General features: G+C 44.7%; 1 protein-coding gene across 5 annotated transcripts; it reads left to right on the top strand.

Annotated features, from left to right (window-relative positions):
* The first annotated feature begins 57,160 nt into the window (after positions 1-57,160).
* ETS1 (ETS proto-oncogene 1, transcription factor) lies at positions 57,161-196,229 on the top strand. 5 transcript variants are annotated; one of them, XM_005226826.5, is made up of 10 exons: positions 57,161-57,240; positions 71,742-71,824; positions 87,154-87,298; positions 157,843-157,962; positions 160,228-160,428; positions 164,097-164,174; positions 165,345-165,593; positions 170,231-170,491; positions 190,643-190,761; positions 192,413-196,229. In XM_005226826.5, exons 2-10 carry the CDS (start codon positions 71,756-71,758, stop codon positions 192,626-192,628), a joined length of 1,458 nt encoding a protein of 485 aa, XP_005226883.1. In that variant the 5' UTR covers positions 57,161-57,240; positions 71,742-71,755; the 3' UTR covers positions 192,629-196,229.
* Positions 196,230-288,358: the final 92,129 nt, after the last annotated feature.

Genomic DNA, 288,358 nt, shown 5'->3' with positions numbered 1-288,358 from the left:
TTGTAAGAACCCAGATATGAACCCTCCTAGGTGAGTAACCATCTCCTTAATGTCATCTGTCTCTTCTTTTTTTTTTGAAATTTGGAAAATTTTATATAACATTTATTTTTTAATCAATTTATTTTAATTGGAGGATAATTTCTTTACAATATTGTGGTGGTTTTTGCCTTACATCAACATGAATTACCTAGGGGTGAACCCGAGGTATTCTTAAGGACCACTCATCACTTCTTTTCATTGATCAGGAGATATCCTGAGAGGTGACATAGTTTTGTCTTGTAGATTCTATGAGAATTCTCCAGACGAAGAAACTGAGTTGACTAAAAATGGGAATCTAATAATAGGAACCTATTATATATAACCTAATAATTATTAAACCTATCTCCTATTTATTGAGCATTTACCCTGTGCCAGGCTCAGAGTGAAGCAGTTCTCATTTCTCTTCCCAGTGTTCCAGGGGCCCTGCCTGGAAGTTTGCAGGGCAGTGGGATGAGTCTAGGCTCCCAACCACACCACCCAGCTTCCAACCTGGTTCTGCCAGTTATCAGCTGTGAAGGTTTCTAACTCACTCTGGGCCTCAGTTTTCTCATTGGTGTGAAGTCGATAATAATAACACAGAAACCATAGGGTTTGGGGGAGTATTACATGGCCTAACACACGCCAAACACTTATAGCCTGCTGCACAGTAAGCCATCCAAAAATGTTATTTGCATCCATGTTATGCAGAAAAGAAAGTGGAGTCAGAGAGGTTAAGCAACTGATCTTTGCTGGAATTTCATCCAAGCCTGCTTTATGCAAAGCCCAGCCTCTTTCTGACCTGCATAGCCAGCTGGGTGACCCAAGAGCTGAGAAGGAAAGAAGCGACTTGGAAAGGAGCGTTTTTTACTGATTCTACCTTCCTGTAGAGATTCCTGGTTCCTGCAAGTTCCTCGCTCTTGCTGCACTCCCTCCTATTAGCCTTCAGAGGGCGCCATTGAGCTGCATTCACCCAGTTTAGGCCAAGGAACCTCAGAAATCACACAGGAGGAAAGGAAAAGGAAACTCAGGCTGAAATCCCAACTGCTAAGACTTTTGTCTTTATGACAAGCAGCTCTTACAAAAACAAAATTGCCCCCTTGCAGGAAGAAGGGGACTTTTCAGAAGTGAAGGTTATTACAACGTGTGTTGTTTTCTTTGCTCCAAGTACTTTAAAAAGGATAAAGATACCTTAAAACACACACACAGACACACACAGACACACACAGACACACACAGACACACAGACACACACACACCCCTCTGGAAACAGTGTCAGACTCTGCAGCCTTAACCTTGTCAAGGATGGAGTCTTAGCCTGGCTGACCACCGAGAGAAAAGACAAATGTTTGTCTCTGGTTAATGCTAACAGGAATCTAACCCGTCAGAGAGAATGGGAGTCCTGCAAAATAATTGAGAGCAATTTACCCTTTGCTTCCTTGCCAAACCTGAAGTGCTGAACTGGGTGGCTTCTCTGGAAGCTTTCAACAAGAAAGGCCAAGTGTCCGGATGCTCCAAGAACCGACTGTGCTCACCTGGGGCATTAACACGCCCACCCTCCCGCTCCCTGGACTCTCCCCTGATGCCAGCCCCTGCCAGCAGCCTCCTGGAGACTTGTCACAGTCCCCATGATTACCCTTTTGTCCCATAAATGGTGCATGCCCGTATGGTTGCTCTTTCTCTCCCCTCCTAGGCATAGGCTAAGTGTGGAAGAGCTCCCGGGTCCAGAGAAAACAATTCCAATCCCACTGCTCCTGGACGTGATTGACAAGCATTTACTGCCCAGCTCTGAATGGAGGCACCTTCAAATGCATTAGACCAGGGGTCCCTAACCTCCAGGCCCCAGAACGATACCTTCTGTCAGATCAGCAGCAGCATGAGGTTAGAAATAAAGTGCACAGTGAATCTGGTGCTCTTGAATCATCCCCAAACCATCACCGCTCCCCACCACTCCCCAGCCACCATCCATGGAAAAACTGTTTTCCACGAAACCAGTCTCTGGTGCCAAAAAGGTTGGGGACCTCTACATTAGGCCATTTTGTCTCTGCCAACAATCTCTGTGACCATCTCTGTACCTTGTAAATAATCTCTATACCCTGTAAAATGGTACAGAGGGATAAGGTGGCCAGAATGCCACTCAGCTACGAGGGTTTTAGGAGGTTCTAGGTCCTCTGATGTAAGTCCAGGAGTCTTTAATGGCCAGAACTTAGCTGAAGATGGATCACTCAGCTTCGGTGGCTCTCTCTCCTCTCTTCTTGCAGGGCTTTCCAGGATCATGCTCTTAAGATCTCTTCCCTCTGTCTCCCGGTGCCCCACCCCCCAACTCATGCCTCCTCTCACCCTCCAAAGTTCACCTTTATCCAAAGGTCCTCCCTTTGGGCAGAGCCATCGGGGCCCATCTGGTGGGTCTTGGGTGCACACAGAGGCCTCTGCAGGTCACCCCCGGGCCTTGAACCTGGCCTCAGCCTTCCTGGCTTCATGTTCACATCCATCTCACGCAGCCCTGGCATGGCTTTCACTCTGTAAAATGCAAATGCCTCCATAAGGGATGAGTGACTTCATCCCTAACATCTTTGTGTGATTCTAGGTTACAGCTCCTTTGCTGACAAAAATTAGGAGTGGGAAGTGGAAGGAGGAAGAGCAGGGACCAAGGCACAGAAGAGCCTTCAGTAGAGCCTGGTCCTGAGGATGGGTCCCCAGCCCACCTCGGTGATTTGAGCTGTGCTTCAATCCAGGCCATCTACACTGTTTCAAAACAACCTCGCCCTCCGCACCTACCCAAGTCAGCAGAGAAAGGTAGAGACAGACCTGGATATTAGCGGTGCGCCCCCTAAGCCCTTTGAAGGCATCGGTGAGGTCTGACAGTACATTCTATTTTCCGCCATGCGGTGTGGGTGACCATGAAACACTCCTCAGGGACACAGACAATCAGATTCAATTCTAGAAACCACTTAATTCTGTTCCTGGAAGGGTCAGTTGTAAAAATGGAGCTTTCCTTTGAAAGGACTTTAGAGCAAAAATAGAAATCAGAGACACAGTTAATCTTTTACAAGCTTCGGTGGGTTTTTTTTTTTTTCCTCTTTCATTTGTTTATGAAATGTTTCTGCTCCTCACCTTTGGGAAGAAATTTCACACCCCCTCTGAATTTGCCATTACTTGAAGCACCGGGCTAAACCTTGTCCTCAAGTCAGCTCAAGAAAACCCTTGGAGGAGCTCTCCAAGTCCATCTTTTGGACTTCAATCCTGGAGAAACTTCAAAGGTCTATACCTCACTGCTCCATCAGTAACCTCAACCCAGAAAGAGCACCCTCTGGAGACCACTGAGGTGTGATCCTCTGGGGATCATCTGAGCAACGGCCAGGTCACTGGGCAACCCCAAACACACAGAGCCAGGCTCCATGTGGCTGGTGTCTTTCCCCCCCAGGCAGGAGGCAGCTGGACTCTAACTTCCTACTAGCAGCTCACAGTCGGTGACCAGGGGCACAGACATGTCCTGTGCTCGCCCGGCCCCTTTCTTCCCTTAGTGTTCGGCCAGGGTGGTCCTGAAAGGCGCCCTGCTGCCCTGTGTGCAGTGCGGCGTCTGAGCGCGTGGGATGCTGGCCTGGGGGAGGAGGAAAGAGGACAGTAGCCCCCGATGTTACCGGGCAGCCTCCCCATGGTCCTGCTCTCTCTCTGTCCCTCTTTCTTTCCCACTCTTCCCACCTGGTGACTTTTGCCATGAATCCCTTTCCTCATAGATGATAGAGTCCCTGATCCCCACTCTCCCAACATTTCTGGAAGGTTAGAAGAGGACAGGCAGACTCCCCATGGGGGTCATTCTTTGCAGGACACCAGTGAAGACTGCTCCTCAAATGAACAAGAAGAGAGCCAGTGTCTTTTTATTTCTGCAATGAGCCTGGCTGCCTCGTAAGACCTGGCCAGGCTCAGAGCCTCCACGGGGCCCCGGGCACCTCCAGCACCCAGAAAGTCTAGCTGTGGGGCACAGCAGCGCCCGTTTGGGTAGGGAAGGGGGCTTGGCAAACCCAAGGGCCTCCTCCCTGAATTTCTTCTGTCACATCTGCTGAATTCAAGCCTTCGAACCGACCCCACCCACTTCCCAACAATCCACGGCATCTGATTGCTCCTTCCTTTTCATTTTATTTAGTAACTGGGTTCAGCCCAGGAAACCCTGGCTTCCAATCTTTGAGTGTTTTGACTCAGGGACCGTAAACTGTCTGATTTCTTGGACAAACACAATCTTGAGGAATTTTTCTCTTTACACAATGGCCTGGCTGTGTGAATGTCATGGTTCCCCATTCAGGCCTTGGTAGGTTTTTATTTTTTTTCCCTTCCTACAGACGTCAATCTACTTAAAATAAATATTCCCTTTGGTTTTGGGGGCCCTTTCCTTTGGATTACTCACGTTTATCTCTGGGATTAGAAAGCAGCTGGGAAGCAGAGATAGGAGGGCAGGAGAAACCGGCCACACCAAGAAACCCAAGTCATACTGGAGACTTTTAGCCAGTCTGGAGCTCACCTTTGGCTTTGTGGATTATACTCATTGACTGTATGGGGCCATCAGCCTGTGTGGTTTCCTTTTAGAAAAGGCTGCTAACTCCCTCTGCCCCTACTTCCCCTCCCCTGGGACCTCCTTCCTATCCCCACCCCCGGCACATCACATCCCCTCCACCGAGCCGAGTCATCTTTCAGAAGCAAATCTGGTCCTGTTTCCCCCATTGCCCCATTGATATTGTTTCGTTGCTAAGTCTTTCCAACTCTTCGACCCACGGGCTATAGCCTGCCAGGCTCCCTTTGTCCAAGGCATTTTCAGACAAGAATACTGGAGTGGATTGCCACTGTCTCCCCTATTTCCCCACCGGAAATCTCTGAGGACTTGAATTAAAATCCCATTGCTCAGGCAAGGTGGGCCCATCACAGTATGGCCATGATTCTCTTCTATGTCTTGTGGCTTTCCCTCCGTAGACCACGATACAGGCCACCCGAGACCAGGGATCCTGCCTTGGCGTTTGGGATGTGTGATCCCTTCTGCCTGAAATACCTTTTCTTTTTCCTGTTGGAGTCTTCCTCGTCCATAAAGACCTACCTTAGTTTTCACTGTGTGACAGCCTTGCAGCCTTGCTCATGGCTACCAGTTTTCACCTTGCACAAAGCTGCTGGCTGACTACTGTTCTTATCATTTCAACCCAGATACACTGGTCAGTGCTCTTTTCTTTTTCTCTTTCTCCCCTTTGTCATCCTCTTCATGTCTTCCCTTTCTTGGTAGCTTATAAAATTATCTTTGAAATCTCCACTGGGACCTCTATGGGACCTGGCATTCTACCAAAAAAAGAAAGAAAGATTGCCATGCTGACTTTTGCATTATCAAATATCTTCCATGCCTTGACACCGACCAGGCACCTTATGTTTGCTATCTCACTGAAATATCACACCCACCCAGGGAGTTAGATCTTATTTTCTTGTTTTCACACAAGAGCGACTGAGACTTAGTGAGTTTAATTCCTTTTCAAGGTCACACTGTTAGCAAATGTGGAGTTCAGACTCAGGTCTCTCTAAGCCCAGAGTCTGGCTGGGTGTTTTTGTGGTGCCCCTAGGCACCGGCACGGGACTCCAGGGCTAGAATCTGGGCCCCAGGTGGGGTCTCATGTGAGCCCTTGACCTTCCAATCCTGAGAATGAGATAGAAGTGTTAGCATGCAGTGCTCAGGATGGTTGCTAAGTGCACAACAGGTTCATCAGAAAATGATGGCCATTGTTCAGCATCAGAAGAGAGTAAGCTCCAGAGGGCTTTTACCCCCTTCCCACTCTCATTTCCTATCCCAGCCCAAATGTATCATGGCTTCTGCTCAAAGAAGCTCATTCCTGGGAAAAGGGGTGCAGTGAGTCTGGATTGCTGGTAAAAACCAGGCTTTTGTGTCTTTAGATGTTGATCAGACAGGAGTGGGTTCATGGATTGTGATGGCTGATGTCCAGTTAGAACTGGGCATGAAACAACAGACTGTTTCCAAATCAGGAAAGGAGTACATCAAGGCTGTTTATTTAACTTATATGTGGAGTACATCACATGAAATGCTGGGCTGGATGAAGCACAAGCTGGAATCAAGATGGCCAGGAGAAATATCAATAACCTCAGATACACAGATGACACCACCCTTACTGCAGAAAGCAAAGAAGAACTAAAGAGCCTCTTGATGAAAGTGAAGGAGGAGAGTGAAAAAGTTGGCTTAAAACTCAACAATCAGAAAACTTAAGATCATGGCATCTGGTGCCATCATTTCTTTGCAAATTGATGGGGGAACAATGGAAACAGTGACAGACTTTATTTTTTGGGGCTCCAAAATCACTGCAGATGGTGACTGCAGCCCTGAAATTGAAAGATGCTTGCACCTTGGAAGAAAAGCTAAGACCAACATAGACAGCATATTAAAAAGCAGAGATACTACTTTGCCAACAATGGTCCATCTAGTCAAAGCTACAGTTTTTCCAGTAGTCATGTATGGATGGGAGAGTAGGACCATAAAGAAAGCTGAGTGCCAAAAAATTGATGCTTTTGAACTGTGGTGTTGGAGAGGACTCTTGAGAGTCCCTTGGACTGCAAGGAGATCCAACCAGTCCATCCTAAAGGAAATCAATCCTGAATATTCATTGGAAGGACTGATGCTGAAGCTGAAACTCCAATACTTTGGCCACCTGATGTGAAGAATGGACTCATTGGAAAAGACCCTGATGCTGGGAAAGATTGAAGGAAGGAGGAGAAGGGGATGACAGAGGATGAGATGATTGGATGGCATCCCCAACTCAATGGACATGAGTTTGAGCAAGCTCTGGGAGCTGGTGATTGATAGGGAAGCCTGGCATGCTGCAGTCCATGGAGTCGCAAAGAGTGGGACATGACTGAGCGACTAAACTGAACTGAACTGAACTAGTGTTCAGGTACTCTGTGGAGATCAGGTTATGCCAAGTGAAGGGTGGAAAGACTTATGTAAGTGGAGTGTTGGGGGAAGGGGGTTGGAATTTGGTGGGGGAGGGGAACACTCAGCCCTCAGTTGCTCTGAGCTGGGGTCAGACTGGACTCTGGTTGAGGGCTGCTGAGTGAGGGGTATGAAGGTGGATGCATTCTTGGAAGGACTCAGCATGATTCCCGCCTGCTTGGCTCCTGGTCTTTATTCCTCTCCCTTCTTCCAGGGCTAGAATCCACTAGAATCAACCCGTGTCTGCTCATTAGAGCACCCACTGTGTACAAGACACTGGGAGGTACACAATTGGAAGCTGCAGGCCCCATTCTTAAGCTTAGGCTGGGGAGAGATAAGGTAGCGCTAGTGGTAAAGAAGCCGCCTACTATTGCAGGAGACATAAGAAATTCAGGTTCAATCCCTGGGTCGGGAAGATTCCCTGGAGAAGGGAATGACTACCCACTCCAGTATTCTTGCCTGGAGAATCCCATGGACAGAGGAGCCTGGGGGGCACGGTCCATAGGGTCACAAAGAGTCAGACACAGCTGAAGTGACTTATCACGCACGCACATGGACTTACCCCTTTAACCGCTATTGAGGGTGGTGACAGTGGCTGTTATGCATGAGGAGTTGGAGAGCGGGGAGCGCCTGTGGAGCTCACACCATTCTCCAAGGAGCCGTTGGGAAGCCTCACAGAGTGGAGCATCCCTGACCCACAGCCAGGTCCGAGCTGACCACCAGTGCAGCCCCTGGGCATGGCGCTCCCCTCTGCTGTGGCAGGAGGACCTGTGGTCTGCCAGTTGGTTCTGCATATGGACCATTCAGACAGCGAATTGAAAGTGGCTCTTGCCCAGGAAATCCCGTAGATGTGTTGTCCTGCTGACCCAATGGTGCCCTGTAGTCCCAAGGCCCCTGCTCAGGTATCCCCATCCTCCCTTAGATCTTTTCCTGTGATTAGTGAGACAGCAGCTCCCAGCATGAGTGTGTGTCTCTGACCAGTCACCCTCTTTCAGTACTGCTTTCTTTGTTCCCCAGCCATCAGCCAGAAGCTCAAGGGAGGCCCAAGGCCTGACCCTGTCTTGGCCTCCTCCCATCTCGAAGAAAGCCCATGGCCACCTGGCTTTAGAAACCTCTTGTCTGGGGCTAACGGCATCTCACCAACAGTATCAGCTCCAGTGATGCTGACGTTGGCGGTTAACAGTGGTGTCAAAGTTGCCTGGTGCCCAGATCACGGCTCTGAGTGTCTACCCACCTTGGTTCTTCAAAAACAGGAAGTCACCCCAGGCTGGTGTAAGTCAGCCCCAAACCCAGAAACTTAGATCTCATTAGTGCTCAGAAAGTTGGTGTAAAACTTGGCAAGTTTGGCGTGTTTTTGCCTCTTCCAGACGCCTGGGTGTTTCTTCCTGTCCTCACTCTCAGCTTCTTGGTTGAGACCTGGAAGAAGAGACAGTGGCAGGGAGGCTGAGCCCTGCCTAGGGGTTTAAAGACTTCTCGCTCTGCCCACAGATGGGAGGATAAGGTCTCAAATCCTAGAACCTAGGGGTGCTTGTGTGTTATTTGATCCAAACAGCAGCCTTAGAACCAAAGTGATACATCCATGTATTTCACCATCAGGAGTAAAGATGCTCTAAAAATACCAGTCGTGCTTTTTAGGAAGAATGCTTTTCACTTTGTTCTAAGCTGCTATTTTGGGGGTAGATCAAGATACAGACACGATGACTCAGGCTGCTGCTGATCAGGGCAGGAAGAAAAGAACAAGACCAGGGGGTCACGCCTGCAGCCTGTGTGCACGTCAGGACAAGAGCATCCTGCGTCAGACACGCAGGCTGAGCCTGGATCATCTCCCCCAGGTCAGGTGACAGGGTGCAGCCCACACATCTAACAGGCATAAGCCTTCTCCCCCCTGGTCTCCTGCAGGCATACATGCCTTCTGTCTTCCTCATCTTCTAACGTCCATCCACTCTGATCTCTTTGCCTCTTCTGAATTAGAATTCCTTTCGATGGAAATGAGCGGCCTAGAGGTCTGAGAGAGGGAACAAATAGCAAATAAATGTGTTATCTTGCTGGTTGTCTCTAAGATGTGACTGCCACTTCCCTTGCATTTGATGATCAGCTTCAGAGGGCTTCCCAGGTGGCTCAGCAGTAAAGAATCCACCTGCCAAAGTAGGAGATGTGGGTTCAATCCCTGGGTTAGGAAAATCCCTTGGAGAAGGAATGGCAACCCACTCTTGTATTCTTGCCTGGAGAGTCCCATGGGCAGCAGACTCTGCAGGCTACAGTCTGCAGGGTGGCAAAGAGCTGGACACGACTAAGCAACTAAGAAACAACAAAAATGTCATAACCTGGAAAGGGCTTCACAGGTGAAGCTGGCTTCTGGGGAGAGAAAGGGGGATTTGAAACCAAGGTCCAAGAAATAAATCCAAGAAAGGGATGTTGTGGGAAGGATTCCTGCTGGATAATCTCTGAGGACCGCTCCTTGCTTGGGGAGCAGACTTGCTTCCCCCAGCTCTCTCTGCCCCTCCTCTGCCCCACCGCCATCCCCAGGCTCCCCATGTGCCATCTTGGAAACAAGCATGCATCAAGGACTCCAGACTCCTCAGGGCTCTGCGGCGCTTTGTGGCCCAGAGGACGGTGACTGGGTGGGAGAGAAGTTGAGAAACGTTACAGTTTTGTCTGGGGACATTTTCGAAGTCCTAATTTAAGAGACAGATCACATCCAATGCAACACGAACCCATGGACAAGCCGTGAGATGCATATGTTCTCAGGCTCTGGAACCCTATGGGAAATTTTCTATAGGCCCCCACAGCCTGGGAAACTGGCCTGGAGGTTTTATAGAGTGACTAATATCCTACAGGGATCCTCTGGGTCCTAGGACTCGCACTGAGGTCAGTAAATCAGCCCCTCTTAGAGCAAAACCCCTGGGACCGTCCGTGTCCATCTGGAAGAAACTAGTCACAGAAGAACAGATTCAGGACTTAAAATTCTCTTTCCCACCTCTCACCCAGCCGTGTGTTTACACATCATTTTATATCTTCTGTTGGGAAATCCCAAAGCATCTGAAAGGCAAACAGAGATTCTCAAGCTGCAGGCAAAGGTATAAAAATGTTGGTTAAAGGGAAAGGAGTGGTGCTGAAGAAAAAAGGGGAGAGAGAAACAACACAGAAAGAAGTGAAATGGCCAAGGAGAGGCTGAGTCTCCTCTCAGCATTATAATGCTGAGATTATATTATTATATAATGTTATATAACAGTATATATAATAATTATATTATTATATAATGTTATATAATATTATAACGAATGGTCCAGTCAATCCTAAAGGAAATCAATTCTGAATAGTCATTGGAAGGACTGGTGCTGAAGCAGAAACTTCAGTATTTTGGCCACGTGATGCAAACAGCTGACTCAATGGAAAAGACCCTGATACTGGGAAAGATTGAAGGCAGGAGGAGAAAGGGAAGCAGAGAATGAGGCGTTAGATAGCATCACCATGAGTTTGAGCAAACTCCGGGAGATGGTGAAGGACAGAGGAGCCTGGTGTGCTGCAGTCCTTGGGGTCGCATAGAGGAGGACACGACTTAGCAACAGAACAACAATCCTGTCACATTTGATACTATGTGGGACCATTGTAGATGTTTAAGTTGTAGGACTGGGTGAAACATTGTCACAGAAACACAATTTCTTTCTCCCCCATTTGGGGATATTGACCAGTAGGGGATGTGATGTGTTTACTTGTTTAACTGGTTGTGGATAACCTGGGGGCTTGTCCCCAACATGGCATCTGCCCCGTTATTGTCCGGAGGGAGAAGGGTCTCCCACTCCCTCATTACCATGAGCTGCTGACACCCTGACTTCACACTGTCAGCCCGAGTCCCCGGCAAGTGGATACATTTGTGACTCGATGTGATTCTTCTGCATCAGCATAGGTAAAGCTTGAGGCTGGGAAAGGTCCGGGGAGGCAGAGTGGAGACAGAAACCTGAAAATGCCTGACATTTGGATGACACGACAGGGCTTCCCAGGCGGCACTAGTGGTAAAGAACCCACCTGCCAATGCAAAAGACATAAGAGATGCGGTTCCATCCCTGTGTTGGGAAGATCTCCTGGCGGAGGGCATGGTAACCCAGTCCCGTATTCTTGCCTGGAGAATCCAATGGACAGAGGAGCCTGGTGGGCAACAGTTCACGGAGTCATAAAGAGTTGGACAGGACTGAAGCGACTTAGCACAGACACATGGTGATTCTAAATCCTAATTTGTTGCTGTATGGTTCTGTTAACTCTTGGAGTTAACAGTTTCTCCCTATGAATAATGTCAGAGCATCTCTGAGGATCTCGTATGTTGCATGCGCATGCTTAGTTGCTCAATTGTGTCTGACTTCTTGTGACTCCATGGACTGTAGCCCACCAGGCTCCTCTGTCCATGAGATTCTCCAGGCAAGAATACTGGAGTGGGTAGCCATTTGCTTCTCCAGGGGATCTTCCTGACCCAGGGATCGAACCTGGGTCTCCTGCATTGTAGGCAGATTCTTTTACTAGTGAGCCTCCTGGGAAGCCACATGTTGTGTAGGGAAATCAATCAATAACAGCTCTTCTTAGAATCTAGTATAATTGTCTCCTTCACCCAGATGAAACTAGAATCCACACTGGCAATTAGCACAGAGGGGAGATTCTGTAAATACTTGTTCAGTAATACTGACAAACTATTCAGGACCCTAAAATCCAGACTCCGATCCAAGGCTCTTTAGAGTCAATTTCGCCTTGCCCTTCTCTAAACAGGCTTTTTCTCTGCTTTCAATCCCACAGACAGCAGCGGCCCCCGAAAGGTCCTTTTCCATGGAACTGATTCTCTTGGAGGATGCGATGTGAACCTAGTGAGTTTAGCTCAAGTTGATCCCAAGGACCAGCAGAAGCAGCTGCTTCTTGGACTAAGAGGCTGAGCTGGGGGCTCCAACCAGAAGAGGAACTGGCAGATTACGCTCTAGCCCCTGCTAGTCTGGCTAGAGGTTGATAAGCGATCTTCAGAGAAATGGGGGGAGCCGTCTGTCCCTGCTTCCTTGCCAAAACCATGACTCAGGAATACGGTTCACATCCTCAGGATGGCAGAGGAGCTAAAAATAAACCGTGACCAAAAAGACCCCGGCAAGGGGCAGGGGTGGGGACAGGAGAGGGCGGGGTGGCAGTGGAGCTCGGAGAAGGCGAGAAAGAGGAGAAGGGAGGAGGAGGAGGGGCGAGGAGACCACACAAGGAGAGGGAGGGGTGGAGTCACAGCCTGGGCTCAGAGTGGGGAGGAGGGAGAGAGAGTCCTGGAGGGAAGACGTGTCTGTTGCACGGACATGGTATTTAGCTTTGAAATGGTGACACAGGCTGGATGCTTGGCTGAGGGTCATCTCTGCTCCCTTTGTCCCTAAATGGCAATGTCCCACGCTCAGCGCTGGACTCCATCTCCCTCGGTGATGTCCTAAATGTCTAATCACCAATGCTGGGAACCCCAAATCTTCATCTCTGACTCTAATCTCAACCAAGTCTGATCAGTCTGTTCAACTGCCCCCAGCAGTGGGTACCAACACTCCTCTGAGGGCTCCTTGGGATCTGAGGTGTGGGGAGGGGGGTGTGGAGGGGCTAACGTTTGGGGGCCCGCCTAGTTTCAGTCTAGCACATCTCCCTTTGATCTAGTGGGTTGGCCAAAAAATTCCTCTGGGTTTGTTCAGAAGATGTTATAGGAAAAACAGAGTGAACTTTTTGGCCAAACTCATATTTTATGTATTAAGTTTCCTCCTAAGATTTTTTTCGGCCACTTAAAAAAAAAAAAAAAATTGCCAACCATTGACTTTGGGTTGAAACTGTCTTTGATGAAATTTAAAATATCCCTAATTAGAGTGCCCCACCCCTTTCTGCTCCCCACCACGCCTCCTCCTTTCCTTCATGGTTCAGCCGTCCTCCCAGTGTGCAGACCCGATCTAAGAGCATGGGAGGAGCATGGTTCCTGCCTACACCAGATCCCGCCTGCACGCATGCAGCCTGCTCAGTTGCTCAGTCGTGTCCAGCTCTTTGAGACCCCATGGACTGTGACCCGCCAGGCTCTTCTGTCCGTGGGATTACCCAGGCAAAAATACTGGAGTGGGTTGCCATTTCCTGCTCCAGAGGATCTTTCTGACCCAGAGATCTAACCCATACGTCCTGCATCTCCTGCATTGTGAGCCACCTGGAAATCCATTGATCCTGCCTGTTGCCACGGAAATGCTTCTGGGGTTCAGCCCTTTCTTGCCCACCTGCTGTGGTCCAGGACCCTTGGTCCTTGCCTCGCCCCCCACCCCGTGCCACCTGTTAGGACCTAGATGGCTGTGCCATCTAACTAGCCTCTCTCACCTCTCCTGCTCTGTTTATGTTGAGTTCAGTTCAGTTCAGTCGCTCAGTCGTGTCCGACTCTTTGCAACCCCATGAATTGCAGCACACCAGGCCTCCCTGTCCATCACCAACTCCTGGAGTTCACCCAAACTCATGTCCATCAAGTTGGTGATGCCATCCAGCCATCTCATCTTCTGTAGTCCCCTTCTCCTCCTGCCCCTAATCCCTCCCAGCATCCGAGTCTTTTCCAATGAGTCAACTCTTAGCACGAGGTGGCCAAAGTATTGGAGTTTCAGCCTTAGCATCAGTCCTTCCAAAGAACACCCAGGACTGATCTCCTTTAGAATGGACTTGTTGGATCTCCTTGCAGTCCAAGGACTCTCAAGAGTCTTCTCCAACACTGTCTGACAAAACCTCTTTCACCTACACTTATGCTGGTGCCCACCTTTTGAAACCTCCAGTGCCTCTCATGAAAATCTTCTGACCTGAAGTCAAAAGCCCCTGGGTGGGATCACTCTGGTCCTCCCCTTTTGGGATACAGACGTCCTTCAGTCCTTCCCCACTTCAACCCAGGAATGTGCCCCACTCTTTAGAATTCCCCCAGATTTGCCCATCTTTTGCTTTTAAAGTCTAACCTTCTCTATGTGCTTCTCCAAGACGCCCCTATTTATTTCAGCCTAAGGATTTTTGCAAATCCTTGCAGTCTCTCTGGTCTGCCTTGCATAGCTTAGTATTTGTTTACACACAGCTTATCCCCAAGCCTGGCCTGGGCCCTGATGCCACACATGCAGCTCCCAGCCCCTAGCTGGGAGGCCCTCCAGCCTCCAGTTCCGGCTCTGTGGAGCTGGCCCTCTCTCCTGCCCCCATCCCTCACCAAGGCACAATAGGCCACTTAGGCCCACTAGCCTTGTTTATGAGCCACAGTCTCCCGGGGGCGGGGCGGGGGTGGGGTGGGGGTGGCCATCAGGCCTTGGCTTGACGTAACTGCAACATCTATTCCTGCTTTGGATTAGTTCCAGCATCCTCCACCTTGATGCCACCAGCAGGAGTGTCATCATGCCCCCAGCCTTTTTTACTTTTTTGGCTGCGCTGGGTCTTTGTTGCTCTGTCTGGACTTTCTCTAGTTGTGGGTCGCAGGCTTCTTCTTGTGGTGGCTTCTCTTGCTGTGGCTCCCGGGCTATCACGTGCGGGCTCGGTGGTTGTGGAGCACGGGCTTAGTTGCTCTGCCGCATGCGGGATCTTCCTGGACCAGGGATTGAACCCCAGATCCCCTGTATTGGCAGGCAGATTCTTTAGCACTGGACCCCCAGGGGAGTCCTCCAGCCTTTCTACTTTCCTTTCTCAGTGGAGCCCCCTGGGCACGTTCTTATTCACTACACTGGAGCCACTCTGGCCTCTTCATCTCTCGGAGAGCCAGGCTGCATCCAGCCAGGGCCTTCCCACTCTACCTCCCTTCCTGTTGTCTTGGGCTGGGTCACCCCTACTCACCCTCCATATCCCTGGGGGGACGCTAGAAGTCACTTCCTGGGGGGCACTTACCCTACTGGGTCGGATCCCACTGACACTTGCTCTCAGAGCATCCTGTGCTTTTCTTCCACAGCATTTTGCACACGTGCAACCATGTGCTTAGTTCCTTGTTTACACACTTTCCCCCAGTGGCCCTATGCACCATTTGGATGAGGTCCTAGCTGGTATTATTTTCTGCTTTGTCCCTAGCGCTGAGAACACACAGTGTCAGGCCCAGGGCAGAAGCTCTTGATTGAAATCTACACAAGATGTGCTGTGGACGTGACTTGGAAGTCAGAGGCCAGTTGGTCCAGGACCCAAGGGTATGGCCTTCCAAACACACTGTGAGCTGGTTGGCCTTTTGCCTTGTGTTGAGCCAAGAGTTAGCTTGGAAGGGATGTTCTCGCCCTCCTGTGTTTTCTCAGTCCTTGCAACAGAAAGTCTGGCTTTGGCTCAAATTTTCCACTCCTCTAAATATCCATGGCAAAGTTCCCCTCCCCACCTCCCGATCTCCCCCAGCAATGGTACAGACTGGAAGCTGGCAGATGAACGGACACAGAAGACAAAGCTTCTGCCAGTCCTCCCCTCGAATCTCTGGGCCAGTTCCCTTTCTGTCTTCTGGATCTGCAGGAGACTCCTCACACCAAATACTGGGAGAGGCAGAACTGGAAATCAGGAAGGGGTGAGAAGCAGTCGCCTGAACAGGAGCACAGTCCTGGGAAAGACAGCTTGGAGCCTGGGGTTCAAGGCTGGTATCTGAGATATAGCTGCAGAGCATCAGTCATATTGGGTAAAAAAAGCTCCATTGTGTGTTCCTTTACCCATCCATCCATCCATGCATCCTTCCAACTAGTGTTTACTGAGTGCCCACCACTGCTTGTGTTCTCACGGAGCTCACAGTCTATTGGGGATGTCAGAGCCCCGAACAAGTAACCAGATCATGAGTTACATGAGTTAGGGCCTGGAAGGAACAGCAGGGTTCAGGGTGGGGAAATGTGTGGCCTCTGCTTTGAACTTTGAAGGTCAGTATGAGATATGTCTAAGGTGACCAGGTTCATCTTGCTTCCCTTCTTCCACTCCACCCAAGGATTGTTCTGTCTTTCAATAACTTTTCTTTCTTTTCTCATCTCTGATCTACTGTCATATATTTACATCCCAATTTTCTGTTAATTTCTCTCTCTGCTAGTCTTTGGTCTTTTTATGTCTTTATTTCCTATTTATCAAGAAGTTTGAAAACCTCAAGGCTTTCCTTTTCTTTATCTTTTGGCTTATTCCAATGAAAGCCCTGGAGTTGCATGTTCAGGGTCATCCCCCTCAAGTCACTAGGTCTCACACACTTGGAAGGTTGGAAGTGAGCTTAAAGATAAATGTCTCCAGTCCTTTGATCTTCATCTTTATCCCCCTCCCCCAGCCTTTCCCTCTCTCTGTCTCTCCTCATTCTCCACCACTCCCTTCCTTCGCTCTTTCTCACCTCCTGGTGTTTCTGTCCTGTCTGTCTTGCGGGATGACAAGTGGTCACAAGATATGAAGGAGAGCCTTTCTGCTCGAGCAATTTGGGTTTTTTTCCAGGCACGTGGAGAGATCTTGTTTCAATTATCGCCTTTTTGATATGGGTCAAGTTGATTTGCCACAGTTCTGTGCCTCTCACTTCATCATTGCCCGTTTTTGTCTTATTGTCTTTGTTCTGTGAAACTCGTGGGAGAAGGAACTGGGTAATTTATTTTTCTTTTGCTGGAGAAGAGAAGACACGCAGATGAGAGGATCCAGGAACATCTGGACTGTGCTTTTTGGTAAGTAGTACCTAGCTTTGTTAAATCCTCTCCCCCTTTCTTTCTTGATGCAAAATACTTGAGGAGTAGAAAAATGACATGTAATATCTGAGTGGTCCTTTTCCCCTGAATATCAAGGGATCTAGGCTCAGTGGCTGGCTAAGGTAGTAAGCCTGGGGGTACCATGGAAATAGCAGGAACCACAGTGTGGCCATTAATTAGCTGGGCAACCTTGGAAAGTTATTTCATTCTTCTGAGCCCCATTTTCTCCTTGGTCAAATAAAAACAGACTAGTAATGACTTCCTAGGTTGTGTGTGAGGATGGACTCTATGAAGGTACCTAGAACACCCATTCAGGTGCCAGACGCACTCCCCTCATTCCAGTTATTAAGCATATACTTAACCCCTCACATTTGATTCTGCAAATTGTACAGAGCCTGGGCCATGCCTTTGGGGGTGTAGTGAAGAAGCAGCCAGGATTGGGGGATCAGGTTGCAGACACAGTCCCCTCCTCTCCCTAGGGGGGTGGCTCTGAGCTGGGGGGTCACAGCCTCTCTCCCCAGGAGCTGTCATAGCTCAAGAATTGGCCCCTGTGCCAGCATCTGGATCTTCTTAGATTTAGGTCTGGACTCCTGCTTGTCTTGTAGAATCACTTATCAGCAGTGAGCAGGCGGGGCTTTGACTTTCTTCTCTGTGGTCCAGCCCAGCGACTTCCTACCCATAAACAGCCTGGAGTGGGTCAGGAAAATTACTCTCGGGGCTGTGTCCTCCCTCCGAGCCTCCCTGACCTCAGGTGCTGTCTATCTGATGCTAATGCAGGGCTTCCTCTAGTTTTCCTTCCTTCTTCCTCCCCTTAGCTGAGAGGTGCTTAGGCACTGGATGGAAGTTTCAAAATGGTTTGAAAGAGCTAGTGTGGAGGGCTGTCTCCACTCTCCATCCCATCCCTATTGAGATGCTCCTGCCAGCCACCCGCTTCCCTCAGGCTTCTTTCCACTTCCTTGCGAACTTTCTCTTACATTTGTGAACTCCACTGGCAAAGGCTGGTTGCAGTTTTAGAACTTGACCTTCCATCCATCAGTGGTGCCCTGGAGATAACACTGATAATACTGGAGTGGGTTGTCATTTCCTTCTCCAGGGGATCTTCCCAACCCAGGGATCGAACCCAGGTCTCCCGCATGGCAGGCAGACGCTTTATCCTCTGAGCCACCAGGGAACACTGGAGATAACACCCGTTCTCGTTCTGTGCTGGGGGTCTTCTGTGCTGCAGTTGTCAGGGGGGGGTGGGGAGGGTACCACCAAGAAAAGGCAATTGTTCGGGGGAAGAGATTTGGAGGCTTTCAGATGACTCTGAGAAAAGAATGACCTTGTTTTTGTTTTCCATTTGAAACAGCAACCCACTCCAGTATTATTGCCTGGAAAATCCCACAGACAGAGGAAGCTGGTGGGCTACCGTCCATGTGGTCACAGAGAGTTGGACATGACTGAGCATGCACACACATACCCCAAGTGCCATGGGACACCGTCCTTCCCTCCTTTCCTCCTTGCTGTGCTTTCCTCCCTGGACCATGCGGACGCCCTCTCTCTGGGCCTCCTCTTGTCTCACTGGTCTCCATTCAGCCCCTTCTGAGCTTCCTCTTAACATTGGAGGATCCCCAGCTCTCCTTCTAACCCTCTTCTCCTTGGTTGAACCCAGCCAGGCACACAGTTTTGGGAGCATCTAGAGCCGGCAACCTCAAGCTGATAATCCCTCTGACTCCAGACACACATGGACCTCAAAACATGAACATCTTAGGATTCCTGTGGCCTCAGCTGGGTGCTGGGTCTCTCAACACAGCTTCTGCTGGCTTCCAGGTCTAAGGCTGAGATCCTCGGAGTCTTGCTTAACACTTCTGTTTCTCCCGACCCACATTCAGCTGTTGGTCAGCAAGTCCTGCTGGCTCTGCTCTTAAGCTCTATCGGGCTCCACTGCTCTGAGTCCCCTGCATGGCCACCCATGGGCTGAGCACCTCCTGCCTGGAGCCTCCTCCCACCTTCCTACTCGGGCCCCAATGTTGGTATTGCAGAAGCTGGATTGGACAGACCTGGGTGCCCTTCCTCCCTCACCTTCCTCCAGTCTTTGCCCAAATGTCTCCTCCACAATACAGCTGCCCTGACCTTTCTATGGGAACTGGCGGCACTCCCTTCCGCCGGTCGCCAGCCCACCCATCTCTACCCCCTGCTCTATTCTGTCCCCAGGGTGCTTCAGATCAGATCAGTCGCTCAGTCGTGTCCGACTCTTTGCGACCCCATGAATCGCAGCACGCCAGGCCTCCCTGTCCATCACCAACTCCCAGAGTTCACTCAGACTCACGTCCATAGAGTCAGTAATGCCATCCAGCCATCTCATCCTCTGTCATCGCATTCTCCTCCTGCCCCCAATCCCTCCCAGCATCAGAGTCTTTTCCAATGAGTCAACTCTTCACATGAGGTGGCCAAAGTACTGGAGTTTCAGCTTTAGCATCATTCCTTCCAAAGAAATCCCAGGGCTGATCTCCTTCAGGATAGACTGGTTGGTCATTATAATTTTTTAAAGAAAATTTTATTTTATTTTTCTTTTCAATCAAATTGTCTTTTTTTTTAATTGAACTATAGTTGATTTAAAATATTGTATTAACATTTGCTGTACAGCAAAGGGATTTGGTTATACGTCCATATATATTCTTTTTAAAATATTCTTTTCCATTAGAAGTTATCCTAGGATAGTGAGTGTAGTTCTCTGTGCCATACAATAGGACCTTGCTAGTCATCCATGCTACATGAAAAGCTTATACCTGCTAGCCCCCTTCCACTCCCCCTGCCCCCAGTCCCACTTTGGCAACCAGCAGTCTGTCTGTGAGTCTGTTTGTGACTCAGGTTCTTGTGTGTCATAGTTTAGTTTTCACACGTAAGTGATAGTCTATGGTATTTGTCTTTCTCTGTTTGACTTACTTCACTCGTGTGATCGTCTCTAGTTGCACCCATGTTGCTGCCAAGGGCCTTCTCCACCTCTCTCCTTCCCCAGGTGGGGCGGTACCTTTGTCCCCCAGCCTCTAGAACTTAGTGAGGCACCCCAGGGGCTCTGCAGTGGATGGAGCGTTGCTGTTTTTGGAGGCTGGCCTCCTCTCACCTGCAGATGTGACCTGAACCCCACTTCCTGAGGCAGCACCCCTGGCCGGGCCGTGTCTCCCCACCCACCCTCCCGGCTGTCGGCCAGGCCTCTCCGTCAGGCCCATTGTCACAGCTTGTAAGTCCCCATTCGCCTGTCTGCTCGCCTGTTTGTTGTCTGTCTCCGCAGCTGTGACCCTGTTTCAGCGTGTCGGCTTTGTTCTCTGCGGTGTTCACAGCCCTGGCAGAGGCCTGCGGAGAGTGGACTCTTGATCCGTTTTGCTTGAATACTGTGAATACACATTCTGTGTGTTATCTGACTTGATATGAGGCTCAGAGAGGCTGTGTGTTTGGCCCACAGACAGAGAACCAGGTGGCAGAGCCAAGCTTGAACCTGGGTCTGCCTGACATGCGTGTGTGTCTGTGTGTGTCTGTGTATATGTCTGTATGTCTGTGTGTGTGTCTGTGTATATTTGTTCTGTGTGTCTGTGAGTGTCTGCATGCACGTATGTCTATGAATGTGTGTCTGTGTATCTCTGTGTGTTTCTGTGTGTGTATGTGCATGTGTGTCTGAGTGTGTGTGTCTCTGTAAGTGTGTGTGTCTGTATGTCTCAGTGTGTGTCTATGTCTCTCTGTGTGTTTGTGTGTGTGTGTGTATCTGTCTCTCTGTGTGTGTTTGTATGTGTGTATGTGTGTCTGTATGTCTGTGTGTGTGTGTCTGTGTATATTTGTGTCTGTGTGTGTGTCTATATCTCTCCCTGTGTGTATGTGTGTGTTTGTGTGTGTGTGTGTGTGTCTGTATGTCTCAGTGTGTGTCTATGTCTCTCTGTGTGTTTGTGTGTGTGTGTGTCTGTATGTCTGTGTGTGTGTCTATGTCTCTCTGTGTGTGTCTGTGTGTGTGTCTATGTCTGTCTTTGGGTGTGTGTGTGTGTATGTGTGTGTTTGTGTGTGTGTGTGTCTGTATGTCTCAGTGTGTGTCTATGTTTCTCTGTGTGTGTCTGTGTATGTCTCTGTGTGTGTGTGTCTGTGTATATTTGTCTGTGAGTGTCTGTGTGCATGTATGTCTATGAGTGTGTGTCTGTGTATCTCTGTGTGTTTCTGTGTGTGTATGTGCGTGTGTATCTATGAGTGTGTGTATGTGAGTGTGTATGTCTGTATGTCTCAGTGTGTGTCTATGTCTCGCTGTGTGTGTTTGTATGTGGGTGTATGTGTCTGTATGTCTGTGTGTGTTTCTATGTCTCTCTGTGTGTTTCTGTGTGTGTGTGTCTATGTCTCTCTGTGTCTGTGTATGTCTCTGTGTGTGTATGTCTGTGTATATTTGTCTGTATGTGTCTGTGTGTGTGTATGTCTATGAGTGTGTGTCTGTGTATCTCTGTCTGTGTGTATCTGTGTGTTTGTATGTGTGTGTGTCTGTATGTCTGTGTGTGTCTATGTCTCTCTCTGTGTTTCTGTGTGTGTGTGTGCGTTTGTATGTGCGTGTGTGTGTCTGTATGTCTCTGTGTGTATGTCTCTGTGTGTGTGTGTATGTGTGTGTCTGTGTATATTTGTGTCTGTATGTGTCTATGAGTGTGTGTGTGTGTCTGTGAATGTGTGTGTCTGTATGTCTCAGTGTGTGTCTATGTTTCTCTGTGTGTGTCTGTGTATGTCTCTGTGTGTGTGTGTCTGTGTATATTTGTTTGTGTGTGTGTCTCTGTGTGTGTATGTCTGAGTGAGTGTCTGTGTATCTCTGTGTGTTTCTGTGTGTGTATGTGCATATTTGTATGTGTGTGTGTGTGTCTGTGTGTATGTCTGTGTGTGTCTATGTCTCTCTGTGTGTTTCTGTGTGTGTGTGTTTCTGTGTGTGTGTGTGTCTGTATATCTCAGTGTGTGTCTATGTCTCTCTGTGTGTGTCTGTGTATATTTGTCTGTGTGTCTGTGTGTGTATGTCTATGAGTGTGTGTCTGTGTATCTCTGTGTGTGTATGTGTGTGTTTGTGTGTGTGTGTCTGTATGTCTGTGTGTGTCTATATCTGTGTGTGTGTGTGTGTGTGTGTGCATACATGAGTGTCTGTGTTTTCGTCCCCAGTGCCACACTGTGCCGGCAGCTGCATCCCGTGTGGTGGTCCGTCTGCAGCTGGCTTCCCCACTGACCCCGACACAGCAAATGCTGGCGGGAGAGACTCCTTCCCTCCTCTTTAGGGTTCTTTCTCAAGAAGCCTACTCTGGAGGCCCTGGTGCCCAGCCCCGTGAGGCCCCATGACTACCTGCAGCCCTCTCAGCTCCACCAAGCCCAGGGCCTCCCAGGGGACGAAGGACCAGAAGTCCCGTGTCCTTGGACACAGAGCACAGGGCCAGCCCGGAGGCTGGAGCATGCGGGGCACAGGCAGTCACCTAGGCCCCTCCTACCGCAGGGTCCATCGTGTGCAGACCCCGCAGCCGAGCAGCAGCAGCTGCCCCTGCTCTGTAAGGCGAGCCCTCCGGCACAGCTGAGAGCGCCCAACGGTCCCCGAGCCTCCCTCCCGCAGCAGGTGTCAGGCCCACAGCTGCGTCCCGCAAGGATCCGCTGCTGTCTTCTGCAGGAAGGGCAGGGTGAGGAGGACGCACTGCAGGCGCTTCAGAGGCCGGGAGGACCGTGCTGCCCTCGCCGGCCAAGGGCAGGATGTCCTGACCCGTGACCCGAGAGACTGGGGGGCACGCCCCTGACCCAGTGCCCACGACCTGGCCCTGATAAAGATTTAGGGGATAAAGTCTTAAACGATGTCATTTTTACGAAACTCTTCTCAGAATGCTGATAGCAACCGGCATCTACCGAGAGGGAGAGAAGGAAGGAAGGTGGGTGGGAGAGAGCAAGTAGGAGAGAAGAGACAAAAGAAGGAAAGAAAGAAAACAGGAAGAAAATGATCTCGGCGTCTCTTTGGCTCTGTTCTGTGCTCAGGGCAAGCCCACAATGATGTGTGTGCCCATGATGAGGGCACACAGCTCCAGCTCCTGGTTTTGCTTCCAAGACCCCAGACCCGGCACCCACCAGCTGTGCCCACAGAGACTGGCCAGCCTTCTTGGTCTTCCAAGACAGTCAGAAGATGGTGAACATAGTCTACAGATGGTGAACGCAGAACGTGGAATCCAGGGTCCGCACAAACCTACTAGGGCCATTCTGGGATAAAGGGGAGATCGCACACAGACCCACAGGGAGCTGGGTCCCGAGGAGGTGGGGGAGGCCACAGCTCAACACCTCCAACCCCACCCCCATCAGCCTGGCACACTGGGCCCCGCCCAGGCCCACCCATCCACACCTGTGCCTGCAGCTGGGTCCCCGGGCCATCTCCGACCCGAGCTGCCTGACAGTGACACAGTATTGCCTGTTTAAGGCAGCACTACGTTTTGAGGCCAGAAGCATGCACTAAGGGAGGTCAGCGGACACCTCACAGGTGAACCCTCTGTGCTCTGGAACCTCACGGTCACATGTCCTCTCATCTATTGTCCTGACTGCTCCTTGGCACCAGGAGGTTGACTTAAACTTTTTTGCCTGACCCTCGACTCAGCCGCAGAGCCTGCAGGCCCATCTGAGAGAGAGGAGTTTTCCCCCTCCACAGCCCCCTCTCCCTGACCCCACTTCCACCTCCTCGTCCCCAGGGAACCGGATCGAGCTCTCTGTGCCCCCAGCCTCAACTGGATCTTGTACAGGAGCTCCAATGTCTGAGTGCCCAGGACAAGCCGGTGAGGTCGGCTCTGCCCTGATCGGCCCCTCGGCAGCCCTCCAGGGCTGAGCTGCACCTGACCCTGACCTCCCAACTGCTGGACTGGGCCAGTCTGGTCCTAGGCGGCTTCCCAGACCACATCACCCCAGGCTTCCTCCTCTTCCTCCTCCTCCATGTGCCATGGTTGCCAGTCCCAGAAGCTTTCACATCAATGCTTGTTCATGTTAGGGTGGCCTACACCTCAGAGAGGAGCAATGTCTTGCCCGGGACCTGGGCTAACTGGAGCACCGTTTGGACAGTGGCTGCTGTGTCTTTAGACCTTCTGTCTGTGAGCTTCCTCCATTTTCCCCCTGGAACAGCAAACCCCCACGTCTGTGCAACACGAACTGGTGGGCACCCTCCAACTACTGAGAACCCAGAGCCAAGCCCGACCGCACAGTCAGACGCCATCTCCCCCTACCCTGGCTCCCCAAGTGGCTGTTCCTGCCAACCCAGCACCAAACGTTCGCCATCTCTGGTCCTGCAGGTGGCAATTTGCATGGCGGGGTGTACCCTCTCCCATGAGGTTTTGCCTATCTGAGTTTCTTTTCTGCTCTTGGGAGGTGAACAGCTTCTTTAAAAAGAAAGAAAAACAAGACCCCAGTAACTCTGCTCCGACTGGGACCTTAAGGTGTTTCAAAGCCTCCGCGGCTATTTCTGGCTCCATTGTCGTCGGGTCTGAGAGGAAGGCCTCATGGCAGTTCTCTGCTTTCAAGGCAGAAACAGGACATTGTTTCTCCCGGCTTTGATTTAATGGCCAAAAACAGTTATAGGAAACTGTTCAGCAGATGTTTTATGAAACTCAGAAAAAATCGGGTCTTTGAGAGGGGTTATTTTTAGACTAATGCTTCCTACCATTGGGGGTTTGGTGCTCACAAAGGGAACAGAAAAAGGGAGAGAGAGGGAGGTGAAGAGAGCTTTGAACATTAAGACCATCACATTTTATTTTTTCTGCCATTTTCACTATGAATTAAATGTACGTGGGAATCCATGGAGGACAGGATACAGAGGTTGGTTCCAGGGAGGAGTTGTGCATTTTACAGTTTCCTTTCTAAAATGAAAGGTTACTGAGTGCAAGGAAAATCTCTATTTTCCATCTCTCCCCACCTGCTTGATGCTACATAGAAATTTTTTTTTTCCTTGCCACTTTGTTTTCTTGTCTCTCTTTGCCTGAAGTAATCTTTCCTTCTCTCATCTCATCCCTGCTTCCTTTTCTCTTCTGTTTCTTTTACCTGTTTCAGTCTAAGGCATCATTTACACTCAGGCCAGGAGCTTCCTCCTCCAGGAAGTCTTCCCTGAACGCTCCAGGGTGGATTGCTGGACGTCCTCTGAGATACACAGACCATATTTCAAACACTGCATGTGCTGCCGTGCTTTACAATTTATTTATGTATCTGGCTCCTATCTCAGGCTGTCAGCTCGATGAAGTTGGGGACTCTGTTTTAATTATCCATTTAATTAATGAGTCCTCAGCATTTAGCACTGTTTAGTTCAATAACAGTCACAGAATAAATGTTTCTTGAGAGAAGAGACTGATGAAGAATAAAGGGATTGAGCAAGTTAGGGAATTTCATCCAGTTGGAAAGGTTTTATTTAACCTATAGGAGCAGAAATGAAGTTTGCTTGGGTTTTGAGTTTTGGTTTTTTTTTTTGGTCTTTGCTGTTCAAATCAAACCAAAATCTGTTACTACTATAATGTAATCAAGTAATTATTATACTTTGAGGTGGTTATTACGATTCCCAGGAGACAGGCTTTGGGACAATAAACAAAAGAGCTTACGTGAGAACACTCAGCTTTAGATATTTAATTAAAGCCTTTTGTTTTCTCCACTCTATGGAGAGAGTCATATTTAAGACAGCCTCGGATGCTTGGGTCCAGGTAGGATCCCTTGAAAGGGTAATGAAAAGGGAGGCTGGGAAACTAAAGCAGACATTTCCTCCTGCTTTTCTGGGGCCATTTCCAGCTGGAACAGGAGGACAAGTATAACCCCAGATGAGGAACAAATGACCTTTCACATTCTCACTTGTCCCGAGGCCTCTGGCCAGTGTTTCAAAGTCAGGTGAACAGAACAAAGGCTAACGGCTTCTAACTTTCTGGAATGTCCTGGAACTCAGCCCGGGGACAATGAGGTTCTCCCTTGATTTAACCCCATCAATCATCACGGTCTCCCTCATTTCTGAAGACCTTATCGAGCACTTCCCAGCTTTTAGCTGGTGGAGGTGGAGGTAAGATCTGCTATCTGGAAAAAGCATCATCATTGCCTGTGAGTGGGCCAAAGGCCACATCAGTGAGCTCTGGGCAAGAGTGTTCGAGTTTCCTGGAAGCTGGGCCTGGGCAGAGCTCCCTGTTGTATTCCAGGGCCCTGGGTGAATGTTTCCATATTCTTTTATTTCCCTAGACCTTTTTTTTGAATGCTAACTATGCTGTAGTTAGTTACTATGCTAAATGCACTAGAAAATGATGTCATTTATCTTTATTTAAGACTTTTTAAAGAGCATATAACATATTTTTTTCCTTATTATTAAGGAACATTACCTTCTTACATCTTCAATAACCTTAAGAACTGAATTCTATTTTTACCCCCATTTCCAGACGAGAAAACCTAAGTGGATAGAGAGCTTGAAGAAACTTGCCCAGAGTCACCCAGGGGATGAATGAAGTGCTGGAACTCAAGGTCAGGTTGGGCTGACACCTTCGAGTTCAGTGTCCCAGTGGGTTCTGACTGAGGCCCCAGCAAGCTCTCTAGTGGAACCTCCTTCCCTTTTCAGTCTTCGAATACTCCCTCAGACAATCTCTCTCTTTCTAACTCTCCCCAGAGTTCTCTGCCATGTTCTAGGACAACTTATGGCATTTCTTTACTCTGACTTTTAAATTCTGCAGGCAAAGACAGAGACCCTCCCTGCTAAAGAAAATAGCCTCAAAGCGAAAGACATGCGGAAAAATATGAAATGTTGGTGGCTTTGAAAGGCTCTTTTCTAGAAACAGAACAAGAATGTATTAGACAGACCTAGCAAAGTCTTTTCCAGTGGCGGTAGCTTTCCCCAAGGCATTGCCAACCTGATTTATTCACCTCCTACTTAAATCGGCTACAATCCAGCAGTTGGTATAGAGCTCAGGGAATACTTGTTCAACACTTCTGTACCAGCCGGGCCAGGCTAGGAGACATTTGTGGTGGCAAGCGCCAAACCTCAGCACCTCAAGCTACATTTGCTACTCAGGCTATTCGAGCACGGCAGGTTGGCAGGGGCTTTGTGCCATGGCATTTGAGTCACCCAGGGCCATGGGTTACTCAGCAGCTGTCACCTGACACATGCCCAAGAGAAAAAGAGAATGGTTGAGACTCTTCGTGGGTTCTCCAAGTTTCTGCCAGAAGAGCTCCAATTTCATCACTGAAAACAAGTCCTAAGGCCACTCCCAACGTCAAGGGTGCAGGGAAGTGAGATTCTACCACATGCTACACTGAGGAAGAAAAGCCAGCTTTATTTGGTGAATAAACTGGAGGTGCTGCTGACAAGTGTAAAACAGATAGCCAGTGGAAAGCCGCTGTATGGCTCAGGGAGCTCAGTTCGGAGCTCCGTGATGACCGAGAAGGGCAGAATGGAGCAGTGGGATGGATGGGAGGTCCAAGAGGGAGGGTGTATATGTATACGTCTGGCTGATTCACTTCGTTTACAGCAGAAACTAACACAACCTTGTAAAGCAACTATATTCCCCCCCAAAAATTGGACATGCTTAATTTCAGGTTTGGAGAAGGCAATGGCACCCCACTCCAGTACTCTTGCCTGGAAAATCCCATGGTAGGAGGAGCCTGGAAGGCTGCAGTCCATGGGGTCGCTGAGGGTTGGACGTGACTGAGCGACTTCACTTTCATTTTTCACTTACATGCATTGGAGAAGGAAATGGCAACCCACTCCAGTGTTCTTGCCTGGAGAATCCCAGGGATGGGGTAGCCTGGTGGGCTGCCATCTATGGGGTCGCACAGAGTCAGACACGACTGAAGTGACTTAGCAGCAGCAGCAGCAGCAGCAATTTCAGGTTAGGTATTGTTGAACAAATTCCCAGTCCTGCCTTCAGAAACTTTACATGGAGTTGAGGAACTAGGACTTACCATACATCAAGTAGTTAAAGAACATAATGAGTTGGTATATTAATAAAATAATATATCCTGCCAAACTACAGGGTTGGGGGGAATAGTAGGGTTTTAGATAGAGACGCTTAGGAAGAAAATGAGGAGAATAAAAATTCTCCTGATCTATTAAATTTATTATCACATTTTTATATTATAAAATATTTTATATTTTATTTTTATCCACTATGTCCATTTATTGAATTTATCGACTATAATTTACTAAATTATATCATAATTCACCTATTTAATTATATTCTGATCTATTAAAAATGCCCTAGATAATAAGAGGTTCAAATAGAAAAGGCAATTATACAAAATTTGAAAATGAAAGCATCCTCCAAGAAGATCAGATTTAACATCCCTAATTCTTCCCTCCTCTAACTCCATACACACCTCCAGTAACCATTTAGATCATCTTCTCACTCATCCCCCTGATAAATGTCAAACTCTAAGAACAGATCTGACTTTATCTTTTATTTTCAGTTCTTATAAAATACCTGGAGCCCACTTGTTGTTCGGGTGAGTTAATCATGCTCAGCCCATGGTGTCACAGGTTTCTTATAAGGAAGAGTTGAGGACCACCCACAGAGAGTCATGGGCTGCAAGGAGTCTTTCTTAGGAGAAGGGTCTCTGCATTTCTATCCTTTCTCCAGCTGACCAGCTCTCTCACATGAGCCCTGCAGCACACCTTCTGTTCCTTGGGCATCTTTTTACCTCCACCTTTCACCTAGCTATTCCAGGAAGAAAACACCTTCCTTTTCTATTGTTTCTGCAACGGCAATTATTCAGAACAAACCTTCTTCCTCTGCTCACATCAGAGTCAGCATGGCCAGAGCTCTTTAAAACACTGAGATTTTAAAGCCGAGAGGGTTCTGGAGGGACCCACCAGCCCACCACTGTTGTTTTCTTTGCAGAAACTGAGGTTTAGCCAGCTTAGAAGACCCTCCCAAGGCTTCCTAGCAATCACTGGGAAATGTAGGCTCAAATCCAGATCTTTTGAATCACATTTCACTGCTTTTCATACTCTATATTTATAGATGCATATTTCTGTTTGGACTTTTGATTAACTTTACATTGATACCTGAGACATTGTATTTTCTCCTTTATATCAAGATAATGTTTAAAGCAATGCAGAAATGACTAAAGGAAATGAAAAAATGTTTATGTGCAAGGAGAAGAATAATCCTGTGCCCAACATAAACACGAGAATCTCACAGAAACCTCTTCACCAGCTCGAATGACAGCAGTGCTCCAGGGAGTGAATCTGGAAGTCCACCAGAGGACATGGACCGTTGCGTCAAGATGGCGTCAGTGGGCAGGCACTGATTCTCCTTAAAGGTTATTGTAGTTTTGTAGAGAACCAATGATATCTGGAACCAGATTTGACTCAAATCCCAACTGTATGGACTTCCCTGGTGATTAACATTTGATCTTCTAATGCAGAGGGTGCTGGTTCGCTCCTTGGTCGGGGAGTTAAAATCCCACATGCCTCACAGTCAAGAAATCAAAACATAAAACAGAAGCAAGATTGTAACAAATTCAATTAAACCTTAAAAATGGTCCACACCAAAAAAAAAAAAAAATCTTAAAAAAAAAATTCCAACTATATCTTATTTTTGAGGTTCAGTTTTGTTATCTGTAAAATAGATTAATAATCCCACCTTGGAGTAGGAAATGGCAACATGCTCCAGTATTCTTGCCTGGACAATCCCACAGACGGTGGAGCCTGGCAAGCTACAGTCCATAGCGTTGCAAAGAGTTGGACACGATCCTGCCTAGCTTAATTTAAATGATTGTCCTTTCCATCCAACAAGACTGTAAGAATGAAGTGAACACAAAAATTGAATTAAACTCTGATTCACAAAAATTAGTGTCCAAAGGATTATTTCTTCTCCTGAGTTTGAGGCAGGGATGGAAAGAAAGTGATTTATCAAGGTCATTGACCATGGCCATGCTTCTAGCTCACCCATCATTTAGGGTTTTGATAGAAAAGAGGCTAAAAAAGAGAGAGTGGAGCAATGAAAGTCACGGTGAGGGTCAGATGAGGACCAAGGTGGTGGGAAAGGAAGGTACCTCTCAGAAGTGAGGGCCGAGTTAAAATTACCTGATGGATAACAACAATGATATTACCTCTCACTTCTCTTCTCTGAAAGCACTGCTTCTCCAAAAATAAACCAGAAGCAGAAAAGCAGTACCATACTGTGGTCAATAATACGGGCTTGAAGAGTCAGACTAACTTGAATTTGAATTCACATTTGCTTGGATGTGATTTTAAGCAAATTATTGAACCTCTTGGAGCCTCATTTTTTTTCTTTCAGCAAAATGAGAATAATAATAATACCCCCTCCCTGAGATAATACAGGTCAAATGTTTAGCTCAGGGGCCTTCCCTGTTAGAGCAGTGGCTAAGACTCTGTGCTCCAAATGCAGGGAGCCCGGGTTCCAGCCCTGGTCAGGGAACTAGATCCCACAGGCTGCAAATAAGAGTTTGTCTACTGAAACTAAGACCTGGTACAACCAAACAAGTAAATAAATATTTTTTTAAAATGCTTAGCTTAGGACAGAACATGTAGGAAGTATGCAGAGTGTTCAGTTCAGTTCAGTCGCTCAGTCGTGTCCAACTCTTTGCGACCCCATGAATCACAGCACGCCGGGCCTCCCTGTTCATCACCAACTCCCAGAGTTCACCCAAACTCAAGTGCATGGAGTTGGTGATGCCATCCAGCCATCTGATCCTCTGTCATCCCCTTCCCCTCCTGACCCCAATCCCTCCCAGCATAAGAGTCTTTTCCAAAGAGTCAACTCTTCGCATCAGGTGGTCAAATAATTGGAGTTTCAGCCTCAGCATCAGTCTTTCCAATGAACACCCAGGACTGGTCTCCTTTAGGGTGGACTGGTTGGATCTCCTTGCCGTCCAAAGGACTCGCAAGAGTCTTCTCCAACACCACAGTTCAAAAGCATCAATTCTTTGGCACTTAGCTTTCTTTACAGTCCAACTCTCACATCCATACATGACCACTGGAAAAACCATAGCCTTGACTAGATGGACCTTTGTTGGCAAAGTAATGTCTCTGATCTTGAATATACTACCTAGGTTGGTCATAACTTTCCTTCCAAGGAGTAAGCGTCTTTTAATTTCATGGCTGCAATCACCATCTGCAGTGATTTTGGAGCCCCCCAAAATAAAGTCTGACACTGTTTCCACTGTTTCCCCATCGATTTCCCATGAAGTGATGGGACCAGATGCCATGATCTTTGTTTTCTGAATGTTGAGCTTTAAGCCAACCTTTTCACTCTCCTCCTTCACTTTCATCAAAAGGCTTTTTAGTTCCTCTTCACTTTCTGCCATAAGGGTGGTGTCATCTGCATATCTGAGGTTATTGATATTTCTCCCAGCAATCTTGATTCCAGCTTGTACTTCCTCCAGCTCAACGTTTCTCATTGTGTACTCTGCATATAAGTTAAATAAGCAGGGTGACAATATGCTGCCTTGACGTACTCCTTTTCCTATTTGGAACCAGTCTGTTGTTCCATGTCCAGTTCTAACTGTTGCTTCCTGACCTGCATACAGGTTTCTTAAGGGGCAGGTCAGGTGGTCTGGTATTCCCATCTCTTTCAGAATTTTCCACGTTGATTGTGATCCACACAGTCAAAGGCTTTGGCATAGTCAATAAAGCAGAAATAGATGTTTTTCTGGAATTCTCTTGCTTTTTCGATGATCTAGCAAATGTTGGCAATTTGATCTCTGGTTCCTTTGCCTTTTCTAAAACCAGCTTGAACATCAGGAAGTTCACGGTTCACATATTGCTGAAGCCTGGCTTGGAGAATTTTGAGCATTACTTTACTAGCATGTGAGATGAGTGCAATTGTGCGGTAGTTTGAGCATTCTTTGGCGTTGCCTTTCTTTGGGATTGGAATGAAAACTGACCTTTTCCAGTCCTGTGACCACTGCTGAGTTTTCCAAATTTGCTGGCATACTGAGTGCAGCACTTTCACAGCATCATCTTTCAGGATTTGAAATAGCTCAACTGGAACTCCATCACCTCCACTAGCTCTGTTTGTAATGATGCTTTCTAAGGCACACTTGACTTCACATTCCAGGATGTCTGGCTCTAGGTGAGTGATCACATCATCAGTTACTAATATCAACCAGGTAGTTATTAGGAGGAGAAATTCTTTTTCCATTTGAGCTCTTATTCACCTAGACATCCCCAGGTGAATGAACCCGGAATCTTTGTGTCCTTTTCCCCCTCCCTCTTCTCTGATAAATGTGCGCTCCTTTTCATCTAGTCTTAATTAAAATTCTGTTGAGTATTTTAAGTTTTGGTAACAATCAAAGACAAATGAGACAAGGGACTTACCCATAAGGGGTTCTGTGAATTGGGACCAATTTAGGAACTTCACTAGCTGATACAATTTTCTTAATTTCTGATCAGGCACCCATCTGACGGGATGTGAAAGTAGCAATACGCAGTACTCCCAAGATCCTACGAGGATGGTCAGAGCTGCAACTTCAGGTCCCTGACAGCCAATGAGGTTTCAAGAGCCTTGCCTGAGAGTGCAGGCTGGGCTTCCATAGAGCCTCCACTGCATTGTTATAACTGGTATCATAATTAGCTGAGGTGAGGTCTTGTTTCCTGTTTTTTGAAGCCACGTTTGCTGTAACCTCGGATAAATACCCTCCTAAGCAGTCATTAGACCAGGAAGCATTTTTTAGGGCCTATATCCTGTTCTGGCAGGGAGATGGGATCAGATGAGCTAATGGGTCTTTCCATGACTAAATGCTGTGACAGCTGCCATGTTAGCAGTGGCAGGAGCCACAAAACAGCGAGCTGTCCAGTGTGAGAAAGGTTGAGTTTTAATTTCCATCAGCATAGGAAAATAAGGAATCAAGGCCACCATGTTTATTGTTAGTGTGGAAATTAAAATTAGAATGGAAGGTGTTGGAACCCACCTGTTCTAGGATGTGTCATTGACTCACAACCAGAAGGGATAAGTAACAACAAACAATAGCAGTAATAACAACAATAATAATAATATAAAAATAAACCCCTTGGGATTATATTTTAGATCTGCAAGGAAAACATGTGGTCCATACCTCCCCCGTTTTGGTGACGGGGCTTCAGAGAAGTAGAAGATCTGAATGGTGCTGAGGCCATTCATTCATGGAGTATTTGTAAAAAAAAAGAAAAAAGAAAAAAGGATCCAGTCATAGTGACGGGAGTTGATATGAGGTCTAGTCCCCTAACTCTGTGTGGGGAAGATGGGGTTCAAGTCTTTCCCTTCTAGCGAACATCCTCCCCGAACCGTAGCTTTCAGCCAAGTGGTTGGAATTTCTATTGTCAAGCACTTGTCTGCTGGTCGGATAATGACATCTACTGGTAACGTGGCCTTGGGAAAAGACCAGAAAACAAACTGGTCAAGAAACAGTGCAGTCCTGTCTGGGCAAATCGGCTATGATCTGAATCGAATCTGAGCTTTGATGTTATTATTTACTAAATGGAGAAAATACAGTCTTGCCTTCAAAATTTACCTGGAGGACAAATGAATTAAAAGTGTAAGCATTTTGATAGTTTCAAGTGAACAGTGAAGGGACCCAGCTATACATATACGCGTATCCATTCTCCCCAAACCCCTCTCCCATCCAGGCTGTCACATAACATTGAGCAGAATTCCAGGTGCTATAAAATAGATTTTTGTTGGAGTCCCTTCATTGTTCACCTGAAACTATCACAACCATTTTAAATTGGCTATACCCTCGTACAAAATATTTTTGGTGTTAAAAAAAAAAAAAAAAAATCAAGCCATAAAAAAAGGTGTAAGCACTTTGAACTTGGAAAAGAATCAAAACGCAGTTGAAATGATTCTCCTCCCTTTCTTCCAACCCCGAGGTCTGTTTCTTTTGTTTGTCTGAACTGTGGAATGTTCCAGGTGCCTGCTTCAGCTCCATTTGCCTGCAGGGTGACTGGGGATGGCTGGTTTGACCTCAGAGACAGCATCCAGCCCGAGGATGTGGGTGACACATGATGGAACCAGAACAATGGCTCCTGTTGGCTGCCTTCCTCTGTTCCCAGATCCCTCCAGGGACCATTTTCTCACCTCTTTCCCAATTTGGGAGGAATGCGTAGACACTGCATAGATGTTGCTCCTTTCATAAACCTGACCAAAGGGGATTCAGCCGTGGAGTCACCTTCTCTTACACTTTCTGGCCTGGTGGGAGGAGATGGGTGTCAGGAACATTTCAAAGCCATTTTCTATAAAAATCAATGCTGCAAGTCAATGAGAAGCTTGCACTCAGGGTTCCAGGCAGGGTTTGCCAAGGAACAAAGATCTGATTCATACTAACTCATTGACTGCCTTATTTGTAATTTCCCCCTTAATATAAATGCAGGCAACTGGGAATGTAGGCTTCTGCGATGAGGATTTGCAGAAATCTTTTTTTTTTTTTTTCTATTTTCTGTATATTTCTTGCCCAGCCCAGCCCAGCACACCCCCATGTAATGGCCATCACTCCAGGGAGGGGAACCGGACAGTCTTTTGTTTAGAAGAGTGGGGGAGAGGTCTTAAAGGGCAACTTTACGTCTTTTAGAGCCCAGGGCACTAGAATGAGTCTTTAAGAAAGAACAGTCTTTAACAAAGTCTTTAAGAAAGACTACCCAGAGTCTTTAGGAAAAGAGAATGAGGCTGGCTGCAGGCTCCTGTGAACCTGTCTCCCGTCCACTCCCCTCCCCGCTGCTTGTTTCCCAGGTGTACTCTGAATAGCGTGGGTGGCTGTAGCACGTTCAGTACGTCAATACCTTCTTCAGAAGATCTTCATGCAGTAAGATCTTTGGGGCTGATGACTCAGAAATCATACCGAATCCTTTAAACAAAGCTACGGTTTTTCCAGTAGCCATGTGTGGATGTGAGAGTTAGACCCAAAAGAAGGTTGACTGTCAAAGAACTGATGCTTTCCAACTGTGGTGCTGGAGAAGACTCTTGAGAGTTCCTTGGATTGCAAGGAGATCAAACCAGTCAACCTTAAAGGAAATCAACCCTGAATATTCACCGGAAAGACTGTTGCTGAAGCTCCAGTACTTTGGCCACCTGATGTGAAGAGCCAAATCTTTGGGAAAGATCCTGATGCTGGGAAAGATTGAAGGCAAAAGAAGGGGGCTGCAGAGGATGAGATGGTTAGATAGCATCACCGACTCAATGGACGATGAGTTTGAGCAAACTCTGGGAGACATTGGAGGACAGGAGAGCCTGGCGTGCTGCAGTCCTTGGGGTTGCAAAAGGTTGGACACAACTTAGTGACTGAACAAAAACAACAACCTGTAAACAAAGTTTGGCACATTCATTTGCATATCTGAAATTCAAGAGAACTAGCCTTTTCTTCTCCACAGTTTCTGGTTCATAGAGTCTGAGAAAAATGCTGTCAGGGTTTCCTATAGCTTAGAGTTTGCACATCTCATCTCCTTGGAACCCTGAATAAAGGAGTAGAATGTTATGGGCAAAGTCACTATTGAAGAGTTAGAAGATGGAGGCATATAAATGTGTTCAAAGATTTTTTTAGGATTATTGTTTCTTTTCATTCCAAATTCTACAGTCCTTCAAAGGTCCTCATAACTTCCTTAAACACCAAGTTAGAGAGAAATAAAGCAAATTTTAGTTTTAGAATTTTCTTGGTAAGAGATTTTTCTCATCCTGACACACCAAATGTCATAAGGGACATGGTTACAGGCCAGCATCTCCCAGTACAAATGGTCTTCTCTTTTAAAAGTCAGAGGGTTTTTTGTTGTTGTTGTTGTTTCTGTTTTAAGTATAAAAATAATATATTCATGTGATACTGAAAAGTCCGACTTAACAAAATATTAGGAAATATAATGTGAGAGTCCATAGTCTCATCCCACAGCCAGTCACACCCCATAGCGGTAACAACTATGCATATTTTCAGCTTTTTGCTAGCTAATTCCATATTACATGGAATACTCTTCTACTGCTATTTCTTGGCTTAATCACTTTAAAAATACCAGTTGACCATCAGTATAAAACCAAATATGTCACTCAGTTATACTATACCCAACCCCATCAGTTTCCCAATGCTTAAATGTTTTAGGGTTTTATTTTCTTTCAGTTATCGTTATAACTTTGAATAATATACCTCAACTTTTAATTCCTTGATTCATCATCTTTAGACAACATCTATGACCTTATGTAAAGTAATGATCAAAATTCTCCAAGCCAGGCTTCAGCAATATGTGAATCGTGAACTTCCAGATGTTCAAGCTGGTTTTAGAAAAGGCAGAGGAACCAGAGATCAAATTACCAACATCCGCTGGATCATGGAAAAAGCAAGAGAGTTCCAGAAAAACATCTATTTCTGCTTTAGTGACTATGCCAAAGCGTTTGACTGTGTGGATCACAATAAACTGTAGAAAATTCTGAAAGAGATGGGAATACCAGACCACCTGACCTGCCTCTTGAGAAACCTGTATGCAGGTCAGGAAGCAACAGTTAGAATTGGACATGGAACAACAGACTGGTTCCAAATAGGAAAAGGAGTACGTCAAGGCTGTATGTTGTCACCCTGCTTATTTAACTTATATGCAGAGTACATCATGAGAAACGCTGGGCTGAAAGAAGCACAAGCTGGAATCAAGATTGCTGGAAGAAATATCAATAACCTCAGATATGCAGATGACACCACCCTTATGGCAGAAAGTGAAGAGGAATTAAAAAGCCTCTTGATGAAAGTGAAACTGGAGAGTGAAAAAGTTGGCTTAAAGCTCAACATTCAGAAAACAAAGATCATAGCATCTGGTCCCATCACTTCATGGGAAATTGATGGGGAAACAGTGGAAGCAGTGTCAGACTTTATTTTTTGGGGCTCCAAAATCACTGTAGATGGTGATTGCAGCCATGAAATTAAAAGACGCTTACTCCTTGGAAGGAAAGTTATGACCAACCTGCGGCTGCTGCTAAGTTGCTTCAGTCGTGTCCGACTCTGTGCGACCCCAGAGATGACAGCCCACCAGGCTCCCCTATCCCTGGGTTCTCCAGGCAAGAACACTGGAGTGGGTTGCCATTTCCTTCTCCAATGCATGAAAGTGAAAAGTGAAAGTGAAGTCGCTCAGTCGTGTCCAACTCTTCGTGACCCCATGAACTGCAGCCTACCAGGCTCCTCCGCCCATGGGATTCTCCAGGCAAGAGTGGGTTGCCATTGCCTTCTCCATGACCAACCTAGATAGCATATTAAAATGCAGAGATATTACTTTGCCAACAAAGGTCTGTCTAGTCAAGGCTATGGTTTTTCCAGTGGTCATGTGTGGATGTGAGAGTTGGACTGTGAAGAAAGCTGAGTGCTGAAGAATTGATGCTTTTGAACTGTGGTATTGGAGAAGACTCTTGAGAGTCCCTTGGACTGCAAGGAGATCCAACCAGTCCATACTAAAGGAGACCAGTCCTGGGTGTTCATTGAAGGGACTGATGCTGAGACTGAAACTCCAATACTACGGCCACCTCATGGGAAGAGTTGACTCATTGGAAAAGACTCTGATGCTGGGAGGGATTGGGGACAGGAGGAGAAGGGGACAACAGAGGGTGAGATGGCTGGATGGCATCACCGACTTGATGGACGTGAGTTTGAGTGAACTCCGGGAGTTGGTGATGGACAGGGAAGCCTGGCGTGCTACGATTCATGGGTTTGCAAAAAGTCAGACATGACTGAGAGACCAAACTGAACTGAACTGATGACCTTATGCCATATGAAAGAAGGAAATTAGCACTCCTATGTTTCTCTATTTTAAACAATTCATTTATTCATTCACTGACCATTTACTTGTCTAGTAAATGTTTGTTGAACCTTTGGTGCATGCCAGGCATTCTTCTAGGGAGTAGAACAATGAACAAAACTTGCAAAGTATCTTCCCTTTTGATGAGAGAGGAGGCAAAGAAGAAACAAACAAGTAGATACACAGTACATTAGATAGAAATTACTATGGAAAAAAATGAAAGCAGATGAAGGTAGATAAGGAGTACTGAGAGCTGGAATGGGTGGTTTTGTTTTATAGAAGAGCCGAGCAAGAACTCCACTGAAGAGCCATCTTCATGTGATATGTGTGAAGCAAGGAAGGGAACTTCATGCAACTGCAGCCAAAAAAGCAAGTGCAAATGCCTCGCAGTAGACATTCCTTGCTCTCTAATCCCTTTCTATCTTAGCCCAGAAAGGCATTTGGAGGATTCATAAACATATCTAAAAGTTTGTACTCATGTTTTGTTGCATTGAAGGCTGTCAGAGGATTCGCAACTAATTTCCTAGGCTCTAAAATAAATGAAAAACCTATGCATGTTTTCAACCAAATGCAGGTATACTGAGAAGCTCCTAAGGGCCAGGCACTAAGTGAGATGCTGGAGATCCAAAGATAAATGAGCCCTAAGTGTAAACAAGCAGCCAATATGTAAGGGGCTTCCCTGGTGGCTCAGATGGCAAAGAATCTGCCTGCAATGTGAGAGACCCGGGTTCAGTCCCTGTGAAGATCCTCTGGAGAAGGGAATGGCTACCCACTCCAGTATTCTTTCCTGGGAAATCCGAGCCTGGCAGCTGTGACAGTGACAGTCCATGAGGTCACAAAGAGTCGGACACAACCAAGCAACTGACACGAGGCAGCAGATACTTATTGGCTTTATGGACAAGGTAACCGGAAATGTGAATACCTGATCCTGTAGTGATGTTACTGGTGAAAGGGTAAATCTGTCAGGATAGATTTAGAGAGGAGAGGAGATGAAGACTGAATAAGATTTTGCTAAGGGGAAGGCAGAGGAGAGCATTCTGAATGGCAGCAACCATACGCGATACCCAACAACAAATACAACATTCCCATCAAGAATTTTTATTCAATTCAGTTTAATTCTATAGATCTAAGAGTAACACAAGCTAATTACCTTTATTTTTCTCCCAAAAAAGGAAGCCTAAGAAAAGGAGTTACAAGGTAGCAGGACCAGAGGAGGACTCTAAGCAAATGGTCACTACACATGGCTTTCTTTTGATTTTTAAAATACAGTGTGTGTGGCCTTGGATTGGAGGAGACATATGAAACAGAAAAACTGGAGCTGGATTAAATGTTCAGGAGTTTGTGGTCTAACACGGTCAGGGCAGCTTTGGTCACCTTAATCTCCCACAGTTACATCTACTCGTTGCTGTTGTTGTTCAGCTGTCAGTCATGTCTGACTCTTTGCCACCCCATGGACTACAGCACGCCAGGCTTCCCTGTCCTTCACCACCTCCCAGAGCTTGCTCAAACCCATGTCCATAGAGTCGGTGATGCCATCTCACCATCTCATCCTCTGCCGCCTGCTTCTCCTCCTGCCCTCAATCTCTCCCAGCATCAGGGTCTTTTCCAACAATTTGGATCTTCACATCTACTTGACTTTGAAACAATTAATTGTGTAGCATATCCAAATGTTTGAATGCTGTTCCTCTGCGGTGTGAAAGTTCATCTTCCTATAAATTCTATCAACAGGGCCTGGTTTGATACATTTGAAATGAGCTACTTCCTCTTACACATGACAGCCCTTTATATATTTCAAAATAGCACTAGAGCTCATCAAAAATAGTGGAATTACAGATTCTTAGAGCTGGATGGAACCCTGGCTATCATCTAGCCCTGTGGAAGAAATGTCTCTACAGCCTCCCTGCTGGCTGGCCCTCCAAATCCAAAGCTTTTCCAGGCTCTCATTTCTCATTTGAATGGCTCCACATCTTTAAAAGCTCTTCAAACACTCAAAAGCACTCCATCATTTTGATCTGAAATATGCTTCTCTGTAATATTTATCTACAGATTCAAGTTCTATGACACTTGTCTATTATGAGGCAATTTCAATTCCCACAATGAAATATTATGACAGTCTGCAACAGGGAGACAAGGGAGGATTCATCGGAGCTATCACAAACAAAATATCCAGTCCCTTTCATATGCAAAGCATTTCACTTTCAAAGCATTTTCTCTATTATCTCATTTTATTTTTCAACATCTCAATGAGAAAGGACCTGCTAGGAGCGTAGGCAACAGAAAGGAGAGATGTCTGGTTCCGTGAAGATTATTGATATGTTTAGTATCAAGGACGAGGATGGGAGAGGAATCAAGAAGGAAACATCTCAGAGGGTGCTCAGTGATCTGATGCCTCCATGCTTTGGAATCCTGCTTGCTGATATGCAGGAATACCAGTGCCTCCTGAGATATGCAATGCACCAGGGCTATTCCTTGCTCTGCTCCTATTTCATACCAGAATCTCAAGTCTCTGGGGTCAATGGCATTCGCGATAAAAGCAAAACATCAGAAGCTCCATCATATCTTCTCTAGATGTGCTGCAAAGGCTCTCTGATGAGATGCTTGGCTCTTCTTGAGATACCCAAATTGACAGGCTCCAGAAAATAGGCAGAGATCAAACTCAAGTTTGTATTCCATCTCTTGATCTTTGTTGGTCTTGGGCCAGCTCCATGAGCAGCTTGGTTAGATCCGAAGGGTAGGGAAACAAAGAGGGATGTCCTTTCTTTCAGGCCACGGGCATGAGAAACACCTTAAGAACTCAGTACTGCAGGATCGTATGTGGAACTCAGAAAACCGGGGACAACTGTGAACCTCTGTTATCAGACCTCAGGATTCCTTTGAATTCCAAATTACTGGTGAATCAGATCCCCCATCCATCTTCATCTACAGTGGAAAACATTGTCTCTTCCTTGCTTCCTTAGGATGTGAAACACAGAATCTTTACTGGCTCCTTTAAAAGAGGAAGATACTTATGTTTCTGTTTCTGGTCCAAAGAAAATGAATGTGTCTTTAACATTTTCTCATAGTTTCTCTCTGGCTGGAGTCTTCAAGAAAGCAGAGACTTCAAGCTCTGGGAGTCAGTTTCTACCCCAGGGGCTCAGAGCTCAGATGAGCCCCCAGTATACACATGGAAGCACCTGCCTTAAGCTTGGGGCTCAAAACAGATCTTGTACCTCACAGCGGGAGACTGGTGCTGAGTTTGCAGAAGCTGGGAAGAGGCCAGCCACCCATCTTCTGGTGAGCTGATCAAAGGCATCACATTTCATTGTTTCAGGGGAAAGGAAATGGAAAAATAAAGGAAAAGCAAATCACAGAATGAAGGGAAAGGGGAAACCCCTCTCATCTGGAGTGTCCATAATAGGCAATGAGGAGCAGTTAAACAGTCTGTTTTATGACTTTTGTATCGGAAGTCCTCTCCTGGGACTTTCTAGAAATTAACTATATAATCTTATCTCATGGGTAAAAAAAACCAGTGCCCAGAGAACTTTCCTCCAAACACACAACTACTTAGTGGAACTAGGAATTGAATCCATGTCTTATGATTCTTCTCATTGCTTAAAGAGTCAGAATAAAATGAAGGCTCAATCTTATACTAAATTTCTACATGTTTTTAGGAATACGTGTGAGCGTACCAGATAAAATACTGTAAGGGCAATCGTTTATTGGCATGAAAAGTAGGTTTAGGATTTATAAATTAAGAAAAAATAGGCTAAAATACCATGCTTAATATCTATTAATTTTTATTTTATATTATATATTATATTATATATATTATATAATATAACATATATTATATTGTATATTATATATTATATTATATATATTATATAAAATAAAAATACCTATGTACATAGAAAGACAGGAAAGAAGTTATCCATGGAAATGTTATTACTATCTCTGGATGGGGGGGGATGATTATAGATAAATTTAATCTGTTTTTATTTTTTCCATATTTCTCAATTTTTAACCAACACACCCGGATTACTTTTGGATTAAAAAGGATAATAAGTACTTGGAAAAGGAGATAGAGGGAAGAATGTTCTTGGAGTCAAGGTTAAAGGCCTTGAATGTGAATCTTGGAGCATGATTTAAGAGTAAGAGTATAACTTCAATATAAATTCTTTTAGCTCCCCTGGATTTTGCGAGACTAGAGAGCTGACCTCTACTGTCTGGACAAGCACCAGCCCTTCTGCACCTCTGACCCATCGCAGGATTTTGCCCTACTCTAAGTTAGAAGCAACAATGCCCTTTTCACTTTTATTTATTTTTGGTTTCTTTTGGACCTCTTTGGAAGTATCTGTTATCTGCAGAGCCAGAATTTCTAAAAACTCACTTTTGAAATGCCACAAAAATAAGATAAAGAGTGGTGGACTGTATCCTGCTGTACTCTGACCAAGGATGGACTGTGAAGCACATTGAAAGAAACAGCCCTAATTGGGAGTTCAGTTTCGTTAGCTAATGAGTCTGATTCTCTCTGGTCACAAGCGTCTCTCTCCCTGGGGCAAGGTCAGCGTCTTTGCTCTTCCACTCTCCGGTGGTGCAAAGGCTGAGTTTAAGCTTTTGTGATTTCCTTCATTGCCTCTTTGAAAACACAATTGGTGCTGTAAGTAACTAGTTAGTGTGCTTATTGGGGAGTTAGAATACTGGATTGTCAACCAAAATGTTTCTTTCCATTCATCATGCTGGCCCCATTCCAAATTAGTACTGAGATCCCATTTCTACACACCTCTATGCTGTGAGGAGTTTTCTGCGGCCAATAACCATGGATAAGAATATATATGGAATTTAGAAAGATGGTAACAATAACCCTGTGTACAAGACAGCAAAAGAGACACTGATGTATAGAACAGTCTTATGGACTCTGTGGGAGAGGGAGAGGGTGGGAAGATTTGGGAGAATGGCATTTAAACATGTAAAATATCATGTATGAAACGAGTCGCCAGTCCAGGTTCGATGCACGATACTGGATGCTTGGGGCTAGTGCACTGGGACGACCCAGAGGGATAGTATGGGGAGGGAGGAGGGAGGAGGGTTCAGGATGGGGAACACATGTATACCTGTGGCGGATTCATTTTGATATTTGGCAAAACTAATACAATTATGTAAAGTTTAAAAATAAAATAAAATTAAAAAAAAAAAAGAATGAGTAAGATATTTCAGAAATTTTTCAGACCTGTAACTCTTAGAAAACAAATTAGGAGTGAAAAAAAAAATTCCAACTCTAGATTCTCAGTCCAGCAATCACAAGTCAATTGCTTCCATTTTGCTTATCCTTAAGGAAAAATAAGATGAAAGATGCATTGTGGCAACTACTCAAGTGGTAAGGGAAAAACACACCAGCTGTAGACTGAATTACCCAGATAACAGACAGAAAGAAATCTGGCGCAAAGTGGTGACTCATTCTCTCTGTTTACACAGCCCGAATCTTCTGGTTAATTGTCAGTTTTTCGCGTTGTGCTATGTAAACGATAAATTATTCTTCTGACATGCTTATTTTGGGGTTGATTGAAAAAAAAAAAGTTCATGTTGGAACAGTGGTGTGATGTGTACTCTAGAGAGAGTTGAGTGCCAGAATTTGATATCATGTTATGTGACAACAGCAGGAGCAATGGGAGAAAGATTAAAGGTCAAAGAACCAAGTTAAGAAATTATGAGTTAATTAGATAATACAGAGCCAACATTCAAATGTCCATCTATCCATCTGTTCATCCATCCATCCATCCGGTCATTCATTCATCCACTTGCTATTCCTTCTGTTCATCCACTCATTCATCCATCCATCTATCCACTCATTCATCACCTCCAACAGATACTCACATAGTCTTCAGTTTTCTGGGACAATGATATGAGTTACAGGGACAATGGTGAATGAGGTTGATCCATTTCTTGCCCCTATGATTTTACAATAAACAAAGGAGATGGACATTATGCAAATAATTACAGTATAATTTATGCTACAAAAGAGAAAGTCGTGTACTATTAAAACATAACGAGATGACATAGTCCAGTGAGAGCAGAGACAGGGGTGTTCAGAGAAAGTCTCTTTGCAGAGGTAGAATTCAGGTCGAAACCAGATGTAGATGAATGTCTGGGACATCTGCGTCTTCCTAGCTTGTCTCTTTGGTCTCTGAGTTCAGGGACCATCTTGGCTATATTGAGGAAGAAAGGGAAGTATCCAGGATAAACATGTCAGCAGCAATCCTGGCATTTGATTGAAATGATATTCCAAAAAGCTCAAAAACAAACAAGTTTACTGCTAATCATTCATGAGCACCTGGCCAAAATAAAGAGTGCATTACCCACTGATGATGTTGCTTCCCATAAATCTCTCAATGCCTTTATGGCTGTGGCTGACTGTGGTTATTGGACTTTTGGTCCTAAGTATGTTTTGAAACAGCAAAATTCATGATGATCTTTTGTGGTATCTGGATCGCTCTTTCCTCTTCCTGGCTTACTGGGGGCTGAGCTATCAACTGAATCCCCAGGCACTCGATGTGAAAATGAGAGAATTAATCCATCAACAGTTCAATTAATCTGAATTTTGCTCCTTCAGTCCTGGTTCCTCTAGCTGCAAACACAGACTTCAACTCACCCAAGATAACTTCATACGCAACTGACAATGGTTCCTACAGACAGGCTAATCATTTAGCTTTGAAGATGTATGGTAAATTTACCTATTAACATTCTCTTAACCAAGAGGTTGATCTCTCTGATTCTGTCTGCTTATCTAAAAAGTCAGTGAAGCTGCAAAATCCCTAAAGACTCTTCCCAGCTCACGATCTTATGGCTTCTAGAATAGTAGATCATGATGGTCTGGTTCAAGGAAGTGTATCTTGTCTGAGCAATTGATACTGGCTTAGGTTGCTTCCATGTCTTGATAACTGTAAATAAGGCTGTTATGAATGGGTTCATGTATCTTTTCAAATTAGTGTGTTAGTGTTATTATGGGGTTATATGAAATCTTGTGTGTGAAACTTTTGAAAATTATAAAATACTATAGAATTCAAAGAATCCTTCATTCAATTAAAAAAAAAAAAGAAAGAAAGAAATTGGTTTGCCTTCTAAATCAAGACTAGAAAATGTGATTGGAAGCTTCAGAGGATAGCCTTGCTATAGTCTTTGGGAGGTAGGTCCGACTCCAAGACTGGCCTCCATCTGTAATCAGTGCAGTTTCAAAGGGACACGTTAATGCAGTCATGCTACTTGGTGTGACTCACCAAGCTGCAGCTGCTGCTTCTACAAACTCAGGAGGACTCCTCCTCTCTCAGCAGGCATCTTGTTGCACTGCTGGCGGCTGCGTCAGTCTCTTTCTTTCTGATCAGCAGGCAGCACTGCAGCCAGGAGGGACGATCAGCCCCTGGACTCTCCTCTGAGGGTTTGTGGAGTGTAGGGAGGATGGTGCTGGGCTGGGAAATAGCTGTGAGTCTAGCTCTGGCCATGCTGTTGATGGTTAATATTTGTTGAGTACCATAAAGAAGGCTGAAAGCCAAGGAATTGTTGCTTGTGAATTGCCCTGCTGGAGAAGACTCTTGAGAGACCCTTGGACAGCAAGGAGATCAAACCAGTCAATCCTAAGTCACTGAAAGGACTGATGCTGAAGCTCCAGTGTTTTGGCCCTTGATGCGAAGAGCTGACTCATTGGAAAAGACCCTGAAGCTGGGAAATATTGAAGGCAGGAGGAGAAGGGGATGACAGAGGATGAGATGGTTAGATACCATCACTGACTCAATGGACATGAGTTTGAGTAAACTAAGGGAGACAGGGAAGGACAAGGAATCCTGGCATACTGCAGCCCATGGGGTCACACAGAGTCAGACTGAACAATAAGACCACAATATAACATTTTAAAGCAATTATCCTCCAATTAAAAACAAACACATAAACGTGTAAAAAATATTGAGTACAGGGCTTCCCTGGTGGCTCAGTGGTGAAGAATCCATCTGCTAACGCTGGAGACGCAGGTTCAATCCCTGGTCCCTAAAGAGCCCACATGCTACCACAGAGCAACTGAGCCTGTGAGCCCGAATGAGCCTGTGCTCTAGAGCCCAAAAGCCACAACTAGTGAGCCCACCCACAGCAACTGCTGAAGCTCGCATGCCCAGAGCCCGAGTTCTACTACAAGAGACACCATCACAATGAGAACCCCAGACCCTGCCCCCAGAGAGTAGCCCCTGCTCTCTGCAACCAGAGAAAAGTCCATGCAGCAGCAAGACCCAGCACAGCGATAAATAAATAAATAAAATTCTTTAATAAAATATTTATTGAGTACGAACAATACTGAGCACTCATTACCCTGAAATGCATGCATCACTGTCCTCATTTTCCATACGAGGAAAACAGAGACCAGAAAATTTTCATGAAATGCCCAGGGTAACACAGAAGGAAGCAGGGCTGGGATTCAACCTCAGAGTCTTCAAGAAATGGGAATACCAGACCATCTTACCTGCCTCCTGAGAAATGTGTATGTAGGTCAAGAAGCAACAGTTAGAACTGGACAGGCACAATAGACTTGTTCCAAATTGGGAAAGGAGTACCTCAAGGCTGTATATTGTGACCCTGCTACTTAACTTATATGCAGAGTTCAGTTCAGTTCAGTAGCTCAGTTGTGTCCGACTCTTTGCAACCCCATGAATTGCAGCATGCCAGGCCTCCCTGTCCATCACCAACTCCCAGAGATCACTCAGACTCATGTCCATCGAGTCAGTGATGCCATCCAACCATCTCATCCTCTGTCATCCCCTTCTCCTCCTGCCCCCAATCCCTCCCAGCATCAGAGTCTTTTCCAATGAGTCAACTCTTCGCATGAGGTAGCCAAAGTACTGGAGTTTCAGTTTTAGCATCAGTCCTTCCAAAGAACACCCAGGACTGATCTCCTTCAGAATGGACTGGTTGGATCTCCTTGCAGTCTAAGGGACTCTCAAGTCTTCTCCAACACCACAGTTCAAAAGCATCAATTCTTTGGTGCTTAGCTTTCTTCACAGTCCAATTCTCACATCCATACATGACCACTGGAAAAACCATAGCCTTGACTAGATGGACCTTTGTTGGCAAAGTAATATCTCTGCTTTTGAATATGCTATCCAGGTTAGTCATAACTTTCTTTCCAAGGAGCAAGCATCTTTTAATTTCATGGCTGCAATCACCATCTGCAGTGATTTTGGAGCCCCCAAAAATAAAGTCTGACACTGTTTCCCCATCTATTTCCCATGAAGTGATGGGACCAGATGCCACGATCTTAGTTTTCTGAATGCTGAGGTTTAAGCCAACTTTTTCACTCTCCTCTTTCACTTTCATCAAGAGGCTCTTTAGCTCTCCTTTGCTTTCTGCCATAAGGGTGGTGTCATTTGCATATCTGAGGTGATTGATATTTCGCCTGGCAATCTTGATTCCAGCTTGTGCTTCTTCCAGCCCAGTGTTTCTCATGATGTACTCTGCATATAAGTTAAATAAGTAGGGTGACAATATATAGCCTTGACGTATTCCTTTTCCTATTTGGAACCAGTCTGTTGTTCCATATCCAGTTCTAACTGTTGCTTCCTGACCTGCATATAGGTTTCTCAAGAGGCAGGTCAGGTGGTCTGGTATTCCCATCTCTTTCAGAATTTTCCACAGTTTATCGTGATCCACACAGTCAAAGGCTTTGGCATAGTCAATAAAGCAGAAATAGATGTTTTTCTGGAACTCTCTTGCTTTTTCCATGATCCAGCGGATGTTGGCAATTTGATCTCTGGTTCCTCTGCCTTTTCTAAAACCAGTTTGAACATCTGGAAGTTCATGGTTCACATATTGCTGCAGCCTGGCTTGGAGAATTTTGAGCATTACTTTGCTAGCATGTGAGATGAGTGCAATTGTGTGGTAGTTTGAGCATTCTTTGGCATTACCTTTTTTGGGATTGGAATGAAAAGTGACTTTTTCCAGTCCTGTGGCCACTGCTGAGTTTTCCAAATTTGCTGGCATATTGAGTGCAGCACTTTCACAGCATCATCTTCCAGGATTTGAAATACCTCAACTGGAATTCCATCACCTCCACTAGCTTTGTTCATAGTGATGCTTTCTAAGGCCCACTTGACTTCACATTCCAGGATGTCTGGCTCTAAGTGAGTGATCACATCATCATGATTATCTTGGTTGTGAAGATCTTTTTTGTACAGTTCTTCTGTGTATTCTTGCCACCTCTTCTTAATATCTTCTGTTTTTGTTAGTTCCATACTATTTCTGTCCTTTAATTGAGCTCATCTTTGCATGAAATGTTCCCTAGGTATCTCTAATTTTCTTGAAGAGATCTCTAGTCTTTCCCATTCTGTTGTTTTCCTCTATTTCTTTGCATTGATCGCTGAGGAAGGCTTTCTTATCTCTCCTTGCTATTCTTTGGAACTCTGCATTCAGATGGTTATATCTTTCCTTTTCTCCCTTGCTTTTCTCTTCTCTTCTTTTCACAGCTATTTTTAAGGCCTCCCAGGACAGCTATTTTGCTTTTTTGCATTTCTTTTCCATGGAGATGGTCTTGATCCCTGTCTCCCGTTCAATGTCACGAACCTCAATCCATAGTTCATCAGGCACTTTATCAGATCTAGTCCCTTAAATCTATTTCTCACTTCCACTGCATAATCATAAGGGATTTGATTTAGGTCATATCTGAATGGTCTAGTGGTTTTCCCCACTTTCTTCAATTTAAATCTGAATTTGGCAATAAGGAGTTCATGATCAGAGCCACAGTCAGCTCCCGGTCTTGTTTTTGCTGACTGTGTAGAGCTTCTCCATCTTTGGCTGCAAAGAATATAATCAGTCTGATTTCGGTGTTGACCATCTGGTGATGTCCATGTGTAGAATCTTCTCTTGTGTTGCTGGAAGAGGGTGTTTGCCATGACCAGTGCATTCTCTTTGCAAAACTCTATTAACCTTTGCCCTGCTTCATTCCGTATTCCAAGGCCAAATTTGCCTGTTACCCCAGGTGTTTCTTGACTTCCTACTTTTGCATTCCAGTCCCCTATAATGAGAAGGACATCTTTTTTTGCGTGTTAGTTCTAAAAGGTCTTGTAGGTCTTCACAGAACCGTTCAACTTCAGCTTCTTCAGCGTTACTGGTTGGCATAGATTTGGATTACTGTGATATTGAATGGTTTGCATTGGAAAAGAACAGAGATCATTCTGTCATTTTTGAGATTGCATCCAAGTACTGCATTTCTGACTCTTTCGTTGGCCATGATGGCTGCTCCATTTCTTCTAAGGGATTCCTGCCCACAGTAGTATATATAATGGTCATCTGAGTTAAATTCACCCATTCCAGTCCATTTTAGTTCACTGATTCCTAGAATGTCAACGTTCACTCTTGCCATCTCCTGTTTGACCACTTCCAATTTGCCTTGATTCATGGACCTAACATTCCAGGTTCTTATGCAATATTGCTCTTTACAGCATCGGACCTTGCTTCTATTACCAGTCACATCCACAACTGGGTATTGTTTTTGCTTTGGCTCCATCCCTTCATTCTTTCTGGAGTTATTTCTCCACTGATCTCTAGTAGCATATTGGGTACCTACCAACCTGGGAGTTCCTCTTTCAGTATCCTATCATTTTGCCTTTTCATATATGCAGAGTACATCATGCAAAATGTTGGGTTGGATGAAGCACAAGCTGGAATCAAGATTGCCAGGCGAAATATCAATCACCTCAGATATGCAGATGACACCACCCTTATGGCAGAAAGCAAAGGAGAGCTAAAGAGCCTCTTGATGAAAGTGAAAGAGGAGAGTGAAAAAGTTGGCTTAAACCTCAGCATTCAGAAAACTAAGATTGTGGCATTTGGTCCCATCACTTTATGGCAAATAGATGGGGAAACAATGGAAACAGTGACAGACTTTATTTTGGGGGGCTCCAAAATCACTGCAGATGGTGACCGCAGCCATGAAATTAAAAGACGCTTGCTCCTTGGAAGAAAAGCTATGACCAACCTAGACAGCATATTAAAAAGCAGAGACCTTACTTTGCCCACAAAGGTCTGTCTAGTCAAGGCTATGGTTTTTCAAGTGGTCGTGTATGGATGTGAGAGTTGGACTATAAAGAAAGCTGAGCACTGAAGAACTGATGCTTTTGAACTGTGGTGTTGGAGAAGGCTCCTGAGAGTCCCTTGGACTGCAAGGAGATCCAACCAGTCCATCCTAAAGAAAATCAGTCCTGAATATTCATTGGAAGGACTAATGCCAAAGCTGAACTCCAATACTTTGGCCACCTGATGAGAAGAACTGACTCATTAGAAAAGACCCTGATGCTGGGAAAGAGTGAAGACAGGAGCAGAAGGGGATGACAGAGGATGAGATGGTTGGATGGCATCCCCAACTCAATGCACATGAGTTTGAGTAAACTCACAGAACTGGTGATGGACAGGGAAGTCTGGTAGGCTGCAGTCCATGGGGTCGCAAAGAGTCAGACACGACTGAGGGACTGAACTGAACTGAACTGAACCTCAGAGTTTGTGTTTTCCTGTCATCTTAGGCCAATTGAGTTACATATTTATAAATAAAATCCCCTTTCTTCCTTCACCTGAATGGAAGAGGATATTATATTGTATGAGAATCAGAAAACACAGATGTATAATGAATAAAATAAAAAGTCTCCCATGCCACCAGAAAAGACTACTTAATACTTAGGTGATCTGTACTTTTAGATCTAAAAAAAAAAAAAAAATGTCATCCTGCACATACTGTATTTTGACCTGTCAAGCCGTAACTGTATACACTCATCCAGTCCACATGAATGTGCATTATGTTGAGGGAGTATGCTGAAGAGGCCCTTTACATGATATGATAATGGCTGTTCTCCCAGAATCACATTCTAGTTGGGGAGATAAGCAGGAGGACCTAAGAAGGAGAGATGAGCGCATCCATAGGACAGGGAGGCCTGGTGTGCTGCGATTCATGGGGTCGCAAAGAGTTGGGCACGACTGAGTGACTGATCTGATCTGATCTGATCTGATAGCACCTTGTGACAACATACGAGCAAGATGATGCCTTTGTGGGAAAGAGAAGGAAGAGAAGCCTGGGCATCGAGGAGACACAGAGGAAAAAGCACTCAAGTTGCAACTGATGAAATATGATGAAGGGTCAAGACTTGCTGAAATGAATGAGGTCGCTCAGATGGAGCCGACACAGAAAGCTGACCCTAGTGAATGTACTGCCAAGTGCTTGACAGCACGCTGAGGGAAAATACCTATGATAAAATCCCATGGAAAAGAGGTAGGAAACAATTCTAGAGGGCTGCACGAGTTTGGGTGGAAGGGGGCAGGGCTTTTAGGTGAATTTCAGGTTTTAATTCATCCTGTCCTGTAATGTGTGAATAAGTTAGGACCACATACCAATTTTGTGATTAAAAGCAGACTTAAAAATGACCTGGTAGGAGTTCGATCGGAGAAGGCAATGGCACCCCACTCCAGTATGCTTGCCTGGAAAATCCCATGGACAGAGGAGCCTGGTAGGCTGCAGTCCTTGGTGTCGCTAAGAGTTGGGGACGTCTGAGCGACTTCATTTTCACTTTTCACTTTCATGCATTGGAGAAGGAAATGGCAACCCACTCCATTATTCTTGCCTGGAGAATCCCAGGGACAGAGGAGCCTAGTGGGCTGCTGTCTATGGGGTCGCACAGAGTCGGACACGACTGAAGTGACTTAGCAGCAGCAGGAGTTCGACTGGCAGAGGGAAAAAGTAAAGGTATTTTGAGGGAGAAGGGGATGGGGGCCGAGTGACAAAATTACAGAGCAAGGAATAGAGTCAAAGAAGGAGGTGGTTCGAGATGGGTTTCCAGTGGGCTCTAGTGTATCCTGCAACCGTCCATGCTGGCTCTTTGTGAGTTCGGAATCTAAAGGAGGTTTGGTGGGTCCAAGAGAACCAGAACGAGAAGCATGTTCCACAGCTTTATCTAAGCTACTTTGCAGGGTGTCCCTCTGGGGCTCCTCTCCCACCCCCAAAATGTCAAGTACCTTGTTGAGAGCTAGGAAACGACGGAAAGCTGGTTCAAGCCCTAATAGAGCGGCCCACCCTCATATCACTCTGCCAAGAACCCCAGCCTCTCCATAGGCTCCCTGACCCACAGAAGGCCCCGCACCTGGGAGCCAGATGTGCGCTCACACGTACGTGGGCCACTGCTGATGTGTCTGGCGCAAGACAAAGGCTTGGCGTCTGATCCTGGAAAGGAGATCGATTCATTACAGAGTACAGGATAAGGAGTCCCAGAGCTGGGGTGTGAATAGACAAGGCTTCTCTGCTCTTCGCTTCCCTTTCATCTTAGAGTCTGCGGCCTCCTCCGTCTTTGGTGACGACTGCACTTGTACAGGTCTCTGGGTTTTACGCCTCCTCAGTTTTCGTAATTCATTTAGATACTGCTTCCCTACGTATATGGAGCCTTCTGAAGCATCAGAAGTTTTTCCAAGGGAGCTGGAAGGAAAGAAGAGATAACATGTGAAGGCAATAAAGGGCGATTTCATTTTGTTTCTCATTAAACTGAACGCCATTGTTCAATTCGGAACTTACTCCTTTTTATGTGCTGATAATGGATATAAAGAATCACTGTATATGACATGCACACACCACTATATTTAAAATAGATAACCAACAATATAGCACTGGGAACTCTGCTCAATACTCTGTAACAACCTAAAGGGGGAAAGAACTTGAAAAAGAATAGATACATCTATATGAATCACTTTGCTCTTCACCTGAAACTAGCGCAATGTTGCTAATCATCTACGCTTCAGTATAAAATTTTTAAAAGAATCGAAGTAGGTCACTCTGAAGGGCGCTCCTGCATTTGAGGGGTTGGAGTGGGAGGGTGGGAAGGTTGATGGTGGAAGGGTTGAACATCCTGGGAAGTCTAAGTTTCTCAGAATTTAAATCCACATTTTTCCTCTTAGGAGATACTAACTTGCAGGGTTCCAATGGAGAAGGGATAGGCTACCCACTCCAGTATTCTTGGGCTTCCCTTGTGGCTCAGTTGGTAAAGAATCCGTCTGCAATGTGGGAGACCTGGTTTCAATCCCTGGGTTGGGAAGATCCCCTGGAGAAGGGAAAGGCTGCCCACTCCAGTATTCTGGCCTGGAGAATTCCATGGGCTGCATAATTCCTGGGGTGGCAAAGAGTGGAATTTGACTGAGTGACTTTCACTTTCAACTTTCAGTATAGTTTGTCATGCTGAGAAAAGGAAAAAAGATTTCTTCACGGTAAAAACAGTAAAGAGCTTGATGGTAATTATTCTAGATTCATTCAGGCTCTATTCCACCTGTGTCTAAATGACATTGAACCTATCATCTTTTAGACTAGGGTATGAAGATACTCTTTCAAAGAAGCCAACAATTTATTTCTTTATAGTTGATTTGCAATGTTGTGTTAATTTTTGCTGTACAGCAAAGTGATTCAATTATAAAATATATATATATTATTTTTCATATTCTTTTCCATTATGGTTTATCACAAGATATTGAGTATAGGTCCCTGTGCTTTATGGACTTTCCAGGTGGCTCAGTGGGTAAAGATTCTGCCTATAATGCAGGATACACAGGAGACACAGGTTCAATTCCCGGGGTGGGGAGATCCCCTGGAGGAAGGCATGACAACCCCCTCCAGTATTCTTGCCTGGGAAATCCCATGGACAGAGGAACCTAACGGGCTACAGTCTGTGGGGTCACAAAAGAATCGAACAAGATTGAGAGTCAGCACATCACACACTGTGCTATACAGAGGACCTTGTTTATCTGCTCTCTATGTAATAGCTTGCATTTGCTAACCCCAAACTCTGATCCATCCCTCCCGCTCAGCTTGGCAAACCACAAGTCTGCTCTCTATGTCTGTGAGTCCATTTCTGAGTAAATGATTCGTTTAATATAAATCTTTCACAGGGGAGCCAAAATGGATACATGTCCCCGAGGTCCTGGGCTTTAATTTTTTTCTTAAAGATTTTAAACCATATAATCATCTCAACCAAGGTCCTTCTTTGTAGAATGTAATATTGCAGAGCATGGAAAAGAACAATCAATATTGCTTTTTCAGCTTACTGTTTCCATAATCATCCAATAATACAGTAATCTCGACAATCTCGTGCATGCATTTGGGCTGGTGTCATTGGCTCCCTTTGGACTGATGATGAAGCTGGGAACTCTGTGTAAGGTGAGCTGTGCTCCTCCTGTGAGCCAAGACCCTCTTCTTATGAGGGTCACTCACCTTTGCCCTGTACCGTCCACGTGGCAGAGAACACCTTTTCTCTGTGGAGGCCTTCTTAACCCTAATGCTATACATTTTTCCTTCAGGATAGTATATATATTAATATATTTTTTCTTTGGTTAAATATACATAATTTAAAATGTACCATTTTAAGTGCACAGTTTGGTGGCATTAACTATCCTCATCTTCCAGGTCCAGATTCACCATCCTGATTGGAAATTCTGTTTCCGTTAAACTCTAACTCCCCAGTCCCCCTTTCCCTCAGACTCTGGTAACCTCTATTCTACTTTTGGTTTTTATGAATTTGATTATTTTAGATACCTCTTGTAAGTGGAATCATACCATGTTTGTGCTTTTGTGTCTGTCTTATTTCATTTAGCATGCTGTCCTCCAGGCTCATCCATGTTGTATCAGGTTGAAGAATTTTATTCCTTTTCAAGGCTGAATAATATTCCATTGTTTGTGTAGACCAAAGTTTGTTTATCCATTCATCTGTCAAAGGACATTTGGGTTGCTTCTACATTTTGGCTATTGTGAATAATCCTGCTATGCATCAGTTCAGTTCAGTTCAGTCCAGTTGCTCAGTCGTGTCCGACTCTTTGTGACCCCATGAATCGCAGCACATCAGGCCTCCCTGTCCAGAACCAACTCCCAGCGTTTACCCAAACTCATGTGCATCAAGTCAGTGATGCCATCCAGCCGTCTCATCCTCTGGCGTCCCCTTCTCCTCCTGCCCCCAATCCCTCCCAGCATCAGAGTCTTTTCCAATGAGTCAACTCTTCGCATGAGGAGGCCAAAGTACTGGAGTTTCAGCTTTAGCATCATTCCTTCCCAAGAAATCCCAGGGCTGATCTCCTTCAGAATGGACTGGTTGGATCTCCTTGCAGTCCAAGGGACTCTCACGAGTCTTCTCCAACACCACAGTTCAAAGGCATCAATTCTTCTGCGCTCAGCTTTCTTTACAGTCCAACTCTCACATCCATACATGACTACTGGAAAAACCATAGCCTTGACTAGACATGCATATCAGTGTACAAATATCTGTTTGAGTCCCTGCTTTCAATTCTTTTGAGTATATACCTAGAGTTAGAATTCTAGATCCAATGGCAATTCTGTGTTTTATTTTATAAGGAACCACCATACTGTTTTCCATAGTGGCTGTACTATTTTACATTCTCATCAGCAATGAACAACCCTTCCAATTTCTTTACTTTGTCACCAACACTTGTCATTTATTTTATTGTTTTTTTGATACAGGTGTGAAATATATCAAATTTCACATCCGGAACTGACTGAACTGACTGATAGGTGTGAAATGGTATCTCATTGTGGTTCTGATTTGCATTTCCTTAGTGACTGGTGATGTTAACTATCTCTTCAAGTGATTATTGGCCATTTGTATATCTTTGGAAAAATATCTATTCAAGTCCTCTGCTCACTTTTTAATGGAGTTATTTCTTATTGTCATTGTGTTGCAAGTGTTCCTTACATATTCTGTAATCCAAATTGTAAGGGATTTGAAAATTTTTTCTCATTCTGTGGGTTGCCTTTTCACTTTGTTAATGGTGTTCTTTTATGTATCAATACCAGCATTTTTAATTTTGTTGAAGTCCAACTTGTCTATCATTTTTTTTTTTTTTGTCTGTGTGTTTGGTGTGATTCTAATAAATCATTACCAAACCCAATGTCATCAAGTTTCCATTTATGTTTTCCTTTAATGATTTTATAGTTTTAGCTTTTATTTAGGTCTTTGATCCACTTTGAGTTAACTTTTACATAGTGGGTAAGGTAAGGGTCTCCCTTCACTCCTTTGCTGCATAGATTCATCTGATGCTATAGCATCAGTTTGTAACACGTGTTTGGTAACACTTGTTGCTCTCCTAGGTCATCTCCAGGCCATCTTCAGCAGGTGTGAGGCTTATTTTCTGCTCTTTAGATTTCTAGCTTATGCTCTTGGCCACCCTGATACACAGGGGCAGAGGATGGCCCTAGGTTCTGAAGGGTTGATGTCTAATGTGAACTGTGTGTAGACAATGCCAGACTCCAGAGCTCTTCAAAAATCACACTGTACACCCACATAAGGCAAGAATCCAGGTCTTCTGTACACTGTTTACTCTTTTAAAACTCTCTTGCAAATACAGTGAATACAATTATAATTGGTTGTGACTGGTTCAGTTGGCCATGGGCTTTTGATACGGGGCTTTTGATACATGGGCTTTTGATACAGTGTGCTGGAGCTGACGGAGCTTGAGGGCACAGGCTGAAGCTTCTGTCGCTCTCTTCACAGATGCTCTCATAGCATGTGTTACACTTGATTGAGGTGATCAATTTATGTGGCTGTCTTCCCACTCCAGTGTGAACTTGACGTTTCCCCCCATGCCTATCACAGTGCCTAGCACAGATATTTATTAAAGCTGAACCAGTTCCACTATCTCTTCTCTCCTCTAAGTCACTGAATGTGCAAAGGCAAACGATAAGCAGAAAAATCTTGTTTTCATGACAACACCATCTTCATTGCACTGCTGCCTTTGTACAACAAAGGATAAAGATAATGTTGCCCTAGGAAGGACATTTACTATACTTTCATAGTTTTCAAACTTGAGCATTTGTGTCTTCCTTAGAAAGGGCAAGGAGTCAACCATGGCACATTTTAACTCCCATCCATTCCTCAAAGTAAATGGAAATTTTTAGGATAAAAGCCTTAAATTACGCAGCCAAATACTGACTTAAAAAAAAATCTGTAATGAAATAATCCTAACAGAGAAATGATATTACATTGTAATATTTTTCTGAATCTGTGTATTTTCACCTAGAAGAAGAGTTTCACACTGTTTAGATTTTCTCTAAATGAGGAATATATCAGTATTTCTGCCCTTTTATTCCTGTACCATGGACTAGGAATCAGAGTCACTGTAACTAATCTATTTTAGAGATCACCTAAAACCACTCTTATATGGAGGGTAACTTAGCTTAGTTTCAGAATTCCCAATTCTCTATTTGGTCTGCTGGCTTCCATAGAGTTATTTTCATTTCCTTAGGAAACATCACATTTCACATCAGGTTACTAGAGATAAAGCCTGGTTCCTAGAGATAAGCTCAGCTGGTGATGGGGTGGTAGACAGTCTGCTCTCTGCCAGTCTGCCCTGACCCTTACAACTCTCTCCTGACCCCTGGTCTAGGTTAAATGGGGTCTCCATTGAGAAAGTCAAGAAATGTGAGTCATGAATATTCACATATTCAGTAGAGACTAAATCTAAAGCTAGAGCAAACGCTGAGAGTTATCCCATTGCAGGAGTTCTTTTTAGTTCACATCTCTCCAGGCTACTCTCCGTGGCTGAATTACCTTTAATTGAAGGGCAATTCCAGTGGTATGAGTTAAGGTGTGATCTGGAGTTTTCTCAATAAGTAATATGATTTGCGTTTCCTTCCAGATCACGGAGCCTATCCTAGTGGCTGCCTTCGTGGAGTAAGGGGCCCGTGGAACACTGCCTTTTTTCCAGCTTTTCTAGGCTTGACCACACCCCCCAATTTAAGGAGGCCGCTCTATTAGGAACATTATGGTCCCTGCATCCTCTTTAGCCTCGGAGCAGAGGATACCCGCAGGTAGTTGGGAAGAGACCGTAGTCTTTGAGGGAGCTCACTCTGGACCCATTCTTCACACAGTCTCTCCGGCAAAGTAGTAAGTGAGTGCGGTGTGAGTTTCTGCCTAAAACTTTGCGGTCCATTTTCCTTTGTGTGTGTGTGTATTTGGTGGAATTAACCGGTAAATTGATGGGGACTTTCAGGATACAAGCAGCATTCTCTTTCTCTTTTCACATTTTTCTATATTTTTCATTCAACTGCTTAAGAACCATTTTCAAAAATACTCCCTAACCTTGTTAGAATAGTCTGAAATCAAGACTGTCTCTCCTTTTCTCCTGTTTCATAAGAGCAAAATCACGAACATTTTAGACACTCGCCGATTACTTGTCAGAAACTGAATTTTCTTCACATCTTGGAGAGCTTCCAAAGAAATTAAGCTGTAGTTACATGTAGACATTTATTTCTTTTTTTCTCTTTGACTCCTAGTGTGCCATTGTTTTACTTCTGAAATTTTGGAAAAATTTTCTTTTAAGCTCATCAGCTTCATGAATTGCTTACATTGTGAGAAAATTGTTACAGGTTTGAGTCTTGCAAATCAGACTAGGCTTTTTGGTGTTTTTTTTTTTACCTGTTTCGTGACTCAGTTTTCCAAGGGACTGTACATCTTCTTTTGGACTGTACCTGTGGCAGGAGGATTTTGAAAGTCAAAGTGGGTATTTCGTAGAGCTTGAATCCCTGGGCAGCTTTGCGCACAGCAGGGGGTGTGGATGGCCACCTTCTTCCATTGGTGATTTTTATATCTGGCAATATAATTTTGTTTGGGGCTTTTCATCTGTTATGAAACCATCTCTATCACCCCCTTTTAAAGTTGCGTTTCATGTAGGCGAACTGTTCAAAAGATGCTAGGTTACCGAGACCAAGGCATTTGATTGCAGGTTTTCCTAATCACCTTTCGGGTAAGTTTTTTTTTTTTTTTAAATCACAAGGCCATTTCCCCTCCTACTTCATACTATTCCTGTGCAACTGAAAAGAGAGATATTTGTTAAACAACGGGAAATCCAGGTTCTGAAATGGCAACTCTGGCAGCTCCATTTGATTTGTAAAACGCCTGGCACTCTGACTCTTTCGACAGCTGTTAAGTCTGGACGGCAACACCTTCTTTTTATCTAAAGAGAAACCTCTTTGCTTCCGCAGGCATGGGCCGGGCAGGGGTTGGGGGATTGGAGATTCTTCCTTACCTGTTGTTTCTGAGCGGAGGGGAGAGAGCGCTAATGAGTTAATGTCTGCAAAGTGCTTTGAAGATGAAAAGGCCTTTTCATGTGTTCAGCATCGTCGTTATTAATATTAATATTTGAAGAAGCACGCTGCTCCTAATTGTAAATCAACAACTCCCATCCTTGCCAACTCAGGAGTGAAACAACAAACAGCAAAGGCAGCCAGGCCGTCTCTTCCGTCCTGGTTCCGCCGCTGAGGATGTGGGCAGCCTGATCCCAGAGAGAGCTGCTTACACGGAGGTGCCGGTTATTAGGGGTGCAGGGAGGTCCCAGAGCAGAGCCTGGGGGAGGGTGGGTAGCAGGGTGTAACCCTTCAACACGGGGTCACTTGTGACCTTGGAGGACGCGTTGAAAGCATGGATCTGGGCCAACTGCCTGCCTCGGATGATAATGGAGTTCGGAGGGGAAGGGGTCAGAACTGGCAGTGGTGCAGGCTTTGGTCTGTTAGAGATTGGCTTTGGAACTGAGAACAAGTAATTTGATGAGACTGTGCTTTCTTTTCTTCCTCTCTAAAATGGGAACACTGAAAAAACTGTGACTGATGATTTGTGCTCCACCTACTTCATGAGAATGGAAGTAAACAGCCTAGAGCTTTGAAGAATGGAAATAGTGCCAATAAGGTTGAGGGAGAGTCTGAAGTAACCTTGTAACAAATTGGGTGTGTGGGTGCCAGGTCCCCAGGGAGGGTGAGTCAGAGGGCAGACAAATGCTCCGGAAACATATTGTTGGCACTGCCAGGTCCTTCAGTGATGGCATCAAAGTGTTGCTTGATTTCTTACTGATAATTCAGGCTCTGCTATATCTCCTGGTTTTATTGATTGGTGAACAGAACTGTTTCTTACAGCAATTCTCCTTCTCTAATTACCCACTCAAAACTCCCATTTCTGCATCAAACAGCAGAAGGGAGCTGGGACATCCTTTCCCTCCTCCTCTCCCTCCTTCTCCCCCCACCTCCACCTTCCACCTCTCTCTCTTTCTCTCTCCCCTTCTTTTCAGAAATGAAAACATACTTAGCGTTTGAGCACAATAAGTGTGGTGGACAGCTATTTAGTGACATTTGAGGGGAATCTTCATTCCTGCGCCAACCTAGATACGAAGACCACTCATTTATTTGCCCTGGCATCTCGTTTGTCCACGCTCTACTGCAAATGCAGCTGTAAGGAACTCAACTTTTTAATCCTGATGATTCTCTGGGTGTAATACCTGTCTTCTCCACTTCACTAGAGGAAGGATAATCACCCATGAAGTTTCATGAGCACTTGGCATGTCCTGGGGCCCTTGTGCTCTGCACGGGCTGGGCTGCTTCTTTAACCTACAATGAAGTCCGTGAGGTGGGCACGCTTGTTCCCATTTAGCAGGTGAGGACTCTGAGGCTGGTACTCAGAGTGATTTGGTTGGTGGTGAGACCTGATTAGAACCAAAGGCGTATATACGTATACTGATTCACTTTGCTCTATATTAGAAATGAACACATCATTAAGCAACTATATTCCAATACAATTTTTTTTTTTTTAAAAAAGGACCAAAACCATATGGGTGCAGAGCTGTGGCTAGAGTCACGTCTCATAGGAACCTAGTAACTTTGAGGCACGTATACAAATTCAGGCTAAATTTTTCTGCTTAGCCCAATGGTTGATTTATCTGGGAGAATACCATGGCTTACGCTTCTTTTCCAAAGGAGAATCTATGAATTAATGATTCATTGTTAGGAAGACACTGACTCTGAAGCAATGCTACAAGGTCTAGTTGACAAGATCAGTAAATCTCTCTCTTGATCCCTCTTGGGACAAATTTTGATGGAATTTCTTGGGACAAATTTTGATGGAACTTCAAAGAGTTGCGAAACATAGTGCAAAGAATTTCCATAAGATTTAAGTCCAGCGTGCATAAAATAAGACTTCCCTGGTGTTCCCAGTGCCTGGGTTCTATCCCTGGTCAGGAAACTAGATCCCACATGCTGCAACCCAGTGCAGTCAAATAAACAAATGAATACTTTTAAAATATGAAAAATATAGTGCCCTTTGGAGCTCCTAGTGAACATTAAGCCAAAAGGATTCCTCTGGATAGGGGAAGAGCAGTGATCAGTTTCTTGACATTCGAGGCGAAGTAACTCAAACCCTGGCTTCTTAGGAAAGGCAGGAAGCCCTGTCAGATGCTGCCCTCGCCCTAACCTGGCACAGGGCTTAGGATGGAGGCACGGCTCCTGGGCTGCACCTTCTCCCTGGCTGGGCTTGCAAGGCAACTAAGATAACAACCAAACCTCTGCTCAGCTTGTGGCCCAGACTCTTCTTGCCTGTACCTCAGTGGGCTCTGCCTTCCAAACACCTTGTTGTAACCACTCCTGAATTTAACCAAGGGAGTCCGGACACTGCCTCGTTGCTCAAAATGAGCATCGCAGGGGATCTTGTCAGAAATGCAGACCGTCTGGCTGTACCTTGAAACCTGATTCTCAGGTGATTCCTAGGTGATTGCTATGTAAATTGGGTTGGAAAGTACGGTTTAAAAGCAAAAGCAAAAACAAAAACAAAAAAGTTGTAAAAAGCAGAACAAACAAAAACTCTTGCGGTGTTTCTCACAGCAGCTTACAACTTGATTACATTTATATCTCGTTGCCAAAGTGTAAGGCCACATAAGATTCACATTTCTATCAAAGGAAGCTGGATATTTCCCCCATGTGCTACGCAAGCTTTCAGCCTGTTTGTTCCCCCAAGGTAAGAAAACTGCTTACTTCTTGGTTTTATGCATAACAATGGTACAAGCAGACTGCCATTCAACTGAAATTGTGGTGCTTTTCTCTTGTGAAATTCTTGGCTATGGCTACTCAACCTGTGATTATGGGAGGGAATCCTATTTTGATTATTTAAATACAAGTCTTTTTAGAAAGAGATAAGGTATATTGGCCATCTGGGTTCTGCTTCTAATATCTGAATAAATAACCTCTGCCGTAAAAAACCACAATTATTATTAATTAGTCAATGCTTACTAGTGCCAGGCGCTGTGATAAAACAGTGGTAATAATAGCCACTATCTATTGACCATTTTATCATGTGTAAAATGGTTTCATTTTATATAACCCTCCTCAGTAATCCTGAAAGGGTTGGTATTATGTTTTCCATTTTACAGTTGAGGAAATAAAGACTTTGTGAGATGAAGAAATTTGTCTTCTCTCTCAGTAAGGGCTTCCCAGGCGGTGCTAGTGGTAAAGAATCCGCCTGCCTATGGAAGAGACATGGGTTCGATCCCTGGGTCAGAAAGATCCCCTGGAGGAGGGCGTGGCAACCCACTCCAGTTTTCTTGCCTGGAGAATCCCGTGGACAGAGACGCCTGGTGGGCTACAGTCCATAGGGTCGCCAAGAGTCAGACCCAACTGAAGCGACTTAGCACACAAGCACACACGCACTCAGTAAGGAGGTCCCAGTCAACCACAGTCTATCTATCTTTATCACTCCGCTAAACACTTAACCTCTCTGGGTTCAGTTCATTCAAATAAAAAATGGACAGATTTGATGAGATTTTTTTCCAACTCTAAAATTCATTGACTTTACCAAATCCCTCTTTATATAAGCATGCCAGGAAGCTGTTTAGCAGTATGCTGAGAAATTTGAAACTTACAATTTGGGCAATAGAACAAATAAAACCCCACCGTGAAAAATGACCATCAGATATAGTCCAAGAAGTTGCTCGCTGGATTTGAGAGATTGAAGGCAGCTGGTGTGCTTCGTTCAGTGTTAAAGGGCATTATTAAAACTCTCCGGGCTCCACTCATTCATTGTTCTCTCAATAGCTATCTCTATATTTACGGCATCTCTCAGTTTTGTTGAGAGCTTCTTGAGAGCCAGAACCATATCTAAATTTTAGATTATATCTGACATAACTCCACGTGCTGTAGGTTGAAAAGTAGTTCTTTAAACTTCTAGGCTCCTTGGGGGGTTTTTTTGGCAGTCACTATGGGGTTAGAGTTGACATTTTAGCTTGAAGCTCTCTCTGGGTTCAATGTGGCCAAGAATCGCATATACCATGACCTCTGCTATAGCTGTCCTTGAAGCCAAGATGCTTCACATCATTCCTCCAGCTTACTCATTTTTGTTTCCAGTTTCTTAGGAAAAAAAAAAATCTAATTTTTTAGTACTATAACTTTATATTTCCCCCAGCACACTTTTTTTAAAATTAAAGTATAATTGGCAAAGAGTAAAAATCACACTTTTTAGTGTATAGTTCTACAAATTTTGGCTAATGTATAAGTCAAGTATTTATAATATATAAATCAATGTATTACAATCAAGATATAAAACAGTTCCATCATTCAAAAAAAAATTTCCTTATTCTTCTTTATAGTCAAATCCTCTTCTCACCTCCAGGCCATGTTCTTTGACCCTATGGTGTTTCTTTTTCAAGAATATCATATAAATGGAATCATATAGTAGGTAGTCTTCTTTCATTTGGCTTACTTTATTTTAGATTCACTCATGCTGCTCGGTGTATCAATAGTTCTTTCCTTTACATTGCTGTGTAATATTCCACTTTGTGATATACCAGTTGTATATCACATAGTGGATACAACTTAATAAGTTAAGTTTACTACTACTATTGCTATTTAGATCTATAGCTATACTAAAAAAAGTCCAAGCTTTTAGTTTGGTAATCTGCCCTAGAGGGTCTTTCAATTTCATCTCCCACTTCCCTACAATCCATTTGACTATTGGGTTATTCTTTGTTCTCTAATCTACCGTTTTCTTATTTCTGAGTCTTTGTGCATACTTCTAGCTACCCATTTTTCAAGGCCCATTTCAATGCCAATTCCTCTTGAAGTTTTCCTTCAGCATCCTTCCAGAAGTCATCTCTTCATCTTTTATGTTCCCATAATATATCACTTGCTGCTGCTGCTGCTGCCAAGTCGCTTCAGTCGTGTCCAACTCTGTGCGACCCCATAGATGGCAGCCCACCAGGCTCCCCCGTCCCTGGGATTCTCCAGGCAAGAACATTGGAGTGGGTTGCCATTTCCTTCTCCAATGCATGAAAGTGAAAAGTGAAAGTGAAGTTGCTCAGTCGTGTCCGACTCTTAGCGACCCCATGGACTGCAGCCTACCAGGCTCACCAGCATTTCTCAAACTTTAATGTTCTTATGGATCTTTTTGGAATGGAACCTGAGCTCTGTAGTTCTCCTAGCTCCCAAGTGCTTGTCCATGCTACTGGTCTGAGAGGAACCACCGTACTGTTGAGTAACAAGGTCTTATAATTGTCTCATCAACTAGAAAAATAACTATATAAGAAAGAAAAGTGATTTAGTCTCATCCTGGGAATTACCATAGCATCTAATACAGGGCTATGCAGCTGGTCAATACTAGCTAACTACATCAAATCCCCCACCCCTTTTTTTTTTTTTGGCCATATTTGAGATTCATTTTGTTCATTCAAAGTTTAAGACTAATCTAAAAATGTTTGTTATTCATGTACTTTTGGAGGCAGGCATGTAAATTTGATGAGCTCGGGCACGTTCAGGGTGGTATGGCCACAGACATGCATGCATGTAAATTTGGAGACAAAAAGAAACAGCTGTCACTCATAACTTTCTCTTGCAAATAATTAACATCAATAGTATGAAATATAATTTGGTCCTGATAATATTTCACACATTTATTCTTTCCCAAATTTACTATAATAGTTTTCTTGCTCTTATAATATAGATTTTCCGTGTAATTGCTTTTGTAGTTGTTGTTTAGTCTCTAAGTTGTGTCCAACTCTTTGCGACCCCATGAACTGCAGCACACCAGGCTTCCCTGTCCTTCACCGTCTGAGTTTGCTGAAACTCATGTCCATTCAGTCGGTAATGCCATCCAACCATCTCATCCTCTGTTGTCCCCTTCTCCTCCTGCCTTTAATCTTTCCCAGCATCAGGGTCTTTTCCAGTGGGTCAGCTCTTAGCATCAAGGGCCAAAATATTGGAGCTTCAGATACAGTATCAGTCTTTCCAATGTAATTGCTTAGATTCTACCCCAAAAGTAAAAGCTCTGAAGAAGAACATTTCACTGTTAATATCTTGCCTGTAATTATCCTTGAGTCTACCTTTATCTGATTCTGTTAGCCAAACCCTCATTTTGCCACAGGGTTCTGAATGATGCAAATCCCAATTTTTTATTTAGTTGTTTATTGAGTGCCTACTACACGCATGGCACTGGAGTATGTCTGAAGAACAACCATGGTTATTTTCTGAATTTCAGGATTCGATAGAGGATGAGGAATGCCATTTGAGGACAAGGCTGTAGGCACTTTTATTGTCAGACAGCTGATTCAATGTCACCTTTAGTTTTGCAGAGGATGTTCCCATACTAGAAAGAGCAGAGCCTTAGTTTCCGGAAGGTTTCAGAGACTTAAGACGGGCGTTGTGCTCGTAAAATTCCTAGACATAGACGAGCGGGCAGGTTTTAACATACTCCCTTGAGGTTTACGAGAGATGCCCCCTTCTGCCTCTGTTGACAGCACCATCCCAGCAGAGTAATGGAGAGATATTTGTTTCCAGGAGGAGGAAATATAAAATGGTCTACAAGGCACTATTAGCCCCTGATTATCACAGCTCAGCAGACAAAAACCATCCTATATTCTGTTCCTTTCAGGAGATGTTAGTGAATGACTTTTGTAATATTATAATAACAGGAGTTCATTTTTAGTATTCTAAGAAAGATTGGTTGAGCTGTGTCAATTCATACAGAACCTGAGAGTGTTATAGTTAATTAGAAGATGAGACTTGTTCAGAGAAATAGGAGATGGATATGAGTCATTTTCAAGCCTGTTTTCAAGTAAGAGTTGGAGGACTCATTAGCAGTGAAGTTGGGGAGAAACAAGACTGACACGTTCATTAATCTGTGAGTTGATGCTTCGTGAACTCAGTGAAAGGATCAGTGGATTGACTTTAAGATGCAGAAGCTAGTAACCCATGGATCAGAACATGGTCTTTATGGGCCGGTTCTGGCTCTTGAAATAACATGGAATATTTATTACCATCAGTTGTAATACTCAGTCAAGAAAATCAGGTTCATAAAGAATTAGGAGTGACAGAAAGAATCCATCTTCAATTCTTACCAATTTCTTTTCTGCTTATGGTGACCACAGTTTCTTTGGGGGACTGAGGCTTGTTCAGCTATCTAAATCTGCTTACAGTTGAGTTCTTGGAGAATTAGACGTTGTAGCTTTTGTTACACTGGCAGATCAAGGAAGAGAACGTCTTAAAAGATTTGAAAACTACAAATGGACTTCTCATGAGAATTAGAAAGAAAATAATGGGAGACGATACACTCATCAATGGGCTATGTCCATTAGTTCAGAGAAGAATATGATCCTGCTTGCAGTTAATACTGAAGAAATCTAACCTCAGAATTGCATATGGACACATCATCACAGGTGATGTCCCTTTTTTCCTTTGTCTCAGAGATATCTTTGCTATCTTGGGAATACTCAGGCACTGAGACATAACTCTTGCGTATGTTAACTATATACACATACAGGTCTTTTCTTCATTTAGTTGGCAAGCATATTGCACATCTGTTAATGCAACGTGTCAGCTAAAAAGACACAGTCCCTCTAGCAACTTATGACGCAGAATCAGAAACTTATGATGAAGGAAGCACTCTGAACTTTGTTAGGTACATTGTGAAAGTGAATCCCAAACCTGAAGATCGAGAACGTCCATCTAATTGACAAGAAGATTTAGAGAATGCTCCCTAGAAGAGGTAACGCTCAGCCTGAGTCTTTATTTTATTATTATTTTTTTAAATTTTATTTTATTTTTAAACTTTACATAATTGTAGTTTTAAGTTTACATATTGAGGCCTAGGAATTTTTGTAATGTATCAGTAATATTGGGAAAGCTTTATCAAATTATCTAAATCAGGGATTAGAGAAGGATGGGGCAGGGGGTTGGAACAAGTCTCCCTATCACTTGTTTTTTTGATTAAGTGATGTCCAACTCTTTGTGATCCCATGAACTGTAGCCTGCCAGGCTCCTCTGTCCATGGGATTTTCCAGGCAAGAATACTGGAGTGGGTTGCCATTTCCTTCTCCAGAGGATCTTCCCGATCCAGGGATCGAACCCACGTCTCCTGGGTCTCTTGCCCTTCAAGAGAATTCTTTACCGACTGAGCCACCTGGGAAGCCCTTAGTTTGGCAAAAGTGCTGTTGTTTAGGGAAAGTATCTTTTGAATGACTAATCCTATTGGAAGCCAAATTCTTTTTCTCCTGCGTTCCAGGGTATGCTTGGAATATAAATTTATAGGAACTCTAAATTGTTGATATTAAGGGAAATATTTATTGCAAATCTATTTAAATCAGGCACAACTTGCAAAAGAAAAAAAAAAAGGGAAAACCTGCATCATCTGTATTTTCTGTGACAGCTTTCTTATACTTCTGTATTCACCATGTGTAGTTTCTTTACCCTGGGTATGTTATAGCCATAATTCTTGACCTAGAATACTAACACAAAGACCAGAGGGCAAGGTCAAATTTAAATCACAGTGGGTTTGTTGGTAGCACTATAATTTTGGCTTTTAAAAAGTATATTAAAAAACAGAAATATCAAAAAAAAAACCCAAAAACAGAAATATCACTTTGCTGACAGAAGTCCATATAGTCAAAGCTATGATTTTTCCAGTAATCATGTACGGATGTGAGAGTTGGACCATAAAGAAGGCTGAGGCCGAAGAACTGATGCTTTCAAATTGTGGTACTGGAAAGACTCTTGAGACTCCCTTGGACTGCAAGGAGATCAAACCAGTCAATCCTAAAGGCAATCAACCCTGAATACTTATTGGAAGGACTAATGCTGAAGCTGAAGCTCCAATAATTTGTCCATCTGATGTGAAGAGCTGACTCATTGGAGAAGACCCTAATGCTGGGAAAGACTGAGGTCAGGAGGAGAATGAGGCAGCAGAAGTTGAGATAGTTAGATAGCATCACTGACTCATTGGACATGAATTTGAGCAACCTCTGGGAGATAGTGATGGACAGGGTAGCCTGGTGTGCTGCAGTCCATGGGTAGGAGATAGTGGAGGACAGGAGAACCTGGGGTGCTGTGGTCCATGGGGTCGCAAAGACAACAGCAACAACAAAATAATAATCTCAATGAAAACTCATAAGTGACATCACAGTTATCACCTAGAAGCAGAGCAGAGCAGGGGACAGAGTTGAGGGGAACTGGTTTCAGCCTCCACTGAGCCTGGTCTCCCTGGGGTTCCCTGCTCTTCTGCTGCCTTGGCCTGAAACACCCCTCTGAGTCCCTCGCCTCCCTTCCTTCTGTGTTTCACTCAACCTGCGCCTGGAGTGACCCAAATGGAAGCAAGTGTCAGCCTGTAGATCCCAGCCTGTGTCCAGGACTTGTGGAGGGCGGGACTCCAGAGGCCATCACATGCTTTAGGAAGAAGCAAGGACTCCCAGAGTCCCAAAGCATTTTATTGGACGCAAGATGCCCACATAAACCAAACTGCTGCATTCTCCCCCCCTCTGCATGGTGTGCCCATTTTCATCCTGAAAGTCCAGGGCGGTGAGGATGGACAGGCGAGGTGGCTGGTGGGCTGGTGGTGGGCTAGGGCGGTGGGGTGGTAAGCAGTGGGGCTGCAGTGGGCCTGGAGGCTGGGGTGGGCCAAAGCTAGGAGCCCACTGCCTCCTGAGCACAAAGTCGCTGCAGACACTTTTGCTTGGCTGCTTGGGCACTGCGGCTCCCATTCAAGGAAGTGAGCTCAGCTCTTCTCTGCCCTCTGTTACCAAGAATTCAAACCATTTCTGCATTCAGACAAGCCCATGGATGCCTCTAGGCCGGGGAGTAAGGCTGAATTCACACAGTTGTTTTGTGTTTAGGCAGAAATGTTTATAATGCCAAGACAAAAACGTTGGTCCAGCCGATATCCAAATAGCTGTCATGTAGGAGGGAATTCTCCTTGGCCAACATGTCATTTTTTTTTTTTTTTTTTACCCAAACAGTCCTTGTGCTTTTTCTGAAAGGATTTACGTCTACAGCAGCTGGTCTCTGTCACCATCTACAAGTGGAAACAGGGAGGGTTCTTTTTTCTTTCTCCAAAAAATAATGAAGCGGTCATCCATTTCTGTCCCAGAGTTATTTCCTGAGATGAGAGCCCTCCAGAGCCCTGGCAACTCCCTCTTTCCAGCTTCCTCTGTGGGCAAAAGTCTTCTACCCAAGGGAGTGTCAGTCACAGAGAGTGAAGCTTCATGAATTCAGCCCAGCTCAGGCTGGAGCCTGTGTGGGGCCACAGCGTTACTCACTCTCTCTCTCCACCGGAAAGAGAAAACACATTTCTATTAAACCTTTTTCCCAGCTACCTGGAAGGTTGGTAGGAGGAAGAGTGTTGCTTTTGATGCCTTGAGCTAGGCTTCAGGACAAGGCGGCTGATCCCCAAAGCATTTCTTTTACAAGTGTCTAAGTCCAGCAAGAATTCAGAAGGGCAAAGACTTGCGCCTGTTTGTGGAGTCTCGGGACCATCCATAAGGCCAAGTTCACTGTGCAGCCTTCCATGGCTTCCTATTCCCCAGGCTTTGGCAGAACTGTTTTCGGTATTATAGGTAAACTCCTCGTCATCTTGTATTCCAGTTCTCCGTGAGCCTGTCTCCTCCACTGCCTGCAGATGGAGATCCATCCCTCTCAGCTTTATCCTGAGTCAGATAGAACGTAAGGTCCACCAGGGAGGGGTCTTTGTTTACCTGTGTGTCTTGAGCACGCTGGAGGCACAAAGTCGCTATTTACTGAATGATTAACAAGTTCCTGGCAGAGGAAGCCTTGATGTGCCTGTTGAATAAATAATTGAGGTCTGTGATGACTCAGGGGACCCCGGGGGCTTTCTGGAGGAAATTGAGGGCTAGATGGCTTACACAAAGCAGCACTCTCCACATCTGGACATCTCCTAAGGTTTAGGTTGCCCTTCGGGGCCCTGGAGGGCTGGGGCAACTTTTCCCTAAGGAATCAGATCTTGGTTAAGCCATTATCAGTATGACACAATCTGTGTTGTCAACTTTTAAATCTCGTCTATGAGTAGATATAATTGAATTGAGGGTGGTTGATGACTTATTAGGACTTTAAAATTTGATTTTGAGGCAAAAAGCAGGAGCACTTCTGTACACTATATGGGCCGTGTCCACTCTGACCAGGCCCTCTTCCCTAGTGCAGAATCTGATATTTGGTAGCTGCTCACTGTTTTTAGATGGAGAAGGCAATGGCACCCCACTCCAGTACTCTTGTCTGGAAAATCCCATGAATGGAAGAGCCTGGTAGGCTGCAGTTCATGGGGTCGCTAAGAGTCGGGCATGACTGAGCGACTTGACTTTCACTTTTCACTTTCATGCATTGGAGAAGGAAATGGCAACCCGCTCCAGTGTTCTTGCCTGGAGAATCCCAGGGATGGAGGAGCCTGGTGGGCTGCTGTCTGTGGGGTCGCACAGAGTCGGACACGACTGAAGCGACTTAGCAGCAGCTGCAGCAGCAGCACTGTTTTTAGATGCAAACACTGACTAGGGGACCACGGCTCCAGCTCCAGGTGGGAACAGTGTCCTTGGACTAGAGTAATTCGATCTTTTCCAACTCTTCAGCTCTACCACCTGGGAGTTCCTCCTGGGAGCCTTTTTTTTTTTTTGCAATCAAGTCCCTGAAAAAACTAGAAAACAACATCTTGATGAACATAACTGTTGTTTAGTTGCTACGTCGTGTCTGACTCTATGTGATCCCATGGACTGCAGCCCACTAGGCTCTTCTCTCCATGGGATTTCCCAGCCAAGAATACTGGAGCGGGTTGCCGTTTCCTTCTCCAGGGATCGAACCCATGCCTCCTGCACTGGCAGGCGGATTCTTTACTGCTGAGCCACCAGGGAAGCTTGATGAGCATAGTTACCCTTAGCTATTTTACATTTTTTAAATTAATATTATTTAGATTGCATCCTACTTTTTGGGAGAAAAGACATCATTTACAGGTGATGTTTTAGTTAAACTCAGTAAGCACAGTTCTGGGATAAGTTATGTCTTCAGAAGATTTTTAACTTTTTTCTCAACTGTGTGAAAGTAGTTGCTGTGTGATGGTAGGCCTTGGTCAGTACAATTTTGTAGTGTAGAACTTTATCTATGTTATACACTTCATACACTTCATATGAAAGAAGATGTATACGCTCATTGTCTGTCAAGCTGTATGGTGAACAGAGTTGCAAATTGAGCATAAGACCTACATTATTCTTGATATTTCTTGAAAGGAGGTCAGTGGCTTTAATTGTCCTCAAGAATAAAGGGAAAGGACGGACAAATATAAAGTGGAAAGGAGATAAGTTGAAACTCAAATGTCACTCCCTAACAATAGGAATTTGGCCTCTGAATGACATACCGAGGAATTTAATCTTCTAAATCATTCAAGAAAGACATTTTTTAAAATGTGTAATATTGAACTCATGAAAGCGTATGGACTAGTGTACTTTAGAGAATGTTTGGATCAACAGAAATGTTTGCTATATCAATGATTTTCCAATGATTGACAGCTAGCTGCAAAATCCCTTTAGCCAAGTGTGATGGTCATTCAAACTTTGAATGGAGATAATGGCTCTCAACAACAGTTATTTAATAATAGCCCTTCTCCTTTGTGAAGATGGGTAACATGCATTCCCCTCTGGGGCTTCACTCTGCTTATCTGTCGGGGTCCTGGTTGTCGTGCCTTCTCAGTAAAGGTTTTCCACCCCTCCTCTCTCCTGCCCTTTCTCTCTTTGGTCTTTCACCAGTTGATAAATGCCACACTGCATGTGGAGAGCCAGGCCGGGGTCGGGGGTGGAGGGACTGAGATACAGGGATGGGAATGTGACTTTAAGAGACCCATTCCTGCCCAGAAGCCCTCTAAAGGGTCTTTTTGTGGTCTCTGAGTGCTAACTGTCTGCAGCAGACACCACCACTCAGGCTATCTTGCAGTCAGGAGTCAGCCTTGCTCCCTGTTGGTCGCTTTGTTTTTCTATAATTATCTTTTGAAATATTTATTTATTTATTTGGCTTCATCCTGTCTGAGTTGCAGCTTTCGAGCTCAGTAGCTGTGGTGGCTTGGCTTAGCTGCCCCGAAGCACGTGGGATTTTCGTTTTCCGACCAGGGATCGAACCAGCTTCCCCTACTTTGGAAGGCAGATTCTTAGCCTTTGGACCACCAGGGAAACCCCCTCTTTGTTTTTCTACATTTTCATTTCTTTCTCCGTAACACAAACAAGTGACCTCGATGCTTCTAAGGAGATCTGATCCGAGGCCTTCTTTGATTTCTCATCCATACATGTTCTTTGCCCAGCAGCTCAGTGAGTGCTTTTTCCCACGCAGGTGCTGACAGCGTGATGAGCTACTTTGTGGATTCTTCAGTGAGTGGCCCTGCCACCTATTCAGCTGCTCGACCTGCAGTGCTGGTAAGTAGGACTCTTCCCCGGCCCTTCCCAGGCCCCATCCTCCCCTCCCTGGGTCTCCTGCTCTCTGATCTCTCTTAGATAGAAGCAGCCAGAACCCAACTCCAAGCTGGAATCAGCTTTACATCTTTTGGAGGGACTACATTGCCAGATTATCTGTCTTTTCATCACCACATAAAGTGAAACATCCAAGACTGATGGATTTGCTAAGGAAGATTTTTTAGCATGCTTGTGTTGCAGAGAATACGACTCAAACTTGGATAGTGTTTAAAGCCAGGTGATTTTTCACAGCTCAGTTCATTTGCTGAAGATTTTTTGCACGTTGATGTACCTTAGACCTATTCTTAGCATAATTTAGCTTGTTTTGGTCCTCATACACATAAGCTAAAATATACAAGTTTTTCTAATCACAGAATTTGAAACTGGAAATAAAGTGTGACAAGTTGATAGGGAAAATTCCTGAGTCCTAGAAAAAGAGGGCTAAGAGGAATTTTTAAATTCCTTTTTAAATAAAGTTTTTTTGCTCTTAGGGAAGAAGGCTTTTACCCAAGTTACATGGTGATCTGTAGAAATATTTAGCTAAATTCCTTATAAATAAGATGTGTGAAAGATCCCCAAATGCCATCATTCATCAATTCCACTGTGAAGTGAACTTTTAATAGCAGCTGATGAATCATTAACTGTTGATTCTAAATTTTGTGTGTATTTTTACAGGGGTGGCCATCATTTATTACTTACTCTGGAAATGGACAGATAAGTTTAGCGTTAATCCTTCCAAATACATTTGTCGGTCTAAATAGACACCAATTGACCAGAGTGCTTTTCTGCCTCCTCTGCAGAGTTTTGAACCTTGGTACCCTTCAGTTTGCCATGACCTCTCACTATAATTGTCAAAAGATTTGATGTGTTTTAATCTGTAATATTAGAAAAATAATTACTTAAAAAGCTATTCCACATTCAAGGAGCGATGAATACATCTTTCTTCCCTGACTGTTCTGTGACACATATTTCTTCTTTTTTAAGTGGCTTCTGTTTCCATATAAACACCATTCACTATATTTAAAAAATTGGAATCAGGGAAATGTTTAGAGTACAATTTACATCAGAAATATATATTTAAAACTCACACACACAAGTTCAGACCAAAAATCACTCCATTCTGCTTAGTAGAAATTGCTGAGGGACTTGTTAAGGTCCATATGGCTGGAGACTTGGCCAGGGAAAAGACTGCTTCTGCTTCTTACGAAGAAGTTATCATCTAAGGTCAGCACAAATGACACTAAATCTTTCTCAAAAATGATAGTGTAAAGATTTGTTAAATAAGGATACTGTGATTCCAGGGCACACTGTGTCACTGACTTGGAAAAGTGGATTTAAAAGCAGCTTACGTTAATTCTCTTTGCCAATACTGTAATCCAGTTAAATAAGATTAATAACTTGTTTAGCAATGCCATGCAAATTTGTATTTATTATATTTTAGGCACTGAAATAAATTGCAGTACAAGTACATAAGTTGCAGGTATAACATTAAGTTATCCTAGACAGGGCATCTGGAAATTGTATGAGATGGAAAAAAACTAAAAAACAACTCTAAGTGTGTCTTTTCAACTAAAGACCCCACCCTCAACTGAATACACTTGGTATTTTTAATGCATTTTGAATTGTTTCCACTGGTTTCAAAACAAAGAACTCATTTATCCCCACCCCCAACAGCCATATCTGAAAAACATTATCAACCCTTGGGATTCTTTTCAATACGATATTTCAGAGTTGCTTGGGTAAAAGTAGAAAGTTACGTAAGCAAATTGCTATGTTATTGTTACAGTACTTTCGCTCACAACTTCTTTCTGGGGCTCAGTTTCTCCACCACTGGAGCTAGTTGGGCAAATTTCTCAGAACCACTGAGCAACCAGGAAGTCCTCTGCCTTCTTCGTCTGTCTTCTTTCTTTAAAAAATTAGATAAATAAAGTTGATGGATCCAAGCTCAAGTTGAGTGAACTAGTTCTGACAGATAACCTTCAACTTCGGGCTGGGCTATAATGACAGTGAAAGAATTTGTAAATCACCTATAGAATATCAGCTCCGGGCATTAGCAGAAAAACTAGCAAACCTCATACCTTCAGTCCCAATCAGATCTCCTGGAGGAGTGAGCCCAGCTTCATGAACTTTCCCAGACGAGAATCTTTCCCAGGCACCTGAGTCTTCTCAGTTCTGTTGGAGTCTTGTCGTCTGAAGCTCAACCAGTTGTACTTAATCCAATCAACCAAGTCCTCCTGCCTGGCGCCCTGATCTCTGCATTAGTTAGCCTGGGCCACCAGGAAGAGAAGCTATCCCAGAATGGGAAGTTTGAGGGTAAAAGGAAAACCAGTGGATTTTTTAAATCTAGGGGTGATTTTGTTGGTGATATTTTTGATGGTCAGAATTTGGGGAGTGGGGATGTTGTTGGCATCCAGAGGAGAGAGGTCTGGGTTGCAACTAAGTATTCTACACTGCACAGTACAATTCCCCATGACAAAGAATTGTCTAGCCTCAACTGTCAGTAGTGCCAAGGTTGAGAAGGTGTGCTCTAGAATGGACACAAGATCTGGTTTGAAGGAGGGGTAGTACTGTGTGTTGTTTAGTTGCTAATTTGTGTCTGACCAGGGATTGTAGCTTCCAGGCTCCTCTGTCCTTGGGATTCTCCAAGCAAGAATACTGGAGTGGATTGCCATTTCCTTCTCCAGGGTATCTTTCTGACCCAAGGATTGAACCCGCATCTCCTGCATTGGCAGGAAGATTCTTTACCACTGAACCACTTGGGAAGCCTGGTACTGAGTGTAACTCCTTGTGTTTGAAAGGGAAATCTTAAAACAGAAAAAAAAAAAAAGTGAGACCATATTCAGCAGAAAGAGGGTTTCTGCTAAACAGACTGCTTTAGTTGTCTAAGAAACAATCTTCTAAACCAAGACACAAATATTTTCTAGACCCTCAAAGACCACTCAGTCTCAGAGTCCTTGATTGAGAATTGGAGCTGGCATTAGTATGATTTGATTATTTGCTGTACCAGGAGTAGGCTTAAAATAATCACAGCAACAGTTGCAAAATTCATCCCATCTCTCGGGTAAGGGCCATTGTATGCAGAACACACATTATCTGCCTCGGGGTCCCTTGGAGCAAAGCAGGACACAAGTTCTTCCCTTTGGAAGGTCAGCCTCCTGGGAGACCTTCATGTAGGGAGTGATGTCACAGCGGGGGAGGCAGGGAAACAACACTTCTGGAAGTTGTCTGGCCATTGTGTGGGAGGGGGTGACGTTTGCAGGTACTTATATGGGCTGTGTGTCAGGGACCCTTTCATCCAGCGGGAGGAAGCACTCCTTCCTGTTATGCTGGTTGGAGAACTTGCTGCCTTGCGCCTGGAAGTCCCTCGCACCCCTGGTCCTCTCCGGCGTCATCCTCCCCTTCACACTGCTGAGCTTTCAGGGCTGGGTTCAGGGCAGGAATGGGCGGGGCAGGTTGCCCCTGGTTTGGACCAAGCATGTCCCTGTCCTTGGCTCCCTCACCAGCGTGTGGAGGAGGTCCTTGGGTCACTCGCGCTTAGGAAGCACCTTGAACTGTTCAGAGGGAAGGAATAGACAACTGCCCACACACCTCCTCTCGGAGCTCAGGCCTTTGGGAATGCAGTAAGTCCCCTACATACGAATGAGTTCCGTTCTGAGAGCGCGTTTGTAAGTCCAATTTATTTGTAACTCCAACAAAGTTAGCCCAGATACACAACTAACACAATCCACTCTGTGGTACTGTGTTGTAATAGGTTTATAATACTTCTCATACAATTAATACATAAAACACAAACACAAAAAAGAAAACATTTTTAATCTTACAGTGCAGTTCCCTGGAAAGTACAGCAGTACCATACAACAGCTGGCATCCGAGGGCTGGCATCAAGTGAACAGGCAGGAAGAGTTACTACCTGGAGGATGGAGAGGAGGGGGTAGATGGCAATAGGAGACAGGGTCGGGGGGAGCAATCTGTAATGTCAGTTACGCCTGATGATGATGGAATGCACATTTGTGTCTTTGAAAGCTCACAACTTGAAGGTTCCTATGTAGGGGACTCACTCTATGGTAATATGCCAGGCAAGGGTGACTGTTCAGAGTGTCAGAGCACATGGAAGGCCCTGAGCCTTCTGGCTTGGGCCAGACAGCTGTGGAACATAGCCTGGCCACACACTGGGTTGACCAAAAAGTCCTTTCGAGTTTTTCCACAACAGCTTATGAACAAACCAGAAGGAACATTTTGGCCAATCCAATAACATGGAAAACACTCAGGCTTTGGAGTCAGAAAGACCTGAGTTAAATTCTGGTCTATTTATTACTCCTTAGCCACGTGACCTTGGGCACATGACTTCCTCCGAACCTCAGTATTCTCATCTGTAAAACAGGCACAGGGTATAACTTACCACGTCAAGTCGTTGTGACACCAGCCAGAAATTCCTCAGTTAATTCCCTTTCCCTGTGTTTACCATCTCTTCTCTGTTTTTCTCTGGACTTTTCGATTGTGTGAGATGGACACAGGGAGGTGGATATGATTCCACTGATTTTGTCCTTACAAGGCTGCGGCCAGAACAAGATGGGGCTTTGGGTTGAGTGGAGCCATTCATATTTCTCTTATTGAGAAACCTCCTTGCTTCCTCTCTACCCTGGACCAGAAATAGCTCCCCTGCCCCCAGATCAAAGTTCTCTTGTAATGGGCTGGTGGTTTACAGCCCCATTGTGTAAACAGACTTGGTTCTCTTATCTCGAGTAATTGCAGTTTAATTGGGCTTCCTTGGGAAGCAATTCTCTTCTTAGCCTTTGCTGTTCGCACTCTTCACCTCCACCCCACATGCCTTAGGATGTGTTCACAGGGACGTCTGTGTTGTCCCTGTAGTTCTGGGAAGTTGGGAAGGGCTGATTCTTATTTCTATGAAGCTTAGCCATACACACCTTTTCCTTCTTTCTGGGGATCCTGGAGAGCAATGGATAAGGAGTCCCTGATTAGAGAAACGCCGATGCTGCTGCTGCTAATTCGCTTCAGTCGTGTCCAACTCTGTGCCACCCTATGGACAGCAGCCCACCAGGCCCCTCTGTCCACGACATTCTCCAGGCAAGAATACTGGAGTGGGTTGCCATTTCCTTCTCCTGGATTAGAGAAATGAAAAGACAGAAAAAGAAATTTAGAATGTAAATGGAAACCAGAAAAGCATTTTTTTTTTTCTTCTCGTTGCTTGGGGTGGTGTTGGCTTTACCTCCAGGGAGGTTACTGAAACATGATGTTTAAGAAATAATCTATAACCATAACTCTTAGTGATAGTCAGAAGAAGTGAAGGAAAAAAGAGATTTTTCCAGCATCTTAGAAAGTGGGGATTTTCTAAGACATGGGATTCAGTCAGCACAAGCTAGAGAATTTCAGAGCCAGACCATAACCTTGAGACTGTCTCCCAGCATCAGGAAATTCAAGTCCTAAGAGAGTAAATGAAGTTGCCCAAGTTTACAGGCTGGTAAAGGCTGGAGTGTGGTCTGGATCTTCCAGCTGCTGGCTTGGGACACTCCTTATCATTAAGTGCATCTTGATCATATTTTTTAAAGATTCTTTTTTTTTATGTGGAGCATTTTAAAAGTCTTTATTGAATTTGTTACAATATTGCTTCTGCTTTATGTTTTGGGTTTTTGGCCATGAGGCATGTGGGATCTTAGCTTCCTGACCAGGGATCAAACCTGCACCCCTGCATTGAAAAGTGAAGTCTTAACCACTGGACCACCGGGGAAGTCCCCATATTTTTAAAAATAAAATTTAAAAAAATTTAATTTATTTTTGGCCTCGCTACACAGCACTCGGGATCTGAGTTCCCCGACCAGAAATTGAGCTCAGACTCCCTGCAGTGGAAGTAGAACCTTAACCACTGGGCCACCAGGGAATTCCTGGCAAGTCCCCACCTTGACCATTTTTAAGAAATGTGGGGATGGATAAGAATTTATGCCAACTCATGCATCCATATGGTTGAAGACTGAAGGCGAGAGGAGAAGGGGATGACAGAGGATGAGATGGTTGGATGGCATCACCAACCTGATGGACATGAGTTTGAGTTAGCTCTGGGAGTTGGTGATGGACAGGGAGGCCTGGTATGCTGCAGTCCATGGGGTTGGACGCGACTGAGTGAGAACTGAACTGATGTATCCGTATGCTTTATTCATGGTGAATTTACCCTCCTTGGTTTAGGGAAAAAAAAACAAACAGAACTCCATTTTGTAGCTCTCTGAGCAAATTGAAATTCCTGTCCAGGTTTTTCTCCATGGGAGGTTCGCCCCATCTCTGAGGAGGCTCTGAGTCAGGCCCACCCTTCACCTCCAAGCTCTGGGCTGGATGCCTGAGGCTGGCACCCCATGGAGCCACTGGGAGTCTCAGGGTTTCCGTTAATGAGTAGAAGTTGATGGATAACACAGGATCTCACCCGATACCTCTCAGCAAGAGAATGTCTTTTGAGTGGAGGGGACTGTGGTCTCAGACTGGTGTGAGGCGCTTCACCCTTGGTCACTGTCCCCCTCCCCTGACTTGATCTGCAGCCCCAGGGCGGGGGGCATCTCAAGGTGGCTTCAGCTGTGGTCCAGGTGGCTCGTTTGGAGGCTGAGCACAGCTTCTCATGGAGAATGGAATCTGACAGTCCCATCTCTGCTCTTTATGTGCTTCAGATTCGTTTCTCTCTCAGCAGTCTACAGTGGTCCGACCTGCCCTTTTGCCAAGACCCAAGCCCATCGCTCTTATTGTTTTCAAAACAATTTCCTGGCCTTGAATCTAAAATTAAATTGCCCTTTGAGAGTTTCCTATTTTGTCTGTTCCTGCCTCTCCTGCGGCTACACCACCCTGGCCCCCTCCCCTCTGGCGGGAGAGCCGAAGGTGGGGGGCGTTTCCGTGTTGCCTCCTTCCCTTCTCCAGGGAGCAGGTCCCACGTGTCCCCCTGAAGCAGAGGAGCCCCAGTGTTCTTCTGAGGGCCAGATACAGTTTGCCCCAAACCCCTCCCCAGGGCGGCTGAAAGCACTTCTCTGTGAGTAAAAAGAGGTGCTGGCTGGTCTGACATCCTCTGAAGATGAGGAGTCTCAGACACAATGAGATGTCTGTGGAGTTGGTCAGGTTGGCTTCAGGGGGCATCTGCCTGCAACAAAGTGAAAGGGTTTAGGATGAGAAATCCCCCACTTACTGTGCAAATTTGCACCTAGTATGTGAGAGCCCCTGGACAGCTCAGCAGCTAGGTATTTCCTAACCTCTTATTTCTCTACTGAAAAAACAGGGGATGTGGGGGCAAAATGGTGTGTGAGCATATTCCAGGGAAGAATGAAGACAAACGACTTGAAGGTGTTAATGCATTTGAAGGGGACGTGGCCTGGCATGAATCTAAACGCTGACGAATTCTGGTGCTCTAGGCTTTCCCACCCTGGCGTCGTTATTTATCAAATGAAGGTTGTCCGTCACAAGGTCAGGAGAAAGAATGTGGAGGGATCAGCAAAAATGAGACTTGTATTTGCAAAGGAACTTGGCGATCACTGGGGCCAGTGTCCTCAGGAAACAGAGGCTTAAGGAGGTTAAGAAACAGGCTGGAGACTAACCAGCTCCTTAGGGGCAGTCATTGTTCCGTCACTAAGCCGTGTCCAACTCTTTGCAACCCCATGGGAGCAGCACTCCAGGCTTCCTGTCCTTCACCATCTCCTGGAGTTTGCTCAAACTCATGGTGATGCCATCCAACCATCTCATCCTCTGTTGTCCCCTTCTCCTCCTGCCTTAAATCTTTCCCAGCATCGGTGTCTTTTCCACCGAGTCGACTCTTCACATCAGGTGGCCAAGGTACTGGAGCTTCAGCTTTGGCTTCTGTCCTTCCAATGAATATTCAGGATTGATTCCCTTTAGGATTGACTGGTTTGATCTCCTTGCAGTCCAAGCAACTCTCAAGAGTCTTCTCCAGCATCACAGTTTGAAAGCATCAGTTCTTCAGCACTGAGCCTTCTTTATGGTCCAGCTCTCATATCCATACATAATTCCTGGAAAAACCATAGCTTTGATTATATGGACCAGAAAGTGAAAATGAAAGTCGCTCAGTAGTGTCCAACTCTTTACAAACCCCATGGTCTATACAGTCCATGGAATTCTCCAGGCCAGAATACTGGAGTGGATAGTCGTTCCCTTCTCCAGGGGATCTTCCCAGCTCAGGAATTGAACCCAGGTCCCCTGCATTGCAGGCAGATTCTTTACCAGTTGAGTCACCAGGGAAGCCCAGAGCAAGACTCAAACCCAGGCTTCCTGATTTCCAGTCTCTCATCTTCTTACTGGAGTGTATGAACATCAATGCCAGGCCTAGAATGATACAGATTTACTCCTGTGGATTGTAGACTCCCTTACCCATCCATTCAGTGTTAAGTCAGCTTTGCCTCTGGAAATACACATTTTTTTTTTAAGTTGCAGCATCTAGAAGTATTTATGTGTCTTGTATGCTTATGGTATGGTACTAAGGCTAAACCCCAGGATTGTGTAGTTGGTTAAAGAAAAGACAGATTTACTCTGACAGAATTTTTTGTAACACACACACACACACACACACACAAGAAAGATCCGGAAGGGTTTGAGGAGCAAACACTTGGACAATTAAGGCTGCTTGGCTCAAGACAGAAACGAACTCCTATAGACATGCACCTCCATCTGTTTTTGATTTAGTGTTGAAAATCTACTTCCCTTTTCCCTTTTTCCTAATTGTAGGGATCTTTGGGGGCAGAGGGGAGGAAGACTCTGAGCAGAAGCAATGCTGTGAGGTTTGGCAGGGCTGGGAGGTGGGTGAAGAGCAGCCATAGGGAGAGAACTGGGTGAGTGGGGAGGAGACACACGTCCCTGAAAGAAGCATAGGGGGTGAGAGTGCCATAATACAGTAGATGAAGCCCTGACTTCAGAAGGGGGCGGTGGTCGCTATGCTGGTGGTGTCAGGGGTGGTTTATCTTGGAGCAGGAACACGTGTGTGTCTGTCATCCTAGTAGATTCCAGACTTCAGAACTTCATGCTATTTCTTTCCAGGATCAGAAAAGTGAAGCACTTAGGTTGCAGGCTCGTGTCCTCTGAAGCCTCCACAAGGATTACTGGGGTTGGGGGAGGGTGCTCATCACAGATTGCCCCAGAGCAGGGCAGGAGCACATGGCCATTTAAGGCTGCCTGGATACCACCCTCTTCTTAGTGTGCGCTTTCTGAAGCTCTGCCCTTTTCACTGAACACTTTGGTGTTTTTCCTCCCATGTCTTCAACTGACCCTTCTTTGTTATTTCCCCTTCATTTCTTCTCCCAATGGCCTGTGACTCCACAGACCCGTTTTTTTAAAAATTGAAGTATAATTGAATTACGATATTATGCTAATTTCAAGTAAACATAGTGATTAGATATTTTTATACATTATACATGAAAAGGTCACCACAGTAAGTCTAATAACCATCCCCATATAAAGATATTTCAATGTGTGGACTGTATTCCCTTGGCTGCACTTTACATTCTCCTGACTTGTTATCTGATGACTGCTCTGAGTCCCCTTCATTTATCTCACTCACCTCTCGCACCCCTCTGGCGACCGCCAGTTTGTTTTCTGCGAGTTTCTGTGAGTTTCTCTGTCTGTGAGTTTCTTTCTGTTCTGTTACTGCTTACTTGTTGTGTGTCATTTATTTTTTTAGACCCCACATATAAGTAGAATCACACAGTATTTGTATTTCTCTGACTTGTTGCAATCAGCAAATATCCTTTGGGTCCATTTCTGTTGTTGCAAATGGCAAGATCCCATTCTTTTTCTACGACTGAATAATATTCCAGTGTATGTATATGTGTGTGTGTGTATAATTCTTATCCATTCATCCATCAGTGTACAGTTAAGTTGCTTTCATATCTTGGTTATTGTAAATAATGTGGTAGTAAACATTGGGAGGTACATATCTTTTCAGATGAGTGCTTTTGTTTTCTTTGGATAAGTACACAGAAATAGAACTGCTGGATGGTGTGGCAGAGCCATTTCTGACCCTTTCTCTTTTTATTTAAGTACCATTTTCCCTGACTCTACACTTTAACTAGATCCTTGATGTTTATAGATCCACCTTTATCCTTTCCTGTCTTCAGTCATGCAGCCACCAAGGGAAACTTCCCCTAGTTGCTCTGCTGTCTCTCCATCTGAGCACAACCAAGAGTGAAATTTTCTTCCAACCTCTTACCTATGTACTTAAATTCACCATTTTCCCTGTTATAGAAGCAAGCAATCTAAACATTTTTTTGGATCTTTGCCCCCCACTGCTTTCCATCTCCTCTGAGTCATAAAATCATGTTGACTCTTTCTTCAAAACATATCTTATATTTCTTGTTTCCTCTTCACCTCTACACTCATGACCCTAGTTCAACTTTTCATAACTGGACTGTTGGGGGTGGAGATCAGCGATAGAGCATTTGCCTGTATAACTGGCTTCACTCAGTTCACTTGGGGCCAAAGCCTAAGGACTGCCCCCAGACTCAGTACTCAAGCTGAACAAATCTGAATGTAATATTTCTTTTTTTTTGATGGGTGGGGCTGTGTTCCTGTCTCACTATTTGTTCGGCCTGAGATTTCCAGCCGTGGAATCAGCAGGCAGTTGGGTAGAGCCAGGTCTTGGTGTTGAGCTGTGGACCTTTGAGATAGCTCTCTCTGATTAACATTCCCTGAATGTAATATTTCTGACCATCAAAATCAATGCAAAAATTATTATAAGAAATAAAAATTTAAATACAATTAGGATCAGTAATACTGATTTTTTCCTTTGTATCGAGGCCCCAGTATGGCTCTGCAGGGCACAGCTGCTGCCTTGTCAGCCTCCTCGCCTGCTCCTGCTCACTCCATCCTACTTAACCCTATCAAATGCGTCCTTCTAGAACATCTTGACTCAGCATGCCACTACCTTTAACACCACCTCGAATTCCTTTCTCCTGCAGCCAGATTCTGGTCTGGTTTTCATGACCCTCAACTCTGTCCCTCCAGCTTTCATTGTTACTAACTGCCCTCCATTGCAGGTGTTATCATTGCCTGGCAGGCTACACTCCATGGGGTCTCAGAGTCAGACATGACTGAAGCGACTTAGCATGCAGGCACGTGTGCAGCACTGTCCCTCCAGCTTCCATTCTTACTAACTGCCCTCCACTGCAGGTGTTCTCATTGCCAGAGGAGCCTGGTGGGCTGCAGTTCATGGGGTCTTAGAGTCCGACTTAACTGAAATGACTTAGCATGCACGCATGCATGCAGCACTGTCCCTCCAGCTTCCATTCTTACTAACTGCCCTGCACTGCAGGTGTTCTCATTGCCAAGAGCATGCTTTCCCCTCATACTTGTCACTACCAAGTCTTTCTCTCTGTCACCATTCTGAGTCTTTTTATTCTTCCTTACATAGGTGTAGGTGTTCCTTGGCACTTTGAGGAGTGTCATCTTTTGTTCTCTAGACCCTTCACCAAATGTTCTAGGCTGAGTCTTACTTGACTTTTCAGTTATTACCTTAATCTGCTTCCTCCAGGAAGTCTTACCTGCTGCCACTCTCCTCTCCCATATACATCGGTGCCTCACTCTGTCACATCCCCTCGCTGTAATTTCCTGTTTACTGGTTTGTGCACTTCAGAGGGTAAAGTTCATGTCTTGCTCATACTTTATTCTTAGCATCTAACATAATACTTGGCATAGACTGGTGGTGTGATACAGATTTGTTTCATGACCGTCTATTGTCATAATCCATTTAGTATTTTGTCATGGGACAGCGGCCTCCCTTCCCGAGCCATCCAGGCCACAGAAGATTCACGGTGCACAGTCTGAAATCAAGTTGGTCTCAGCTAGAACTCTTTCTTTAAAAAAATGTCTGTTTATTTATTTATTTGGGTGTGCCGGGTCTTAGTTCTGACACATGGGATCTTGGATTTTTGTTGCAGCATCGAATCCGGACCCCAGGCAGAGGGGGCACAGAGTCTTAGCACTGGGCCACCAGGGAATTCTATCTCCATTATTTTACTAGCTGTGTGGCCTTTGGATGTTTACTTGCTCTCTGAAAAACCTCAGTTTTTTTCTTCTGTGAAATGGAGATAAAAAAGTAAATCTTGCACAGCTATGAGGATTAAATGTGAAGATTAAATGTGACCGTCTCTTCACCATGTTTAGCTCACCGGTCAGCATGGAGCAGTGTGGGATCTACATTAGCTCCTTTCAGTAATCACTTGTGGGATGAATGACTGAGGACCCATCAGACGGGTTCTCTAAACTATGACAGGGTCGGGAGGGTGGCTGGCATCTCCTGAACTCACCTCCATTCACCAGAAGCCAGGAGGAAGATGTTGACTTCAACTTGTTTTGGGTGGTGCCCTTTTTCAAGCATGGAAGTGGGGCTTTGCTGCCCAGATTTCTGACCTGTTGATAACCTGCTTCTTTCTCCTCAACTGAGAAGGTTTCATAATGAATTGGAACTGGCTCTGTGGTTCTCTTGAGTAAAAATGTCATTCTCATACTCTATGAAATAGGTATTAAGTCAGTTTGTGAAATATCGAACAAAAAGGCAGGTGTTTAGGTAACAAGTGTCATGATGCTCCCAGGAGTCTCTGTGAGCAAAGATGTTTGTGGTTCATGGTAGGTTTGATGCATTATCTCCTTCTCGTTCTTAAAAATAGGGTCCCCTGGCACCACTGAAGACAGTTAAGGAGGAAATATATCTTAAAAATAGACTTTCCTGTATAAAATAATAAATGAACCCTCCCTGACAACAAGGAACCTGGTGTGGGGGCAGGAGGCACTCCACTAAAAATAAAGCCAATCACGAAACTCAAGGAGCTGCTGTACGTCGTTGTTTGTCAAAGCTGTGGGCTGACTCACCATGCAGCCAGGTGGTGAAGGCCCAGGTCTAGAACCCAATATCGTCTTGCTTACCCATAACTCGCCACCTACCCCTGCCCTCCATCTTGCCTCTACAGGGAACTCATCATTTTCCTTCAATGCCTCTTTGCAAACCATGCCTCACCTTCTGGGGTCTTTCCTTAGCAGAGAAAACCTCAACTCTGACACTTGAGTCCCAAGTTCTCCTCTTGTCCCCACCACTTTAGCAGGGCCTGGACCAAACCACCCACCACCTCTCTACAAAGATCCTACTGGTACCACCCACTGCCTTCTTACGAGGACTTTCTGGTTTAAGCAAACCAAGCACACACTGCTCCTAAAGAGGACAGGGCCAGGTCACTTAGAGTCCTCCTTTATACCACTTAATGACAAAATATCCCCACCCAGACCCTGTTTCTAAGACTCTGATATTTGAAACTGAATTTTGAGAAAGACTCTAGAGAAATATGAAAAAATGGGGATGATTTCGAGAACACACAGCTCATTTAGAAAATAAATGTGCTTCAAGTTGATTCTCTTGTAAAGAATTGTTGAAGACCTGCTTATCCTTGGGGTTCAAAAGAAAACCTTACTGTAGTTGCTGCAAGAGCTTGCAGTGTTAAAATATGATGTCAGCAAAATGGTTTTTTTGCTGACTGAAAGCTCAGTTGAGTGTTCTTGCTGATGATTTTCCTCAATCTTGGTCCCAAACTCCATTGCTCTGTTTATATTCACGTGGCTCTCACAAGAGCTGCCTGGTAACAGAAGCCAAGGACATGAGCCTTTGATATACAGTAATCTGGAGCTTCTCGGGTGGTGCTAGTGCCTACAAATCCAGTATTCTAGCCTGGAGAATCCCCATGGACAGAGGAGCCTGGTGGGCTACAGTCCATGGGGTGGCAAAGAGTTGGACATGACTGGGTGACTAAGCACATAGCACACAAATGCAGGAGATGTAAGACACATGTGTTTGATCCCTGGATCAGGAAGATCCCCTGGAGGAGGGCGTGACAACCCAGTCCAGTATTCTTGCCTGAAGAATCCATAGACCAAGGAGCCTGGCGGGCTATAGTCCATAGAGTTACAAAGAGTTGGACACGACTGAAGCGACTTAGCACCCACACATATAGCAAAACGGTGTGACCCCGTTCAGTCCCAGGGTCTTATTCCATTCTCAGCACCTTTAACCCACTTGGAAGAAGAATAGCCCCAGAGTAAACTTTATCCAGTATTGTTTTCTTAACATGTATTATTCCATTCACTCCTCCTACCTTATGAGGAAGGTATTATTTTTCCCATCTTTTAGTTGAGTAAACTGAGGTTTAGATAAAAGAACAGGCCTAGGTCCCTGTTAGTAAGTGATGGAGCCAGGATTTGAATCTATGTATCCCTGGCTTCAAAGAACGGGGCCTTAAGCGCTGCAAACCATGGTCTCCCACATACTGTATTTGTCCTTTTTAGAGAGTACTGGGTAGAGAGTATACTTTATGGATTTTACAAAAACTAATAAGAGAATTGAACAAGTGCCCAAATGGGAAGAATGAAAATTCTAATCTAGCTATCAATATCATTAAAACTTAGGCACAGAACTTCCCTGGTGGTCTAGTGGTTAAGGATCTGCCTTCCAATGCAGGGGATGCAGGTTCAAGTCCCTGGTCGGGAAACCAAGATCCCACATGCTATGGGGCAACTGAGTCCACGTGCTGTAGCCAGAGAAGCCTGTGCACGCCAATGGAAAATCCCACATGCCACAACCAAGAGCTGACACAGCCAAATAAATAAATATTTTAAAAAGAAAGAAATAAAACTTACACACACTGATTAACAAAGAGCAATTTTATTAGGTATTTTTGTTTTTTTCTTTGGTATTTGTCACCTATTGGTTCTATGATACTGGAATGTCTTATAAGAATATCTTTCATGGTGTTTTTATAGACTAAGGTAACAGTAAAAAAAATAAAAGACAAAAGCCAGGATTATATGAAGATGACCAAGATTCTGCCTTGCGATTAACCATGGATCTTTATTTGAAAATTTTAAAAAGTCTTCAAATGGTTGAGGAAATGCATGAAAATAACTGTATACATAGTCCAAGTCAGAAACCTTTCCCATTCCTGTCTTTTTTTTTTTTTGGATGGGGGAGGGTAGTGATCAATATTTGGTTCTACATAGTGTGTTGCACAGAAAACTCTACTCAATGCTCTGTGGTGACCTGAATGAAAAGGAAATCCCAAAGGGAAGGGAATATATGTATACATATGACAGATTCATTTTGGTATACAGTAGAAGCTAATACAACATTGTAAAGCAACTATACTCCAATACAAATTAGTTTAAAAAATAGTCTTTTGTTATCTATGAATAATTCTTACTTATGGATGATAGTTACTGTTCCATTAGGGAATCTTAATATATTTCCTTTTGTTTCCTGGCCACAGAGGCAGGGACCTCTCAACTCTTATGAAGATCCCCGGATGGCCTGTGGTTTCCAGTCGGCCTATCATCCACCAAGAGCTTGTTACCCGTTCTGGGAAGAGACAGCTACTCAGGAAGTGCCCACCGGCCTTGAGCACTATGGCTCAGGTAGGAACATAAATGGCGGCTGAGACTGAGGGTGGGGTTGAGGGCCCGAGGCAACTGGGTGCGGGCTGCATCCTGTGTCATCTGCCCTCACAGCGGCCCTGGCTTATGTGGGTACCGGGTGTTCTTGTTCTATGGGAAGTCCCAGAACTTTTCAGTCATTTTGAATGACTTTATTCTCCAGCGACAGAAAGACTAAACTCTAGGAAGGGGCCCACGCGAGGTTTCTTTACTTATGTCTTCATTTTGTATATAGTTCTCTCCACTTTGCCTGTCTGGGGTTTTAACCCCTAAAACCTGGCTGTTAACAAAGGACCTAGAAGGTTTTTTAATTATGAAGTGTGAACCAGAGGGACAGAGGGTGTGTGGACTAGCCAGCCTTTGTTGTTGTTTTAATTTTTATTGGAGCACGGTTGTTTTAGTGTTGTGTTAGTTTCTGTGTGTGTGTGTGCATGCGTGCTGAACTGCGTCCAACTCTTTGTGACCTGTGGACTGTACCCACCAGGCTCCTCTGTCCATGGGATTCTTCAGGCAAGAACACTCTAGTGGTTACCAGGCCCTCCTCCAGGGGATATTCCCAACCATGGAATCCAACTACATTGGCAGGTGGATTCTTTACTACTAGTGCCACGTGGAAAGCCCTATCATACAGCGAAGTGAATCAGCCATATATATACACATACCCCCTTTTTTGAATTTCCTTCTCTTTTAGGTTACCACAGAGCACTGAGTAGAATTCCCTGAGTTATAGAGCAGTTTCTCGTTAGTTACTTATTTCATGAAGTGAAGTGAAAGTGAAAGTTGCTCAGTCGTGTCCGACTCTTTATGACTCCATGGAATTCTATACAGTCCATGGAATTCTGCCAGCCAGAATACTGGAATGGGTTCCCTTCTCCAGCAGATCTTCCCAACCCAGGAACTGAACCAGGATCTCCTGTATCACAGGCATTCTTCACCACCTGAGCTACCAATTTCATACACAGTATCAACAGTGTGTATATATATATATATATATATATATATATATATATTTATATATATAGGTCCCAATCACCCAATTTATCCCACCCTCCTTTCGCCCCTTGGTGTCCATACGTTTGTTCTCTATAGTCAGTCTTCTTATATGATGTAATTTCTTTCATTTGTCTTCTCTTTCCATCATCCTCTTCTGTTCTGCCCTGCGCCGCATTTGGCTTCTTCCTCCTCATCTGCTGCCTCTCTCCTCAACTCTTCTTCCTCACAAAAGCTCCTCTCCTCAGAATTCCTTTCAGTCCTGACTTGCTGCTCACAGTGCTGCCCTCTGGTGAACAGGATCCACTCTCCCAAGGAGCAGACAAGTTCCAAGTCTATACCTCAGTTCTATTGTGCTGGAGTCATTGTGTTTCTCACAAATTCCATTGGTCCTTGCTAACTGGCTAACTTTTGTTGGTTTATTTTTGATACAAAATGTAAAACCTTAATTTAGGGATCCTGAAATGATTGATTCTGACAGTAAGTTCAATTTTTCAAGAGATCAGGTTATGATTATATATCCAGATACCAAAAAGCCGCATTTGTTTTCTCCCAGGACGAATTCTTAGTGTAAGAAATTTCATGATGCTTACATGTTGTGTATGTGTGTTTACTGCTCAGTCATGTCCAACTCTTTGCGACCCTTTGGACTGTAGCCCACCAGGTGCCTTTGTCCATGGGATTTTTTCGGGCAAGAATACTGGAGTGGGTTTTGTGACTTCCTCCTCCAGGGGATCTTCCTAACCCAGGGATAGAACCTACGTCTCCTGTGTCTCCCATATTGCAGTCAAATTCTTCAACCTCTGTTCTAATGAAGTGCATAGTGTGAAAAGCCACTGGAAACTAACTTAAATGCAACTTTTTTTGTTCCATATCTCTTTACCTGAGAACACTGCTTTATGGCAAGTTATTTTTATAATACTGGAGAAATAAAGGAAATGTTTGTTTTGTTGCCTACACTGTATCTTTCACCTGGAATACACTGACAGACACAGAGTGCAACGTGGTAACACTTGATGGGGGCTGAGAAGGATGGGAGTTGGTCTGCAGTTGCCAGGTTCTCCTCCTGGGCAGGATGAAGTTGACCCTGTGTTCCCTGTCTTGACTCAATAGCCCTTGATCTTGGAGGTGTTCTTTGGCACTACCTCCGATCTCAGACAGGATAGCATCTGTGTCATCACTTTCTGCTTGGCATCTCAGTTGCCCCCAAGGATAAACACAGGTCTCGGCTATTCACCCATTTCATGAGGCGGCACAGAGAATTTTATAGTTGTTCACAGGTTAGACTTAAGGACTTAAAGTTTTAAGAGATGAGAAAAAGTGATCCTTTAAACATCTAAACCAAAAAAAAAAGAAAAAAAGATTTCGTTTGTGTAAGCAAAAGATCAAAATGGTTTTGCCTATATGTATAATTCTTCAATCCATTCACGCCACTAGGCTTTGAAGTCTTATATCTCCCTATGCAACAGAGATTAATGCTGCCTTGCCTTAACGCCTTCAGCTCTGGATGGTGCTTCTGTGTGCTACCAATTTATAGTTTATTACATTTACTTAATACATCTTCTTAGTAGCTGAGGTCATCTCCACATTCACTTGTAGCTTCAAATCAGAATACCTCATTTTCATCAGAAAAAGACATGGCCCATCTTTTTCTTAGCTAAGAAGTACATAAATAAGTGAAGATGATTTTTCAATCTCCTCCTTGTCAAGTTTCTCAAAGGTAAGAGTTTTTACTTCAGGGCCAATGAGACAATGTCTGTGAAGATTTTTAGGAACCTCAGGAGGAAGCTTCTTTATTTTTTTAAACTTTTTATTTTGTATTGGGGTTTAGCCAATTAAACAATGCTTTGATATTTCAGGTGAACAGTGAAGGGACTCAGCCATACATATACATGTATCCATTCTCCCCCAAACTTCCCTCCTATTCAGGCTGCCTCATATTATATTGAGCAGACTTATCTATGCTATACTGTAGGTCTTCGTTGGCTATCCATTTTAAATACAATAGTGTGTACATGTCCATCCTAAACCCCTAACTTATCCCTTCCACCCATTCTTCCCCCCTGACAACTGTAAATTCCTTCTGTGAGTCTCTTTTGTAAGTTCATTTATCTCATTTCTTTTTAAATTCCACATATAAGGGATGCGATATGATACTTCTCCTTCTCTGTTTGATTTCACTCAGTATGACAATCTCTAGATCCACCCATGTTGTTGCAAAGGACATCAATTCATTCTTTTTAATGGCTAATAGTCATTGGAAAAGACCCTGATGCTAAGAAAGATTGAGGACTGGAGGAGAAGAGAGCGACAGAGGATGAAATGGTTGAATGACATCATTGACTCAATGGACATGAGTTTGAACAAACTCTGGGAGATGGTGAAGGACAGGGAAGCCTGGCCTGCTGCAGACCAGAGGTCACAAAGACAAAAAGAATTAGACACGACTGAGAAACTGAACAAAAAATGGCTGAGTAATACTCCGTTGTATATATGTACCACATCTTTATCCATTCCTATGTTGATGGACATTTAGGTTGCTTAGGGGGAAGTTGTTTTAAAAATGCTAGGACTGATAGTCATGTAATAGAGTCTACTTTCCACAGTCTACCTCTTTAAGAAGGAAGCTGGAGTCTCCTAGATTGGTGGCTCTTGGGTAGGATGGGAAGATAAGGGCATATGATAATCAATCCTAAAATGACCTGGATTGTCACCAGCTGCAGCTCAGAAACTCTAGCCAGCTTCTATGAGGATGTGGTGCTTTGGTGGTGAACGTGATATCTGTAGTTTCCTGTATCCTAGGCTTCTTCTGATGGAAATATCTGGCAAAACCCCTGAGCCTTCCCAGCCCCTCCTTTGCCTTCTGAGCTGTCCACATGAAGGAAGGGGTTGCAGTGATTATTTCTGGGCAGTGGTCCAGCCCTCCGCAGTGATGGGTGTCCTTTGGAAGGAGATCTTGGGGTTACAGGGAAGGGAGATGAAGACATGGACCAATCGATGATTTCTCCAGCTGCAGCGCATTTCCTTGGAGATGTGTTGACTAAGAAAAAAATAGAGAAAAAAATACTCACCATTTTTTTTCATCTTCTTTTATCCTATTTATAACTTCAGTTTCCTTCCCGTCCTCCTAGCCACTCCCCAGCCCTGCTTCCATCTCACATTTGCACTCTGAGAAGGGATGTAGGCTCTTCTTCTGTCAGGACTACCCACCTGTTAGTGCCTGGGCTGCCCGGCAGGAGGGGCCATCGAGGACCGATGAGGGTCCTTCCTCTGAATGTTGTTCCTATTCCCCAAAGGGACTGAGGCCCAGAGGGAGGAGAAGAGTGGAGGGAGGGAGGAGGGGGAGAGAATAAAGCTGAGAGAAAATGTGAGCAGGGGAGAGGTTATCAGGTGATGGGAACAGAATGCTCAGCAATCCAGACTAGTCATGAATTAGTTGGACAGAATAGCTGGTGAAAGGGAAGAAAGAAGAGATGTGTGGAAATAGAAAAGAAAAGTGGGTGTTAGTAGAGAGACAGAGGAACTCTAGGACAAGAGAATGAAAGATGAATGGGAAGGGAAAAGAAGGGGAGGGGCAGATACCATGAAAGAGAAAAAGAGATGAATCTGAGGACATTAACTCTACAGCTAAAAAGGGAAGCCACATTTGCATGCAATTGCCTGTGCAGCTGTACATCTCTTCATGACAATCTTGTAGTCATCATTTTCTTTCATTTCTACCTCCTCCTCCAGCTCGCCTCTTCCCCCTCCTTCCCATCAGCCTGAAGCCATTAGCGACAGCCAATGGGGACCGAGAGTGGGGTTCTGCATGAATGAATGGGCTCTTTCTATCTTAGCCTCTCCTCATCCCTCTGTCAGGGAGCCTGGTGAATCAATGGAGCCCCTTACACGAGACACGGCTGAAATGTCTGTTGCTGTTTATAGTCTGACTGGAGTGGAGCCCACTGGCTCTGCCTTCCCTCTGTTCCCTTCTTCTATGTTGTCCCCCCACCTCAGCCCTTTCTCTCAATCATTGAAGCAAGAAGCATTTTTGTAAATATCAGTCTCTTGTTCCCCGTCTCTGAGAACTCACTAACACTGCACTGCCTCTTACTGTCATGACCAGCTCCCATCCATGGCCCCATGGAAGGGATGGAGTAGAAATGGCAAACTATTTTTAGACACAGACAGTGAGCTCAGAGTGGTGCCCAGACCCAGATGGAGTCATGCAATGCCTGTTTTCCACTGGGGACCAGAAAAGTGACATCAGAGACCCAACTGAGCACCCAGGCCACACGACCGTGGTCCCTCCCATCCACTGATAGCTGTCCATGTTTGACTTGAACCTCATAGCTCTGATGACTGTGAATGATAATAATGTGTATCAGAAACTATGACACACTTTCAGAGTGACATATTATCAAAGCATTTTTCATTTCAGGGATGGGTCTGTCTTGAATCAGCTAAACTTACACAGGTGTTCTTTGACCAAAGTTCACTTTTGCAAAATAGTTGTTTTGAGTTGGAAAGCATCTGCAGGTTCAGAACACAGTAAACCCAACTTACCCTCATAGGAACGGACCTATGGCCTCATTACTGTGGTCTTTGATTTGATAAGAGACAATGCTTTTTTTTTTTTTTTTTCTTTTTGGATCATGCAATTTGCCAAGTTTTTGGTCCTGGGTCTTAGTAAAAACCTCATCTACCCAGTCTTATTTCTCATTCTTGAGGAGAGAGGTGAAGTCTATTGTGAAGACTCCAACCTCTAGAACCGATTGCTTGGATCTGCCCATCAGCCCTTCCTGTGTTGCCTTAGACAACTTATTTTATATTTCCACTTCCCCATCTAAACCAGTGTTTTCAAAGTGTTTCAGAGTCACCGGAGGGCTTGTTAAAATGCAGGTTGTGGGGGTTCTATCCCCAGGGTTTCTGATTCAGTGAGTCTAGGGTAGGGCTCAACATTTGCATTTCTCTCAAAGTCTCAGGTGGTGCTATGGCTGTTGCCGGTCTGAAGACTACACTTTGGGAACCACCAAGTTAATATATGACAAGCATAAAGCAGTGCCGTCACTAAGCAAGCACGATATGAATGTTTGCCACTGTAACTCTTTGTCCTCAAGTGCCCAAGCATCCAGAAATGTGTGTGTATTGTTGAGTCAGAAAGTGACCCGGTGATGGGATGAACATTTTTGGTGGCCAATGCCATGCCCTGGAAACTGAGAAGAGAGAAAGGGGAAGACTCATGCCTGTCTCTTAGCAACTTTTATCCAAATTTGTATATGAGACTACATTTATGTGATGTAAAGAAATGATCCCTAGATGAAATATCACATTTATGAGATAAAGGTTAACCATTAAGTGTGTGACTTTGAATCTTGCCACAGTATCTAAAATTTCTAAAATGCATTTACTAGCAAAAGGGTTGAATAAAAGAGTGTCTTTCCCAAATAAACTTCAGAAGTTCAAGTGGGAGACTGTACTGAAAGTCTGAGTTCACGGTCCCTCCCAAGCCAGACGGCCAGGCGGCTGGGAGAGATCAAACCTGGACCAGTGTTTGGAAAGGGCTATCGACAACCAGGTGGGAAGTTTCAGCAGGAAAAACAGATGCCTCTGACTTGGCTTTTAAGTGTTGCGAATATCGAGGGAATGCCAGAGAGACTTGTTAAATGGAGATTCACCTTGCTCTGAAATGTTTATTCTCCTAGCAGTCTTGTTCTTTTAGCTGATCATCTCAGATGGCCCTGTGGTTTAAAAAAAATGATATTTTAAACTCTATCTGCTGCACATATCTGTTCTTTCTTCATTCAGAGTATGTTTTCTTTTCTGAAAGGAGCTGTTCTAGGTTCTTTGTTCTTCAAAACAGTTCTGATCCTGTGTGTGTGGGTGTGCATGCATACATTTGTCTGGGATGTAGTAATATGGACCATTCCTCTCAGGGAAAATTTTGACCTCAGAATCTGACTTGGTAGTTGTGTCTGGAAGAGGGAAGCTGTAAGCCTGTCTCAGGTTTTAGCCTTTCACGGAAGGGGCTACAGTTGGGGCCAAGCTGCCGGACAAACTGCTTCCAGGGGACAGCACTGCCAGAAGCTTGATTCAGGAAACCCTCTCCCCACCTGCATCCCATCTCAGAGAGGACCAAAAAATGGCTAGGAGAGGCTTGGGGAAAGAGCAGCATGTCTGCCTCCAGCTAGGAGTGCATTGGGAAGAGCATCCACATGCAAAAACTAGCCCACACTCTGGCTCTATCACTTTGTTCTTCTGATCATGAGGTTTTTACCAATGCCTGAACTTCTTCTCCATAAGTGAAACGTATTTCTCTGGCTATGGATTGAATTTGCTCCTATTTGCCAATGTTACATTGTCCCATCCATCTTATTCACCCCCAACCCCTTCCAGCTAAGTGCTGTTTCATATGCAGATTACCATCACTTTCAGTTTAAGTTTTTGAATATAAGCTGAAAGGTATTGAGTCCCAGCAAAGGGTTAGGGCAGCCATCCCCAACCTTTTGGCACTAGGGACCAGTTTCATGAAAGACAATTTTTCCTTCGACTTGGGGGTGGGGAATAGTTTCAGGATGATAGAAGCTCATTACACTTTTTTGTGTGCACTTTATTTCTATTAATATTACATCAGCTCCACCTCAGATCTTCAAGCATTAGATCCCAGAGTTTGGGACCCCTGGGTTAGGGGGCTTGGTGGAAAGAGCAAGAATACACCTGGGATCTTGTTCTCTATCCTTTAACAGGTCCGATCATTACACTCATTTCAAAAAGTCTTGTGCTATTACATAGAGTGCTATATTTCTACTTCAAGAGGTGTTATAGTATGTGATCAACAGATGCTACCTTTTCCTTACACCACAATCTGAATGTGAATTTAAGTGACCCAAAGAAACCTGGTGCCCGACCCTTAAGTCCTGAGTCTTGCCCACATTCATCCAGCCCCAGACTGGTTTTCTGACACCTGTCAATTTTTCCTTCCCGGTGTCCCAGTTTACAGAGAAATGAGAAGGCAGCCTGGTGAGGACCAGAAAGAGAAGCTACAGGCTAGAGAGTTCAGCAGCCCAGGGCAGGAAGGACTGTAAAGACCTTCCTAAATGTAAAACACCCCTGCAGTTCTTCTGAAGGGAAGGGAACCGAGTGGGAGAAACCTGGGCCGGGGTTAGTGAATTACAACGGGGATGCGTGCGCTCTTTGGCAGTCCTCCAGGGCCTCTTCTCAAAAATCCTAGGAAGTAACAGCATTGCACTGGGAGTCCCAGGGGGCTGGGGAGAAAAAAGTTCTCTTAACTTTTTCAAACCACAAATATTTGGTCCGAGTTGGGAAAAGGTCCCTGGGGCACGGAGTTCTTATTGGATTCAAGCTGTCTGACCCCTCTTCGGGAACTCGGTGGGGGGAGCGGGGGCTGGGGACCCCGGTGGAGGCCGCCTGGCGTCAGCCCTTCCCTCCCCACCCCGCCGCCCTCGGTGAATGAAGTGCTGGTGGGTGAGGGGGCGGGGGCTGCACGCCGGCGCGGGGAGGGGGCTGGGTGGGGGAGGGATGCGCGGAGGCAGCCTGTTGTTCTCAGCGTCTGGCCGCCTGGAGACTTACTCTCTCCAGATGTTCGCTGTGTTTATAGCTGCTGAAGCAAGAGACCCAGCTCCTTCATTAATAAGTTTCTTTCCTGCGCTGTAGCCAGGGGTCTCAGCTCAAGGCTGCAGCTGGGAGAGGCGCGCTGGGGGGCAGGGACGAGGGGAGGCGCCCCTCCCCACCGCCCCCGCCTCCGCGTCCCTCAACCCCCCACCCCGCCTTCCTCCTCTGCAATCCTCCCAAAATACACGAGCACACAAAAAGAAAAACACCAGCAGATTTTTTATTTCAGAGAGTAAACACTTGGGCCGTGGGGGTCTGGAGGTTATGGGAAAAGAGGAAACCATCAGGCTAATCAGGCCGGCACACACTTCCCCTGCTGAAATAAAACAGAAATCATTGCTCTGCAGGCCGGTGGTTTAACCCCGGCGCTGCCAGCGAGACGGGCGCACGCCGAATCCGCCCGAAGGGAGGCAGGGCGTCCGGACACGCTGCAAGACGCGGCTCTGGGAGCGGAGGAAGCAGAAAAGACGAGCGCGCGGCGTACTCCATTCGATCGGGGGAAGCACGACTGCCCCGAGCCCGGCTTGACAAAGAGACCGTTGGAACAGAAGAGATTGTGGGCGTAGATTCAGTTTTGCAAGAGGCTGGAGGGAGTTCTAGATGGGTCGAGAGAAGATAGCGGGATGGATAAGGGGGCGAACGCTCTGTGGAGTGCACGTGCGCACTGATTCGGTTGGGAAATGAACAAGGGAGTTGAGACTGGCCTGGGCCCAGGTTCTAGCCTCGCCACCTACCAGCTGTGCGACTCTGGCCACGTCACTGACCCCTTCTGAGCCTGTGTCCTCATATGTGATAGAATAATGCCTACCTCCCAGAATTACGGCGAGGAACAGAAAACCGTATTGAAGGCGGACATGGTGCGCACCAAAGCACGGCTGTCAATTCATGATTTCATAGATGACTTTAGACTGACCAAGGCCTTCCTCCCTCCCGCTTTCCTTCCTTTCTTCCTTCCTCCCTCCCTCCTCCTCCTCCTATTAAATGCCTTCAGCTTCCATCTTCACTCACTTGCCCCCTAGGCTGGCTGTCTGGAGATCGTAAATATCTCATGGGTCAGAGGTCATAGGTCAAACATGAGACCTAATTGCACTCTGAGAGAAATTACCTTCCCACTGATGCAGAGGGCAACCTTTGGCTCTCTCTTAGGCTGCCCGTGTAACAGGCCCATCCACTCTGGTTCGGTCTCTGCCCCGCCTACAGTGGCCCAGTGAGCTGACCGATCCCTCCACCCCTGTCATTGTGAGAATGAGGAGTGGAGGGGTGCCTTCCCCACTGGGCTCCCCAACAGCCCCAGTTGGAGTCATTCGCCACCTGTTTGACTGTTTTGGACTTTCTTGCAGATCTTTAGAATTTGTGTTCATCCTTGAAGGTGACATTAAAAAAACAAAATTCAAAACTCCCAATGTCTGAGGTGTCCTACGGGTTTTTCCTGTACCTCCTCAGACTTGCTAAACTAAACCTTGAGAAACAGAGACAGTGATTTTCAACATCTACAGAACCAGGTTCTAGTTGCCTTCACAGCTGTTGCGTGATTTCTTACCTGCTTCATACATGCTTTTTAAAAAAATCAATCCTGACAACTTATGCTGAGTCTTAAGCCTGCAGAGTCTCATAGAGCAAGGGGGCTTGATGCAGATGTCTCAGAAACACGGGGTCCCTCTGAAGTTGTGTGCAAGGGTGTTTCTAAGGGTCTGTAGCTTTCCTTGGATTCTCAAAAGTGATTTGACCTCCCCCGGGAGGTTAAGAATTGCCAAGGGAAAAGGTACCTTTGTAGCCCCAGCAGCACTTACGTTGTTGTACTTGGCGAGTGTGCCAAGCACACTTTGTTGAACTCACTTGAATTCCCTGCTAAAGCTTCCTTCCTATCAACCCCTTCTCACCACTCTGGTCAGTTCCAAGAGACAGTCTTAAATCTGGAAATGGTTTCTATCCTATGGTCTTGGAAACACTGGGCATGGATGCTATGCCTGAATTCCAGCCACTTCACTCGTTTCCTTTTAAACACTCCCCTTTTACTGCGTGCTCCTTAGAGTGATCTTTCCAAGTACCCATGAAGTAGGACCTGTGGAGTCTACTGGGAGCTGCAGGTGGGATGGGTCAGAGCCCTTAGGATGACTCCGTAGGGGCGTCACACTGTGATCTGTTTCTCAAGGACTAGCCAGTGCATGGGAGATTTCCCCAGCATCACTGTTTCATGCAGTAGGGAAAAATGAGCTGGAGGAACGGGGCCTCTGAAAGGGGGTGGAAATCCTGAGCCAACACCCGTCCCACAACAGATACAGAAACTAGGATGGCACATAGAGGTCCTTCACTCCTCAGGCACTGCCTCCGATCCTGGCTGCCCTTTGGCATCTTCACCCTGATTTGTTCTTTGCCTTCTGGTGGAACCATTGGCTATGACATCCGCTGCCACAAACTAACTTAGACAAGTGGAGACCACTTTTAGGGTCTCAAATTGCCCCACCCTGGTCACCAACTTGGAGCAGCCGAGACAGTTTGCATTTCCTTGTTGGTCAGCCCAGATGGACATTTTTCACCAACCAGGACCGACAGACAGTCTGCATCCCGCTGATAGACTGAACGTTGGATTTTATAATGAAAGTGGCTGAACTGCCTGTATCCTATTCCTGGTCTGTTGAGACAAGACTGGAAATAATAGAAAAGTTGTTGTGAAATAGACATTTCATCAGTATTATGTGCTTTGAACAATTAAAGTACCTGAACAGCAAAATCAGCCTACCATGATGCAAAGTTTGGTTGACAGTGATATTTTTGTATTGTTTTGTTTTCAACATAGTCCATATCCCTCAGATTTTTCAATGAGATATCTATGCTTATCTCTTTTCCTTGTTGCTTTTCTGCTGATCAATTAAAAAATTTAGAATGAAGAGTAAAAATAGTTCCTGTCTCATTCTGCTTCAATTTTAAATAATCTTATTGGAGGAAGTCCAACAATGACAAACCTAGACAGTATATTAAAAAGCAGAGACATTACTTTGCCTACAAAGGTCCGTATAGTCAAAGCTATGGTTTTTCCAGTAGTCATGTATGGTCCATGTGAAAATTGGGCCATAAAGAAGGCTGAGCACTGAAGAACTGATGCTTTTGAACTGTGGTGTTAGAGAAGACTCTTGAGAGTCCCTTGGATTGCAAGGAAATCAAACCAGTCAATCCTAAAGAAAATCAATCCTGAGTATTCTTTGAAAGGACAGATGCTGAAGCTGAAGCTCCTATACTTTAGCCACCTGTTGTGAAGAGCCAACTCATTAGAAAAGACCCTGATACTGGGAAAGATTGAAGGCAAGAGGAGAAGGGGACGGCAGAGGATGAGAGGGTTGAATGGCATCACCGACTCGATGGGAATGAGTTTGAGCAAACTCTGAGAGTTGGTGATGGACAGGGAAGCCTGGTGTGCTGCAATCCATGGGCTCTAAGAGTCGGACACGACTGAGGGACTGAACAACAACAGGAAGTCCAGGAAAAGACCTGCTTTCTTTCTAGACCAATTTGAGAGGTAGAATAATAGCCATTCATTAAATACTTTCTGTCTGCTAAGGATCACACATGTGTGGTCTTTTTGACTCTTACAATATTCCTTAGAAGGGCAATATTATTCCCATTTTACAGATGAGATGAACGAGGCTCAGAGAGGTCAAGTCACTTCCCTCAATTAGTCTCACTGTGCTTCTGGGAGGTGGGAAGAGGGTCAGTTAAACTGAGATCTTCCTCCAAAGCCCATGCTTTTAACTATAATACAAACTTTGCTGCCCAATGTGTTTTTAAATTACGGATGTTTATCTGTGTCTGTGCTGGGTTTTCGTCGCTGTGTAGGCTTTCTCTAGTGGCAGCGAGTGAAGGCTGCTCTCTAGTATTGATGGGCAGGTGTCTCATTGTATGGCTTCTCTTGTTGTGGAGCACAGGTTCTAGGTGCTCAGGCTTCAGTAGTTGTGGCACATGAGCGAAGTTGCTCCACAGCATGTGGGATCTTCCCAGACCAGGGATCAAACCCGAGTCTCCTGGATTGGCTTCCGTGGTGGCTCCGGTGGTAAAGAATTTCCCTGCAATATGGGAGACCCAGGTTTGATCCCTGGGTTGGGAAGATCCCCTGGAGAAGGAAATGGCAGCCCACTCACAGTATTCTTGCCTGGAGAATCCCACGGACAGAGGAGCCTGGTGGGATACAGTCCATGGGGTCCGAAAAGAGTCGGACACAACTGAGCGAACACTCACTCCTGGATTGGCAGGTAGATTATGGAAGGTGGATTTTTAACCACTAGACCACCAGGTAAGTCCCCAAACATTTCTTCATTGTCACCTCACCCCTGGTGGCTGATGTCCACCCTGTAGAATGAGATAATATACGCTTTCCTTGTTTCCCACAAACTGGAAACTCCTAAAAGCCTTGCCGGAGGAAATGGGTGTCCGCGGTCTACATTTTGGACCCTTCTCTCTGGTTTCTTTTGCTCCAGCAGTGGTTCCTCAAGGGCACAGAAGGGCATTCGTGAAGCTGCCGTGGAGGATGGTGTCTTTCGCTGGCATTCGCTTAGGGTCTGTCACCAAAGTTTGGCCCTCCCGGTGCCCCTTCCTGCTTCTTCACCAATCCGAGTCGCTGAACCTGACTCCACCCTGAGAAGTTCCTGAAAGGTTTATCCCCTTGAAGCTCTCTACAGTGTGGGCAGCACGTGCTGAAGTTTACACAGACTCTCCGACCGCTGAATAGAGGGACTAATTGTGGGGAGGCTGCTTTTCAGCACACAGGATGGGCTGTTCTCTGTGGGTTTTTACTATCAAAAGGCTTTTAAAAGTGCAGCGGAGCCATTGTTGAATATTTCACAATGAATTAAATACCATTTCTCTCCTCACAGCTGTTCCATGTGAGTGAGCGGAGAGTGCTTTTTTTTTTTTTCTTGGCAGAAGACGTCTGCTGTATAAACCTCAGCACTGGGGTAATGAGATTATTTGTGTGCGGATTCTTTAGGAAAAGCATTTCTTTATTTTAAACTCAATGTGATGTGGGACTGCTGCTGAGGAGCTGAGAGGGAGAGCCTGGGAGAAGAATGGGATTGAAATGTCTCCAAGCAGGACTGGGAAAGGCAGGGGTGAGGGGCCCTGGGACCAGGCCTCCAGCCGCCCAACATTCATCCACATTTCCCCAGGGCCACCTCATCTCCCAGCCCTACTTGCTGGGCTCTGGAGGAGGGAAATTCCGTCTAGTTTTTTTAGTAACAATTAATCACTTTTCCATCTGCCCTTTCAAAATTCCTTCCTGATCTCACAAGTTTTTAATGGCATGGAAGGAACCTTGTTTTGCCCTCTACCTATTTTTGTATCAAGGAGGATTTAGAAACTTTAAGTTGTAAAAGACACAAAGAAAGCAGCTTTCTTGTAACACTGAAGGCGGTTCCACAATTAGGACATATTTGACCTTACTGTTGCTAGAATATAAAGTGCTCCATGGGGTATCTACTCATCTCCCCTTGCTTGAATAACATTTCCTGCCAAATGGCCTCTTCATTGCCATCCATAGACATCAGGCTTCAGGTAAGCAGTGAGTTGCAACTAAGTATAAAATCGATTAAGATTAAATACTAGTGTAGCCTTAACTCTTCTTAAAGTATCACTGAGGAGTTACCAGCTGTTCTTTAGATCCACTGAAGATCAAGAAAAAAACAGGACAAAAATGGGAAAAGGAGGGATTTAGATTAGCCATGGTGAAATTTAACTCTGAAATCCATTATTAAAGGACGTTGTGAATTGCTTCTCCCTTCAAATACCTTTCAAGATATTTCAGAAGTAGTCTAAGTAATTTTTGTTTTTTATTATACTTCTGCTTCTATCACAGAAGACAAAACTTTTAAGCCTTTTAAGAGAATTTTAGGAGACGGCAATGGCAACCCACTCCAGTACTCTTGCCCGGCAAATCCCATGGACGGAGGAGCCTGGTAGGTTGCAGTCCATGGGGTCGCAAAGAGTCGGACACAACTGAGCAATTTCACTTTCACTTTCATGCATTGGAGAAGGAAATGGCAACCCACTCCAGTGTTCTTGCCTGGAGAATCCCAGGGATGGGGGAGCCTGGTAGGTTGCAGTCCATGGGGTCGCAAAGAGTCGGACACAACTGAGCAATTTCACTTTCACTTTCATGCATTGGAGAAGGAAATGGCAACCCACTCCAGTGTTCTTGCCTGGAGAATCCCAGGGACAGGGGAGCCTGGTGGGCTGCCGTCTTTGGGGTTGCACAGAGTTGGACACGACTGAAGTGACTTAGCAGCAGCAGCAGCAAGAGAATTGCAAGGAAATATTTAAGGACACTGTCCAAAGGGAAAGAGCAGGTTGGATAGGAAAATAACTCTATTGACTTCGAGACTAATCTTTTGCTTCTGCTTCAGCTGGTGAAGCAAAAATTGGACTCAGGCTAGACGTGCTAGCATGGCAACCTACTCTAGTGTTTTTGCCTGGAGAATTCCATGGACTGAGGAGCCTGGTGGGCTACAGTCCATGGGGTTGCAAAGAGTCGGACACACCTGAGTGACTACTACGCCTAGGCGTGCTGGCATGAGAACCTCGTGAGATTTGGGGGCAAAGGATACAAAGTTTGAAATGTGATTCTGAAGTTCTCCCATTTTGATCACTTACTCTCTTCCTTTCTCAAGTTTCCCAGTGTTTATGACAGAATGGGCAGTGAAAGTTAAGCATTCTTTCCTCCCTGTAACAGATGGAAAGGCAAGAGAGAATCTGTGCTGTTTTAGTTGCTTTAAGAAGCCAGATCTTTTCTGTACTCCGTCATGTGTACATATATACCAAGCTTTGTTTACTTTTTTGTAATAATCACTATAAAAATAATACATCTCTTTAAAGAAAATGTGTCAATTGAGGAATGGGGTGGAAGGGAGGTTCAACAGGGAGGGGATACATATATATATATATATATATATATATATATATATATATATATATACACACACCTATCTATAGCCTGATTCTTTGTTGTACAGCAGAAACCAACACAATATTGTAAAGTGGTTATACTCCAATAAAAAAAGAAAGAAAGAAAATGTGTAAATTAAAGACTAGTAAGAATGGTAGTGCTGCGTGGGGAAGCAGTTTAGTCTCATCACTAATGGTTAACATGTTGAAGTCCCTTCTGTATATTTTTCTGTGAAGACCTCCCCTGGATATCACAGGGACATCTCAGTAGCCCTGAGCTCATCACTTGCTCCCCTGCCTCTGTAGGAAACCTACCTTTACCCTGTTCTCCAATGTCCCCAGGCTGGAAAGCAGGGAGTTTCTTATTCACTTCCTGCTTTGTGACTTAACCCCTGTGTTGGTCAAGGCTCTTTTTGTTTGCAAGTGGCAGAAACCTGGCTCAACTGGCTTAATTTTAGCAGGGGATTCACTGAGTTATAGAACTGAGAAGTCCAGTAGTACAGTCAGCCTGTGGAACTCTAAGAAATCAAATCTCCTTGTCAATTCATCCCCTTTCTCCTCCTCTCTCTCCTCCTCCTGACCCCCTTCTAACTCTCTCTCCTCCCCATCTCCCTCCCAGGGGATCCTGTACTGGCAGAAGAGGAGGAACCTCTCAAGAGATGACCATTTATCCCTCAGATTTAGCTTAGTCACAGGTCTGTCCACTTTATTTTCTAAATAGCTCCTGTATTTATCCCATCTTCTCTTACGATTAATGTCAATGCCTTCAGGCCCCACAGTTGAGTCCTTGTATTGTAGAGACCATCTTAAGTACATTGCGGTCCCTAATTTGTCTTCCCTTTTTGTGGTGGGACTGGATGCTATGATCTTCGTTTTTTGAATGTTGAGTTTTAAGCCAGCTTTTTCACTCTTTTACCTTCATCAAGAGGTTCTTTAGTTCTTCGCTTTCTGCCATTAGAGTGATATCATCTGCATATCTGAGGTTGCTGATATTTCTTCTGGCCATCTTGATTCCAGCTTGTGCTTCATCATTTGGCATGATGTACTCTGCATATAAGTTAAATAAGCAGGGTGACAATATACAGCCTTGACGTACTTCTTTCTTAATTTGGAACCAGTCTGTTGTTCCATGTCTACTTCGAACTGTTGCTTCTTGACCTGCATACAGGCTTCTCAGGAGGCTGGCAAGGTGGTCTGCTATTCCCATCTCTTTAAATATTGCACTGGTTTAGGGTCTACCTTGGTTGTGCATGCTCAACCATGTCCTGCTTGTTGCAACCACCTGGACTGTAGCCCACCATGCTCCTCTGTCCATGGGATTTCCCAGGTGAGAATGCTGGAGTAGGTTGCCATTTCTTCCCCCAGGGGATCTTCCTGACCCAGGGATCGAACCTGTGTCTCCTGCATCTTCCGCATTGGCAGGTAGATTCTTTACCACTGCGCCACCTGGGAAGCTGTACCTTGGTTAGAGCTCTTTTGACCTGTCCTTCATCTAGCAGCATGTACATATTGAGCTCTTATTCTGCACAGGGTATTGGGGCCACAAAGTAGAGTGACATCCTTTTTCTCAGGAAGCATCAACAGAACCTTGGTGGGGAGCTAAGGAGGACATGACGACGCCTGGACAGTTAGGTGAGCCCTGGAGAGTAGGGATGATAAAGACAATACTTCTGCTTTAGACCTGGTAAGGAGTGATAAACAGCAGGCCTCCCCGTGTCCTCTTTCAAAACTGTGTGGAAAGGAAGGTGGGCAGGCGGAGTTGGTCTTGAGTTTCATTCATTTGTCCAAACTTGGTCAGCAGAACGGGACAGGGAGCTTGACTTGAAAAGAGGTTGTTTTACTGATGTTTAGAACAGTGGCCACTCCTGCTCTGCTTTATGTATCCTGGTTCCTCGTTCGTCTTTCCTCCATTCCACCGTGTTGATATTCACCTCCCTGGCCCAAATCTGCCTGCCTCAGGGTGAGTTTACACACCACCCGGGCTTCCAACCTGAGTGAGATGTCCCATCCCTGGGGTCTGCGGCTCCTCACTTCATTAGCGTTGCCAGTGTTTATAAAGCCAGGAGATAATATTTTTAGGTTCCATTCGGAGTTTCCCGGGCAGCCTCTCTTTAAGCCACTTAGAAAGTTTAGAAAAGAAGGTCACAGAAATGTTAGATGTTTTTCCACTGAACTTTGCTTAAGCAAACGGTCTTGGGATGATTTTCAGACTCTTCTGGGCAACCATGAAGACTGAAAATTCTTTTTCTCTTTTGTTTGTCTTGCTTCACCTCTGGAAAAGCAGTGTCTTTTTTTATTGAAATAAGCTTTATGGAGATATAATTCATATATGATATAATTCACCCATTTAGAGTGTACAAGTTAAAGAGTTTTAAAGATATTCACAGTATTGTGCAACCATCGCCATGATTTAATTCTAGAACATTTTTGTGCCTCCTAAAAGGAATGTCATCCTCATTAATAGTCAAACCTAGTCTTCTTCCCCCTCCCCCACACCCAGCCCCATGCCCTAGGAGCCACTAGCCTAATTTTGTCTTTATACATTTGCCCTTTCTGGACTTCTCTTATAAAGGGAGTCATGCAATACGGGGGCTTTTGTGACTGATTCTTCCACTGTTTGCAAGGTTCATTCATGTTGTAGCATGTATCGGTAACTCATCCTTTTTAAATCGCAGAATACCATTCTGTTATATGGATATGTCCCAACTTCTGTGTCCATCATTTGATGGACATTTGTTTGCACTTTGTATCTGTTAGAAATAATCCTGCTATGAGCATTCATGTGTATGTACGTTTTTGTGTGAACATGTTTTCATTTTTCTTGGGTTTATGCCTAGAAGTGGAATTGCTGGTCATATGGTAACTTGATGTTTAACTATTTGTGGAACTGACAGACCGATTTCCAAACTGGCTGCAGCATTTGACATTTCTGCCAGCAAGTGTTCCAATCACTGCATATCCTCACCTAGACTTGGGCATTAATGCCTGAATCATCTTCTCTTTGCTGCCCTATGCCTTCCCTCCTTCGCCCTATACTTTCTTGGTGGGAAAATGATGACTCGCACTGTGACGTGGAAGTGATAAAAGGTCGAACAAGAAATTTGAGAAATGATAACCCAAGACTTGGCAGGAGAAAACCACATTTGAAAGTCTCCGGGTGATAGAGGAGAGTAACCTGGGACCCAGGAATCATCTGAAAGAGGTGCATGAATGTGTGCGTTCAGTATTTTGCATGCTGACTTGGGTCAGAGTCATGCAAACTTGGAAAGTCTATACCCTGGACAGATGCTCTGTGCTGAGAGCCCGAATGCCTCCCTCCTCTTGGACACCTCTCAGAGGTGCTGCAAGGTGCTGATGGAAGTGACCTTCCAGGCTACAGAAGGTAATGAAAGAAAGTGAAAGTTAGTCACTTAGTTGTATCCGACAGAAGGTAATACTTTGCTGTTATTTCTGTCAGAGGAGAGAAGCCATGCCAACTCAATTTTGGTTCTGAGATCTGGCACATAAAAGACTTAAAGTGACCCAAAGTCTGTGAATAGTGTGATAGGGGTGTCTCCTAATTGCTCAGAATCATATGGCAGCTTACCCTGAAGTCATTGCTAAAATAACCTGCTAACTGAAATATATTGACATGAACTATCAACAAAACAGCTCCTTACAGTCCATTCCATGCTTGTCCTGCTCCTAATAAAAGGTTTCTTGTGTGTCTTGCTTTGTCTATATTATGCTTTCTAATATTGCTCCAAACCATAATTGGATTTAGAAAGGGGCTGTTGGTATCACACATAATGTATGCTATTTGCTAAGACTTTAATCATATTGTGTTTACTCCACTGTACTTAATTCTTGTACCCAATGTCTTCATGACAGTAGTCATTCACAATACATATTTCTTATCTTTATGTTCCTATTCTTTGATTCAAGTGTATTGATTATATTCCTCTGATAGTTCTAGTTGATGAATGCTATGGCATTCACACTAGTGGTAAAGAATCTGTCAGCCAATACAAGAGACGTGGATTCCATCCTTGGGTTGGGAATATCCCCTGGAAGAGGAAATGGCAACCCAACTCCAGTCTTCTTGCCTGGAAAATACCATGGACAGCAGAGCCTCGTGGGCTATAGTCCATGGGGTCACAAAGAGTCGGACACGACTGAGCTACTGAGCACATACACATACATACATGTGGCATTCACACCTACCTTCATTTCTTCTCTTTCTACCATGCTTTCTATTTATTTTTGTGGTTAACCATTTATTCCTGCCATGTAGTTTATATAATCTGTCCTTGATAAAATAACAGTGATCTCAATGCTAACTGGCTGCTTTGTAATCATACCAAATGATACTTTGAAGAGAAAGATCACAATGAAAATGCAGGTTGATTTGTCTTTGTTTATTATCCTACTTTATCCGTATCTTAGAGGTTGTGGATGAGTCTTCCTTAAGGCAAGATCTGAGAATGAAGTCACACTGTGGTAAGGGAGAGTAATAAAGAGCTATTGCTAGCCAGAATCTAATTTTATAGCTTTCAATCCATTATGATCATTGTAAAGTGGGCATTCCATTTAGCAAGTAGGAGGCTTGCCAGAACAAAGTGACTACCAAAGGAATGGCAGTGTTTTCTCCCTGGGTCAGGTTGGAGGTTCTATACTCCTTTGTTGATATGATTACTTACTGTTGTAAGATTGTGGACTCTTTCTCTATGTCTTTATCCCTTGCTTTCTCTCTCTCCATAGAAGGCACCCTCAAATATTAGAAAAGCACACCTTTCTAGAAGTTGAGATCGAGATGGTAAAATGACAAGGGAAGAGCTGACCCCGGATGGCATCGTGCATGGAAGTGAATTCATAAGAGAACCATCAGGGAGTGACTTTTGCTATAAGGTTTTACGTTTTAAGGATGGGAATCATTCAGTGACTTTGGCTGTTTTTAAATGTTTGTGGATTTGGCAGAGTGCAAAATCTGTTTCGCCAAGTGCTTTTTTTTTCCCTGCTAATTTTGAGGTCCATGAGTATTTTATGGGAAACTTAAATTGCATATGGGATTGCTTTATAATTTAGTCATCCATTCATCTGTATAGGACATTCGAGAAGATTGGTGAATCTTCTTAAAAATACTTAGAAGGAAAGGTTGGTATGGTCTGATGATTAAATGCGCTACAGTCCTCAAAGACTGGAGCTGATTTCAAAAGTTAATCTCTGTAACTATTAAACAGACTTAGAAAAGAGCTGGTCTCCTTTCATTTTATTATTAAACATTTGTATCTGAAAAGTGTGTATGTGTGTATATTAGACTAGACAGTTTCAAACAGAAAGAACCATGTCAAAAGATAATAATGCCCTTTTCCAAGCATGCAGGGCTGTCTATGGTGAAGCTGGAAGTGGGCCTGATTTTACCATTACCATCGCAGATCACTTGTAATACCACATGGCTGTTTTATTCATTCCTCTATTCGTTCACCATTTCATTCATTTAGTCAATTATTTGTCCAAGTTACAGTGTTTTAAGCTTTGTGGAATTTAAAATTCGAATAGAATATGACTCCTGCCCTAGAAGGGTGGAGATTATATTTATTTGTTTTGTTTACTCGGCTGAATCTGGTCTTAGCTTCGTCATCTTTCATTGCAACACATGGGCTTTCTAGTTGCGGCATGCGTGCAGGCCTGGTTGCTGCCCAGTATGTGGGATCCTAGTTCCCCAACTAGGGCTGGAACCCTTGTCCCCCACACTATCAGGAAGGTTTGTAACCACTGGACCACCACAAAAGTCCTTGGGCTGAGGTTATTTTAAGCCAGGTAGCAAGCACTCAATCAGAAGCCTGTAACGCTGACTTGAAGGCAGTTTGTTAGGAGGTGCAAAGGAGGAAGTGCCTGGTTTTATCCCAGAGGCCCAGGAAGCCTTCAGGGGGTGGGGGTGGGGTGTTGGTGGTGTTTGCTGCTGTTTCCAGGTGGGTGAGTGGGAAGGGTGGAGCAAGGCTTTCCAGAAAGGTCTGAAAAGCACTTAAAATGGTGAAGCACTGGGGCACGTTCAAGGGATACCAGCAAGTCCAGGGCTGTCAGAGAGCAGGGAAAGAAAGAGAAGCAGGGTTGAAAAATGGGCAGGGGCTAATGTGAGCCATTTAGGCAATGCTTCGATTTTATCTGCTTAGCACTAAAGAGTCTTAGAAGGAATTTGTTATTTCTACATCATGTTTTTAAAAAAATGGGTTGAAATGTTTCTTCTATCTCTGTTTTACTCTACAGTGTCCTTTAAAAATTTTTTTTAAATTGAAGGATAATTGCTTTACAGTATTGTGTTGCCCTCTGTCATACATCAACATTCCTCTACAGTGTCTTTCCGAGAAGTCTGTGCTTCTGTTTCATGCAGGTCTGAGCTGGAGGGCCGCTTGTACAGTCCTGGCTGCGTCTTATCCAGTCTCCTTGACTTCTATGAAAAGTCCTTCAGGAACGTTACACTGCTGGGGTAGCAGTTGCAGACTGTGATAATGGTGGATTTCCATCAAAGAGTCAGCATTGTAACAGAAATGTTGCTTTCCCAAATTACTTTTTTTTTTTTTTTTGGCTGCATGGCACTTGAGATCTTAGTTCCCCAACCAAGGATTTGAATCTATGCTCCCTGAAGTAGAAGTGGAAGTGTGGAGTCTTAACCACTGGATCACCGGGGAAGTCCCTTATTTTGAAAGTAATATAAAATTTGTCTCTTCCTTTAAGTCGGAGAACTCACATGTGAGCTCTGGATAAGCATGTTGCCTGAACAAACCCGACAATAGTGACGAGGTGGCTTTTTCAAAGGCCAGCGATCGGTGTTGGGGGAAAGTCAGAGAAGTGGAACATTAGCTGTCTATCTCTAGGCACTTTGCAGACGTTCCGGGCAGAGGAAAGCTAATCAGGAGACCTGCATGGGGAGAGAGGCGTGTTATTTAATTAGCTTTACAATGGGCTGACTTGAAGGCACGTGGTGGTTTTAATAGAGGCAGATAGATGTCCTTTCTGCAGGCCTAATTGTTGGGGAAAAGCAGGGTCTTTGTTCAGACACAGCATGAGGGCTCTGATCTCTTGGAGCCCAGGGCTGCCCTGCTTATAATTTTAGACAGAGCCATTCAGGGCTGCCCTGTAGAGAAAAGAAGAACAAGAACAGTATTGTGTATGCAGGATCCATGCCCAAACCTCCCCAAAGTCACTAAGAAAAAAAGACAGTAAGTGAGAGGACCCAGCCTTGTGCATTTTAGAGTATTTCTTCATCATTTGTTTGCTCTGGTTGTTGGAAAGGGCAGAGCTACACTTTAATCAACTTGGAGCTGAGGTGGGATGACTTAACACTCTCAGAAATCCAATTAAGTCCCCTTTCCCATTGATACGGCGTTCATCTTGCCAAATGGAGCAGGCAACTTGCGAGGAGACTCTGTGTGTTCCGTGCTGCCAGCCTTTGCCGGCCAGATGCCAGGCACGGGCGGTGCGAGAATACAAATTATGTAGTGGATGCCCCTAAATAGCAGAATCTGTGCTGCTGACTGGCGGCATGTGGGGCAAGGTGGAATGTCTTTCCTTAGGTTCAGCTGGTCAGCACAAGTGGTGACACAGCAAATAGAACACTTCATCTGAATTCCAGGAGGCAAGTCGGAGCTGGGGGGGGGGTGTGTGTGTGGGGGGTGCTTTGCAGGTCCAGAATTATGTAACTAAATATGCATGAGTACAGCGCAGTTGGGCTTCCCTGATGGCTCAGTGGTAAAGAATTTGCCTGCCAATGCAGGCGAGGAAGGTTGATCCCTGAGTTAGGAAGATCCCCTGGAGTAGGAAATTGCAACCCTCTCCATTGGGAAATATCATTGTCCATGGGAAATCCCATGGACAGAGGAGCCTGGCGGGCTACAGTCCATGGGGGTTGCAAAGAGTTAGGCATGACTGAGCAACTGAGCACGCAAACACAGCATAGTCAGAGATAGTCAGAAGTCCAGGTTTACAGTATAAGTTGTTAGGAAACTTCTGGCTGTCAGAAAGAAGATGGGATAACACAAGAAAAGACTTCTGAGAAGTGAATGCAGTGGTATACTGGGCACTAGTTTGGGGAGAGCTCAAGTAGCAAGACATAGGGCATGACCTGAAGCGTGTGTGTAAGATTCTCCTAACTTGGTGACCAGCCCAAAAGCCAAATAGTGAGGCCATTTGCTTGGGATCTTATTTTGCTCAGTTTGTATGAAATCACTGAATGGATATCAAACATACAACCCAGAGCGGGGAGAACCCAGGATTCCCAGGAGTTTATTTTAGAGGGTATTTATTCCTCTCTGCATGGCTAGTATGTAATGTAGCTGTGTCCATACATTTAGAACTTCCAGAACTATATTTCACATCTATGTAATGGGAATCAACCCCCTTTCTTCCAAAGGGGTTGGTGTCTGGATCTGTGTGATTTACATACTCAGACTTAAAATTATATTTATTTTAATACTATATCATGACTTTAATTCCTGGAGAAGGAAATGGCAACCCACTCCAGTACTCTTGCCTGGAAAATTCCATGGATGGAGGAGCCTGGTAGGCTACAGTCCATGGGGTCGGAAAGAGTCCGATGCGATTGAGCGACTTCACTTTCACTTTTCATGACTTTAGTGGGACCACTATGTCCCCATCTCTTGGATTAACTTCCATGAAAATTTTATGGTCACCAAATCCAAAGTCAACATCTTGATTTTTTAAAATGAATAATAGCAGCAAAATGTTGTTGGGTGCTTATTCTGTGGTAGATACAGTGCAAATGGCTTGGCACAAATTCCTTCCATCCTCAGATTAACTGTGTCAATGGGTACTGTGATCACCTGCTTTACAGGTGAAACTGAGGCTAAGGCCAAGGGACTGATAGCTGTAGAAAGGCCAAGCTGACGCAAACTCTTGTCCACCTGAAGCCAAGCTTGTGCCCTTAACCACTCTACCCCATGCCTCCTCAGTTCTTTTAGAGATTAAGTGCATTCCCTATAGTTAGAAAACCAAAGCCTCATAGCTAATTTAGCAAAAAAAACAACAGGTCTTTGTATGGGATATATATACATAAATATATATATATAATTTTTTTTTAAATGAGGACCACGTTTTTTCTTAAGTCTTTATTGAATTTGTTATAGCATTGCTTCTGGTTTATGTTTTATGCTTTGGTTTTTTGGGCATGAGGCCATGTGGGTTGTTTGGAATTGTCCCTTACCTCCACACCTCAGCTCCATCACATTTAATTAAAAAAAATACTCTCCTGGAGAGAAAATGTTTGCTCACTAAAATGGGAGTGTATGTGGATGCTAGGTCTTTCCTGGGTCTGGGTTGGTGGTTGCCAGCCATCTGGTCTCTTTCAAGGCTGTGGAATTCCCTGAAAGAATAGTCCATAATCTTTTTGATTTTTCAAAATTCTGAACATTATTTAGAATTTTTAATTCCTGGAAAGGGACCTCTCCTGGGAACCTGCCACAAGAGAACGGCCTGCCGGTTGCGCTTTCCTCCCACGTCCCCTGCCAGCTCCCCAACCAGCTGCACGGCCTCCTCCCTGCTCCCTCCCCCTCCCCAGCGGGTCCCTGGTGGCGCTTGCTTCCACCCAAAGCCTTTGTGTGATGAAGTCTTTCAAGATGGTTTCCCTGTCTGGGGAAAACACATGTTTCTGATCAGTCTGATGAAATACACTTCCATTAAGGAATAACTTCTCTGTTTTCTACTTTCTTCCTTCTCCACCTTCCCTATCATCTCAGAGTCCCCAACACTTGAAAGTACTTCTCGGACCTGACTGATTAAATGGCGCCTTCTTGCACATCACACACACCAGCTTAGCCTCTCCCCTCTTCATCAAGGCAAAGGGAGAAAGGTTTTCATTGTACAGGAGCCAATCCAGATAGATGAGATGTGAGCCGGGTCTCTTCCACCTCATGCGTCATCACCGGGACCATCCGCTCTGTCTGACTCCTTCACTCTGGGTGATGCAATGTGCTGACTGAGCCCAGCTGGCTCTTTGTAAGTTAAAGAAGGCTTCATCTCTTTGGCCCTGAAGAACAGAGAATTAAATGGGAGCTGTCATCCCGGAGAAGAGTTGACATATCCCTTCTTGAGGTGGTTTTTCAACTGTCAACTCTATCAGTGGCATATTTGGTACATTGTAAATATGAATAATGACACTGGATACCCTAGATTTGTTTTTATGGATATATGGTCCTGTGTATTCATGAAACTCAGATTCTGTGCACGTGTTCCGGGGAACAGTACACATGCAAAAACAGCAAGGGACTTGAATTAGTGCTCTGCGTTCCACTTTCTCTGTTACTAGGTTCAGCATCAGCTAAGGGAGGACTCGTATAAATTCATTATAACCCAGTGATATGGTGAAGTGGAGGACGCTGAAGTGAAGGGAGGAGTAGATGCCTGAGTGAGAGATTTGTAGGTGACAGCTTCAAAGAATGTTATATTTCCTGACTAGTAAGATGTTCTCCGTGTAACACACTTCATTTTTTTCTGGGGCCAATTCTGTGTCATTAGCTTGGAGGAAGTGATGTAAAATGATGTGTGTTCCTGATTCTCATGGCAGCTAAAAGGCAATGGTGGATCCCAACCAAACCCATTTTTTCCTTGATGTCTATGGTTGAAAATCAGCCTGCTTTTCCTTGACAGCATAGTCATGACCCATCAGGAGACATAACTAATTTAGTGCAAGGAGGTGTCCTCTGCCATGGTCCAGCCAGCCAGAGAGGTTAGGCATCTCTCTGTGTCTTTGTGCCACCTGCTAGGTGGTAACAGCTCAGTTGACTTTCCCTATCTTGTCCTTCCCAATCTCCTTCCAACACATCCCCTATCTCACCAGAGGGGGTGCTATAGTATGGTCAGACAATTTTTAAAAAATGTATTGTTTCCGGGGACCTGACAAATTGTAGTAAATTTGAGAAGGTGAAAGGGATGACACTGGACTTCCTATGAAGTGTCTAGCTCTTCTTCCTCACAAGGATGGAGAAAATTGGGTTCATCTCACGTATTCTCTTATCTGACTAATGGATACAGGGACTCTGAATCTTACCTTCATGATAATCAGTGAAATAAAAGATGCAACTTAAGTTCAGGAATTTCTGAGGACTGTTTCTGACAATATGAACAGTATGCTGTATATAAATTCAGACCAATGACAAAATGACTGGTTTGTTTTTGTGGTTAAGCCAAACGCCATTTATTTTTTCACAAACAACTATATCCATGAATACTCATATGAAAAATAAAATGAATATGGTGACCTTAGCAATATTTTCCTTTAAGGGCATCAGAGGCAGGTGATGAGAACAGGAGAGTTAAACTTGATAAAGATCTTTTCAGTTAAAAAAAGTCACCTGTTTACCTCTTTATCTTAATCATTGGGTAACTTTGAGTCTCACATTAGACTGAAAAAAGAAGACTGATATTTGAGTTCAGAGATCTGTATTGGAAATTTTAGGAAGTTGTTCGTTAATTAAATAATCGCTGACATTTATTGAGCTCCCACTGTCTTGAGCTGAGCACTGGAGGTGATGACCAACTAATTGCCGTCTTTAGGGAGTGTAGGAGGCAGATGTACATATTGAAGTATTCCTTTGGGGTGTTCTGGGCACTAGAGGGCACCTTGTGGGGGTGGGGCGGAAAATTCTTTGCATAAAGAAAGTGCCCTTGACTGAGAAAGACTGAGAAATGCCCTCTGTGTTTGGTTTTCCTCTTGACCTCCCATTGCATCTTCTGTGCAGCCTCCTCCTTTCTGCTCTGAATCCTCTTCCAGCTTGGACCACCATTGATTTGTTTGATTGTTATTCCTTGACTATTGGCCATGCAGGTCAATGAAATCAACTCAGGCAAGGTATCAGATACAAGACCAGGCCTCAGTTTCATTTTGAAAACTTGGAAATTTAAGTCCCAGAATGACAAGGACATAGAAATGCTGTGACAGTGCCTTTCCGTGTTCCCCCTCGCCCATCCTCCCACCGTTGTCAGAAAGGTGCCCTCTCCTGCTTCCTCTGGTAGCATCTCCCCTTTTCCTCTTAGAGCTGCTCTTCTTCTACTGGCACCTGCTTCCTCTGCCTGACTTGCAGCATCGAGAACAGAATGAGTATTGCCATTTCCTACTCCACCCCATCTCCTCTCCTTCATCTCTAGGGTGGTAAAGGTTAGTCCTTTGGGGCAATTGACTTGGCATTTCCAAATGAAAGGGGGAAAAGAAAAGGGAAGATGCCACAATAAAATTATCTTAATTTAAGGTTCAGACTACAACTGCAGAGAACATCTGTTTTGAGGCCTGGTGTTGTCTTTGTAACCCAAGAGAAAAGCAGGGTGAGATCAGATGGGGGGCCCTTAGCTTTCCACCAGATGAAACCACCTGCAGTCTGGTTGGGGGGGCTCAGGATCCTGTTCTCCTGGGGTTCCGAGCTCCCCACCAGGAGCCTGGTTCTCTGCTCCAGCCATGATTTCAAAGAACACTGGTTCTTCCACCATTTTTGCACATGCCATCGTACCTCTCCATTCTCCAGGGACCAATTTAGGACAGTTTACATTAGAATTCACACTTATGCTACATGAACCCAGCGGCTCCAGGGTAGCCCGCATATCTGCATGACCCAGGCCCAGTTGGGGCCAAAATTCCAAGACAGGTGCTGAGTTCACCTCAAGGAAAGGAACTGTGGTGTGGAAAGAACCTCAGATCCTGTAGCCTTGATTGGCAGCTCCTCACCACCTTCTGTGTGAGCAGAAGTCTGAGCTGCTGTGAGAGAAGTACGTGCTGTCTGAACCGGTGGATTTTCAAATGTCGCCTGGTCTGTGGATGAGGCCCATCCATCCCACATTGTTGGGGCTGCAGATGCAGCTGAATGGGTCGTAATTACAGCCTAAAGAAACGGCAGACAGCGATGAGCCAGCCCAGACCCTTTTTCTCCTTAAGCCCATGCCAAGCTGTCTCCCGCAGAGAATGCTAGTGTGGCTACCCTGAAGCGTGCATGCCCGAAGTCAACACATCCAGGGCAGAGGAGACTGTTAGATTTCCAGAAATCGAATCTGAGCATCTCTCTGTTCCTATGTATGCTGTATCCTGCTTGTTTCTCAAGGGTGTCTGCGAACAGACCAAACTGAATGACAATGAGTGACTTGCCCTGCAGTGTGGTATCTATAAACCCAAGGAGATGCCCAAGCTGTGAAATGACCGTCTTTTCTGAACTGTTTGACCTTGGGCAGAATGACTTATTCGCTCAGAGTCATTTTTTCCTCTGGAGATAGCAGGGCTGAACTTGACTATCTCTAAGAGAGTCCGTCTAACTACAACATGTGATGAAGCCAAGACCTAAGGTTTTGTCTCCAAAGAGGCACCGCAAACATGATATTCCTTCTGACCTGACATACAGCTTTGCTGTGACTTTTAAATACAAGTCTGCAGTTTCCTCTCCCGACCAGGCAGTACTGGAATATCTAAAGTGAGGTCCAAGTTGGGTAGGTTCTGAGGGAGTTGGGTTGGAGAGATTTTTTAAAATTAGATATGATCGTTCTCCTAATCTGTCCATAAGACAGTTCAGGTAAATAGAGGGTCTACCTTACTCTGCAAAGGGGGTGGCCATGGAGAAGATTTTTTTGTGTGATTTCTCCTACGTCCTACCATCTATGTGCGTGTATGCTCAGTAGCTCAGTTATGTCTGACTCTTTGAGACCTTGTGGACTGTAGCCCACCAGGCTCCTCTGGGATGTCGCAGGCAAGAATACTGCAGCTGGTTGCCATTTCCTACTCCAGGGGGATCATCCCTACCCAGGAATCGAACACACATCTCCTGCATTAGCAGGTAGATTCTTTACCACTGCCTGACCTGGGAAGCCCATCCTACCGTCTATTGGCTCTTAAAAGCAGTAAGAGTGATTAAACTTTATTTGAGCTCTTTTTCCTGACCTAGGCACTGTGCTAAATTCTTTCCTGCATTATCTCACGTAATCCTCCAAGCAACCTCACTTTCAACAGGGAAGGACTGAGGTTTGGGATTGTTTAAAGGACTTCTGTGGAGTAATTCAGCTGGTGAGTGGGGTCAAGCTGGAATTTCAGTCTAAGTCTTATTCCAGAGTTTGTACTACTCAGGCTCCTCTTGGTTTTATCCTGGAGAACTTTCCCAGGGCAAACAGGCCCCAAGTCCTCCCCTCTCCGCAGCCCGCCCTCTCCTCCTGGCTTCCCCCCTTACTTATCGCTCATTGTTTATTGTACCTTCTAAACAATAGCTAATGAGTCTGTATTACACGGTCAGGGGAGAGCCAGCCGTGATTTTTATTCCCTGAAACAGGGATGAGGTTGTGACACAAAAAGGTTAAGTGGCTTCGGTGAGGTCACAGAGCCAGCCTGCAGTCAGCGACAGCCCAGCTTGAGTCCCCTACTTGGGTTCCTGAACTGACCCTAAGGCCTTTGGGCATCCAAGTTTAATTAAGAGAGTTCTTTTCATTTTCTCCAGTTTTCCATTTTATGGCAGCTTGATAACGGTAGATATGGAAGCCCCAGGCATCTTTCTCCCTGTAGGGTGCTTTTCAGTGACTCAACTTATCACAGAGAAACCACTTGCTTTAGAGTTAAGCTTTAGAAGCCTGTTTCTGTGTTGACAGGGTGACTGTTACCTTTTTTTTCTCAGAGAAAAACAACCACAAACGCAAAGCGGGAAGGTTGTTAATTGAAAAAAAAATTTTTTTTTTTCAATCTTACATTTAAACCAGTAAATCATCTGTGAGTCATAAACTTGCTCTGGATTAGCCGTTAGCGGTCTGGATGTTTTTGCACCTACCTTTAATAAAGCGTAGTTTAGCTTACAACTCTGAGATTCTTCAGTTTTTGGTCAAGATTTGAGAAATAGACAATTTATTCCACTACACTTTGGAGAGGGACAATCTTCAGGATCTTCCAGGATTGTCTAAAATTAGGTGTATTTTTGTATTTCTTTTTTATTGATACTGGAGTACAGTGGAGGGAGAAGGATGAAAGAGAAACTTTATGTGTTTTACATACTCCATGTTTCTGAGGGAGCTCTTATAAAAAGTGACTGTTTTCTTGGTGTCATTAATGTCTGACTCCACACCCCTGCCCCTCAATGCCTGATGTCTGTTCTGAACCCTTCTGACATGATGTCTCTAGTTCGAGGAATTTCAGCGCTTGCTGGGTGTAATTCCCTAAGTCTTGGGAATGTTTGAAGATACACTTCTGTTTTCTCTCAGGTGTAGGAAGAACAGACTGCTGCATTACAAGCAAAAACAAAGTCATTCCTGGTTGATTTCTCTTGAGTGCCTTAAGAAGCAGATAGGGTCTTGAAACAACCTGCCCAAGGGGCTGGAAGGCAGAGCTCAGCTGACCTTGTTTTATTAATGGGAGAACTGAGGCACTAACAAACCGGAGTGGACAGGAGTGCTGGGGAATAGAGCTTGTAATCAGCCAAGCCAAAGGTCAGACCTAGAGGTAGGTCTGCGTTTGTTTAGCTCATTTTCACAAGCCCTAAGTATCAAACTCACTCAACCTTTGTATTGAGAAGCTTTGGTGGCAAAGTAAAAGTCCCTAGTGACCAGGGAGGTGAGAGTTCACTCCCTACTTACTTGTGTGTGTACTCAGTCTTTTGTGTGTATGTGTGTCTGACTCTTTGCAACCCCATGGAATGTAACGCTCTATGTTCCTCCTCTGTTCATTGGATTATCCTGGCAAGAATACTGGAGTGGGTTGCCATCTCCTCCCCCAGGAGATCTTCCCTACCCAGGGATTGAACCCATGTCTCCTGCGGCTCCTTCGTCTACAGGCAAATTCTTTACCACCTGAGCCCCCGGGGAAACCTGATAGTTCAGAATTCAGTGAATATTTATTGAGTGTCTACAATGTGTCAGGCACCATGCAAGGCACTGTTTTTTAGGATATAGTAAGATACAAAGTGGAGGGCATGGCAACCCACTCCAGTATTCCTGCCTGGAGAATCCCCACAGACAGAGGAGCCTGGCAGGCTACAGTCCATGAGGTCGAAAAGAGTCAGACACAACTGAGTGACTAAGCACAGTACACATGATACAAATATCATCTCAAGTCCATAGGAACATTTAGAAAAAAATCAGCTTGTGTCCTACAGAGAATAAAGATTTCATTTATCGAAATTATCAATTAACAAAGTGGGATCATTGCAGGCCTGATTGGGTTCCTCAAATCCCAAATATGTAAAAAATACTATAACTCTGTCCATATTAAGTGCTCCTTGTCCTTAGGGAAGTTTCATCCAGATGGGAGGTTGGATGTATAACTTCTGCTAACATCAATATTCACAACTGGCCTCCTGCAGGGTAACTTTCCTGGAAGTCGGTGGTGGCCCCTGGCTATCTCCCAAACCCCATTCCCTGATTTGCACAGTCAAACCTTTCAAGCTTCTGGGCTTCAGGACTGGGTTATAAAGGATGACTGACAAGTTGAGCTGTCGTCATTGAGGAACTGAAGGAATAAACTTCCCCCACTGCTGGAGTGGACAGTGTTTTTGGATCTATCATGGCAGGCTCTTTGAGTGTCTAATTTGCAGGGATGGGGGTGGTTAGCAGTGTTTAGGCTAGCCTGGAAAGAAAGCTGAGAAAAGGACTGAGGGAGAGACAGGACTTGCTCTGAGAAAGCTGCATTTGAAATAGAATACTCACACCTGGATTAAAAAAAAGCCAGCATTTCCTTAACATAACATTGATAAAACAAAATTCCCCAAAGCAACTCCTGATTTGCACAGTTCTTTTTGCTGATGTATTCACAGTAGGTAAGGCAGGATTGGTTCAAGATCTCTTTCTTGGCTGCTCATTTGAATGTGCAAATGCACAATTCATTCATGCGCTGTTTCCCCCAGCTTTTCCCAGGATCTGATGGGTCTGTTCTTGTCATCTGGGGGCCAGCGCTGTTTTCTCATACCTTTTGGAAACACAGCTGGATGACAACAATCCTTCGTCTATCAGGCTTACCCCCGTACAAATACTTTACTCTGCAGAGTCACTGGAAGACGAGCATAATCTGAAGTTTGAACCAGGAGCCCGAGATTTGAGATTTATCTTCTCTTCCTGGCTCCTTCCCTCTCTGGCTGTGGGAAACCTGTAAATTACTATACTTCAAGAGGAGAAAACTGGAGTTAGATGAGGTAAGCAGGTGTGTTAAGACTTATCAGAGGCTGAGGTTACAGTTATAACCGTGTGGTGGGAGTTCAACATATGCTTAGAAATCAGGAAACAGGATTAAAAATAGCTTCCTCTGAGGTTGTTCAGAGAGATTTATGTTTACTCTTTTAGTTCATCAAAGATAGGTATCAATGCCTGGCTCCCGATACATGTATGTGTGTCTAGGTGTGCACCTCACTGTCTACTGCTTGATTTGTTAATTAGGACCACCTCTCTCCGTTTATAACCAATGCGCCAGTGGCAAGCTATTAATTATGCAGGGGTCATGTTAGGGTATCCTAAGTGTCTGGGCTTCCCAAATGGAAAAGGGGGCTGAAATTGTGATTCTGTCATGGCCGTGAATGATGTACTCCAGAAACTTCAAACCACAGAGCTGTGCATCATGTTTTAGACAGTGGCAATATGAGGATTGTCAGTTTTATCTAGTAGAGGAGAATTTGTGAAAGAAAACACAAAATTTTGGCCAGTGGTGACATAATTAGAAGAATAGAACCACTGCTGTAGGGAAACTGGAAGTTCTAGGAAGCCCAGGACTGGATTCCAGTTTGGGGCCCCAGTTCTTGACTTTTCTAATACTATAGAAGTCGTTGGGCCTTTGTTTTGGGGTCTCCAGGAGGCAGCCTTGGGCTCCATCCGTACCAGTGGCAGCTAGATTCTTATTAAGGGCAGCTCACTTCTTAATTGATTTCTTAACGATGACGCGGGTGGGCTCTGGGAAAATCGAAGGCTCCTCCGGCAATACAGCCCCGATCCCTGAGTCACTAAGCAGCCCAAGTCCAGTATTCCCAGAGCCCTTTGAGGACACTGGCTCGGAGCCCCTTGCTCGCACGCACGCCCCTCCAGCCGCTGCCTCACGTCCTGTGTGTCAGTCTTTGTGAATGAATGATGGACACGCACTTGGAAAACTATGCCGCTCCCGGGAGGGGGCGGGAGCGGGTGACCAAGTCCTCAAGAATGCGTGGATAATCAGACGGACTTTCCCAAACTGCCGGGGTGGCCCGGGCACCAGCCAGCCCGCCCGCTCCGGGCTCTTCTCCCCTAGGTAGGAGGCTCAGCGGCCCGCCGGCTCCGCGCGCGGCTCCCAGGCGACCTGGCCGCAGAGCGCGGGGAGCCGAGGGCGCGGCGGGCACGGAGGGCCCCGAGCTCCGCCCCGCTTCCTTTCGGTTTGGGCCGTGGCCGGTGATTGGCCGAGGGTCTCGGGCCCCGCCTCCCGGCCGCGCCCGCCTCTCGTCGCCCCGCCCCTGAGTCGCCCCCTCCCGCCAGGCAGAGATCCTGAGGGTGGGGGCCGGGCGCGCAGATCCGCGGCCGGGGCCCGGCGCCGCGAGCTACGCCCCAAAGAGGAGGGGAGAGCGCGCGGGCGAGGGAGGGAGTCGGCTCTGGAGGGCGAGGGCGAGCGCAGGCGGCTGCCCGCGGAGAGGAGGGAGCCCGGCGCGGACGAGGAGGGAGCCGGCGGGGCGCAGGCGAGGCGGGACCCGGCGCGCGCGCACTTTCCCGCAAAGTGCCAACTACCCCGGAGAGAGTTCCGGGCGCTCACTTTCTGGGCGAGGGACAAAGTCAGCGGAAATTTGAGATTTTAAAGAAGAAGGTCCGATTCCCCCCGTCCCCTTTCCCCTGTTACTCATTCCCATTAAAAAGAAAAACAAGAATAACAGCAAACTCGCTCTAGCCCCGTCTGTCCCCCCTCCCCACTCCTGGCACCATGAAGGCGGCCGTCGATCTCAAACCGACTCTCACCATCATCAAGACGGAAAAAGTGGATATGGAGCTTTTCCCCTCCCCGGGTGAGTGGTGACTGCCGAGACCCCCACCCCAGCCCTCGGCCTCTGGCCTGGGTCCCCTCCACTTCTCCCCCTGTGATCTTCCCTTCCAGGCAAGTGGTGCGTTTCTGCCCCAGCTGCTAAGCAGGCGATGCTGGTGGCAGCTGGAAAGATGTAGACAGGAGGAAGAGCTGGACTGTTGGTGGCCCGATACCCTTGTTGGGGGGCGGGGGAGCGGGTGGTATTTATTTTCACAGCTGTGTTTTTGTGAGTAGTGGGAAAAAGCTTTTAGAATGTCTAGCACCCCCATTCCTGCTTTCTTATTTTTCCAAATGAGCGGGAACCCTCTGGCCTTATTCTTTAACGTTAGTGAGGGTGGACACTGCCGCCTAGGACATCATCCCCTGACCCTGCCGACATCGCCCAGAGTTGGAGCTAGATGGAGAGCCCTGGGGAGTAAGAGCCCAAAGGGTGTCTAACTGGCTGGCCTTCAAGCACATTTTCAAATGTCCTGCCTTCCTGAGCTCGCCTGTCACATGTTCCTTTGCTGGCTAGTGTCTCTTTTCGGGGTTGAGGGTATGGAGATGGACGCAGAGCTGAAATGATCATCTTAACTCGGGGAAACATCCCCATTCTGTTTATGCAGGTTACTTCATCCATTTTTCTGATCTGCCATTAATTTGTCCCTTGCTACCTAAGATCTGTGAGAAGACGGAAAGCCTCCCAACACCAAACATGATTTGGGGTCTTTGGTTGGTGTGTTATCCAGCTCTTGGATTTGCAGAAGAAAGGGATAGCAAAGAAATTTCAGTTTATCTTAGACACAGTTTTTTGTGCTAAGCAGTTTCATGGACTCTGGCACTCTAGAATTTCTGGAATAAATGCAGTTTGAGAAGAAAAGTTGCTTTCTTTTAGGATAGGAACTGCCAGCTGTCCATAAGAGCTTCATGATTTTGGAGGTAAAGGTATATGGAAAGATGTAGAGGGACAAACTGATGCTTTTGGAAAATAATTAATCGCAGTAACAGGCAGCTCTGTTGTATCTGATGATCAATAAGTTCGGCGGCTGCTCCCGGTTCTTTTGCCTCCACCGTAATTAGTTGCTTATTTTAACCCTTTCTTAATCTGTTTAAACTTTCAACACAAGCCAAGCTGAATTTTGTCATTCGAAGATCTTTCAGAGACCTTAATAGAAGACATAGCGGTGGGTGGTGACTTCTCTTAGACCCCCTAACACTCAAGCCCAGGGTTTCTGGGTTGCTCCCTGGGAGGTACAGAAAGACTAAGACTGTTGTCACAGAGATGCTGAGATGAACTAGAACCTCGGAGACATTTCAGGCACGGAGAGCTACAGTTTAGAAATGATGCTGGTGTGATGGTGGCCTTGGGGGCGGGGGGCGGGGGCAGTGTTAAAGAAGCCAGAATAAATTCTCTTAGTCCCAATTGATGCTAACCATTTATAGAGGAAGTGAAAGGAGAGTTCCCAGCAAAGACAGATCTCAACTAATGCCTCCTTTTCCTAAGTATGGCTTGTTTATATGTGTGTTTATGGGGAAGAGACAGATTTGGTTGTCTGGGAAATAGCGTGTGGATCTGTCAGTTCAGAAACCTACAGTGGATTTGGCGTGCTGGGAAGGAAAAAGGGCCCCCTAGCAACACATGTTTTAGATCACAGTAAACAGCGGAAGCATTTTGGGGGAGTGTTTTAGTAAATATTAGAGGTTTTAAGTAGATGATGCTGTTCTGTTGGTTATTGATAAAAATAAATCCTGAGCAAGTAACTATTCTTAGCTTGCCTATCTGTAAGATGGGAACAGTGAGGCCTAATGCTGCAGTCGTCACCATTATAATAAGCAAATTTACAGTGTCCTTCCTTTGCAAAATGGTTTACATGCCTCTGATCCGATTTTGTCAACAGCCTTCAGTACAACAAAATTTCAGCTGATCAAAGAAATTGGGAAGTCTTCAGCCATTCATTGTAATGAGATTTGATTTCTGGCGCTATCTTGGGAAAACTAAATAGAGAATCTTGAAAATACAGAGCGAATATAATATCTAAATTTGAGTTCGTTTTCTTTTCTGGAGGGTTAGTAGCATATACGTGACTATTATACCCATACCTCAGAAAAGGAAATAGGGGGACAGAGAAGGTAGGTTACTTACCTAAGAATGTCTGGTGAGCCAGCAGCTCAAGTGAAATATATCCCCGTTTCTACCTTCTCAGTGTACAGTTGCCTTAAGTAACACTGCAAGTTGCTTCTGTAAAGCCTGGCAGAGAAGCTTCAGTTGAGACTTGAACTTGCAGGTGCAGGGGTGCAGGAAGCACTGGCCAGGGCTGCTGGCTTGTGTTGGTGGGAAAAGACACTCGCTGGCAAAGTGGGATTTGCTTTGCCTATAAGACTCTACAGGACATTTAAAAAGTTTAACTTCTCATAGCATGGCTTTGTGTCTACAGCTGTGACTTAAATGTTTGCCAGACTGATTCTTTGGCTTGTTTAGTTTCTTATATGTGGAGACAACTATTTGGGGGAACTTAACTGGTTTCATTAATTAGACCTGCTATCACCCCTGCGCCCCTCCGCCCGGCGCAACGTATGAGAGCTGGAGACAGAGGCAGGAGGGAGGTGGGTGTCCCAGCAGGGGCCCAGGGTTATTTGCCAATCTCAGTGGCTAGGGTCTGATCAAGAACTTTATTCACTTTTATTCTGGATTGAGGCCTCATTCGAGTTTTGACAGCTTTTAGGGCCAAATGAACATATACTTGGAAATAACATTGGTGTTGAACTTCGCTTATAAGTGTAAAGTTGCACATATCACTTTGATTGTAATACATGATTGCCGGGTTCTTGGAGCTTAAATGGGTTAAAACAAACACGACCACAGAGAGTCTGTGGCGTTCCCACCTGGTGTGGAGTTTGCTGAGAAGGGGTGGAGGCCGGGTGCCGAAGCAAATACATCCCAGCCACTTAATTTTTTCTCTCCTTCCCCACTTTACCTTCTTGGTGAGGTGAGCAGTAATGCTCAGAGAAGAGCAGGAATTCTGATTCTGAATATTTGGTCTTTTACAAGATTGAAAGCATCAGCCCCCTTCCTACCCTAGAAAAGGCTGCCCATCCCTCTGACCTGTTTTGCCTTAGGAGACAGGAAGAAGCTCCCTCTGTTCCCAGCGCCTTCGGTCAGTCTTTGTAACTTCAACTGTGCAGACAAAAAACGCAGAGCTGCCTTGCTCTTAGGATCACTCCTTCACCGTGTTTCCAGACCCCCACGGAGCATTCTCCTTTCCGAGAAGGGTCTCTGGAACCAACCTGTCTAATTTTGAATCTCAGTTGTGCCACTTACTAGTTTGGTGACTTTGAACAAAATCTCTCTGTGTTCCAGCTCCTGCAGCTGTCAGATGAGTACGATCACCGTTCTACCTCATAGGGTTGATGGAAATAAATCTGTTACTGTATGCATATCTTAAAACAGTGCTGATCTGTAATAACAGCACAAAATGACCTTGGTGACTGTAGAGTTGGGGGGGGGTAGCTTGAAGTGTTTTATAGAGGCTACAGCCGTCTTAGGCACGTCCCCTAATCTCTTACTTGAGAGGGAAAGAAGAGTGAAGTTAGAGAGGACCTTTTCACCTGCCTCACTGAGATCTCACACTCTATTTTGTGTCCCCGACAGCAAACTCAGTGAACCAGAGGACGCTCAGAGGGTCAGGGCATCTCTGGGGCTTGGCTGTCAGTTATAGGCTCAGGGACTCAGTTACTGTGGGTGATGGAGATTGTCAGTGCTGCCTGGGAGCAGAGGCCAGGGCACATTTGTAGGGTTGATGGAAATGCAGAGATTTTCAGTTATGAAGGGTTGAGAGAAAAGCATCATGTCCAGTTATTATAAAGTATCTCACATCTTATTTATTTATTTGGTTGGCAGAAGTTGCATTCCTGGCATTTTTGGTTGGTTTGTATTGCTGTGTTTTTTTGTTTTTTTTTTTTTTTTGGTCTCTGTAACATTTTTTCTTTCTTAAAGAGACCAGACCACCCTGTAGGGGGATCACCTCCTCCTAGGAGACAGACCAGCCCGAGATCTACCCTACCAGAGCTCAGCTTGCTCTGGGCTCCATCAAACTCTGTGCAGAACCGAGAGCTGGTTAGCGTAGGTCAGGATATTTCAGGAAAGCCAGGCTCCCTGTTGCAAAGAGCACAGATAACTCTGCGACAGCGACAGAATAATTACAGTCGTGGCTGGTTTGCAGAATGAATCACCCAGGGCTGTGGTGGCATTCCCTGAGTTCACAATGAAGGTAAATTCCTGCCATTCCCAAGTTGTAGGGGGTGTTTCTGAAACATGTATTGAACCTGCGTTTTCAACCAGGCTCTTTCCCATGTCACACCCCGACTCCGGGGTAGGGGACATATTATCATATCCCTTGTTTAGATGTGGAGGAGGGTATTCCAAGATATGAATAATTTCCTCAAGGCTCAAGGTTAGAAATTTACAAATTGATGAGCCTTGCGGAGCATTTTATATTTTATATGTTAGGTAAAACACCATGTTATTCACAGAAAGCCAGGGAATTAAGAGAGGCTGCACTAGGGGGGCCGGTGCTTTGGGAGTTCAGGAGGGCAAGGGTTCCCTGTCACCTGCATGACTCCTCTGAGTTAGGGGCGAGGGCCTGTCTGTCCTGTGAACTCCCTCCAGGGCCAGCAGTCAGGTGTGTTGCTTTAAGAAGATGCGTAAAGATTCCAGTAACGCTTGCCTGAGATCACCAAGCAGAGAACCAGGTTTCTTGTTTTTTCCAATGCTTTCCAGACGGAGTTCCTTTTCTCACAGGTGAGGACGGGATTGTGTTCACTTCCAAGGTTGCATCCTTCCCGGAGCTTCCCCATTCAGCCTGTTTTACCTCTTTCATCATGGACGCAGCTCTGCGTGGATCTCACTCACAAACAGGGTGATGAGAGACACAGATCAGTAACTAGCTTGTTTTCTTAATACAGATGTAATTTAATTTTCCTTCTTGTAAGGAGGCCAGAGGTACCTGCGTTTGTTGTCTGTGCAGCAAATACATTTTACTTTTTTTTCTGCCTAAAGTGTAGAGTTTTCAAGCCCATGTCATGGGTCAGGGCATGCTGTTTTTGTTGTTCAGTTGCTAAGTTGTGTCTGACTCTTTGCAACCCCAGGGATTGCAGCATACCAGGCTTCGCTGTCCTCCACTGTCTCCCAGAGTTTGCTCAAACTCATGTCCATCGAGTGGATGATGCTATGCAACCATCTCATTCTCTGCCACGCCTTCCCCTTTTACCTTTAATCTTGGGTGTATTCTGGTACAAGGAGGGAAGTTGAGCCACAGGATGCTACGTGAGACCTGCTCGCCTTGCACGGCCCACAGCTCAGAGGGAAACCAAAGGACGCCCTGGCAGCTTGTCCATGGGTGAGGTCTTGGTTCCTCAATCACTGCCTTATGGGGAGCATTTTCTCCATACAATACCCCTGGGGCCCCACAGATATCACAGAGAGCAGTTTGTCCCCATGTTTTTATCTGGCTGCTCTAGAATGAAACATGGATCCCCTTGCTCAGACAGAATCTCTGATGGGACTTACCACCCTATTCACAGCATTCTGGGCATCCCTGGTGGCTCAGCGGTAAAGAATCCACCTGCCAGTGCGGGAGAAGCAGGTTCAATCCCTGATCTGGGAAGATGCCCTAGAGAAGGAAATGGCAACCCCCTCTAGTATTCTTGCCTGGAGAATCCCATGGACAGAAGAGCCTGGGGTTGCCAAGAGTCGGACATGACTTAGCAATTAAAACAACTCTCAGCATCCTTTTTTTTTTTTTACTTACAGCTATTAAGCTCTTCTTAACTCAGGGTTTGGAATGTTAAGACAGTCCCCCAGTCTATCATGCTTCTTTGTCATGTATCTACAGCTCCACTTTGCTGGAGTTGGGTTGAAGAGATCTTTTTCTAGAACATTAGTACATATTTTTCAAGTTGCAGAAACAGCCTATTTCTACTTGGCCACTTCTCTGAAGCCCTATGCCTATCTGTGTTACTGTTTTCTTTTTAATTGTGTAGTTTATAGTCTCCATGCAGATACAGAAAGAAATTGGCCTGTAGGGTAGGTTACAGCAGATCCAATTTCATTGGCAGGGAGCCATGCTTACAGAAACACTCAAAATATTGCTGTTTGAGCCGTAAGTGTTTATTGATTATTTGGCCAGGTTCTTTATATTTCCCATGTTCTTTCCAGTTTCTGCCCCTTGGGACCAGGCTTGTCACTGGGCACTGGAAAGGTGGCTTCTTACTGCCCATCAGCTGGTCTCCATTGTCCTTTTTCTGTAGCTTTTCATTCTGTCTCTGAGAACTGTAAGATATTGGCCCAGATGGTGCTTTAAGACCCAGTGCAGCATTGGAAAGCTGTGGACTATTGGACTTCAGATCTTGATGGTGTGTTCTTAAAATTTACCATCCAAACTGGGACACTTTTCAGAGTATAAGGGTGCTCTTAGTGATTATACTAGAATGAGAGGTAAACGTAGAGTAGGACTCTCCCCGGAAACTGGGTGCACAGCACGTAGACACTGATTTTGGACAACAGTATTTTTATGATACCTGCTCTAGGTTGCTAATTTTAGGGTTTTAGGCCATCCAGAGTAAGCTAAAAGGACAAGATTCAGAGTTTGAAGAAATTCAAGTTCTGTGTGGTTTCCCCTAGCCGTGAGTTATATTTTTAAATGTGTTTTTGACACATAATAGAATATTTCTCAGCGCCTGGGAAACAACTAAAAATCAACCTCAAACGCGTTCGCTCGAAGCATTTGAAACCTCTCGGTAGCTTTGAGGAGCTATGCTGAGCTGTTGATTTCTGCTTTGCAAGATTCTGCGGAGGAACTGTAAGCTTTAAGCATGTAGGGTGTGTGTGTGTGAAAATGAACTTCTGAGTAGGGGGAAATATTGGCATTTCCCCCTACTTATTTCATTTACACATGTGAAGATGATGACATTTTTTGGTGTAATGTTTATCCAAGATGAGAAGCTTTACATTGGGATCAAAAGGGGCAAAAAAAAAAAATGTTTTTTTTTTTTTTGGTACCATTAACAGGGGTAAAAACAAAGGGTAAAAATCTAAGCCCTTCATTTTTTAGGATGGGAGGAAGGGAATTGGTACATTTAACTGTAGTATCTCTTTTCTCTAAAAAAAGAAGAGAAAGAAGAGAGGTGAGGGAGAATAGAGTAAGAAGTTATGAAAGGAGTAATGAAAGAATGATAGGAAATAGCATAAAAAAATTAAAAAATTTAAGTGATATATTATAGACTTTTGGGAAAACTCCCATATGGACTAATCATGGCGCTTGGATAGGAATTCCAGTCCAAGTGCTGGGAGGGTAGTCTTGGATCTGCTGTTTCCACTGTCTGTGTCATCTTTTCTGGATACTTTATGTCCTGCACAGGTCAGGGCAACCCAGATGGAATAGTCCCTGTGCTCCAGGGGCTTTCATGGCCAGTAGTGCAGGAAGACCATTACTTGAACTTGTAGAAGTACATGGGGGTCAATGATTGTTTATATTTTCCGTCTGTTGGGTGCTTTCTTCCAACACTTCTAGGCTAGAATAATTTCTTGGGTCAGCTTCAGGGAGAACATGGGTATTTCAAAAGCATTTGAAAGAGGTGCTAAAAACATGGAGAGGATTATTTTAAATAGAATAGCGTGGGGAGAATGCTGAAAGTTTGGAGTGAAAGAAAGGCTTACATAAATATGAAGAAAAATACCTCGATTGTAGAAAGAGAAGAGAGACAGAAGTGTCAGGTCAGGACCCGCGTGAGAACCTTTTGCATCTCAGGATGAATTTTGCCTTTGAAAATAGGGAGATTTTAAGAAAAGAGCAGTGTTATTAAAAAGGCTTATGAGAGAGCTGTTGTCTTTTTTATTTTTTTTTGGTAGCATTACTTTACCTCCCACTCATACTGTTAGTTGTTAAAACCTCTGTATCAGTTTATCAGAATAAGCGTTAAACCTCAGAGAAGATGACAGAATCAATCAGGTACATATTTTCAAGGTACAAATGCAAAATAAGAATCTAGGTCAGGCCAAAGGTTCCTAACCCTGATGAGTGTTTGTAGATACCTGGTTTTTGAAGTGTGTATTTAGAAACTCCTACTATGTGCTGGTATTATACATGCACTGAGTTAAAGATATTTTTGTGCAATTACAGTTTTGTACTCAGATAATCACTATGATTATCCATGAGAGTGTGTGATTGAGTCTGATGTTCAAATACCTTTCAGAAAATCCACTACAGGGAATTTTCTGTGGGAAAATTTCCATGTGTTGACTTCTATACTTCTAGTATTAATTTTTCTTTCTCCTATATTTGAGGTTCCCTGCCTAGGGTTTTTTTTGGGGGGGTGGTTATACATTATTCATTGGTTATCTTATTTCACTAAAATGCTAATTAAATGCCTGGAATGCAGTGAGGGTTTATGAATGATAAAGGGAGACCTCTTAGCCTCCTAGGATTACATTTTGTGTTCTAAGTCACATGTCCACTCTTGGGGACCCATCACTGCCTGGAGAGCCAGGAAGCCTGGATTCTAGCCATGGTTTTGCAACCATTTGTCTATGTGGCCTTGAGCAAGTAATTTCCTTTCTCTGGACCTCAGACTCTTCAGTGGTGAAATAAAACTCACTGGAGAAGATGACCTGTAAGGTTTCTCTTAATACAGATAGTTTATGACTCTAAATAATATTTGAAATAACTCAGGCTGTGAGAGAGCATGAAATGTCATTCAAGAGGTGAGCAAAAACGGGGATATTTTTCTCTGGATCCCCAGATTCTGTTAATCACAGTTCCATCCTCGAGATGATTTTGAGTTCATCTGCGAAGATTACCGTCCACTGAAAGAGGCATTGGGGGTTGTCCCAGGCCTTGCTTACAGTTGGAAAAATGCATGTCTGGGGTGATGCTGGACCAGGCATCACACCTCCCTCTTGGTTCCCATTCATGAAACAGCTTGCTATTTCCATCAACCTTTGCTACGGCTGCAGTGGGAAGCAACTCCAGTCTGACGGGGGTGGGGTCTGCTCTGGAGGAAGGTGATTCTGCGGGTCCATGGTCCCAGCTGCGTCCCCAGGGCTGACTGAGCCTGTGAGCTGAGCCAGAGCTGCTTTATCTCAGCTGCCCTTCTCAGAGTACTGCTCTGGGCGTAAACAGTCGCCTCCTGCAGCAGGAACGCGTTCTGCTCAAAGCCACTCCGGTGAGGCCCCAGTCTCCTGTTTGTACCCAAGGAGGGGCCCAGTCCTTGGCTGCTGGGCGCTCAGGGATAGGGGTCTGGCCTTCCTACAGGGCTGGCTGCCTGGGGATCCCAGCTGCTCTGGTTTCCCCAGGTCCAGGAAGCTGAGAGTATGTGCTGGGGTGTGGTGAGCGTAGGCTGCTGGCCTTTCAGTGGCAGTGGAGGAATGGCGCCTGTATACAGCTGTTATCTGAAAATCAAGTTCTTGATGTTATTGCTGCATTTTGGGTCTGACCCAGGTGCCCTTTTCTTTCAGGAGCAGGGACCTTAGATCAGCGTGCAAGTTTGGTGGAAAAACTGATAAGAGGGCAGAGTTGATCCCTGTGTACTTGTGTAGGCATCTCTCATCTCATTTTTATCTATTTCTTTTTTTCTTTTCTGTTAGTTGTTGGATGCCAGCTTACTAATGTGCCAAGAATCTCATTCTTTTATGGCATCTCTAATAGCTGAGTATTATTCCTGTCTCCCAGATGAAGCATCTGTGAGGCTAAACAGTGTGCCCACGGCCACACAGTGGGTGAGTGGAGTTTAGATTTAAGTCCAGCTGTGTTTCATGCCAGAGCTCACCCTTCTCAAAAATATTTGGGTGTTTGTGTACTTGGGGAGATACTAAGATCTGTTTGTGCATATTGTTTACTATTTCACTTCTTGCTTGGTCCTGATCCCATAGCATTTTGCAGTTTGACATGTGACTTCCACCTCTTTGAGGTCATCCCTGGAGTTACCATTGTGTTAACAAGTGGGGAAACTGATGCCCATTTGTGATGGCAGGTTTCTTTCCCAAGGTGACTTGGTGAGTAAGGGGCACAGTTAGAACCAGAAGCTGTTGTTCTCCAAACCCCTGGGCATTTCCACTTGGCCACATGCATTTTTAATCTTTTCTTGAATTGATGAGAACATGGTATAATAACATTCATCATTACTGCTACGGCTGCTAAAGATTAGCTGGAGGTAGAGATGTTAAGAGAACATTCTCTGCTCTCTTGCTAGAGAAATGTCACTGCATATTTTCTGTATGCTTAGTGGATCGCCTGTCCACAGTCGGCTAATTACTGAGCTTTGAGTAGGTGGCACAGATTACGATGACACGGGATCTGGAAATTTGCCCAGCTTTCCATGATGCAGACACTGGACAAACTTTAAGTAGGATGGTAGGTTAGTTCTTTCTCAAGAAGTTAAAAAGAAAAAGGTGAGTTACCCCATAGACTTCTAGACAAATATGCAATTCTCCTCTAGGGGCAGGCTGAACCTTGGACTTTGAGAAATACACTTTATTTTATTTTTACTTACTCTAAGGAGTTTGGGAAAGAATTCCTGTCCAACCTCTGTTTCGCTAGGTTGAAATATATGCACAATTGCTTTGGTCTTCTGAGCCTCAGTTTACCCTTTTTTAGCAAATGAGGTCCATTTTAATGATGAGCAGCAATTTCAGGTAGCCAGAGGAACACTTCAAGATAAAAAATAAAAAATGACACTTTCCCACAAAACACAGTAGGAGAGGCAAAGAACTGTGCCAAAGAGATGTACAAGATTTACATTTTCCATTTTCTTCCCCATTAGTTTCCACTTGGGACAGGGTTCTTTGGTCTGGCACCAGGTATATATACACTTGGAGTTGACTGAAGTTATATGAGATTGTCCCCTTAAAACAAAGTGTTGTTCCTTAGCAATAAAAATAAGTGATCTCCCCCTCCCTGTTTTGGTCATTCTAGAAGCCAGAGCATTCCAAGACCAGATACTACACGGGGAAAATAGCCCCTTGGCCTGTTGCTGTTTCCTTGAGAGTGAGTTTAATCCTAAATGGCCAGCAATGTCCTGGCCAGGGTTTGGGGCAAGGTCTGGATTCTCAGGGAAGAGGAGCAGGCAATGGGTGTAGAGCCTGGTATACCTGATTGTAGCAAACAATAGGAAACAATAGGGTTATTTGGCATTTTTGAATTTGGGTGCTAACTTCAGTCTTGTCAGAAAGATTTAGTCTTGCAAAGCAAATGTTCGTGTGACTGCCAAGGGTGTCACCGCTTGCAAACGGGGTGCAGGCCTCCACTTCTGAGTCATTTTGGTTAGACCTACGGAATCCTCGGTCATCCCTTTTCCTGGTTGAGCATTTTCTGTGCTGACGGCCAGACAGGTGTACCCAGATAGGGGCTCATCCCCTTCTACCTTTTACTGCCTGGAATGAGAGTCAGGACACCTGATTTGCTCTGAGCTGCCGGGTTGAGCCTCCTGTGTGTTGAGCCTCCTGTCTGTGTTAGCTATCAGCTCCGCATTCCCTGGAAGCAGGGCGTTCCTGGGCAGTGAGCTGCCTTTGCTTGGAGAGACTGGGAGCATTAATGAGCTCACGTTTACAGACTCCGGAGGCATGGGTGATGCAAGGAACACTATTAAATCACTAGAAGAGTTGATAACAACGTGGCCATGTTGAATACCTAGGAACTCTCTGAGGGTGAATCGTGTGTGTGTACAGGAAATGCATCCTTGATTTCACATCAGATCACGAGGTCAGTCTTACACCTGCCTTGCCTCCTAATGGGAACCAAACGTGCTGCCAGATGCTTGTTTTTGGTCTCTGTATGTATCTGCGCCTCAGTTTGGGGGCCTGAGAGAAGTGAAACTAACAATTCTGCAGTACCTACTATGTGCCAGGCCCTTGCAAAATGTTTGCACAAATAGCTACATTCTTTAAATAATCCTAGGAAGTTGGTATTTTCTTTTTATTTTTAAAAAATGTTTCTTAAAAATTGTTTTTATTGAAGTATGGTTGGTGTACAATATTATGTAAGTTATGGGTGCACAGCAATAGTGATTCATAATTTTTCAAGGTCAGAAGTCATTGATAATTATAAAAGGTGAGCTATATATGCCCTGCGTACAGTATCTCCTTATCCTTTGTTTTATACATAAGAGTTTGTACCAAGATTGGTGGTTTAACCTCCCTTATGAAGGTAAGAAATGGAGCTCCAGAAAGGCTGTCATAATTTCCCCAAGCCCATAGAACTTTCAAGTCATACATTTAAACTTAGATCTTCCTAATTACAAAGTTCTACCAACTTAGAATCTGTTTGGAGAGAAAATTTCCTAACATTCTCATCAGAGGCTTTGATTCTTGACGCATCCTTCTCAGCCGTGTGCTCTTTTGGGCTCCTCATTAAGCTCAGGCTAAGGAAGAAAACATCCAATCTATCTATAAATATAGACCACTGGGCTGTGAAATAGAGAGGAAGCCAAAAACATAGTGCCCATCCCTTGCATGTGCATTTTCAAAAGTGGACAAATGAAACGTGGGTCCCTAAATTTACTCAACCTGTATAAGGAGAGATGGGGCATTGGCCTCCACGTTCCAGATTGGGAAACCAAGGAATAAAGATAGCCCCCCACCCTGTGCTTGAGAATCCTCCAGGCAGCGGATATTCAGAGGCACACGTCTAACTCTTAAGTGCACTTGATGCAACAGGAATGTTTGTAGAAAAATAAACACATGCATGGGAGGAATCAGTGTCTATATGATTGACCTATAGCGTTCACCTCTGATTCAGCTGGAGATTTTTTTTTTTTTAATTATCTCTTTATTTCTGGATTTCTGAAGGCCTCTCTTAGGGAAGCCTTGTGGCTTTTCCATGCCCTCACCTGTGATGGATGAGCTGATAGGAGAAATGTGAAAAGTCCGGGCTGGCTGCAGTGTCTCTAAAGGGTTTGCAGAGCTGGATGAACAAAACAGCAGTTTCATGTTTTAGATGAGTTGGGGTCCTGGCAACTTGTTTCTGGCTTCACAGGGTAGGGTGAAGCCTGCGTTGCTCACAGGCATTGACTGCAGACAGCAAGGGAGACCAAGGGTGAGTCCAGTGTCCCAGGTCCCCAGCCACCTGCTTTGTAAGAAAAGACTATCAGTGTTTTTATGGGCAAACCAGTTTCAAGGAATTAGTGTTTGAATTTCCAAAAGATGGTGCATGATACACAGGAGACCCCTCCCACACAAATAACCCCACGAATCTATTTGAGAGTCTTCTTCAAATTCCTGTTCTAACGGAGTCTACGTGCAGTCCGTCCTTTCAGTCATGAGTGTTCGGTTCTTATATTCATCAGGTGGTCTGTTTATTCCGAAGGTTTCTTAGCATCATCTTAAGATACAGATGCATTCTCTTCCCGTTTGGTAGAGGAGACCTGATCGTTGCAGGGGAGGGACCTATCACTGGGTGGCTCCACAGAATGTCTTCTTCATCCATGAATCCCACAGCCTCTCACTCATGATGTTGGTTGTGATGTGGTCTCTCCCTGCAGCCACTGCCCTGCCCTGAAAAGAGCAGGGTTTGGAGGTGAGACAGCCCTGTGCTTGAATTTTCTGCTTGCTAATGTGCCCTTAGGGAAAGTTTTTAACTTCCCAGAGCCTTCCTTTTATAAACCTTACAAAGGAGGTCATCCTAAGGAGCTTTCAGGGCTCTTGTAAGGGTTTGAGAGAATTCTCGGAGGACACCTGTCGGCTGACACAGGGTCTCGTGAATGGTGTTGTTATCCTCTGTCTCAGGCTGCCGTGTCCGTACAGATGTTCTTTGCTGACAGTGCTGTTGCTGCTTCAGTGGTTGTTAGGACTGTGGTTACTGTGAACCTGGTTACAGAAAATTTTCCACTCGACACCCCCATAACCGAGGGGGGCCAGACCAGTCCCTGTGGCTGCTGGTATGTTTTCTTTCTCTCACGCACACTTAACCAAACTCGAGCCAGGCCTCAGGTCCCACGAGTCCAGCTCTAAAGCAGCGTGTTCAGGCCCTGGCCAGGTCAGCAGGGCCGGTTCTTGGAATTGTCGTTATCAGGATATTGAATTATTTTAATTGTCCTCCTCCTCTTTCCTGGGAGTGACCTAAGTATGTGAGGTTTAGGAGGAAACCTCTACAAACCTGTCAGTGTAGGCGGCCCGGAGTAGAACTGCCTCCTCCAGGCTGCCCTCCCGGGGTGAGCCTGCTGCTGGGGAGGGCCAGGTCAGTGAATCCACTTGGCAGCCTCCTAAAGCGAATAAGCATCAGATCAGAAAAAGCCCACTGGCCGTGCTTTCTTCTCCATACCCTATGTCCCCACTGTCCCCCAGCAAATGCCCAGCAGACCTCACCTCTCTGCCAGTTCTAGTAGGCTTTTCCACTAAAGCGCTTTGCCCCTGAAGATGCCTTCAGTACCCTGTACCTCTGGAGTCTGCCCGTGCCAATTGTCATGGTTGATTTACAGGCAGAATCTGGCAGCTGGAAGAGGGATCCTGTGTCTTTAAACGGCTGGGCTGCAGTGTGTTTAAATGTGCTTGCTAAGCCAGTGACTAATTCAGTATATTATAAAGCGGCAATGAGCAGGCTGCCAGGGCAGGGCTGGATCCAATTGGAGCGGTGTGTAAGGCTCAGAGAGTTATTTCTTGAATTTCGCCACCCCACCAGTCTCTGGAGCAGACTGGACTTCTCATCTGTCTGTCCCTTGCACCAGAGTCGGCTCTTGCGTTCTCCGGGTTCCCATGCTGCTCCTGCCCCCTCCCTCCCCTCCTGGCTCCCTCCCTCCAGTCAGTCCCTGGGTCAGTTTATTTACTCATCCGAGGGTGGAGCCGAGGGTGGAGCTGAGCGGGTGCACAATCTGAGTCAGGGTCCCAGGAACCAATCATAATTGCTCTGGGGCATTCCAGGGGCCCAAACTCAAGATCCCTCCTGGAAAAGAATTTTCCAAAAGGTCCCTTTTGGTCACAAGTGTTGTGACTGCATCTCTCTTGGTTCGGGAGTTGGTCCAGTGTTTGTTTGCCTGAAACCTTTTCTGTCTGCCTTTCCTTTTCTCACCCTCCTACCCTTCCTGGGATTGGGAGAGAAACCTCCAGAAAGAGCCAGTCTGATGGAGACTTCCTTCTTCTAAAAGCCTTAAATGTAGAAATGTACAAATGCTCCTGTCACCTTCAATGAGCACTCAGGCAGCCTCTTCTGGAGACAGCTTGGAGTGAGGGGAACTTGGGGGGATCTCTGCTTGTCTCCTGGAGTCCATGGCCTCTCGCTTGGTCCTTGTGTAAATGCTCCCAGGAGCTGTAGACCCCAGACGTCCGCCTCCCGAGTGTCTCCCCTGTCTCCCGTGAGGCCCGTCTGCTGTCTCCTGAGGCTTTCCTGGGGCTGAGGTCACATCCATGTCTCGTCCCTCTCATGGATGCCACCCACTCGGCCATGGCCCTTGACACATTGGCCCCCTCTCCTTCGTCAGCCCCTACACTCTGGACGTCAGCACCCCTGCCCTGCTGCTTCTGGAACCCAGCCCGTTACTTGGCCTCTGTCATCCCCACAGCTTGTCCTGAGCAGTAAGTGTGGAGCTGCTGTCTGTGTGCTTCTGTGGGGTTTGTTTATTCCACTAGAGGGAAGCTCCCGGGGCAGGGTGCCTATCTCCCTGTCCCCGAGGTATTCCCACTGCAGGGAAACTCCTGGGGCAGGGTCCCCGTCTCCCCATCATCAAGGTATTCCCCTTGCAAGGAAGCTCCCAGGACAGGGTCCCTGTCTCCCCATCATCGAGTTATTCCCACTGCTTGGATCATAGCAGGCAGATTGCTAGCTCTTTGAAAAATACTGTTTTTTAAATTGAGATGTAATTCGCTTAATATGAAATTCTCCATGTGCAAGTATACAGTTCAGGGGGTTTTATTCCATTCACAGAGTTGTGCAGCTGTCACCGATCACTGGCTCTGGGACGTTTCCATCACCCTGATAGAAGCCCCAGTGACTCTTTTGGAATAAAGGTGTGCTGGCCAGGCTGTCCAGCAGGGCCCAGGGAACGTGGACCCGCGTCTCTTGTTGAGAGCCCCTGCTGTTCTTCCCTGATGCTGCGAGTGAGCACACAGCCAGACGCCTGGGAGAGCTGGGGGCTCGCCGGCTGTGGCTCCGCCAGGCAGGGAGCTGGTGTCTGGGCAGATAGTGAGCCCTTTCACTAGCAGCAGGGGTGTTCCGTTGTCCGACTTGGGGCTGTGGTGGCTGCAGTTTCCTAATGGCTTCCTGATGCGGCCAAGCCACTTACCAGGAGCGGATGAAGGCTGCGCATCCCTCGTCCCACTTCCATCTGTCTCTGTCCCACCTGAGGCCTTGGACGGAGACCAGCTTCTGCTCCCTCCCTTTGCATTGATCCTGGCTCCTCTGCTCTCCACCCATTGGCCTATTGGGCCCATCGATCTGGAGATGGAGGTCTGCCTGGCGACTTTTCAACCTCTTGGGTTTGCCCCTGAGAGAGGCCTCAGAGGTTGTCTGCTCCGGGCCGACGTGGGCCTCCAGGGCCACCGAGGGGCTGTCAGAATGCCCCGGGCTGGGTGTCTGGGGCCTCATTCTAAAAGGAGAGGAAAAAAAAAAAAAAGGAGGTTCCAAGAGACCACAGCACAACCCTTAGCTCTCTGCACTCTGAGTGCATTTTCCGTTAGAAAGCGACCTGCTTGTATCGCTCCGGGTCCTGGCCTTTTTGAGTTGGACCTGTGGCCTCATTAATTAGATGCATCAGGCTCAACATTCAGGCTGGACGCCCCTGATTTTATGCTCTGCCTTTTCAGTGGGGATTGGTTGTGGCGTCTCAACGCTGTCCACCATGCCTGCCTTCCTGTACCACCGGGACTGGAATTGACCCAGTGGTGATCTCTTTATTCAGTGCTTTTTAGAAGGAGGTCACTGGATCACTGAAGTTAACTGCCACCTTCACTCTTTCTGGATCGAGAGGAATAGGACTGCAAATTTTAGAACCGTTGGGCATAGAGGTTTAGTGTAGCTGAAGTTGGGTTTTGGAGATTCTTGCTTTGTGGTCCCCGGCATTCAGCTGAGATCCCTGCTGGAAGGGAGATCTTTTCCAGGGGAGTCTGACCATTGTGGTTGAAAACATAACACGGAGGAAGAGCTGATCCCATCAGGGGCCGGTTATATCCCAAGTCACATCTATTATACCTTTGGGTGGCTTGTTCCTCTGTGGTCAGCATAAACCTGGGGAGGAGGAGAGTTTGTTGAGAATGATGCCCAGGGCTTGTTAGCAGCAAAGAGGAGAGAGGCTGTCTCCCCCCCAATCCACTGTGAAAAGGGAACAGAGCAGAGGATGGAAAATACTGGCCAGGGAGCCAGGAGGTCTAGAATTAGTAACCACGTGACCATGTCACCTTCCTGAGCTTTGTTTTCCCCGGGTGATGTCTGAAGCCCCCTCTAACCCAGCGCGTTCTGGAAACTGGGTCTTGTGGGCCTCCTGACCAGTGCCTGTGCTCACCCGCCCCTAATGTCTCCGACAGCTTCCTTTCATTCATCTTATAATTACGTTGAGTTCCCTGGAAGGGAGAACATCCCTCCAAGGGCTTGTTAAAGCTTTATAGCGAATTCTGTGAATTCCTCTTGGCCCTTTTTGTTCCTGGATGAGCTGTGAGCATCAGATAACCACAGGGAAGGCAACAGAGAGGAAACAGAGGCGAGGAAAAGTGTGAAGCCGCCAGTAGGGTGCACAGGGTACCCGTTCCTGCCCAAGGCTGTGGAGAAGGCCAAAGCAGAATAGATTTCAGGGCCGAAATTCTAGATCAGGAATAAACAGACCTGGGAGCAGCCTGAGATGCTGGGTTTAACAGGGAACCTGGTGGTTTAGGGAGAGGGCCCAGATTTCCTTAAAGCTCTCTCTCAGGCTCCTAAGTACCTTCTTAGCAGCTCAGGAAACCTGAGCCGGGACGCTGAGATTAGTCCCTAAACCCCTTAAAGCAACAAGATTTCTGATTCCTCATTAGGGACAGACATTTGGATTTCCTGAGCTGACCGGGGCCATTATTTCATGAGTGGTTGAACATTATAAAGTCTGATGCTGTGAATTCCAGATGCTCCACGCTAGGCTTTCACATTGGTCTGGGGTGCATTTAGCTGGTGTGCGTTTTGGTGGCTTTAGCAGGCGTCTTGGAAGACTGTGATAGGTCCAGAGAAGGGCTGTCTCACACGCTTGCCAGATACACTATGGGTGGGAAGTTCTGCCTGTTCTCTGGTATCAGTCTCTTCGGGGTGGGAACAGGCGCTTCTCTTCCTTCTTCCTGTTCCTGCCACGTGGCTCCCACGTGGTTCTCTTGAATGACACTGGGATGATTCAGCAGGGCCCTTGGAGGAGGAGTTTCCCTTGTGGTTCAGCTGGTAAAGAATCCGCCTGCAATGCAGGAGACCTGGGGTTTGATCCCTGGGTTGGGACGATCCCTGGAGAAGGGAAAGGCTACCCACTCTAATATTCTGGCCTGAAGAATTCCATGGACTGAATAGTCCATGGGGTCGCAAAGAGTTCGACACAATTGAGCAACTTTCACACTTTGGAGAAGGGGATGATAACTTAGCCTGTTGGGAGCAGGAGTGGGGAGGAGTCAGAGAAGCACTGTTTGAGGTTCTGGGCCAGGTTCAGTGACCCCAGCACCCACTTAGTTTAGTTTAGTGCATTTTAGGGGGTCAGATATTTCACCTCGGTTTCAGTCTCCACCATCTGCTTAGGACAGAAATGTTTGCGTGTCATGGTCTTGTAGGTGGTGTTGGTATTTCAAGTTCATAAGACCACTCTACAGATGGTCTGACATGAACGTCTGGACCCCTGTACTTTTTAAAAAAAAGTATCACTTCCTTTATTTTGGGCTCCTAAAGTCAAAAGGAAGATTAGAACTAATACTCAGTTTACCATAGATGTTTACTATGCTCAATGCAATAATGCGCCTGGTACTTTTGAAGTCAACAGAGAGAATGTGGGCCAGGGAAGGAAGCCAGTACATGACTTCTAACCATTCTGTGGTTATAGTGGCCCCAGCCCTGAGCACACTGGCCCTAGCCCTGGGCGCTACTTGCCTGCTCTGTGCTTAAGCTTTAAAATGATAAGACCTTTAAGTGCCTACCTCCAGCTCCCTCTCCCTGCGGTGACCTTGTTGTTGTCCTTTAGTCGCTAAGTCATGTTCAACTCTTTTGCGACCCCGTGGACTGTAGCCCATGGAGCCAGGGTCCTCTGTCCATGGGATTTCCCAGGCAAGAATACTGGAGTGGGTTGCCATTCCCTTCTCCAGGGGATCTTCTTGACCCAGGGGTTGAACCTGTGTCTCCTTCACTGGGAGGTGGGTTCTTTACCTCTGAGCCACCAAGGAAGCCCTGCGGTGACACTACTTGGGATATTCTCAATGAAACCCCCTGAGCTATTTAAATGAAAGGAAAACGATCTTATTCAGCTTCCTTTCTACCTGTTGGTTTTTCAGGAGCAAGGAGGTTGGTGGCAAGAGCTTGGAGGCATGAGTGGGGGAGGTTTTTCCTTGGAGCGGGGTGCATCTAGATGAATCCGTGGCAACATGGATTCTTGCCTTTGGGACGTTCCATCTTTGCATATAGGATTCAGAAGGCTGTAGGGCTGGACTGGATCCAAAGGAGCAGTTACCGATTCTGTGGGTTACAGGAGGGCTGCTGACAGGACTCACTCCTGGGTCTCCATGCCTCCCTCCCTGGCCCAGATTCGGCTGGTTTTCTTCAGTCTGGTGTCTGTCACAGGCTTATACCACCATGGCTGGTCCTTGTTAGAAAGCCTCTTGAAGGATTAAGACTATAAGTAACACAGATGGGAAGGATTAAAATTGTCACTCCAAAGTTCTGTCAGAGCTGAAGATGGCATTTTCAGAAAAGAGAGAAACTGTTCAAAGAGGATGAAGCAAAGGGCAGTCTGAGGCCTTTGTTGAGACATGGGGTACACATACCCATGAAGATCAGCCCTCAACTTCTTAATGCTCAGGAGAATCGAGGAGGGAGCTTTGCCCTGGAGAATCTCTCTTAGGAGGACTCCAGCCAGGTGTGGTGAGCAGGCCTGTCGGGGCTGTCATCTTAGGAATGGTAGAGCTGACTGTCCAGTGGCCAGGCTTCCCGGGGCATCCTCCCCACTTCCCTTCCTTGCTCTGGGCTGGGCTGAGCGGCAGTTGCAGTCTGGACCCACCCCTTCTCCACATGGCCGTGTTTTTAGCAGTAGGCACGCACACTTCTTCACTTGGCTAAAGAGAGCCTTTAGGCTAAGAAGGAACTACTCTGCGAGCAAAAAAAAAAAACAACAAAAACCGGAGCCTATTTCTAAGCAGGCAGCGTTCTCGGTGACCTCATCTTCCTCCCAGCCCAGATCCAGTTGGAGCTGTGCGCACAGGGCAGAAATCCAGTTCCTCCTGTCTGGGACTCACAGTGGCAGATAAAAATAGACCAAGACTTTGTCTGCAGCCATTGTTCTCTAAGTGCCCATTGTTTCTGGAAGCAGAGTGGCTGGAGCATTGGAGTCTTAGGCTATGCTCTCTCTCTCCTTCTTTCCCTCCCCCTCCTGTCTCTCCCCCCACCCCCTTCCTCCCATTTTCCATCTTTCTTTCATTGTGCAGGTGTCTGAGTCCCAGCTTCTGCATTTCCTCAGCTGCCTTTGCCCTTGTCTGGAGCTCCCCAATGGGTAGATACACAGAGTCCACTGAAGATTTTGTCCAGCTCTTTCCGTTATATATTTGTGGCCAGAATGAGTACCTGAGGATGTGTAATTGATTGAGCAGCTAGACCCAAATGTTGATCAGCACATCAACATCAAACTGGCGTTATCTCTGGTGTTATGCTATGGGTCACAGAACTTGGTTGTTGACTTTTCAACATTTATACTGGGGGCTCAGATGAGAGAAGGATGCAGAAAGTCTACTTAATAAATTTCAAATGAGGCAACTCGAATAGGATGAGGACAGATTCATGGTCTAAAAAAGAGCTCTATGTATGGAAATGTGGATCTGAACAAGGTGAAGTTTAGAATGGATAAATGTAATCTTTGTCTGAGGTTAATAAGACTTAGTCAACAGGTGCAGGGCCTTCTCAGGTGACGCTAGTGATAAAGAACCTCCCTGCTAGTGCAGGAGACTAAAGAGACGTGGGTTCGACCCGTGGGTCGGGAAGATTCCCCTGGAGAAGGAAATGGGGTCACAAAGAGTCGGACACAACTGAAGCGACTTAACATACAGGCATGCAACAGGTGCAGAACTGGCTCAACCTCGGAACCTATGGAGGAGGTCTCGCAGGGCACTTGGAGCGGTTTTTGCAGTGTGGCCTTTAGAATGATTGAGGTTGGTCTGCACCAACAGAATTGCAGGAGTAGGCTGACCATCTCCATGTTCTCATTTGTCTCCTGAGAAGTCTGGTTCCCCCCGGGAATGTTTGCGATGCTCTAAAGGGACATGGGCATACAGGAATGCCTCCGGTGGGGCCATGGCCAAACCAGGACATCACCAGTGGATGAAGGAGCCAAGGAATTTTAATACCTGAGTGGAACTGATGACACAGGGGTGAGTAAAAGTACTGAAAAGCTGATAGATGAAAAAAGATGAAAATTCTACTGTGTCATTTCAACCAACAGTGCTCAGGCCAGTGGGTGGACATAAGAAGGCAGATTTTAAACTCAGCATGTACATGTGTTTTAAAATAATTATTGCAGTCCTAAAGTGAAATGCAATGGCTCAAAAAGTGTGGAGTGGCTGAATGTTGTAAGTGAGGACCGCTGTGGGCATTTCTAGGGAGTATGGCCACCCTGCTCTGGGTCCTGCCTTTCTCTGCTTGTCGTTACTCATTGCAGATAAGCCTTTGTGGGTGGGAAGCTTGGGGGTGATGCACACAGAGCGTATTGCCTCAGTGCCTGTGGTTGGCATTTTGAGAACGGTTGGCATTTTGAGACCATTTGTCTCTGCACTGGGAAAATGGACTTAGATATTCTTATTTTTTCATTGTGGTTTCGCTGGGTTGAAAACAGACAGTTGCACTGTGTGAATGTCTAGGAGTATGCTTTTCCCTTCTCTGTCCAGATTTATTTATTAAAAGAAAAACACATCTGCATAAAAAAGCCTTAGAACACAGGAAGAATGTCCACTTTGTTTTTCTTTCTGCAGCACCGAGACATGTGGGGTTTTAGCTTCCTCCGAGGGGTTTTTGAAGACTGGCTTTCATCTCCAACAAGGCTTTTTTTTTTTCCCATTGGAAAAAAACAGCCTTTTTTGGGGGGGGGTTTGAAAATGTATTTATATAATGTATAAATAAATAAGAAAGACAAGAGAGAATTTCCTTTCAAAATTTATGGAAAAATGCTGCTTTTTGAACATCATTAATTGGGAGTAAGTCTCTGACTCTTCCCAGCCCAGTTCTACTCAGCCATCTGTCCCTTTATTCTGGTTTAAAATGTTTCAATATTGGCTTCTCCTGCTTTTCCCTTTCTTTCCCTCTGTTCCTTTCTCCACCATCCATCCTTCCCCATCTTCACGGCCCACTCTGTCTCTCCTCTCCTCTCCCAGCTCCTCCCTGTCTGCCCCCTGCCCCCTACTCCTCCTGCCTTGCTCCCCAGCCCCTCTTCCTTCTGCTTTGCCTGGGTAGCTCTCAGTGACCAGAGCCCTCACTGGAATAAGCCTGTCTCTGTGTTTGTTTCCTGCGTGGGAGGGAGAGGCCAGCCTTGAGAAAACAGTTCAAAAGTGCAGAAAAACTCTACCTCTTCCAGCCTAAATAAATGGGCCCCACTCCGTTTGTTTGTCCAGATTTTTCCTTTGCCCACGGAGAAAACTGCCCGTCTTCCACCTTGACCAGCCCAGTCTTCCGGTGATGCTCAGATAGCCCCTCTGTGCCCGTCTTTCCCCCAGACCACGTATAGAGAAGTCTCGAGCCTCTGACTTGGGGTTCTGGGTGGGATGGGTCTTGGAGACTCAAGCTCTGGTGTTGCAGCTGCTGTTGGCCGAGTGGCCCAAGAATTGAGGCACTTCCAGAAAGAACTTCCTCTGTAATGAGAATGATGGAGAAAATGAAAGGAGATGTTCTTATGTCCATCATGTCTGCCTCTCCTGCTTTTAACTCTTATTAATAGGTGGAAAGTACCCAGCTTTTGTGTCTGAACGTTGGAGTCTGAGTGCTGGTGAAGTCACTCGACTGGCCTGGTCACCTTGGTTCAGTCCCTTAAGGACCCTTTGTGAGCCTCCACCCCCTCACCTATGTAATGCAGAGAATACTGAACACTTGATTGTTTTCAGGCTCATAGTAGCATAGGGAAGAATACATTCTCCAAAATGTAAACCTCTTCTCAGATAGCAGCACCAAAAATGATGGGTGGGAATCAGGTGATGTGGAAACGAATCGGGCAGCCTGAGGAGCCAGCATCTCAAGGGCCTCACAGAGTGGAGCATCAAAGGGTTGTGTGTCAACTGAAAGAGCGGAAGCTGGGACAATAGCGAGACGTAGGATGTCAAATATTTTCCATAGTCTTCTTGAGTGGGGTTATGCTTTGCCACGTTGTTGCCAAAGCCTTCTGACCTTGTCATGAGTATTTTATTTGGTTGAAGGCAGGGCAGGAGTTTGCCCTGGCCCAGAAGTGTAAGATAGGTAAGAACTAGTGGGGTGCACACACCATGTGAAAGTGAAGCCAAAGTGTTAGTCACTCAGTCACGTCTGACTGTAGCCTGCCAGCCTCCTCTGTCCGTGGAATTCTCCAGGCAAGAATACTTGGGGTTATGGTTCCCTTCGCCAAGGGATCTTCTTGACCCAGGGATGAAACCCAGGTCTCCTGCTTTGCAGGCAGATTCTTTACCCTCTGAGCCACCAGGGACAGACCTGTGTTGCACCAGTCTGGCTGTCTGCAAACTTTGGAGCTCAAAGGGCCCAATGAGGGCTTTCCTCCTGAGTAATATGGAGACCCCGCCTCTGTGTTTTCCATGACAAAAGGAGTGACTCTATTCTGAGACGTTTAGGACTTATAAAATGCCTGGTGTGGAGTCAAGTGTAACTGTCTATATAGAAAATGATTTGAAATCTGTGATCTGCTCTGTAAATGGCTTTGAATGATTGTTTAGGAAATGTATTCTTTAAAGTAGGGTTCCCTGGTGGCTCAGATGGTAAAGAATCTGGTTGCAATGCCGGAGGCCTGGGTTAGACAGCCTTCCTTCTATGCAGGAATCTTAATCTCAATAATGAAAACATTCTTTTAAATTGTGAGCATGCTATTCATTTAAGGGCACATGCATGACTCGGGTAAAATGCAGTTTGGGTTCTGGCAAATGACAAACATGGAAAAAAGTTTTGAGCACAAGATTAGTTTTGTTTTGTGCCTTACTGACTCTAAGCTGGCATTCTTAGGAAGTTTTTAAAACCAAAAGATGTCTTAGGTCTTCTGGCTCCTAGAACTGTGAGGTGTTGTCATGGCAAAATACATAGATGATGATGCTACAAAAAAATATTTCCCCCTAGCAGATTGGAGGATGCAGAATAGGTAAGGAGTTTTTTTAGATAAAGATTCGGGGGTTGTCAATTTCCATGTATATCTCAGAATCTGATTTTTGCATTCATTTTTTCAGTTGCTTGGTTGTACTTGGGGAAATCTCCAGGTTCCTTCTCCTAGCTGCCTCTCTAAGCTTTGGGAAATAAAATTGTGTGTGTGTGTACTTAATTGCTCAGTCATGTCTGACTTTTGGAACCCCATAGACTGTAGCTGCCAGGCTCCGTTGTTCATGGGGATTCTTCAGGCAAGAATACTGGAGTGGGTTGCCGTGCCCTTCTCCAGGGTATCTTTCCAACCCAGCGATTGAACCCAGGTCTCCTGCATTACAGGCAGATTCTTTACCATCTGAACCATATGTGTATATATACATGTTTTTCTATTTTACAAGACCGTTCCTATTTTACCATATATGTGTATATATATATGTCTTTCTATTTTACAAGACACGTTTCAGTTCAAGAAGTCACCAGTAATTTATTGAGCACTTACTGGGCTTTGCACACCCAATGGCTCAATGGTAAAGAATCCATCTGCCAATGCAGGAGACGCAGGTGTGATTCCTGGGTTGAGATGATCCCCTGGAGAAGGAAATGGCAACCTACTCTGATATATTTGCTTGGAGAATTCCATGGACAGAAAAGCCTAGTGGGCTACAGCCCATGGAGTCACAAAGAGTTGGAGAGGACTGAGCGACTAAACAACAGGCTTTGGAATTTTCACACGTTTACTTTACTCCTTGCTGCCAGGCGGGTAGAGAATCCTAACTAGTAAAGGATGCTCTTGAGCTCTTAGTGATCCCTGAGGCCTGTCCCAGGCCCCCTCTCTGCAGGGCTGCTGGAGAAAGCACAGAATCAGGAGCCGTTCCAGCAGGGCACGCTCATTCAAGTATTTCTCCTTTCAGGCCTGTGCCCAGTGTTTGGGGTGGGCGATCTGAACTGTGCTAAGTAAGGAAAGAGCAAGAAAACGTAGCTGTGGGACCCAGGGGATGGTTCAGCTTTCTGGCCCAGCTCCTGGAGCGGAAGTGCCTCTCTGGGTTTCCCTGAACACCTGGGATTGATTTGGGGTTTGCTTCGACATGGAAGCATTTGCTGAGGTGGAGGACGGAGAAGCGGAGTTGGGGTGCGGGGGGAAATAAATCCAGTGATTAAAAATAGCTTGTGTGTGTCAGGTGCCTGAATGAATTGGGGAACACGCCCGCAGTCCCTTTTGTCTGGCAGGTCTGAGCTCCGTGCTGCCGAATTACAACCGCTTTCATTTGTCTTTCCTGCTCTCCTACCATGTAATGGTCAAGGGCTCATTGGAACCATGTGTGAGTCTGGTGAGTCACCAGATCCTCAGGACTTCAGCGGTAATCATGTGTTAAAACTCCTTTTGGGGGATGGGGAGGGTGGGGGTGGACGAGGGGAGAAGGGAGGGACTGAAGTCACTTCCTACAGATGTTCTGATGCTTGGCTGTCTCTGCTGCCTTGGTTCCCAGGCCGGGCTTCCCCGGTGCAGTCTGCAGGCTGCTTCGCCTCTCAGAGGACCAGCCCTCCTGTCCTAGGATAGCATCTCTGCAAGAAAAGGCATCGACCTTTGGGGTTGCCGCACCTCACCCTAGCAGTGTGCAGTATTCCCCGAGGCGGCAGGACAGGCTCCCAGTTTTGTTCAGCCAGGTCATTGGAGGATGAATTAGGAATTTTCTGTGCAGCTGCTTTCTCCTTCCTTCCTTTTTTTTTTTTTTAAAACTAGGTGACTTCGAGGGCGTTGGTAAAAGCGCAGTTGGTTTTTTTTCTAACTGATAAGGAAAATCTGTTTTGGGGACAGGGTGTCCCATTGTTTGGGACAGTGATGAACTGCCTGGTTGGGCTCGTCGGCCCATCCCGGGACACACCGAGCTCTTCTTGCTTTTTGCTGGAGCCAGGAATCCTGCCTGTCTCTCATTGCTTTGTCACTTCATTAGGCTTGTGAAAATGGGGCCGAGGGACAGAGGAGCGACATGGTTCCCTTCTTTGCATTAACCTCAGCCAGCAGCTTTGTGGGTTCTACTGACTCCCTCAGCAGGAAGTCCTGGCTTGCCGAGTTTCTAGCGCCTGTAACAATTAGGAGTGTAGGACAAAGGGGACCCTTCCTTCCTAGCTCCAACCCATCCTTCCATCAATGAGAGAGAGTTTGAGCAACATACTTTGTTCAAGTCTTCTGAGATATTAGCATCTCGATAGGGTAAGTTTTCTTAGGGGCCAGTAAGGATTTTCCAGGAACAGATAACTCCAGAGACAGTCACTAGCCACGGCTATTTTGCTGTCTCTGTTGACCTGAAGGACTAAAGGCGCCTCCTCTGTTGTTCCAGGCAGTCCGACATCTGCCCTTTGGGTGCTGGCCAGAATCTTCAGCCTTTTCTGCCCACTCCTAGACACTCCTAGTAAGTTCGTGAGGACGTTAGCAGTCAGGAAGGATTATCTCTGCAGTCTTCTGCTTGGAGGACAGGGGGGTGGAAAGGGTGATGGCTGACTACTGAACTTTCCAGTCATCCCTCTCTGATCCAGCTTCATCACTCTCCAGATCATGGTCGGGTTGCTTTTTAAAAGAAGCCCTGTGGTTCTAATGGGCCGATGATGAAATGTAGACCTGGATTTAAGCACCATGGAAAGTAATCTGAAGCCTTCTTTTCTTTTTCCGTGAGCTTATCTGTTTCTTGTAAGCTTTCATAGTATGATCCTCCTTTATCTCAGAAATATCCTCGTGACAATAAAGTATTTGTGGGTGAAATGGCATGTTGCCTAGGATTAGCCTTACTGTTCTCCTGTGTGTGTGTGTGTGTGTGTGTGTGTGTGTGTGTGTAGGGGAGATGAAGTAAAAACTGATAGTGTTGGTGGATTTTAAATACGGATTTATTACACTATTCTCTCTGCCTTGGTCTATGTTTAAAAATAAACCATAGGGGCTTCCCTAATGGCTCATTGATAAAGAATTCGCCTGCCACGATGGCAGGAGACATGGGTTCTATCCCTGGTCTGGGAAGATCCCACATGCCTTGGAGCAACTAAAGCCAGTGAGCCACGACTTCTGAGCCCACGCGCCCTAGAGCCCATGCTTCACAACAAGAGAAGCCTCTGCAATGAGAAGCCTGTGCACCGCGCCTGGAGAGTAGCCCCTGCGTGTCACAGCTAGAGAAAAGTCTGTGCAGCAATGAAGACCCAGCACAGCCAAAAATAAATAAAAAACATTTAAAAATTAAACCCTATGAGGGGTAGACACTACCTATCCACAGACCTCCTTTGAACAGGGCGTCGGTTGAGTGACTTTACCCAGTGTGATTATACTAGTGGCAAAACTGAGAGCCCATAGATTTTGACCAACAAGCCAAGGCAAGCCCGGTGCACGCCCTACTGTGTCTGTTCTCCCGCCTTAAAAATCTTCTCTTTCCACTTGTGACAATTGTCCTTTTTTCTTCTCCGGTTGAATGAGGTTTCTTCTTGGTCCTTTCACTTTAAGAAACCTATTTCAACCAGACTTTATGTAACAAATTAACCTTATATTATGTGCACAGTTGCACATCAGGGTGACTTAGGGGTGAGTGCAGACAGGGAAGGAGGCCAGGTTGTCATCTATCCTGTGTCACTTTGTATGAAAGGAAGGAAGCCTCACAACCCTTAGTTCCAAGAAAGGACAGGATTACAGACAGTTCTGTAAATAGCTTTTAATTATGTCTTTATGGGGTGAGCCATACGAAATCTTGGATTTCTTTGATCTGGGAATGGTTTTATTTAATTTTTTTTGAGCTTTTATTGGTGTGTAGTTGACTTACGCTATTGTGTTGGTTTCTGCTGTACAGCTGAATGAATCAGTTATGCATATAGTCACATCCACTCTTCCCTGGATTCTTTCTGCATATAGGTCATGACACAGTATTGGTGGTAGAGTTCCCTGTGCTATATAGTGGGTCCTTATTAGTAAGCTGCTTTGTATGTAGTAGTGTGTATATGTCAATCCCGGCCTTCTAGTTTACTGCCCTCCCCAGAGTTTGTTTTTTTTTTTTTTACTTGCTTGTGCCTCAGCTTGCAGGCTGTTAGTCCCTGATCAAGGATTGAACCTAGGTACTTGGTGGTAAAAGCAGAGTTTCTAACTACTGCCTCAATGTATCAGATTTTCAAATTGAGGAATAAAAGTCCCATTTGCTTTGTCTTAGCTGCAGAAATTTATCTCTTGGATTTCTGATTTCTCTTGGATTTCTGGAGCAACTAAAGCCTATGAGCCACAACTACTGAGCCCACGCTCATTCCAATTTCCAGCAGCAGCAGAACAGAATGAAAAGACTGTAGATGTGAGTCGAAAGATGAGAGTTTAAGCCAAGTTCTTGATCTCTTGCAGTCCTGGTTTCCTCATCTGTGAGGTGGAGGTCCCGTAATACTTTCCTAGCCCTGCTCCTCCCCACCCTACCCCTACCCCACGCCACTTCATGTGGCGAGGATATTGGGGAAAGGTCTTGGTGGACTGTAGTAGTTTTCAGATGTAAGGCGTATCATGCATTCTCAGTGTTTCTCTCCTGCTGCTATTGATGGGGACAGTACCCTCCTCCCATGGGTGGTGTAGTCATGGTAATCCACCATGCTCTGGCCATTCCGGTGGCTGCATACGAATGGAACATGCACCTTGGATTTCTAATCATCACCTAACCCTCGGGTCCCAGATGTTCCCATCTTCCTGCCATTTTTGTGAGGAGGGGGAGAGGAGGAACCTCTCAGGTCAGCAAGGCTATTTGTCTTGAATGGAATCAACTTCTGGAATCAACGCCACTTCAAGCTTAGATTCTGGGTACCATTGTTGATACGAGCCATTCAGTTTCAAACAACTTTAAAGAATGATATGAAAAGTCAAGTGAGTTGGATTCTTGCCATTGAGCAGGCCTTAACTTTGAGTTCCACATGAGTGAATTGAAACCCTTGTTTTGCGTTTGACTTAAAACATCCTTGAGGGGTGTAAGCTTTTGTTTAGGACGAGGTCACAGTGATCGACAAGCAGATGTTTCTCTGTGTTGAAAAAGGCCACAGCTCGTTGTATCCCTCCTGATTCACTGAAAGCTGTCTGTTCATTTCTACTCCAATACTCTGCAGTCTTGATTGGACAGAGTTTGGGACTGTTATTTACTCTCCATCTTCTGTACAACTCTCCTCTCAGAAACATGGGTGATTCTTATAAACATTAACTCAGATTTGGGGTCCTAGGGAATATTCCCTGGGTCAGAAAGAAGGCTGAACACTGGAGAACTGATGCTTTCAAACTGTGGTGCTGAAGAAGACTCAGCACCTTGAAAGTCCCTTGGACAGCAGGGAGATCAAACCAGTCAATCCTAAAGGACATCAGTCCTGAATATTCATTGGAAGAACAGAAGCTGAAGCTCCAATACTTTGGCCACCTAATGTGAAGAGCTGGCTCACTGGAAAAGACCTTGATGCTGAGAAAGATCGAGGGCAGGAGGAGAAGGAGATGACAAATACGAGATGGTTGGATGGCATCATCGCCTCAATGGACATGAGTTTGAGCAAATTCCAGGAGATTATGTAGGACAGGGAAGCCTGGCCTGCTGCAGTGCATGGACTTGCAGAGTTGGACAAAACTTAGTGACTGAACAACAGTAGAAATCTAATATACTTGTAATATGGTTGTTTCATAAGTATATTTAGAGTCTCCACTATATCATCTTACTATATATTTCCAGGTCAAGCTAACATTTTGAGACAAATGTGTTATTGCAATTTAAGATTTTGCCATTGGAGAAGGAGATGGCAACCCACTCCAGCATTCTTGCTTGGAGAATTCCATGGACAGAAAAGCCTGGCAGGCTGTAGCCCATGGGGTTGCAAAGAGTTGGACACAACTAAGCAACTAACACACATTGCAGTTATTGGGCTTCCCTGATGACTTAGTGGTAAAGAGTCCGCCTGCCAATTCAGGGGACAGGAGTTTGATCCTTGAGTCAGGAAGATCCCCCAGAGAAGGAAATGTCAGCCCACTCCAGTATTCTTGCCTGGGAAATCCCACGGAAGAGCCTGGTGGCCTGCAGGCCATGAGGTCGCAAACAGTCAAACACGACTTAGTGACTAAACAACAACCACCACAATTACAATTATCAGCACAGAGGCAGTTTTAGTACTTGTCCATAAAATACATTTAGTTAACTTCTGTGGAGCCTCGATTACTTTCTAGGTGCTATTGCTAACGTTAGAAATATTTTTGGTTCCTAATGCAAATGTATTGTAATAGGTAATGAGACAAAGTATGGTAAGCATAGCAAAGGTGCCTGCTTGGGCTAAACCATGTCACCTTCTCCACCTGTGCAATGATTTTATTGTTGGTGATTATCATTGACAGAACTGGCATGGACATAAATGAGCAACTTAGAGGACTTTTTTGCATTCATATTCTACACGATAAGAGTTTAATATTTTATATTAATACCCTCTTTTGAATGTGATTATTCATCATCATTTAAATGGAACCCCTGTGCTACTGAAAAAGGCAATCCTGCCTGATTGTCCACTCACTTACAGAGGAGTTTAGATTTTTTTTTTTAACTCCAAATTCTACACTTTTAAGAAAATAGATGAAGCTCTGACATTCCTGAGTCCTTTGGGCCCAAGGATTGTGATACGCCTTCCTCCGAGCTCATCAAGGGCAGGTGTCCCGAATGTGGGGTTGACTTTCCCCAGCTGGGCTGTGAGCACCTTTTCAAGAGATCTGGCACTTTGAATTCCCCACCCAGGGGCGCAGCCCTTGAGTGCCGTGCAGCTGCAGCTGATGGCATGTAGATAAGGCTTTTGAAGATGGCGTCAAGGTGGGCAGGCACAAGTAAGTGTAGCTGCTTCCCTTGGAGAGAATTAAGCCAGAACCCAGAAGTGCCAGCTCCCAGACAGGAAGCAGAAACCTGTGTGGGGTGTTGTCAGCCTAGAGTCGTGCACACCATCCTGGCACCTGACTGCCCAGGCTTTCCTGTTGAGAAGTTCCTGGGGCCTTCTTGCCAGTCTCATCCTTCAGTTCCAGTTCACAGAATCATCACTGCCCATCCATTTGGCCTGGCTCTCATCTTCCACATGTGCTGTCCTGGCCAGTTTCTGCCATCCGTAGAGTCCTTTTCATCGAGTTATAAATCCAGTGGCAGGAACAGACACACACAACAGAACCCACACAGTTCAAGTTCATGGATTCGTGTTGGATGGGGGCGAAGGGAAGGAGAGTCGATTCGTATTCGGAAGACAGTGAATTCATCCGGCCTTTGTTGATTGACTCCTGTGTTTCGGTCAGAAGCCATACTCTTGGTTAAATAAAGAGTCCTTTTCTCTGAATCAAACTGACTTCCACTCTGAGGGGAGACTTCCTGGACCTGTCCCATAGCTGTTCTGGGGCGAGGAGAGAGGGGATGGGGGGAGGCACTAATGTCTTTCTTGGTGACTCATTTGATTACTCCATTGTTCAAAGGGCTGGATGTTATGTAATCAACATTTTATCCCCTCCCCCCACTTTTCCCCCGTAACAATCTGGGATTTTCCATCATTTTGTCAGTCTTCCTGGAGGCATGTTGATTTTTCCACTAGGTTTTTTTGGGCATGGCCCAAAGCAACCCAAACTCTCTGCTCCCTGGAACTTCAGATCCCCCTCGGTGCAGGGCCTGGGAGAACCACGGCTGTGAACCCTCCTGTTCTTCCAGGGCAAGAGGGCTGACACTGGGCGGTTTCCTGACAACCTGGCTCAGAGCAAACTATGGGAAAGTGCTGCCTGCCCTTCTTTCTCACCTCACAATTTCCATTCGTTTTGACGTTCAGAAGCAATAAATTTGCTTCTTTTTTCAGTGGTCATCAGTTGTCATTTTTTTGTCCCTCCTTTATGTTTCCATTTTATCCAGCCAATAACACATTGTGTATATCCAGGGAACTTTTTGGACTTCCCAGGTGGCTCTAGTGGTAAAGAACTTGCCTGCCAATGCAGGAGACCTAAGAGTCTCAGGTTTGATCCCTGCATGGGGAAGATCCCCTGGAGGAGGGCATGGCAACCCCCTCCAGTATTCTTGCCTGGAGAATCCCATGGACAGAAGAGCTTGGTGGGTTACAGTCCATGGAGTCACAAAGACACGACTGAAGTGACTTAGCCTACTGGGAACTTTTTAACCAGACAGGTTTTAGAGATGGCTGGTGGAGGAACTTCTCAGTGGCCCTGCCTGGAACTCAGCCATTTTATGTCTGTTTCACATGAAACATGGGGGAGTAGGAGGGCTTCTGTAAATGACTGCAGTGAAGTGCATTGATGTCTGAAGGTCACAGGACAGCTCGTAGGAATCCTCAAGTCATTTCTTTTTCGCTTTTTGTTGGAAATTGTGCCTGAGGTGGATTTGGAGGACTTATAACTTGAACCATAGCTGCATGTCTTGGCTTTGAACATGGTCTGCAAGTACAAGAGGGATTGGCTACAGCAGAGATGAAGGTACATGCGACAGTAGCAGAGGACCCGTGGGTGACTCTACAGATGTTGCATCTCACTCCTCTCCACCGCCTGCATAAATCAGGTTTATAGCTGTTGTCTACTCTATGCACTTGACATCTGCCCACTTGAATTTTTCTGCAGAGCCACCTTCGTAGGCAAAGCCACCATCATCTCTCACCACAAATAATGCAAGAGCTTTTTAACAAGTCTTCCTTCACCCATTCAGAAATACCTCCTAAACCCTATGGGGCAGCTAAGAAAGAGTTTTTTCCCCCATTTTTAAAAATTGTGGTAAAAATGAATATAACATAAAACTTAAACCAACTCAACCATTTTTAAGTTACAGTTTGTGCGTGCATGCTAAGTCACTTCATTTGTGTCTGATTCTTTGAGACCCCATGGACTGTAGCCTGCCAGGCTCCTCTGACCATGGCATTCTCCAGGTGAGAATGCTAAAGTGGGTTGCCATGCCCTCTTCCAGGGGATCTTCCGACCAAGGGATCAAACCTGTGTCTCTTATGTCTCTTGCGTTGGCAGGCGGGTTCTTTATCAGTAGCGCCATCTGGGAAGCCCAAATTCCAGTTTAGTGGAATTAAATACATCCATGTTGCCATCACCCCCATATACCTCCAGAACTGTTTTCATCCATAGAACTGAAACTCTGTTCCCAAGACACAACTCCCCACCTCCTCCACCCCATTCCGTCCGCCTTCCAGTCCCTGGCAGCTACTAATCTACTTGCTGACTCTATAAATTTGTACCTCATATAATCTGTCTTTTTCATGACTGACTTATTTCATTTACCATAATGGGAAGTCTCATCCATGTTGCAATGTGTGTTAGAATTTCCTTCCTTTCTAAGGCGGAATGATATTGCATCATATGTATATACTATTGGTGCATTTTGCTTATCCTTTCATCTGTTGATGGACAGTTGACTGCCTCCACATTTTCGTTCTTATGAATAACGCTGCTATGAACATAGGTATACAAATATCTCCTCAAGACTTTGCTGTCAACTTTTCTAGGTATATGGTGGTTTAGTCGCTAAGTTGTATCTGACTCCTACAACCCCATGGACTGTAGCCTGCCAGACTCCTCTGTCCATGGGATTCTCTAGGCAGAAATATTGGAGTGGGTTGCCATTTCCATCTCCAGGGGATCTTCCTCACCCAGGAATCGAACTTGAGTCTCCTTCACTGCAGGCAGATTCTTTACTGACTGAGTTATGAGGGATATAGAGAATGCCTAAAACTCGACAAAAAAAGGCAAATAACTCTATTAATGCTTGAATAGACATTTCTCCAAAGAAGATACACAAGTGGCCAGTAAGCGGATGGAAAGATGCTCAACATCACTAGTCATGAAGGAAATGCACATCAGAACCACAGTGTGATACCACTTGGTGTGTGTTAGGATGGCTGCTGAGGGCTGGCAGGGAGGCGGGACTGTGCGCTGTGCTGTTGTCCAGTCACTCAGTCGTGTCTGACTCTCTGTGACCCCATGGGTTGTAGCCTGCCAGGCTCCTCTGTGCATGGAATTCTCCAGGCAAGAATACTGGAATGGCTTGTCATTTCCTCCTCCAGGGAGTCTTCCACACCCAGGGATTGAACCTGTAACTCTTGGGTCTCCTGCACCGGCAGGTGGCTTCTTTACCACCAGGCCACCTGGGAAGCCCAATGTGCACTGTGGTGACAGGATAAAATCCTACAGCCACTGTGAGGAACACAGGATGGCAGCTCCTTGAAAAATGAAAAATAGAATTATCATAGGGACTTCCCTGGTGGTCCAGTGATAAAGACTCCTTACTTCCAGTGCATGGGGAAGTTTCCTGGTTGGGAAACTAAGATCCCACGTGCTGTGCAGTGAGACAGGAAAAAAAAAAGAATTACTGCAAGGTGATCCTTCTTCAGACAAAATATAATCGTGTCATTCCTCTGCAGGCAACCCTCAGTGCCTTTCTGTCTTACTTAGGATACAGTTATAAATTCCTGCACACCCTCCTCACTTACCTTTTCAGCCTCCTCTCAAGCTGCTGTCCCCCAGTCACTGTGCCGCAGCTGCACTGACCATTTCGATACTAAAGCAACTGAGGTTCTCTTCGCCCATCTCAGAATCTTCAGCTGTGCTATTCCCTTCACTTAGGATCTCAGTCCTCTAATATCAGTGCTCATAAGGGTTACCTGGATTCTGTGTTGAAAATGGATTTCCGGGCTCCGCCCCCTCAGAGGTTGTAATTCAGGAGGTCTGGGTGGGGCTGAGTTCCCAGGTGATGCTGATCTGGGGACCACACATTCAGAACCACTGGTCTGGAATAATTTTCTTAATTATCCTTCAGATCCCAGGTCAAACATCTGTGTTCTGAAGGAGGCTTTTGCTGATTCCTCCAGACCTAAAGGGCACTATTATGGGTTAACACTTCATCTCCTACTCCTGTGAAGCCCTGTTGACGTTGTATTTGAAGTTTAATTGTGCAAATAGATTTTTACTAACTGATTTCCCTGCTGGAACCTGATACCAAGCTCCATCAGGGTGGGAATCATTTTTGTCTTGTTCACTGTTCTTTCTCTAATCTCTTGCATGTAGCAAGGGCTAAAGAATTATTTATCCAATGAATACTCTTATTTCTTTTTCAGAGGTAACAGCAAGTGTGCAGAAACATTAATATTCTCAGTGAATGTGAAGGATGAATAGAGGCTATGGGGAACTGGTAGAGCTATTCAGAAAGAATTGACGTATTTTGTCAGAGATACAGACATTCAAGGCAAGAGTCGGGAATTTTTTTTTTTTTTTACAGACCCTACCACATTATGGAAAGCCCCCCAAATTTTACCTGCCCTGGTGACGATGCTACTACAGTTATTTCTCAGCTTGCCTCCTTCAGCCCATTCATGCTCTATTATATTTTATGGGTGGTTAACTACCTATTTAGTTTCATTTTTAAAATTGAGGTATAACTGACATGTATTTATTACTTTCAGGTGCACAGCATAATGATTTGATATTTGTGTATATTGCAGAACGATCACCACCATCAGTCTAGCTGACATCCATCATCTTTTTCATTTTTGTTTGTATTCATATGATATTTTTTGCCTTGCAGATATGGAATGTGCAGATGTCCCGCTCTTAACTCCTAGCAGCAAAGAAATGATGTCTCAGGCCTTGAAAGCTACTTTCAGTGGTTTCTCTAAAGAGCAGCAACGTCTGGGAATTCCAAAAGGTAGGTTTTGTAGTTGGAAGGAGAGAGGATGGACCAGACTTTGAGATACAGTTGGTTTTCTCGCCTGTTGGTTGAGATGGACACTTACTCACCACCCTCAATCAGCAGCCATAGACTGGGACAGACGTCTCTTGGAACAAGCGTAGACACGTGCTGATGCTCCCTGATCTCCCAGGCTTGTCCCTGCCATCTTGGTCTTAGGGCAGTGGCGCCCAAACTTGTTTGAACATTAGATAGTGGATCTTCAGAAAATTCCACAGTCCAGGCCAGATCCCAGACCCATTAAGTCACAATTTCTGGTAGCATCAGTAATTGTAAAGCTCAAGTAACTCTGTTGTACAAACAAGTTTGGAAGGCATGGTCTTGGTGTCATTCTGGCTGCCATTAGATGAACTCCATGAGCTACAGTTCTGGGAATTTACTCTTTTCCATGTCCTTTGGTGAAATACTTGGGTATCTCCTCAGGGCATTCCAGGTGGCGCTGGTGGTAGAGAACCTGCTTGCCAATGCAGGAGACGTAAGAGACGCAGATTCGATCCCTGGGTCGAGATCTCACGGAGGAGGGCATGGCAACCCACTCCAGTATTCTTGCCTTGGAGAATCCCATGGACAGAGAAGCCCGGTGGGCTGTGGTCCACAGGGTTGCAAAGAGTCAGACACAACTGAAGCGACTTAGCACACACACGTTCTCCTCTGAAAGGGTTTATTCGGGAATGTAAAGGGAAGTGACTTGAGTGGTCAGAAAGGAAAAATGACTGGGGAAGACTTAAGCCTTGACCAAGTGGCATTTCCCGAGCAACTAGGAGCAGAAGGAACACGTTTCTATTGAGTAAGAGAAATAGAGGCTGCCTTTGCACCCAGCCAGAGCTACTGTTGCGGGAGCGGCTTCCACCCTGCCAGAGCTACTGTTGTGGGAGCGACTTCCACCCTGCCAGACACAGGCCTCAGGGAGATTCCGAGAATGAATCTGTCCACCTATTCACATATTCTGCTTTCCCACAAACCTCCGCTGACAGCAGAGCCCAGTCATAAAGCAGAATAAAGTGAGTTCTGACCATCCACTTTTCCATCATCTTCTCAAGTCATCTTCTGGACTGCAGGGGAGAACACTGAGAGGAGGTAGGAGGTGGGCTATAGGCACCACACCCTGCCGTCACCTGAGTTCGGTCAGTGCCGTGAGCTGGTGTAGTCATGTTAAACCAGGGCCACGCGTGAAGGTTATGTGTCGTCTGTTCTACATGGCCCCTCAATGGAGGACCTGTCTTATGTATATATTTTGCAGGTTATCTGGTATAATACAGGTGCCCAATAACATTGTTGGGCTTTCCTGGTAGCTCAGTGGTAAAGAATCTGCCTGCAATGCAGGAGACCTGGGTTCAGTCCCTGGGTTGAGAAGATCCTCTGGAGAAGGAATACTCCAGTATTCTTGCCTGGGAAATCCCATGGACAGAGGAGCCAGGTGGGCTACAGTCCATGGGATTGCAAACAGCTGGACACGACTGAGCCACTGACACACACACAGTAATGTTACTACTAAGTATCACTTGAATGGCGCACTGCTACTAATTGCTGTGATTACTGTAGTTGGCCCTCCTCATCCAAGGGTTCCATATTGGCAGATTCAGACAACCACAGATCCAATTCTGTGGGCTGAATCTGGGGATGTGAGAACCCACAGACACAGAGGGCTGAGTGTGCCCTACCCTTTTATATACATAAAGAAACATGCACCTTCCCAGATTTTGGTATCTGGGAGGGGGTCCTGAAACCAGTCACATTGGATATGCAAGGACAACTATACTAACCATCATTAACTAAGATAAGAATAATTAAGCATAATGGCCACAAGTAAATTACATGAGTAAGTGCAGGGAGAGGTGAGTGTAATGTCCAGAGCACACTTGACTTTGTCGTTGTTGCTGTTAAAGGAGTCATTTGTTCCCTTGTCCCAGGTTTAATAAAGTCTGATGGAAATAAGGCAGGGAGAGAGGAGACTCCTGGAACCTGTTGGAAGGTTCCATGGGTGGAGAATACTCTTTGTTACTTTTTGGCTGATGGCAGTGATTAGCTACCTGGTGGGAGGGAGAAGATGGGGCTGACCTGGATGCAGGGAGGAGGGTTATAGAAGATACTCCATTAGGCCTTCCTCATTCCGTGAATCCGAGAACGTCTCAGTGAAGGTCGGGTGCTTTCGTGTAGTCTCCGAGGCTCAGGGAAGAGTTGAGACCCTGATCTGCTGGGACATCATCTGATCTATTCCCACAGATCCCCGGCAGTGGACAGAGACCCACGTTCGGGACTGGGTGATGTGGGCTGTCAACGAGTTCAGCCTGAAGGGTGTGGACTTCCAGAAGTTCTGTATGAACGGGGCAGCCCTCTGCGCACTGGGGAAAGACTGCTTTCTGGAGCTGGCCCCAGACTTCGTTGGGGACATCTTGTGGGAACACCTGGAGATCCTGCAGAAAGGTAAATGCATGAGGACAGGGTGGGGTAGGGGAGGTGGGGCCTGCACGGGGCAGCTTCCGGAATCGACTGGGGAGCGGGGTGCCACGTCGAGGTCGTCATCTGGGTGTCCAGCCACAGCACATACAGTCTGTGGAGATTGCCGTGTGGTGCCTGGTAGGGAGCAGGTGCTCCATAAACATTAATTTCTTTAATGTTTATTTATTTTTAATTGATTAATTCTTGGTTTATAATATTGGTTTGATTTCTGTCACACATCAACATGAATTAACCATAGGTGTACACATGTCCCCTCCCTCTTGAGTCTCCCTCCCACCTCCCGCCCATTCCTGTCCCTCTAGGTTATTCCAGAGCCCCAGTTTGAGTTCCCAGAGTCCTACAGCAAATTCCCATTGGCTATCTATTTACATATATTAGTGTGTATGTGGATGCCTCCACTTTTCATCTTTACCTCCTAAAGCTTCTCGGTTTGCAAAGTTCTAGTCTCAGTCCTTATCTTAGACTCATGTACTGCTTGAACAAGCAGTGCCCACAACCGGCAAAAGAGTATTTCTTTCCTTTCTTTCTATTTTTTTTTTTTTGGCAATCGTGAAACACACTCCCCTGATCCATGGCCACATCCAAGCTCAGTGTTTCAGAGCTTCCTAATAAGCAGTCTTCTCTGCCCACTAACGGGATTGGAATTGCAGTCGTGAGGTACACCTTTTCCATCTGAAGCAGAAGCCAGGGTTATGTCAGGACGTCGTGTTGCAACCTTGTAATGACATGGCCTCTCCTACCAGCCTCTTCCAACCTTTTTGGACTGAGTGACTCATGCACCACAGTCCGGGCTGAGTATAGAAACAGCAGCAGGCGGCAAACTTGGGTGTTTTTACGCTTATTTTTCTGAATTTCTTCTTAAAATAAATTGCAGTTACCAGCAGTCAGCAGTGCCCTCCAGCTGACTGTAAGCCTAGAAGCCCGTTGCCCTCTCTGACCCAGGCCCACCCTTTCCCTGTGGTCACCAGCTCCAACCCCTGGCACAGACGCGGGGGGCAGGGAGCAGAGCTCAGGCTTAGCACTTTTTATTCCATATAATACCTTCCTTTGTTTAAGGATATTTTCCATTCTGCAATGCCCAGGAGAGACCCAAATTAGACTCCTCTGGGCACAGAACTGTTACTCCACACCGCCCCACCCCCCCCCACCCCCCCCCGCCCCGCGCTTTCTCCTCAGCAATAGCTGAAAAATAAATAAATAAGCAGAATTGAGAAGTAGGTGAATCTGGCCCAGGACTGCTGGGCGGCGGTACTGGCTTCCCTGAAGCCACGCTGTGATCTCGGCGTAACTGCACACAAACCACTCATAATGTGTTGACGTGAGCGCCTGTTTATAGAGGGAAAGGATACGGCAGGCTCAGAGCAGGTCTGATGCAAGTGTTGGCTTATAAACATGGCAGTGGACTCTATCAGACCGTGTCACCCAAATATATGCTGCCAAAGCACCGCTTCCCTCTTGTCAGCACCCCAGGGCAGCCAGGTGTTCTACGGTGTCTCAGTCGGCTCTGATCGGTTACAACTCATCTATACAGCATTTCCTTGTTTCCAAAGGGCTTGAAAATACGTTTTCTTTTTTTAAAATTATGAAATTATGATAACACATTTACAGGAGCCTTGGAAAATATAAGACAAAGGTACATGTAGCTCCACTACGTAATTATTTTTTAAGTAGATAAAATCAGATTTTTAGTTGGGGTTTCAATATCAAACTCTCAAAAATTAATAGGATGAATAGACAGAAAAGTTTGCACTGTGAACCAGTCCGTTTGGGTTCTCAAAGCAACCGTGGGACACAGGAAGGGCATGTCCTCTTAGAGTGAGCCCTTGTCTGTAAACTGAGGACAGGTCAGGTGGTTTCCTCAACATCACTTGTTTCCTTACACCTGGGTCTTTTCAGCCAAACTCCCCGTCCTGTGTTCTTTGTGTAGTGATACGGACTCATGGAGGGGAGCTTCCGGCTTTGTTGTTACTCAGTCACCAAGTCACATCCAACTCTGTGACCCCATGGACTGCAGCACGCCAGGTCTCCCTGCCCCTCACCATCTCCCAGATCTTGCCCGAGTTCATGTCCATTGAATCGGTGAAGCCATCCATCCGTCTCATCCTCTGTCGTCTCCTTCTCCTTCTCCTTCTGCCTTCAATCTTTCCCAGCATCAGGGTCTTTTCCAGTGAATCGGCTGTTTACCTTCCTGCAGAGGAATCATACCAGTGAATTTAGGAGAATGAGAGAGTAATGGAGTGAGTGTGAGAACATCTCACCCATTTTCAAGGGAGACGAAGGACTGTGCTTCTTCAGATCCTCCAAGAGCTGAGCGTGATGTTTGTATTGAGGCTACAGCTTTTGTTCTGTGATTAAAGTAAGGCAACCCAGTGCAGAAAAAAACATAGCTGTTCTGGGTGGGGTGGCAGGCCAAAGGTACAGGGGATGTTTCAATCTGATAAGCTGCTGAAGCAGAGTTTAATCATTTTATCTCAGCTGGGAACTGTTTTTCTGTGCAGGCATGAACTTGTTTTCCCAGCAGTCTCTGCTCCCAACAAGCTATCAAATACCCGAGGAAAAACCCAAACCAGCCCCCTCTGTCTACATCTGATTCTTAAGTGAAATGTAATCCGACTGTTCCATACAGTAGTCAGGGGCTACCACCAGATTCCAGGGTCAGTAGGGGATCTACAAGTTCACTTTCGTTCAGTGGAGAAGTTTCTCTTGCTTGGTTACCTTCCTCTGCGTTCTATCTCATTCCCGTGGAGCTTGGCACCAGGACAGAACTTTGGTTATGTGTCTTTTCTGTCATATTTCACCAAGTAGAATCACCCTACTAGTGTCTTATCTGGGCCTGAACTTGAAATCTGAGGGCAATGGAAAAAACACCAAATACCAGATATCTGTTGGAAGGAGTGGAGGCTCTGAAATCTACCTGCTTGCACTTCCCTGGTGGTTAAGTGGTTGGAACTCCATACTTCTGGTGCAGGGGGCAGGGGTTCAATCCCTGGTTAGGGAACTAAGATCCCCTGTGCGGTGCAGCATGGCCAAAAATAAATAAAATAGCAATAAGAATAATAAGAAAATAATAAAAATCTTCCTGCCTAAAAAGATTGCCCTGTGTTTCTGAAAAACGTTGGACCTGATCTGTTTGAATGTTGGCGACTGATTTTGGTAAACTCCCAAGGTGTCGGGAAGATCCCCTGGAGAAAGAAATGGCAACCCACTCCAGTATTCTTGCCTGGGAAATCCCATGGACAGAAGAGCTTGACAGTCGCAGAGTCGTACACGACTGAGCGACTAAACAACAACAATAAGATGTCTTCAAGCCTTGGAGGCTGGCGGCACACGCACGCATCAGAAAGAGGGTGGATGCCTTCCCAGCCCTTTGAGATTACTCATGGGCGTGCTTTCCAAGATATTAAATCCCCTTTTCCAGCTACTGAAATCATAAACTTAGCCATACTTTGGTGAGCTCATCTATAGACAAGGCTCCAGTCAGGGGAGGCTCAGACACTAGCTCAGTTAGGGAACATGCAGATTTTCTCTCAGAGGGACTGAGATCACTGTGGTCCTCGCCTCCAGGGTCCTCTTCTGCTGAGCACTGCTTGCATGCTGACCTCTTTGTTCCCTTCCTTCCTGGTCTGTTGCAGAGGATGTGAAGCCATACCAAGTTAATGGAGTCAACCCTCCCTACCCAGAGTCCCGCTATACCTCGGATTACTTCATTAGTAAGTTCCTTTTGGCTCCTCTTCTCTCTTCCTGCTCACTGTGATGGGAACTTAGGAAAGGAACCCTGTCCTAGGCCATCTCAGGCTCCTGCCTGGCAATTCTACAGAAAATAATAGCTCCGGACATGTAGATTCTTGGGGATTTCCCTGGTGGCCCAGTGGTTAAGACTTCATTACCATCCAAAGCAGGGGTGCAGGTTTGATCCCTAGTTGGGAAGCTAAGATGCCATGTGCCTCGTGGCCAAAAAACCAAAACGTAAAGCAGGAGAAATATTGTAACAAATTCAATAAAGTCTTGAAAAATGGTCCATATTAAAAAAAACCAAAACCTCAGAAAACATGTAGACACTTGCTTACTTGCTTTGTTATTCCTGCAAAGCACAAGGTTTCAGCCTGTTGCACGTTTTGCTCACCTGCGTGCTCCTACACTGGGGTCTTGCTGATATCTTCAGCGTGACAGATAGTCACAGAGAGACTGCGATTTGCTTCTCTCCAGTGGTCCTGTTTGACCCTGGGCCATGTGGCGGCCAACAGAAGTTCAGGTCAGGGATTTTGATCTTGTTCTTTCCTTTTTGCTAGAATGTGCAACAGTGTTCCCTTTGAACTGTGTTAGGGTTAGGGAACATGCCCTTTCCTTCAGGGCATGCCCTGCAGCTTCAGGTTCTGTCTCTGAGCAGAAAGCCTTGTCCTCCTGGTGCCTGAACCCTCACCAGGCTGCAGGAATGGCCGGAGGAAGAGAATTAGTGTAGGGCTGTGCTTATCTGATGGCTTTGCTTTCAAGGGTATCTTCAGTAGGTTTGTTTTCCCTTTATCGTTTTACTTTATTATGATCTGTATACTCACAACAACGATGAGTTTATTGTGTGCTAGAAAGGTTGGTTGTGTGCTGTCCTTGGATCTTCATCACAATGCCCTGGGGAAGATTGCCATCATCCCTATTTTAGAGATGAGAGAATTGAGTCAGAAAAGGGAAGTGTCTGTCAAGGGCCATGGCCCTTAAGTAGTGGAGCAAGATTGAAAACCCAGGCCCTTTTGACTTCAAGTATTTGTCTTTTATTCCCTGAAGTAGTCAGCTTGGTTAACGTCACGGGGCCGTTGTAAATGGGGAGGGAATAGCCTGTTTTCAGTACTCACCTCTCCTCTCTCCAATCGCACACTCTATGTTTCCAGGCTACGGTATCGAGCATGCCCAGTGCGTCCCTCCCTCGGAGTTCTCCGAGCCCAGCTTCATCACAGAGTCCTACCAGACTCTCCACCCCATCAGCTCAGAGGAGCTCCTCTCCCTCAAATATGAGAACGACTACTCCTCGGTCATCCTCCGGGACACTCTGCAGACGGACACCTTGCAGACTGACTACTTTGCCATCAAACAAGAAGTGGTGACCCCAGACAACATGTGCATGGGGAGGGCCAGTCGTGGTAGGTCACATTTCTGCTCTAGAAGTTTCTAAGAATTGCCTCACTGGGTGCATTTCCTAGGTTCCATTTTTTTTTTTCCTCCCTCACTCTTAGCCATGGGCATGCCTGAGTTTTTGCTTTTCTGTCTTAAAATGTCTAGCTGTTAAGAACTTTGTATCATGAAGTCTTAGCCGAGGCTTTATGATAACAAAGACTGTGGATCCATGGTGGAATTGAAATCCGGCAGGAAGACTGGTCACATTTCTTAGTTAGGTATGATATTTCACCAAATAATAATTTTAGGTGCTTTATTTTCCTTGAGAGGATTTTGCTTAAGGAGGACACAGTCACATAAAAACGATTCTGAGAACCCTCCCAGAGAGAATTGATCTCTGCGTCGTCCTGGTGTTCGAATATTCCCGAGTCGGACTACCCTTCCTGGCTTGGTGTCTGATGACCTCTGCTTCTCAGCCTGGGCTTCCCAACCTCCTGTGACTTCTTTGGTTTGGGAAGATAGAAGATGGTTAACCAACAGCTTATTTGGAACCAGTCATCAGCAGTGTGGTCTAAGTGTGTATTTAGCTAGAGGACCAGGGAAAGAGGTGGCCAGAAGCTTCCAAAACTAGATACTCTCTCTTACTGCCGTGACTCTTATGACAAAGGTAACATATTCACTGACAGTGAGCTACATGGTTCTAAGTAGAGCTGACTGACCTTAGAAAGCCAAAAAAGGTTAAATACCCTCAACTTTAAAGATTGGGACCTAAACACTCAGAGAGACAACCCATCTAGTGACCTGTCCAGACTGTTTGCTCTGATAGAAGGACAGTCCTGTATAAAGACGGACTTGCTCATGGGAGAAGAACTAGCTGATTTTCTTTTTTTTTTAATATTCTGGATGTTACCTTTTATCCAAAATGAAACAGAAATAAGACATGATTTCAGATATTATAGAACTCTTCCTAAAATCAGAGTAAATTAGGTTTCAGAGAAAAGGGAATAGAAGCCCAGAAATGTTAGGTAACACATTATTATTATTATTATTGAGTTCTAATTCAAATATACAGAAGCTTACCCAGGTTCCTGCCAGTCCTATAATCTACTTTTCTGCCAAATATTTGAAATGATGCTGCAGATCAGTCAACAGGAGAACTAGCTTGACTCTTCTGATGGATAAACTGGAAAGAGTTACAGACAGGAAGAGGAGCAGGAGGAAGTCTTTCCGAGTGGCCGGCCTCGCAGTGATGTCTGCTCAGTGCTGACCCCACTCCCTGTCCTGAGGCCTAGGCTCAGCTCCTTCGAGCGTCCAGGCTCCCACTTCCTCCCAGCAGGCCTGCGGAGGGGAAGTCCCAGCAGAATCGCAGCCTGTGATCTGCCTCCTAGGGACACGGGGTGTTTGTGTTTCAGACAGAAGGGGATGGGTGGGACCAGCTTTACCTTCCCCTTCTTTATTTTTGGATGCAGGTCTATTTAAATACTTACACTCACATGTGTACCTTTTTTCTCAGGCGGGTCACGGCAACAGAACGCCAGTCTTTCTCATGGGGCTTTCTGTGAGTGTGCAGTGAGGCTGTGCACGCGCGTGCACATGTGTGTAGCGGGGGTGCCCAGCGTGCTGTCACTTTGGGCAGGACTGTTGCCGGTGTGTGTGTGTGTGTGGGGCGGTGGTCCAGCGTGCTGTCACTTTGGGCAGGACTGTTGCGGTGTGTGTGTGTGTGTGGGGGGTAGGTGGGTGGGGGGGCCCAGCGTGCTGTCACTTTGGGCAGGACTGTTGTCCTTGTGTCTGGCTTTGCTTTGTGTTACTGGCCTCTTCCCTCTCCTTCTCTTGGTTCCTGCGACCCCAGATGAATGATGGTGGGCCAGACGGTGAACTGCACAGAGAAACAGGAAGACTTGCTCTCTGGCCTCATTCTCCTTTGCTCACACCAAGCATCTCACCACACAAACTTGGGGGCAGACCGTTTTGTTCACGGTTGCTTTTTTACGAGTGAGAAGTGCTGCAAACAGGACGTATTCCAGCGGGGTGGTTGACTCTGCCATGGCAGGGTTGGGGTAGACTGAAAGCATCACTGTTAGTTGAAGATGATGAACAATAATCGCAGTGTTCCCAGACTGCATTCGGGTAGACAGAGTGTTTCTATTCCACTTCCTTGGACTCAGAGAACTGTCTTCTTTGGGCTGGTCTGTTGAGTGGGCTGCCACAGGGCTCCCCCACCTCTTGCTTTGGGTGCCCTGAGGTCTGTGTGGTGGGGTCAGGGAGCTTTGCAAGGACCTTGCCGAGATGTTTCTCAGGAAAGCCAGCCGATGGATGTCTTAGAGGACACGAGCTTCCCCGCCCCTGAACACAGTAGCCTAACTGAGCGACTCATCTAGTTGGAACCAACCCATTTTGGGAGAAAAATACCCGTAAATGAAGGTTCCCAGCTCTAGGATTGTGAAAGAGAGCTGAAATGAAAGCAGCCTCCTGCTATAAACCGCAGCTCTCAACAGAGTTGCATTTGGCTCATGTTTGAGAGGCTGCCAGGGGGCGGTTATGGCCTCGTTCAGTGTCCCTGCTTACTGGGGTTCCTTGGAACCTCAGCTGTCCAGCGAGTGGAAATTCCAGTCTCCACGCCCTCCCAGTATAAAAATGACTGACGGAATCATCTCAGGGACTTTTGAGTGTAAATGCAGGGGACTTGGTGGGGTGTTCCTCATGAAAATATAAACTCTTTCTTAGGCTTTTGGTATGTTTAAGATGGACAGCTGGAATGAGCAAACACCTTTTTATGGGAGGCCACAAAATTTCCTGTTCTGTTGAAAAGAGGCTGCTGCATTCTTGGTTGGGGTCTGTTTTCTTGAGACTTTTAATGTGAATTTCTGGAAGGGACAATTCCTTCTTTTTAAAGTTTTTTTATTTACAACAGTTTTGGGGAGTATAGTTGTTTTATAATGTTGTGTTTCAGGTATAAAGCAGAGAATCAGTTTATATATATATATATATATACATACACACATATATCCACTCTTACTCTTTTCCCATGTAGGTCATTACAGAGTATTAACTAGATGATAAAAATAATAATAATAAAAAGTTGCAAATATGACAGTGGACTTGGCATATGGGGCAGACAGCTCCGAGGCTTTCTGGGGATTGCCGTTCTTTGAATGAGTGGTTGGAAGAAGGAATGAGACGAAGCAGATAACTAACTATATTTTTGTTCCAAGCAGTGTTGGAAGGGATAAGAGGCTCAGGAAATTTACAAGAGTAGATAATGCAAAAATTACATATTTAACTTCTTTTATCTGGGGTTAAAAATCTTTTTTGGAAGTTATATATCTTCCTTCTTAATTACTGTCTATTTAATTTTGGTTTGGACACCAAAATTAAATATTTGAATTTCATTGTCTTAATGAATTTCCTCTGTTGTGAAGGGGAGGATACACCAGAAACTTACTAGTATTACTTTGTATATACCAACTTTCTTCTGGGATTTAAACGTCAGAGTAGGCCAGCCAGCCTTGACTCACAGGTATTTCTGCATACACATTTGTCACATCCTTTGGCCTCTTGACTTTGCTGGACTCAATCAGCCATTTAATCTCCCATGATTTAACTGAGGTTGCCTGGAAAGTATCTGGAAATAAAACATAAAAAATATTCCTGTGAGCCTTTTCAGCAGTTAGCTGCATTTGTTTTTGTCCCCCCCCCACCGCCCTGCCACCGCCCCCTCCGTTTTCAGCCTCCTTTTAAATGGCATTTTTTGCCAATGGAAATTTCTCTAGGAGCTATTATGCAATCATAGCAGCTGTTTATAACCTGGTTTGGGAAATTAATGAACTTGCATGATCTTGTGGTCAGTTAAGAATGCCTTAAGCAACTCACAGAGTAAAGGATTTCTGCCATTGCTACGGACCTTAACTCTTTAATCAACTTCTTTGTTTTTTTAATTGCCTTCGTTTCCCTAATAAAGCACAAATTTCAAGTACAGATAGTGCTTGGTAAAGAATATGGATTTCTGTTTAGAAAAATGATATATTTTTTTTAATCTCCTGGAAAAAAAACATCTCATAACTTCTTTTTCTATTTGAGAAGGCATAGAGGCAGTACGATGTACATTTCAAAGAGTGTTTGGAAAAAAGGCTAAAAAATAGTGTTTTAGTTCCAAGGTCAAGGAAGGTCAATCCTCTCCTAGTGTAATGGAATTTTTTTTTCTTACGACCAAAATATTTTGCCAAATGGGGCCTTTGGAAATCATCTCCTTGGCTTGAGTTAGGGTAGAGGGTGAGTTGAGCCTGATGCAGCTCAGATTTCTTCATCCCCTCATTGGGTCTAACTCATCGGCCAGAAATCTCGTCATAACAGACGTGTCTCTCAGCCTGTAGGTTTCTGGTTGTGGAATTCTTGTCGTTCCAAACACTGCTGTCTCCCCCTGGCAGAGATGAGTAGCAACACCCGGCTCTGAGTCTCGGTCCTAGAGGCTTTGGAGCAAGACCGGACCATGCAGGGGGCTCTCAGGCTGGGTCCAGGCAGCCCCTTTTCCCCCGAGCAAACGCACGCACCTCCATCCCCGCCGGCCGCTCTGTATCCCTCCTGCGCATCCTCACCGAGAGGGTTTCACAGTGTCTCTTCCCATCCCTCCTCCCCGCTCTCCTCTCGCCTCCTCCTCCTCCTCCAGGTAAGCTCGGGGGCCAGGACTCCTTCGAGAGCATAGAGAGCTATGACAGCTGCGACCGCCTCACCCAGTCCTGGAGTAGCCAGTCGTCTTTCAACAGCCTGCAGCGCGTCCCCTCCTACGACAGCTTCGACTCCGAGGACTATCCAGCTGCCTTGCCCAACCACAAGCCCAAGGGCACCTTCAAGGACTATGTGCGTGACCGCGCTGACCTCAATAAGGACAAGCCCGTCATTCCTGCTGCGGCCCTGGCCGGCTACACAGGTAGGACGCCTGGCCTCCTCCCGCCCGCTGGGGTGGGCTCCCTGGACACTTCTGTGCTGTCCCCAGCCCCTAAGGTCACCCCCTTCCTAGGGGACAAGAAGACTCTGAGGGGTTGGGTCAGCTTCTCAGGCCACTCTGCAGATAGCCATTGAGTTTTGGAAGCAAATAATATCATTCTATTTCAAGGGATTCTTTCCAAGAGTGGTAGGAAAACTGATATTTTGAATCTGTAACTAGGGGAAGGGAATTCTGTCGATCTGGTGCTTCTGGAAATTCTGCCTTCCCGGCCTAGCATCAAGGGGCTTCTTCTCACCTGCTCTTGGAGGGCTCTCTGAACACAGAGCCAGCAGCAGCGTCACCGAAAGCCATCACTGAATGGGTCTACTCCCTAGACTCATCGGCAGTAGAATCCTCATTATCAGGCAGGAGTGGAAATGGGAAAAGTGCCCTCAGTCACCCTACACTCAGGCTAGATCCTGGCCTCTAGAGAAAACCTTTCTTCTCACTGAGCTTTATTATTGACTTTTTTCCCCCAGGAGTGAAAGTTGTAGTCATGCTGAACAAAAGAAAGATCATAGAGAAAGGAAGGTGTATGTTGAGAGCTTGGGCTTTGACTGAGAATCTGGTCCAAGAATCTGAATTCATTGTCCAAGCGAGGTGGGGCACAGAGGCTGTGTAACCTTGGGAAGGTTTGAAGAGTGTATCTGAGATCTGTCCGAGGAGTAGGAATATATTAATGATCAGATCTTTTCTGTAAGATTGTGCCTGCTCAGTCTCTTCAGTCCAGTACTTTGCAACCCATGGACTATAGCCCACCTGGCTCCTCTGTCCATGGGATTCTCCAGGCAAGAATACTGGAGTGGGTTGCTATGCCCGCCTTCAGGGGAACTTCCTGACCCAGGGATCGAACTCATGTCTCCTGCAGCTCCTGCATTGCAGGTAGATTCTTTACTGCAGAGCCACCAGGGGAGCCTGTAAGATCGTAGTGTTTTCTAAAATTCAGAAATTGTGTTGTGAGTGGAGCTTGTTTTAAGCTTCGAATGTGCAGCGGTGGTCTTGGCCTCTTGGAATTTATCCACCCTGGGTGGGTCACCATGTGAAGACCCTTTGTGTGGATGAAGACAGATACCTCAGTGTGCATTTCTAGAGAGGTGTCTATCTGATCTTAAGACTGAGCTCTATCCCTGTTTCTGTGTGAGGGAAAACTCAAGGAAACTCAGCTGACCTTTGAGAACAACTCACATGCTTGGAAAAGTTCCTCCTCCTTCATGGATCAGGGTTGTGTCTCTTACATTGTATCCCTCCAGCTCCTTGTACAGTTCAGTGCATGCATAGGTGCTCAGGAGTCGTGTTTGGATTTTGAAGTAGTGACCAGGACTATTACACAGAGTTGTGGGCCAGAAAGGAGCTTAATAGTCAACTACTTTTTTCTTCCTACAATATTTCCCAAGTCCTTTCTTGAGCATCACGAGTAGATGGGAAATCGCTGTTCTGCAAGGGGGTCAGTCCCTTCCCTCTGGGCAGCAGACAGGAGAAAGTTTGTGCCTTTCTATTAATGACATTTGGAATAAAGAAAGTATGTAAAGTGTCTTTTAGGATGTATGAGAGTGCTGCTTGTGCTCAGTCGCATCCGACTTTTTGTGACCCCATGGACTTGTAGCCTGCCAAGCGCCTCTGCCCATGGGATTTTCCAGCCAAGAATACTAGAGTGGGCCATCATTTCCTTCTCCAGGGGATCTTCCCGACCCAGGGATCGAACCTGCATGTTTTGCATCTCCTGCATTGGCAGGCAGGTTCTTTACCCCTGCGACACCTGGAAAACCCCTTATAGTAACGCTTAGGTATTTTGAGAATTGGACTCCAGTTGGGTACACTGATGGAGGAGGAAAAAAAGATTGCGTAGGTAGGAGGGGGAGAGGCAGAGGTAGCTGTGAAGTGAATCGGGGCTGTGGAGGTGGCAGGCATCTCTGAGTGGCTGTGTTTGCCTCTCTCCTTGTGGTGCAAGTGCTGTCATTTGCCCAAGTGAAAAGGCTACCACCTCTCCTCCCCCTGCCACCCTGACTTCCAGGACCAAATCCTCAATGTAGCTTCTCCTTATTAAAAGTCTTGCCTTATTCCCTCTGACATAATCTCTACCGTAACCACTGTCACCAGGCATGATCATAATTCTTCTCCTCTAACAGTTTTCATCATTTTCTTTTCGTTTGGTGTGCAGTTCTGAAAATTTTGCTAGTTAAGGTGGTTTTGTGGATAATGACATTAAGTATACTGACTTTTAAGTTCTAAAGTTTGGGTTATGGCCAGAGAAAGCCTTATGATTTAGGTCAACCTGCATGGGGTAAGATTGTGGTAAGGAATCGTGGCTACTCTACAAAAAGTTTAGAAGTTTCTAGAAATGGTGAAAGCCTGATCTCCACCTCAAATAGAAACTCTTCTGAAAAGGGCATGTGTATAAGTTACTGGAGTCTGATGGGAGAGGCCTGCAGAGCTCATACTCTACAAGAGTGATTTGAAGAGTTTCAGCTAAGCTGATCTTGACAAGAATCATCTGAGAGTTGGAAATCTCTCCAAGTGTCATAGTTTTAAGGAGAGAAGGAAAAGGATGACGTGGAATGTTAAGACCTAGGAGTACGAATTTGGACATGAAGACAGCCATCAGGAGAGCCAACACCAAAATGCCACCTGTGAGCCTTCTAACAGGTGGGCATTTCTCATCCAAAGCCAAACAGATCAGAACACCTAAACCTCTTTTCAGGACAAATACAGGAATGTCCTGGAAGTCTGAGTTGTGTTTGATGTCATCCCTTATTTGGGCTTCCCAGGTGGCTCAGTGGTAAAGAATTCACCTGCCACTGAGGAGATGTGGGTTCGATCCCTGGGTCAGGAAGATCCCCTGGAGAAGGAAATGGCAACCCACTCCAGTATTTTTGCCTGGAGAATCCCATGGACAGAGGAGCCTGGAGGGCTACAGTCCATGGGGTTGCAGAGGCGTTGGACATGACTGGGCACACATGCACTTCTTTGGGTGGACTGTTTTAATGATTGCTTCTTCCTTCCTTTCATTCCTTCCATTGTTCCTTCCATCCTTTTCTTCCTCGCTCTTGTTTCCTCTTTCTTTCTCTGTCTCTATCTCTAAGGCAGTAGAATATTCATTGAATGGGACAAAGGAGAAGATAATTATCAGTTAATGATCTCAAGAACTCCAGTAGTCATTTGAACTAAAATACAATTTTTAAAGTATCTTACCATTCAGCTTTTTCTTCTTTGTAACTGGGGATTTTACTTTTCAAGCCATCTCAGATAGAGGTGCAAACAATAGCCCAGAAAACAGAAGTCCTCCATGCTCCCCCCAGCCCTCACACACTGTGTGATTTTAGGCAAATTTACCTTGTACCCTCTTCTACTTTTAGCGAAGTGGAAGTGTCCCTCACTCTCTTGGTAGGAGATCTGTGAGCATGTAATTGAACTAACTCAGTTAATGAGACAAATGAGTGCCAGACAAGTTGCTAGACGCAGGAGAGAAAGCTCAATCGTAACAAATCAATTATTTCAGCAGATGTTTCTGAGCACATGTTGAGTACAGATAAGTGCTTGTAGGCCTGGAAGGTTCACTATCTTGACGAATTCAAGATATTGTCATTGTCCTTAGACTTGAACTGGATTTTCTTATTGCTGTGGTTTGATGAAAGTCAGGATTTATTTGGCATGTGGTGTTAGTCGCTCAGTCATGTCCGACTCCCTGCCACCCCATGGTTGGTGTATGAGGAGTGGTCCAAATTTGGGTGGCTTTCTTCCCCACCCCCCCCAGCCTCTCCCACCTCCCTCCACCCCCTCGGCCCCATGTTCACTGTCTGGTAAATATCTCTTGTCCACAGTGAAAACTATATCTTGCCCCTCATTGTGACCTCTTATCATCTCAGATAAATCCTAGGGAACAGGCCAGGGAACAGAACATGCTTCCCTGGGCCCCTCCACTGCCTGGGACGTGTGCAGTGACTGTAGTTCTTATAAATGAGTCTCTGAGTCTATGCAGACATACCAAGATGACCTGAAGTTCAGAAAAGTACTTTGGAGAGTGGAAATCATTGTATAAGTGTTGGCAAAACTCTTTATTGCTCATAAACATCACACCTATTTTCTATCTCAAGTTCTATGCTCTTTTTTTTTTTAATCTGTTTCCTTTAAATTTGCTTACCTCCAGGGTATGTGTGGCCACACAGTAGGAGCACATGTATACCTTTTATGTCACCTGAACGAAAGGATGTCTGTATAGATTCCCTGAACTGGGGTGAATCCATTTTCCTGTCTCTGGGAGCCCAGTTCTCTGCCCATTACACCCTCAAAGGAATACATTTGACTTCTTCTGATGCTGTCTTATTTACCGCACCGTAAGTGTGGAAATCAGTTAGAAACTGAATTTTCACATTCTCTTGCTCAGTTGCATTCTTCCTCCCAAGATAAGAAAATTGCATCAACCTTCATTGGGCTCCCATGGCAACTTGTTAAATTAGGTCAAGATGTGGGGGCAGATAACGTGGCTTGAAAGCCTGCCTGTTAGCTGAGTTAAGAATACATCAAATGCAACACTGGCTTCCGCCAGAATGCACCTTCTTACCTTGCTGGGACTGCTTATGATTATCAAACTGATATAATCAGAAAGCTCCATTTTCTTTTGTTTGAAGATACATTATGAACCCCATCTGATTACAAAACCATCTGAGAGAGGTGGCCCAGTGTTCTCTGTGTATTTGATGGACCTAAACAAAATACTTTCTAGATCCTTGACAAACATAGGCATCCGTGGTTTTTTCCCCTCTCCATTTCAGTAGGTGTAGAATAATATGCTGGATTGTCAGAGTGTTGATCCCTTCCCTTCTGTGTCCCTCCAGGCTCCTTTTGTCAATGACAAAACTGAGACAAAAAAATGACTTTTTCCAAGCCTTCTGCAGGAAGGTGGCTCTTGAACTGAAACTTAAGTGCTGCATGTCTCACCTCAGTTTGAAATCTTTCTCTCTTAAAGAATGAGAACACTCATTGGTTATCTCAGTTACTCCCTTTAGAGTAGATTCAGGGCCCTGTGCCTTGCTTGTCACTCATTAACACTATGCAGGGGGAGGGGGCGTGGCATGCAGGAGTGGGTGGAGCTATGGTCTCTAAACCACCTTCGTAGAACTTCACTCCAGATTGCCAGACTTCTGTTGATGCAGATAAGGAATTCTTTCCTGTCACTCCTGCAGTTGGTGTGGAGCAGTCCTGCTGGTAATAGTTGTGTTGTCAGTGTGTAGGTGTGGCCCCAGCTTTGTGTTTCAACTGTTGTATGAAGTGCTCAGGGTCTCTTCTTTATCACGGAGCGTGGGAAAAGGCTAAGCTCCAAGCCATTCATTACCTGTAATGAAATTATGATTTACTATGCTGTGCAGACTTATGAATAGCTGATCCTTCAACCTCTGAAAGACTACATTTGAGACCATCAGGAATTCAACTTGCACGTATTTTTCAGTGAGACATTGCACAAAGCGGTCCTAGCTTTGTAGAAACGGAAGCCCTAGACGATCCCCCGTTGCTTTTCAGTTCAGTCAGTTCAGTCGCTCAGTCGTGTCTGACTCTTTGCGACCCCATGAATCGCAGCACGCCAGGCCTCCCTGTCCATCACCAACTCCCGGAGTTCACTCAGACTCACGTCCATCCAGTCAGTGATGCCATCCAGCCATCTCATCCTCTGTCGTCCCCTTCTCCTCCTGCCCCCAATCCCTCGCAGCATCAGTGTCTTTTCCAGTAAGTCAACTCTTCGCATCAGGTGGCCAAAGTATTGGAGTTTCAGCTTCAGCATCAGTCCTTCCAATGAACACCCAGGACTGATCTTCTTTAGGATGGACTGGTTGGATCTCCTTGCAGTCCAAGGGACTCTCAAGAATCTTCTCCAACACCACAGTTCAAAAGCATCAATTTTTTGGCGCTCAGCTTTTTTCACAGTCCAACTCTCACATCTATACATGACCACTGGAAAAACCATAGCCTTGACTAGACGGACCTTTGTGGGCAAAGTAATGTCTCTGCTTTTGAATATACTATCTAGGTTGGTCATAACTTTCCTTCCAAGGAGTAAGCGTCTTTTAATTTCATGGCTGCAGTCACGTTCTGCAATGATTTTGGAGCCCCCAAAAATAAAGTCTGACACTGTTTCCACTGTTTCCCCATCTATTTCCCATGAAGTGGTAGGATCAAATGCCATGATCTTTGTTTTCTGAATGTTGAGCTTTAAGCCAACTTTTTCACTCTTCTCTTTCACTTTTCATCAAGAGGCTTTTTAGTTCCTCTTCACTTTCTGCCATAAGAGTGGTGTTATGTGTATATCTGAGGTTATTGATATTTCTCCTGGCAGTCTTGATTCCAGCTTGTGCTTCTTCCAGCCCAGCATTTCTCATGATGTACTCTGCATATAAGTTAAATAAGCAGGATGACAATATACAGCCTTGACGTACTCCTTTTCCTATTTGGAACCAGTCTGTTGTTCCATGTCCAGTTCTAACTGTTGCTTCCTGACCTGCATATAGGTTTCTCAAGAGGCAGGTCAGGTGATCTGGTATTCCCATCTCTTTCAGAATTTTCCACAGTTTATTGTGATAGGCACAGTCAAAAGCTTTGGCAAAGTCAATAAAGCAGAAATAGATGCTTTAGCATCTGTTGCTTTTAGCCCAAAATAAACCTTCTTCTCATTTTGTAGATAAATTAGAGCCCGTCTATCCTCACACAATAACAGAGTCCAAGGGCCACACCCGAAACCTGGGCATTCTGACCGAGTTGTAGGTCTGGTCATTGAGTTGTAGGTTCAGAAACATAAAGCTACTGCTAAGAGAAGGAAGGGCTTCCAAGCCCTTCAGTTCAGAATGAAACCTGAGCTTGGGCGGCATCACCTGAAATCACGGTTTTCTGAAGGAAAGCTGGATTGCAAAATCATCTCAGTGTCCTCAGGTACAACCCCCAGGGGCAGCTTCTCATGTGAGCCTCAGTCACTGATGAGGAAAGGAGAGGGGGTCCCCAGAGCCGAAGAGCACTGTGGTGTGAATTGGTGCAGGAGATTCTAATTATAGCCTGCATTCCCATGGAGATGTTATTAGGAACAACTTGGAGCTTTATAATTGGGGGTGGAGGGAATATTCCCTAAGCCAGGTTCTGGAATACAATCTCTCCGTGTCAGTACTGTGGCTGTAAGGTTATGAGTTGACTACAGTCTTTCCTGACGTAAGCGTAAAACCGTGGTGCCCTTTTTGTGCAGTCCTGCCATTTACAAGGATCCTGAGGTTCTCACCCAAGCAAAGCTGGACTTGGCCTCAGGCTTACAGGGAGTGTCACTGTCTCAGGGTAGAGCATCCGTGGGTAGCTCCTGGATGGCTGGGAGGAGAAGAGTTTGGCAATGAGAGAGGCAGAAACAGCATCTGCCCTTTCCTCCTCAGAGGGCCCTGTGAGTGGTGGGTTGTAGGAAGCCAGACAAACCCCCTCAGCCTACGTGGAGCCTGGCTACCAGCCAGCATCGCAGAAGCTGGGGAATTCTGATTCTCTGCGCTGTGTTTGACGGCGGGTCCTCAGTGTGCACATGGAATGTGAGTGGGATCTCACTGGAGTAGGGAGTTGACATGCTGCTCAGTTGTGAGACTGCTGGGGAAGTACGTTGGAGCTCGGGGGCGGGGGTCCCCGGCCGCTCTGAGCTGGAGGGATCAGAAGCCCCTTGGTGGTGTTGCCTGTGTGGAGGTCCCACTGCCTCTGCCTCCTGACTGGTTCGCATGGGGACAGTTGGTCTTAGACATCTGCCACCCGTGGAGAAAATCACATGGTGGGAGGACTCGGCCTCGTTGTTCGTTTTTTCCCTTCTAAACGGCTTTGAAGGTGTGGACAGGGAGGTTCCCTGTTTTTGTCAGTCGCCTTTGAAGACCACAGCTGGCTGAGCCACCCCGGGGACTGGACGCAGCTCCCGTAGCTCCAGGAAGCTGCCTTTAGGGCAGAGAGACACCTTTATACTATACAAAACAGACTGCACATCCTGGTGTTTAAACCACCTGAAGCCTCTGGGTGCCTGGATTTGGAGTCAGGAAACTCACAAGGGGACCCATCTTTTTAGGAGACACAGCAACCCCTTTCCCCTGCCAACCACCTGCTTTCAAGGCTTCTCTGGGTCTCCCATTTTCTGGGTGGCTGTTTCTTTAACAAACTCTAACTCCATGTGGTGGAACTGGGTGGTGACCCTGCTGGAATGCCAGTCTGTCTCCTCTTGGAAGCTCCACCTTTGTGTCTTTGAAGCTGATGTTTCCCCTGAGCAGAATCCAGCCCGTGTGTTGCTGAGGCAACCACGCAGGTCCTGTTGGTTGTGAGCAGCTGGCCTGGAAACTCCCATGGCCTCAGCTGTGAAGAGCTCTTCCAGTTGGTCCCTTGATTGTGCCCCTTGGCATCTCCTGGTTTCCCGGTTGCCTTCCCAGCTTGGATGCTGTCGGACCAGTGAGTGGGTCCTCAGCATAGAGACTCGTTCCATTCAGCAGACGCATGGAGACTCCTTCCATTCAACAGATGCTTCAGTCCACCCTTGAACACATGGGGTGAGGGGTGCCGACCCCTGTGCAGTCAGAAATCTGAGTATAATCCCCAAACTTAGCTACTAGCCTGCTGTTGACCTGCTAGCATAAACAGTCCACTTACACATATTCTGTGTTTTATGTACATCTACGTGTATTTTATGCATTCCTGACCTCGCTTTTTTTTCTCGTAATGTTTTCATATTTCCAGGCTATGCAGTTTGTCTGATTTTTTTTTTCTTTTTTTAAATTGCTGCAAATCTACAAAAAGGATTTTTTAAGTATGTTTATATTCAAAAGAAATCCATGTATAAGTGGATCTGTGAAGCTCAAACCTGTGTTGTTCAAGGGCCTCTGTGTATCCCTCCCCGTCCCCTTCCCCCTAAAGTGACTTTCTTGTGATGCTTACAGATGGGGTGATGATAATCACCCCATGTGCTACTCTTATGCCTGCAGGTCTAGGTTCAGCTTAAGCACACGAGAGGTGAGAGGCTGTTTGACCTTGGGCTACGTGGCAGAGGCTTCACTGTGTCAGGGTTGAGAGCGGGCACTCTGGAGCCAGGTGTGTCCTGGTTTTGCCACTGACCAGCTGCATGGCTGTGGGCCAGCTGACCTCACTGTGCCTTAGTATTCTTATCTGCAAAATGGTCACTATAGCAGTTTCAGTCTCTTCGGATTGTGGTGGGAATTGCATGAATAGCTTATGGAAGGCACTCGGCACAGTGCTGGGTCCATAGGAAACCCTCTTTAGGTGCTAATTGTTATCACTGTCTCATGTTATTCTCCAGACCTTTTGTTTTTCCAGTACAGTTCTACATTCCTTCTGGTCAGAGGGTGATGGGTTTAACTTAGAGAATTCCAGTCATTCCTGGCAGTGTCTTGGGGAGCACAGCTGATACTTAATTTCAGTTTAGGTCATTTCGTAAAGTCTCCCTGGTGGCTCAGTGGTGTGAAATACCTGCCAGCCAATACAGGAGACGCGGGTTCGATCTCTGGGTTGGGAAGATCCCCTGGAGGAGGAAATGGCAACCCACTCCATTATTCTTGTCTGGAGAATTCCATGGACAGAGGAACCTGGCGGGCTACAGTCCATGGGGTCGCAAAGAGGCAGACGCAACCCAGCATGCACTCAGCACTACCACCTAGGTCACTTCAGCTTTTCAGCTCAACCCACATGTGTGCTGAGCTCTTACTGTGTGCTAGAGTCTTTCATATGCATTCATATTTTTTAAAACTGTCACCAACAACCACATGAAGAAAAATCTGTTATCCTCACTTTATGAAGGAGGGAATTAAGGTTCCTAGGGAGGGAAGAGGTCTAGCCCAGAGTCACACAGCAGACAACAAAGAAGAGGCCTTTTATAGTTTTGCACAACGTCAGACAATTGGGAGGAAAATATCCAACATTAGTAGCGTGTTAGTTTGGGTCTGCTGAGCAGCAGATGTCGAGACATGATTGGACTTGTAAGAAATGTCCGGGGGAGTGGGGGGACGTCTGAAGTACAGAGTGGCAGAGAGCAAGAGAAGGTGGAGGGCTTTCAAAGAGAAGGCGGGGGCCTTTCAGGCCTGGTGGCAGACAGGAAGGAAGGAGACTTGTGAGAAGAACCTCCAAGGGCATAGCAGTTCAAGGAAGCGGGTGTCCAGGCTCCTGGGAATTTCGGTCAAAGTTGCCCAGTGGGGGAGCTCCCCGCCTGGCAGGAGTGGCCCCATGTGACCTCCATGCCCAGTCCCTGGCCGCAGCAGCCCCAGGAAGCATGTTCTTGGTGGGGACCTGTGGATGGAGTCACAGATGCTCCCTGTGGCCAGCGGGTGGAGCCTCGTGTGGCTGTGGCCCCATCAGCCCTGACTGATCAGTGTGGCGTCCGACGGGTCATACAGCAGGTCGCTGGACCACGATCCCGATGCCCCTGGTGGCCCACGACTGGCTTCTGGATTTGGTGCCTGCTATTGACTTACCCAACTGCATTGTTTGTTCTGTGACTCACCTCTCCTTGAGCGATAATGAGAGTGAAAGTTGTCCTAAGGTGGGTGAATGTGAAAGTTTGCACTCGGTGTGGAGGCTGGGACCTGCTCTGCCAGAGAGGTGCTCTCAAGGCTGGGCTCTGAGGGGGTGTTGACCTTCAGAGCCAAGATGGGTGCAATTTCTCGTGGGGGCCCCTCCAGGCAGGGTTCTCGGTCTTTTCTTCTTTAAAGGCGTGGGCAGTCCCTGTTCAGCTTATCCCATTACAGTGGAACAGAAGTGTTTCTTCTGCTGCCTCCTTGCTGCTCTTAATACTCTCTTCTGTTATTCCACCCAGGCTGGCTACCACGCTTGACATCTGAGGGGTGCTCAGAAATCATTTATTGGATAAAGGCTTGAAAAGTTGTATCCTCCAATGATGGTTTAAGATATAGTTCACCACCCCAAGAATTTGAACATGTTAACTAGTCATTTCTCTCATCTTTGATACAAGGGGGAAACTTTACTCCTAGGATAAAATAAAGCTCAGAGATTGCATGGAAAATCTACTAGGAAAGGTCCAGGCTTCAGAACTCTCAAGTCTTATTTTCTAGTCCTAATCAGTGAAGCTATCTTTCTTCTTATAACCTAGATGCTTAAGAAGGCATTTTCTTTTTTTTTTTTTAATTGCCTGTAGGCATGGCTGGATGGCATCACCGACTCGATGGACATGAGTTTGGGTGAACTTTGGGATTTGGTAATGGACAGGGAGGCCTGGCATGCTGCAATTCATGGGGTCGCAAAGAGTCAGACATGACTGAGCGACTGAACTGAACTGAGGATATATATATATTTTTATCTTTTAAAAAAAGTTTTGTTTTTCTAATTTTTACAGTGTTGGTTTCTGCCATATAGCAATGTGAATCAGCCATGACTATACATACATCCTTTGGATATTTATATTAGCTATCTGAAGCATCTTTTGTTTCTGAACACAATTTGCACTGTTACTGTTCAGTCGCCCAGTCATGTCTGACTCTTTGCAACCCCATGGACTGCAGCACGCCACCTTCCCTGTCCTTCACCATTTCCTGGAGTTTGCTTAAGCTCATGTGCATTGAGTTGGTGATGGCATCCAACCATCTCATCCTCTGTCACCCACTTCTCCTCCTGCCCTCAGTCTTTCCCAGCATCAGGGTCTTTTCCGGTGAGTCTACTTTTCTCATCAGGTGGCCAAAGTGTTGGAGCTTCAGCATCAGTTTGCACTCTATACCCTCAAATCCAGACTTCACTCATTTCTGGTGACTTCTTAAAACAATCAGTTACCTAGAAGACATTGGGAGGAAAAGCTCTGAAGAAAGCCACTTCCTGGCTTGCGCTTTGCCAGCTCGCTGTCCAGGAGTGTGTCTGAGTGGCAGGGTGAACGTGATTAGACAGAGTTCTTGAGTTTGGAGGGAAGGTGCCTGCCTTTGAGGACAGGCTGCCCCTTTAAGAGAGGAACCGTCTCTTCTCCCTGCAGCCACCCCCACACGTGTGTCCTTGAACACTTGCAGGTGTGAGGAGCGCAAGCAAAAACAAGGGCCTTTCCTCCAGACACTCAAGTGTGTAACTGTCTTGTGCTCGGCCCCAGGCAGACCCAAGTGAGTCTCAGTTAAGTCTGCCCCAAACAGGGGAGTCTGGCTGAGCTAAGGCCCTCCAACGAGGCTCCCTGCCAGGACGGTCTTGGACATTGATCTCTGGACAAGACTTTCTGCTCTTCCTTCGATTAATACTGATGGGATCTGTCTCTTGGGCCAAACTGCAGACGTTTGTGGGGAATGCTGGACTCACTGTAGCTCAGTCCTATGTAATTATTAGGTGGAGTGGGCTTGCTGTGGAGTATAAATGATTAGGGAAAAAAAAAAAGTACATTGGGGGAAAGAGGATCTAAGTCTGTCTGTGGCCAAGATTTCCCCAAACCAGAAATGTCGGCTATACTTTCACTTGCAAAGCAGTTTGCATCTGTTCTTTCTGTGCCTGCCTACTTTGAATTAGAGCAGGAACTTCAGAGTTATCCCTCACTTGAAAAAACCTTAACTATCTTTTCATCTACAGTGTTTAAAACATTTTACGTTTATATATGTTAATCATTTTGCTTTTGCTTCTAACTTTGTCCTCTTTCAAAGTTGCCGTATAAAAGGCCAGTTGAATTCTTGAAAGAATAATTGAATTTTATTTAGTGCTTTTGTTGTTTTGTTTTTCTATTCCATCTTGTTTTTCCTTGTTTTTCTTTTAAAAAGTCTGCTTTTAAAAATATTTTTTCTGTTGTCAAATTCTTCTGTTTAATTCTACTGTTATGTTTTATATTCCCAAACTGTTCTACACTGTGGTCAGCTCTTTATATATATCTATAAGGCAGGAAGGAGCTGTGATAACTATTTGCATTTTAGAGATGGATAAACTAAAGCCCAGAGAGGTTAAATGAGCTGTATGAGATCACTCAATGAATCAGGGAAGAAGTGGGGTCAAGGCTCTAGACACTTGACTCCCTATTTTGGGCATTTCCCACCATCATGTATATATTTTCATTTTATAGGATACTATCTGCTGTCATCTCAGTCAGTATGCCCAATGTCCGACATATTTGTTTGTTTAAATTTTTTGAAATGCTTCCTCCTTTCTTTTGGTCTACTGTTTCAGAGACGTGGACTTGGCATTAAAGGCTGGTTTTGTTTTCTTGTTTCCACCGCTAGATATTGGCTATTGCAGCATCCGTAAATGCAAGGGCATGAACCTGTTGTCTTTCATGATATTCACGAGGGATGTTTTTCAAGCACCTGTTAGAATGTTGTTTGTGGTTATGCTTTGAGTTATAGGAACTTAGATCCTGGATTGCTGCCCTTGAGTTACTAGCCATTGATAGAGAACAAGTGTATAGAACATAATGGTTTAGAGTGATTTGTTGAACCAAAGCATCTCAGCCAGTTACAGAATGGATTGTGTGTGGATTGTGGTGGAGATGAGGTGAGATTGGGTTGAGTTGGGAGAAAAGGAGGGATGTAACTCAGACGAAATGGGGAAGGGCTCTTACAGGTATAAAAACAAGCCGAAGTACCATACAGTCTCCGCTCTTCCGTCTTTGGAAAATCTTCCTGGTGCCCTGGTACTGACTCCTTCATCCTTAGCCAGACAGTGAAGCTTCATGTTGAGTTTGGCCCAGAGGTCAAGACACTGTCAGGATGCTTTCTGTTCAGTTTCTCATTAAACATCAGGTCATGAGAACTGAAAGGAAAAAGAGGGACTTTGGGATCATTATGAATGATAATTTAGAATGGGGTTGACAAGAAGCGGGTGACGTTTAGATTCTGGGGTTGCCCACCCACCCCCAGAGGTGGACACTCCTGCAGTTGCTGTTGTTCAGTCATTCAGTCGTGTCCAGCTCTCTGCGACCTCATGATCTACAGCATGCCAGGCGCCCTGTCCTTTACCATCTCCTGGAGTTTGCTCAACCTCATGTCCACCGAGTCAGTGATGCCATCCTGCAGTAGTTTGTAAGAAAGATAGACTTGTGAACAGATGGGTCATTTCTGGATTCGAGTGTTCTGTTTTTGCCACCATCGTTTGGCTGTGGGTAGAGACACCTGGCTGAGAGGGCGGGGCCGCTTGGTCCCTTTCCTCTGTTTTAGGACCACCTGTCAGATGTGTGCTGTCGGAGCCAAGTAAACCCTGCTGCAAGGGTGACCAACCATGAGAGTTTCATAGGTTAAAATAAATGCGGTGTCCTGCCCACACTGAGGTGTTTGATTTGACTTTGAGAGTCGAGCTACAGAGATTAGATTCTCAAAGTAGCAGATGAATCCCCAAAGGACCTGAGGTGTGGTCGTTTTTATTTTGGGGTGCATGTTGATGAAATGTAGCCTGGGAGTCCCCCATATTGTTTGGCCCCAAATATAGTTTAATAGAGAGAAGCAGTTTGGGTCACCTTTTCAAAACCCTGATACCTTTCCGCACAGGAGGATTGTTTGAGTAAGACAGTTCAGGAAATGTTTACAGAGCTCACCTGTCCAAGACAGGGTCCCAGGCCAGGCACTGACTATGCCTGTAAGGGTCAATCAGATGCAACCCAGGCTCCCAGAGAGCTGACAGCTGGATCATTTAAGAGCAAGCAGGTTTTTTGATAGCTGGAGTTTGTTGGTGAGGCACCATCCCAGGCTTTGGGTTACAGCAATAGAAACACACGGGCCCTGCCCCTGGAGCATGTGTTCTGGTGATGAGAGAGACGCAGGGAGAGCCACTTGTCAGGGCTGGCCCTGCTCAGAGCAAAGCATGATGGGAGGCTGCCTGAGACAAGACGCCAGCTGCCCCGGGGCCTGACTCTTGTGTGTTAGCCTCGCCCTGGGCACAGGTGACAGAGCGAGAATGTGCAGCTGAACTGGAAAAGCTGAAGTCCCCCTCTGACCGCGGTTCACAAGCAGTGAGATCATTGCCATGGCTGGCAACCCCCACGCCTAGAAAATGGGAAGAAAAGATACCCACACGTGGCTACATCGAGAAGGATTATGATCCGGAGTGTCGGGAACACCTTGCTAACCTCCCGTCCCAGCCTGTGCCTTTCCTTTTACCTAAGTAGCTCACATCTTAGCCTCAGAATAACGGAGGGGGAAAAAAGCAGGGCTTTTAAATAACTACCCCTCATCTAGATAGATGGGGACCTTCTAGTCCCTAGACAAAGAGAAGGGGTGTAATCAACTCAATGAGTAGAAATTCACTTGAAGTTTTGCCTTAAAAGAAAAAAGAGAGAGATTATAGCCTTGGATTTGACATGCCTTAGGGGTCCCCCTGGAGGGAGGCATCCTCCTGCGACTTGCTTTGCTGTCCTGGGGTCCCTCTATGTACCCACCTGATGTTATCTGTCCGGAGGCCATGTCACCATTTTCAGATTGGGGCTGTCAGTGTTGTACTGAGAATTTTCCTCTTCCCCAGAAGCCGAGAAGAACAAAGCAGTCAGAGGAAATTCCCCACTGCAGCCGTGGAGGGGGGGAGTCCCCCCCACCTCCTCGCCCCGCCTGCGAGAGAGACTTCCTTCGAACAGGGACCCTCTGTTGTTGTGGCTCAGAGCTTCGACTTGAGAAGCATACTTTCCCAGTGATGCCACTGGATTCCTGATGTGTGACACCCCGGGGCGGCCTGGTGAAGGCCGCCGTTGACTGCCCTGGGCCCCTGGACAGGGACAGCATTGTGAGTCACACTCGGTGTGTGAGCTCCCCTGCCCATGACTGGCACTATTATTAGTACCATTCTCCGCTCCTGGGACAAAGGTCACTGGGACCAGAGTCCTGTTGGGTGGGTGGAGGGGGCTGGGCCCAGGGCCAAGAGGAGGTGTGAGTGGAATGGAGGCAAGGAGAAGGCTTTTCCACATGAAGATGCGTTGGAGGGAGGGAGGCAGGGACGGAGCCCTGGCCCTGCAGATTTGGGCAGACTGACCCCGAGCGACACAGAAACAGCCTCTGTGAGAACTCAGATTGAGCAGGCCAGCCTCAGCCAGCATGTGGGCAAGTCTGGGGCTTGAGAACTTCCCTTGGGTCTGGACTTGGGTGATACCAGCGGGTCAGAGTTGCCAGTGACCCCAGAGCCACCTCTGGGAGTGGGCCACCCTGAGAGGTCCTGATCTTCCCTCCCAGACCCAAGGGGCGGATGGATACATTGTCATGGAAACAGGCTCCAGCGTGGGACTTTCCACTGGTCCAGCCTGGGGACCAGCCACCCCGACGCCCACATTCCGGACTGTCTGGCTGGGAAAAGAAGCCCATGTTTGTCCTATCTCTGATGCCCGCACAACCTAAAAGAGGGTTGGGGTGTCAGCAGAAATGTACAAGAGAGGAATTTCTGGGAAGCATCATGGATCCCTTTTATTCAGGGTCACATTGCGGGCTCTCTGGAAGGCTAGCAGAGGCTTCCAGAATGCCCCAGGTGGGAGCGCCGTGTGTGCCGTTGGCAGGGTTAGGCTGGCGGGATCTCTCCTCAAGAATAAGGGAAGGAAACTCGCGCTGACATCGCTGCTGCTATGACTTTGTTCTTGTGCAGCCCTGCAGACATGTTCCTCCCTGCCTCCCTATCCTGCGCCCTGTCCTTTCTCTCAGCATCTGGTTTTCCTATTTACCCTCCCTCTTCCCTTCAGTAAATAGGAAAAAAAGAGGCGCCACACCTAGGACTTGGGCTCCCGAATTTCAGTTTTGTGTTCATTATGAACAAAGGGCAACTCACACGGAGGGGAAAAAAACACCCACGTGCAAGGACTCACCCCGTCTCCGGCCACATCCACAGACCCCAGGGATCAGATGTACGCAGACAATGGGGTGCGGCTCTGAAGTGGCAGCAGGAGCAGCAGGACTCGTTCTGTCTGACGTCCCTCCCTCGTGAGCTGGTCCCTGTGATGCTAATTCAAGCCCTGTCCCCACTATATGGCTTCATATCTGAAGGGTGGGGGCCCGAGGTGGCTCTTGGACCCCTGTCCCCGGGAATCTGGATGTGCTTGCTTCTCCCTGCCATTGACCACAACTTCCCAGGGAAATGAATCCCCATAATTCTTCCTCTTTCCTCAACCTGGTATAATTAGACCCCTTATCCCTAAAGGGATTTTAAGACAAGTGGAATGAAAGAGGGGCATACCCCGTGGTTCAGCAGTGAAAAATCTGCCTGCCAATGCAGGAGATACAGAAGACTCAGGTTTGATCCCTGGGCCAGAAAGATCCCCTGGAGAAGGAAATGGCAACCCACTCCAGTATTCTTGCCTGAAAAAGCCCATGGACAGGGGAGCCTAGCAGGCTTCATAGGGTCACAAAGAGTTGGCCATGACTGAGCGTGCACACACACACACACACACACACACACACACACACACACACATACAGTATGAGAGAGGTTTGAAGACAACTGGTGGGGGTGAGAAGTAATGAAATTACATGGCCTGATGGTGACCATAAGGGGTGCAGATGTCACCTGTGTAGAGGACGCCAAGGTCCCCAGTGATCAGACTGACTGGGGAACCACTGGCCATCTGGTGTCCTGGACTGCTTGCTGTGAGCCATGAGGAAGAGCTGTTTTTCAAATGCAAGGTCCTTTTACCCCCAGGACCATTGCAGCCAGCAGGCAGGTTAGATTGGACTCTGGGTTGGACTTGCCGGGGCAAGTCCATGGCTTGAGATGGAGATTTAGGGGGTCAGGCAGGCTGCCTGGGTTCTAGCCATACCATTTGTGACCTGCACAACCTTGGACAAGACACACAGTGGGTCAGTTTTCTCTGCTGTACAGTGGGAGAAACAAATGTGATAACAATAGTATCTACTCAGGGAGTTATTCTGAGGGATAAATATTGGGTTGGTCAAAAAGATCATTTGGATTTTTCCCTGTGATGTTACAAAAAAAACCCAAATGAACATTTTGGCGAACCCAATAAGATGCTCTAAAACATGACATATTACTGTGGTACATAGTAGGTGCACAATAAATCCTAGCTCCTGTTCCTGTTTTCCTTCACCAGGTGTCTGAAAGCAGACCTCTCTCCACCATGTCTATAGTCTGTGGTCTTGACCCAAGAGAGGACCATGAACTCCCTGGCTTATTTTCATAATTTTGGGATAGTTGGTTTTTCCTTTCATGTCTCATTTCAGTGGTTCAGGGGGTATCTATTCTACACTTCTTCAGGATACTTATTATGTCACAAGAGCTATTGTAACTAATTCTATAGCATTTCTTAATAGAAATTTGTTTTCTTCCTCCTGCCCAGCCGGATGGCTTCTCAATGGATTCCTCATAGGAAGTCACGACAGGACATTCCTTCTGGCAGAGGGTGGTAGCTGGTGACTACTTGGCTGCCAAGGAAACTGCAAATGTGTCTGAGCTGTGTAGAAAATGTTTTTGTTTTTTTTTTCCATTGGAATAGAAACAGAGAAGTGGGTAAGGCTTTATCAGTGTCATTCCTGGGACAGTTTCTTCAAATATTAATATACTTTGCAGGCATTGGCTGAATTATTTAATTCTAGAATATGTGTAAGGTATTTCTTGCAAGATGGTTTTAAAGTACTCGGGGTTCATTTGTAGAAGGGTGAGGTAGAGGTATTTCATTTTCCTTGCTGAGCTTGGGCTGGGCTGAGGAGGGACCATTGGGATGCTAGTACTATAGCCAAGGCTTCCTTGGGGTGTCCCACCAGTGATAAAGTGCACCAGCCGCTGTTTGCTCATAGGCATCCATCAGGATTACCCTGGGACCTGGAGTCAAGGTCCGGGGATTGGCCCACTGTTTTCTAACTGCCTAGACCAATGTCACGTCATTTTTCCCGAGCACCTTACTCTGCACTGATAGAATGGAGGCAGTCGGCGCAGTCTGCCATGCCTATAAGGAGATTGGGGAGTGGGTTTTAGAAGAAGCAAAATGGTGAACGTGCAAATGTCTTGTAGGTGTGTCCAACATGACAAGAGATTGCCCTCCTAGATCATGAAGGGCATTTCTTTATTAGAGAGGCAAGGCAAGCTTGTTTCCTACTGCATCTCAGTTTACTTAAGATCAGACACATTTGGAACTCAGGTTAAGGATTAGAGCCTAACAAACTCAAGTTTTCTTATGTGAGCCAGAGCATGCCAGGCTGTCTTTGTCTACACGGACTGGGTCTCTCCAGCTGCACTGTTTCCAGGTTGCTTCTGAGATGGTGTTAACAAGGCCTACACGTCTACACAGTGTAGATGTGAAACAAGCAGTGTGGACTATTGAGCCCATATCTGTCTCTTTAGCTACACCCATAAATCAGATAGGAATCTCTGGCATCATTGTCATTTCTGAATAGAAAACTATGCTAGAAGGAAATCCATGTAGCACAAACTCTTTTAGTATAAGATAAACTAACAATCAGAGTATGTCAAGCCTTCCAGAACTAAGATGTTGGCAGTGTTGATGACTAAGACGAGAATTGTGTGTGTATGTGTGTGAATTAGAGTCTGCTTAACCATGGTGAGTTTCTAAGACAGTGCTAACCTGACCTTTGAGGATTTCATAGCTGGAAAGTTCATTTCCCCCCTTTCTTAGTTTGGCTGCTTGCCTGTAGGCATCTTGGGGGACTGGATTGTGGTAGAGAGGAATATTATGACCAAGAGAACATCTAACTTCTCTTCCCTTGTTAGATCGCCCTAAGGTAATGATTCTTCTCCCTCGAAAACCAGGGACCAAAGGGTCCTTACTGTAGACTTTGCTTATGGGCTTTTGACTTCTGCTTGGAGCTGACAAAGACACTCCTCGGTTCATACCTTGAGTACTTCATAAGGCAGAAATAATGATTTTGTTTTTGAAGGCCAAACTGACCATGTTGCCTTAGAATATCTCAAAGGAGCAATCCAGGATTTTCTTTCTAGAGTTTGCGTAGCCATAAAAGATGGACTGACTTTTAAATCGATCTAAATAAGGCAATTGATACTCCATCCTAAACGCAGTTTTGGTGGGAATTCTTCACTGTTTCCATCTGTTCCACCAGCTCCTGCAACTCTTGTGCTCTGGGTATTCCTTGTTTTCCCCTGGCTGATGGGCTGGGAGGGTAGGGGTCGGGAGTACCCTGTAATGGGATTCGCTACTGAGAGTGTGGCACATCTGGTGTAGTGATTCACCATGGCTTGTGTCTCCAGGCAGCGGACCAATCCAGCTGTGGCAGTTTCTTCTGGAATTACTCACGGATAAGTCCTGTCAGTCTTTCATCAGCTGGACAGGAGATGGCTGGGAATTCAAGCTTTCTGACCCAGATGAGGTAAGGAGGGAGTGACCTGAGAGTGTTTTGTCCAGGGAGGGTGAGAGAGAGCTCTGGGGATGGGTTGTATGGGGCTTGATGGTGTTTTCTAGGGTTTGAATCCCAGCTCTTACACCTGCTACTTGGGGGACCTCCTCTGAGCCTGAGTTGCATCATTTGGAAAACAGAGAAAAGACCTATGTTGCCCATTCGTTTTCAGCTTAATGGATAGGATGTACCTACAGTGCCTGTCACATATCAGGCCTTTTGTAAACACAAGTTGGGCTTCCCTGGTGGCTCAGTGGTAAAGAACCCACCTGCCAGTGCAGGATACTCAGGTTTAGTCCCTTGGTTGGGAAGATACCCTGGAGAAGGAAATGGCAACCCACTCCTATATTCTTGCCTAGAAAATGCTATGGACAAGAACCTGGTGGGCTGCAGTCCATGGGGTTGCAAAAAGAGTTGGAAATGACTTAGCAACTAAACAACAAAAACATGAGTTGCAGTCTCTGACTTTGTTCCCCTCTTGGCCTTGTGGCTCTGTGAATATGGAAGGCGTCTGGCAATTTGAGAGGCCTTCAAAGTTTGGTGAGATTTGCTCATCATTTTGTTTTTTCATCAACAAACAGTGAGGGGAGGAGGAGTACACTGAGTCTGAGATGAACATATACACATTGCCCATGGGCTTCCCTGATAGCTCAGTTGGTAAAGAATCCACCTGCACTGCAGGAGACCCCGGTTCAATCCCTGGATCAGGAAGATCCACTGGAGAAGGGATAGGCTACCTACTCCAGTATTCTTGGGCTTCCTTTGTGGCTCAGCTGGTAAAGAATCTGCCTGTAATGCAGGAGACCTTGGTTCAGTCCCTGGGTTGCGAAGATCCCCTGGAGAAGGGAAAAGATACCCACTCCAGTATTCTGGCCTGGAGAATTCCATGGATGTGTATAGTCCATGGGGTCACAAAGAGCAGCAAGGACCTACTGTATAGCACAGGGAACTCTAGTCAATATTCTGTGATAATCTATAAGGGGGAAAGATCTGAAAATATATGTATGTAGAAGTGAATCACTTTGCTATACACCTGAAACTAACACAACATTGTAAATCAATTATACATCAATAAGAAAACAAAAACAAAAAAACAAATAGTGAGTGGCTGCTCTGTGACACGCCCAAATTCGGAGGATGCAGAGCAATAAATAAGAGAGAGGCCCTCTGTTCCGGCTGAAGTGAGAAGCCCTGTGCCTCGAAAAAAAAAAAAAAAAGATGCTTCCTGTTGATGAAAGACAGGTGTGACTGTAACTCTGTCCTTCATCTCTCACATCAGATTTCATGCTTTCAAAGCAAAGACGTTCTATTAATAATACAGGGTAAGAGGAGACTCTATAGTGTCTCCTATAAGAAAAGAGACTCTTTTTTAAATATCAAATGCTTTAACTCCCATTCCATAGAAGTTCAGGGTCACTGCATTTTCATCAGCTTAGAGTCAGCTTCACTGCCAACCTGGTCTAGCCTTCAAAACTTGGAATTCAGAAAAGTAACTTTGTCGATGAATCCCTAGCCATCTTTTGAACATCATGGGTCATCACCAATGAGTGCAGGCATATTAATGTGTATCTTGGGCTTATTCTGGAAGTGTTTACCCTCTTCTTTTTTAAAAATTAAATTTCAGGTGGCCAGGAGATGGGGAAAAAGGAAAAACAAGCCTAAGATGAATTATGAGAAACTGAGCCGTGGCCTTCGCTACTATTATGACAAAAACATCATCCACAAGACGGCGGGTAAACGCTACGTGTACCGTTTTGTGTGTGACCTGCAAAGCCTGCTGGGGTACACGCCCGAGGAGCTCCACGCCATGCTGGATGTCAAGCCTGACGCCGACGAGTGACGGATGCTGAGGGGCTGGGGAAACCCTGCTGAGACATTTCAGAGAACAACCATGTCGGTCGGACTCTTAATTTTTTAATTGTTATTCTATTTTTAATTTTCCAGAACTCATTTTTTTTTACATTCAGGGGTGGGAGCTAAGTGAGCTGCAGCTATAATCCATTGTGCGCCGTTGAAGGAGAGCCAGGACTGGTGGGGTGGGTGGGACAAGAATTTCTGGAGAGGATTTTCAGGAGACAAGGGCCTTCTTAGAAGCTTGAAGAATCTGGCTTAAGGGAGGAAGAGACTAACACGTCCAGTCATTTAAAAAAAAAATCATCCACAAAAAAAAATGTCTTGAGTTATGGACCTATTAGCAAAAGAAATTGATGCACCAGGAGTCTTGAAACTAATGAAAGGCAGTTAATTTCCTTTTGTCTTTAGGTCTGGGAGGGCAAAAAAGAGGGAGGTAGGATAAAGCCTTTTGTTTGGGGGTGCACTAAAAAATCACGGGCTATTGACCTTTTTGTTCTACTTTTGAAACAAAGATGGACTTCAGTGGGGAGGGGCTGAAACTGTTTTTGTGTTAAATTTTATTCTATTAAATTTTGTGCCAGTATTTTTTTTTTTCCTTAAAAATCGTCTTAAGCTCTAAGGTGGTCTCAGTATTGCGGTATCATGCAATTTTGTTTTTATTTGCCGACTGAGGATTCTGACACAGTGAAAGGAAACTGTTTATATAGACCCCACTGGAAAGACAAAGCACCATCACTGAGATTTGGGGATCCCAAGTTCATGTGACTGATGTGCGAAGGAAAAAACGATGCTAATTTGGGTACAAGGGAACTGTGCATGTGAGTTTCTCCTTTTAAGTTTTAAAAATTATGATCACACCCCTCTACTTATTTGTCATGAGTATATTTTCAGAGTTTGGACTTAACATTGAGCTAAGAAGCATTAAGTCTTTGAACTGAATGTATTTTGCAGCCCTGCTTTGGACAATAGTAAATGTAGGAGCACTGTAGAAGTCTTAGGAAAGAGGGAGTGAAGGGAGAAGATTGACCTGGTTCTCTACTGGTTTTTTAGACTTGTAACATACATGACTTGGAATAAAATCTGTATGCACGGGCATTACCCCTCAGGTCTTAGGAAATAAGTCCTGAATGCATGTCCTTCCCAACTAACACTCTGTACTTTGTCCTTTGTGTCTGATTTTCCCAGCACCCCACATTTATCACTTTTCCCCACTCTGTTGTTCAGTAGAAGGAAATGTACAGCTTTCTGATGGGTGAGTGAAAGAGTAGCCGCAGACATGTCATGAGTTGGAGAGTGTCTGATAAAGCCATTTAGATGTCCTGGGTTTTAGAAGCCATGGAAACTGAGGGAGCCTAGGAATAAAATGTGGCTCGGCTGTCTTTGGGAAAAGTGCAAGGCTTTCCTTTGAAGGGTTTAAGGCAGCTGTGTCGGGTGTCAGGTGAGACTAGGTGGGCAGGCAAAGGTGCACAGAGCAGATGCTATAAGGGCCCCGTGCTTGGATCTGCTGTCCTGGCGCAGGGTCAGGGAAGGTTGGTAATTGCAAAGGAAGGAAGCTTGAAGGCATAGGAACTATAAGGAAAGGAGCTTGGGTGTAGCAATAAGGTGGTCCATGAGATTCAAATCTACTTTTACTTCTCCCAGAGTTGAACTACAAACATTATCAAACCGAGGCCATTGTCAAGGGTCATCTGAAAATGGAGTTTGGGGAGAGGGGACCAACATCTGACTACTAAGGAAAAGTGCCTAATACAATTAGAATCCCCTCTTCTCAGCTCGACAGGTGCCGGATTGAAAAGGAGGGTGACAGGGATGGCTTTCAGCGAGGGAGGGGAAGAAACCCTCAGGACGGGCTTCTCGGGGTTGGCCCTTGTTGGGCTCCAGCTGAGAAACTGGAAGTCTACTAACTACCTTCTAGCATAGCTTCAAGAAAGTGGATTGTTTTCTCCCAGGTCTTCTTGCAGACCCCGGATTATCAGGAACTTAACTCTGTGATTCATGCGCTTCCTCATACCGAGAAATCGGAGCATCCGCTTGGAAAGCAGAGGCAGCATTTCGCCCAGCTGTGTATTGTGATCTTCTTCCGGACGCAGGTGCCTTAATGAAGCTCTCGACATATTTTAGGAGCTGCTCAGGGAGTGTTAGGCGGAACTGTTTGGACTACATTGTTTTCTCTTAGATTATGTGATCTTTGTTGGGCACTGGCAAAGATGTGTGTGCGCATGCGTGTGTGTGTCTCTGTGTGTGTTTGCAGATGTGCAGAACTGCAGCTGAGAGAATGCTGGGGCTTTCTCATGATGTCTTTCCACATTTCAGTGATGAGTGAGAGTAGAACCAAGGCCAGACTTCGGTCCTTGCTTCTTTGCCACCAGGCATATCACTTTCTCAGCTCAACAGCCCTTTCCTTTTATATCAATGCTGAGACCCCCCTCTCTGTGTATGTCTGACTCCTGCCATAATTCACGTGAACAAGTGCCTCCTCATGCTCTTCTGCCGCTTGTTTGCTAAGATGCACCCCCCTCCCCCACCCTGCTGTCTCTCCCAGTCCACCGTTTTCAGTATTTGTAGATAGCGTGTTAGTTCAAACAGCTTTGTCAATCTGGCCAGATGCTTTTTTTTTTTTCCTCCTTCTGTCCAGAGACCATCCCAGGAAGAGTGGTGGGTGGTTTATACACTGGAAATGGAGCAGAATTGTTGGATTTCTGCTTTAAAAAAATAAAAACACATGTTAACTTCAGAGGAAGGATGGGCAAATCTGGTTGAGTTGGGTGAAACTCTGTTTTCCTGGAGATGCATCTGTTAACCCATGTTGGTTTGGGCTGTAGGGTTCAGAGTCACTTTGGTTCCCTTTCGCTTTCAGGGGAGGGACTTCCCTACACAGAGCCCTGGTTTTGTGGCTATGGAGATTAGAGGTAACATTCAGAGATCAGATATGCTTTTCCTCACTTTGGGGCTGAACACTCTGGGTTTTAGAGCATTAACCTGCCTAATCTTCATGGTGAAAATGACACCTTCTCTATCCTAGTCATGCTGTGCATGCTGCTTTCTCTGTTGGGGTCTATATAAATGGGTTGAACTCTTAATCTACATTCCAAAGAAGTTTCGAGGAACCATAAATATATGTATACATATACATATATAAAATATATATATTAAAATGAAATTTATCTCTATCAGGAATACTGCCTCAGTTATTGAACTTTTTTTTAGAATACTTTTTTTTTAAGCTGAGAAGTATAGGGGTGAAAAGATGTTATATTGTGTTTGACTATTTTCCAACTTGTATTTTCATATAATTTATATTTTTTAAAACCTGAAAATTTAAAAGCAAGATGAGAAAAAAAAAAAGGAAAAGCAGGTGCTTTTTAAAAAATCAGAACTGAGGTAGCTTAGAGATGTAGCGATGTAAGTGTCTATGTGTTTTTTTTTTAATGCAAAAAAAAATTTCTTACGGGGGAATTTTTTGTTCGTTTATTTTAGTAGCTGATGCTGGCACATCATTTTGCTGGAGAATTTTTTATATACTGTAGCCTGATTTCATATTGTATTTTAAACTGTGTGAGATTAAAAGCAAAGAAATTCATTCATAACGATGTGGGTTTGGCTCCATTCTTTCCTGTCTGGTTCATGTGTGAAAGCGGGACAAATTAGCCAACCAGAGACAAGCACAGGAAGGAATGCAACTTCATCTGATGTCACTAGCTCTGCACCATTTCAGATAAAGATTTCCTAATAAAGCGCAAACTAACACAGGAATATGGGGAAGTGTCATCTGACATCCCAGTTACTGAAGATGGAGTCATCCTTTGTGGAATGTCCCCGCCTCATCATACCACATTTTGATCGTGTCTGAGGACTAAGAGGCACATGAAGAAACATTTTAATGATTCAACAGATAAACATTTGATTTCAGCTAGGTAAAGTTCCTGATCTTAATACAGGGTGTTGAACATCTTTGGTCCACGCTTGGGAACAGCCCTCTTCTCCCTCCTTCTTAAGCTCATTTTGTCCTGTGCCAATTCAGACCCATCACATCCATCTTGGCCCCAGCTCTTTTGGGGGGCGCTGAAAATGGGGAATGGTAACATCCAAGCCCTCAGCAGTCATAAATACAATCGTATTTATAGGTGCTTTGGGGAGAAGGTTAGGAACACATGCGGCATGGTGCCTCTTCTCGTTGTTAAAACTACAGAAGGTGGATGTTTTTAATTAACACCAGCATTCACAACATGAATCCCGACTCACAGCTGGAAAGAGAATTTTTGCTGAATTGGTCACAAAGAGAGCTCTGTTTTTGGAAAACCGGTTTCTTCCAGCCTGGAGCTTGAGGTTTCCTGAGTGCACATTAATTACTGACTGTGTGGTCCAGTGGTCAGGGAGCCCGACTGGCCAAGAGGAGGGCTCCAGGTCTACCTCCCAGTTAAGCCATCACCACTCACTAGGGGACCATGGTGAGATGGCTGGAGGTCCTTATAGTTTTTAGTCTTCAGTTGCCAACCTGGGCAAAACCACAACTCCAGAGCCAACCTAAGGCCACATGTGAGCTCTTCTCCCCCTGAATCCACAGAATATAGAGACCAGGACTTCGTCTCAGTCAGGGATCTGGTCAGAGAGCTTTCCATCACTGTCAAGATGCTGTTATTCCTACAGAGTATGTTACTTCATGCTGGCGAGGTTAAAAGATACCAGATACACTTGAATGAATCAGCTTAGACCTCTGTTGCTCAAACTAAGAGCTAGCGTTTGGCTGGGAGATTCTCAGACACCTAGGCTTTGGTCATCTTGATGATCCTGCTGAGACCACCATATAGAAGCTGGGGTGATGGGGGAGGGACAACATCTTCTAAAACTCCCTCCAGACTTGGGGGAACCGGGTCTGGATAGAAGGTGGTGCAGGTAAAAAAGGAATCATTTTAAAAACACCTGGTATCTTTTCACTTCTCCTACCCTTCCCTCTATGGACCTAGTATATCTATTTCACTGTCATGTTGAGTTCAGAGTTGGCCATATGATTAACTTTGACCCATGAGTTGTTAGAAGAAATAATACAAGCAAAGGCTTGAATTGTGCTTGCCTGATAGCAGTGTGTTCTCTTGCACCTCTGCCCATGCAGTGAGAAGATCATGCCTCAATTTTCCCCCTGCTCCAGTGAGAATGAGAGGAGCACTGTCCATCCAACCCACCATCCTGAGTCTGGAATCAAACTCAGCCTGGTTCAGCCTAGATCATTTCATCTCAAGCTGGCTGGGAGGCATATAGTGAGATTAAACGATTCTTAAACTTTCCAGTGTTACAGTAGGTATTACACAGCAAGAGCTGCCTGTAACAGTGTTAAACATGGCAGTCTCTGGGTTGCAATGCTTTTTCATTTCTTATTTTCCTTTCACATTCTTTACAAATATTTGCTTTTTAATACAGATAATTTAAAAATAAACCATATATGAAAAATTTTAAAAAACGAAGCTGACAGTCAGACATCTATAGGTTTTAACAGGCTTTGGGCAGTTGTAGGATAGAGTAATTGCCCAAGGCTAGTCTAGCTCCACACTGCTATGACCTTGGAGCAACCTACAGCATCCATGCCAAAAATAAATGAATACCTCATGACCAAAAATTGAGCGAAAGAGCTTACCCATGTAATGAAGTGTAACTATTTTAACCTAAAGGAGGAAGAGGACTGGGAATGGAATGAGCCAGGCAGTGGGGACTACAGAGCACACAGGTTGTCTGTGGGCTGGGTCTGTAGCACAGAGATGCCCGGTGTGTCCTTGACAGTGTCAGGACTCACCTCTGCAGCTCAAGTGTCCGGCAGTAAGACCGTGGGGTTGTCTCGGAATCCTGCAGAGCAAACCCCCCATGAACTGGCTGAGTGGAGCCTGCTCCTCCAAGATGCAAACGAATCTCCTGTCTTGTCTCCAGTGGCTCAGCCCCACATTATATTCCTGCCTCATCCCTGTAGAATTTGAGTTTGCCGGCCCTGTGACCATCTCTCCACCTCCCATGCGTTCTTGGCTTGAAACTTAACGTTATTCTGGAAACCTACCGTGGAAGAGAGCACAAGAGGTCATCGAGTTCATCAGAACCAGCTGCTTCTAAGCCCTTGTTGTTTCTGTGAAGCCATGTTGCCACCCAGGAACTCTGAAAGGTCCCTTTTGATGCTGCTGCTGGTGGCTCACCCTCCCTGGGAACCACAGCCCTGGTTACTAAGAGAGATGCTTCATACACCCAAAGGGGACAAGGACAGCTTCTTTCAGTAAGGAAGCTTTTCCAGTCCCACACCCTTTCCAAGCCCCGCTTCTCCCCAGCGCTTCTCTGGGCTGTGGTTTGTGGTGAAAATGTCAGTTGTACAGAAACCTTTCTGTAGCTCAGATGCAGGGCTTCTTGACCTCCAAGGACTGGCCTGTGCCCTTTAATGGGTTTACTGCTCAGCATACCGCAGATTGTCTTCTGGTCCGTGAGATGACTCCCAGTTAGAAGAATCCTCCCCAAAGAACAATGAATAGCAGAAGAGAAAAGGTTTTTTTAAGTCCCCTCTTGAAATGAGGCAGGGGTTTAAGAAAGTCTGATAAAAGCAGCTGTTGATTGACCAGTGAAAATGTTAAAAGGCTTGAAATTGAGGGGGAAATAAAACATTTATTGGGAACTGAGAACTCCAAATTAGCTGAGGAGGGGGGCTGTGGCCTCTCTGCCTCTTGGTCAGTGCCATTTCCTGCTTTACTGAATGTCCCAGACCCCCCCTTTTTTTTCCATTTTCCTGGAAAATATTTCTACCCTGGGAAAGCCGGTTTCATTTGATTGCCTGGTGTACCTCAATGTGCTGGCGTCCGAGGCGATGACAGTGATGACCATCTGCCTGGAGCAGCCCTGGGGGCTCAGCAGAGGCCAGCTCTCAGCACCTGCTGGGCAATCCCCAAAGCCTAGTCCTGCATCTCATCTCTCCTGCCATCTGGGTTCTAGTGGGCTCTCAGCCACAGCATCTTTCAGAGCTGTGGTGTCAGGTCAGCTCTGGTCCTTCCATATGACAGCACGTGGAGAAACGAGGAGGTTGTCAGCAGCCACTTAAGGGACCTACAGTCAAGAGACAGCCACTTTCTCCCTGCCCATTCCACATTGTCAGCCCAAGACACTGCCCTGGCAGGAGCAGGCTGTTTTTAACTTTTCTACAGGCAAATCCTGAAATTTAATCATGACTCTTATGCCCTTTCCTCCCAGCTCCAGTCCCCTTTCTCTACTCTGACTCTTATCTATTTTCCAAGTAACACATCCTAGTTTAGAGTTGACCCCAGTTGACTCCCTGGTGGCTCAGATGGTAAGGAATCTCCCTACAGTGCTGGAGAAGGTTCAATCCCTGGATTGGTAAGATCCCTTGGAGGAGAGCATGGCAACCCACTCCAGCATTCTTACCTGGAGAATCCTCATGGACAGAGGAGCCTGGCGGGCTACGGTCCGTGGAGTCCCAAAGAATCGGACACGACTGAGTGATTAAGCACACACACACACAATTTCTATTAGTTCTAATGGGTTCCAACAGTCTGCTCTTTGCTGATGTTCAGATTGGGTTCTGGGGTGGCAGCAGGCTTTTATCTCCTGGTTTTCAGAAACTAAAAACACGGAGTCTTGTAGCTCACAGTTGATGGGGTTACAGGATGTTCTAGCTGGAAGGTACCCTACACAATGACCCTACCACCAAATTTATTCAGGTAAAACGGTCCCTGAACCACTGCTGTGTAGTTCTCAGTGTGCCCAGTATTAGGGAAACCAGAAGGGAAATACAAATGCAGTTTCCCCTTTGTCTGCTTTTAGTGAATGACGGGCTGTAGACAAGAAACTGGAAGACTTCCTATCCAGTGGAATAATGGGTGCTTTTGTATCAGGAGAAACACTGAACCTGGAAGAATTTATATCCTAAAGGGGAGTAGCAGTTAGCTAGGTGGAGAGGGAAAGACATTCAGGTCTAGAAGTGAGAAAGTGTATGGACCAGCAGAGTCTAGAAGTTGTTCTGGGACCCCAGAGCACAGGATGAGAGAAGTCGTGGTGACAGTTAAGGATGGGGAAACAGAGGAGACAGCTCAGGGCCTTGTGGGCCAGGTAAGAGTAAGGTGGGGCCCCGAGGATCTTCCCAAGGCCAAGTCACTTGACCTGATCTGTGCTCAGATTATTCGGGCTGTAGAGCAAGGACGGATCAGAGGGGACAAGGATGGGGCAGAGAGACCAGCCGGAAAACAGTTTCATTTGTTTGGGAGAGAAGCCTTCCAGAGAGTCAGCCATGAGTGGATCAGCAAGGTGCTTAGGAGATGAAATTTCCAGGACCGGGTGGTTGGTTGGTGTGGATGGGGGGGGGGGGAGTAGGGCCACTGTGCGAGCACTGGGGTTTGGGTGGTGCCCAAGAGTGACTATTACAGTCCTGTGCTCAGTCACCATGTCCCCAGGGCATGGACGTTAGGTCTGGAAAGAACCTTAGAGATAAAGTCCAGTTCCCTCATCCTGTAGTTGACTTGTGGTGACAGAGGTGACGGGTTTTAGCTCTGCTGATTCTAAGGCCATATCTATGTATCCAATGAAGGTTTGTCCCTCCGACACAGGTGAGAAATAGTCCATCTCTTCCCTCCCTCCCTAACTCCTTTCCTTCTCTCCTTCCTACCCTCCCTTCCAGCTGAGAACAAGAGCTATTCAGCTTTCAGATGAATACGACAGGTCTCCCCGTGTGACTGACATAGACTGTTTCCTCTCATCATGGCAGTCTCCATGGAGCCCAGGACATGGGCCTCCATCCCAGGCTGTAATTGTAGAGAAAGAGGAGGTATTACTTCCTCTGCTCCAGCAGTCCCTCTCTGGCCTACCCCCTCTCCCCAACCACTCACCTCCCCCCAACCACACACCCGGGAACTGTCTCAGCCCCACTTGCTGAGCATCACTTAGCATTATTCCCAGGACCTTGTTTAGGGCAGAGGAAAGAGCTGGTATCTGTTCGATCAGCTCTGTGACAGCTTCCCTTCCCTAGCCAGCACTTCTTGCCATCTCTAAATCTTGGTCTCACACCTCTCCTCTGAGACTGATAGCCTCCTGCTTTTTTTTAAAATCTATTATCCCAGTTCATTCTGACTCTCCCTCTTTTTCTCACCTGTTCCCTTTATTCTCCATCTGAATTTCCTCTCTCTGTCTCTCTTATCTTATATATCTAGAGGGGAAATGTCATAGGCTGGAGACGAAAGGCAGTGTGACATTTAAGAGTATGGACTCTGATGCCACTTTGGGGCTGTGTGACTTTGGGCAAGTTAATTAACCTCTCTGTGTCTCAATTTCTTCATCCATGAAATAACCTCACAGGATTGATGTAGTGTTTGCTGTTTAATATATCTTGAAACTTGACACATAGTAAGTGATATGTAAGGGTTTTTTGTTTGTTTAGTTGCTAAGTCGTGTCCAACTTTTTTGTGACCCCATGGACTGTAGCCTGCCAGGCTCCTCTGTCTATGGAATTCTCCAGGCAAGAATACTGGAGTGGGTTGCCATCTCCTTCTCCAAGGATTGAACCCGAGTGTCCTGCTTGGCAGGCAGATTATTTACCACTGAGCCACGAGAGCTAGTAATAAATGAGAAGCTACAGCTCAAGAAAGCTTTTCTTTCCCTCCTGGGAGAACCAGTTTTCCCCCTGGATTCATGGGACAAGGAGAAGTCTTGGGCGTTCAGGGTAAAGTCTCTGAAGGGTCTGTCTGCAGAGCCTGGAGTGTCTGCTCCGCCCTCCCAGGCCTCGGAAGGGAAGCTTCTGGTGCCAAGGCCCCCTGCCTGGCACAGCCAGCTCGCTGCCGCAGCTGCAGGTGGGCAGAGCGCTGGCTCCGGGCTTGGAAAGGCGGACGTTGTTCCGGCCAGCTCCAGGACTCAGCGTTTTCCACTACTCCTCGCTCTGTTTGTTTTCCTCTCTGGGCTCCCCCCGCCGAGTAGGGGCTCCTGAATGACGTCCAACAGCAACGCTGGGCCCGCTCTGAGCCTGCCCATTGGCAGCGGAGGGCCCCGGGCCGGCAGCCCCTGCACAGGGTTCTCTTGCTCACAAAGTGCCATTGTACAGGGCGGTCTGTGGGAGACAAACGCAAGGGATTTCAAAATCAACGGCGAGTTATTTTTATCTGTGGAAGGCTGAAATACCTTTGTTTTCCATCTCGGAAAACAAACCTTAATGGATCTCTGAGCTGCAGAGAGCGTCTCCATCTGTCCCAGGAGTCAAGTTCACCAGGGAGGCTTCTGAAAGGATGCAGTTTAAACCCCAGGCTGCCAGGGCCCACGTGGCCCTCCCAGGATGGGTTCTTCCAGGCTTGGTCCCGAATCTATGTTTGGTGTGAACTTCAAGCCCTGGAGCTTTGCTCCTACCAGTGACTGAGCCCTGACTCTGCTCCTCCAGAGTGGGTGCCTTCTTGTTCCCCTACTGCCCGCGCCCCCCACTTCTTCACGGGCTGCTTCTCTCCTCCAGGCTCTCGGCCTTCAGCGGGGCCCAACTCAGGACTATCTCACGGGCAGATGTACACACTCTGAGGATCACACAGAATAAGACATGGACTATGGGAGGACTTTGACTCCCATTTATTTTCACTCTAAAAATAGGAGACACATTTTTATTTATTACTATGGAATACCCTTATCCATCTCAGTGCTTTTGGTCAGCCTTCTTCGGCTCCTGTGCATGTACTCAAAGCACTATAAGGGGACGTCCCTGGTGGTCCAGTGGTTAAGAATCCCATTTGGCAACTCAGGGGACTGAGGTTCAATCCCTGGTCACAGAACTAAGATCCCGCATGCCATGGAGCAACTAAGCCTGCACACCACCATTGGAGGGTTGGTGCCCTGCCACAAAAGATCCCACGTGAGGCAACAAAGACCCTTCAGGCAGAACCTAAGACTTGATGCAGCCAAATAAACAAATAAATATTTTTTAAAAAGCACTGTAGACCAAGCATGGATCATGCAACACAGAAGGGGGTCTACACCACTACCGTTCTTTCTCTTTTTGCTTCCAGAAAATTCAATGTTTTAAGGTTTACATGTATGCAATGAGCAGATTTACAACCCAGAATATCTAATTTTAACCCAACAGCCCTCACAAAAGAGACAAATGGCTTAAAATGTTTCCTGCAATGAAACTGGATTATAGATGATAAGAACAGGTCAGGCACACAAAGAAAAAAAAAAAAGTGGGATTACGTCTTTAACTCCTGGAACAAATTATTTGTCAGCCATATGCCAAGGTTAAGGCAATAATTTAATTATATTTGGCAAAATTTTTTCCAAATTACCAACACTATATTAAATATAGATGTAAATCCATTGTCGTTAATAAACAGCGCCTGGGCACTCATATTATTATCAATCAATACTAATAGACATTAGCTAGTGCATCTAATCCATAAATAAATATGCATATGTTGGAAGTGCTGCTCAAAGAATCTTTGCTGATGGGGGTATAGGGTCAGAAAAGTTTTGAGATGATGGCTATAAAGGAATATTTTCTGTGAGCTGGCAATTTTTCTGCTTACGATGGAGAAAGCTCATTTGCAATCAGTTAAAATCAGGGTTTAAATTCTGACTCCATGACTCAATAAACTACTCAGTATCTTTGAGTCTCAGTTTCCACAAAATCACAATAATGCCAGTCATCTCGCAGGTCCGTTTTGAGGGTCAATATAATAATTTATATTAATTACACAAGTTTGTGTGCATGTGTCTCTCAGTAGTGTCCAGCTCTTTTTGGAGCCCCTGGACTGTAGCCCAACAGGCTCCTCTGTCCATGGGATTTCCCAGGCAAGAATACTGGTGTGGGTAGCCATTCCCTTCTCCGGGGGATCTTCCGAACCCAAGGATCGAACCCAGGTCTCATGTCTCCTGCATTGGCAGGTGGATTCTTTACCACTCGAGCCACCTGGGAAGCCTGCTGACTGTCCCTCAGAAATACTTAACATATAAGAAGTGCTCAGGGATGCTTCTCCTTTTCTTGGTCTTCCCCTTGCTTCTGCTAGAGCTGGGGAAGATCAGAGAGTTCATAATGGAATGGAGCTCACTCTCCAAAATCCCACTTTGACCCTCAGGGAACATTTCCTTGTGACTGAGAAAGTGAGCCTGCGGTTTTCAATACATGACTGGCTGTTCTTGGCTGTAAGAGGAGAGAAGATTTGAGTGTGTCTGTGTTTAGAAACAAGCCTGGGGAGGCCCTTCCTGGTGGCTTCCTAACAAGTGTGCAATAAATGGTCCTCTGTTGGTTTTAGTCGAGTTCCCAGCAGACCATTTTTCTACATCAGAAAGTAGAGCTCAACAGTGCTGCAATTGGCAGTAATTAGCCCCCCATGATGCAGCTCAGCCACAGATCTCAAAAGTGAGTGAGCCATGGATATGGAGAAAACCCCACCCAGCCGGGGCCCCTGGCCTTTGGCAGAGGATCAAGCACCACTCAGCTGTGTTACAGAAGCAGCAGAGTGTGGGGGTAGGGTGGGGAGTGAGGCTCAGTCCTTCTGGTTCATTTCCCCAGCTCTCATTTAGCACATGAGGATGAAAGATGAAGGATGGTGGAGCCATAAACGTATGAGAGCTGCCATCTTCCTCTCCACCCATAACTGTTCCTCTAACTAGGATTTGGATGAGCACATAAAAGCCAAATGCCAGCTTTGAGAGAACACTGACCAACATGGACACATGGACGCCCCTTACCCCCTCACACCCCCATTCCCAAAGAGCTTCAGGCTCAAGTCTGAGTCCCAGCTCTTCCATCCCATTGTAATTGAACCTGGGAGAACTTTACGAGGAGTCAGAGACTCCATTTCAAAGTCTCAGAGAATGATCCGTGAGTGTTTCATTCACAATCCTAAACTGGGTGATGCAAGAAAGAGCAAATGAGGTGGTTCAAGGCCAGCGTTCCAAGTGTGATGTAGATATTGGAAGAGATTCACTTCACACAGAAACAGCCTCCAACCAAAGGTGGAGGGAGCTGCTGTGACCTGAGCAGTTGACACAGAAGCTGTTCCAGTCCACTGCTCTGTGGGTGACCTCAGCAGTGAGCTCTCCTGTCATCCATTCCAGACAGGTGACCAATCTGTGAGTCAGGCTTGCCTGGGCAGGAGGCAGCTGATACAGAGAATACACCTCTTCCTGTAACCTGACAGCCACGACCCTTGGCCTCTTGGGGGGCGGGTGGGCAGTACTTCATCTGGGGACAAAGCTGCCTTTGTCCTACTAAGCTGCCCTTAGGTTGAGAGGAAGAACTCCTTCCTTCCCTCTCCTTCTGCCTGCCACCCAGGGTCTGGAGCTCATGGATTTTCCCTGAGCCACCCACTTCTTTTTCTTTCTCAGGCCAGACTTTCTTGAGTTTCAGATGAGCTATGCTTGATTTGTAACTCTGCCTTCATGGAAAAATTTGCTTTGTCTTTTTAAAAGGGAACTCCTAGAGTCTACCGTGTCAGCTCCCAAGCCTGCAGTCAGTGATAAACTTCTGGGACTTTTCTATCCTTCTCAGTACTCTTTACTTTCTGAATTTTAAAAAATCCATCTCAGCAGCTTAATTCTCTAAAGTCCAAAACAAGGACTTCAGAAGTAGGCAGCCTTAAGATCAAGTGGCGGGACATTTGACATATGACAACCTTTCTGCAGCATCATTTCTTCTTTTGCAAATTGGATAAAGAAAGTGAAAGTGAAGTCACTCAGTCCTGTCCGACTCTTTGCGACCATGTGGACTGTAGCCCACCAGGCTCCTCTGTTCATGGGATTCTCCAGGCAGGAATACTGGAGTGGGTTGCCATTTCCTTCTCCAGGGGATCTTCCCGACCCAGGGACTGAACCCAGGTCTCCCGCATTGCAGGCAGACGCTTTAACCTCTGAACCACCAGGGAAGCAAATTGGATAATACCAACTTAAAGAACCTGCCTGCCAATGCAGGAGATGTAAGAGACTTGGATTTGTGACCATAGGGTCACAAAGAGTCAGACATGATTGAAGCAACTTAGCACACAATAGAGTTCTTATATCAATCAAATGGAATAATGTAATAAAGTGACTTTTAAGAGACCTGATGTATAGCAAATACTCAATAAGCATTACTTTCCTTTCCTTCATTCATTCTGTAAGGTAGAGAATTCCCCCAAAATACTTTCATCCTTTTTTGATATTAATTTTACATTTTCTAAAAAGGTAGTATATTTAGATAACTGAAAAATTTAGATAACTGAAAAATACTCAGAAGATAACTTAAAAACACCTCAGAGTCTTCACTATTGAAATTTTGGTGTATATTCTCTCAGAATTTATGCATATGCACATACATTTGATACCAAATATCCTTTTTTATTCACAAAAAATTTATGTACAGTGATAGGCACAGATCTTAACTGTCTCTTTGACAAATTTGTATAAGTAGCACATCCAGAAAGTTCCCATCTCTATACCCTGTACGTGTTCACTCTTCTAGTTTCTATTACCATAAGTTAGTTTTGCCAGTTCTTGAACTTCATAATTCATGGGGCATTGGGTGGAGTACTGAGAAAGGTTTTGCATCAGTCTTGGAACAAAATTAGCCCTTGACTAAATACAGTTGTACTTCTGCCTAATAAAGCTGAAAAGTAAGACTCAAAAGGGTCAAACTATTTCCAAGTCACTTAGCTCAAGAATATTTTTAGGAATACAAAAATACCCAGCAAATCCACAATGTCTGGCATCCAATAAAAAATTACCAGGCATTCAAAAACACAAGAAAACATGACCCCAAACGAGGAAAAAAATCAGTTGAGTATTTCCCAGGAATGACACAGGTATTAGAATTAGTACACAAAGATATTAAAAGAGAGTAATCATTTCACATGTTCAAAGAGCTATGAGACCATGATACATAAAGATGTGAAACATATTTTAAAAATGACCCAAGTCAAGCTTCTTGAGATGACTGTAATGTATGAGATGAAAGATACACTGGACGGTATTAATGACACGCTTAACACTGCAGAAGGAAAAAATGATGAACTTAAAGTCATAGCAATAGAAACTATGTCAAACTAAGCATATAGAAAAGAAAGACTGAAAAGAAAATGAACAGACTGTTAGTGAGTTGTGGGACAAATCTAAGTGTCTGCGTAAACATGCAACCAGAGTCTCCAAATGGCCAGGAAGTGTGATTAAAAAATACGTTTTTTAAAGAAGGGTTAATGACTGAAATTGTTCCAAATTTGATTAAAACTATCAATGCATAGCTGTAAGACACAGAAGCCCAACAAACTCAATGCACATGAAAACTGAAAAAAAATACAGTAAAGCACATCAGGATCAAATTGTTTACAACCAGTGATACCAAAAAACCTTAAAATTAATTAGAAAAGAAAGCACCAAAAGCAAGAACAATAGCATATTTCTCATCAAAAGCAATGTAAGCAATAACACAGTATACAACATCTTTAATGTACTGAAAGAAAAAATCAATCAATCTAGAATTCTATACTTAGTGAACACACCTTTAAAAAGCAAAGGCGAAGCAAAGACTTTTTCAGATATAAAATATTGAAGGATTTTCATTACCAACAGAACTGCACTATAAGAAATTGTAAAGAATATTCCTCAAGCAGAAGGAAAACAATACCAGGTGGAAATCTGGATCTCACTATGAAATTAAGAGCCTAGAAATGGTAACTATGTGGAGAAATGGAAAATATATTTTTTTCTTATTATGTAAATTTCTTTAGAAGAAAATTTATTGTTTAAAGCAAGCAGAAGAGCAGTGTAATGTGAGGCTTATTACACATGTAGAAATAAACTGTGTGATAACAGTAGTTAAAATTCAGGAGGCATATAATGGAAGTATTTTGTTGTAAAAGTCTTTTAATATATGTAAAGTGGTATAATATTACTTGAACACTGATTGTGGTAAGTCAAAGGCATGGTTTATGAACCTAAATCAACCATTAAAATAATACAACAAAAGAGATAAAATGGAAAGATAAAAAGATATGCAATTAATTCAAAAGAGAGCATAAAGAAAGGGGAAAGAGAACAAAAGATGGATGGAATAAATAAAAAAGTCAGCTGGTAAATTTTAAAATACCATATAAATTAGAAATAGTTTAATTATCCCAATTAAAAGATAGCACTATTATGGTGATAAAGAGAAAAATCCAGCTGTATGAATATACATCATATACCCCTCTATGAAGTGAAGTCAAGTGAAAGTGGTTCAGTCGTGTCTGACTCTTTGCGATCCCCTAGACTATATAATCCATGGAATTCTCCAGGCCAGAATACTGGAGTGGGTAGCCTATCCCTGCTCCAGGGAATCTTCCCAACCCAAGAATCGAACTGGGGTCTTCTGCATTGTGGGTGGATTCTTTATCAGCTGAGCTACCAGAGAAGGCCATACCCAGCTATAAGAATATATATCAAACAAATAGGTGAAATTAAAATGGAAAATTATATACAATGTTAATTAGTTAATGTTAGTGAAGATTAAGTCATAATGGCTCTATTAATATCAGAAAATGTAGATTTTAGAACAAAAAAATACTACCAGTCATAGGGAGGGTCATTTAATAATGTAAAGTGGTCAATTCACCAATATAACAATCTTAAATGTTTATGTAACAGATAATTGAGCTTCGTTATACATGAGACAAAAAGTGATAAGGTGAGAAGAGAAAAAAACCCACACTTATTATAAAGTCAGAGATTTTAATAATGGGTAGAAAATGTAGACAGAAAGTATCTAGAAGATTTGCACAACACTGTTAATCAAATTAACTTAATTGACAATTTTAGAATCCTATACCCAACAATGGCAGAATACACTTTCAAAAATCAGTGCAGCATTTACCAAGGTAGACAATGTATTATAATAAAACAAATCCTAACAAATGTAAAAGAGTCAAGTCCTAGAAAATCAGTTCTATAACCACATAGAATTCAATTATAAATTAATATCAGGAAAAGAGCTGGAAACCTCTAAGTAGTCCAAGCTAATATTCATAAATAACTCATAGGTTATAGATAAATCCAAAGAGAAAATTTGAAGTGTGTTAAACTGAATAAAGGGGCTTCCTCAGTGGCTCAGACGGTAAAGAATCTGCCTGCAATGCGGGAGACCCAAATTCCATCCCTGGGTCGAGAAGATTCTCTGGACGAGGGCATGGCAATCCACTCCAGTATTCTTGCCTGTAGAAGCCTATAGACAGAGGAGCCTGGCAGGCTACAGTCCATAGGGTTGCACAGAGTCGGACACAACTGAAGTGACTTAGCACGCACATAAACTGAATGAAAATGAAAACCCGACACGAAAATGAGTGGCTTCAGGCAGTACTTAACATCTACAGCCACAAATGCCTTACATAGAAAAGAAAAAAGGTCTAAATCAATGAACTCTACTTCCGCCTTAATGAACTAGAAAAGAAAAGCAAGTAAAAGTAAAGAAAATAAAAGAGATGCAAGAAGATGAGTCAAAATCAACAAATTAGAAAAGCAATAAAGAAAATCCACGAAATAAAGAGATGGTTCTTTGAAATGATTCTTAAACTCAATAACCCTATAATGAGAGAGGTGGCCCAGCATGAGTCACACACTTATCCCCTGAACATTAGCTACACAATGGCTAAGTCACCCTCTAGCTGGAACCTCCACTAGGGTGGGCGGGCCCAGTGAGCAGGCAACTCAGTGTTTCCACTTTACTGGGTCACAATTTATGTATGTGACTATTTTAATTCCTTCAAACAGCTTACGTCCCCACAAAGAGTGTATATGAGCTGCTGCTGCTGCTGCTGCTCTAAGACATTTCAGTTGTGTCCGACTCTGTGCAACCCCATAAATGGCAGCCCACCGGGCTCCCCTGTCTCTGGGATTCTCCAGGCAAGAACATTGGAGTGGGTTGCCATTTCCTTCTCCAATGCATGAAAGTGAAAAGTGAAAGTGAAGTCGCTCTGTCTTGTCTGACGCTTTGCGACCCCATGGACGGCAGCCCGCCCAGGCTCCTCCGTCCATGGGATTTTCCAGGCAAGACTGCTGGAGTGGGGTGCCATTGCTTTCTCCGTATATATGAGCAATACTCTCTAAATCAAATTAACAGAATGGAATAATGCCATTTGCGACAACGTGGATGGACCTAGCTATTATCCCGCTAAGTGAAGTAAGTCAGAGAAAGACAAGCACCATATATCAGTCACATGTGGAATCTAATTGAAAAATGATACAAATGAATTTATTTGTAAAACAGAAACAGACTCAGAGATTTCAGAAACAAATTTATGACTACCAATGAGGAAGAAGGGGGGTATGAATTAAGAGCTTGGTATTAACATACACACATTACCATATATAAAATAGATAACCAAACAAGGATGTACTGTATCGCACAGGGAGCTCTACTCAATACTCTTTAGTAACCTATAAGGGTGAAGAGCTGAAAAAAATGAATATATGTATAACTGAAACACTTTACTGCACACCTGAAACTAACACAATTGTAAGCCAACTATACTCCAATAAAATAAAATTTTAAAATATGGGCCATAAAAATAAATAAGTGAACCACTCATTTGTCTGTTCCACAACATCCAAGTTTTGCAAATATAACATTCAACTTAGGTAAATAAAATAATGGAGAGGGAATATCTAATGTTATGTCTTTTCCTGAACATGGAGCATGTCTCCTATGTCTTCAACTCAGTCCTTTACCGGAGTCTCCTTTGCTTCTGCCCCTAATTTTGGGGAGGCCTTAAGGATCTAGACTCAGGATCTTAGGAGTGACCCCTCTTAGGGAGTTCACAAACTTCATGATTTCATTCAGTACTTTTGTAAGAACAATCTTCAACATCTACTGCCTCTTCCTAACTGTTCTTCTAAGTCATGGTATTTGTGGCCAGAAACTGAGACATCAACCTGGACTTGTTTTCCCTCTTTTGCTATATCCAATCTTTTGCCAAGTTTTTGGCCATGTTGGGATCTTTCTTTCTGATCTGCCCACTATCTATCTCTGTTATTCAGACCACATAAAGGCAATGAATGGCAGATTCTCAGCCCCCAAGTTTAGATTTTACAGTCTAAGGCCCATAGGAGGATGGACTATATATTTCAATCCCAATTCCAAAGTCTCTGAGTGGATCACGTTCCTATCTCTGAACAGTTACATACAGCCGGAGGTCAGAGTCACACAGCAGAAATATGAGAGGTTATCAGCCCTACGGGTGGGGGGTGTTGTTCCCAGAAAACAGTCTGGGAGGAAAATTCTATAGCTGGCCTTCACATGAGTCCTTGAAATTTTATGGAAAGAACTTTAAGTGTTATCTAAAGTCAGAATTTGAGATATATTCCATACATTGTCAGTGAACTTAGGTTCAGATATGGGTTTCCTTAATATTAAGCTGGAAATATTTCTAAAATTATTTTCATGGAAAAAAAAAAGTCCTGAATGTGCAAAGAAAGGAAACATCATCCCATCTTCTTGGTTTTCATTTAACTAGAAAACTCACAGTACCAGCCATCAGCAGCCTTTTCAGACCCTCATTTTTCATTATCCAGACATGTGGCATGGAATTCCCCCAATGCCAAGGTTGGTGGCCTTCAATTCCTTGCTGCTCCATGCCATTGGGGTGACATCAGCATTCTGGGCTTTCCCAGACGTGAGCCCAGAGGCTCTTCGTTCCCTTAAAACGTGTTGGTTTTGGATTCCACAGAGTAAGCCGACAGGTCTAGAGGAGACTTCCTTATGGCTTAGAATGCTGTCCCTTAGTGCACTAACCACTGGGGCTTCCCAGGAGGCGCACTGCTAAAGAGTCTGATGGCCGATATAGGACACGAAGAGCCGAGGGTTCTAACCCTGGATCAGGAAGATCCCCTGGAGGAGGAAATACCAACCCACTCTGGTATTCTCACCTGGAAAAATTCCATAGACAGAGAGGAGTCAGTCTGGTGTGCTACAGTTCATGGAGCCACGAAGAGTCGGACACGGCTGAGCATACACACTGTACCAATGACTGAAGTTCAACTCAAATAAAAACAATAAACTCAAGGAGAGAGTCACTCATTTGGCTGTTAGGTATTTGGGTATTTCTATTAAGTATTTCTTTTCATACTGTTCATGGGGTTCTCAAGGCAAGAATACTGAAGTGGTTTGCCATTCCCTTCTCCAGTGGACCACATTCTGTCAGATCTCTCCACCATGACCTGCCCGTCTTAGGTTGCCCCACGGGCATGGCTTAGTTTCATTGAGTTAGACAAGGCTGTGGTCCTAGTGTGATTAGATTGACTAGTTGTCCGTGAGTATGGTTTCAGTGTGTCTGCCCTCTGATGCCCTCTTGCAACACCTATCGTCTTACTTGGGTTTCTCTTACCTTGGGCGTGGCGTATCTCTTCACGGCTGCTCCAGCAAAGCGCAGCCATTGCTCCTTACCTTGGACGAGGGGTATCTCCTCACCGCCGCCCTTCCTGACCTTCAACGTGAGATAGCTCCTCTAGGCCCTCCTGCGCCTGCGCAGCCATGGCTCCTTGTCCTGAAGGATCCCAGATGAGTGCCCAAGATGAAATGTTGTTGTTGAATCATGCGAAGACACGGGGATTCTTGGCCCCCGGAGAAGAATTCAATCAACAGTCAACAAAAACAAGACCAGGAGCTGACTGTGGCTCAGATCATGAAGTCCTTATTGCCAAATTCAGACTTAAATTGAAGAAAGTAGGGAAAACCACTAGACTATTCAAGTATGACCTAAATCAAATCCCTTATGATTATACAGTGGAAGTGAGAAATAGATTTAAGGGCCTAGATCTGATAGCTAGAGTGCCTGATGAACTATGGACGGAGGTTCGTGACATTGTACAGGAGACAGGGATCAAGACCATCCCCATGGAAAAGAAATGCAAAAAAGCAAAATGGCTGTCTGGGGAGGCCATACAAATAGCTGTGAAAAGAAGAGAAGCGAAAAGCAAAGGAGAAAAGGAAAGATATAAACATCTGAATGCAGAGTTCCAAAGAATAGCAAGAAGAGATAAGAAAGCCTTCTTCAGCAATCAATGCAAAGAAATAGAGGAAAACAACAGAATGGGAAAGACTAGGGATCTCTTCAAGAAAAGCAGAGATACCAAAGGAACATTTCATGCAAAGATGAGCTCGATAAAGGACAGAAATGGTATGGATCTAACAGAAGCAGAAGATATTAAGAAGAGGTGGCAAGAATACACAGAAGAACTGTACAAAAAAGATCTTCACGACCCAGATAATCACGATGGTGTGATCACTGACCTAGAGCCAGACATCCTGGAATGTGAAGTCAAGTGGGCCTTAGAAAGCATCACTATGAACAAAGCTAGTGGAGGTGATGGAATTCCAGTTGAGCTATTCCAAATCCTGAAAGATGATGCTGTGAAAGTGCTACACTCAATATGCCGGCAAATTTGGAAAACTCAGCAGTGGTCACAGGACTGGAAAAGGTCAGTTTTCATTCCAGTCCCAAAGAAAGGCAATGCCAAAGAATGCTCAAACTACCGCACAATTGCACTCATCTCACACGCTAGTAAAGTAATGCTCCAAATTCTCCAAGCCAGGCTTCAGCAATATGTGAACCGTGAACTTCCTGATGTTCAAGCTGGTTTTAGAAAAGGCAGAGGAACCAGAGATCAAATTGCCAACATCCACTGGATCATGGAAAAAGCAAGAGAGTTCCAGAAAAACATCTATTTCTGCTTTATTGACTAAGCCAAAGCCTTTGACTGTGTGGATCACAATAAACTGTGGAAAATTCTGAAAGAGATGGGAATACCAGACCACCTGATCTGCCTCTTGAGAAATTTGTATGCAGGTCAAGAAGCGACAGTTAGAACTGGACATGGAACAACAGACTGGTTCCAAATAGGAAAAGGAGTACGTCAAGGCTGTATATTGTCACCTTGTTTATTTAACTTATATGCAGAGTACATCATGAGAAACGCTGGACTGGAAGAAACACAAGCTGGAATCAAGATTGCTGGGAGAAATATCAATCACCTCAGATATGCAGATGACACCACCCTTATGGCAGAAAGTGAAGAAGAATTAAAAAGCCTCTTGATGAAAGTGACAGTGGAAAGTGAAAAAGTTGGCTTAAAGCTCAACATTCAGAAAATGAAGATCATGGCATCTGGTCTCATCACGTCATGGGAAATAGATGGGGAAACAGTGGAAACAGTGTCAGACTTTATTTTGGGGGGCTCCAAAATCATTACAGATGGTGACTGCAGCCATGAAATTAAAAGACGCTTACTCCTTGGAAGGAAAGTTATGACCAACCTAGATAGCATATTCAAGAGCAGAGACATTACATTGCCAACAAAGGTTCGTCTAGTCAAGGCTATGGTTTTTCCTGTGGTCATGTATGGATGTGAGAATTGGACTGTGAAGAAGGCTGAGCACCGAAGAATTGATGCTTTTGAACTGTGGTGTTGGAGAAGACTCTTGAGAGTCCCTTGGATTGCAAGGAGATCCAACCAGTCCATTCTGCAGGAGATCAGCCCTGGGATTTCTTTGGAAGGAATGATGCTAAAGCTGAAACTCCAGTACTTTGGCCACCTCATGGGAAGAGTTGACTCATTGGAAAAGACTCTGATGCTGGGAGGGATTGGGGGCAAAAGGAGAAGGGGACGACAGAGGATGAGATGGCTGGATGGCATCACTGACTCGATGGACATGAGTCTCAGTGAACTCTGGGAGTTGGTGATGGACAGGGAGAAGAGTCGGACACGACTGAGCGACTGATCTGATCTGATCTGATCTGATTAAGTATTCCAGAGTGAAGGACTGCCTCATCTCCTTCCTATCTCATCTCCCATATTCTGTGCTACATTTGTGAAGGATTTTTTTGCATCCAGGGATTTGTGTACCATCTCATGCCCCTGGGTTTATGTAACTGTTGCCTTTGACTTTTCTGTGTAGTTGGAGTCTACTCGTTCCCCAAAGTCCAGCTCAAATATTTCCTCTTTTATTAAAAATTAATTAATCAATTTGGCTTTGCTGGGTCTTCCTTGTGCTTCATGGGCTTTCTCTAGGAAAGAGAAGCATGTTGAGGAGCATGTTCACAAGCTGGAGCTCTAGAGCTCACATGCTCAGTCATTGCAGCACATGGGTTCAGTTGCCCTGTGGCATGTGGGATCTTAGTTCCCCTCTCAGGGATAGAACCCGAGTCCCCTGCATTGGAAGGCGGATTCTTACCCAGTGGACCACCAGGGAAGTCCCTCCTCTATTTTGAAGTCTCCTACCTCAATTTTCCCTTCTCCTCCACTTCTGCTGTTACAGCTATTCTTTCTTAAGTGAACTTGTGATACTTCGGCTCCTCTCTCTTCAGGGTCTTTTAACAAATAGGTTGAACCTATTTGGTGCTAAGCATGAGTGTTTGACTTGTACAGGTTGAAAGTATAGGATGAAAAGGCATATTTCTTGACTACAAATATTTTTAATCTCATGGAGAGGCAAAAAAGAAAATAAAACACCATATAAATTGATGGAGAGTTATAATGTGTGCATAAGGAAAGGAACAGGCCATTTTCTTCTCTCCTCCTGGTGTTTACTTTAATATGGAAGGAGTTCCATTAGCCTAGCATTCTGAGCCTTTCAAACTCTGTGCTAAGGAGTGATATATTTGATTGGTAAATTTTGAAGAATTTAGTCCTGTTCATAAGGGATTCATATTCTCTTCTCTTACCCCATCCCACAAATCTTCCAGTGGGGAAGTCTGACCCCGTCCATCTGAGCCTGTGTGTCAGAGAGTAAGTTAGCTAAATTCTGAGTCTTTAGGAAGCTTTTTGTCCACTTATCTATCCATAGATATAAGCCCCTCACTATTAAGTCAGCTTTATCAGTAATAAGGGTAATATTTTGGTATTCTGTTCCATCTACTTTTGGGGGGGGTCATCTAAAAATTTTTTTCAGGGACTTCCCTGGTGGTCCAGCGGTTAAAACTCTGCACTCCCAATGCAGGAGGCCTGGGTTCAATCCCTGGTCAGGGAACTAGATCCCACAAGTCATAGCTAAGACCCAGCACAGCCAAATAAATAAAAATCAATAAATACTTAAAAAAATCTCTTTCAGACCTCATGTGCTGTATGCGTTCTTCTGGGAATGAGCTATTTTACCTAATATGATGTCTTCCAGATCCATCCACATTGTCACAAACAGTAGAATTTCCTTCTTTTTTAAGGCTGAGTAATATTCCATCATATATATACACTATATTTTTTAATCTATTTGTCTGTCAATGGACATTTGGGTTGTTTCCACATTTTGGTTGTTGTAAACAATGCTACAATGAACATGAGGTTGTAGTTACCTCTTTGAGACACTTCTTTCTTTCTTTCTTTTTTTTTTTTTTTTGAGACACTGATTTCAATTATTTTGAATATATGCCTAAAAATGAGATTGTTAAGACATATGGTATGTCTATTTTTAAGTTCTGAGGAACCTCCCTACAGTTTTGCACAAAGGTTGACTCATTGGAAAAGTCTCTGATGCTGGGAGGGATTGGGGGCAGGAGGAGAAGGGGACGACAGAGGATGAGATGGCTGGATGGCATCACCGACTCAATGGACATGAGTTTGAGTGAACTCCAGGAGTTGGTGATGGACTGGGAGGCCAGGCGTGCTGCAATTCATGGGGTCGCAAAGAGTCGGACACGACTGAGCGACTGAACTGAACTGAACTGAACATCATTATAGAGTCCCACCAACAGTGTACCAGGGTTCCAATTCCTTCACATCCTCACTAACACTTGTTATCTTTTGACTTTTGTATGTGTTCCGTCTAGCCTATTCATTTATTTTGGCTAAAGTTAGGAAGAAATGACCCAACAAGGTAGACACCCATGTGGCAGGTCTCCAGGGTGAGCATTGACAGATGCGAGGGGTTGGTGGGGTATGGAAGGAGGGAGGTCAAAGTGGGTAGTGGAAGAGTCTGCTCTCAGGGACTAGGCCCTTCTAATCTCACGAAGAGAGGGGGTCGAGGGGGAGAGTTCCCAGGCAGTGAAGGCTCCAGACATCTGTTTCTCATCTTTCTATTCATTTATGATTTTCTCCCTCTTCCTCCCTCTGACTCTTGGGGTTGGCTGCAGCCGGAAAGCCCATGCAGAGGTAAGGTTCTCGGTAAATCACCGAGAAGGCTCCAGGGCTCTGGGGCTCATTTTTCACTGGAAAAAGCCCAGTCCAGGGGAGGGTGGCGAGGACTGGTAAAGAAAGCTGGCCTGGGATGTCTCTGTGTCCTGTTGCTTCTCTGCACAGTGAGTGGGGAGTGAGGGGCAGAGGGTGGTGTTCACGTGCGTGCATGCATCCAGGGACAGCTCAGACCCTTGCTTGCCACTTTCGATGGGCAAAACCTGTAATTGGCTGAAGCTTGGCAGTCTTGTCCACACTCCCTGGCCCCGTATAGCTAAGGACAAGGGTGTCCTTCCATGAGAAAGTCTCTGTGGAGCCTGGTCTGAGCCCAAGCTCCTGCTCTTCACTTGCCGCCCACAGACTTCACAGGGAAGTGAACGGGGGCAGGGAGATCACGCCCAGATGACGAGGGAATTGTGGCCAAGTGGGAACAGAGCGAGGCAAAGGAGACTGTGAGACCATAAAAATTAAGTAGTAGGAAATGCCAGCTTCTGGGATCTCTGAAGGGCTGGAATCTCTTAGTTTCTCTAGAACAGTGTTGCCTTTAACATTTAAGCTGCTTTCTACAATTAAGCTATTTTGCATCCATATTCAATGAGAGCCAGGTTAGGACATAAGTCTCCACAGGCTAAGAAAGTCACAGATGAACATATGAGGACAATCAGGTTCTGGTCTGACCTCTCTGACAGACACGGAAGCTTCGTGTAGGTCATTTAGCCTCCAGGCCTTTGTTTCATGAGCCTTGAGAATTCAAGTGATGCTGTATTAGAAATAACTTGATTTTGCTTTGAGATTCTCAAGAGATGGCGTTAATAATAATTCTCTATTATGAGCTCCATCATTCATGGGGTAGGTTTTCCCTAGAATTTCAGGACTTCTGAAGGCCTTGAAATTTTCTGGGATGGGCCTTTGTGGCATAATGTTTGTTTTAATATTAAAAAAAATTTTTTTTTGTCATGGATCATTTTTAGAGTCTTTATTGAATTTGCTATAATATCACTTCTGTTTGATGTCTTAATTTTTTGGCCAAACGGCATATGGGATCTTAGCTCTCCAACCAGGGATCAAACCTTCACCCTCTGCATTGGAAGGTGAAATCTTAATCACTGGACCACCAGAGAAGTCCCTTCATTCAGTATTACCTGTGGTCTCTTCCGCTTACCAGTCCATCAAAGTCCTAGAGTCTAGGGTCCTCTCTCTAGGGTCTTCCCTTGAGTGATAAGTCACTTAAACAGCCTAATTTGAGACTCACATGCATGAAAAAGGATATCTGTAACATATTCAAGTGTGAGAAAAAGCCTGGGAAATGTAGTTTTCAGAAAATGTGTCTGGTTTATGAGAATAACGGATAAGATGATTTAAAATTGAGACCATTCCTGATAACCTAGGACAAAAGGTTCCCATTGCACAAATACCTTTCTAATTTATTTTTTAGGACTCCAAGAAGAACCTCTGGCTTTCCTCAGTGTTTACCACAGACCTCCATTTAACTCTTAGAATATTTTTTTCAATGCTCCTATTGAGAAGAAGAGGCAATAGTCTGGTAGAATTCATACTAAGAGGGACCTGAGTAATATCACAGCCTGAGAGCAATAGGGAGAGAGTTTGAGTGTCTGAACTGAACTGAACAGATAACCCCGCTCCTTACTATAAACAACAGCACAAAATTCCATTCAAGAGACCTTCCTGATTCTGTTTATAGCAACATCTGGGAATTTCCCCACAGTTTGTTTAGCTAAAGCTTTGCTCCTGGGACAATTCACAATACCTGTACCTAGCTTCAGCTTTTCTTAGAATGAGTTATTTCCAGAGACTCCAGAGAGCTAGTAAAACGAAAGTTTTTTTAGATGACCTCAACTATGAATTGGACAGAAATGCACAAGCATGTTTGAATTCAGCAGAGAATGCAGCCTATTAGTTGAGTTTTTACTGTGGACCAGGCACCGTGCCAGTCACTTGGCCTAACTTATATTATCTGTCGCAACAATGTTAAGAGGAAATTACTCTTATTACTCCATTTTGCATATGAGAAAACTGAGACTCAGGGAGAGATGTTAAACCACCTGCCCAAATTCACACAACTGATGTGTGTGCTCCGTGGTATCCAACTCTTTGTGACTCAATGGACTGTAGCCTGCCAGGCTCCTCTGTCCATAGGATTTCCCAGGCAAGAATACTGGAGCAGGTTGTCATTTCCTATTCCAGGGGTCTTAGAGACCCAGGGATAGAACGTGTGTCTTTTGCACCTCCTGCATTGGCAGGCAGATTCTTTACCACCGTACAACCTGGAAAGCCCTTTGTATAACTGATAGGTGCTGATTATTTGTACCTAGGCTGATTGACTGCAGAGTCTAAATTTTCCTTGACTGTGTTTGCTGATTCTCTGGAAACTGAGAGCCTGGGATTAAGTCACCATGTATCCCAGCACATGCTCAGAGCATCACTTAACATCCCTTAGCTGATCTAACTAGTTAACACAACTGATACTTGGAGTGCTAAGAGGACAGGTCTCCAGGACTGGGATGTAAAGTACCTCTCTCCTTCCATCTTCCTGGGAATCACTACTGACAATGTCTGTGGTTCTAATACTCATGCTAATTCCATTTCGGTGTCTGAATGTGAGTGAGAAGGGAAAAGGGTGGACATGGCTATTGGTACCCACTGAAAATGTGGGAAGGAATATCAGCATTCCTGGAAATATCAGACTGCAACATTCTTTGAGCAAATCCAAAGCAAAGATGAGAAGCAGACAGGTGATTCCATCCCTCCCACTCTTCCCTAGCAGTTTGATGTGATGGAGAGAAGGAAAAGGTTCCCATGATGGAAAGTGGTGATGGATGTGCCAGGGCTGGACTGACCAAGGGGAACGTGCTGAGATCAGCCAGCTCAGCCAGAGGCACTTGGATCCTCCCACACTTTGGACTAGGAGATACTCCCTTTCCGCAGTCTGCCCAGAAGCTGTGGCCCCTGGGCCTCCTCTCTTCCTTTGGCCCTGATGCTCCACATTTTGATGGTGAAGCCCCTGCTGACATTTTGGGGAGAGGATAAGGAAGTGAGTGAGTGGGTGGGTTGCAAGCCCTTTTCCCGCTGCTGTGACCTTTACACAAACTCTGTATTCTCTGCCTGGAGCCCACAGGAGGCTCTCTCCACATGTGATTTGCATCTCTTTCAACTGCCTTCACTAGAACATGGGTGGGAGGCAGGATCTGGGGCCTGGAGGGAATCCACCCTCAGACAATGGGTGCTGGGAGGCTTGTCTACCAAGAAGACAACACAGCTGGAGTTTCAGAGATGGCCTGAGGGTCTCCCCACTGCCTGGTTTGAGACACGATGTTATCTGAAGGCTGGTCATTCCGTGGTTCAAAGAACTTCTCTCGGAGTTCAGAGCCCTAAGTTTTGAGTCTAACAAGTGGCCAAGTCTTCTCAAAGCCCATTTATAAGCAAGAGCAGTGCTGGCCGTATCACAGGTTAGCTGAGACTCAAATAAGACCTGAGCACCAACAGGTCCTGACCATCCATTAGGACTATTACTGAGTAAGAGATGACTGCTATGACTACCCAAATAAGCGGTATATTATTAGTTAAAGATATGTGTTCATTCTGTTGTCAGTTCATAATATAAGCAGTTAGTATTTATCTAACAGACACTGCGTTAAATATTTTTATTCACTTTGTAAAACACATATTTATTTGGGGCCTATTAGATGCCAAGCCTCTTCTTCTCCATAAAAACACTAAATGGTAGATGATGCCAGTGCTGTGGGAGGGCCCAGAGGCCCCAGGGGCCCTGGAATGGGAGGCCGTGGTGGCTTCCGTGGAGGCTTCAGTGTCTGGAGGCCAGAGAGGAGGCCGGGGAAGAGGCCGCGGAGCTCACAGAAGCAAGAGGTGCCAGGCATTGTCCTAGGAACTGGCAATTCAGTTGAAAATGAGATCCTAGCTCTCCCGGGGTTTGTGTTCTCCTAGTAGAGACAGACGGTAAACAATTATACGAAGGCAATGACCATTTTGGACATTAATGAGCACTATGAAGTGAATAATATAGGAAATGGGACAGGGAGAATCTGAGGACACATGTAACAGTTTCATATGGATGGTTGCCTTCCGAAGAATTGATGGATGTGCTGGATCTGAGAAAGGTGAGGATGGAGCCAGCCATATGAGTGGGGGTATCTTATGGGGGGCGGTTGTTCCTGGGAGAGAACAGCCACGTATAAATGTCCTGATGTTAATTCAAGTTCATGTGCCTGATGCATAGTGAAGCCACACAAATGGAAACGTTGGGGTTTGGAGAGAAAGGTTTATTGCAATGCCATGCACAGAGAGATGAGGTGGCTCATGCCTTAAAAAGCCTGGAGCTCCCCGAAGGGTTTTGGGAAGGCATTTTTGAAAGCCAGGTGAAGGAGGGAGTTCACAGGGTCTGTGATCAGATTGTGCATAATTCTGACCCATTGATGGTGAGGGAACAGGGTGGTATTACAGGGGTGAACGTTAGCAGTTCTTAGGCTCCTGGAGGCCTGGGGCTGTGTGCTCATGGTCGTCAGGTAGTTAATATCTTCCATGGCGGGGAGGCGGCTTACATTTGCAAAACAACTCAGGAAATGTGCATCAAATACTATTATCTAGATATTTCAGAGAGGAGGTAAAGCAGAGGGTTTGGGGGAAGGCCCCCTGAGGTCCTGCTCGGGTACACTGAGGCAGAAGCGAATGTAAGGACCAGAAAGAGGGCTGAGAGGTTGGAGGTGGTCTGGGCGTGGGTCTGGGGCAGATGAGCTTCGTGAGGCCTGCAGTGCTTGTGGCCTGTGGACCACGACGAGGATCCTGTTGGAAACCCATAGAGGCTTTGGAAGCAAAGATTGCTATCTGATGCACCTTTTCACAAGAGAGAGCACTGGCTGCTGGTTGATAAGCATCAGAATGAGGCAAGAGAGGAATCAGGAGATCTGTTAGAAGGAAACTATTATCTCAACTGATTATCATAACAACTTGGTGACAGATGATGGGTTATCATCTTAATTGGGAAACTGAGGCTTTTGGGGACATTGGGTGGCTTTTGCCAGGTCCTACACTGGTGAGTGGAGGGCCAGGAAAGGAGCCTGGGCAGCTTCACCAACCTTCGGGAGACTGCTTCTCTTCCCCAAAGGCTCTGTCAGTCAGCATCTGAGTGATGCTGTTCGTTATGACTGACCAGTGGATGCAGGGAGAAGAGGGGATGTGGAGAACAGTCCAGCTGGGGCGGGACTGAGCTGGTGGTGGAAGAAACCAGGCAGCTGTTCCTCGCATTTTGGCCTAGATGGCCAGCCTGGCCACAGCTTGGGGCTCCCTCCATGCTCCCGGGTGGGGGCAGGGAGAGTTCTCATCTCATCACAGGGTCTCCTTTCCCATCATAGCCGGTCCCGGGCTTCCATCTGTTTGTACCGAGTGCTCCACCGAGGCCTGTGGTCACGGGACAGCTGCCCTCCACGCTCTGCCTCAGGGTTCGAGCCATGGGGTGAGGATCGGCCACTTCTGTTTTGCCATAACAGCTGCCTCCATGGCAACAGCCTGTGATGTCCCTGGAAAAGCGATCTGTGGGACTACCGAGCAGGATGGAGGGAGGCGAGGGGGCTGGAAGGAGCTGCAGGGGAGGTGGAGGGCAGCTTGCACTCCAGGGCTCAAAGGTGTTACACACACGGGCCTCCCGTGGGCCCTGTCATGTCCTGTCTCCTGGGTCAGGCTTAGCAAACCCAGATGTTCTTTGGAGAGCTCAGGCATATTTGGCCCCATCGTAAACGTCGCTTCCTTTTCCAGCCAATATGACAAATACTTGTTCTAGCCTCATTCTCTGAGTCCCAGGACACCTCAGGGCTGGAGGGGGTTAATGGGAACAACCACTCCTCAGGGACTGTCCCTGTCCTCTGCTTCTACCCTTCGGTCAGCTGGCCTAGGAGGACTCACTGTCCAAGGGCCTCGTAAGACATCCAAGCTGTCATCCGAGCAGTCTTTTCTTAGAAACAGGAAACTGTCCTCAGCCAAGTACAGATGAACTGAAGCACCCAGAAACCTGAGGACTGCTCCAAACTCAGAGGCCTAGAGGCAGACAGGGAGGGGTGAACTCCTGGCTAATCTCTCTTTCATTCTCTCATGAATGGAATGGATCTCAGCTGTGTCTCAGCCATTCTTCCTTGCGTTCAGCCCTTTCTGTCTGCAAGTGCTGGGAGCACATTCATTGAAATAGTTTTAGCAAAATCTTTTTCACCCCTGAAAAGAAAGGCATGAATCAAGACAATATCTGATGGATCCAGAGTTTATCATGCTAAGTGAAACAGGTAAGCCAGACAGAGAAAGGCAAGTATCACAGGATATCACTTATATGTGGAATCTAAATATATATATATAATGATCTTATTTACAAAACAGACATAGAAAACAAACTTGTTACTAAAGGGGAAAGCTGGGAGGGTACAAATCAAGAGTTTAGGATTAACATACACACATGCATACATGCTCAGTCATGTCCAACGGTTTGAGACCCCATGGGCTATAGCCCACCAGGTTCCTCTTCCATGGTATTTCCCAGGCAAGAATACTGGAGTGGATTGCCATTCTCTTCTTCAGGGGATCTTCCCAACAAAGGGTTGAACCCCTGTCTCTTGCATTAGCATGTAGAGTCTTCACCACTGCACTGCCTGGCACACCCCTAACATATACATACTGGTATATACAAAACAGATAACCAAGAAGGACATATAACAAGATTTTTAGTATCTACAAATATCATGATAGTAACATTGAGATGAAATGAGGCATGGATGGACAGAGCCTCATAGTGCCCAGCCCAGGGCCTCTGCATATACTTTCAGTTCAGTTCAGTTCAGTCGCTCAGCCGTGTCCAACTCTTTGTGACCCCACGGAATGCAGCACGCCAGGCTTCTCCATCTATTACCAACTCCTGGAGTTTATTCAAACTCATGTCCATTGAGTTGGTGATGCTATCCAGCCATCTCATCCTCTGTCATCCCCTTCTCCTCCTGACTTCAATCTTTCCCAGCATCAGGGTCTTTTCAAATGAGTCAGTTCTTCACATCAGTTGTTCAGTTCAGTCACTCAGTCGTGTCCGACTCTTTGCGACCCCATCAACCGCAGCACGCAGGCCTCCCTGTCCATCACCAACTCCCGGAGTCCACCCAAACCCATGTCCATTGAGTCAGTGATGCCATCCAACCATCTTATCCTCTGTCATCCATCCCCTTCTCCTCCTGCCCCCAATCCTTCCCAGCATTATGGTCTTTTCCAATGAGTCAACACTTTGCATGAGGTGGCCAAAGTATTGGAGTTTCCGCTTCAACATCAGTCCTTCCAATGAACATTCAGGACTGATTTCCTTTAGGATGGACTGGTTGGATCTCCTTGCTGTCCCAGGGATTCTCAAGAGTCTTCTCCAACACCATAATTCAAAAGCATCAATTCTTCGGTGCTCAGCTTTCTTTATAGTCCAACTCTTACATGCATATCTGGAAAAACCATAGCTTTGACTAGATGGACCTTTGTTGGCAAAGTAATGTCTCTGCTTTTTAATATGCTGTCTAGGTTGGTCATAATTTTTCTTCCAAGGAGCAAGCATCTTTACACTTGATACACACTTTACAAGGTGGCATTTTGGCAGGTCTGGCTACTCTGTGGCTCTCTTTATTTCTTCAATCTATTGGAGCATAGTCGCTTCACAATGCTGTATCAGTTTTTACTGTACTGCAAAGTGAACCAGCTATTCATATACATATATCCCCTCCCTTTTGGACTTCCTTCCCATTTAGGTCACTACAGTGTGTTAAGTAGAGCTCCCTGTGCTAGACACTATGTTCTCATTAGTTATTTGTTTTGTACAAAGCATCAGTGGTGTGTATGTGACAATCCCAATCTCCCAATTCCTCCCGCTCCCCTCAGTTTCTTCTAAGTGTACCAGGCGGCTGGTTGGCTTTCCCACAGGTGGAGATCAGCAAGTGTCTTCCCATCAGCCCGGGTCCACTCTCCTCTCACTGTTTTTTCTTTTAAGCCCAGAGCCAGCAAGCCTCTCTTGTCCGGTGTGAGCTGCTTCTCTGTGCGGGTCACCTTCCCTGGTTGTCTGAAGTCTTCTCTCGATGATTCTTACAATCAACGATGCAATGAGTATGAGTGAGCGCCTTACAGAAACTTCAGAACTTTGTGTGTTTGGGGAGCTGTGGGTGTAGAGCTTGGGAGGGTATTTTTGCCATGCTTTTTGCCTAAAATCAGGCCTGGGACCAGCACTGATGACTGTGCTTTATGAGCAGCAACAACCCAGGCTGTGAGGAGATCTAGGCCCTGGTCCAAGCCTTGCCTTGGACCATGCTTCTCTGCCCATCCCCGCCCCCACCTCCACACCAGGCACAGCTCTTCTGGAGGGCCCCTCCCTCTGCCAAAGCACTCGGGCTTTCCGACGGGCCCGCCAGCCAGCCCAGGGAGTGGTTCCTGTGGTTCAGTCCCCACAGTTCATTTTCCATTAGGGTCACCAGGCAACCACCAGAAAGTGAGAGCTCCTGACGCAAACCCTGCTCTGCCCAGCGACAAGCGATGTGTCTGTTACTGAGGCTGGGCTGGCTCCAGGGCTGTGGGTGTGCCTTAGGCGTGTTGCTGGTCAGGTTGGCCTGGACAGTTCCAGCCGTACCCTCTGCAGAGCTGGGGGGCTGGGAGCTTGGGCCAGGGCAGTGAGGGCGTGGCAGGGGCTGGGGGGAGTCAGGTAGGGGCAATAAGGCTTAAAGTCAGACATGGGTCCCGCGTGATGCCTTCTCCTTCGTCCCGTTCTGCTTGGGATGTTTTTCTTTTCAGGTGCCCCCCCAGGGAATGAACTGATGGGCTACTTGAAAACATGATGCATCACATTTTTACGTGGTGATGGACAGTGTTCAAGAGGGATATATTTCCACAGTTGAAACTGATCATCCCACACACTGTTTGAAGTAATTAGTGTCTCCATTTTAGAGATGGGGAAACTGAGGCTCAGGGAGAAATTTTCTAGCCAAGGGTCACTTTGGCAAATACAGTATTGACTGAGACCAATCTTAGGGCTTTTTATCACATTAAGCTGAGTCGTTCATATGTCCTTGCCCAAGGACTCTGCTGTAGCTTGAAATACAAGTTAGTTAATCCAGTCATTTACTTACTTGTTCACTTTACAAATGCTACGGAGTGTCACTTATATGACAGGTATCCATAATGCAGTGAAGAAAGCATGCAACTACTCTGTCCTTGTGACATCTAAATTCTAAGAGGAGACAGAAAAAATACATGTGAGATGTTGAGTGGGGTAAAAAGACTGGAGAGAAGTAAGTCAGAAAGAGAAAAACAAATATTAATGCATATATATGGAATCTAGAAAAATGGTACGGATGAACCTATTTGCAGAGTAGGAGTAGAGAAGCAGATGTAGAGGACAGGCTCGTGGACACAAGTGGGGAAGGAGAGGGGGACGAATTGAAAGTAGCATTGGCATCACCCACTCAATGGGCATGAGTCTGAGCAAACTCCAGTAGATGGTGAAGGACAGGGAAGCCTGCTGTGCTGCAGTCCATGGTCACAAAGAGTCGGACACGACTTAACAACAGCAACACCTTGTGTAAAATAGCCGGTGGAAAGCTGCTATATAAGCTTCCTTGCTCAGCCCTGTGCTCTGTGATGACCTAGAGGGTGATATGTGTGGGAATGGGAGGCCCAAGAGGAAGGGGATATGTGTACACTTATAGCTGATTAACGTTACTGTACAGCTGAAACTAACACAACATTGTAAAGCAATTAGACTCCAATTAAAAAACAAATGAAAAAAAGAGAAGACTGGAGGAAGTGATGCAGGCTGGGGGGCTGGAAAGAGCCAAGTGTGCCTGTGTTGAAGAAGGAGTGGAGCCCCTGTCTATACAGATTGATAAGAGAAAGCCTTTCAGCAAGTTCCCATTGGAGCATAGTCTGTAAGAAGTGAGGAAGTGAGCCCTCCTGGTGGTTCCAGGGTGGGCACCGGATGACATTGTGTCTTAGGGTCTGCACCCCAGCTGTCCCCAAGGTTGATACTGTTACCCCAGTGAGAGATGAGAAACACTCTGACCAGCTTGCCCAAGCCCCACTGCTCTGAGCAGGGAAGACAGGGTGCAGACCAAGGTCTGTTGTCAAAGCTCTGCTTTTAACCACCCCCAATATCAGGCCAAGAGGCATCTTATCAGGTGTGGAGGTTTGGGGGCAGGGTCCTCTTTCCTTAGATGCCTTAAGAAACATTTGGTGTTTGCCAATCTTGCCTAACAGATTTCAACAAGACAAGGCAGGCGTAATAAAAGCAGTGGCCTGTTTTTTATTATTTGACTTCCTTTTTATTTCCTGTTTATATGTCACATCAGGCAAAACACCAGAGCCCAGAGATTGTAATCTACATCCAGCAAGCTGTAGCCAGAGAGACTGGAATAGTGATGATAACATTTCTGCAAATGTCACCACCATATGCCAGGCTCTACGCTAAGTACTTTATATCTGGTATCTCACCGGACTTTCACAAAAAGCCTATAATACAAGTTCTACCTTTATCTTCATTCTACAGATGATGAGCTTGGGTTGTGTAACCCAGCCAAGGTTACAAGACTAAGAGAAGGGTCAGACTCAGCTTCAACTCACCTCATACCGTAAACTGAGCTCTGAAGTCCTGAGGAATGGGTGAGGGAAATCTTAAGTGGCAAGAGCTGATGAAAGGAGGCTTAAGGGCAATAGGCAGAGCAGACTGTGGGTCTACTTTGTTGGGCTTCATGTTTATCTAATACACCCAAGTGGAGTAAATTGGGATCAGTTCTAAGTGAAAGCTTTTGTGTCTAGAACTGTACTATAGAATTATGACAAAAAATTTATGAACTCACTAAGAACATGGGGGAGATTCTTGACATACTTCAGTCCAGTTTAGTTGCTCAGTCGTGTCCGACTCTTTGCGACCCCATGAATCGCAGCACGCCAGGCCTCCCTGTCCATCACCAACTCCCGGAGATCACGCAGACTCACGTGCATCGAGTCAGTGATGCCATCCAGCCATCTCATCCTCTGTCGTCCCCTTCTCCTCCTGCCCCCAATCCCTCCCAGCATCAGAGTCTTTTCCAATGAGTCAACTCTTGGCATGAGGTGGCCAAAGTACTGGAGTTTCAGCTTTAGCATCATTCCTTCCAAAGAAATCCCAGGGCTGATCTCCTGCAGAATGGACTGGTTGGATTTCCTTGCAGTCCAAGGGACTCTCAAGAGTCTTCTCCAACACCACAGTTCAAAAGCATCAATTCTTCAGCGCTCAGCCTTCTTCACAGTCCAACTCTCACATCCATACATGACCACAGGAAAAACCATAGCCTTGACTAGACGAACCTTTGTCGGCAAAGTAATGTCTCTGCTTTTGAATATGCTATCTAGGTTAGTCATAACTTTCCTTCCAAGGAGTAAGCGTCTTCTAATTTCATGGCTGCAGTCACCATCTGCAGTAGTTTTGGAGCCCAAAAAAATAAAGTCTGACACTGTTTCCCCATCTATTTCCCATGAAGTGATGGGACCAGATGCCATGATCTTCGTCTCCTGAATGTTGAGCTTTAAGCCAACTTTTTCACTCTCCACTTTCACTTTCATCAAGAGGCTTTTTAGTTCCTCTTCATTTTCTGCCATAAGGGTGGTGTCATCTGCATATCTGAGGTTATTGATATTTCTCCCAGAAATCTTGATTCCAGCTTGTGCTTCTTCCAGTCCAGCGTTTCTCATGATGTACTCTGCATATAAGTTAAATAAGCAGGGTGAAAATATACAGCCTTGACATACTTAGCATTTGATTTTTTAATTTCCTTTTCTTCTCCTTATTAAAATATAGGCCTGGAACTTCCCTGGAAGTGCAGTGGGAAGACTGTGCTCCCACTGCAGGAGGCAAGGGCTTGATCCTTGGTTGGGGAACTAAGATACCGCATGTGGTACAGTGTGGCCAAAAAAAGAAAACTAAGATGGGGATATCAACAAAATATCAATCTTAAAATTTTGGCTTATGGGTATTAAATGAAAGCATGCAGAAAAGAGTGAAGTGAAATGAAATGAAAGCATCGCTAATCTGACCACTTCAAGAGAATCACCATTAGCATTCTGCTATCTCAGCATCCTGGCTTCTTTCTAGGCCTCCTTAAAATATGTAACTTTGCTGAAAAATTCTTTACATCTAATGATGCAGGATCACCTCTTTCTGTGAATGGAACTCTGCCTGGGACCCCAGCTCCACACATGGAACAGCTGGGGTTCAGGCTCCCCTCGTCCCATCACCTATGAGATCCTCGGGAGTCTACGTGAAGCCAGTTTCCTGGCTGGGCACTGAGGTCTCTGGAAGAATTTCCACTGACCCTGAGATCTGGGACAGCTAAAGGACATATGCCCCTGCTACTGAGCTATATGTTTCCCCGACAGGTACTCCTCTTCATCCTCTCTAGCCAGTGGATACTCGCCAGCAGACAGCAAGATTCACGGCCGTCTGGCTTCTCCCTCTCCTCCCCCAGAGGAGATGAAGCCAGATGAGAGCGCCTGAGACAGAACCGAGGAGAGGCAGCTGGAGGATGGATGGCAAGCCTAGCAGAGACGGACAGTATCTGGTTCCCACTCGGCCTTCAGCTTAATCGTAATCACATGAACTAAGTCAGGGCTGCAGAGCGGAGCTGCGATTAGAAGCCAGTCTCCTTTGGGAGACTGATGGGGATAAAGCTATTGCTGTATGAGATCCTGTGCTGTTGCCAACAACATCATCCTGGTAACAATGATGGTAGCAGCAAATGAAATCTACTGAGTGCCCCTCGTTTGCCAGGCATGGTGCTCAGTGCCCTGGGAAGAGGACCTCATGAGTCCTCACTGTGAACCTCACTGTGTAGGTAGGTGTTACTGCTGCCCTCCTCGTGGAAATGAAGATGCTGAGCCTCAAATAAGATGCCCAAGGTCACCCTACTCGTTGGTGGTGGAGCTGTGCTTTAAGACAAGGAAGTTTTACTCTAAATCCTAAACCTCTCCCTTGAAGTTCAAATTCATTCCATTCACAAACACGCATACTAATTTGAGCTACTGTCATCTCTCACCTGGACAACAGGCAATAATAACTTTTTAAGTCTTTGATTTCTCTGATAGGCAGAGGTTCAAGCTTGGCTGTACCTTGGTTTCACCTGTGAAAATTTCACCACGATGGGTGCCTAGTCTCAGAGAGGCTCATTTTACTTGTCTGAGACATGGTCCAGGCAGAAGCTAGGTATATACAGTGTATGTTGTTATTTAGTCACTCAATCATGTCAGACTCTTTTGCGAGCCCATGGACTGTGTAGCCCACCAGTTCTGTTCATGGGATTCTCCAGGCAAGAATACTAGAGTTTGTAGCTGTTCCCCTGTCCAGGGATCTTCCCCACCTGCATCTCCTGCATTGCGGGTGGATTCTTTAATGCTGGGCCACCACCACCACCACACACACAGACACACACGATAAATTCTGATCATGCCCCTCTTCTGCTTTAAACATTTTCCTGGATTTCCTGGAATGTTCCAGGCTTCTTGCTGCCTCAAGGTCTTTACATGCTGACTACAATTCTCTTCCTTGTTTGTCTGATTGATGTCTACTTACTTCTTTAGGTCTTAACATGATGCAGCTGATTACAAATATAGTCACAATTCTCCACCCCTCCCGCATGTGCACTTTTTGCCATGGAACTTCCCGGCGAGGGGCAGAGTCTCTTGCCCACCTCTGGAATCCTAGCTAACCTGTGACTTGCCTCTGTCAGTAGGATGCTGCAGAAGGGAGGAGCCTGAGCCTCAGCAGTCCTGCAGGCATCTGCTTGCTCTCTCAGAAGCCCACTGTCACCATACGAACAAGCCTGGTCTGGTCTGCATGTGGATCCCGGCTGAGGCCATTTTAGATCAGCTAACCTGGAACGGAACCACAAACTCAGCTGGAGGCCCACTTGAGATCAGAACCTGGCCCAGATCAACAGAACCTTTCAACTGATCCACAGACTTGTGAGCAATAATAAATGGTGGTGCTTTAAGCCACTGAGTTTTGGGTTGCTTTGTTATGCAGCAATAAATAGCCCATACACTTCAATATTACTTCCTGTTGCTCTTCTAGCCCAGATCTGCTTCTCCCATTTGTCTATACTCATAGCACCTTCTAGTCAACTGCAGCATTTATGATAATTACCAGAGTTAAAAAGTATGCAATTAATAATTTTTTTCCTCAGATTAGAGTTTAAGGTCCATGAGGTCAGAGACCATATCTGATTTATCGCCTGAAATAATCTTATCATCTAGGCCTGTTTTGTACATAGTAAATGTTAAGTAAATATTTATTATAAAAATGTAAAATGAATCAATATATCCACTCAACATTTATAGTGCCTTCTACATATTGGGTAGAATATGCCCATTCATCGGGGCTTCCCTGGTGGCTCAGAGGTTAAAGCGTCTGCCTCCAACGCGGGAGACCTGGGTGGGGAAGATCCCCTGGAGAAGGAAACAGTAACCCACTCCAGTATTCTTGCCTGGGTGGGGAAGATCCCCTGGAGAAGGAAACGGTAACCCACTCCAGTATTCTTGCCTAGAGAATCCCATGGATGGAGAAGCCTGGTAGGCTATAGTCCACGGGGTTGCAAAGAGTCAGACACGACTGAGCGACTTCACCTTCACCTTCACATATTGGGTGAAGGTGATGCTGTATTGCAATTTTATGCAAAATTTTAAAGATGTAAGAATGAAAATCTTTGCTCTTATGGTTTCTGGTTTAAAGGCTGGGACATGAATATGTAAAAACATTATAGCCCAAATCAGTTCAGTTCAGTTCAGAGGAGGGTAAAGTACATCCAGAGAAATGAATGAATATAGAGAAAAAGGGGCAATGGGCCAAATACATCTAGAGAAAAAATAGTTTCTGGAAAATGCTGCATGGAAATATTTGAGATGATCGGTCTCTATCTGATAAGTGTGTAGCAACAGATATTCAGATGCTATAGGTGGTGCTGCCCTTAGCAATGTGACTTTTCAGAATGATTAAAAAACTTGTTAATTTTTCATACAAGACAAAAAAGGCTGTCTTCCTTTGATTTAGATAGTTCAGTTCAGTTCAGTTCAGTCGCTCAGTCGTGTCCAACTCTTTGCGACCCCATGAATCGCAGCACGCCAGGCCTCCCTGTCCATCACCAACTCCCGGAGTTCACTCAGACTCACGTGCATCGAGTCAGTGATGCCATCCAGCCATCTCATCCTCTGTTGTCCCCTTCTCCTGCCCCCAATCCCTCCCAGCATCAGAGTCTTTTCCAATGAGTCAACTCTTTGCATGAGGTGGCCAAAGTACTGGAGTTTCAGCTTTAGCATCATTCCTTCCAAAGAAATTCCAGGCCTGATCTCCTTCAGAATGGACTGGTTGGATCTCCTTGCAGTCCAAGGGACTCTCAAGAGTCTTCTCCAACACCACAGTTCAAAAACATCAATTCTTCAGCATTCAGCCTTCTTCACAGTCCAACTCTTACATCCATACATGACCACAGGAAAAACCATAGCCTTGACCAGATGGACCTTTGTCAGCAAAGTAATGTCTCTGCGCTTCAATATGCTATCTAGGTTGGACATAACTTTCCTTCCAAGGAGTAAGCATCTTTTAATTTCATGGCTGCAGTCACCATCTGCAGTGATTTTGGAGCCCCCCAAAATAAAGTCTGACACTGTTTCCGCTGTTTCCCCATCTATTTCCCATGACGTGATGGGACCGGATGCCATGATCTTCATTTTCTGAATGTTGAGCTTTAAGCCAACTTTTTCACTCTCCACTTTCACTTTCATCAAGAGTCTTTTGAGTTCCTCTTCACTTTCTGCCATAAGGGTGGTGTCATCTGCATATCTGAGGTTATTGATATTTCTCCCGGCAATCTTGATTCCAGCTTGTGCTTCTTCCAGCCCAGCGTTTCTCATGATGTACTCTGCATAGAAGTTAAATAAACAGGATGACAATATACAGCCTTGACGTACTCCTTTTCCTATTTGGAACCAGTCTGTTGTTCCATGTCCAGTTCTAACTGTTGCTTCCTGACCTGCATACAGATTTCTCAAGAGGCAGGTCAGGTGATCTGGTATTCCCATCTCTTTCAGAATTTTCCACAGTTGATTGTGATCCACACAGTCAAAGGCTTTGGCATAGTCAATAAAGCAGAAATAGATGTTTTTCTGGAACTTTCTTGCTTTTTCCATGATCCAGTGGATGTTGGCAATTTGATCTCTGGTTCCTCTGCCCATAGTAGTTGCACTTATAGAAAATGCAAACTGCACAAAAGTACGTTTTAAAATTGTACTAAAATTAGGTCCTCTGTATTAAATGTAAATGAAATAAAGTATCAACTCAGATAATTATAAATAGGTTTTCACCCACATGAATGTCTGAAGGGACATCTGAAAATCAACCATGTGGAATGTGGGGCCACTTTTCCTGGCCTGAGAATGTCCTCTGTATGCATTGGAGGGTACCTAGCTCCCCTAGCCCTGTCTCACTAAATGGCAGTATTGTCTACTCCCAACAGTGTGACAACGCAAAATTCATTTTCAATTTCTAAGGCTGTTTTATCCCCCCTCCCCCAGTGTGGAGCCACAGCTGCACTGAACTACCGGTGTAAAAAAAGTTGCTTTGACTAATTCACATTCATGTTTCATGAAACAGTGTTATTTGAAAGGCCTATGCTTTCTGAACAAGTGTTCTAACACTTTCAAATTACTTTGGTATAATTGTAAAAGAGGATTCAACGAATTTCTTGAAGAAGAAAGAATCTGAATACACCATTTCTATTGCTGGAAGCAACTACTCTTAGTATCTGTGCCATTCTCAAGAAGGATGTGGTCAGGAAGCCCAGCAAGCCCACATTTCCACAGTAGTGGGAACAGCCCAGCTAAAAACTCATTTCATGATTCTCCATCAGTATCAGCATGCTGCTGCTGCTAAGTCCCTTTAGTCGTGTCCGACTCTGTGCGACTCCATAGACCGCAGCCCACGAGGCTCCCACGTCCCTGGGATTCTCCAGGCAAGAACACTGGAGTGGGTTGCCATTTCTTTCTCCAATGCATGAAAGTGAAAAGTGAAAGTGAAGTCGCTCAGTCGTGTCCGACTCTTCGTGACCCCATGGACTGCAGCCTACCAGGCTCCTCCGTCCATGGGATTTTCCAAGCAGGAGTACTGGAGTGGGGTGCCATTGCCTTCTCTGCAGTATCAGCATAAAACCTGTGAAATTTCCTGGAGCCTTTATTCTGAATAGAGCTAGTCCTCATTCATTTTTACTGATGGGAGTAGTTTGGATTAGTGAAGAAGCCTAGCTGTTAGACATCTGTTTAACATTTAACAAATAATTTTCAAGGGTACTTAATCAATGAGCAAATATTTGAACACCTCCATTAGGTGAAAGGGGCTTCCCAGGTGGCGCAGTGGTAAAGAACCCACCTGCCAAGGCAGGAGATGTAAGAGACATAGGTTTGATCCCTGGGTAGGGAATATCTCTTGGAGAAGGAAATGGCAATCCACTCCCGTATTCTTCCCTGGAAAATCCCATGGACAGAGGAGCCTGGTGGGCTATAGTCCATGGGTGGCAAAGAGTCAGACACGACTGAGCGAGGACAAACATTAGGGGAAATCACTGTGCTGGCTACTGGGACAAGGCAGTGTGAGGCGCTTAGCTGTGTCCGACTCTTTGCAACTCATAGACTGTTCCCTAAATGTTTCTGATCTTTAAGGAACCAAAAGTCTAAATTTGGAGCTAGGATATAACTTTGAAAAATTTATTGACAACATAAAGGCAAATGTTGAATGAGGAGGACAGGCACTAAAGGCTTTTGGAGCTCAAGGGCAAAGAGGTCATTGATAACCAGTCATCAAGGAAATTTTCACAGAGACTAGAGAAGACCAAAAGGGCGTTACTGGTGGGAGCAATGGTGCAGGGAGACAAAAGGAGACAGCAACATGAATGTCATCTTCTAGAAACTGTGAATAGACGAATCTGGCCAGAGTGATTCTAGACGGTAGCTAATAGTGATATTACCACAGCAACTTATAGCCAGAGAGCTAATCATCTCTCATACCAGAGCAATATCTCAGTCTTGGTGCTGTAAGGCAAGAAGGGTCATTGAACATTTTGATCAAGAAAGTGAAAGGATCAAAGGTTATTTAGGTAATGGGAGAAACCTTTTGGTTTTTTACCCTTTTTAAAAATAAACCTTTTTAGTTTATACATGGTGGCTCAGATGGTAAAGAATTCACCTGCAATGTAGGAGGCCTGGGTTCAATCCCTGGGTCAGGAAGATCTCCTGGAGAAGGAAATGGCAACCCACTCCAGTATTCTTGCCTGGGAAATCCCATGGACAGAGAAGCCTGGCAGGCTACACTCCATGGGGTCACAAAAGAGTCAGACACAAGTGAGTGACTAGCTCTTTCACTTTCACTTATATCTCATTGTGGATAAATCTCTAGTACAGAAATACTCGTGGTCTCTGAATCCCTAAATACAAACAACATTAGGGAAAGAAAAATTCTTTCTCTTCTCTCTTTTTTTTTTGCCTCACCACCTGGCATGCGGGATCTTCATTCCCCAACCAGGGATCAAGCCCATGCTTTCTGCAATGGAAGCGCAGAGTCTTGACCATGGAACTGCCAAGGAAGTCCGATGAATTACCTTTCTGATTGAAGATTTGGGATATATACCTGGGCATGTATTATTTAGCCCCTTCCTTACTCCTCTCCAGAGATATCCCTGAAGAGTGTATATCTTTGCTACTTACGCTCTGACTTTTTCAGGAATAGGTCCCCATGGAGAGATCTGTGTCCCGACGTGCTTGTGATTGGGTTAGTCACTGTCCAATTCAGAATGAGGTATTAGCATGTTCACTTGGCTGCAAACCCCATCTGCATTCTCCAAAATAGATTTTATCCTTACCTAACTCCCGTGTTTCTCTCTTAATTAATTCCAACTTGGGTGAAAGCGTGCTGGTGCTTATTAGCTTCTGCCACGTTGGAGATAAAAGCATCCATTTAGACAGAGGTGGAGGAAAAGCCTTACCAACACAAAGGCCCTAAAAGAGATTCACCACAAAAAGCTTATGCTTGAAACACTTTAGACTTAAAAATTAGGTTGGCACTGGAATAGTTAAGATCCCCGTGTGGAGAAATGCCAGGATACTCCAGATCAGGTGTTGACAAACTACAGCTCACTGGGTTAGATCAGGTCCATCACCCGTTTTTGTAAACAAACTGTTATTGGAACACAATTTGTTGTTGTCATTCAGTGTGAAGTCTGTGATTCCATTCTGTGATTCCACGGACTGCAGCACGCCAGACGCCCCTGTCCTTCACTGTCTCCTGGGGAGTTTGCTCAACGCTAGCAGACACATCCACAACTGAGCATCATTTCCGCTTTGGCCCAGCCACTTCATTCTTTCTGGAGCTATTAGTAATTACCCTCTGCTCTTCCCCAGTAGAAAATTGGACACCTTCTGATCTGGGGGGCTCATCTTCCAGTGTCATATCCTTTTGCCTTTTCATACTGCTCATGGGGTTCTCCAGGCAAAAATCTGGGGTGGTTTGCCATCCCCTCCTCCAGTGGACCACGTTTTGTCAGAACTCTCCACTATGACCTGTCCGTCTTGGGTGGCCCTGCACAGCATGACTCATAGCTTCATTGAGTTACGCAAGCCCCTTCCCCAAGACGAGGCTGTGATCCATGAAGGGGTGGAGCACACTATTTATTTACATACAATCTATGCTTCAGTATTTAGATATATTCATCACTTTATTTATTTAGATACATTCATCAGAACTGGGTAGTTGCAACCAAGACCATATGGCCTGCAAAGCCTCAAACTATTTCTGAGTTCTGAATGGTCACTGGGGATCAGTTACCATTTACAACATGTTTTTATTTTAGTTTACAAGAGTGTAGCTTACTAAATCGTTGGAGGTAGATTATAAAGGAAAAGGAATGACCTTCCTCATTATTTCCATCAAAATATAAACATTCAGAGATAAATCACCTGCCAAATAAATAGCCATCACTAAACATCCCTCATCAATTTATTCTGTTCATGAAATTAATTCTAGGGCTGCCGGATTTTGGACAGCAGTCTATGTTCTTGAATTCATCTGCTTTTGAACTAAAAACCTCCTCAGTCCCAAGATAGAGTGTGACAACTGACTCAGCATTATCAGCTTTAAGCTCTGAAGCTTGTCTTTAAGGATTTCTACCCCTTGAAATATCAATAGTTAAAAGCATTTGGTAGAGTCATTTGCTTGAAGTTCTAAGATTGTTCTTTGTTGAACACACACACAAAAAGCTGTGAGCTTTTACGTAAGCATCCAAGGAAAACAGAAAGTATGTATGTATGAAATTAACAATAGTTTGTGTCCTTAATTCATTACAGCCATCAATAACAGCTAAATGGAGAAGTGCAAAATTCTCTACTGGGGGACAGCACATAACCATATCATAAGAGTTTGACAAACGTTTCTCCTGAGGATAAGAATATGTTATATGGAGTGAAGGCATTAATAAATCTCCAGGTATTTCTAATTCATAAACTGTATAGTTTCCCTGGTGGCTCAGATGGTAAAGAATCTGCCTGTAATGCAGGAGACCTGCGTTCAATCTCTGGGTCAGGAAGATCCCCTGGAGAAGGAAATGACAACCCACTATAGTATCTTGCCTGGAGAATCTCACAGACAGCAGAGCCTGGGGGGCTATTGTCCACGAGATCCCGAAGAATTGGACACCACTGAGCAATTAACATTAAATTTAAACAATCTCAGAAGCATTTATATTAATGACCTTTTACTGACATAAAATTATCCTTTGACTTAACAACTCTTCCCCCAGAGCTTGGGAAATATCACAGAACTAATTAAGAAGTACAGATCATACCAAGTGTATCTAATCATTTATAGTATTTGTAGTTATAGAAGGTGAAAGGATAAATCTTTGTGACTGGCCAGCCCTTTCTGGGAAACCTCAAAAATAATTTTGCATGAACAATAAATTGTTATTTCTCTCTTTTTCTCAGATTTGGGATATACTCTTTAAATTCAAACAAGTTCTAAAAGTAGATTCGGTGGGTTATACTAGGACCACAGGTACCTGAGAATCAAGTGTGAAAACACGTACCTGAGAAATGGCTGGGCCAAGGTGCCCAGATAATCGGCCAGATGCTATTCTGAATATTCCTGTGAGGGTGTTTCTGGATGAGATTAACATTTAAATTGGTGAATTTTGAGGAAAGCAGATTGCACTCTACCATGGGAGGTGGGCTGTACCCAATCAGCTTCATGCTTGAATAGCACAGAAGCCTGACCTCTTTTCAACAAGAGGGAATCCTGCCAATAGGTGGGATTGAACTGCAGCATCGCCTCTTCCCTGGGTGTCTGCATTGCTGGCCTACCCTCATGTTCTTCTTGATAAACCAAAATACATTCCATCAATATGCAAACACAGTTGTATTCTCTTGCCTCTGTCTCTGCTGGTGCAGTATTAAGCATGCATATTTACTGCAACTTGTATCTAAATTAACTAACTTCTAGTTTCATAGGAGAAAATCTGGGAGGGAAGTGATTGATAATTATTTGTCCATTCTCAAGCATTTAAGCAAAATTGCAAGGACAGGATATACATGGTACAACTCCTTGCAGTCACACACACCCATTTTACAACTTTTTAGAAAAGTTCTCTTTATTTTATTTTATTTATTATTTTTGGCTGCACTGGGTCTTCGTTGCCGCACGTGGGATTTCTCTAGTTGTGGCTCTCAGGCTTCTCTTTGCGGTGGCTTCTCTCATCACAGAGCACAGACTCTAGGCGTGCGGGCTTCAGTGGTTTCGGCATGGGCTTAGCTGCCCCACCGCATGTGGAATCTTCTCAGACCAGATTTGGAACCTGTGTCCCCTTCATTGGCAGGTAGATTCTTAACCCCTGGAACTCCAGGGAAGTCCTACAACTTTTTACAGTGGCAAAATGATCATATTCATTAATATGAACCAAAGGTACAGTCATTCCATAACTTACAAAAATAAGAAACAAAAGTATATAGATTATGATACATATTATCATCAATGTTTTAATATTGTATTTTACTTTGAAGCAATTTAGGGGAACAGAGATTAATCATTAATTTAATAACAGGTCTAGTTAAAGTTAACTAAGAATCTTGCAGCTTATTTTTAAACTGAAACGTTATAGAACATGTTAAAACTTTATTGGAATTATATTTTAATTTAGTTGAACGTCAAATTTTATAAAAATAAAGTATATGCTTATATTATATATCTAACACTAATAAAACCAGGATTTGAAAATACGGCTATTTTCAAACAAAATGACCAAACCAGGATGGATTCACTCTAATTACGTAAACTTAGACTTTTACATAAAAATACTTCTGGGCTAGCTGTTTCTATGAAAAGAAATTTTTATTCCATTTATATATATATATGTAAAATATTAGGTGCTGAGTTTCTTTATTTTCTAGGAAAATATTCTGAATTCTGGGAAAATGTTAGATATATGTAAGCATTTATTCTCTCTAAACTTAAGCTCTTTTAATTAAAATACATTATTTCTAATTTCTTAATAGATTTTAGAGGTAGAAAAATATTTTACATTCACACACTGAGAAGTAAATACTTTCCTCTCTTATACACAGAAATGCCATGGCTTCCGTTTTACAGCTTTAGCCATGAGTCAAAGTAAACAGAAAAACTTACCACCTTAGATCTAAAAGATTAGTTCTTTTTCTCAGAGGATATGTAATTTTTATTTGAACTCAAAAGTAGATAGAAAGACACACAAAAATTAGCAAACCACATTCTCTGCTGTTCTCACCTTAGAATAGGTATCCATCATCCAAGGGAAATCACCAAATGGTCAGACAATAAAATTAGACGCCAATCTTGCGGCCATCTATAGGGACTAACTCATTAGCCATGCGCAATACAGACCCACAACCAAACCCAAGTAAGTATAGAAACAAAAGAAGACAAAATCCAGGTAAAAGATCAGAAAAGGAGTCAGGACCGGTTAAGTTGCCATTCCCCTTGAGAATCACTCCAAGAACCAAGAAAAGACAGTTTAATCCATGAAACGAACTTTAATTCATTCCTGGACTTAATTCATGAAATGAATATTTAGACAATTCTGTTTAATTAGCTCTGTAGGCATCTCATTGGAACCTCCACAACTATTAAAGAATAATTTTCAAAAAGTTAAAAACAATGTCTTCTTAGTGGTGAAGAACCTGCCTGCCAATGTAGGAGATTCAGGAGATTTGGGTTCAGTCCCTGGGTAGGGAAGATCCCCTGGAGGAGGAAATGGCAACCCACCCCAGTATTCTTGCCTGGGAAATCCCATGGACAGAGGAGCCTGGTGGATTATAGTTCATAAGAAAGAGTCAGACATGATTAAGCAACTGAGCACACACGCACAGGACATTTTGAACAATATTAAATAACAATGTTTCAAAAAAACGTTAAGAACATGAGTCTCATTCACATATAAAAAGACTACCTTTCCAACATTATTTGTAATTTTTCATTGGTGAATCAGTAAGATGATAGTGCTGCTTCAGAGAGGACAGCTTCAAGGAACTGGATATTTTATAAACAAACAAAGAAAAGAATGTTAGAATAAGCTCTCTAGGATGGGGCCCAAATCAATTAATGTCCACCAGGACAATAAAACTGTAATCTGTCAGATTTTCTTCTCTACTAGACAGAAATGTGCTAGTTAACCTGAAACTTTATAGCATCTGGGCTCTAATCAAATTGTAATAGGAAAGTCAGACATGCACAAATTCCCCCAAGGCAATGAAAGTATCCTTGAGCAGACCTAGTCAATAACAATTGAAAGAAAATACTACTCTTCCTTTTAATTTTTTCCAGGTTTTGGGCAATTTTTATCAATATTTGATTGCCCCATTCTGTTTGTGTGACTCAAAAGCGTTTTCATTTTGCAAAGGATTGCAGTTGCTTTTGAATTTCCTAGGCAGGCTGGATTGCTAGATATCAACTCTTTGAGACATAGTTATTTCAAATTCTCTTCTAGCATTTGGGTTTACAATGATTCCATTGTTTTTGTTTTTCTCTTTATGTCCTCCTAAAATAATGGTATATTCTTTTAATAATAAAACCTCTCCTTCCTTTTTCTTCATTTCCTCAAACAATCTAATATTCTTCTGTTGGAGAAATTGTCAGCTTAAGACTCCAACGTCTAAAGCTTCTTTCTAAAAATACATGATTAACTAAGTTATGCCGTTTACTCTGGATAACACTTGCACTTCTGGATAAGCTATTTCTTCAACATTTTCCTCTTTTGGCTCTAAAAGAGCTTCAAAACAACATGGAAAGATGAACAAAATTATGGGTACTTGATCTAGGACTAATTATTCCTGGTTTGAAAAGTTAAAGCTTAGCATATCATATCATAATGTTCTGTAGCCCAAGTGGAAAGCTTGGGCTTTTAAAAATTTGTGTTTTTGGTATTCATTTAAATATTATTGAAGTATAGTTGATTTAAAATATCAAAAATGTTGATACTCGAATATGTTCTCCATATCATACTAGAAACTGGAAAACAACAATAAATAAGATTCAGAGGGTTTCAACTCTCTTAGAATTTTTAATTTTGATGGAAGACACTGAACAAATGCTGGCCCATATCACAGCTGCCAAAATGCAAAAAAACACAGACTTTCTCTTGAAAATGAAAGTCCAAATCAAGTTGGCTTAAGGAAAAAAAAAGAATTCTGTTTGCTTACATGATTAAACAGTTGAAGTCTTTAGGCATATCAGGCAGTAGGGTTTCCAAAGCCATCGAATGTGGTTTCTCAGCTCTGCTTCTGTTGCCTACATACCATGCACAGTTTATACAAGGCTCTTGTAGATACGGAGGCTCTAGATCTTACATCTCAACTTCAAGGCCAGTGGAAAAGGCCAAGGATATTTATAGTAACATTCTCAGAAAAAAGTCTGATTGGGTAATTAACCCATTTCCATGGCAACCACTTAGGCTTTGGCCTTGGCCTGTGCTCTTTGGAGCTCCATCAGAGTAAGATGTGGGGTCTATGATTAAAGGAGAGCCTAGGCCCCCAAAAGGATGGGATAGGCTTATTATTAGAAGGTTGAATGAATGCAGGGTCACAAAAGCCAAAGATGTTCACCATGAATTAGTTCCTGGACAACAGAGAAGGCTTATCTTCAAAAGACTTGGTATCTTTGTGATTTTGAAGATTGTATGGTTGTCAGTTATAGTTTACAGATGGCAAAGAGCATTCCAAGTTGAGGGAACAGTGTGTGGAAGATTAGCAGGGAAGGAAATCATATATTTCAGGCCACGTAATCAAAAAAATGATTAAGGGGAGGGGGAGACAGAGACAGGAGAGTAGGTTGGAAATGTAATAGAAATCAGATTATTTCAGGTCTTGTAGGTCTTAGCAGAGCCTTTATTCTTTTGGTTTTAAGCTATCCATTTGGATCAAGGGATGGTAGACAAAGGGAAAAAGAAAGAAAGAGGGAAAAAGAAGAGAAAGGAAGGAAGAAAGGAGATGAGGGAGGAAGGAAAGAAAGAAGAAAGGAAATTTACCTGGATTACTATATATTCCTTGGACAACATTCCATTACAAACTCAAAGGTCTGTCCGTTTTTTTACAACGTCCTTGAATGTAGATGTATTTAATACTTCTTAAAATAAGTGGTTCCTTAGGTGGGCATGGAGAAGGCAATGGCACCCCACTCCAGTACTCCTGCCTGGAAAATCCCATGGACGGAGGAGCCTGGTAGGCTGCAGTCCATGGGGTTGCAGAGAGTCGGACACGACTGAGCGACTTCACTTTCACTTTTCACTTTCATGCATTGGAGAAGGCAATGGCAACCCACTCCAGTGTTCTTGCCTGGAGAATCCCAGGGACGGGGGAGCCTGGTGGGCTGCCATCTATGGGGTCGCACAGAGTCGGACACGACTGAAGCAACTTAGCAGCAGCAGTAGGTGGGCATTAGAAATCACTGTGCTCACCAGAGATGTTTGATAAACTGATGCTTAGTGGGAACGGGCTGTGACTTAACGTACTGGAAAACAAGACTATCACCATTCATTTTGGTTTGGACTCACTCTTCTTCAAATAACTTTTTATCTTTCAGTGGTGGGAGCCTGGTCAGTTCTAAGCAATAGTCATGTATTAATACTAAGAACAGGAGAATGTGTGTGTAGTGTCCCAGCTCAGCTGTAACTTCACCAAACATGGGGTGTGGGGGCTGAATTACAGGTCAGGGTGCCTGGCCGCATTCTCCTTGGCCATCAAGATTCCTTGGAAGACAGAAATGTTTTACCGAACAGAAGGCAATAGAAATACCAGCCTGCGAATTCTCTTCATTTTCCTGTCAAGTTTTTTTTTTTTTTTTTTAAGCTGCTCTATTACTTATTTATTTATTCTTGGCTGTGCTGGGTCTTTGTTGCTGCGTGGGCTTTTTCTCTAGTTGTGGCGTGTGGACTTCTCACTATGGTGGCTTTTTTTGTTGTGGAGCATGGGCTCTAGGTGCATGGGCTTCAGTAGTTGTGGCCCATGGGCTTCGTTGCTCTGAGGCATGTGGGATCGTCCTGGATCAGGGATCAAACCCACGTGTCTTGCACTGATTGCTGGATTCTTTACCACTGAGCCACCAGGGAAGCCCCTTGCTGTCAAGTCTTTTTACCTTACCATTTTCCAGTTTATTAACAGATCAAAACCTACTGTGGAGATAAGGGTACAAATCAAGAACTTTTGCAGCTGACATTGTAGGGAGAAAGTTAATGACGGAAAGATATTTGTGTCCCAACAACATCGAGATGAAATAAAAGACACCTTTCTAAGGGAAACTGAAGAATAAGAAGGAAGTGTTACAGGGAGAGGCTGGAAGGAGTTTAAACCATAGAGTGGATCCTCTACTGAATCAGGATTAGCAATGGTGACTTCACAATATTTTCCTAAGCTTTTCTTTACTGGAGCAATGGCAGAAAAAAATTAGGGGTAATGCTCTAACTGGCAGAATCTGTCATCTCACAGAAAAAAATGTACTTATGTGAGATGATGGAAATTAACTGAACTTACTGTGATCATTTTACAATATATACATGTAACAAGTCATTGTGTTGTACATCTTGTACTAATAGAATCTCAGAGTTGCTTAGTCATGTTGACTTTTTGTGACCCCATGGATTGTAGCCTGCTAGGCTCCTCTGTCCGTGGGATTTCCCAGGCAAATTTACTGGAGCGGGTTGTCATTCCCTTTTCTAGGGGATCTTCCCGACCCAGAGATCGAACCAGAGATCGAACCAGATTCTCCCGCATTGCAGGCAGATTCTTTACTGTCCAAGCCACCAGGGAAGCCCACAATAGAATGCTATATGTCAATTATATCTCAGTAAAACTGGAGAAAAAAGCTAGGAAGTGTCAAATGAAAAAAAAAAGTCTCAGGTATGCCAACTGTGTGTAGCTGCTGATTCAGAAATATAGGACGTTTTAGATGAAGAAAAAAAAGGAAAGAATGTGTATTAATGGATAGATGTGTTTCTCAGGAGTAGGAAGAGGATGAATGGAGCCCCAGCTTCCTAAGAATCAAAAATGTAGAAAATGTAAGTTGGAAATATTAAGAGATTAAGAAAACCTAGATGAGAGCCATCTTAGTGCTGATCCAAGCAGAGAGAAATATACAGATGATCCTTGCTCTTCTGTGTGCTAAAGTCTCTAGTTCAGAATGTTTCTGGTGAGGAAGTTACGGAAGGTTTTAGACTTTAGGGTCGTGTGGGCTGCCATCTATGGGGTTGCACAGAGTCGGACACGACTGACGCAGCAGCAGCGGCAGAAGAGCCTTGGTGTGAGAACATGCGTGTCTAAACCTGTTGCTATACTGTAAGTGTCTTTGCTTCTTGTGGTAAGGCTACGCCCTCTCCCAACTTGTGAGCTAAATAAAGAAACTATTCTACCATCAGGCTTATTGTTTCAAAGTTGGTGAGAAGAGATAGAAAAACATTAGACTTGACTAAAAGGAAATCAGGCTGTGACGTTTTTGAATTTGGGTGAAATTCCAGAGCTTTGATACTGAGCTCCTTCGGGCCATTTCTATCAGATATATCAATCCTGGCTTGTGTTCTAGTGTCAGAAGAGATCTGTAAGCCTTCTGTGGGCTAACAGAATTGAAAAATTGCTATGAGGTTGTTTGAACCAGTCTTTCAAGGATGAGTACTTCTTTTCATATTTCTTTTGGGGATTCCAAATGCCATGCTGGTGACCAGCAGCAGTCCCTAAATTGTTTGGGGTCGGATGAAATCTGATAGAGAAGGGATGGGCTTTGGTTTTGCAAATTGATGCTAGTACAACTTGAGGAAAGGCTCGCAGTTCCCTCTTAAAGAATAGCTTTCTTGGCTTATGGGAACTACAAAAGTTGCAAAGGTCTTAAAGCAAGCTCCTAGGAAAAACACAGTGAATCCCTGGAACTCTCCTTACTATAGGCAAGAGTATCTCCCAGATTCTCTAAGCTAATTTACAGCCTTGCCAATCTTTCTTCTCAATCAATCTTTCTCAGCCTAGCTCCAAATCGGAGATTTGGTCTTTGGTGCCTGGGTCCCTGGAAAAATAGTTTCCCACCATTCTTTTGGTCTTTATCCTTCAGCAGAGACTGAAGGAGGCAGACAGAAGGAGGTCTGTCTGCAGTCAGCGTGACAGTGAGAACTGTTTACATCTGTGTGAGAATATGGGAACGACGCTATTCACTTACGAGAGTGGTTGCTCAGAAACAGAATATGAGATGTGGGTGGAGGTTATGGGAGAGCCATGGAAGCAGGAAGGAAGGGTACCAAGGGTGGGTTCTTCTGCTCGGGGAAAGGACGGAAGGGCTGTTGCAGATCTCAGCCTGCCCATCAAAGGTAGTCTGCACAGGCCAAGCTTACCTCTTCCGTCCTGTCCACCTTAGGCAATATTCCCTCTGGTCTCTTGTCTCTCCTCCCCTTCCCTTCTTTCTCCTGCCCCTCTTGTTTAGCTGGTCATTCATTCTCAAGAATCTTCTCCTGTGACCTTTTACCTTTTTTCTTTTCCCCACCAGTGCCCAAGGCAAAGGGAAAGTGTGTGTAGAGGCCAGGAGTGTTGGGATGTGGTGTGCGGAGGCAACGGAACACCACCATGACGTGGAGACCACGAGGGGCTTGGTGGACAACAACTTTCCTTTCAGTTTTTCTGCCATTATGCTCCTACATTTGTGTGACTGTTTATTGGGTAATTATGTTACTTTTCTTACCTTTGGAAGCACACGCACTTCTCTCTTCAGAGAGATAAAGAATTATTAATATCAAACAATAGGGTAAGGCATTCCAGGGGTGCATATTCATGACATATCTGTTAATGCATCTCTATATACCCGGTGTCACACGGGCAGTTCTCATCCACTATGTCTCTTTCCCTTTTGTCTGAAGTAGGTACCATTTCACACGCTTCTGGGCAAGTGCATGCTGGGAAATGTGATGCTTTGACCAAGGATGCTTTGAGGAGATGGGGAGTGAATCTGACCTCCTCTCACAGAACTTCCGGATGCATACGATGTAAAAATAGTTCAGACTCCCATAGGTCATAGTTTCCAAGCCTCTTCATTTTACAGAAAGAGAAACTGAGGACCAGAAGTGACGGACAAGTGACTGATCCAGGACTCGTTTTTAATGGTAGAACCAGGACTAGCATTTTAATTCCTGATTCTTTGTCCTGGACTCTTTTAAGTCAACAGCAATACACTTAAGGCCACTCACTCCCCTTCTCTAAACCCTGGAGCTGTGGGGGGACAGATATGCCAGTTGTTTCCTTCAGTTCTCAGAGCCATCGGCTTCTTCATGGGGGATTTATCTGCAATTTCTTCTCCCTGTCTCCTGAGATTCCTGGGTCACAGCCCCGGCTAATCCCAGAGAGTCCCTTCCCAGGGACATCCAGTGCATGTCAGCAGTTCCCATCTTCTCTGGAACAGAAGTGGCAGGACCTCAAGAACTTTCGCTTCTTAAGACTCAGCTCAATCTCCACCTGACTCAGCAGAGGTTTCTGGAATCTCCCTTCCGTGTGCCGACCAAGTCGCAGATGGGCACTAACCAGAAGCGGTCGGTTGCCTCTCAGTTCCTGTAGCGAGAAGTCCAGAAAAAGCTGACGATGAGCGCTGAGAAAGAAAACATGCAATGCATAAGCACAGCATTCTCTGTTCTATAAATAACCCTAATTAAAAGGAAAACACCAGCACAGACTCATCTTTTTAAATTTTTTCTGCTGGACACCATGGGAGGTCCTTGCAGCAGAATCTCTAGCGCTTGCCAACAATAACTAGGCTCCAAGAAAGAGAAGCTTCTATGCTTCTTCCACTTTTCCGGCCAACTCAACTTTGAATCCTTTCTGAGGCTCAACACTGATCCATCTTTCTTTCCTCTCTTGTCTTTTTAGGTGACTTTCAGAACCCCATGTCTGACTCCGTGTTCTCTCCCAAAGTTCCAAGTTGATTTATGACAGCAGTTCAGCAGGGCTTAATTCATTACCCGGTTAGAACAGTGCCAGGAGGGCTTCCCTAGAAGGGAGGAGTCGTGGCTATTCTAGGCTCATTTTTAAAAGGGACCAGATAACATTAGACATTGCACAGAGGTCTCTTTCTCTTAGAGACTGGCGGGTGTGGGAGAAGTGGCTTAGCTATCTGAGCCACCCACTTTATTCTGGTAGCTTATAATCTAGTAAGAGGCACAAGAAATAAATGTCTGATCCCTTTATTTCCTTATACAGGAAGATCTTCAAAAATCACACTTACATAATCCAAATACTTTAACTTGATGCCCAAAGTGGTTCTTTCCTTGGTTCCATCATCTTCTTACTCCCCTTCCTCATCTAGACGTGTTTCAATTGCATAGATAGTTTTAGATGCCCAGAAAAGTCCCTAAGTCCCTGATTCTAGTCACTTTCCATATGGAGTACATCCTATGTCGACATCCAGCTTATCCTTCAGGATCCATTTCATCAACTTAAAAAAAATTTATTGGAGTTTAGTTGGTTTACAATGTTGTGTTGGTTTTTGCTGTACAGCAAAGTGAATCAGCAATACATATACATATATCCCCTCTTTTTTGGATTTCCTTCTCATTTAGGTCACCACGGAGCATTGAGAAGACTTCCCTGTGCTATACAGTCAAGATACATTTCAGATGCTTATTCTTTCTGATCCATTTTATCCACGAGTGGTTTCAAAACTCCTTCCACACACTCTTTGTCCCTTATTGATATGACAGGGCCTTTTATATTGGTTTGGCTGGTTGTATGAAGGGAATTGTATGTCTTTTTCCTTCCCCAGCCTGCATGTTCCTCCTAGCTAACTGATTTCTAACTCAGCAGCTGGCAGTGCCTAGATTAAGAAGTGCAAATAACATGCTCAATGCAAGTTTGTGGAATGGATTAATAAATCTACCTTGGTAGGCTGAAATTACCTTAGGCTGGGTTGATATCATTGCATCCTTGTCACATGTAGCATAAGGTTTTGTTTTCTTTATCCAGTAAATACCGGTTTCATTCATGTTTGTTGATTCAAAGAACAACTAGGAATTACAAAGGAACCAAAGTGCAACAATGTAGTGTTTCTTAGGGTACTTGCTTCAAGAGCCGAGTCAGGCAGTAGAAATACTATGCTCCCTTGATAATGTGTTTCTGAGCCAATATCTAGTGGGGAATGGGGAAGGTAGGAGGAGAGTATAAAGATGGAGAAAATCAGAGAGGACCAACAAAGAGAAATCAGCCCTTTGCATCCCCCCAAAAAGCCTGGAAAGATCAATGCCACACTCACAGCTCCCTTGTCAGTTCTTCAGCGGATGGGAAAGCCAGTGGAAAGATACTGGTTTGAGGATCAGAAGTTGTTTGTTTACTTTGAACATCCATTTTCTCATCTGTAGAAGAATAATTTGTTTCAGGCCCACTCGGTAGATCAAATGAAAGAATATACAAATATAAATCTGAACTGCTTCTCTTTTGCCATTTGAAGCAGCTTCTGGCATTTCCCTCCTGAGAATTCTCCTCCACTGGATCTATTTTTCTTGTTTGTCCCTTTTCTCTGATTAAATTCACTAAAGATCTTTCAAAAACATTGAGACATAGGAAAAATGTACAAGGAGCCCTTGTAGTCATGGATTAGGAGTTAACCAGCTATGGAAGAATCCTCCTCAGGATGAAGGGTGAAGCCACATCTGAGATGAGAGATATCTTGTTGCTGGCTCTGGAGAGTGGGGTTCATACATAAGCTGCACTCAGATTATTTTATCTCCATCACCATTAGGGTTATTTGTGAGTCTGAGCACATTCTATGAACAGAGTCACCCAAAGCTCAGAGACCATCAACCCACCATTTGAATGAGCCAGAGCATCTATAAAGTGACAGTCAGCAGCATTTCTAAGGAACCAAATTCGGGGGCTAAATAGAACACAGACGGGGACAGTTGAACAAATTTATCTCCTGGATCGAGTGGCACAAACCCTGTGTCTTTGGATCAAGGGTCAAATAGCAGAGATTGAGACTGAAGAATCTCACATGGGTCATTTGCCTTCTCACTCCTCACTGCTGTCACCATGGACCATATCTTCCTGCAACATCTTGCATTCCACTGGGGCTGTTAAAACTACCCACTCAGCTCCCCTAAAGTAGGAAAACTCTTATGTCAGCTGCAATACCTCTGGGATGAATAGATACTTCCAAAAACTAGCTAGATTTTAGAGTCTGAAAAGAGTTCCCTATGACTTTCTCATCCCCCATGAGGACTCTCCCCTCACAGGGAAATGCTACTCTGCAATCAGCGTTGGAAAAGATGACTTAAAGCCTGCTATTTTAATTTCCTTTTTCTTCTCTTCGGCATGTGGGATCTTAGTTCCCCAACAGGGACTGAACCTGAGCCCCCTGCATTAGAAGCACAGAGTCTTAACCACTGGATGGCCAGGGAAGTCCCAACATTGCTGTTTTAGATATTCACAGAATTTTTACCAAATAGATTGGAAGGATTTTCAAGGGAAAAGATACTTCAGTCTTCTCTGAGTGCAATTTTGGGTCTATGATTGGGAATCTTTGTAAGGACTGTATTTAACCCATTTATTTTTATCTGACTTTATGCTACACTGAGTCTGTAAGATTAGGATATTTTATCTAGTAACTTCCGTATAGAGACAAAAGCAAAATTTTTGAAAGAACAAGTCAGTCTATGTGGTATCAACACTTTTGGATCTCAACTGGTAACAAAGTTTAGCAAACTGGGGCTCTTTTGTGAGAAAAGACCTTGAATTCCAGTTTAAATGGAATAAAAAGAAGGTAAAAATCACATCTAAACTCTCTCTAAATGCTTAAGAAGTGTACTATTGGGATTTCCCTGGCAGTCCGGAGGTTAAGACGCCACACTCCCAATACAGGGGGCATGGGTTCGATTCTTTGTCCAGGAACTAGGATCCCACAGGCTGAAAGGCCAAAAAAAAAAAAAAAGAGGTGTACTGTTGGTTTCTACTTTTGTTATAACATAGATTGCTTCTCAATTATTTGACCATCAGGCATCTCAATAAATGAAACAGCAAAGTTCCAGCAAACTAATAATTGCAATTTTATTGTTACATGGTTTGGTTATTTCCTTTGGAGGTACATAGTGAATACAGAAAGAACGCACACAGAGAGAAGCAACACAGACAAAACAAGAAGAAAAAAAATGAATCCTTTTATATAGGTGGAAACATAAAAGAAAACGAATTTCCTTATGAAACAAGAGGGGAGAGCATGGGAGAAAGGATTCTTTACACTACGGAACTGTGTCCTCACTGGGCTAGAATCCCAGATATTCTCTTCCTCACCACTGCTTAATGGAGGTTTCTTTCCAGTCCATGAAAGGTGCCTCCTCGAGGCCTGGGATCCCTGAAGGTGGTGAGAGCGTAACAGCCTTACCGTTGCCTGGGCAGGGCACAGTCAGGCTGTGTGGTCCAGGCCAGCAGATTGCCATGCAGACCTTTTGTGCCACTCACTGTCTGGGCGTGAACCACATAACCTAGAGCTCATCCTCTGAGTCAGACCATCAGATAAAATGTAGTGAGCTCCTGTTGTGAAGGATGGGAAAAGACGCAGAAACGAAGAAAGTGGTGTTTATTGCCAAGCACAGTCCCTATTTGACATCTGAAATGGAGATTGTCGTGATTTATCAGGTCGGGATCAGGATTTTCATAAAAGGATCCCAGAGAATGTCCCTGCTAATCTGATCCTGTGGGAGAAGTTAATCTTTTCCCTTTTTTTTCTTTCTTTCTCCTCCATCCCTCTTTTCTTCCTTCCTTCCCTTCTTCCCTCCCTCTTTCCTCCTCTCTCTCCCTCCCCCTCTTTCTTTATTTCTCTCACTCTTTCTCTTTTTGATGATTAATTTTTACAAGAGAATTTAAGAATAATGTGTTAGGGCAGATATATATTTTTCTTTCTCAAGGAACATTCCTGGGCAGCCAGCAATGGACTTGAGAAGGCAGGTGATTATAGCAACCAGGTGGATGAGTTTTGGAGTCAAACAATCTGTGTTTAAGTCCCTTTTCTCCCTTAAAATTTGTCTAAACTTAGGGCAAGTTATTAATTTCAATGTCTAAGTTTTCTCATCTATAAATCAGGGTATTGGTAAAATCAGTACCCCCCTCAAAAGGTTGTTGTGACGATTAAATGAAATGATATTTGCTGGGCTCAAAGTGTGTTAACTTGCATTATCATAAAAGCTATACCAAGTTACAGCCACTCTTGCTCCATCACTTCCAGACACTTCAGCTGAGGTTTAGACTTGACGTTTATAACTAGGATCTGCAACTTCTCACTCAGTAGAGGAGAATTCTGGCACCAGGGCATCGTTGCGGTTCTCAGGCTTCCTGAAAATCTAGAGTAGACATCTTTGAGGGGCCCCAATCTTGTTTTTTAGGCACATCTCATTGTGTGGGTTGATCTCTGCTGGTTAGTAATGAAAACAGGACCTATTTCCAACGCAGATAAGTACCCTGGCGTAATAACAGGGTTTAAAAAATTAGCTGAGTTTCATATGAGTCAGAAGTAAGATATGGTATCAAAAATGGCAATGTAAACTCATCATAATGATGGGCATCTGGGAACTAGAACAAAGAAGTGCTGCGCTTGCTACATCCCATGCTGGTCAGAACTCCAAGCAAGTATCTTAATTATTTCTGAGCACCACACTTTAAAAGGACCATTGACAAACCAGAACCAGTTCAGAAATTTGGAACCAGGTAACAAAGAATCTTGGAACTCCATAACTAGGGATGGTTGAGGGAAGTAGACAAAACCAAATGGAGGGCTTCTCTGGTGACTCAGTGGTAAAGAATCTGCCTCCCAGTACGGGAGACATGGGTTTGATACCTGGCCTGGGAAGTTCCCCATGCCAAGGAGCAAGGAAGCTGGTGTGCCACAGCTATGGAGCCTGTGATTTAGAGCCAGGGAACTGCAACTGCTGAAGCCCATGCGCCCTAGAACCTTATGCTCTGCAACAAGAGAAGTCACCACAGTGAGAAGCTTGCCCACCGCAACCAGAGAGTAGCCCCTGCTCTCTGCAACTGGAGAAAGGCCCAGGCAGCAGTGAAGACCCAGCACAGTCAAAAATAAATAAATAAAATTATATATAAAAACCCAACCAAATGGAGACACTATCATTGTCTTTAAATATTTACAAGAGAAATAATTAAACATTTTTTATCCAAAAAAGAGGACCCCGAGGGTTATAAGCAGCCCAGTGGGAAAGAGGTTTAACCAATTTATGACTTAGTGTAAGGAAAGCCAAGTCCATTGGGGTAGAGACTTTATTTTGGTTTGTTTGCTTGTTTACAGCTTTTCTCTAGTGTCTAAAATAGAACTTGAACACGTAGTTGTCTCAATAAATATGTGTTGAATGAATATGAATAATGGTTTTTAAAACAGAAGAGTGCCTCAAAATGGGACCGGGCTTCTTTGTTCCTGGAATTATCCAGATACAATCTTTGGTGAGACATGATAGAAGACATTCAGGCATGAAATGCAGACTGGGCTAGGTGACCTTCACGGTCTGTGTCAACCCTGAGGTAGGGGTTATTCTATAACCATCGAAAGGGCCAGTGCCCAGAGAACAAACATGAACTTCGCTGCCTTTCCAAAGGAGCCTCTCAACAATTCATTTATCCCTCAATGCCCCACCCTGACTCCTGAGTTTTGGTTGTAATGAACTCCTGGCTGGTGGAGGGACTCATTCATTAATGGCACAATGGTTGCAGCTCCTCTAATCTGACAAGGACACAGCTTTCAACTCTGACTCCCATCATCTTCCCCTAAGAGTGTCCCTGAATGGAGTCTGGCAGTCATCAAAAACAGGCAAGTGTACGCTGTTCACTGAGAATCCAGGATCCGTGGGTTGCTCCTTCCTGTGCCCATCACCTCTGACCCCTATGGCCAGTGAAAGGCCTGCAGCCCTCTGTCTAGCGGCTCGGCCCCAAACTGCCCACACACCCCACCTCTGCACATTTTTTTTTTTTTTTTATCAGAGCTGGAACTAAATTCCCCAAGCCCCTAACTGGTGTGTAGACTCCGAGTATAAACACGATCCCTGGCATTAATCAAGGGTAATAGAAACCAGAGATGAACTGTCATGTAGTTGGCTATCCTGTTGCTGAGTCAATGCAACCTTTTAAAAACACACTAAGAAATACACACGCTGGCTGGGAACAGAGCATGAAAGAAATTCCAAAGCATTTTTTTCTTCCCCCATCCCCACCCCTTTGCTTTTCTTTTTTTAATTGCACAGGAATTCAGTAACCAGAAAAACATAAGAATTAAAAATAGAATCAGGACTTCTAAGGATCTGGGCTAGAGGAGAATGTTGAGAAAAAGCTTTTTATTATTTATATGCCATTCTTGTAGCAAGAGGTTTAACTATTTCAACATGGAAAATATACATCTCCATCCTCAGTTGCTCCTCTTGGCAACACTGTTGTCAGCCACATGTTGTAGAGGAGTCTTAAAGTTAGAAAAAAGATCTGAGTTTAAATTTTATATACCCTTTATTATTTCTGTAACTTTAGGTGAAGAATTTACCTTCTTGCTAAGTTTATCGGGCTCATCTACAAAAATAGAATCAGAATATTCACCACACAGAATTGTAATGAGGATTTAAAGACATAACCATCTGTCTAGTCCAAACTCTGAAACAGAGCAGGCATTTGACAAATGTGGGTTGATTCTACATCTTATTTGGAAAACACGTCAGAAGCATGAAGCCTGCCTGACACAACCCAAGAACACAATAACTGTTCTTCACTCAAACCTCATGCATAAACATGTCTGATATTAAAATTTAGGGGTTTTCTATGGTATTTCACATAGACAAAATCATATTCACAATGATATGAAATCACTTTGGCCATTCTAACACTTTTTACTGTTAGGATCAACAGACGCCCGGCAAAGCATGGAAAAAATACAGCATCTGGCCCAGTTGGGTTCAGCATTGGTCATTTCTAAAGAGAAGGTGCTTAGAAGATACATATATTTATGATTAAGTATATGCATGTGCTAAGCTGTTTCAGTCCTGTCCAACTCTTTGTGACTCTATGGACTGTAGGTGCCAGGACCCTCTGTCCATGGGATTCTCCAGGCAAGAATATGGAGTGAATTGCCATGCCCTCTTCATTAAATATATATATATGCATTTATGTATTATAATATAATATATCATATGTATATATACATATATATATAACTGAAACAAGTGGAGCAACAAGCTGACATTCACTTGGTATGGATTTGGACTTCTGTCAACTACAATCTGCTAAGCTATATTGCTAATTAGTACTTAAGCATTTTGTTCAATTTCTACCCAGTTCCTAAGCCTCATTATTTGCTAGACTATTATTTGTTACCTGATGTGGCAGGATTGAAGAAATTATTCCCATTTCACAGATAATGTGAGTAAAGGAGGGAGGCTAAATAATTTCCAGAAGCTACCCGGTGTCTACTGTGGAGCTAATCTGAGGATGCAGGCAGGTTTTGAGTTCTTTTAGAATAGAATGAGTGGTAAAATGAAGCTAACCGTACCTAATAACCCCAGGGCCATGTGTGAAAGTGGCTCTCTAAATGCTGACTGTAAATGAGTAAATATACTCCATATGGCTAGGACAACTATTTTGTAATTCACTGTTCAAAGCAGAACACTTTTTAAAAATTGAGATACAGTTTATGTACAACATTATATAAATTACAGGTGTTTAACAGTGATTCACAACTTTTAAAGGTTATACTCCATTTATAGTTATTAAAATATTGACTATATTATCTGTATTGTACAATATATTCTTGTAGTTTATTTATTTTATACATAATCAGTTCAGTTCAGTCACTCAGTCGTGTCATACTCTTTATGACCCCATGAATCGCAGCACGCCAGGCCTCCCTTTCCATCACCAACTCCCGGAGTTCACCCAGACTCACAGCCATCGAGTCAGTGATGCCATCCAGCCATCTCATCCTCTGTCGTCCCCTTCTCCTCCTGCCCCCAATCCCTCCCAGCATCAGAGTCTTTTCCAATGAGTCAACTCTTCGAATGAGGTGCATGAGGAGTTTCAGTTTTAGCATCATTCCTTCCAAAGAAATCCCAGGGCTGATCTCCTTCAGAATGGACTGGTTGCATCTCCTTGCAGTCCAAGGGACTCTCAAGAGTCCTCTCCAACACCACAGTTCAAAAGCATCAATTCTTCAGCGCTCAGCTTTCTTCACAGTCCAACTCTCACATCCATACATGACCACAGAAAAAACCATAGCCTTGACTAGATGGACCTTTGTTGGCAAAGTAATGTCTCTGCTTTTGAATATGCTATCTAGGTTGGTCATAACTTTCCTTCCAAGGAGTAAGCATCTTTTAATTTCATGGCTGCAGTCACCATCTGCAGTGATTTTGGAGCCCCCCAAAATAAAGTCTGACACTGTTTCCACTGTTTCCTTATCTATTTCCCATGAAGTGATGGGACCGGATGCCATGATCTTTGTTTTCTGAATGTTGAGCTTTAAGCCAAATTTTTCACTCTCCTCTTTCACCTTCATCAAGAGGCTTTTGAGTTCCTCTTCACTTTCTGCCATAAGGGTGGTGTCATCTGCATATCTGAGGTTATTGATATTTCTCCCGGCAATCTTAATCCCCTATCTCTGTTGACCCCCTCCCTTCCTCTTCCCTCTGGTAACTACTAGTTTGTTATCTATATATGTGAGTCTGCTTTTTTGTTGTTACATTCGTTTTATTTTTTAGATTCCACATATAAGTGGTATCATTTGTCTTTCTCTGACTTATTTCACTTAGCATAACACCCGCCAAGCCCATTAATGTTACCACAAAGGCAACATTTCATTTTTTTATGGCTAAGAAGTATTTCATTGTGTGTGTGTGTGTGTGCATATACATATATGTATACCGCATCTACTTTATCTATTCATCTGGTCTCCGTTGTGGATACCTTGCCATAACACCATAGTGGCCAGTTAACAATACAAATAAATACAGTTTCAAATGTTCTTAATAATTTAAAGGTATGTAAAAGATGAATATTGTTCCAAGAGATAAATAACATCTACTCTAAAAATGTCTGGAGAAGGCAATGGCACCCCACTCCAGTACTCTTGCCTGGAAAATACCATGGACGGAGGAGCCTGGTGGGCTGCAGTCCATGGGGTCGCGAACAGTCAGACACGACTGAGCAACTTCACTTTCACTTTTCAGTTTCATGCATTGGAGAAGGAAATGGCAACCCAGTCCAGTGTTCTTGCCTGGAGAATCCCAGGGACGGGGGAGCCTGGTGGGCTGCCATCTATGGAGTCGCACAGAGTCGGACATGACTGAAGTGACTTAGCAGCAGCTAAAAATGTTCACTCTTTATGAGAAATCAATCTTATTTCCAGAACTGATATTCAGCGGGCATGCACTTGACAACGTGGCAGTTCTGATTGGTTGGGTTTCAATTCTAATTGCATGGAATCTGTGCTGATTGACTGGTGGCTGTTGGACTATTACCCCCTGAGTTTTTTCAAAATGAAAAGTTTCTCCTCTTCTTGCATATATTGTTGAAGAAACATCTGGCTGGAGGCAGTGTTGTTGAGATCTGATGCTGCATCATGAAGGCTGACCAAAACGGGAAGCAAAGTGATAAAGAGTAGTGGTCATTTGGCTCCTTTGGAGAGTGGGGGTAGGGGTCAATATCATTGTCATGATTTTCTATGTGCCTTGCTTTATCCGCTGAGCTGAACTTAAATATTCTGTAGCTACCTTTTTATTATTTTTTGATTCATAACTCCCTTAGTTTATTTTTTTAAGTCTACAGTTCAGTGTTTTTTCAATATATTCACCGAGTTGTGCCACCATCCCAATCAATTTTAAAGCATTTTTATGATCCCCCACTGCAGAAACCCTGTATATATTGGCAATCACTTCCCATATACTCTCTCCCCTCAAGCTAGGCAGTTAGTAACGTAACTCTCTGTCATCACAAATTTGCCTATACTGAACTTTCATGTATATGGAATCTTATGTGGTCTTCTGTGACTAGTTTCTTTCACTTAGCATAATGTTTTCAAGTTTCACCAGTACTTCATTTCTCTTTATATCTGCAAAGTGTTCCATTCTATGGATATATCACATTGTATGTATCCATTCTTCAGTTGATGGAACATTTAGGTACTTTCTGGTCATTGTGAATCATGCTTCTATGAATATTCTTGTACAAGCTTTTGTGTGGACACATGTTTTTGTTTCTCTAGTTATATGCCTAGGAGTAGAATTTCTGTGTAGTTTGTTAACTACATTTAAATTTCTAAGGACCTTTCAGAGTTTTTCAAAGCAGCTATACAATTTTACACTCTTGTCAGCAATGGACAAAGGATACAACTTCTCTACATTCTCACCAGCACTTGATAGCATCTGTATTTTTGACTCTAGCCATGCTAGTAGGTGTTAAGCGGTATCTCATTGTGGTTTTGATTTGCATTTCTCTGATGGTCCCTGTAAAAAATATTATACAGTAAAGGTAAATTGAAGTACATTAAAATCTTCGAGGCTTATCTGAGAAAACATCGATTTGAATTGGGTAGTGCCGAACCAGGGGTAGTTAGTAGCACTCCACCAACAGGAGCTAAGAGAAAGCCTTTACAGAGCAGAGCGGAAGCAAAGCAAGGAGATCATCTGATTGGCTGCAGCTTAAATGGTTGCCTTATTTGGCTGTTTGTTATTGGTCATTCTTTACATTTCAATTTTTTAGATAGAAGTGCATTTATAGGAATTGGCTCAGGCTTAGGTTTTGGTTTGCAGCCAAGGCATTGGAGTCTCCTCAGTTTAATTCTTAGTAATACCCCTACAATCATTTGTCCTCATTGAAGTTAAGAACTATGGACAATTACAAGTATATCAAGAGCTTCCCAGGTGGCTCATTGGTAAAGAATCTGCCTGCTATTGCAGGCGATGCAGGACATGGGGTTTGATCTCTGGTTGGGAAGATCCCCTGGAGGAAGAAATGGCAACCCACTCCAGTATTCTTGCCTGGAAAATCCCAGGGACAGAGCAGCATGGTGGGCTACAGTTGATGGGGTCACAAAGAGTCAGACACGACTGAGCAACTGAGCATGCACGCACACACAAGTTTATCAAACAATCCTAAGTGTGAGTTGGGTGAATAAGTGATAGTGAGAGATTTGTTTAAAGTTTAGCTTTAATCTGCAGAGGAAAATTTAATTAGCTGAATCCTTGACTGTATAAGAGGCTGGCAGTCTCTGTTGAGAAGGACTAGAGTGTAAGATATTCCTTTTAGACTGCAGCCTTTGCCTGCCAGCTGGCTGATGTCCATCAGTGATCAGCACATTAGCAGAAGGTGCCCAGTCCAGCACCTCTTACTTGCTCTGAAGGTTTGTTTGTCTAGCGGCTCTTCCCCAACACGAGAAAGAGAATCACATCTGCCTTGGACATACATCCATCTTTCAGTTCCCAAGATGACATTTGCTTGCTCTGACCTTGGTAGTCTGTCTCTCTCAGCCTCTTAAAATATCAAATGGGTTGTGTTAAAGCCCAGTTTGAGAACAAAGAGTAAGCAAGAGAAAAAGCTGTCATTTTGCAAGACCCAAGACCCATCCTTTTAAAGTAACTAACACATCTGTGAAGACAAATGAGAGGACGATGGATTCAGAGAGTGTGTTCTCATGGACCCAATTTACTTAGGTAGTTCTCAGTTTTCTTGTGTGGAATTATGTGTGAAGATCTTTTTTTCTGCATGGAAATACTTCTGAAGATTTTTTTGAAGCATGCATGTCTCTTGATCTGATTCAGGGTGGAGTCTAAACAAAGCTTAAAAAAAATTCCATAATTACCTATGTTTTTGGAACTAAGCAGAAATATGAATAAACAAGGGGTTCCCAGGTAGCTCATGGGTAAAGAATCAGCCTGCAATGCAGGAGATATGGGTTTGATCCCTGAGTCAGGAAGATCCCCTAGAGAAGGAAATAGCAACCCACTCCAGTATTCTTGCCTGAAGAATCCCCATGGACAGAGGAGTCTGGTGGGCTACAGTCCATGGGGTCGCAGAGAGTCTGACATGACTGAGTGACTGAGTACAAGATTATTGTGGTATGGGTTAAAGCTGGAGAGGTTGACTAAGATTCACTCCAAAATAATTATTTGTTTATATCACTTATCTGCTCCTCTAAGAGAAAAATCTTGCTTTATTCCTATTTCTGTTTCCATGAGGAGTGCAGCAAGAACACTGGAGAGATGGATGAAGCTGCGTGGACTGAAGAGCTCCACAGGGCTGGAATCAAACTTCACTGAACAGTCCATGTGGAAGAAACATGGATTTTCACACAGCTTTTGGTTGACTTTGAGAGAGGATGTTGATTTCATTCTTTCAACTCCCTATTTCATCCATTTTATTACCATATATTTCCTAAAGAGAAGGCCTGGCCAGTATCAAAACAAAGCACTCTACTCTGTTTTAAATTACCCTTTTCAAGGCCACGCTAGGCAATGCAGATGCTGCCTGGTCTAACTTGAACTGCAAACAGCAATGTTTTGTCCGCTTTCCTTGAAAGCGCTGGATGGAGTGTGTGAAGCTTAGAGTGATAAGGATTGAATTTTCAGGTTTATCTTTTAATAGGCACGATAAGATTCTAATGCCTCAGCGCTCCATGCTATCTGGATGTTGGTGGTGGGAACCGTCACCAGAGGGATGTACTGGGCGGTGGGGGTGGGGGTGGGGGGCTGGGTTAACCTCAGAGAAACACAAACATGAGTGGGTGGAGTGCGCCCTTTCCATGAGAATCGCCGTCCCTCTCTTTCACAGCCTGGCCCAAATGATCAGGCTTTATGCCAGTAAGCAAAGCAACGGATTATTTTTTCCATTGGTCAGAGGAAGTTTTCTTTCTTTCTTTCTTTCTTTTTTCCTTTTTGTGAATGGAGATAAAAAACGCTCATTTGAAAAGGGAACTATAGGAATTTCATTTTAGTAAAATGAAAGGCTGCTTAGGTTCCCAAGAAGCCCTGGAGGAAGGTGCAAAGCTCAAGGCAACAAGGGTCCTTGGAATCCTGCAGATGTGCATGTAAATCCTATTTCTGTTGCAGACCAGCTGTGCAGCCTTAATGTGGCTTTACCTTCATGAACTTCAGTTTTCTGGACTATCACAAGGGGAAAATTCTAGGTAAATAAAGTGAAACGAGTGCAAGTAAAATATTTAGAAGACACTCAATATTTATTAGTTTCCTTCTTTTGCCTTTGAACTAAGACAAAAGATTACACAGGCTTCCCACCCATCTTCTGTGTATTTGGGAACAAAGTCATGAATACAAATATAGGAAGCCCGAGGGACGGCTCTGCATATACAACATCTTATCCTGCCAGCTGATCTCATTCACTTCAACTCACCAAATATTTATGAAGTGTATGCTTGTGCTTCAAGCTGCTTGGGACTGTAGAGTTTACAGTTGAATGAGAGATGGTTACTGACTTGTGTCTTCCAGAAACTTCTCTCTTACACAACAACAAAGCTTTGTACGTTGGGCAGGTTAATAGTACACGGTGATGTGTCTACGTGCGTGTACTTAGGCACGCACACACACACACGTTGCACATAAACAGTTTTGGAAGGGAGATAATCCACAAGGGCTGGAGGAATGAAAGGGACTTCTTAATTTTCTTGGCTGGGATGGGAGGGGCTCTACAAGGAGCAAAAATACCACCCTATAACTATTCTTCTTTCTAAACTAAAGTCAGGGGCCTCTGAATTTCACAACTACCCAGATAATTCCCCTCTTAATGCTATTCAATATTTATTTAAATGCCAAGAACATTGGAGCCTCCATGCCTCCAGGCTTCAGCTATTTCTTCTGGCTGGAATTCTCTCTTCCAACTTTAGAAATCTGACTCACGCGTCCACTCCCAGCTCAAAGCTCCTCTCTCAAGCCTTCTCTCCTTTTGTAGCTCTATTACCTAATGTAGTCATGATACATATTTTAGGAGTGAATGAAATCAGTCTTATAAATGGTTCTGGAAGTTAATTTCTGCCAAAAATATTCCACTGACCCCTAAACTGGCTTGAGACCTTTCATAACTTGCCAATAACCCCACTCTGGGTTCTTCTATCATTTTCTCCCTTGTCCTCCTTATTGTCAAGTCAGAGAGTGAAAGCTTTGATGGAAGCATGAAGTCCTCTCTGCTATCTCTTGAGTATCAATCCGACAAGCAGAAGAAAAAGGGAGAACAGTATGTGTTTGTGACACATAGCCCTCTGTCAACAAGCCCATTGGTACCATATGGGTCAGCAGTACATATGGCAGTAAAAGTGTTAGTCACTCAGTTGTGCTGACTCTTTGCGACCCCATGGACTGTAACCCACGAGGCTTCTCTGTCCACGTATTCTCTAGGCAAGAATACTGAAGTGTGTAGCCATTCCCTTCTTCAGGGGATCTTCCCGACGCAGGAAATGAACCCAGGTCTACCATGTTGCAGGCAGATTCTTTACCATCTGAGTCACGAAGGAAGCCCCAGACAAGTAAATTAAAGGAGATGAAGATACGTGTATATGTATATGTATATGTATATGTATGTCCATCTGAAACTATCACAACATTGTTAATCGACTATACTCCAATATAAAGTAAAAAGCTGGAAAGAAAAAGAATGTGAAGAACAAAGTGTTAAAATATATGGAGTCCCACCATTGATCTCTTTCACAGGGAACTAACAAGTGAGAATTCACTCATTTTGTACCAACAGGTTTATTGTTGTTATTGTTGCTTAATGGTTAAGTCATTGTGTCCAACTTTTCGTGACCCCATGGACCGCCAGGCTCCTCTGTCCATGAGATTTCCCAGGCAAGAATACTGGAATACTGGAGTGGGTTGCCATTTCTTACTCCAGAGGATCTTCCTGACCCAGGGATCAAACCTGCATCTCCTTCATCGCCTGCATTGCAGGTGGATTCTTTACTGCTGAACCAGAGAAGCCCCTTATAACAACAGGACAACAAACCAAATAACTGAAAACGGAAAAAAAGAAAAAAACCTAAAACTCTTCTGCCAAGTAATTAATCATGCTGCTTTTCTCTTGTGACGTGTGAACTGATTTACAGGATTTTGGGAGTTGGTAGATACTGTGAAATGCATGCTTAGTCGCACAGTCATGTCCAGCTCTTTGCAACCCCTTGGGCTGTAGTCCACCAGCTCCTCTTCCATGGAATTCTCCAGGCAAGAATACAGGAGTGGGTTGCCATTTGCTTCTCCAAAGGATCTTCCTGACCCAGGGATTGAAACTGGGTCTCCTGTATTGCAGGCGAATTCTGTACTAGCCACCAGGGAACCGTCTCTTCCTCTTCTCTATAATAGGAACGATCTTTAAAATATGGATAATGATAATATAACCAGAAGTGACTCATGGCCTGGCAAGGCTTTGGAGCTTGGCGATGAGTCCTTCAAAATATTCTCAAAATTCAAGTGAGTCCAACAGAACCACTGAAATTCAGTAGGATGTTCTGGTATTTATGGAGAATTGTTCAGGAAACACACTTTTTGGGGGGAGCCAAGAGTATGGTTCAAATTGTTGCTCGGTTTTTGATAAAGCTGAGTTGTACTCAGGCCACCCACATCCCCTCCCTGCCCTGGTTGACCCTCTTTATCCCTGAGAAGTGTAGGCAGGAGCATGGTGCCTACAGGCTTGTTCTCCGGCATTTCAATTTCTATCAGGACTTACTTTCAGCCCTTTATTAATTTTTTCACGTTTCTTTTTTTTTTTTAATTGGTAGCAACTCTTAAGTGCCTCTAAGGCAGGAGACAGCTGGTTTTTACCACATTGCTGATTGAGTTCATCAACTTCTCTTTGCCTCCCCCTGCCCCTCAAAGCCAATGGAAAGTCACTGGCAATGACATGAAGCATTTATTCTTTTTCCACCTCTTTTTTTTTTTTTTTATCGGGAAAAACATTGGAAAAACAGATTGTATGCCCAGGCTGTTGGCTCTTGACATTCCCTCTCTGTTCAGACCTATTATCACAGTAACAAAAACGGTTTAGATAACATAAACCTAACCAGAATTCCTGGAGAAGGAAATGGCAACCCACTCCAGTATTCTTGCCTGGAAAATCTCATGGACGGAGGAGCCTGGTGGGCTACAGTCCATGGGGTCGCAAAGAGTCGGACATGACTGAGCGATTTCACTAACCAGAATTCATTTCAGCCTGCTCCAGGACAAGGAGGGGAACTCTCCCTCCAATTTGGGGCAGAAACTGGACTTTTTCCAGGAATCCAGCTCTGCCCGAAATGGAGCAGGAATGTGATCCATACTCTGGATCATTTCCAAGAGAAATGGCCTTTTGGGGGATATATTAATACATTCATGGGAAAGGGAACTCAGCTTCACTCCAGCGTACGCTCTAGGACCTGTTTAGAAGACTTCTGCTCTGGCCCTGTACCTTGAACTCACACTACCCCTCTGGGTTACACTTGGAATATTCACGGCCCTGGGATTCCTTGCCAAAATAGCCTTTAGCCTCCTTAGAAGAGGATTTTTCTGGGCCTCTTGCTTGGCTGTGTTCTCTGGAAGATGATCGCTGTGTATATCTTAAGCAAGCAACGTGTAGCCCTTTGTGGTGATGCAGATGGAGGCTGAGCTTCCTTGACAGGGATAGAGAAAGGGGAGGGAAAAGAAGGGTGTGAACCAGCCTATGCGTGCGTGTGCGTGCTGTGCTACGCACGTGCTCATTCAGTCCTCTCTGACTGTTTGTGACCACCCAGGCTCTAGCCTGCCAGGCTCCTGTGTCCCTGAGATTCTCCAGGCAAGAAAACTGGAGTGGGTGGCCATTTCCTCCTCCAGGGGCTCTTCCCAACCCAGGGATGGAACCCACGTGATCCGGATGAGAGATGGGACTCCCAGTGGTTAAAGGTGGATTCTTTAACCACTGAGCCACCTGGGAATTCCTGCGTGAACTGGCGGGGGGGACTCTATTCGTGCTTCCAGGTCTTGGTGCAGACATTGGAGGAGGCTGAGAACTCAAGCTAATCCGGCTTTTGTAGGCTGTTACGAGGGTAAATGTGATGGATAGAAGGATGGGCCATCAGTTCGTTTGATACGAATACGAATATTGTTACGTCTGAATATTTAAATTTATGGTGTGTTACTCTGCATTTACATTATTGCCCAAGGTCCCCAAATGGTAAAAGAGAGCCTGGGGGAGGTTATTACTCAGGCCCCTTAATCTGCTGAGCTGATTAGAAGGAATAGGTTCAATATACTCTCTGGGTGAAACTCTCTCTGCTTTCCCTTCAGGAGTAAGGACAGGGTTTTCTGTTGTGAAAAGAACCTGGAATTTGGAGCCAGAAAGATGTTGATTCAACGAACACGTATTAAGCACCTATTACATGTCATCCAGAGGTAGACACCAGGATAAATAAAATGAAGCCAAAATTCTCAGAAAATTTACAGCAGGAAAATGGATGGTTGTGTGAAAAAACAGCAACAAGACAATCTGTTAAAGTCATTGTTCAGTTCAGTTCAGTTCAGTTGCTCAGTCGTGTCTGACTCTTTGCGACCCCATGAACCGCAGCACGCCAGAACTCCCTGTCCGTCACCAACTCCCGGAGTTCACCCAAACTCTTGTCCATCAAGTCCGTCACGCCATCCAGCCATCTCATCCTCTGTTGTCCCCTTCTCCTCCTGCCCCCAGTCCCTCCCAGCATCAGGGTCTTTTCCAATGAGTCAACTCTACGCATGAGGTGGCCAAAGTATTGGAGTTTCAGCTTCAGCATCAGTCCTTCTAATGAACACCCAGGACTGGTCTCCTTTAGGATGGACTGGGTGGATCTCCTTGCAGTCCAAGGGACTCTCAAGAGTCTTCTCCAACACCACAGTTCAAAAGCATCAATTCTTTGGTGCTCAGCTTTCTTCATAGTCCAACTCTCACATCCATACATGGCTGGAAAAGCCATAGCCTTGACTAGATGGACCTTTGTTGGCAAAGTAATATCTCTGCTTTGGAATATACTATCTAGGTTGGTCATAACTTTCTTTCCAAGGAGTAAGCGTCTTTTAATTTCATGGCTGCAATCACCATCTGCAGTGATTTTGGAGCCCCCCAAAATAGAGTCTGACACTGTTTCCACTGTTTTCCCATCTGTTTCCCATGAAGTGATGGGACCAGATGCCATGATCTTAGTTTTCTGAATGTTGAGCATTAAGTCAACTTTTTCACTCTCCTCTTTCACTTTCATCAAGAGGCTTTTTAGTTCCTCTTCACTTTCTGCCATAAGGGTGGTGTCATCTGCATATCTGAGGTTATTGATTTTTCTCCTGGCAATCTTGATTCCAGCTTGTGCTTCTTCCAGCCCAGCGTTTCTCATGATGTACTCTGCATATAAGTTAAATTGTTAGCCATTATTTATTATTATTTTTTTTAATTAAGGTAACGTTGATTTATAACATTATGTGTTTCAAGTATACAGTATTACATTTCTACTGTGACCCTTACAGAGGGCTCACTACCAAAAATTTAGTTTCCATCTGTCACTCTAAACTTGGGTTTTGCCCTCCCTCTAGCTCTCCTCTGGCTTCCCTGGTGGCTTGGATGGTAAAGAATCTGCATGCAATGCATCCCTAGTTTCATCCCTGGGCCAGGAAAATACCCTGGAAAAGGGAATGGCTATCACTTCAGTATTCTTGCCTGGGGATTCCATGGACAGAGGAGCCAGAAGGGCAACAGTCCAGGGGGTGGAAAGGGGTGTGGAAAGGAGACGGATAGACTGATCAACTAACACTTTCACTTTTCAGCCCTCCTCTCTGGTAACCAGAACTCTGTTCTCTGTATCTATGTGTTTGTTCTTTGTATCTATGTGTTTTCGTTTGGTTTGGTTCATTTATTTATTTTGTTTTTCTGTTTTGTTTGTTTGTTTATTAGGTTTTTATCTTCTATGTATGGGTGAAATCTTAAGATGATTGTCCTTCCCCATCTGACTTATCTCCCTTAGCATAGTACCCTTAAGTTCCATTCAATGGCAAGATTTCACATTTTTTACGACTTGAGTAGTATTCTGTTTCCCATATCTTATTCGTTCATTCATTCATTCATTGATGGGCACTTAGGTGTTTCCATATTTTGACAAATGTAAACAATGCTGCAATGAACATAAGGATGCATATTTCTTTTCAAATTATTGTTTTCTTCCTTAGACAAACATGCCGAAGTGGGATTACAGGATCATATGGTAGGTCTACTCTTAACTTTCTGAATAATCTCCATACCGTTTTCCATAGTGGCTGCAACAGTTTACATTCCTACTAATCATGTATGAGGTTTCCATTTTCTCCACATCCTAATTAACACTTGCTATTTCTTGTCTTTATGATAATAGCCATCCTGACAGGTGTGAGGTGACCTGTCATTGTGGTTTTGATTTGAACTCCCCTCACAATTAGTGATGTTGAGCATCTTTTCATGTGTCTGTTGACCATCTGCATGTCTTCTTTGGAAAAATATCTAATCAACTCCTCTGCCCATTTTGCACTAAGATTATTTGTTTTTTGTTGCTGAGTTAGGGTTTCCCTGGTGGCTCAGTTCAGTTCAGTTTAGTCGCTCAGTCGTGTCTGACTCTTTGTGATGCCATGAGTCGCAGCGTGCCAGGCCTCCCTGTCCATCATCAACTCTGGCTCAGATGGTAAAGAATCTACCTGCAATGCAGGAGACCCAAGTTCAATCCCTGGGTTGGAAAGATCCCTGGAGAAGGGAATGTCTACCCACTCCAGTATTCTTGCCTGGAGAATCCCATGGACAGAGGAACCTGTCAGGCTACAGCCCATGGGGTCGCAGAGTCAGAGACTACTGAATGACTGACACTTTCACTTTTGTTGAGTTATATGAATTCTTTATTATTTCAGATATTAACCCCTTATCTGATATATTTCAGATGTTAACCCCTTATCTAATATTAACCCCTTATCTGATAAAAATCTCCTCCCATTTGGTAGGTTGCCTTTTAGTTTTACTGATGGTTTCTTTTGCTATGGAGACATTTTAAAGTTTGATTTAATTTCACTCCATTTGTTTATTTTTCCCTTATTTCTCTTGCTTGAGGAGACACATCCAGAAGGATGTTGCTAAGACTGATGTCCAAGACACACTGCCTGTGTGTGTGTGTGTGTGTGTGTGTTTTCTCTTCCTTGGAGTTTTATGGTTTCAGGCCTAACAATTCAGTTCTTTAATTCATTTTGAGTTCATTTTCGTGAATGTTATGTGAGATAGTAGTCTAGTTTCAATTTTTTTTTTTTTTGGCATAAGACTACCCAGTTTCCAAACACCATCTCCTGAAGTGCCATCCTGTCTCAGTTGTAAGTTCTCTGCTCTTTTGTCATAAATCAATTGTCCATAAATATGTGGGTTTACTTCTGGACTCTCAATTCTGTTTCATTGGTCTATGTATTTGTTTTTCTGCCAATACCATATTGTTTTGATTACTATGTCTTTGTAATATAATTTGAAGCCAGGAATTTTGATGCTTCCAGCTTTGTTATTTCTTCTCAGGATTACTTTTTCTGTTTGGGATCTTTTGTTGTTCTATGTACATTTTTGACTTTTTTTTTCTATCTCTGTGAAAAATTTCCTTGGGATTTTGAGATTACATTGTGTCTGTAGATTGCTTTAGGTAATATGGACATTTTGACAATGTTAATCCTTCCGGTTCATGAGTGTGGAATATTTTTCCATTTATTTGTGTCTTTTTCAGTTTCTTTCAATAATGTCTTACAGTTTTTAGTGTACAAGTTCTTCTGCCTTCTTGGTTAAACTTATTCCTTAGTATATTATTCTTTTTGTTGTGATTGTAAATGAGCTGTTTTTTTTTTCTTTTAAAGTTTCTCTTTCTGCTACCACATTGTTAGTATATAGAAATAAAGCAGATTTTTATACATTGATTTTTGCATCCTGTAACTTTAATAGTTCTTTTTTTTTTTTTTTTTTGGTATTTGTGGAGTCTTTAGGGTTTTCTATATATAAAATCACATCATCTGCAAATTAGCCAGTATACTTTAAACCAATAAGGGTGCAGATCTAAAAGTAGAAACAGGTCTTTGGAGGAAATTTTGAGCAAGTTTTTGCAAAGGTGACATTTACCCTGGGTATTCAAGCTGGGATTAGCCAATGTCAGCTAGTACAAAGGAGGAAACCATGACTGGAGGGAATGCTTTGTGCAGAAGAATGGAGGCCTAGAAGGACCTTTGATCTAGATTTTAGAATTAACTTTGCCACCTATTTATGGGGTGCATCATTTAACTTTACTTTAGTTTCCTCTTCTGTGTAACAAGGATAGTAATACCATAGCATGACCATCATGTGAAATAGTGGATTTGAAACACATATTTAAAATTCTAAATAAAGCACTCATTAAATCTTAGTGATTGCTGAAAGTGGGACTTCAGGCCTAAATTCCTCTAAATCCCAGATGGAGAGTACTTGGCGGATTTTGGCCTGAGACTTGGGATGTCTCCTGGGGGTCCTGTTGGCATGCATCCTGAGAGTAATTGTAGTAATCTGGCCTTTCTTTTTTTTTTTTTTCCCATAATATATTGTTAAGTTTTAAAAAAGCAGTTTACAAAGTACCATAGGCTACAATCTAATTTTCTGAATATATCCATTTTTACAGTATCCTAAGTTTCCTAGGAACTTCAGACTCACTGCATATCCACATACATGTCTACCACCATTTCAGCTGTGACGAAGGTGGGGCTTGCCCTTGCAGCTTTTCCTTCTCCCAGCCCCTCATGTCAGGGAAAGGTGGGCTCCTTCTCCCTGCTCTTCAAAGCCATCACAACCCCTCTTTCTCTCTCACCTTGTGCCCAATGTATCAGTTGGTATAAACTTGAAATAATCTTCTGAAAAGTAGATTGCAATGAAGATAAGTATACGAGACAATAAAGAAGAAATTAGAGGCTCAGTCTGGGAAGTCTAATGGCTTAAGAGGTCTAATAGGTACTCCGTGGGGGAAACAGGCAGAAAATGAGTTCATTACTTCTAAAAAATTGACATTAAATGTTCCAAGGACTGATAGATCTGAGTTTCTAGATTGAAAGGTTTTTCACAAGTACTCAGTGTGATTGAATGAAAACAGATCCATGCCAAAGCTCAACACTAAGAAATTTAGATCTTAGAAATGAAGAAAAGATTCTAACACTTTCAGGAGAGAAAATGCAGGTCACCAACAGAAAGTCAGGATCTCTGGATTTTATTATAGAAGGAATTATTTTCTTATAGAAGGAAGTATTTTCTTATAGAAGGAACTCCAGAGTGAGCTGGCCCAGGGTTGGTGTAGGAGGAAAGGCAGGAATGGAAGGGCTGCATTCAATTTTTTTTAAAGAAGTAAGCCAATGCTTTACTACACCTAGAAATAAGACGGAGTTTCTGATCTGTGATCAAGCAATATAAATTACAGGACCTTCTGGATCTGTGGTCAGACCTCAGCAGTTCTCCCTTGCACAGCCCTCACGCCCCTCAGATGCAGTTTTATTTATTATTCTCTCAGGCAAGAGGCAGCAGTTTTGAATTCTTCTATTGTCACTGGCATGGCTGATTAATAAATAACCTGAGGATAAATACCGTGTCTTATAATTCCAGAGTCCTTGTGATCTTGAACCAATAATGAGCACAGCATATATTTGTCAAATGAATGAGTTACCGGGAAGGAGGTTGCTCTTCCAGGCTCTTATAGGGTATCTTCCCCTCCTTGCTGATTGAGAAAGGCAAAGTGTCTTGTGTGCTCTGGTCGGTTCTTCAGGCCCATGGCTCTCCAGCCTAATTGCCAAGGGCTGGCTCAGTGAAGCCTCGTCAATGACAGTGCATCTTCACTGGGGTCATCTCCTTCAGGGCTGACTCCTGTGGCCTACAGGACACTGATAGCTTCTGTTTCACAAGTGTTTTTACTTACTGGCTAAGCCTTCTGGGTCACTGCTTTGACCCAGCCAGCTCCCCTTTCACCTTGGTTCCCACACCGGGTCAAGACAGGGAGAACTCTTCTCTTCCCAGCCCCTGAGGCCTCTCTCTCATCTCTATCCACACTCTGCGGGTCCCTGTCAGGTGTCCTGTGATCGCAGAGTCTGAGGCTGTCCCCCTGCACCAGAACATCTTTACCAGGCTGGGCCCATTCTTGTAGCTCAGTGAGAGCCTATTTGCTACTCACATGTGCTTGTCCTGACCTTTGGGTCTTGGAAAGTCAGCATGCACACGCAGCCAAGGAATCCAATCTGCTAGAAACATTAGGTCTTCAAGTAGCCATAGCCCAGGGAGGTTTCTTGATACCAGCATTGTATTTGCTGCATGTTTTCCAAAATTCTAACCCTAATCCTCTCACTTAATCATTGGGTCATGGTTGAGGGTACATGCCTAGTTATAGAGGTGAATTGTTTGAAATAAAAAGGGAGGGAGGCAGAGTTTTCTTCCATCTCCTGGTCCTACTCTGCTGTTCATACTTCATCCCCAAAGGGCTTTCAAAAAACAAACAAACAAATCATGTTCATTGCAAAAACTTACTGGTTGGAGGGATAAGGCAGCCCACCATAGTTACATGAGTGGTTATTAAGGAAACACAGTAGGAATAAGGGAGGTACTCTGTGATCTCAAGTAATTGATAATCCAGTTATGAAGACAGAACTAACCTATGTGAAACCATGGCTAACCATGTCAAAGAAATTATTATTAAATGCTTATGAGGCACTTAGTAATTAGAGATGCCAGAGGCTGTGGAGATCTGAGGAGGCTGCTTAGAGGAGATGGAGTTTGAGGCAGATCTATAAGGATGTAGTGTGTGTGTTTATTAAAACTTCAGCATCCAGTATAGTGACTGGCAACTCATAGGTGATCAATATACATTTTGTATGAATTAATGCACTGACAAGAGAAGAAAAGACAAAGTGGGGGATGATATAAACATGGAGTTGAACATGACATGTTTGGAACCCAATGACAAGGTGTCGAGTGAGTGGGAATCAGACTGCATAGGAATGGTGAGGGGAGCAGAAAATAAACCCTTGCTAATTGGCAGGGAAAGTCCAGGCTGTCTGATGTCGCTGACCATGTTCATCAGGGCGGTACGTGCTACACTCAGATCACTTTTCACTTTCTCAGCCTGTTTTCCAGTGGGTTTTGGGAAAGTGTAGCAGATATCACAGAGATCAAAAACATGGAGCTGCAGATAAGGGGGTGGGGTGAGTGCAGGGGAGCACCAGGGGTCACTGAGATAGGCCTCTGTTGTGAGCAAAGCCAAACGATTTAGACCTTTCACACCCACAAAATCAAACCCAAACAAAGCTGTAAAACGGGAGGGAGAGGCCATTGAAAAGGTGGCACCTGCTGAGCCAGAACGACAGGCTGTCCTTAACAGTGTTGCTCCTCTGGTAGATGTAGAAATCTGTGGAAAATTCTGTCCTGTGTGTCAGGTTCAGAATAAACACCAGAATATCCCTGTTGCCCTTTGAGACTATACACGTGTCTGTTTGTTTATACCATAAACGTTTATTGAGGGTCTATCATATGCTGGCCTGCGTATCCGTACCTTGGTGATTGTATTTGAGCCATGGACTCTGTCCTTACAGAGCTTATAGTTTACTGGGGAGAGGGATGACAAAGAGGTAAATGAAGAAATAAGCAGAAAGGTAGAAAAATTGATTTCTTAAGAATAGTCGGATGGATAAAGGATGAGGAATTGGAGTTCAAAAATATTGCATAATTGATTATCCTTCCAGAAATTGACCTGTTCTGGAGTAAGAAGTAAATCTGAATTTAAAAATTAAAAAACCCCAAATGAGAGTACACCAAAGCTGTGACTAGAGCTGCTGTCAAGTAGGCTATTTGTCCTAAACTAAATGTGAGGATACATGAACCAGCACAAAGGTGCTAATGGAGAGATTGGTAGGGGATGTTTGGCAGTAGATATGCTGTAGGAAAGACATCTTTGTTGATTGGATGGATACACATGGGTAAATAAGTGAGGGAGGCAGGGAAGCAGCGCTAACTAGTAAAATCTTCATTCAAAAATGTCTGGGCTCTTACTTTCCAGCTGTGTGAATTTGGAAACATTTAGTCTCTCTAAGCCTATTTACTCATCTGTAAAATAAAGTAATTATTACCTATCCCCATGGATAGGTAATAGCCCATCAGGCTCCTTTGTCTATTATTTTTCCCAGGCAAGAATAATGGAGTGGGTTGCCATTTCCTACTCTAGGAGATCTTCCTGACTCAGGGATCGAAACTGTGTCTCTTGCGTCTCCTGCATTGGTAAGTGGATTCTTTACCACCTGGGAAGCCTCTAAGTAGGGAAAGCCTTCTGTTTAAATATAGAGGCCCAGGTTCATGGATTTGTCTCTTTGATTTCATCAGAGTATATGAAACTTAGGATGAAACACTTTAAAAGATAAAGAACAGAAATAAAGTTTCAGGGATTCTTACAAACTTCTGGAAGGTGGAAAGCATATGTCAGGGGAAGAACTGATGGAGTCAGGGAAGAGAGCCACAGTGAATACACATATGTGTGAAAATGCATGAGGATACAGTTATTGGCCTGTGTGGATCACAGAGGATCTCAGGTGTTGGAAATGTGATGAGCAAGAGTAAATGCATGAGGATACAGTTATTGGCCCGTGTGGATCACAGAGGATCTCAGGTGTTGGAAATGTGATGAGCAAGAGTGAAACACTGGCTGAACAGAGAAATTAACTTATAGTTTGAGTATAGCATAATTTCTTCTCTTCTCAGATGAGTGTAGCCTACATAAGTCAGGTGCTTTCTTCTCCAGGAGAACCAATAAACAAATGTGGGGAGGGTTTCTTTCTAAAGAAAGTTAATGGACCTACTGCAGGAGTTCTTAACTCAGCACTTTTGGCATTTAGGGCTGGAGAGTTCTCCTTTGGAGCAGGTTGTCCTATGTATCAGTAGCATCCATGGACTTCTCTGGTGGCTCAGATGGTAAAGCATCGGTCTACAATGTGGGAGACCTGGGTTCGATCCCTGGGTCCTGGAGAAGGAAATGGCAACCCACTCCAGTACTCTTGCCTAGAAAATCCCATGGATGGAGGAGCCTGGTGCAGGCTACTGTCCATGGGGTCGCAAAGAGTCAGACACGACTGAGCGACTTCACTTACTTATGGCCCTGTCCACTGATGCCAGTGATATTTATTCCTCATCAGTCTTGACACTGAAACACATCTCCAGACACTGCCAAATGTCCCCTCCAGGGCAAATTATTCCTGATTAAAATGACTTCAACATCCTTTAACTTGGGAGACCCCCAGTGGAATGTCCAGTTTGTGCTTGATTACCAAATACAAATATCAGCAGTCTTCAGAACATCCAACCAGGGTTATTATTATTTTTTAAAGATTGTTCTTCATGTGGACCATTTTTAAGTGTTTATTGAATTTGTTACAATATTGCTTCTGTTTTAAGGTTGTTTTTTTTTTTTTTTTTGCCCATGAGGCATGTGGGCTCTTAGCTCTTCAACCAGGGATGGAAACCACACCACCTGCATTGGAAGACAGTCTTAATCAGTGGACTTCCATGGAAGTCCTAGAGTTGTCTGTAAATGGCTTATAAAAATTAAATAGGAAAAAACAAATACTTGAGGATATGTAGCGCAATATAGCAGAAGGCAATGGCACCCCACTCCAGTACTCTTGCCTGGAAAATCCCATGGATGGAGGAGCCTGGAAGGCTGCAGTCCATGGGGTCGCCAAGAGTCAGACACGACTGAGCAACTTCACTTTCACTTTTCACTTTCACGCATTGGAGAAGGCAATGGCAACCCACTCCAGTGTTCTTGCCTAGAGAATCCCAGGGATGGGGGAGCCTGGTGGGTTGCCGTCTATGGGGTCGCATAGAGTCGGACACGACTGAAGTGACTTAGCAGCAGCAGCACAATACAAGAACAAGTGCTGTGATAAAAGAAAATAAAGAACTCTCATTACTTAAAAATATCATTTTATATAGCAAGTTTAAAAAATATTGGAAAGAAAAGTCTAAGAAATCTCCAAGAGTGTGTAATAAAATGCAGAGACAGAAAATATGAGGACAAAAGGTTAGAGATGTGGCAGATAAATCCAGGAAGTCAGCATTTGGTTAACAAGTTTCCTGAAAGAGAGAACTGCATGCATAAAGGGGAAATTATCAAAGAATTCATTTAACTATCCAGATCTAAAGGATATATCTCAATTACAATGACATCTGAACATCTAGCACAATCAATGAAAAGACGGCAGTACTTAAACATATCAGTGTGAAATCACAGAACATGATTTCAAAAGGAGAGATTTTGAGAGGAGAGAGAGGAAATGGATGAATAATTTAGCTTACAAAGAAACAATATAGAAGATATTGAAGCAATAGCATTAACAGCAGTATACTTCTTAGGGAAAATGAGTTTTCAACCTAGAATTCTATACCCAACCAAACTAACACTAAATTGTTCTGCTAAAATAAAGATAATTTTTCAATTTAAGGCAGAAAATTTATCACATACACTCATTTTTAGGAAATTTCTTGAAGAGATGCCTCTACTGTATAAAATGTCTTTCGGTGCCAGATCAAATAAATCCAAATCAACTGGCTTATACAGAAAGACATATATTATCTCAAATAACAAGAAATCTAGACGTGGATGCTGACTCAACTGAACTGTTATGAAACTAAGGTCTGACTGCTCGGTACTTGAAAGACAAGTATTGGTAGAAAGGAAAATTTGCTTTATTCCAAATGACCAGCAACTGGGAGAGAAGATGGACTCCTGTCCTAAGGCCAACTTCCCCCTGTTGATCAGTGGACAAAAGCTTTTAAAAGGGAGTTTGTATAGGTGGAGGGAGGAGACTACGTGCAGAACAGCACAGTTGGCTCTGACAATCATCTTGAAATTAGTCATGTGGTGGTCTGAGCAGCAATCACCTTGCTTGTTTTAAGTACAGTTAATCTTCAGTTCTGGGGTTGATTTGTTCCCATTTCCTTGAGGCTGGTTCTTAGAATCGTGGCAGCTAATGTCCTGGCTACAGTCTGGTCATCATGTAGTTAACTTCTTCCAGATGATGGGGGTTTCAGTATCTGTAAAGCAACCCGGACGATATAGCTCAGAATATTATCTATAGCCCCTGAGAAACAACTGACTGTCCTTGACTTTGCTTAATAACTGAACTATGATTATTTTGTCCTGCTTGACAGCTTTTATTTATGTATTTTCTCATTTCTCTGCCTAAATTTATTCTTTAACTAAAGTTTTTTCTATGGGTAAAAAGGCAGGCTGAGGACATGGGGTAGAAAGGGGTTCTGTCCTGGGAAGGGCCCAAAGAGTCCTTCTCTGTTTCACAGTTATATCACCAAAGTTATAAATTCTTCACATCTTTCTATTCTGTTGTGCTCAATGAGCTGCATAGTCCTCAGATAGCTCCTTTCTTGTTAGATGATAACTTCTGCCTCTAGATATTACATATGGGTATGACAGTGGATGCAGGACAGGAATAAAGAGCATTCTATCCTGTGGTTTTTTGTTTTTGTTTTTAAATTTTATTTTATTTTTTAACTTTACAATATTGTATTGGTTTTGCCATATATCAACATGAATCTGCCACAGGTATACACGTGTTCCCCATCCTGAACCCTCCTCCCTCCTCCCTCCCCACACCATCCCTCTGGGTCAATCCAGTGCACCAGCCCCAAGCATCCATTATCATGCATCAGACCTGGACTGGTGACTCGTTTCATATATTATATTATATATGTTTCACTGCCATTCTCCCAAATCATCCCACCCTTGCCCTCTCCCACAGAGTCCGAAAGACTGTTCTCTACATCAGTGTCTCTTTTGCTGTCTCGTATACAGGGTTATTGTTACCATCTTTCTAAATTCCATATATATGCGTTAGTATACTGTATTGGTGTTTTTCTTTCTGGCTTACTTCACTCTGTATAATAGGCTCCAGTTTCATCCACCTCATTAGAACTGATTCAAATGTATTCTTTTTAATGGCTGAGTAATACTCCATTGTGTATATGTACCACTGCTTTCTTATCCATTCATCTGCTGATGGACATCTAGGTTGCTTCCGTGTCCTGGCTATTATAGACAGTGCTGCGATGAACATTGGGGTACACGTGTCTCTTTCCCTTCTGGTTTCCTCAGTGTGTATGCCCAACCGTGGGATTGCTGGATCATAAGGCAGTTCTATTTCCAGTTTTTTAAGGAATCTCCACGATGTTCTCCATAGTGGCTGTACTAGTTTGCATTCCCACCAACAGTGTAAGAGAGTTCCCTTTTCTCCATACCCTCTCCAGCATTTATTGCTTGTAGACTTTCGGATTGCAGCCATTCTGACTGGCGTGAAATGGTACCTCATAGTGGTTTTGATTTGCATTTCTCTGATAATGAGTGATGTTGAGCATCTTTTCATGTGTTTGTTAGTCATCTGTATGTCTTCTTTGGAGAAATGTCTATTTAGTTCTTTGGCCCATTTTTTGATTGGGTCATTTATTTTTCTGGAATTGAGCTGTAGAAGTAGCTTGTATATTTTTGAGATTAGTTGTTTGTCAGTTGCTTCATTTGCTATTATTTTCTCCCATTCTGAAGGCTGTCTTTTCACCTTGCTTATAGTTTCCTTTGTTGTGCAGAAGCTTTTAAGTTTAATTAGGTCCCCTTTGTTTATTTTTGCTTTTATTTCCAATATTCTGGGAGGTGGGTCATAGAAGATCCTGCTGTGATATATGTCGGAGAGTGTTTTGTCTATGTTCTCCTCTAGGAATTTTATAGTTTCTGGTCTTACATTTAGATCTTTAATCCATTTTGAGTTTATTTTTGTGTATGGTGTTAGAAAGTGTTCTAGTTTCATTCTTTTACAAGTGGTTGACCAGTTTTCCCAGCACCACTTGTTAAAGAGATTGTCTTTAATCCATTGTATATTCTTGCTTCCTTTGTCACAGATAAGGTGTCCATAGGTGCGTGGATTTATCTCTGGGCTTTCTATTTTGTTCCATTGATCTATATTTCTGTCTTTGTGCCAGTACCATAGTGTCTTGATGACTGTGGCTTTGTAGTAGAGCCTGAAGTCAGGTAGGTTTATTCCTCCAGTTCCATTCTTCTTTCTTAAGATTGCTTTGGCTATTTGAGGTTTTTTGTATTTCCATACAAATTGTGAAATTATTTGTTCTAGCTCTGTGAAGAATACTGTTGGTAGCTTGATAGGGATTGCATTGAATCTATGAATTGCTTTGGGTAGTATACTCATTTTCACTATATTGATTCTTCCAATCCATGAACATGGTATATTTCTCCATCTATTAGTGTCCTCTTTGATTTCTTTCACCAGTGTTTTATAGTTTTCTATATATAGGTCTTTAGTTTCTTTAGGTAGATATATTCCTAAGTATTTTATTCTTTTTGTTGCAATGGTGAATGGAATTGTTTCTTTAATTTCTCTATTTTCTAATTATTAGTGTATAGGAATGCAAGGGATTTCTGTGTGTTGATTTTATATCCTGCAACTTTACTATAGTCATTGATTAGTTCTAGTAATTTTCTGGTGGTCATTCCAAGCATCTTTTCTGACCACAATGCAGTAAGATTAGATCTCAATTACAGGAGAAAAACTATTAAAAATTCCAACATATGGAGGCTGAACAACACGCTGCTGAATAACCAACAAATCACAGAAGAAATCAAAAAGGAAATAAAAATTTGCATAGAAACGAATGAAAATGAAAACACAACAACCCAAAACCTGTGGGACACTATAAAAGCAGTCCTAAGGGGAAAGTTCATAGCAATACAGGCATACCTCAAGAAACAAGAAAAAAGTCAAATAAATAACCTAACTCTACACCTAAAGCAACTAGAAGAGAAAGAAATGAAGAACCCTAGGGTTACTAGAAGGAAAGAAATCTTAAAAATTAGGGCAGAAATAAATGTAAAAGAAACAAAAGAGACCATAGCAAAAATCAACCAAGCCAAAAGCTGGTTCTTTGAAAGGATAAATAAAATTGACAAACCATTAGCCAGACTCATCAAGAAACAAAGGGAGAAAAATCAAATCAATAAAATTAGAAATGAAAATGGAGAGATCACAACAGACAACACAGAAATACAAAGGATCATAAGAGACTACTATAAGCAATTATATGCCAATAAAATGGACAACGTGGAAGAAATGGACAAATTCTTAGAAAAGTACAACTTTCCAAAACTCGACCAGGAAGAAATAGAAAATCTTAACAGACCCATCACAAGCACGGAAATTGAAACTGTAATCAGAAACCTTCCAGCAAACAAAAGCCCAGGTCCAGATGGCTTCACAGCTGAATTCTACCAAAAATTTAGAGAAGAGCTAACACCTATCCTACTCAAACTCTTCCAGAAAATTGCAGAGGAAGGTAAACTTCCAAACTCATTCTATGAGGCCACCATCACCCTAATGCCAAAACCTGACAAAGATGCCACAAAAAAAGAAAACTACAGGCCAATATCACTGATGAACATAGATGCAAAAATCCTTAACAAAATTCTAGCAATCAGAATCCAACAACACATTAAAAAGATCATACACCATGACCAAGTGGGCTATATCTGCAAATCAATCAACATAATACACCACATTAACAAATTGAAAAATAAAAACCATATGATTATCTCAATAGATGCAGAGAAAGCCTTTGACAAAATTCAACATCCATTTATGATAAAAACTCTCCAGAAAGCAGGAATAGAAGGAACATACCTCAACATAATAAAAGCTATATATGACAAACCCACAGCAAACATTATCCTCAATGGTGAAACATTGAAAGCATTTCCCCTAAAGTCAGGAACAAGACAAGGGTGCCCACTTTCACCATTACTATTCAACATAGTTTTGGAAGTTTTGGCCACAGTAATCAGAGCAGAAAAAGAAATAAAAGGAATCCAAGTTGGAAAAGAAGAAGTGAGAGTTTCACTGTTTGCAGATGACATGATCCTCTACCCTAAAGACTCCACCAGAAAATTGTTTTTGTTTTTTAATTAAAGATGTCACTGGAAATCTCTCAGGAAGTTTCCCCTCATGTTGCATTGTGCAGAATGGAGTATAGGCTCATTCTCAAACTGATAATTAGCAAGGTGAGAAGTAGTAACATGATTAACTCAGCAAAGTATAGGAATTAGTAAGAGGAGGGTCGGAATAAAAAATAAGATTTCATTAGAAAGATGGAGGGATGTGTGTTTATTATAACAGCAGCAAATCAGGAGTTAAAAGAATAAAGAAGATAGGATATGGGTGTGGTGGAACTGATCCAGGAAATGAGAAATCCTAGGAAGAACAATGCACACGGTCCAGAGAGCATGGGTTTAGATTGGATCTGAAGGACCAAGGGAGCTAGGTAGGAGAGATGCATATAAAAAGAGAAGTTAAGTTTTTTATTGGAGTATTGTTGCTTTACAGCACTGGGTTTGTTTTTGCTGTACAGCAAAGTGAATCAGCCATCCATATGTATACAACCCTCTTCCTTGGATTCCCTTCCCATTTAGGTCACCACAGAACCCTGAGTAGAGTTCCCTGTGCTCTACAGTTGGTTCTCACTAGTTATCTATTTTATACATAGTGGTGTACAGATTCCAATCTCAGTCTCCCAATTCACCCCACCCCTCATCTCCCCTTGATATTGATGTTTGTTCTCTATGTCTGTGTCTCTATTTCTACTTTGCAGATAAGTTCATTCATACCATTTTTCTAGATTCTACATATATTTTTGATAAACATTCTTGTGATAAAGGCAAAAATAGGCATTTGAAATTCTAGAAAAAGTGTTGTAAGAAAGGACTACAACCATAAAACGCTGCTTAGTTCTGCTGTGTTCAGTATTGGCATGGTCATAAAAGCATATACACTGTTGCTTGCTTTCTACTTCCAGAATCAATCCATCCGTGAGAGCTGGTTATAGAAGAAAGGTACCAGCATCACTTTGGACGGTATAAAAGAAGTGTGCGTGTGAGAAGGCAGGAAAGGCAGACGGAGTAGAAGAGCTGAGAGCTCAAGGAAAGATCAGGGATGCTAATATTCTTACTGACAGAGGGGCCAGATAAGCAATCCATAGATACTCTCTTTTAGTTAGTGGAGCAAGAAACAAGAGAAGAATAGCAAGTAGTTATAAATAGATAAAAAATAGGGCTTCACTAGTGGATCAGTGGTGAAGAATCTGCCTGCCAATGCAAGAGACAGGGTTCAATCTCTGATCTGGGAGAATCCCACTCGCTGAGGAACAGCTAAGCCTGGGCTACACAACTACTTAGTCTGTTCTCTAGAGCCCAGGAACTGCAACTACTGAGCCTGTGCTCTGTAACAAGAGAAGCCTCTGCAATGAGAAGCCCTCTCACCAGAACTAGAGAGGAACCCCCTCTCTTCACAACTACAGATAAGCCCACGCCACAGTGAAGACCCAACACAGTCAAAAATAAAAGTAAATAAATAACATTTTCTAAAAAGAGGAATTTTTGTTTCTTTAAAGGTAAAGAATTTAGGGCATACCATGATTTATTAAGATATTGGGATGCTGGGGAAGATAGGGTGAGATTATGCGAGCTAGATGCTAATTTATTGTACCTGGAATTTAAAAGATAATGTACAGAAAGAATAAGAAGTAGAGGTAAATAAAACATATTATCTAGAGATAAGGCGCCGACTCCCAAGAGAAAACAGCCCAAGAGTCAACAGCACTTGCTCCAGGACGAAGAAGGGGGCTAGGGCATGGAGTAGAGGCCTCTCCTTGTGAGCCCTTTTTATCACTTCTTTACTTCAATCTTGTGCACACATTATCGTGTGATCAGCTCAGTGTGTGTGCTCAGTCCTGTCTGACTCTTTTCAACCCATTGTGTAGCCTACCAGGATTCTCTGTCCATGGAATTTTTCAGGCAAGAATACTGGAGTGGGTTGCCATTTTTTCCTCCAGGGGATCTTCCCAACCCAGGGATTGAACTTGAGTCTCCTGTGGTTCCTTCATTGGCAGTCGAATTCTTTATACCACTGAGCCACCTGGAAAGCCCTTATCATGTGATCGCTGCGCTGAAAATACATCGTAGAAATGAGTTTTTAAATTTTCTGCCATCGTCTAGATACGTTTTGTATTACATGTGTTCCACCTACTGCTGCCACCTAAACATTTTCTTTGATATTACATAGCCTTTATAATGACTCAATTAATGGCTATACAATAATATTTTGTATTATTTCTTTGGAAGTCCGGATCCATTCATTCTTGTTCTCTCAGTCACTCTGTGTCCACGAAGAACCAAACGAAGTTGAAACTTGGGGGAAGCAGCTGATATCCAAAAAAGAGAGTTTTTTTTTTTTTTCTCCTCTGAAAAGAACTAAAATGTAAACTGACCCCCATTAGCCCTGGTGCATTAACCAAGTTCAAAGCCTGAGCAGAACTGTGCAATGCTCCTCACTCACAGCAGTGGCCCTGGGGGAGTGTGCACACCCCCTGAGACCTGCATGGCCAGAGGGTGCTCACTGGCAGACTGGACAGCGTCAACCCACAGCTGCCCTTTGCCCTGACACTGCCTCAAGTTCATTTGTAGTGGGGGCTGCCAGAAAGACGAAGCTTCATTTGCAAAGCAAGGGCATGGCTTTAATTATCCTTTAGCTCCATACACAATTGGGGGTGGGGGTGGGGATAGATTTATGACTTTAGGTCTCTTCTCTGCTGTTATAAACCAGTATTTATCAGGTGTGGGGCACATGGCAGTTCTGGGGCATGCCAGACAGGATCAAAAGCAAAGCATAAAAACCTTCCCCTTTCAACAAACCTAATCTCCCCCTTCTATCTATAAATGGCCACATTAACCTCATGGCTCAGCAGAGAGACTCATTCTGGCACTTTGCTGTCTAAGCAATTGGGAGCAAGTGAGAGGCTGGCTTCTGTGTGCCAGGCCTGTCTTGCTCCCCCTTTGAAGTTCCCTTCAGAAGAACTGATTTGTGGCCATCAGCTCTGGGGCTGAGTGCTCTCCACACCCATGGTCCTGAGAGTGGCCCTTTCCTGGAGGGGCATTTACATCTCTCCTGGGAGAGCATCAGATGGGGAATGGCTGGCAATACAGCCATCAATCATTCATTCACTCACTGCATGTATAGTCATCTCCATATGCCAAGCACACTTCCAGGTGGTAGTAGATCCTAAGGAAGCAGAAACTATGATTTATTCCTTTAGAACACGTCAGCGTTATTTGGCAAGAAAGTCCTGTTCATGATGGATTCAGGTCATTAAAGCAATTTTTGGTGTTGAATTTTGAGAAAAACTTGTTCATCACTGAGGCTTCAGAATGACTTGGGTATTGCCTAGAAGGTGTGGTGTGAGCTAAGCTTTGAAGGCTGGGTAGAAAAGAGAGATGTAGAAATCATAAACAAAAGCCCTGATGCCAGCATAAATGTGGCAAGCTTCCAAGAGGACAGCAGGGAACAGGGGGTCCTGGTAGAAACATCTTTGGGACTCTGTGGTTTCTGGGTGTGTGCTTCATTCTTCTGAACTGTGGCTCACTGACCAACACAACCCTGCAGATTCAGGAAGCGTAAGTCCTTTTGCTACTCCCAAGCAAAGTAAGCTTTTCCTTGCTTCTCCCATTTCCATAACTCTGGAAGATATATTTCTTTTGTTCTTTCTGCAACTTGGAGGTGTGTCGTCCCTGAGTTAGAGTATCACAGTGCAAAATCTTAGAAGCACAGAAATCTTGAGGTTCTCTAGAATGCAAGGTTCATGAAGGTAGTAGGAGATTTTGTTGGTTTACTTCTGTCGACGTCTGCAACAGCCCCTGACACACAGCAACATCTCAATGAGTCCTTTACTGATTAACAAACGAACAAGAACCTAGCCTTCGACACAACCGAGGAACATCTGGCTCCTGTACTGAGAATCAGAAGGCTCAATTTCTGGTCTTTCACTTTGACTCATAGCTTGGGGCCCATTACCCTTCAGGACTCAGTTTGCTTATCTTCCAAATTAAAATGTTGAAAGAGATTGAATACTTTTTACATATACCACAAAGTGAGAACAACTATCCTCTCGATGTGTTTTAATTAATTTAATTGCTCTGTTCGAAGCTCTAGGAATGTGAAGTGACCTTAGCTTTCAAGGAACTTAGTCTAGTGGAGAAGACAGAAAACAAGAAAACAAGAAGACTGCAAGACCATGTGATAGGGTTTAAGATACTGATGGTGGTGGTTTAATCATATCTGACTCTTTGCAATCCCATGGAGTTAAGAATCCCACTTCTTAATATCTTCTGCTTCTGTTAGGTCCATACCATTTCTGTCCTTTATTGAGCCCATCTTTGCATGAAATGTTCCCTTGGTATCTCTAATTTTCTTGAAGAGATCTCTAGTCTTTCCCATTCTGTTGTTTTCCTCTATTTCTTTGCACTGATCACTGAGGAAGCCTTTCTTATCTCTCCTTGCTATTCTTCGGAACTCCGCACTCAGGTGGGTATATCTTTCCTTTTCTCCTTTGCTTTTCACTTCTCTTCTTTTCACAGCTATTTGTAGGGCCCCCTCCAACAGCCATTTTGATTTTAGCCATTATTTTTCTTGGGGATGGTCTTGATCCCTGTCTCCTGTACAATGTCACAAACCTCTGTCCATAGTTCATCAGGCACTGTGTCTATCAGATCTATTCCCTAAAATCTATTTCTCACTTCCACTGTATAATTGTAAGGGATTTGACTTAGGTCATACCTGAATGGTCTAGTGGTTTTCCCTACTTTCTTTAAGTCTCAATTTGGCTATAAGGACTTCATGATCTGAGCCACAGTCAGCTCCCGGTCTTGTTTTTGTTGACTGTATAGAGCTTCTCCATCTTTGGCTGCAAAGAATATAATCAATCTGATTTTGGTGTTGACCATCTGGTGATGTCCATGTATAGAATCTTCTCTTGTGTTCTTGGAAGAGGGTGTTTGCTATGACCAGTGCATAAAACTCTATTAGTCTTTGCCCTGCTTCATTCTGTACTCCAAGGCCAAATTTGCCTGTTACTCCAGGTGTTTCTTGACTTCCTACATTTGCATTCCAGTCCCCTATAATGAAAAGGACATCTTTTTTGGGTGTTAGTTCTAAAAGGTCTTGTAGGTCTTCATAGAACTGTTCAACTTCAGCTTCTTCAGCATAACTGGTTGGGGCATAGATTTGGATTACTGTGATTTTGAATGGTTTGCTTTGTAAATGAACGGAGATCATTCTGTCATTTTTGAGATTGCATCCAAGTACCGCATTTCGGGCTCTTTTATTGACTATGATGGCTATTCCATTTCTTCTAAGGGATTCTTACCCACAGTAGTAGATATAATGGTCATCTGAGTTAAATTCACCCATTCCAGTCCATTTTAGTTTGCTGATTTCTAAAATGTCAACGTTCACTCTTGCCATCTCCTGTTTGACCACTTCCAATTTGCCTTGATTCACGGACCTAACATTCCAGGTTCCTATGCAATATTGCTCTTTATAGCATTGGACCTTGCTTCCATCACCAGTCACACGCACATCTGGGTGTTGTTTTTGCTTTAGCTCTGTCTCTTCATTCTTTCTGGAGTTATTTCTCCACTGATCTCCAATAACATGTTGGGCACCTACCGACCTGGAGAGTTCATCTTTCAGTGTCCTATATTTTTGCCTTTTCATACTGTTCATGGGGTTCTTAAGGCAGGAATACTGAAGTGGTTTGCCAGTCCCTTCTCCGATTGACCACATTTTGTCAGAACTCTCCACCATGACCTATCCGTCTTGGGTGGCCTTACATGGCATGGCTCATAGTTTCATTGAGTTAGACAAGGCTGTGGTCCATGTGATTAGATTGGTTAGTTTTCTGTGACTGTGGTTTCCAGTCTGTCTGCCCTCTGATGGAGAAGGTAAGAGGCTTATGGAAGCTTCCTGATGGGAGAGACTGACTGAGCGACCAACACTTGTTATTTATTTACACAACTCTGCACTGAGTGGAAAAGTAGGGAACCTCATGAATGCTTTTCCTCTACTGTCCTAAGCAGGTCACTTCTGGCTTCAAACCATCTTATCCCAGCCAAACTAAGAAAAAAAAAGACAGCTATTAAGCAACTATCCCTCTTTGGAAGGACATTCTGTGAGCATCTTTTTTGACTAGTTTTGTTTGGAGAACTTTCCTTACCTTCTACTCAAAGAGGTGTGTTTGACATCTCTGGGGAATCTGATGGGTGTGGATTTTCTCTGTTTGTTTCCAGTAATGTTTTAGTTGTTGCAAGATTCTTTCTCTCACACACTAGTCGTTTGCCAAGGGGGATGGGATTGGGGGAAGAATGGAGTGGGAGGTTGGGGTTAGCAGATGTAAGTTTTTATAAGATGGATAAACAACAAGGTCCTACTCTATAGCATAGGGAAATAGATTCAATATCCTGTGATAAACCATGATGGAAAAGATTATGAAAAAGAATGTATATATATATGTATATATATATATATAACTGAATCATTTTGCTGTACAGCAGTAATTCACACAGTGTTGTAAATCACCTACACTTTCAGTTCAGTTCAGTTCATTTCAGTCGCTCAGTCGTGTCTCACTCTTTGTGACCCCGTGAATTGCATCACGCCAGGCCTCCCTGTCCATCACCAACCACCGGAGTTCACTCAAACTTACATCCATCGAGTCAGTGATGCCATCCAGCCATCTCATCCTCTGTCGTCCCCTTCTCTTCCTGCCCCCAATCCCTCCCAGCATCAGAGTCTTTCCCAATGAGTCAACCCTTCGCATGAGGTGGCCAAAGTACTGGAGTTTCAGCTTTAGCATCGTTCCTTCCAAAGAAATCCCAGGGCTGATCTCCTTCAGAATGGACTGGTTGGATCTCCTTGCAGTCCAAGAGACTCTCAAGAGTCTTCTCCAACACCACAGTTCAAAAGCATCAATACTATGGCACTCAGCTTTCTTTACAGTCCAACTCTCATATCCATACACAGTTAATTTTTTTAAAAAGAGTTTTTCTCTGAACAACTTTGTGCCTGGTCTGCTGCATGATGGTTTGGATTATAGTGTTGTTTGTTAAGACAGGGATAGTGGGATCAGCAATAAATATGGGGTGGCTGCTGCTGCTGCTGCTAAGTTGCTTCAGTCGTGTCTGACTCTGTGGGACCCCATAGATGGCGGCCCACCAGGCCCCCCGGTCCCTGGGATTCTCCAGGCAAGAACACTGGAGTGGGTTGCCATTTCCTTCTCCAGTGCAGGAAAGTGAAAAGTGAAAGTGAAGTCACTCAGTCGTGTCTGACTCCTGGCGACCCCATGGACTGCAGCCCACCAGACTCCTCCATCCATGGGCTTTTCCAGGCAAGAGTACTGGAGTGGGGTGCCATTGCCTTCTCTGAATGGGGTGGGAAGGTGGGGATTGGGGTATGGTCAGGGAAGTCAGCCTCTGACCTGACATCCTTAGGGACATCCATGGCATGTCAAGAGGGCAGCTGGATGTTTATATCTGGAGCTTAAGTCAGTAGAGTCCAAAGTTAAACACTGTATTAAGAAGCAGAGGCATCATTTTGCCGACAAAGGTCCATTCTAGTCAAAGCTGTGGTTTTTCCACAGGTATGGATGTGAGAGTTCTACCATAAAGAAGGCTGAGTGCTAAGGAATTGATGCTTTTGAACTGTGGTATTGGAGAAGACTCTTGAGAGTCCCTTGGACTGCAAGGAGATCCAACCAGTCCATCCTAAAGGAAATCAACCCTGAATATTCATTGAAAGGACTGATGCTGAAGCTAAGGATCCAATACTTTGGCTACCTGATGCATAGAGCTGACTCATTGGAAAAGACCCTGATGCTGGGAAAGATTAAAGGCAGGAAAAGGGGGCGACAGAGCACAAGATGGTTGGATGGCATCACCAACTCAATGGACATGAGTGTGATCAAGCTCTAGGAGGTAGTGAAGGACAGGGAAGCTTGGCATGCTGCAGTCCATGGGGTCGAAAAGAGTTGGACACGACTTACAAATTGAACAACAGCAGTGTAGATGAAATTA

Source organism: Bos taurus, chromosome 29, assembly GCF_002263795.3.
Source record: "Bos taurus isolate L1 Dominette 01449 registration number 42190680 breed Hereford chromosome 29, ARS-UCD2.0, whole genome shotgun sequence".
Taxonomy (NCBI): domain Eukaryota; kingdom Metazoa; phylum Chordata; class Mammalia; order Artiodactyla; family Bovidae; genus Bos; species Bos taurus.
This window is presented reverse-complemented; position numbering and strand designations above follow the sequence as displayed.

Excerpts from the sequence above, each read along its gene's own strand:
- ETS1 (XM_005226826.5), top strand. The coding sequence starts at position 71,756 with ATGAGCTACTTTGTGGATTCTTCAGTGAGTGGCCCTGCCACCTATTCA. Across the intron at positions 164,175-165,344 it reads TACCTCGGATTACTTCATTA|GCTACGGTATCGAGCATGCC; the intron begins GTAAGTTCCTTT and ends CTATGTTTCCAG. Across the intron at positions 190,762-192,412 it reads AGCTTTCTGACCCAGATGAG|GTGGCCAGGAGATGGGGAAA; the intron begins GTAAGGAGGGAG and ends ATTAAATTTCAG.